Consider the following 288358-nt stretch of genomic DNA (forward strand, 5'->3'; position numbering starts at 1 on the left):
CCATTCTTTCTGTTCTCTAGATCCTTTCCAGCTTATTAATGTTGTAAAACTTTGGGAATGTCCATATTCTAGGGCATAGTATAGCAGGATTGTCATCTCCTTATTGCTGGAACAGGTAGGGCAACATCAAATTAGGTTTTTTGGCTATTGCCATGACTCAGTCTACTAACTCTCTTAGGTCTTCTTCAGATAAATTGAGATCTGTCTATACTTTCTCTATATTGTTTGATGAAATTGATTTTTCAAGTGCAAGATTTTACATTTTTTTGCTGCTGAATTTTATTTTCAAGTTCCATTCTCTAGTTTATCAAAAGCTTTCAGTCATCCAGTGTGTTGATCAGCACTCTCAGCTTAATGTATTCTTCAAATTGATAAACATGCCATTTCCACCTTAATCCAAGTCATCAATAAAAATGTTAAATGGCCCAGATCCATTACTGCAATACTTTACTAGAGATCTTCTGTCATGTTGACAGTGATCCATTATCAGCCACTTTGAAATCTAAACAATTGTGTTATTGTTTAGTCACATCTCCCCATATTCTCCATGAGAAGAATATGAGATACTTAATCAAACACTCTGGTGAAATCTAGGCAGACTAGACCCACAACATTAACCTCTTCTGCTGTATAATAATATTGTCAAAAGGAAATTCATGGATTTTGTCTGACTTGTTCATGATGAAACTATACTAGCTTTTGGTAACTATTACTTCCCTTTCTAGATGTATTCCTAATATATCTTGAAATAATAATAGCTAGTGTTTATATAGTACTTTAAAGTTTGAAACTAAGGCAGACAGAAACTAAGTGACTTGGTCAGGATCCCAGAGCTAGTAAGTATCTGAGGCTGAATTTGAACCAAGTCTTCCTGACTCAGGTCTAATGCTTTGTGCACTGGGCATCACCTTTATAGATGCCATTAAGGTGAGATATTTGCCTGAAATAACAGATCTTTAGAGCCAAAAAAATGATGGACCAACTCTTGTGACTTGCTTTTTCCAAACTGAGATAGATGACTGAGAATCTTATGCAAATCTGAACTCTTACTGGCTTAGATAAGTTTATTTTGATATTGCCTTTCCCCAAAAAACTTAAATAATTTTATTATTGATCTTTGCCTATTTTCCTTTTGATTTGGAGCATGCGATTGAAAAGAAGAGATGCTAGCACCTTCCATCTTGTTACGTTGAACAAGGGCTGAATTTGGAGTGAGAAGGGACCTGTGTTCAAGTCCTAGTTTATTCATGGATAATTTTTGTGACATTCAACCAGTTTCCTTTTTGATGTTCAGTAAGAAAGATGATGGTTTCAAAGATATAAAGAAATTGAGTCTATTTTAGATGAAAAAAAAATAATCTTCCCCCCTTTTGTAGCTATAAATCTCCAAAGACTTTTCTAAAAGATTACTAGATTGAACAGAAAATGAACTCTATTTTCTCCATTTTCCTTTGTAATTATTGGTTCTCTATTCCTAATCGTATGCCTTATGCGGCAACTTTTTTATCACTTCACATCTACAGTATTAGCAGTAAATGTCAGGCAGATGATGACTGTACAGTTTTCTCATGTGATGAGAAAGAAAATAGATCTTATTCCTGTCAGACTTAAAAAAGGATTTCTTGTCATTCTGCTTTGGGTGTGGTGATCTATTAAGATGATTAACATTTCACTGAGAAAAAGGGAAAGGGAGAAGTGCAAATTATCTGTCATTAAAGTGGCCAGAAGAGCTTTTACAGTGGAGGAGAAGAAGGGGAGGAGAGAGTAAGTGAGTGAAACTTACTCTCATCAGAATTGGCTCAGTTAGGAAATAACATACATCCTCAGTAGGAGTATAGAAATCGTTTTTACCCTGAAGGAAAATAGGAGAGGAATAGACTATGGCAAGGGGGGGTGTGATAAAAGAGAGGGCATACGGGGTGGGGTGGGGTGGGAATGGTCAATAGCAAAATACTTTTGAAGAGGGACAGAGTGAAAAGAGAGAAGGAATAAATGGGGGGAAATGCAATTAGCAATCGTAATTGTAAAAAAAACTTCGAAGAGAGTTTCTCTGATGAGACCTTATTTCTCCAACATAAAGGGAACTGAGTCAAATTTATAAAAAAAAACACACAAGCCCCAATTTATCAAAATGATCAAAACATGTGATTTGCCCAAAGGGCTATAAATTCATGCATATCCTTTGGCCTAAAAACACTACTATTAGTCATGAATACCAAAAGAGATTGGGGAAAAAACCAAAAGAAGATTCAGAAAAAAAAGGAAAATGACCTATATGTACAAAAAATATTCACAGTAACTCTCTTCTCAGAGGAAAAAAAAAGGAAATTGAGGGGATGCCTGTCAATTGGGGATTGGCTCAATAAACTGTGGTATGTGTTTATGATGGAATATTATCATTTTCTGGGAAATAATGACCAGAAAAAAACCCATAATCAACCTGGAAAATCCTCCATTAACTCAAGCAGAGTGAAATGTACTGTACACAAAGTAATATTGTTCTGGGATGACCAGCTTTACATGACTTTGCTATTCTCAGAAGTACAATCATCCATGATTACTCTGAAGGACTTTATGAGGAAAAATCCTATCCATACCCCGAGAAGGAACTGGTTGTGTCTGATATAAAATGAAGCATTCTATTTTCCCCTCTCTGTCTCTCTCTTTTTAACTTAATTTTTCATTACTTTTCTTTTTTTCTTTTGATTTTTTTATTATAGCTTTTTATTGACAGAATGTACGTATGGGTAATTTTTCAACATTGTCCCTTGCAATCAATTCTGTTCCAACTTTTACCTTCCCTCCATCCCCTCTCCTAGATGGCAGGCAGTCTTATACATGTTAAACATGTTAAAGGATGCAATATAGATGCAATATATGTGTGTAGATCCATACAGTTCTCTTGTTGCACAAGAATAATTGGATTCAGGAGGTAAAAATAACCTGGGGGAAAAAACCAAAAATGCAAGTAGTCCACATTCATTGCCCAGTGTTCCTTCTCTGGGTGTAGTTGATTCTGTCCATCTTTGCTCAATTGGAACTGAATTGGATCTTCTCTTTGTTGAAGATATCCACTTCCATCAGAATATATCCTCATTCACTATTGTTGAAGTGTACAATGATCTCCTGGTTCTGCTCATTTCACTCAGCATCAGTTCATGTAAGTCTCTCCAGGCCTTTCTGAAATCATCCACTTCATCATTTCTTACAGAACAATTCCATAACATTCATGTATCACAATTTACCCAACCATTCTCCAATTGATGGGCATCCATTCAATTTCCAGTTTCTGGCTGCCACTACATTTTGGCACATATGGATTCCTTTCCCTTCTTTAATATCTCTTTGGGATATAAGCCCAGTTAACTTAATTTTTCTTGAAGATTTTATTTTCATTAAGGTGGGAGATCTATGTTTTCTTTCATAAGTTGACTTTTATGAAAATGTTTTGCCTGACTTCACATGTGGTTTCTTAATTGTGGGTGGGGATAAGGGCAAGAATCTAGAACTCAAAAACCTTAAAAACAAATGTAAATTTGTTTTGCATATAATGGGGGGAAATATTAAATAAATTAAATTAAAATTTAAAAGATGGTTAAAAGAGAAATCTCTTTGGGAAGATTTATTTTTTAAGCCAATAAATTTTTTTGAACTAATTTTCAGTTTGAAAATAAAAAATGGAGCTTATTTAATACCCTTGCTAATAAAAAGAAGTAATAGTTAAGCAAAACAAAGTCACATGAATAATATGGGCAGTATGCTACAATGGGAAGAAGGTTGCATTTATAATTGAAAGAATTGGGTTCAAATCCTCAATCTGTCATTTGCCACTTTACTCGGCCTCAATTTCCTCATCTCTGAAATGAAAGGGTTGAACTCTGATGTCTGTCTTAGAAATAGGATCAATGATTTAGATCTAACAGAAAATGCCTCATTTTGTTATAGCCCCAAATCACTTCTTCACTGAGAAGATGGAAACATTTTCTCTTTAGTCTTGGGGCAATCCTGGTCCTAGACTGCATGAATTTGAATTTTTGTGGCTTTTAATTGTGCTCCTTTATATTTCTGTGGTCATTATGTATATTATATTGGTCTTGCTTGGCTTTGCTCCTAATCAGCTCATACAAGGCTTCCCATATTTCATTGAATTCCTTACAATATAATAATATTCCATTATATTCAAATACACTTTGTTCAGCTGTTCCTAGAGACGGAAATGGCAAACCACTCCAGTATCTCTGCCAAGAAAACCCCAAAATGGGGTCATGAAGAGTGGAACATAACTGAAATGACTTAAGTCTTATTATAGAAATCTTTACCTGCCAGGCTGAGGAGTTTGTATTTTCTCCTGGAGGCAATTGAAGCTATTTTTAAATTTTTTTGGGGGAGGGGAGTTTAATAGCAAGGTGACACAGGGAGCTCTGAGTTTTAGAAATGGGGCATTCAATGTGTTATTTTTTTCAAGTCACAGAGTCCTGTTTATGTTTTGTGTTTATGGGAACTTTCTCATCTATCATTGATCTAATAAAATTATTCTTGGTCTTATACTCTAAGGAAGTCACAGAACGGAAACAGAATTTGAACTCTGAGGAGGTAAAAGGTCACACACATTAGGCACTTTTTTTAAAAGTATAGTTACATGGTTGACTCTGCCATCCTCCCACTGATCCATTTTGACTCTTCTCTCTTACTCGCTTCTCTTCCCCAATATCCAGCCAATTCTACTTTAGTATCTCTCTTTTTTTTTTAAAATAATAGCTTTTTAATTTTCAAAATATAAGCAAAGATAGTTTTCTTTTTTAATTAAAACCTTTTATTTTCAAAATATATACATGGATATTTTTCGACATTCATCCCTATAAAACCCTAAGTTCTAATTTTTTTCCCCTCCTTTCCCTCCACCCTCCCCTAGTCCGCAAGTGATCCAATATATGTTAAACATGTACAATTCCTCTATACATATTTCCACAAATATGCTGCACAAGAAAAATCATATCAAAAGAGAAAAAATGAGAAAGAAAACAAAATGCAAGTAAACAACAACAAAAAGAGTGAAAATACTATGTTGTGATCCACACTCAGTTTCCATCGTCCTCTCTCTGTGTGCATATGGCTTTCTTCATCACAAGACCATTAGAATTGGTCTGAATCATCTCATTGTTGAAGATGATTTCATCAGTTCCATCAGAATTGATCATCACATAAATCTTGTTGCTATATGTAATGATCTCCTGGTTCTGCTCATTTTACTCAGCATCAGTTCATGTAAGTCTCTCCAGGCCTTTCTGAAATCATTCTGCTGATCATTTCTTATAGAAAAATAATATTATATAACATTTATATACCATAATTTATTCTCCAATTGATGGGCATTCACTCAGTTTCCAGTTTCTCCTTCCCTTCCCTCTCTCCCTCCCCTGGACAACAAGTAATCCAATATATGTTAAACATGTGCAGTTTTTCTAAATATATTTCCACATTTATTATTCTGGATGCAGATGGCTCTCTTCATCATTAGTGTATCGGAATTGAGCTGAGTCACCTCATTGTTGAAGAGAGCCAAGTCCATCAGAATTGATCATTGTATAATCTTCTTGTTGCCCTGTACCATGATCTTTTGGTTCTATTCACTTCATTCAGCATCGGTTCATGTAAGTCTCTCCAGGCCTTTCTGAAATCATCCTGCTGATCGTTTCTTATAGAACAATAATACCACCTTAGTATCTCAATTTCATCCTTCGCTCCTTATTCACAGTCCACCTCCCTGGTCCATAGCCTCATCACTTTTTGCTTAGAGAATTGATATAGCCTCCTAACTGATCCTGCCTCCTGGCATCTTTCCATCTTCCACAGAGTTGCAACATTGACAGTTCTAAAACTCAGAGCCTTGCTGCTCAAAACCCTCCACTCAAAATAGCTTCAATTACCCATTGTTTCCAGGAGAAACAGGCATTTAAAGACTTCTATAACAAGAGTCCGTGATTCCATTTTGGGGTTTTCTTGGTATAGATATTGGAGTGATTTGCCATTTTATTTACAGCTTGTTTTATAGATAAGGAAATTGACTTAAACAGGGTTAAATGACTTGTCCAGGGTCACACAACTAGTAAATCTATGGCAGGATTTGAACTCATGAACATGAATCTTTCTGATTCCAAGCCCAGTGTTCACCACTTTGTAACCCTAATGAGACTACCATTTACCTTTCCAGTCTTATTTCATTTTACTGTCTTTCACAAATTCTTTCTTCCATTCGAATTGACCTATTGCCAATTCTTCACGCACAGTATTCCACTTCCTGCCTTCATGCTTTGTCCCGATAGTATGTGGAATGTACTCTTCCCCTTTCAAAATGCCTTAATGCAAAACACAGCTCAGATGCCATTTCCTATATGAGATCTGATTTTTTTCCCCCATCATTAATCATCTCTCTCCTAAATTCTAATCTAGCCCCACCAATTTGGACATTTCAGACTGCTATCCTGCAGGAACCTCTGATTCAGTTTGCACAAAGCAGAGCTCAGTTTCTTTCTTCTGCAAATCCTCCCCTCCTCTGAACTTTCCTATTATAGTCCCAGTTAATCATCAGCCTTCTAGCAACCTGGATCTGCTACCATGGTGAGATCTTTGACCCTTTATTCTTCCTCATTCCACATGTTGAATTCATGACCACATCTTGCAATTTCTTTTTCCACAGTATCTCTTCAGTGTGTCCTCCTCTTTCCAGTGACACAGCTGTCATTCTAGTTTAGGTCTTTATCACCTCTTGCCTGGTCTGTTGTGGAGTTCTCCTAATTGATCTCAACCTGTCCCTACTCCCTACAATCCATCCTTCACACAACTGCCAAAGTGAGCTTCCTGAAATGCAACTTTTACCACCTTAATTCCCTACAAGCAATTCTAAGTAAGCTCCCTGCTGAGTGAAAGAATGAAAAAAATGTATTACTATTACCATCAGTAGCACCATTAGCTAATAAGTGCATTAGTTGGGATACAAATGCAAGAAAAAGACATCCTCAAGGGGATTATATTCTATTAGGGAAACACAGAACAAATTTGAGAGTAGTGACCAGGAAGGAATGTTTTGGAGAGCAAAGTAGAAAGAAATGGTTGTTGGAGTTATAGGGCAAATGACTTTTCCAAGAATGGTAGTGTTGATTTGATTATTGATTTAGAGCTAAGAGCTTGGAACAGAATGGGGTATGAGTCTGGATTGGAGGTAGAGGCTGGATTTCTCTCACACGGTAAGGGAGATACTCAGAAAATATGGAAAACCCAAAATGGGGCAAAACCAAGTGACTACTCGCGACTGTCTAGAGTCACCATGGTGGGAACCCAGAGGCTCTTTTAGATTAAAATATCAACTTCTCTGAAAAATGAAGCTCTTCACAACCTGACTCATTCCTCCCTAACCTTTCTTTTTATACTTTATTTCCCTTCATTGCCCCTTGTGTTTCAGACACACTGGCCTATTCAATATCTGTACCTACAATACTTTATCACCCATCTCTGTGCCTTTTTATTGATTGTTCCTACAATTGCTCAAGAAACCGGGACCAGGTCTCTTAGCTTTGATACTGGATCCCAATACAGAGGGAGACCAATTTTGCATCAAAAACAATTCATCAAATAAGATCATTTAATTATTTTATTTTGTTTACATTAATGAGAAATATTTCTTCTATTTCTTTAAAAAAATTTTTTATTAAAGCTTTTTATTTTCAAAACATTCATGGATAATTCTTCAACATTAACCCTTGCAAAACCTTGTGTTCCAAAATTTCCCCTCCTTTCTCAATCCCCTCCCCTAGATATCAAGTAGTCCAATATATGTTAAACATGGTAGAAATGCATGTTAAGTCCAATATATACATACATATTTATACAACTATCTTGCTGCACAAGAAAAACCAAATCAAACTGGAAAAAATGAGAGAGAATAAAATGCAAGCAAACAACAAAAAAGTGAAAAATATTATGTTGTGATCCACACTCAATTCTCAGAGTCCTCTCTCTGAGTGTAGATGTCTCTGTTCATCACAAGATCATTGGAACTAAATAAGACCAATTAATTAAAAGAAAACAAGTAATAGGCAAAATTAGGAAATCCAATTTCTAATTGGAGGAAAAATTGAGAGAGGAAAAGTGAACAGGTGCAATTCATTGAGATCAGAAAAAGTTTTCCTATTCCCCCAAGTGTCTGTAAACAAAGGAACATAGAAGCAATAATTGATCAGTGCTAGTTTTCAAATAAGACATATGGATTGCTTGAGACAAATTATGAGAACTTGCATTTGGATTTGATGGGGTTTCTGGTCAGCATCACCTGGGTCTTTAGTTAAGGGTCTCTAAAGAGCAGATAAAGGTGGTCCAGATTCTCAGCCAAGTTTAAATAACAGCATAAAGTTTTTCACAAGTCCCACAATTGAATAGAGTTTTCTCACAAGATAGGAATTGAACCACATCAGTAATTAAAGAGAAAGGGAACTGAACTAGCTCCAAAATTGATTCAAAAGATGGAGTCAGTGTGGTTCACCCAATTTTCCTTATTACCTGCTGTTTGAATTCCATCAACAGTGAGCACTTAACAAATGCTTGTTTTTGATTGATTTGGTACATACTTGTAGACTATAAGCTCCTTGAGGGCAGGACTTCTTGTTTTTTGCCTAAGACCAGGACTTGCATATTGTAGATGCTTAGGCATTTGTTGAATCTAATAGTTTTCTATTCAGCACTGCCACTTTCAAGGTGACAAGTTTTTTTTTTTTTTAAAACACATTCTAGTTTTTCCAGTTTTCATTTCTTCTCTCACTTTCAAGGTTTCATATTTTGTGCTTAATCTGGATTTGATTATGTTGCTTTGGTTTCTGGACTCCTATAAAACTTGATGAGTAGTTGGAATTTGAGACTAGCTATAAGATGTTAGCCATGAAAATTTTAACTCTAGTTGGGACTTACATAATGTGATGAGCAATCTAAAATTTTCAGATGAGTAATTCTAAGGCCAACGCAAAAATATAACCAGTGTGAAGTGAGAATAAGAATTTGTTTTTTTTCTTTTTATGTATAGACAGAAAAAAATGGATATTCCCTTTTAAAGATATTTGTGTTTTTGTTTGAAATTTTTAGTATAATCCCACTTCAATTAATACAGTCATAGAACACCTATATATCTCTGTTGAATTGGTGAAAAGTGAAGTAGAAGCCAATTAATCCTTAATGAATTTGAAAGAATTGTAAGGGTTTGGGTCTTTAGATGAAAGCAGATGATTCTTGTAAGGAAATCTCTTCTGATCGGGAAAGAATCAGATATTCCACTGGGTCTATCTGTAACACCACAAGCCATTCCACCATTTTGGATGACAAAGTATATGGGTGGAAAGTAGTAAAGGTGGTGCTTGAACTTTAGGGTTCTGTTCCAGTTGTCCCTTTCCTTAGAGATAAGTAGGAAGGGACCAAGAATCGATTAAGTCCTGTATGTGCTAGACATAGTATTTTACAAATTAGTTCATTTAATCTTTATAACACCTGTGGAAGATGCTATTATGATGCCTGTTTTACAGATGAGAAAACTAAGACAGATAGTAGTTAATTGACATGTCCAGGGTAATGCAGCCATGAGTATCTAAGACTAGATTTGAACTCGGGTCTTTCAACTTTTGGCCCAATTTTCCATCTTCTGTGCCACTTAGGGAGATAGGGAAACCTGATCATAAATTAAGTAATTTTTATTAGAATAAGACTGGCCTCTAGGAGGATACCATATGTAGTTTTAGGCAGCATTTCTCAAAAGAAGCTTTAATTTTGATTTTTTTCTCAGAAAGGGACTTAACACCCTAAAAGAGTCCTATAAGGACAAGTGGGGTTGGGAAGCGTAGTGAAGTTAGGGGAGATACCATGTGACATCTAGGAGGAGAGGTAAGGAGAAAGACATCATGGGGCAGAGTTCCATGATGGACTGACCCAAAGTAAGATAGCAGCCATGGTATGGCTCAGAGGGAAAATTATAGAGAAATTTATTTATAGGAAAAATTTAACCTTAGCATTTTGGTTTTAGCGGCATTTCTCAAAAGAAGCTATCATTTTGATTTTTTCTCTTGTGTGAAAGCCAATTTTGAGGGGTAGCTCCTTACAATATAGGCAACTCTTTTAAAATCTAGTTATATATATATATATATATATATATATATATATATATATATATATATAAAGTTCCTATCTAGGGAGACAGCTTGAAGCAAGGCAAAAATTAGTGGAATTTCTGACAGGACATGGCAAGATGAGACTGATCGAGACCTCTAGGGTGGTTCTCAGGAGTTTGACACAACTTGGATTTCACACTGGACAACCTCCCCAAAAGATGGGACTGTGTGGCTAAACTGATCTCTATCAGTGCCTTTTCCCCTCTTGCTTAGGAGTCAATTCTTTAGTTTCTCTTGGTCCAAAATACGATTCAGGACCTCACCAGAAGCATTTATAAAAGTACTTACTGTGTTCCATGCACTCTGCTAAATGCTTTTTATAAATATTATTGCATTTCATCCTACAACGGCTCTGGGAGATAGATGTTATTATCTCCATTTTATAGCTGAGTGAGTATAAGGAGAAAAAGAGGGGTATAAGTCTAGAGTCGGGAAAGACCTCCATGATCATCTAGTTCAGCCTCTCTCATTTTATAGATGAAGAAACTGAAGTCCCCAGAGAAGTGAAGTGCATGAGGTCACATAGGTAGCTGATATAAAAGGTAACATTAGAACCTGGGTCTTCTAAATGTGACTCCTACTTGGTAATTGCTTGTTCAGTTGTTTTCCAGTCATATCTGACTCTGTGATTCATTTGGGATTTTCTTGGCAAAGATACTGGAGAGGTTTGCAATTTCCTTCTCCAGCTCATTTTCTAGATGGGGAAATTGAGAAAAACAGTTGAGTGACTAGCCCAGCTGCTAAGTATTCTGACTCCCAGTTCAATGTTCTTCCCATACTAGTTGTATGACTTTGGATAAAGCCACTTGATCTCTCCATTTCCTCACTTATAGAATTGGGCAGAACAATAATACCTGGAATACCACCCATCTAGGATTGTTGTGGGGGTCAAATGGTGTGATCTGCATACATTTTGTAAACTTGCATATCTTCTGAGATCAGTAGGATTTTTTTTTAAACTTATGGTTCAGTCCTGCTAAAGGGGATTTTTTTGTGTGGAAGACACAGATTAATTCAGTTTTCTATTGGGGAGTTAAAATGTTTGACTGAATGGACCCTTAGAAAAACAGCATTTTTTTTCGTTTTTGTTTTTGCTAAAAAAATGAGTTTTGTTTTGTTTTGTTTGCTTTTTTGCTCAAAAATGAATCCTCTAAAGTTCAAGAAGATGGTAGCTGAGGAGCTTTTAATGAAGTTATATGTCCAAAGCTGAGTGGTGCAAAGCCTCCCTTGGCACAGTACTGGATGGGTTACCCCAATCATGAAGCTTGTAATTATTAGCAGGAAGAATGTTAAGTGGAGTCAGCTGCATTCGCCGACACTGGCACCAGAAAGATCATCCCGATATTGCTTAAGGGAGCTGGCACATGCCCAGAACTGGTTGCTAAATGGTAAGTCACTCAGGTGGGCTTTCTCCAAGGAAGTTTGGATTTCTGATGGGGATTCAGGCCGGGGTGGATGCTACACTGTACCTAACAGACAGTAGGTATTTAGTAAGAGCTTGTTGAGTTGAATTGATATACTGGGAGTCAGAAGACCAGAATACTTAGTAGCTGGGCTAGTCACTCAACAGTTTTATCTCAGCTAGGTGACACTGCAGAGGTTAGAGCACAAGGTTTGGAATCAAGGAGACTCATCTTCCTGAGTTCAAATCTGGCCTCAGATATTTACTAGCCATGGGCAAGTCGCTTAACCTTGTCTCAGTTTTCTCATCTGTAAAATGAATTGGAGAAGGAAATGGCCATCTACTCTGGGATCTTTGTCAAGAAAATCCCAAATGGGGTCATGAAGAGTTAGACATGTCTGACAAATGACTGAACAACATACTCATGTGTGTTTTGTAGTAATTTAAAATATTCATTCATTCATTTATTTTTGATTTATATTTATTATATATATTTATAATTTATATTTTAAAATAGAATATGTTTCTATTTTAAAATTAAATTAAATTTAAAATATTTGTATATATAAAATTTATTTATATTTAAAATACAATAAAATATTTAATAAAAATAAAAAAAGTTAAAAAAAATGAGAGACATGGGATCACAGATTAGAAGAAGTCATCTAGTCCAATCATATTATAGAGAGGTCTAGTGGGGAAGGGATTTGCCCAAAGTCTTATAAGTGGTAAGTAGCAGAGACTGGATTTGAACTCGGGTTCTTCCCTATGACAAGATTAGTCCTTCAGATAATGTTCCTTTTTTTTTTTTAACCACATTGCCACTTAACTGCTTAATTTATGAACCTCAAAATAAAATGAGAGAATTAAAAATGAATAAATAAAGCATTTATTAAGCTTAAATACCAAGTCCTTTATTCAGTGAATACAAAATGGAAGGCCAGTCCTTCCCTCTAGGAGCTTACATTCTAATAGGGGAGAAATATGGGAAATGGTGGCCAGGAAGGGATATTTTAACTTAGAAGTTATGGGGCTAGCCAGTGGAATCCTTGGGAAGGAGAGTGACTTGCCTTTAAAGGAATTAATAAAAACTGAATCAATTTATTTGTATAGCTTATTAGATTCACAAAACAGTGTTGTCTAATATATTAAAAAATGGCAGAGGCTTTTCCTCTCTTGCCCCAAGTTCTCAGTCATTTAATAAGTAATTTTAAAAATTTTTCTTTTTTTCTTTTTTTTTGTTCTCCTGTCCATTCTTCCATCACCTTTAGTGTTTTAAAAGTACCATGTCTTTGAGAGGGGAAAACTTAAAAGGAGAATATTTCCATTGAAAAGAAAGGAAAACCTAAAGAAATGAGAAAGTCAAAATAAAAAAAAATCTACTTATTAAGGGATTAGGTTTTTGTTTGTTGAAAAATTGAGAATGGACTTTAAGACTTAAAAAATTCTGTGTGTTTTCACAAGGGAGATAGCATGGCTTAATGGATAGATAGAGAGTTAGTGTGAGTGTCAGGAAACAAGCATTTATTTAGCACTTACTATGTGCTATACATTGTGCTAGTTAGATTTTTTTTTTGGGGGGGGGAGGAACAAAAAAGAAATAGTCCACAAAGAGAGGGGGGAGGGAGAGGAGGAAAAGAACCGGGAGGAGGGGTGGAGGGAGGAAGGGGAAGAGTGAGGGGTTGAAGACTGAATTTCTGAAAGTTTCAAAATTTAATGAAATAACTAGATTAGTAGTTTAAGACTCTAACTGTTGAGCCTAAGAGTAACATTCCCATGCCAATTGACTAGAATATATTGTAATTTTTATAAGATAGATACAAATATTTCCTGTGGTTTTTTTCAAACAAAATTTCATTCATTTGCATTTGTCTGTGTTGTGCAACATCTTAATCTCATCTGAGAGTCCTTGACTCTATATGTTACTAAGTTATCATGACTTAACATTGCAAATGTGTCCCTGTCTTGTTTTCCCTTTGGATTATGGGAACATTCTATTCTTTTTTGTTTGTTTGTAACTTTATGGTAAGCTTTTTGGTTGAATAGAATTGCTAAGAATCATCTTAGAGGTCTTGTGGAAAAATAAGAATTCCCTTACAAAGTAGGATTCTTGATTTATAAAGGAAAATTAAACTTCCAAATAATTATTTCCATATAATTACTTATATGAATCATATGTATATAAATGAATATATATTTCTAACATCTGTTTTCTGAATACCATGCAGAGTAATTTAGTTTACTTGCTTAAACAGGTGTGTGTGTGTGTGTGTGTGTGTGTGCACGTGCACGTTTGTTTTTAGAAATTTTATTCAATCAATCTCATACACTTGAAACAGACTTCATCCTTCTATATAGATATGTCATATTCTTTTGGTTAGAATGTAAATTTCTTCAGGAAAAGATTCCTTTTGCTTTTGTCTTTGTATGGCAGAAGCAAGAATTTATGGCAGCATCCAGTTGCCTGTTCCACATGGAATGGAAGTTGCATGTAGGGCAGTAGTGGGATTTAAAATTTGAGGATAGCTCATGATCAGAAGGCTTTGGTAGCTCTGATTTGAGCTCAAGCTCAAATGCTTGAGATGGTACCAAAGGATGTAAAGTTGAGCATCATTTCTGAAACTTGGTACCCATGTTGATCATTTTGCTTCATCCTTTAATGCCTCAGTTTCCTCATCTGTAACAATGGCAGGGTTTAACTAGATAATTCAGTTTTCAAAAGAGCTTTTGTTGTTATGGTTTGTTCTTTGTTCTTGAAGAGGACTATGACATCATGGAGGGGATGCTATGACATGCAACTGAATTGGATTGAAGTGAGGGAGGGGTGTGCAAGGTCAACCTTCTCAATTTCTCCTCCAGAGCCATCGGAGTCCAGTGACCACATATATACCAGGATGACTGGTGATAGCCCTGCTTTAGAAAGAGCAGTGTTAACTTGAAGAGGATTCTGAGGAAGGCGACCTTTTAAGATGATGAATGGTCTGGGAGAGCTGTCTTATGAAGCTTGATTGAGGAACCAGAGATGTTAAACCTGAAAAGAGCTGGGGAGGGGCAGAGAGTGCAGGACATGATAGCTTTGTTTTTGAAGGACTTCAGGTGAGAACAGACAAGGTGTGTCCATTGGCTAGGGCAGAACTGAGAGCAATCCCTATAAATTGCCAAGAAGCTAATATAGACTTCCTAGCAACTGGAGCAACATGTCCATATGGCATGCATTTGTCATGGGAAATGATGGCTTTCTTCTCAGTGGAAATCTTGAAGTAGAATCCAGATGATCACTTATTGGGTATTCAGTTTAGTTCATTAAATATTTTAAAGTACCTACTATGTACCAAGCACTGTACTAAATCCTAAGGATACAAATAAGAAAAAGAAACAGTCCCTGCCCTCTAGAAGGTTATAGTCCAATGGGGAAATTTAACACAAAGGGAAAGTCAAAGGGGCGAGGCAGCACCAGAGAATATCTGGTTGTGGACTTAAAACCAATTTGGATTTTAATCCCTCTCTTCCTCTTCTCTCCAGCATCCTCGCCTCTGTCATAGTCATCCCCTCAGCAAGATGCCTTCCCAAAAAGGAGCTGACAGAATTAAACCACATCTGATTATTGAAAGATTTGGGACCTCATTGAAAATATTCATTATTAGATAACCAAATGCTGGGAAATCTATATTATTCAATGTCCTAAAAGAGCCAGGCAGCCGCAATTAGTCCCATTTGGTACTGATTGAACCTAATGAGATTTGAGTACCAGTACCAAATAGATCTTTTTTTTTTTTTTGTGCCTATAGCATAAATCTCCAAGCAAAAATAAAATTTGTATGTGGTTGAGTTGCTGGCCTTGTGAAAGGAGCTCAGGCTGGAAGGGAGCTGCAAAATGCCTTTTTGTTTCATAAGCACCTGTGATGGAATCTTTCATCTAATGTGATCATTTGAAGATGATGACATTGCTTACATCAAAGGAAATGTAGATTGTGTTTGAGACATAGAAATAATCCATGGAGAGCTTTGATTCAAAGATGAGGAAATGATTATGACCATCGTAAACAAACTAGAAAAGGTGGATATGAGAGGAAACATGAAATTAAAACCTGAATATGATATAATGTGTAAAATAAAAACTTGGGTTATATTTGTTTCTCAGAAAGGCACTCTATCTCCTTTTAATTTATTATGGGATTTTATTAATTGCAAAATAAAGTTGTCTTAGAAGGTAGTGAGTGAGTTCTTTGTCACTGGAAGTTTTAGAGCAAAAGTTAGAGAAAATGCCCCTTTTTTGGTGGCCTTTGTAGAAAAAATTCCTGAGTAGAGAAAGATAACTCTAAGATTCCATGACTTGTATGCAACAGAGAAAATGATTGATGTGATTAATATGCCAGCACTAGAGTATGTTCACATGTGAAAACTTAAACAGAATGAAAAATGTTTAAATTAAAGTCAACCCAGTTTTGAACCATTCTTTTTTTTTTTTAACATTTCCATAAAAGTTATGTTGTGAAAGAAAACATAAATCTCCAACTCCAACCAAAAAAAACTCAAGAAAAATATTGTGTGTGTGTGTGTGTGTGTGTGTGTGTGTGTGAGAGAGAGAGAGAGAGAGAGAGAGATTGATTCAATTTTTCAGACACAATCAGTTCTTTCTCTAGATTTGGATAGGATTTTTTGTCATAAGTCCTTCAGAATAGTTGTGGATCATTGTACTGCTGAGAATAGCAAGATCATTTATAGCTGGTCATTTGGGTTATATTCAAACAGAAACCTGTAGGTTTCTATCATGATTGGAATGACAGAGACATTGAAGTGTTAAATAAACACTTGTTTTTGACTTCAAAGCCAATGATCTACTCAGTTAACCTTTCAGAAAAAGGACTTTGTTAGGAAAAAAAAAGCAAATGGTTGATAAAAATTAGTGGGTGGAGAAATGTGATAGAGATATTAACTTCTTTAAGTTTAATAACCTGAACAACCTAAGAAGAAATGAATTTTAAATATTACTCATTTCTCAGAAATAAATAGTATTATTTTAATGAGGCATAGATTTTTATTTTGGTGAAAATTGAAAAATGAAGTCACAAATTTAGGGAAAGAAATTTTCTCCAAATGAAATCACTCTTATTTGTTTAAAAATAAAATATTGTACTTTCAATGAACAAGTTCACTACATGTGAATAGCTTTGCTTTTCAAATGATTAAGACCCTTTTCCAAATCATAGCAGCTTTTCAGGAGCCATATTATTGTCATGATACTTCATTAATTTGCATCATGTATACCAATCTTGACACATTTGACAATGAGGATAATGTGGCTTCCTTGCTTTTGAATCTACAGATAATACATGTTTTACAGCACTCCAGATGGCTATACTCAAAACATTTGAAAACATCTTCCTCCCAAACCTCCCCCAACTCAAACTAAATAGAGCAGCTGATCATAAAGGGAGTTCCCTGAAGATTGTGAGACATATAGGAAGAGACACAGGGAGACATTTGGTGCACATCCCTTCATAGCTCCAATCAGAAGGTAGAGGCCAAGAGTGAGTTGAGGTGGTGTTGAGTATGGAAACCTGGGGCAATCAGAATGGTGGTGAAATTTCAGGAAATCAGCTTATTCTGGGGTGGGAGGGGAGATGTATTATTTGTGGAGTGAAATCAAAGCAGACCTGCTGATGGAAAATGGTATAAGAGGATTCTTTTATGTATGGGTGATATAGTAGATCAGGGAATCTGATTTACTAGGAATCAGAACCTGGGAACAAGGGTCCCTGGGGGGCTGTGAATTTGGATGGGAAAAATTGCATCCTTGTTTCAATAGGCTTTTCCTTATTTTTTAAAATATATTTTATTTTAGGCATTTAAAAACATAATTCTGAAAAGGGGTCCATGGGCTTTGGGAGGTTGCCAAAGACATCCAGAATACAAGAGGATAGGAATCCCTGTATTAAATGGTTTTTGAGATCTCTTCCAACTCTGAATTTTTGTGAATTCATGACCTATTGTGGTGTGTGGCCTTTACTTCTGTAGGTCGTGAGAAGCTGTGAAATGTGTTTGAGTAGAACAGGGAGTTGACTTATATGTATAGACAGACATACGTGCATATGTATGCGTATTTATATATATACAAATATTATTTATCTATCTATCAAGCTCATATTACTTTCGTTGGTCACGCCTCCCTTTTGTGCATATTTTATCTAAGTTTCCAACCCCTATGCTGAGTTTGTAGACAGTCTAATCTATACTGTGTAAATCTCTCTGACATTCTTAAAGTGCTGTGTATCCAATATTCTCTCACTAAAGCTCTGGGGATTTTCTTTCACACTTGACATACTCTTGGAAATAAATCTATGAATTTTAATGTGGCTGCTTCCTCAGGATCTCAGCTCTGAGTACACTCCGAGTTCAGCCTCCAGAGCTTTTCTTAATAATCTTTCTAACTCAGCACCCCATTTCCCATAAGCCACTGAGCAAAATCAAATTTGACTTATGTTTCTCTAAAGGACCTGCTCCTCTGGAGGCATTAAGGCTAACCAAGCATTAAACAACCATAAAAGGTAGCAGAAATAACCTCCTTTTGCCGAGCTCTTCTTTCTCATGATCAGCAATGCTCCAGGCAAACTTAGTGTAGTACATCGCTCAATTGGCCTTGAGAAGCTTGATTGTAGTTAACTTCTCACTGGTACCTTCCTCTAGGGTCTGCACATCTCCCCCCTTGATGTTGCTACTGCTATGATACTCACTGGTTGTGCAGATTTTCTTGGTCTGCTGAACTCACAGCTTTCAGCTCAACTCTCCATCTGGATTTTCCATCTAGTGTGGTAGGATTATTTTTACCAGGTGGACTCTGTGTTCCCCACAGCTGTCCTCCAGCTCAGTCACTTCCTAGGACCAGATCCATCACGTTCCTCATGGCTGAGATTCTCTCCAAAGCTCTGTTGCCGTTTCTGTGCATGTGATTCAGATATTTCTCTTCTTCCACGTGGGCCAAGAGAGAGACCTCTTCAGTGAGTCTTTGAGTCCCTTTGGAGTTGCCATTTACATCAGTACCTGGCTCTATCTCCATCACTTATTGGAGCGATAACCCAATCCTTTGGGATCCTGATGCTGAGAACTTTGGGAAAATAATGATTATTTAATATATATATGTATTTTTTAGAATTTATTGAACACTTTAAACTTTGCAAAGCATTGTGTGTATGTCATCTTCACAACAACTTTGTACACTAGGTGCTATTATTATTTAATTTTGCAGATGAAGAAACTGAGGCTGAGAGAAGCTAAATCAAATGTCCAGAGTCCTAGAGCCAGTGTCTGAGGCAGAATTTGAGCTTGAAGTCTTCCTGATTCCAAATCCTATCCTTTATTCCCTACACCACAAAAGTTCTCAAACTGGGGTCCATAAACCACCATAAGTTTGTGGGTAGATTTCAGAAGATCCGTGAACTTTAATGGGAGGAAAACAGTCTTATTTTCCATTAATCTTTATTTTCCTTTGCAATCCTGTGTTTGATTATGTGGGTTTATTTTATGCTCTGTAACTTTGCTAAAGCAATTAATTGTTTCAAGTAGGTTTTTGGATCAAGTAGATTTTCTAGGATTCTCTAAGTATATCATTATATCATCTGCAAAGAATGATAATTTTACTGCCTCATTGCCTATTCTAATTACTTTTTAATTTCTTTTTCTTTTCTTTTTGATAAAGACAATATTTCTAGTACAATACTGAATTATAATGGTGATAATGGGCACCCTTGTTTCATCCCTGATCTTATTGGAATGATGTATATTTGTATATGTTTGATTGTAAAGACAGCTATGTGGCATAGTAAGCAGAGTGCCAGGCTCCGGAGGTCTCACCTTCCTGAGTTCAAATCCAGCCTCAGACACTTACTCGCCATGTGATCCTGGGCAAATCTCTTCATGCTGGTTGCCTCAGTTTCCTTATCTGTAGAATGAGCTGGAGAAGGAAATGGCAAACTACTTCAGCATCTCTCCCAAGAAAACCCCAAATGGGGTCATGAAGAGTCAAACACAGCTGAAATCTAATAATAAACAGCAAAACTTGTGTATTTAAAAAGAAGCTTTTTTGAAACTGCCAAAGGGATCCATGATACAAAAAGAGTAAAAAGACTTGCTATAGTGTCAGTTGTTGAAGTATTGTACTCCCAGCCTATCTGATAAGAGTAAACAGGTGCAGAGATCTCACAGGGGCCATGTTTGAATTAGGTTGTAGGCAAAGCTCCAATCAACAGGGTAAAATGAGCTGGGCTGCGTTTTTAATCTAATTGTTGATTTTGGCTCTTATCTTCTGTTATGAATAGGGGATCAGCTTTCTACATTAGTTCTTCTCATTCTTGTTCTTCCTGAATGGGGGGAGTAGGTAGAAAGCTGTCAATAATTAGTCCAGGCTCATTTGGCCTCAGACAGCCCCAGGTACCTTCTGAGCTCTAAAAGAGAGGAAATACTTTTCCTTGTGGGTTTTAAAGTTTTTTTTAAAATTAGGTTTCTTTTATACCTTCTAAAAGTGGAAGGCTGGGTTTTATAGAGTGATTTGGACTATTTTTTAGAGACCATAGATCACTGAATCATAAACTCCTTGAGGTTAGAGGCCATTTTACTTGTATTTTTGCATCCCTTGTACCTGGCACATAGTAAGTGCTTAATAAATGTTTGTTGATTAATTAGAAGTTGCCCAGGCCCTTGTCTAATACAACTTTTCTGTGTCATTAAGGAAGTTGACCATAATTTCAGAGGATAGAGTAAGGCTGAGGACTTTGTGCAAATCTACCTCACTTAAATCCAATTCATGCTAAGGTCAAAATGTCATCTTCCAGATGTCTTTGGGTCCCTTCAAAAAAGAACTAAAAAACAAAGAATGAGGAGGACGAGGGAGAGGAGAAGAACAACAAGGACATAAAAATACGATCGCCACCACCACTGCCACCACTTCAGTTTCCTGAGGCAGAAATGATTTATTTTCTCTGTCTCTCAAACACACTTAAAAATGTGAATTCTGAATACTTCCAGCAGTAGGGACATCACTACTTGATGAGAAACTTGATCCCCAGAACTATAGTTCTAAGTCCAGAAGCTCTTTCTTTCACCTGAAATATGCCTGGAAGTGGTAGCCAGCGTAGAATTAGCCTAATGCTTCTCTCTTGTGACAGATCTTCCAATATTTCGAAGCCACAAACATATCATTTCTTGATTGGCGGGTATCTCTAGGTGTTGTTCCTTCATGTCCAACTCTTTGTGATCTTGTGGACCCAATCCTGCCTTTGGAGTTTTCTTGGCAAAGATATTAGAGGGGCTTGCCATTCCTTCTCTAATGGATTAAGGTAAAAAAGGGTCTTACAACTAGTAAGTGTTTGAAGCTGAATTTGAAATCAGGTTGTTCTTGGTTACTTTTTTGTATGATTTGGTTCTTGGAGGAATCTTACAGATAATTCAGTCTAATTTTGAGGAAACTGAGATTTGGGTTAAAATTATGTAGCTAATTGTGATTGGGTTAAGATTTGAACCCAATTCCGATAAAGGTCTCCTTTCTAAGACATATAGAGAGTTGACTGAAATTTATAAGAATTCAAGCCATTCTGCAGTTGATAAATGGTCAAAGAATATGAACAATTTTCAGATGAAGAAATTGAAGCCATTTCTAGTCAAATGAAAAGGTGCTCTAAATCATTATTGATCAGAGAAATGTGAATTAAGACAACTCTGAGGTACCACTACAGACCTATCAGATTGGCTAAGATGATAGGAAAAGATAATAACGAATGTTGGAGGGGATGTGGGAAAACTGGGACACTGATACCTTGTTGGTGGAATTGTGAACTGCTCCAACCATTCTGGAGAGCAATATGGAGCTATGCCCAAGGGGCTATCAAACTGTTCCTACTGTATCACTTGATTACATTGCTAGAGAGTTCTCCTTAGACTAACCCTGAATTTGACCCTCTGCAACTTCTATACATTGCTCCCCCCTGTGTGATGTTGGGCAAGAAACATCTTCCCAGACTTCAGTTTCCTTGTTTCCATAATAAAGCTGGCTTTTCTGACCTCTTCCAGCTCTGGATCTCTCCCCCTGTATTGAATTGTTAAGTGTGAGAGATTAGTTGGGATTAATATAATGATAGCTTAAATTTTAAGATTTTCAAAGTTTTAAGAAAAAAGATTTTCAAAGCTCTTTACATCTGTTAGCTCATTATATGAAAATCCTGAAAAAACTGGAGAGTGTATCTGAGTGTCTAGTGTCTATAGTACTCATTGGGAATCACTGAAGATGTTCTTGAGTTAGCTACATAGTGCAGTGGATAGAGCACCAGCTCTGGAGTCAAGAAGACCTGAGTTCAAATCTAGCCTCTGATATTGAACTTTCTAGCTGGGCAAGTCACTTAACCCTAATTGCTTCCCCTCCAAGAAAAAAGTTAAGTCACTTACCAAGATGACATAAGTAATCAATAGCATTGTAAATGCTAAGCATTTGAACCCAGAGCTTCTAATTCTAATCTTGTACTTTTGGGTCAGCTATAGCACTGAATGTTAGGTTAAGAATTTTGTAATTTATTCCGGGAGTAATAGGGATCCAGGGGAGCTTTTTGAGCTGGGGATGGATGTGGTTTGATTTGATTTGAGGACTGATATGAATCAGTTATTCATACTTAAGGCAAAGCAGGATTCCTAGAAATGAATGGGTTGCAATTAAGATAAATAATGTTTATGCTGTTAAGGAGCAGTGAGCAGAATCATTTGTGAAGATTCTAAATGTATAAGGAAAAGGATCCTAGTCAGAAAGCCTTGGGGTGCATTTGAAAAACTTTCCCTATTGTTTGCTGGCATTTATGTTTTCCTTATCAGTTTTTTTCTATCTAGATCCGATTTTTCTTGTGCAGCGAGATAATTGTATAATTATGTATACATATATTGTATTTAACATATTTAACATGTATGGGACTACCTGCCATCTAAGGGAGGGGAAAGGAGGGGAAAAGTTGGAACAGAAAGTCTTGCAAGGGTCAAGGTTGAAAAATCACCCATGCATATGTTTTTTTTTTTAAAATATTTTTTATTATAGCTTTTTATTTACAAGTTATATGCATGGGTAATTTTACAGCATTGACAATTGCCAAACCTTTTGTTCCACTTTTTCCCCTCCTTCCCCCCATTCCTTCCTCCCCATGGCAGGTTGACCAATACATGTTAAATATGTTAAAGTATAAATTAAATACAATATAAGTATACATGTCTTAACAGTTATTTTGCTGTACAGAAAGAATCAGACTTTGAAATAGTGTACAATTAGCCTGTGAAGGAAATCAAAAACATGCATATGTTTTATAAATAAAAAGCTAAAGAAAAACTTCCCCTAAGTACAAAACTGTTCATCTTGTGTCTCAAACAAGAGAAAACAGAAACCTTATTATATGATTCATTTTTTGCCCATTTCTTTATTGGGAAATCCCAACTGCTCTTCAGGACTCATAACTTCTAAGATTTTCCTTTTCTGTTATTTTTTAGACCTGGTCCCTTCAATTATGAGCAACTTGTTGAATCCAGATGCAATTTTCTCCAACAATGAAATGAGCCTGTCAGACATTGAAATCTATGGCTTCGATTATGACTATACCCTCGTCTTTTATTCTAAGCACCTCCACACCCTCATCTTCAATGCTGCTCGAGACCTCCTCATCAATGAACATCGGGTAAGCTGGGCCTACAAATTGCAGCTTTCCTTTCCCTCCCTCCCCCTCTTTTTCCTTTCTTCTCTCCCCCTCTTTTTCCTTTCTTCCCTCCCCCTCTTTTTCCTTTCTTCTCCCCCTCTTTTTCCTTTCCTCCCTCCCCCTCTTTTTCCTTTCTTTCCTCCCCCTCTTTTTCCTTTCCTCCCTCCCTCTCTTTTTCCTTTCCTCCCTCCCCCTCTTTTTCCTTTCCTCCCTCCCCTTTTTTTCCTCCCTCCCTCTCTTTTTCCTTTCCTCCCTCCTCCTCTTTTTCCTTTCCTCCCTCCCCCTCTTTTTCCTTTCCTCCCTCCCCCTCTTTTTCCTTTCTTCCTTCCCCTCTTTTCCTTTCTTCCCTCCCTTCTTTTCCTTTCCCTCCCTCCCCCTCTTTTTCCTTTCCTCCCTCCCCCTCTTTTTCCTTTCTTCCCTCCCCCTCTTTTTCCTTTCTTCCCTCCCCCTCTTTTTCCTTTCCTCCCTCCCCCTCTTTTTCCTTTCCTCCCTCCCCCTCTTTTTCCTTTCCTCCCTCCCTCTCTTTTTCCTTTCCTCCCTTCTTTTCTTTTCCCATCCCTCCCTCCTTCCCTCCCTCTCTTTCCTCATCCTCCCTCCCCTGCCTTTCAGAAATCAGTTTTCAGTTGAAATAGGCTTTACCTAAGTCTCTCCGGCTATGCCTGGAAGCTACTTTTTTTTTTCCCAATTCAGAAAGCATTTATTAAACATCTTTTATGTGTCAGGTCCAGTGTCTGAGGACTTGTAATACCAAAAAAAAAATCTTCCCTCAGGGGATACAACTTGTATACACATAAGCAAATAAAGCATAAATTCAAAATATATAGTGGATACTTGGAGTTAAGAAGACTTGTTTAATTCTCACCTCTCTCACACACACATATACTCATATATATATATGTATAACATATACATATTATTTTTATTTTTTATTCTGAATTTAAACACACACAAATGAGCACCTCTCTATATACAGCAGAACACAAGAGAATTGTTCATGAAATTACAAAACTCCATTTTGTACTATTGTACAATATAAGTAGCCATGATGCTGGTAGCTGAGTTCAAGGTGACTTAAGTTGTCATGATGTTGGTGATTTGACTTATAGGTAGCTTAATTCATGGAAGTTTAATTTGCCATGTTATTGGTGACTAGAGTTCTAGGTAGCCAAGTTCAAAGCGACTTAAATTGCCATGTTATTGGTGACTAGAGTTCTGGGTAGTTGAGTTCAAAGTGATTTAGTTTGCCATGTTATTAGTGACTAGAGTTCTAGGTACTGGAGTCCAAAGTGACTTAATTTGTCATGTTATTGGTGACTTGAATTAGACGTAGCTGATTTCATTAGCGGAGGAGTGTCCACTGTGGTATCTGATGCAGCTGCCAAGCTTTGTGGTCTGTGCCATTTTTGGCATATCAATGAGTGCCTTTGATGGTGAAGATGAGGCAATACTCTGCTTGGCTCAGTTATCTTGACGCTGAATTTCCCTGTTTCCTTGTATAAAATATTTCACTTGTTTTTTGTGAGAACAATGACTATCTTTATACTAGGAGAAAGACACTTACTCTTCCTTCTTTTGTAGCAGGTCAATACACATTTCCTTGGTTTTCTAATGCATGTACTGACTTAATAGAAAGAAGGTTGGATTAATAATCAGGTTCTGATTCTAATTGTCCCATTAGCTTATGGGCTAGGATTCAAGGACGTGAATTCAAATCTGGAGTTTTATATCATCGTGTGTAACTTTAGGCATGTCACTTAAATCTGCTGGACCTTAGTTTCCTCATCTGTAAAATGAGAGGCCTCAGAGCTACTTCTTGTAGCTCTAGACCAATGAACCAATGAAATCCATAGGTGAATTGCTCAACTGCTTTGAGGCAGTTTCCTTATTTGTAAAATGAGGACAATACTTAGCCTAAAATATATATAGGAAACCCCATATTCCAAGATAGGGTAGCACTCTTAGACTCCCTGCTTGAAGGCTGGCTTTTTACCTACCAAACCATAGTTTGGAACTTGACAAATGCTTGTTAATGAATTGATAGATGTAGAACTCGGGAGCCTTCTGATCCAATCAACCATTTTATAAACAAGGAAATTGAGGCAGTTTTGTGAGCTAAAAAAATTGATGGGAATACTTATATTGCTGATTATAGATTTAGAGCTGGTGAGGACTTCAGAGACCCCTCATTTTATACAGGTCTAGAGGGGATTTGCCAAAATCCATAATGTACCTTGTATCATTTTATTTGAATGGAACAGCCTCACTTTCTTTCTAAATAAATTCCAGTAGCATTGGTTACAATGAAATTGAGAGTCGACTCTCCTCTTGCATGGCTGAGGGTACTTTTTGGCTTGGTAAGGCAGATATGGTGATCTCTTCTTGAATTTTGCATCTTTAATAATGATACACCAGTCCCTTGCTATCAAGAAGCAATGTACTGACTTGGGATTCAAAGGATCTGGATTCAGACCCTCCCTTTGACATTACTACCTTGGACTGGATGGCCTTTGACAACTCTACAACTCTTCAAGCTTGAGATCTGGGATTCTGTCCTGTCATTTTGTCTCAGTTTCTTCTATACAGTGAAGGATTTCGACCACATGGCCTTTGAGGATCCTTGTAGCTTGAAATCTAGCTTTGTACTTAAATAAAGTGTTTTTGCAACTTATACAAAGTTAAAATTCATAACAATAATTTACATAGTACTTTGCACTTTGTAATAATACATAAAGTGCTTTGCAAACTCTAAAATTTAAAAGATTTATAATAGATATATAAAATGCATTGCACTTTATAATAATAATATATAAAGTACTTTGCAAACCTTAAAATTTATAATATGTAAAGTGCTTAAGATTTATAAGATTTATAATAATGACATAAAGTCCTTTGTAAACCTTAAAATTTTGAAGATTTATGATATAAATGTTTATTGTTATAATAGTTATATTCCAATCATCATCATTATTATAGCCAAGGGATTTGTATTTTGCCATCCCTAGAGTATCTTAGGACACTTCTGACAACTGAGATCGGTTTGGACTTGGGGCTCAGCTATAAGGTTAATAGCTAAATATACAACTGTTGATGTCCTGGCAGAGAGGAAACCTGATGCTGGCTTCCTCCAGCCTCCATAAATAGGTGTGGGACCCGTAGCTTCCTGGAGCTTTGGGTGCTGATTGCTGTCACCAGTCTCATGGGGGCAGGGCTAGTGTACCCATCCTGTGGTTCAGATTTTAATAGAGGCTATTTCTGCACCAGAAACTATATTGGCCTTTAATTTAGCCTTAAGGCATCTGTGCAAATTGGAGCAGATTCAGTGTTTGACAAGGAAACTGAACAGCTTAAAAGAAAAATAAAACTATTTTGGGGGCTAATAAGACACAGATTTCTGGGTTGATTGTGAGCTGCAAAATGGGAGGGGGTGTATGGCCTTGATGATCATAGGTAATTAGAAGCCATAGAGTCCAGTTTTCTGTTTTTAGAGAGGGCAGAGGGGGGCAGGGAGGAGGGATACTGAGGCTCACCAAGGTTAAATGTCTCTCCTAGTGTCACAAGGTAGAATTATAGTATCCTAGGACCATAGGTGGCAAGCTGGAAAGGGTTTTAGAAAAGATCATCTGGCTTGAACCTCTTCATTTCTCACGTTAGAAAACTGAGAAGAATGTGATATAAGACCTTACATTCAGTTAGAAAAGGCCATTGAGCAGTCTCCTCACTTTTCAGAGCATCTCAGAAAGAGGTCAAAGGGTAGATGGAGATCTGGAAGGTACCTCAGAGGCCATCTAGTTCAACACTCATTCTAACAAATGGAGAAACTGAGGCACTAGGAGATTAAGTTCACACAGACATCACCAGAGTCAGATTTGGACTCCTGTTTCAAAGTGGACTGAAGGCTGAATCTGCAGTCAGGAAGATCTGAGTTCAAATTCAGCCACAGATGCTTAGTAAAAAGCTACTAAGCATCTGTCACCCTCAGCAAATCAGATTAGCCTCTCTGCCTCTGTTCCCTCACTTGTAAAATGGGGATGATAATAGTTTCTGCCTATTGGGAAGATCAAGAGATAATATTTTTAAAGGGCTTTGCAAATCTTAAAGCATCATGTAAAAGTTGCAACAATCTCAAACTTTAACCTTACATCAAACCTCACACAGTAAATGCTAATTACTATTAATGTCTATGAAATCTGAAGATTTTTTTCCTGCCCTTTTTAATTAGTGAACTCATCCCCATTGAAATTACTTCCTGTTTGTTTTGAATTTCTTTTGTGTTTATTTATCTTGCCAGATGCTATAAACTGCTTGAACAAGAATGACTGAATTTTTAATTGTATATCTCTAGTACCTGGGACAGTTCCTGGCACAGTTCCTGGCACATAATGCTCACTGAATTGATTGTAGAGGTGAAAAGGACCTCGGAGGTCACCAGCCTAACTGAGGTTGATAGACCTTAAGATATAAGGAACCTTAAAGGTTCTTTCATCCAAAGGATTCATTTCATAGTCGGGAGGAGGGTGGGGAAAATGATCCACAAGATTAAGTTCCATGCCCAATGTCATCCTATTAGTAAGTGGAAGAGCCTGAATATCAGGTGCTCAGACTTTCAATCTAATCAGTAGTATTGGTGCTAGAGCAACTGCAACCAGCTTGGGAGAGCCAATTGTTAAATTTTCAACGTAAACATTATCATCTCAGAAGTTGGAAAATGCCACAAATCAGAATTTGATTTATTGCTAGTCTCCATTTGGAGAAAATATTAATAATTCAGGTTAAACTTAGAGTATGTTGAGTGGACATTTTCCCTCCTGAATAGCCAGTGTTTAAAGCCAGTCTTTTCCCCCTTCTTTCTTAGTATCCTGCAGAGATAAGGAATTACGAATATGACCCAAATTTTGCCATTCGTGGTCTTCATTATGATGTGCATCGGGTAAGTTTATTCTCCCCCCTTCTTTATAATTGGACGCTGTACATGACTCAATATCTGCCCTGCAAATGGGGCAATTTAATTCTTTGTTACTCAGTAAAAGTGATCTTCAATGATTTTCTGTTAGTGTTTTGGGGTAATTAGTATGAATTATCCAAAATGACTTTGGAGAGGATTTCTTTCAAAGAAGCCACGTGAAAAGAAGAAAGAAATGGATTAATTTGGAGTAGAGATTTATTCACAGCATCAATCTTCAGTCTTTTGAGTGGGACTCAGTTACTTATTAATAGACAAAAATGTCTGGAACCTGCCAAGCTTTGAATGTTGGTTTCTACTGCAGCATTTGATGTTTGCTTTGTGTGTGTGTCTTTATATACACACACATATATACATATATATATATATATATACATACATACACACACACGCTTATGAACATGCAGTGGAAGGCCAATGTCATATTCTTTTCTCTCATGGAGAATTTATGGAAACCTATGGACAAAAGTCACCCAGGATGAAGAGTAGATATGGAGAGATTGAGATAATATTACTGGAAGAGGCTGCTGGAAGAGAGATTTGGAGCTATAAAGGACCTTCTAAATTCTCTAGTCCAAGCCCGAGAAGCCCAGAGAGGGAGATAATTTGCTTCAGTCACCCAGAATCACAGATTTAGAACTGAAGGGGATGTTAGAGATCCTTTGGTACAGAGTTCTTAATCTGCCTGCTTATGATAGATCTTAAGATGATCCATGGATAGATTTGGGGGGGATGTTGGTGAAATTGGATATAAAAAAGTTATATCTTGGTTTATAGTAACTTAATTGAAACTGAGTATTTCTTTCAATTATGAATTAAAAAAAAAGAAAACATGATTATGAGAAGGGGCTTTTTTGTAGCCTTCACCAGATTTCCATATTTGCAGATAAAGGCCCTGAGGCTCAGAGAAACAGAATGACTTCTGTGAGATTACAGAAGGATAATCACAGAGGGAGAGCTTGAGAGAGCCTTGAGAACATTTTACAAATGGAGAAACTGAGGCATTCATAGTTTTTTTTTTTAATGAGCACAATTTTATTTGATCTTCATGGCAGCACCATACTGATAGTATTAGATGAATTCTCATTCCTGGGCTCAGAAATGTTAAATGGCTTGTTCAGGTTTACAAAACTGATTAGAAGTATAGAAGGGCCAGAGGATCTAAGATCATGACCTGGAACTAGAAGGGACCAACCCCATCATTTTAAAGATGGGAAAACTGAGGCACAGAACAGGCTCCTAGGATTATATCTAGATGTAGATCTGGAAAGGCCCTTAAAGCCCTGTTTCCTCCCATTCACAAATGAGGAAAATGGAGATCCAGATGAGGGAAAAGTATCTTTAATGGTAAAAATCAATATGCATATCTTATCAGAAGCTTACTAGCTTCTTGCTAGCTGTGTGACCCTAGGCAAGTCACTTAAGTTTGCCTCAGCTGAAAATTGAGGATAATAATAGCACATACTTCCTATGCTTATTGTGAGGGTCAAATGAAATAAACAGTGCCTGGCACATAGTAGGTACTATATAAATGTTGATTTCCACCCTCCCATCAGATGCAGATAGTTTAGTTCTTTACTTGAGAAAGATAATGATTATGTATTAGTAATGATACCCAATTACTTGTCCATCCAAGACAAATGCAATTTTTTTCCAGTAAACTTGGACATAATTCTGAATTATCTTTGTTTTACTTTTAGTTTATGGAATAAAACAAGTATTTCTATAATTTAATAAAAAAGATGATTGGACAAGAAACTGCAAATCCCTTATGTACAAGTTGCTAATGCCTTTTAAATATATAATAAAGTTACCATATAAATTATGTCTGTTTTTAAAGGCCATATTGATGAAGATTGATGCTTTTCATTATATCCAGCTGGGAACTGTGTACAGGTAAGATGAAATGTACATTCATCTCTAATGTGTGTCATGGACTTTCTTCCAAAGCAGTTGTTCCCATAAAGGCCTCTATGAGTATTGCTCCAGACCAATGTCCTTGTTGCGTAGTATTTCTGTTTGGCTAGCTCTGGGAGCCTGGATTTCATCACTATGGATACACCAATGGTGTTGACTTTTTGTCTCGTCCCATCGCACTTTCTTGCCTCTGGAAGAGAGAGTAAGGCTTATGATTCTGTGTAACTCTACCTCATTTTGATTGATTCACGTGTATATCAGGATATTACTCTAGTGATATCATTGGACCCCTCTGAAAATGAAGGATGAAAAACAACAATCCCCTTCACAGATGCTGGTTGCCATCCCTCTACAGCTTGGTATAGAATCCTTAGGAGTAGCTGAGGCTGAATGATCCATCATCCCTCTCTGGTTCTCCAGGTGAGGAGGATCACTGTACCTTTCTTAGCCTTCCAGTTGGATGGTCTGGCTTTGTATTCTAGTGTGGGAAGAGGAGCTGTCCCAGGTCCTGCCCTGCTTGTGCAACTTGGGAGAGCATGGCCTTAATGGTACCACAGAAAGAGAGCAGGCTGGTAAGGACCTTGGAGGCCATCCAGTACAGCCCCATTCATGTTACAAATAAGGAAACTGAGGTCCACTGAGGGGAAGTGTCTGGCCTGAACTCATACCTCAGTATGAGCAATACTCTGCTCTGAATACCGGCTCTTGATCTGTTCATATTTCTCCGAGGTCTCTGAATCTCTCCCTTTCCTTTCCCCTCCCACCTTCTTTTGGGGGCCTGTGATCTCACTGATGTAGGGAACTCTCAGGAAGGAAATTTCCTGTCCTAATACCTTGGTACCTGCTCTGCAACTTCATTCTGGAGAGCAGTGAAAAGTTAACTAACTTATTGTGGGATACACAGTTGTTATATATTATAGGAAGGATTTCCATCCGGGTCCTTCTGACTCCCAGCTAGCTCCCTAGATACCACATCAAGCTGTCATTATAAAAATCACATTTTTAAAAGATATAAAGCCTCAGTCTCCTTGAATAAACAAGTAGCAAGTGGTGCCTTCTCTTCTTATTACAGATGGGGAAATTGAGGGACTGACATTAAATCATTTCATGTTACTTGGTGATGGGTCTGGGGATGGAAATCCTTTCTTGTATAGCCATGTGGGTGATCCAAGAGGCACTTAGGGTTCTCTTCTGATTTGTTAGAAATCTTTAACCATGCTCTCACTGAACTGTGTCCCCTTTTACTTCCAGAGGGCTCACTGTCGTCCCAGATGAGGAAGTCATTGAGATGTACGAAGGCTCCCATGTCCCCCTGGAACAAATGAGTGACTTCTATGGGAAGGTAATTTGGAATAAAGATTGACTTTTTTCTGTCTTAGAAACACTTTCTGGCAAACATCAGTAATGGAATGTCACTTCTGCCTTTGGAGAATCAACCAGGAGAAATAGTGTCACCCTGTTTACCTCAGTTTCCTCTTCTGTAAAATGAACTAGAAAAGGAAATGGCAAATCCCTTCAGTGTTTCTGCCAAGAAAACTCCAATTAGGGTCACAGGCAGGCAAGACTGAAGTGAACGAATAGCAAATAACAGATGAGTTAATATATTCATTAGCTATAGAGCAGAAGAAGTCATCAGATGTCACTTTGGGGACTTGGGAAGCCAATAAAATAAAAAAAAAACTTTAAGACCCTCCTTGCTCTAAACTTCCTTGTTTTAGGATTACCTAAAGGTTTACCTGAGGTTGCACATATAGAATCATAAAGATGTAAAGGACCTTGGACATTATCTAGTTCAGTGGTGTCAAACAAATAGAAACGGAAATCGGGATCCCTGTGGACCACATATTGACTTAATAAGAGATCCAAATTCATTTTATCTGTGTTTTATTTCATTTTTAACTATTTTGTTAAATATTTCTAAGGTACATCTTAATCTGGTAAATAGAAAACAGAGATCATGATCTCTATGGGCTATATATTGATTTAAAAGAACACAAATTAACATGTTTTATTATATTTTTTATTATTTTAAAAAATATTTTGAGGTATACCTCAAAAAAAATCTGGTTTGGGCTACACTTAAAGTATAGTAGGCCTTGTATGAGACATTTTTAGTTGAATATCTTTATTTTTTTCTGAAATAATATTTGTAAAGCACTTAACCCAGTGCCTGGTACATAATGGTAGGTGCTGTATAAATGCTCATCTTTCCCCATCCCCTATTTTGCAGATGAGGAAAATGTGACCCTGAGAGAATGAGACATATTTGACATCAGACGGGTGATAAATAATAGAAGCAAGAGGCAGAAAACAGAGATTAAGTGACTTGTTGTGTATTTGTGTAGTTGCATAGTATACAACTTGGCAAGTTATACAGATGGGAGGTGGAAGAGCCAGAGACTTTGACTTTGAATCCAGCCTACCTTCCATTTTGTTGGGCTGTATCTCTCTGCTCTTATAAAGCTTCCGTTTCTTCTTTTCCCACAGAGCTCCCATGGAAACACGATGAAGCAGTTCATGGACATCTTTTCCTTACCAGAGATGACCCTCCTCTCTTGCGTCAATGAGTATTTTCTGAAGAACAACCTTGATTATGAGCCTGTGCATCTGTACAAGGATGTCAAGGTTGTGCCTGAAGCTGAAATGGGGGAATGGGAGCTGGGGGTGGTGGTGGAGAAGAGGCTGGAGAAGAGAATTAGTGCTTTGGCTCAGCTTGGCTAGGGAAATGGAAGCTTTTAACTAATGTTATGGCTTTGGATTTTAAAACATGTTCTTGGAAAATTTGGATTTCTTTCATTTGTTTGAGAATCTTGAGCTTTTTAAGAGATTCCCCTTACATCAGAAAAATTATTTTCTTGGTTCTCTACCAGCTCATATAAATCTCAAGTTTTGTCAAATTATTTTCATTGTTTCTTAATGATCTTCATATAGTATTCATATCTTAAATTCAGTTCTCACAGTTCAGCCCTTTTCTTGAGCTCTGCTCATAATTTGATACCAGGAGGATGGCCAACATATGGCTCTAGCTGTTGGGCCAAATTTGTTGAGTGTGTCTTTCTGGTAGTGATGGGATGAGAATGTATCACTGAGAGGAGGGAGAGAAACAAAGAAGATGAGCTTGGTATAGGGCAAAGAGTCAGAGGACATGTTCTGTCCTGCTATTTTCTTCCTTTATGACCTTGGGCAAGTCACTTAAACTCAATGAGACTCAATTTTTCTCATCTATAAAGTGAAAAGATTAGACTAATAATAACTATAATATTATATTATAATATATACTAAGTAGAGTTCCCTTCTACCTCTGGGTTGATGATTCTATGAACTGGATTCAAATTCTGGATCTTCTGTGTACTGCTAGTTTTGGCAAGTTATAAGCCTCAGTTTCCCCTTCTGTAAAAAGAACAAATTGGACTTGATGGCCTTTAAGCCCGGAGCTAGAAGGGTCCATGTCTCAAATGCGATCCTGTGATGTCTCGAATTGATTGTTTTTTTTCCCTCTCTGGTAACCAGGAAGCTGGTCTGGCTGCTGTCCAGCACTGGGAGGGCTCATGGGAGGAGATCAATCAATTGCAAATCTTCCCCCTAAGTTGCCATGTGGAGCATTGCTTTGAAACTGATGTACATCAAAGTAGAAGCTTTTTCTCCCCCTCTAGGAGGAGGTATTTAAGGAAAGGAACAAAGCTGAGAATGAAACTAGTATTTAGGCGCTGCCAAAATTATAGATGAGACAATAATTACTTTAGGGGCTGTTGAATTGGATTGTGATTCAAGCCTGTGTGTCTCAAAAGTATTCAATGATCTTTTTTTTCTGATTAAAAGTGTATTGATCTTTTGCCAGGATTCAATCAGAGACGTCCACATCAAAGGGATTATGTACAGAGCAATTGAAGCAGATATTGGTGAGTCAACTAGACTAGTATTTATTAAGTTCCTGCCGTGTGCCAGGCAGTGAAGGCTGGGAATGCAGAGAAAGGACCAAAAAAAGCCCCCTCCCCCCAGAAAAACCCAAACCCACCCTAGCAGTTCAAAATTTCACATTCTCTGTGAAAATGCCTTATTTTTTCTTTGCCCTGCATCTGTGGGTGGAGATGTGTCTTGTCAGGTTATCTGCTTGGGGAAAGCCCTGAGTTTGGAATCGTGGGACCTCAGTTTGAATTTTGGCTCTACCCCTTATTACTTGAGTGATACTGGGCACCTTGCTTCCCTTTTTTGAGCCTCAGGTTCTCCCTCTGTAAAGTTGGGGGGTTGGACTAGATGGTCTCCAGGATCTCTTGGGGGTCTAGAGCTTTGGACTTAAGATTCTGGATTTGGCGAGTGCCATGAGGACATGTTCATGGACACAGAACAGAGCCAGTTGGCTTATCTCATCTTCCCACCCATATCCCAGAGAGGGAGGGCACATCACTGTAATAGCAGCTGCTATTTTGTCAGCTGAGTCTGATGCAATGGGTGCCCTTGACTAGCACTGGGGAGATGATGTCATTTCCACTTTTTCCAAGGTGGGTACCATGTTTCCCCTCCCCCAATGAGCCTTGTCTTTTCTAGGCTAATCTCCTTGTAATTACAATTTGTGTGAGCACCGTGGCAGAGGTAATCTTACTGGCTTTGGAACCAGGGAGCCTTGAATACAAATTTTCCTTCTTGACGTGCCCTGGCTGTGTGATCCTGGACAAGGCCCCTAACTTTTCAGTGCTCTGGACAGCTCTATGAGTATCTAAGAAACAGAGAAAGTCCCAACCTGTTGGTAGAGAGAGTTTCATCACCTACAAGTTTTCTATAGCAATGATCTCAGCTCCAGATCCTATCCCCATCATACTTAATTCCCTCATTTGTTCTATAGTCATTCCATGTTTGTCCACCCAGCTAGATGAAATGTCTTATACTTTTTGTGTGAGCTCCTTTTCCTTTCCCCTTCCTGCAATATTTTGACCTGTGCTAGGGACTTAAACATATTAAAAAACATTCTTGTTAAAATTACTAGTAGATATTCAGGAAGTTCCTTTTGAGTTATAGGTCATAGATTTAGTATAAGAAGAGAGCTTAAAGACCAATCAATCAATAAGTATTTTTGAGCACCTATAATGTACTATCCCTTGGAGGTTCAAGGAAAGGCAAAAATAGGCTTTACCTGCAAGAAGTTCAGATTCTTACAAGGGAGACAGCCTGTGAATAGCTTTGTACAAAGAAGAAATATATAGGATAGAAAGGAGGCATTTGATCCCTTTGGAAAAAGGAATTCTGATTCTGGTGAAAATTCATCCATCAAAATGTTTTTGCTCATCTTTGCCTGACGGAATCAAGCTTATGAGAGAGTTTATACTGGATCAAAGTATAGCTTGTTTTATGAAGATGAGACTTTGAGAATTTTAGGTATATAAGAAGGAGCTTAATGATAAATCTACTACTTGTGTGACTCTGGGCAAGGGGATTGAGGAAGGATTCTTACAGAAAGTGAGATTTTAACTGAGACCTAAAGGAAGCTGGAAGGAAGCACAAAGAAGGGGAAAACTCCAGGCGTGGGGGCCAGCTGGTGAAAATGCTCAGTTGAGTAATGGAGCACCATGTTTTAGGAACAGCCAAGGGTTCAGTGTCACCAGAAAATAGTAATCTTGTGGGGGGAAGAGAGCACAGAAAGGTAAGAGGGGACCAGCTTGTAAAGGACTTTAAAAGCCAGATGGAAGGTTTTATGTTTGATCCTGGAGGCGATAGGAGGCCAGTGGTGTTCAGTGGTGTGAGATCTGCGTGTGTGTGTGTGTGTGTGTGTGTATGGTGAGTGAAAGAACCTGGAGTGAGCAGAGATTGAGGCAGAGAGACCAAGCAGAAAGTAATTTCCAGATGGTGGCAGGATTAGTGTTAGGGTGCAGTCTATTCATTTTCTAGATGAGTTTAGAGGTCACAAGATTAAATGTTTCACCTAGGGTCCTATAATTAATAAGTATCTGAGGTAGGATTTCAATCCCAAGTTTTTTTTTTATTTTTCAAATCTAATACTCTTATCCATCATTCCATGCTGGTGAATTTAACATCTCTGAACTTTTTCTTTCTTTTTTTATCTGTTTGTCTCTCCCTCCTCTCCCCTCTCTGTCTCTCTGTTTGTCTCTCTGTCTCTCTGTGTCTCTGTGTGTCTCTCTCTGTCTGTCTCTGTCTCTCGTTCTGTCTGTCTGTCTCTCTCTCAGAGAAGTATATCTGCTATGCTGAGCAAACCCGTGCAGTGCTGGCCAAGTTGGCGAATCATGGCAAGAAGATGTTCCTTATCACCAACAGCCCCAGCAGCTTCGTGTAAGTCGGCTGTTCGGTGGCAGAGTCCAGTTTGTTCCAAAACTTGAAAATGATCCACCAGAATGCCCTTAACATCGCACTAATGTGACTTTGAATGCTCTAGGGACAAAGGGATGCGCTACATCGTTGGGAAGGACTGGCGGGATCTCTTTGACGTGGTCATCGTTCAGGCTGAGAAGCCCAACTTCTTCAACGACCGGCGGAGGTAAGAATTTCTTTTCTCAAGAGATGGATTTTGCTCATTTACTGCTAGGTGAGGGCTACTCTGGGGGATGTCTTTTGGTGAAATTGACTGATGAAATCACAAGCATCCTATCTTATAAATGTATTTTTTAATTCTTTTGGAAAAGGAATTCTGAGATTGGTGGAAACTCATCCATCAAAATGTTTTTGAGCTTCTCTTTGTCTGGCAGAGTCAGGCTTCTAAGAAAATTGCATAGAGGAGATCAAATCTAGCTTGTTTTGTGAAGAGGAGACATATAGAATCTTAGGAGTATAAGAATCATCTTAATGACAAATCTACTAGCTGTGTGGCTCTGGGCAAGTCCCTTAGCCCTGTTTGCCTCATGAATTGGAGAAGGAAATGGCAAATCACTCTGGTATCTTTGCTGAGAAAATCCCAAATGGCTATGACTGAAATCTCTCAGCAACTAGACAATGTCTAGTCCAATTTCCCATCCATTGTGGGAATCCATATATACAACAGAGTCTCTTTAAATGCTTCCAGTGACAGGGAGCTTAGTCCTGACATTATTTTGACTACCTGTTCCCTCTTCTCTCCTCCACCCCACCCCCCGTTCTTCCCTCTACCCCTGTTCTCTCCCCCTTTCCCCCGTTCTCCCCCCCCATTCTTCCCCCCTGTTCACCCCCCATTTCCCTCACTATTCTTTCCCCCTTCTCTCCCCCCCTTCCCCTATTCTCCCCCCTACTTCCCTGTAGTTTTTATACACTGGTGTTCTCTAGCCAACCTTTCTGAGCCTCAGGCAATGGTTTGCAGGCTTATCTAATATGCTGGAGGTTGTTCTCTTTAATGGCTGATTGGCCATTAAGATCCCCGAAAGGAGTCTCCCCTGATGAAATCACTCATCCTTGACAGATTATTATGGCATGGCCTCCCAGGTATTATAGTCCTCTTGGAGAATGAAGGACAAACAATGACAATGGAATGACATTACATTTTCTTAGTTCTGACCTTGAAACCCATCTTTGCTCTTCCTCATGGTGAACCTTTATAAACCTGAGAGTATCTGTGATGGCTTCTTTCTGCTCCTTGGTCTTAATTCTTCTGACTGTTTCTCACATGGCATCCTCTTAAGCTTTTCCATCATCCTGCTTATTCTCTTTTGTGTACAGACCCTATTTTGTGAATGCTCTATAGATTTGGAGAGTTTATACCCTGGTACTCTGACTATGAATGGTGGCTATGAACGATGGCAGATAGAGCTCCAGATTTGAAGATGGAAGCCCTGGGTTCTGATCTCAGCTTGGACACTTACAGCCATGTAACCGTGGTCAAGCTCTGATTTTTTAAAAAATCATTATATGGATAAAATATCCATATCCAATAAACATGTAGTACACAATAATAAATAGAGAGTTGTATGATCATGGACAAGCTAATAAACTTCTCTGATTTCCCATCCGTATAATGAGTATGTCATGAGTTACTTCTGAGTGGAAGCTAGACAATTGCTTTGGGATTGGGTAGACCTGTGTTCAAATTCTGTTCCTGATACCTACTGGCTGAGCCTGCACAAGACACTAGGCAACTCTAAGACTTATGAACTTCAGAGAAGGTGCCATCTTGCATTGAAAGAGGGAATTTCCATCGCTGGGAGTTTCTTAAACTTTTGCAGGGTTAGAATCTCTGAAGTTTAAAGGAGTATAATAGAAATGCAAGCATGGTACTTTTAGGATAGGGATAGATAGGGATTGTATCTGTGATTTCATTCATCTAGGAAACTCCCAGATGAGGACATTCCTTTTACTGATGCAGTTTGGCACTTTCTACTTGGAGTCTTAGAGAGTTGTCCAGAATACTCAGAGGTTAAATGACTTGCTCAAGGTCACAAAATCTGAATGTATCAGAAGCAGATCTTGAATTCAGGTTTTCCTGGCTCCAAGGCCTGCTTTCTCTTCCTTACACCAGGTGCCTCTCCCAGAGTTCTTTTTGCTACTAATCAAGAAGACCTTGGGGCTATTATCTCTCTTGTTCCGGACATTATGTTTTATAAATGCTGCCTGTGTTTGCAAGTTCTTTTTTAGCTGACATCACGTTGGGGGCTTGTGTAAAATTGACAGTCATTTAAAATTTTTGGTTTAGTTTCTTTATGTGAACTGTTGTTTAATTTCCCTTCACATATGCTCCTGTGGCTTATTTTTAAAAAGTGCTTTCTTGAAAAGGAAAAGTGTTTTTGAAATTCAAAACAGAGGTTTTATTTTTCTCATATTTCATCATCCTGCTTTCAGCCCATCCTTCCAGACTCTTGAAATATTTTTGAATCCTGATTCATTAAGCATGTGAGCTCTGTCCCCTTCAGCTTTGTCCTCTGCACAGATGAGGAACATGTCTTCAAGGCCCTCATCTAAATTGTTGAGAAATACATTGACTTGTACTGAGCCATCAGTGCAAAACTGGCAAAGAGTGTTCTGCTTTTGTCTGGGTTTCCTAAACACATAGTAGGTGGTTAATAAATTCATATTAGAATGCAGGGATAATTTTTTCTTTTTCTCTCTAGTGGCTAGCCCAGAGCTTGGCACGTGTTATTGTTCAGTCATGTCTGACTCTTTCTAACTTCGTGGACTATGATGTTCGTGGAGATTTCTTGGCAAAGATACTGAAAGGGTTTGCCATTTTCTTCTCCAGCTCATTTTATAGAAGAGGAAACTGAGGTAAACAGGATTAAATGACTTAAGGGTCATACAACTGTGTTAAATGTCTGGATTTAAAAGTCAGATTTGAACTCGGGTCTTCCTGATTCCAAACATAACACTCTATCTACTGACCTATGAAATTGTCTCCTATGGTATACAGTAAGTGCTTAATGAATGCTTGTTGGAATGTAAACTTCTTGAAGGCAAGATCTCTTTTGCCTTTGCTGTATATTTTCAGTGGCCAGCACAGTATTTAGCGCATAGTAGGTGCTTAATAAATGCTTGTTAGAATGTAGGTTCTTTGAGGGCAAGAACTCTCTTCCTTTTGCTATATATATCTCCAGAGACTAGTATAGTGCTTGGCACATAGTAAGTGCTTAATAAATGCTTATTGGAATATAAGCTTCTTGGAGACAAGAACTCTTGTTTTTGCTATGTATCTCCATGGCTAGCATTACTTGGTGCATAGTAGGTACTTAATAAATGCTTGTTAGAAAGTAAGCTTCTTGAGGGCAAAGACTGTCTTGTTTTTGTCTTTGTATTTTCAGTGGTTAGCATTTGGTACAGAAAAAAGGCTCTTAATAAATAATTGTTTATTGATTGTTGAGAGATTTTTTTCCCCCCAAGCCAACATTGACTCACTGATAAATTCTTCAGCCATTTAGGAATCTAATGCTGTCTATTGTCAGCCCACATTTGTCCTTGAGCATGTCAGGGAGATTTTGTTAAACGTTGGGTGAAAATCTCTACCCTATAGAATGAAGGTCTGAACTGTTTTGTTTTTGCTTTAGTGTGCCCCAATGCTGAGCAGCACAGTGTCTGGCATTCAGTAGGTACTTAAGAAATGTATTGATTTTTTTTTTTCTTTCTAGTCCATTTAAGCTGTGGTAACTCCATAAAACAGGGAATGTGGTTTAGTGTAGCATAGTTTGTTCTAACTGAATCCCTGCTGGCTTGTGGTAGCATCTCTTCTCTTAAAGTTCTCAAAACATAGGTTCAGTAATCTCTTCTAGCATTTTTCTGAGTATAAAACTTTTGTGGTTTTCAGAATTTACATCCTTCTTTCCCCTCTTCCCAGATTTCTTTTATTCATTCTCACATCACCATTCTCAGATTACAGTCCATCTAGCAGCTCCACTGGGGACCTAATTGGAACTGTGGAATTGGGCAAATAGCAAACTCTCTCCCTCCCTCTTTCCTTTCCTTCTTCCCTTCCTTCCTCTCTCCCTTCTTCTCTTCACATTGTGGAATTCTGGTTTTTTAATCTACTCTGCTATTTGCTTCCGTTTTATGGGAGAGTTCATCCCATTTACATTCACAGTTATGATCACCAATTCTTTATTTCCCTCCATCCTATTTTCTCTCCTGTATATACTTTTATTCTCTTTCCACCTTCCTTAGTAGTGTTTATTTTTGCCCCCTTCCCCCCATCTCTTAGTAGCACCATTTTTTGCCCACCCTACCCACTACATTATCTCCTGTCACCCCTCTCTCTTCCCCAAGTAGTGGTTTTTCAACCCATCCCACCCACTACCTTGTCTTTTATCATCCCTTCTCCCTTCTCTTATCTTTTCCTCTAGTGTTTCTGCCCCTCCTTCTATCTTTCCCCTCCCTTTTCTTTCCTCTTTCTCCTCCTACTTCTTTATATGATTAGATAAATGTCTATACTCAGATGAATAATTAAGTTATCAGAACTTTGGTTTCGTGTGGTTTTCAAGGGAAACTGGGAAAGCTCCAACAGCTTGCTGGCTTTACCCCCCCATCTTGACTCCATCCCAGAAGTCAGTAAGTGATTAATAAATGCTTGCTGAGTAACTGTTGAACCTGGGAAGTATGTGGATGGCAGAGCCTTCTCTGGCCTTCTATCTATGATGTTCTTCTCTTTGTGACTCTGCAGTGGGGCCAGGGGAAGAGACTGGCATTTCTGGGAGCCCTGCTTTGTTTTCTGTGTGGCAAAGAAAAGCCTTCCAGCCACCAGGCTATTAACCTTCTAATTATTTTTGGTGTGAATCTTAAGGACACTGTGTTTGTCTTCAAGAAAGACAAACAAAGGCGTTTCCACCCTCAGGGGCAGCTTTTTCTACTTGGTTGGTCATGAGTGATTCCTTCCTCCTTCATTTTCAGATTATGGAGGATAGTTCTGGGGCTAGTTCATGGAGATTTTAAATATTTTAAATACTAAGCACCATAATGTGTAGAGCATTAGACTCTGAGTCAGGAAAGCTTCATCTTTCTGAGTTCAAATCTGGCCTCAGACGCTTAATAACTTTGTGAACCTGGGAAAGCACTTATCCCTGTTTGCCTTAGGACTTGGTGGTCAAGTCCCTTCCAGCTCTAACCTTATCTTTTAATATTTTTTTAAACTTCTACCAGAACTCAGGAATGGTATAATATAAGGAGAGATGGCTGGCATGTTATAGGGAAAAGAATGTTGGGCTTGGAAATCAGAAGATCTTGAGTTCAAATCCTGCCCTAGACTTATTAGCTGTATGATCCTGGACAAGTCATTTAACCACATGAGACTGTTTCCTTAGTAAAAAATAATCGGGGAGATAATAGCAACTACCTTCCAGGATTGTTTTGAGATTCAAATGATATAACTTTTGTAAAGTGCTTTTAAAACCTGAAAATTCTATGAACCCTGCGAATTACTGTAAAATAACATTAAGAATAATAAAGCAAAACCCTGTACTAACATGTGATGATCCTTTTCTCATTAGACCATTCCGGAAGGTGACCGAGAGGGGTGTACTTCTTTGGGATAAAATCCATAAGCTGGAAAAAGGCCAGATTTACAAACAGGTATTATATAGGGTTAAGTTCCATTAAAAAAAAATAAACTGAACCTTTGTTTTCATTAGTATGGGGCACTCCCAGTACAGAATGGAATCTTGCAGGTGGACATGTAGTCTTCAAGGGCATTAAGGGACATGCTCAGGATCCCCCAACCTATTTATGTTAGAGGCTGGGATTTGAACAAGGGCTTCCTGATGATTTTCTGTCCACTTTCCCACACTGCCCCCTTCCTTCCTTTGTGAGTCAGAAAAGCAATCTTGGGGCAGTTCAGAGTTTAATCAATGTGTTTTATTAAGAGTTAATAGTGTTCATTTAGGGGTCATGGGACCCTTGGCTCTGTCAGTGACTGGCCGAATCATTCCTTCCTAGAGTCTATTTCCTCATCTGTAAAACAAGAGGACTGGACAAGATGACCTCTATTGTGCCTTTCAGTTCTGCATATATGACCTTATAATCCTGCTTCTGTTTCCTGAGCAAGTCGCCTTAGAATCCTGGATCTCAGTTTCCTCATCTGTAAAAATGAGGGAGTTGAACTAGATCCAGCTGAGGTCTCTTCACTTTAGAGCTGTGAGCTTAAGACCCTACTTTATCATACTAATTAGAAGAAAAATAAAATTTGAATTGTTGAATTCTGGCTTAAAATTTCACACTTAAATATATATTACTTCCATAGTAAGTAAGATTTAAGATGCCCTTGATAAATTTAAATATCCTTTTCAAAATAACTTTCTCATATAGTGTATCATTCAGCAAGTATCAACTGAATGGTTTCTAGCAGATTGCTTCTATTCCCTTCCTGATAAAGAGGGCATGTGTGGGCCTGGGATGCCCAGTTTTAGTATTATGTAATCAGGCTGGACACTAATAGTAAAATGAGACATGTAGGACTTTTTTGGATTTCTTAACTTTTTTTTGATTGGGTCTATAGTTTGATTTTGTTATTGTAGGGAACTCCAGGGCTAGCACTCTCTTCATTGACGCAGATCTCACCTGCTCTGCAATTTAGTCTGTTTTTTTTTCTTTATTAACGCTTTTTATTTTTCAAAACATATGCATGAATAATTCTTCAGCATTAACCCTTTCAGCACCTTGTGTTCCAGTTTTCCTTCCCTTTTCCCTATCCCCTCCCCCAGATAGCAAATAATCCAATATATGTTAAATCCAACCTATTGGATTCAAGAGGAAAAAAAGGAGAAAGAAATAAAGAAAGAGAAAGAGGGGGAAAAAGGAGAAAGAAAATAAAATACAAGCAAACAACAACAAAAGAGTGAAAATGCTATGTTGTGATCCATACTCAGTTCCCACAGTCCTCTCTCTGGCTCTTTTCATCCCAAGGTCATTGGAATTGGCTTGAATCATCTCATTGTGCAACTTAGTCTTAAAGAAGTAATTCCCTGGGGTACCCACAGGCCAAGTGACAGGACCCAGGGTCCCATTGTCAGAATATGTCAGAGGCAGGACTTGAATCCAGGGCTCTCTGAAGGCCTGGCTAGCCCATTGTCTACCCTGCTGCACAGTTCATTTCTATTGCTTTGTAAAGCTGCATGTAAATGTATCTATGGCCACATGCAATAACATTTGTATTTTCTCTCTTACAGGGTAATTTATATGAATTTTTGAAACTTACAGGATGGAGGGGGTCCAAAGTGTTGTATTTTGGAGATCATATTTACAGTGATCTGGCTGTAAGTAAGCTTCTTTCCTCCTGGTCTTGTGTATTTTTAGTTATGGAAAAGTGAATTAACATATAACAGTTGTCTCTTTTGGTGTTAATAGAATAATAGGGACCTTTGCTACTGGTTAAATAATTTTTCTTTTCAAATGTTGTCCAGTCAATTAGTTGGTCAACAAGCTAAGAACACTGGGGATACAAAGTCAAATTTGTAAGCATTAATTATTTATTAATTAAGTGTGTGTTGCTGGGTGGCAGAGCACTGAGACTGGAATCAGGAGACTGAGTTCAAATTTAGCCTCAGATACTAACCAGCTCATGTAACCATGATTGCCTCAGTTTCCTCCCCTGTAAAATGAGCTGGAGAAGAAAATGGCAAATCACTCCAGTATCTTTGCCATGAAAACTCCAAATGGGCCACAAAGAGTTGGATGTGATTGAACAATAGTATTGCCAGCCAGTGTGCTTAGGGAAAGGGATACTAAGTCAAAGCAACAAACATTTATTAGTGTCTGCTGGGAGCTGGCCCTATGCTAAGCACTGAAGATGAAAAAAAGGCAAAAATAGTCCCTGCCCTCATGGAACTTCTTTCTGAGGGAGCAATAACACATACATAAAGAAATATATACAGGATTCATGCAGAGTAGATGGAAGATAACCTTAGCAGGGGAGGCCCTAGAATCACAGTTCCCTATTTTTATGGACTTGGCCCTTAGATTTGTCTTGGATGGGACAGAGATTTCTTGGATGCTATGTGTTCTTCTGCAGATGCAGATCCCCCTTCCCAAACCCCAATCTCTGCTCAGTGCCTTTCTATCATGAGATTTTAATCTCTGATTTTCCATAAGGAGTCCTTACAAGGAGACCTTGGAGGCCATTGAATCTATCCCTGGTCCCAGTTTGCAGATGAAGAAACTGAGGCACCAGTTGCCCATAGTCTGTGGTGGGATTAGAAGCAGGTGTTGTCAGTAGCTGGTCAGTCTTTATCAGTGCTTTTGCTGTGGATGGATGGTGATGCTTAATGCTGATAGACCGTGTGCACTGGCCATCTGCTGTCCCAGCCTTCTGCCTCCTCTGATCCTGCTGTAATGGCTCATTCAATGTATCCGGCCCAAGCCATCATCAGGGACAAGCTGCAGCGGTGATGCCCACTGGGTCCTTTTGACATAAGAACACACATTTCCTTCTCCTTGTCTCATGGAACTTTCCTACAGTGCAACCTTGGGGGGGGGGGGGATCTGGGCAGCTGTAGCAGCTGCTGTGATTCCCAGGCCAAAACTTGCATGAGGGAGAACTGGTTAAAGCCCAGGGTTGTCGTGTTATCAATGAAATGTGATTCATTCATCCAGCTTGGTTAATAACTAACCGTGGCAATTAAGAAACCATCGAGCAAACACCGATCGGGGCTGAAAGAGGTAATGGAGCTTAAGACTCATGTTGGTTCTTGGCAGGATTTGACCCTGAAACATGGCTGGCGGACGGGGGCCATTATTCCCGAGCTGAGATCAGAGATCAAGATCATGAACACGGAGCAGTACATTCAGACTATGACCTGGCTGCAGACCCTGACTGGATTACTGGAACAGATGCAGGTTTGTGTGATTTCTTTCCCTCCCTTTCTCTCTCTCTCTCTCTCTCTCTCTCTCTCTCTCTCTCTCTCTCTCTCTCTCTCTCTCTCTCTCTCTCTCTCTCTCTCTCTCTCTCTCTCTCTCTCCTTCCTCTTCTTTCTCCTTTCTTCTACCTTTCCTTCTCCTTCCTCTTCCCCTCCCTTTTCCTCTTGTCCCTCTCCTCCTCTCTTCCCCTTTCCTTCCTTCTGTCCCCTTCTGTCTTTCCCTCTTCTTCCTTTCCCTTTCCTCTCTTCACCTCCTTCTTTCTTCTCTTTTCTCTCTCTCCTTTCTCTTCCTCCTCTCTGTGTCTTTCTCTCCTGTCTCTCTCTCTCTCTCTCTGCGCCTTTCTCTCCCTTCCCCCTTTCTTCTCTTTTCTCTTCCTTAAATCTGGAGGATTACGTCAGCTCAAGTCATTTCAGGTATTTACTGTTTAAGGTTAGGCTACGCCAGGCTTAGATCATTTTCTGGGCCTCCCGATAAATCACCGAGGATGTGGAGTTGTTTTTTTCCCTTGCTAAGACCTTCTCCAGCTCCATGAAAGGGCCTCTGAAAACCTGTTTTAGCTCCATCAGAAAGTCTCTTTGCTGTGGCTGACTGGCTATTGTGTTTTCTTATTTTAGAAAATGACGTAGCTGAGACTTGAGGGTCTCTTGGGGCCCTTCAAGCTCTAACAGTCTGTGCTTCAGCTTCAGGCTTCTGGGTGGTGGCCAGCAGGGAGATCACCTGCCTCTTGGAGGTGATGTCAACAATTGAATTTTCTGTGTCTTCCAAAGTGCCATCTCCTCTGTAAAGTCTTCCCTGATTTCTCTCTGGGAAAAAAAACAAAACAAAAACAAAACAAAAACAACAACAACAACAAAAACGCTGTCACTGGAATAAACTTTTCATTAGCTTTTTATTTTATTTTTACTTTTAAATTGCTTAATGTTACCTTGAAAATTTATCCTTTAGTTTATAAGCATTTCTTAAGTAATTCAAGGCCCTGGGGATATTGTCAAAAATGAAATGGCCTCTGCTGTAAAGGGGCTTTTATTCTAGTGGAGGAGCCACAAACACTTAGCTACACAGCAGATTTATTTGGCGTGCTGGGGTGGCGACTGTACCCATGATGGCATTGCCATAGAGACTCCTGGGTGAGAAAGATTCCCCTGCCAGTGCAGGTGGCCACTTTTCTGCAGTTTCTAGTCACTTGCCACGCTAACCAAATAAATAAATTGAAAAAAAGGGGGGTGGGCTAAGTTTACTTTCATCTAAAAATATATAATAAAAGAAATTAGCACTTATGTAGTATTTATAAAGTCCAGTCCTGTACATACATGAGCAGCCTTGTGAACAAGGTATTCAGGGTGATTATTCTCCGGAGCCATTTAACTGATGGAGCTGAGACTCACTTTGGTTAAGGGACTTATTCAAGCTGGAGAACCTCAAAGACAAGATTGAGACTAATTACGTGCCATCTAACACAGCTTTTTGTTTTATTCTGCCCATAGAGTGAACTTCTTGTAAATCCTAGGGAAGAGTGTGAGTTTCATTGATGTGCTTTCTTCCCCACTGTAGATCTGCAATGAGAGGAAGCTGACTTAATGGACTGAGTTGGCCGGGCCTTAAGTCCCACTTCTGACACATACTGACAGTGGGATTTTGGGCAGGTCCCGTGACCACTCAGTTCCCCCAAGTCACCTTCTAGGACCATAGTTGCAGGAACAGTTGCAGATTTGCATTGATAAGAGGGAGTTTGGGGACTCCTTATAACAATGAATTCAGAGGTCTGTACTTTTTCCTCAAAAATAGAAAAGCATATTTTAAAAATGCTATTTTTCATCCCATTGCTCTAATTTCCCAGCCATCAGTTGGCTGTATTATTCTTTTATCTCTAAGTAAAAATCCACCTCCTCTCGGCCTAAATGAGAACATGAGTTCTAGTTATACCTCTGACACATACTAGGCTGAGTGTCCAGTCTACTTTAGTTCAACCCTTTGAGACTAACAGATGTAGAGCACATGATGATTGGAGAGAACTTCCTCACAGACAGTTCCTTTTGCCAATGAAAGCTCTGGACTAGCTCAAAAAAAAATTCTTCACAGTTTGATAGAATCAAATCTAGCCCATGTAGTAAGTGAGAGAATAAACAGGTGAATGTGTGTATGTGTGAGAGACACACACACACACACACACAGACAGACAGACAGAAAGAGAAAGAGAGAGAGAACGAGAACTTGCATGTGCTCATGGATATGCATTAGTCTGTGAACATTCCAGATATCCCTCTCTCTTTGTAGAAAAGCAGACCTTTTGAGAACGTGGCTTCTCTAGGGAGCTAGGTGACATAATGCTGTATCTCAGAATCAGTCATTCTTGAGTTGGAATCTTGCAAAAGGAAATAGGTTTTTTTTTGTTTTAAAGCAACACAATGAGGCTGTGGATATAAAATAATGTAATTTCCTTGTGTGTTTCATAAGGTGGTTCTGGAAGAGGAATTTCAGCTTTTTTGCACTAGTCTTTGAAGACCAGCTTAGTTTTAGTTGTTCACTGAATGACTGAACTCCTCTAAATATTCAGACCCCAATATAAAGTAATGAAATTGATATATATATATATATATATATATATGTATGGAGAGAGAGAGAGAGAGGAGGATTTATAACATTTATTAAGTATCTAGTATATATTAAAGTGAAAAATAAAGAGAATCTGGCTTTTAGAAGCTTACATTCTGTTGGAGGAATAACTCGGGCATAGACAAGTAAATATAGTTTATATGTACAAGCAATTTCTGGTGTGAGGAGAGTGAGAAGGAGAGTGTGTGTATGGGGTGGCAGGTGGGGAATCTGATATTCAGGGATAAGTAAAGGCCTAATTTGGGAGATGCTGTTGAGCATCTTTGGTCTTGAACTGATGATGATCAGGAATGGGATGGATGACCTTGGTTAATAAAGTAGGTGACTTCTAGCTGGTGTTCCAGAGAAGGCTATTCAGCTTTTCGGTATTTGACTTAGATTTCTAAAATGATGTATTGCCTCCTCCTACCCACTACCCAAAAAAGAGAGAGGGAGTGGTGAGTCCCTTGCAATTCTGAATTCTAAGATTTTGTGACCTGGATGAGAAAGGAGGAATTCCCACAAATTTGGAAATGATGTTCTAAAACAATGGCAAAGATTCATTTAGAAATGGGGGCCACTGATTTATAGAACAAGGATCCTCTGGGCTGCCTATTGACTTAGTTTTAAAATGTAATATCTATATTTTATTTTGAATACATTATAAATATAAATATTTTACATTCATAATTATTATCATTTAGTAATGAGTGATTATTTAGTAATTATAAATGTCTCAATTATATTTTTTTTCCTGAGACAATTGGGGTTAAGTGACTTGCCCAGGGTCACGCAGCTAGGAAGTGTTAAGTGTCTGAGGAAAGATTTGAACTCAGGTCCTCCTAACTTCAGAGCTCTATCCACTGCACCATTTAGCTGCCCCCTCAATTACATTTTAATCTGATTTGGGTCCCCCTCAAGAGTGCTGGTGGGCCTAGTATTTGATCCCCCTTGCTATTGAGAGATTCACCTTCTATGGCCCTGGGAGAGAATGAAAGTGGGCTGGTGGGACCCCCTTGACTGGCTTTAAATCTTCCCATGAAAATGGAAAGCTAAGCCATTTGTTGTAAATGTGGCTGGAATGGAAGAGAAGAAATGGGCAATTGTTGTGGAAAATGACATAGGAAGTTGACAGTGTTGAAACACTATGAACTATAATTCCTTAAAAGACACATGGGACTGCTGATTTAAGCTGGAGGGCAACATCTTAAACTCACCTAATCTTATCTCTCATTTTATATAGGAGGAGCACAGGGGGCTCAACACTTTGCCTGGGGCTATAGTAACAGAGCAATCATATAAGCTCTTGGTTTCCCAGGCAACCCTAAGATAGAAGCTTCAGAGAATGATTTGCGATATCAGAGAGAATTTCCTTAACCAGGAATTTCTTATATAGATCAAATCACTAATCTAGACGTCATCCCTGTACTTCATCTGCTATCCTTAGCTTGTCCCTATTCCTTTTTCTTGGTTTCATTGGTGGGGGCCTTTCTGCCAATGCTATTCAGATTGTTTTTTATTCATTTTATCATGGCTCTATCACTTGTAGCCAAAATAAAATGCAGCACTCGGTGGCCACCCTTCTGGTGAAGAAATTCTGCATCCTTAGCCAGGCTGGTCTTTAAATGATCACAGTTCATTACTTGTGATGTAAATGTTCCATCTTGGGGGACTAAAGGTCCAGCCCTTGTGTTTTAGAGAACCTAGGGCTGCTTCCATGCCATCATAAGGTATCCCTAAAGGACCCCTGTGGAAGAAGTGGGAGTCATAAGAATATAATGATGAATAGGAAAGAAAGCACCCTAACAGCCACATTCTTGTTCCTTAGATTCACAGAGATGACACATCACAGATGATTTTGCAAGAGTGGAAAAAGGAAAGAAAGGAGATGAGGTAAGGTTTGGACCTTGTAATTGTTTAAATGTAGCCTCTCTCTCTCCAAAACTCCCCATCCCCTCCTTCCACTTGTCTTTTCCCCTAATCTGAAGAATCCTCATTCTTACCTGAAGAGGGCAATTGTAACTAGAGATGAAAAAAAAGTTTTATTCATTTTTCAAAAATTGATTTTCCAATTTCAATTAAATTTTTTTCATCACTGCCACTTTTCCAGGACTTCATTCCAACTCTCAAAGCTCCCTCCCTTATAACAAAGAAATTTAATAAGACTATGCATTGGACAAGTCTGCAGTGTATACCTCATTTCACACCTGTAATCCACCACCTTTCTGATGAAAACAAGTCATGCTTCATTTTTGGAGCCTTTCTGTATTCTGCAGTCTTTCAATATTTCTTTCTTTTAAGTTTTTTGTGATATTGTGTAATTTATTTTGATTATTTCATTCTTTACCAGTTCATGAAAGTTTTGGAAGATTTCTGGGGAATTTTTTATATTCATTAATTCTTATGATGCAATCATGTTCCATCACATTTGTTGACTATAGTTCGTCCAGCTGTTCCTCAGTCAGTGGTTCCCACTTTGTTTGGGAGATGGTAAAGCCAGTAGGGCTTGTGAAGGCCAGTAAATTATAAACTTTCCTGTGGATCAGATGTTTGTAGGAATCTAATTGGTTTCTCTAAGACTCCAAACTGTATAAGAGATGCTAACCTACATTGGTAAAGGGAATTTGCTCATCTGGGAGTTTCTGATGCCAGTGAGATCACAAATCCAATTCCAGTCCCCATCCCCTAATTTTTCAGTATGATATCATGTGGGGTAGTGGTTAGTGACCCAAATTCAAAACTAGGAATATCTGGATTCAGTTGTTACCTTCTCTTACTACTAGATGACCTTGGGCAATCCATGTAATGTTGAAGTTTAACCCTTCTTAGGAAAAGAAATTGAATAAGTCATAGATGAGTTCTCTAAGAAAGGAAAAAGCCCCCAGGACCAGATGGATTTACAAGTGAATTCTGCTAAATATTTAAAGAATAATTAATTCCAATACTACATAAAGTGTTTTTAAAAAATTAACCTTAATGTGCTCTAGGCAACTTTCTAAGACTACAAGTAGTAGAGAAGATTCCCCCTTTGCAATGGGAGGGGTTAGCTCCTCTGGGAGAGCCCTGTATCAGAGCTTAAACTTTTTCCACTCCTGACCTCTTTTTGTCCAAGAAATTTTTGTGACTTCAGGTATAGAGGTGTATAAAATAAGTATATAAATCAAACATTTACTGATAATAAATCATAAAGAAATTTATTTTAAAACACTTTTTTGGTATACATAAAACTTAACATCTGTTAAAATGAAAGCAAGTTTGCATACTGATGAGACAGATGTGCTTGTTTATTTTTACATAAAGAATTAAATTTTGGTGGATTATTCAATACTATAGGATGTTTCAGAAACCTTTTACTGTTGCCAAATTTTTCATGATCCCCTCCCATTCAGTTAATTGACCCCCATAGTATAAGAAGCTTTGCCCTACATTGCTGAAATAATAATTCTAGAGCCTCTTTCCCCTAGTTGGTTTCAATGGAAAATAGAAGAATATAATGGTTAGGTTGCTTGGGTTTCTTGTGGTTTCTCTACATGTGCATTTGGGAGACTTGAAGCACTATAGACAAGCTTCACATTTCTGTGTAGCCTCTTTGTCCTTCCTGTCATACCTTTGTAAGTTATGATCAGTAAGGGGCTTTGACCTTTGGGAGAGCCCTTTCCTGTTGTGGATCTAACCAGCTTGGACAGGAATCTGGGGGGAGGAGGAGAAGGTGTCAAGAAGCCAATCTAGCAGGACTTCAGACTCAGGAAGACCTGGGCACCTCTTATTTATGGTGCTTATGAGTCCTCAAAGGAGCTTTTTGTGGAAAGAGTCCCAGGCAAGAAGGCTGGGACGAAGGGTTTTATGGCTAGCTCTTCAAGGAACCTACTCTATATTCTTAGGTAAATCCCTTAGTTTCTTTGGGCTCTCAGTTTATTCATCTGTAAAAGGGGATCATTGGACTATCCAATCAAAAAAGTTCCTTGCTACTCTCAAAATCTAATTAAGATGCTTTCCTTTAAATGGTTTTGAATTTCATACCGTTTGCCCCTCTCAAATGATGTAAATTAATATTGTGTGGGAAAATCCATTTCTAAGGAAAAGGGCATCGAAGTGAAGTACTTTCTGCTGGGTCTTGACAGGTATTTTTTGTTTTTATTCTATTTTTTCAATTAACAAACATCATTTTATCTCCCTCAACCTCCCCCCCCCATTTAAAAAAGAAAACAACAAAAAACCCCTTGTAATAAATACACATCTTTAAACAAAACAAATCCTTTGCATTGCCCATATCCAGATGTGTATGTCTCATTCTTCCTCTTGTGTTTATCCTCTCTCTACCAGGAGGTGGACAGCATTGGTCCTATGGAATCCTGGTTGCTTATATCCTGAATCAAATTCTTAAGTCTTTTGAAGTTGTTTCTCTTGACAGTGTTGTTGATATTGTTTTTTATTGGTTCTGCTCACATTGTTCTGTATCCGTTTATATAAGTCTTCCCAGGTTTCTTTTAAACTACCTCTTTGGTCATTTCTGAGAAAAGAATACCACTTCATTTTATTCATGTACCATACTTTGTTTAGGCATTCTCAGGTCTGATGAGTATTTCCCTATTTCCTATTTATTTGTCACTACAAGAGTAATTGTTATAAATAATTTCTTACATATGACTCTTTTTTATTTATTTGTCACTACAAAAGGAGTTGTTATAAATAATTTCTTACATATGAGTCTTTCATTTATCTGTCAGTACAAAAGGAATTGTTATAAATAATTTCTTACATTATGAGTCCTTTTCATTTACTTGTCACTATAAAAGGAATTGCTATAAATAATTTCTTAACATATGTCTTTTTTATTAATTTCTAAACTCCATGGAATATAATAAAAATAATGGTTACAACAATAGCAATAATAATGATAATAGTTAGCACTTGTATGGAACTTTCAGACTTTCATTTACCTTCATTAACTCATAGGCTTAGTGATGTCAATTCTGAGTCAAAGGGCATGTTTTTAAATTGCTTTCCAGAATGGCTGGACTGATGACTCCGCTGATAATGATAATGCACCAGTATCTTGCCAAATGCATAGATGTTGGGCTTGGTGCTGGGAAGACTCATTTTCCCCGAGTTCAAATCTGGCTTCACACATTTACCAATTGTGTGACCCTGGGCAAGTCATTTAATTCTGATTGCCTCAGTTTTCTCATCTGTAAAGTGATCTGGTGCTCTATCTACTGTGGGGCAGACCTTAGCTGCCCCAAAGATAAGAGATTGATAGGAATTACTTTTGAGAAATTATTGGGTGAGAGGATTTCTTTGTGAAAAATTAATGTTCAGTTATGAATTTATTCTTTTAAAACATGTCTGAATAAAAAATTTATCTAATTTTGTGATAGTTTCATTTTAAAAATATTTTCTTTTTTTGGTCATGGCAGCCTGGTTTTAACATTCTGCTTTCTCTCACTTTCTTTACTTTTACAGAGAAATGACCAAAAATTTCTTCAACTCCCAGTTTGGAAGCCTATTTCGCACAGACCAGAATCCCACATACTTCCTGAGGCGCTTGTCTCGATTTGCTGATATCTACATGGCGTCTCTGAGCTGCCTCCTGAGTTATGATCTCAGTCACACATTCTATCCTAGGAGGACTCCCTTGCAGCATGAACTTCCAGCCTGGTCTGAGAGACCTCCATCGGGCAACTTCAGGATCCCCTTTATACAGGGGGTGGCCCAGGCCAAGTAACCAAATAAACCACTCAAAGTGGGCAGACATGGAGGCATTAATACCAATGAGAGTATAAACTTTGCTTTTTAAGCAAGTATGAATATTGTATTTTGCTATTTATATAATTTTGTCTGGTAAATAAAATACCTTGTTTTGATAGAATTGGAATTCAGAATTAACTGGTCTTAACCCTCTTCTGAGCTGTATCCTCCTATTAATGATAATGGGAATTATGAACACCCAGAGGAGGGAAAAGTTTCTGTTGGCTGAAAGATGAGCTTCATATTGAAAGTCTATTCAGCCTTTAAGTTTACAAAGGCCTTGGAGCTTAATTTTTCTGGGATAGATAAGGCCCTTTTTGTACTAGTTTTAGAGTGCTGTACTTGGTCGTGTTTTGATAGTACTAAAGCAACTGTGTTTCTTGATCATTCATTCAACAGCTCCCTACTGATTTAAGATGTGCAAGGAGGTAACATATTATTGTAGAAAGATCAAAGACATGTTTGGATTCCACTTCTGGACTTATTAGCTGTGTGACCTGGGTAAATCAGTTGAGCACTCTGAGCCTCAGTTTTCTTATCTGTAAAATGGGGATAATAAATCCTTATAGTAAAAGAGGGGATGGGAGATTGAGTAAAGAGCTGACCTCAGGGTCAGGGTCTGAGTTCAAGAACCATCTCTGACACATACTGGTTTTATGATTCTAGGTAAACTAGTTAATTGTCCATAAACAACCTCTTAGATTATATTATAAATAGCAGAGAAGGCACCAAGTTATATTAATAATGGGAGTTTGCTAAACCAGTGAAATCACAAGGCCCTTTCTGAATCCTTATAGTTCCTACCTACTAGAACTGTTGTAGGACTCATATAGTGTCCCCAAAGTCCTTAAGAGCTTAAAACCATGCTAAGACTTTTAAGACACCCCATCCTACATAAAGTACTTTACAAACTTTAATATAAACCATGTGAATGCCAGCTGTAGTTATAATTGTATTTATAATTTAACCAAATTCCATGCTCATACTGGAGCGCCAGGTTAAAAGCTTAAGGCTTTGATTTTGAAATTAATTTGAGTACTTCTCATCCAATGTGGACACTCCCTGCATCCTGGGAATTCCTAACACTTCACAAAGTGAAGTCCTTTTCCTGCTGAGGCAGAAGGACAGAGAAGGTGGCTAACTTTCTCACCCTCCCTCATCCTTATTCTGCCACTTCCTTACCAGGGGTAGACCAAGAGGATGATGGAGTGATGAGAGTCTACACCTGTTGAATCCAATTATCTCTCTCCCCATAAAAAAGCAGATGCTTTTCTCCAACAAAAGCAGAGAGAGAATTAACTTGGACAAACAAGAATCCCAGGCTGCCAAGGAGAATTTGGGGCTGGAGGTGGGTTGTGATTCCCATATAAGAAAGGTAAAATAAGAGAGCAGGAGTGTGAGACTATCAGGACACAGCTTAAAACAATCAGCAGGAATTGTCCAACAACTATTAAAACTATGAAACATCAGTGTTGTGTGGTTCACCACTGAGGGTGGGATGAAAGCACAGGTAGAATCTTTTTGCAATAAATTTAGGTGATTCTCTCTGCTTCCCTTGGTTTTGTTGTAATACATCTTATTAAAATAAGTGCATGGTTAATAAACCTAATGTTAGTCCCCAAGACTGGGACATAATAGAATTAACATTATGGGACAGACTAGGGAGAAAGAAGCAGATATTGATCCCTCATCATCTCATACTCTTCCTTTGGGGTCTATTTGTGTATTTCCTTAGTGAGTGATTTGAGAGTTTAGTTGGCTCCTGTTTTGGTGGATGAGGGGTTCAGGGTTAGGGTATGGAATTCAGGGGTTCTGAACTTTCTTATGCCATGGATTCTGATGAAACCTCTCGAGCACTTCTCAGATAATATTTTAAAATGTACGAAATAAAATGAAGAAGACTATAAAAGTAATTATATTGGCATATAATTATTAACATTAAAAAAGTCCATCCCAGTTTAAGAATCTCTAGTTTTAGAATTTCCTCTTGACTAGGGATTATTTGATAATTTTGTATCTCTCTCTAGCACCTAAAGCTGCCTGGCACAGAACAGGTGCTTAATAAAGATTTAGTGATTGATTGGGTAAAAGAAATTTAAAAAGCTGAACTCCCTTTCAGTAGCTCAGTTCCATTCTCCCTGCCTGCAATGTAAATGGTATAAAGCCAGGCTCTTTCTCCAAAAGAATGATGGACACATGGGCAAAGATCATAGTGTTATTGCTGTGTAGTATTATAGATAAGTGGATTTGGCGTTCAGAAGATTTGTGTTCAAGCCCTTCCTCAGACATTATGACTCTGAACAAATAACTTAACCTCTGTCTCAGTTTCCTTTATAAAATGGGCATGATAATGGCACTTAATCATTTCGCAGGATTGTTGTGAGGAAAAATGAAATAATATATGTAGAGTGCTTTGTAGATTTTGAAGGAACATATAAAAGTTATCACGATTATTTTTGTTATTATTCTTGCAACAAATTCTTTATAACATGGTTTCACAAATGTGCATGAGATTGCTGAAAATTTGTCCAGTGCTGGACTCTGAAAGGGACACTTCACAGATCACAGACTTAGAATGTCTTCTTAGCAAATAGGTAAATGGCAACCACTTCAGAACCAAAACAATTAAATAGACAAACATTTCTTAAGCACTTCCTGTTCTCAGGGGATATTTCACTTAAGTCTAGGTGATGGGAATGTTCTTCTAAATGCTGTTTCCTTGGAGACACAGTCTAAATTATCTTGTGGGAGGATGGAGAGTGGTTTGGAAGAAGGAAATGGGATTGGCCAGAGAGACGAGTGGGGGTGGGGGTGGAGAGAGATCTCTTCTAAGTAAGAAAAGGTAGTTTTTCTTCCCTTCTTTTTAGAATAGCTTATTTCCATGAGTTGTCTTGTATTTATTTCCAAGATGATATCCTTAGCTAGAGGTATGCTGATAAATATTTAACAACCAACTCTCCAGGAAAAAGAAAATGGATGCATGACACAATTTAAAGTTTAATTAGCATTATTAACATCATCTCCATTTCCTCCAAGTCTAGATAATCAATAATAAATCCAGTCCCTGATTTGTAGCCATTGCTGATTTCTGAGGTGTTATAGGTGACACTGAAAATTTAAGCATCAGGTTAAAGGTAGTGTGAAACAGCTGCAGTGCATTTTTGAAAAGCAGATTGGTTCAGTGGAATGGGTGCTGTATTCCGACCGAGGCTATGGCTTCAAATCCCTCTGATGTCATTTAGTACTTAATGTTATTTTGGACTAGTCCCTTACCTTTTCTGGTTGGTCTTTTTTTTCCTCATGTGAAAAATGAGGGATTGGACTAGTTGATGTTTCTATTCCTTTTCAGTTCTAGGTCTGGGATCCTATGATTTGATGTCATTAATGGGTCACAGAAAACCTAGGAGGCTTCATAGTGCAATCAGAAGAATGCTGATTAGAACAAGAGGACTTGAGTTCAGTTCCTCCCTGTGTGACTTTGGGGTAGTCACCTAACCTGGTGAGGTCTGTTTCTATATCTAAAAAATGAAGAAATGGATCTAGGTTGTTTGATCTCTGTGAACTTCTGGTTGTTTGCCTTTGTCTTCCCAGTGCTTAATATAGTGATTGGCACATAGTAGGTGCTTAATAAATGTCCTTTGATTGACTGATTGATCTCAAAACTTAGTACTCAAACTTAGTACAACCAAGACCCACTAGCCCAGTGCACATGGTCTTTCCCTAAATGTCATACACATTGTTCTCCTTATCTAAGGTGTTGAGATTTGTAAGCTTATGGATGTCTTCTCTCTCTCCTGGAAGTCACACTTGGCCCTGCCATTACTGAGATCCTAAGTGGGATTTTTGACCACCGAAATGTGGATTTTGTTCTTTGTTCTCTGGCCTGCTCAGAGCTAGGGTGATGTATTTGAAAATTGTGCCCTACCCCACGAATCGCTGTCCACCTGAGATTTTGAGACCTTCTCTTCTTACATATGTGGCTGAAGCATCACAGAGAGCAGGATTTTCTAGTGTTAAATTAATCATGTGACTCTGGACTTGGAAGCAGAAGGACTTGGGATTATTCCCGTGTGTTGTGTGACCCTTGACAAATCACATAAACTCTTCATTCCTCAGTTTTCTGATGTCCAGGATGAAGGGTTGGGTTGATGGTCTGTGAGATTTCTGGGCAATTAGGTGACTCCATAGCATATAAAGGAGGCTTTAGAGTCAGAAAGACTCATCTTCCTGAATTCAAATCTAGCCTCAAATACTTCTAGTTGTGTGATCCTGGGCAAGCCATTTACCCCAATTGCCTCGAAGGAACACACACACGCACACACACACACACACACACACACACACACACGTGTCCCTGGCTGGCCTTCCAGGTCCCTGCCAAAATCATGTTCTAAGTCCCCAGTCTAGTATGTTGAGAAAGTTATTTTGGAATATTGAAAACAACTATATATCCTAAATTAACAACTGTAACAGCAGGAGAGGAGTGATTTTAAAATGGTTTGCTTAGTTAATGAATCCCTGGTATTTAATCTTGAATTCTTTCTTGTTGCATGAAGGGAAATTCACAATCAAAATATTGTCCATATAAGCCCCCAAAAGTTTAGCCTTTAAAGGTAAGATGGAAAATGTATCTATTTTTTAAAAACTGCTTTTATACAAGAAACCAGATTTTAAACAAAATATACCTACTGTCCCTCTTTGCGGAGGTGGGTGTGTGGGAGTGTGGAATAGTGCACATATTGTCAACTTATGATTGAGAGATTGGTTCATTTTGCTGAGCTGATTTTTTTCCTTCTTTTCTAATTTCTCTTATGAAGGATGGTACAGTGGGAAGGATTATTAGGAGAAAGAGAGAATTAGAAATATGGGTAATGTAAAAACAAAAAAAAAATTCCTAAAAACAAGTTGATAGAAATGATGATGGCATGTAATTTGTAGATTTGAACTCCTGCTTTCCTGCTTTCTTTTGTCCTTTGGGGAGGTTGTTTTGTCTTGAAGTGCTAGGTCACAACCTGGGAAGAATCCGGGGCTGGGAGGCAGGGACTAGGCGGCTAGGTCTTTCTTGGCTGATTATTAGCCAGGCCCTCAATTTCCTTACCCTTGAAACACATGGAAATCATTCTTGTGCCTCCCTTGTGAGGAAGAGAATCTGGGGAGAAGATATGGCCAGGTTTTATCTGCTGTAATTTACTAAAGTTTATTATTGATGTCAATCAGTGATATGTAACCTATTTCAGGATATGCGATGTTATTTCTTCTGGCACATTTCTGCCTGTGTTGTTCGCTGAAAAAAGTGCAATTTTTTCCCTAGTATTTCTTCAGTAGCAACAACTGTGTCCCATTGCTGTTTATAACTAACTTAGCTTTGGATGGGTTGAATGGCCTTAACATGGAAAACACTTCCCTCCCTCCATCCCACTATCTCCCAAGACCCTAAGAAATTAGATCATGAGAATAGCCCCTAAATCACAACAGTTCGTGTCCCCTAACCAGGAGCTGAATTTGGGGGTGCTTTCTTCCATACTTAGGAATAGGATGAGTACCTTCATGCTAGAAGAAGTTCCAAATGTGGCCATGGGTGATAAGGATCCTGTTATTGGTTGACTTCTTACTAGAGAAAGGAAGCATGTCCATTATACAAGCTGTCACCCACACTTAGTGTTATCCTATCTTCCCTGATGTATTTTCTGTAGCAGTAGGTCCTGGTTGGTGCAATGTGGATGTCACTAGCATGTGAAAATCAAAGTTAAGTTCTGAAAAGGTTCCCTTGGAACAATGGCCCAAGCTATGAATTTTTGCCCGTGCGGCAACAGGAAGTCCATATCACAAACATCTTGAAGTTAGGATCCTAATTTGAGGGGTATGGGGGATTCAGAGCTTTGGGGACATTAGGGTGATTGAGAGAACCTATTTTTAGTGCTAATGTAGTGCTAGGTTTTTATTACTTCTACAGTGTTGAAAGAATGCAAGAGCTCTGGTTGCCCATTCTGATTGGAATTATTTATTATCGATTATTGTATATTGAGTATATGGGAGTTATTCTGGTTGGAGTTATTTATTATCAGGTGGCAAAAGCTTGACAAACGAAGCCTAATAAATCGATTGTAAATCTATTTCTTGGATCTAGAAAACAGAATGATGTTCTGCAAGTGACTGTCCTGGGGATTGGGTTGGGAAGTATTTATAATTTCTCCTTGATAGATGATAGATTTCATGTTTCTAGAACACAATGTAATATTTTGTACACTTGCACTGTATTCACTGACTGGTTAGTTTTCTAGTTCACTTCTGTATATCACTGAAAACTCAACATTGGACCTGGAAAGTTGATTCTAATTTTCAGTTAAATGATAAGATTGGTCAATGTGATACCAGATACAATACGAAATTAGGTCAATGTAAATTTATTGAGTGTTGGTTTAAGAAAAAAATGATTTGTGTGCTATGTAATAAATGAACTTCCTGCAGAATAAAAGCTTGGGTGATATTATTCAGTCCATTGACGTTCACTCTTGTCTTCTCTTGGGCTTACGGAAAGAAGTCAACTGTGTGAGTGCAGGAACAGGCTCTGTGTTTGGAGTCTGAAGACTTGGGTTAAAAGATGGGGACTTACAGGGGACTATAAGAATGTAGGCATTGGACTAGAGAGATGGTTCTGTGTAATGGATTAGTAAGTAAAACATTGGATTTTGATGAGAAAGATCTGGATTTGAATTCCACTTTGGACACAACAAGACACCTTCCTCTTCAGATTCCCTATATCACCCAAATGACTGTTGGGTTATAGAATCCCATAGATGGAAGGGTCCTCAGAAGCCACAAAGGTCTGCCTGCTCTCTCTAGCTAGCAGTCCCCAGTTATGCTTCACATCCCACCCTAGCCTCTACCATCTGCTCAGCCCCAGTGCACCATTCCCTACCTACCCCCCTTTTCTTTCTAGCCTGGAAACCATAATTACACCGATATTGCATTGTTGCTGCTAATTAGTCCTGCTTGCTTTTCCTACCACTTCCAGATGTCTCCTGTCCCAGCTAAATCACCCTGGAGAATCTGATCCTTGTAGATTTGGGATACCTGCCCTGGGCCCCTGCTGCCCTGATTGGTTGATGACTCCTGTGGGCCTGTGTCACTGCCAGCCCAACTCAGGTGTCATGTTATCCTCAGCCATCTTTGGGCCAACTGCCTTAGCTGATGGGTGTGTTTCCTGCCTTTTTGAAGGATAATCTGGTTACAACAAAACCTCATGGCTAATGGGAAGGGTGCTTAACTGCACTCCCTTATGGCTCTGTTCCCTTTTCTGAAACTTTGAAATCAGAATTCCTTTTCTTGGCCACTATTCTCAGTATGTCTTGTTTCCCCTTATTTGAATGCCCAGTCCTTTGAAAGCAACATCTTACTTTGTTTTTGTATGTTTATCCCCAGTGCTTAGAATATTAAAAAGTTTTTCATTCTTTCATTCTGTTGTCTCTGTCTTTCTCTCTCTGTCTTTCTCTCTTTCTCCCTTCCCCCTCCCTTCCTTCCCTCCTTTCCTGTCTCTCTTCCTTTCTGTCTCTCTGTCTTGTCTCTCTCTCTTTCTCCCTTCCCCCTCCCTTCTTTCCCTCCTTTCCTGTCTCTCTTCCTTTCTGTCTCTCTCTCTTTTCCTCTTTCTCTTTCCCATTCCTCTCTCCCTTCTTCCTTCCCTTCCTTCCTGCCTTCCTCCCTTTCTCTCACTCTCCCTCCTCTCTTTTTTCCTTTCTTTTGTGAGCAATCAGGATTATGAATTGCCTCCCCCTTTCTCTGTTCCCCTCTCCTTCCTTCCCTCCCCCTCTCTCTCCTTCCCTCTCTATCCCTCTGGGGTTAAGTGACTTGCCCAGGGTCACACAGCTAGGATATGTTAAGTGTCTGAGGCCAGACCTGAACTCAGGTCCTCCTGACTTCAGGGCTGATGCTGTATCCACTGCACCACCAGCTGCCCTTATCCTTATCCTTTTGATTCCTAAATGTTTTGTTCCATGGTTTCCTAATCCTGGGCACTTTCCAGCTTGTCAATGGCTTTCTTAAAGTGGAGTACTCAGAACTTTGGATGGCCTTCCAAAATATGGATCTATTTCAAGTGACTTTTGAAGAGCCAGTCAACAAACAGCAGTTAGTTCTAGGATTTGGTGTTGGAACAAATTTTCACATGCAAAAAAGAGGAAACTGGAGAAACTATGTAAGAAAAAAAGATCTGAAAATGAAGATCATCACAAGGTTAAAAATGTGTCTCTGCGTCAAAGTAATAGATGCTGGTTCTGGGTGCTATGGATACCAGAGAAACATCGGCATGGAAGGTAAGTCCAGCTGTTTTCCTTCTTCCACTATTCCTCACCTTACACAAATGATACCCCAGTGGAAGTTTATGGTGTTTTTGTTGGGTGATAAGATAGCAGAGGGAGGGAAAAACATACATTTGGTTTGGACCTCCTGACAAATTCTTATACCAAAAAGTCTTATGAATGTGAACTCTCTTCTATGACAAAGGTTGATCATGGAATGAGGGCTGTCTTGAAAGTTTTCCTCTGCACGCTTAAGGAAGGGTTTTCAAAACAAACTAATACAGTGGCAGAAATAAGGGGAAAATTTTAAGCTCATTCAGAGGATGGACTGATTTTAAGAAGTGTTACAAATGATTTCTTTTTATGGAGGATTCATTAAAACAGATTGAGCTAGAAAATCCTACAAAGACTGGTAGGGGAAAGGACTAGTTTTGGTAAAGACTTGAAAAGAGTAAAACTAATTTTTCTTTATAGTATAAGGCAAATCTTCTTAAACTGAAGGTCTCAACCCCATATGAAGTCAGGTAATTGAATGTGCAGATTGCAAAATTATGATTTATTATCAGTAAATATTTGAATTGTGTACTTATTAGTAAAAAATCTATTTTGTGTATCTGTTTTATATACCTATATTAATATTAAGGAGGAACTTCCTGGAGGAAAAGAAATCACAAGTGAAAAAAATTTAAAATGTCCTGGTTCTCCTCTTACTCACATGTTAATTAAATATTTAATTATTGAAATAGATGGGTAAAGAATATATCCAAGAATAAATGATAAAAATCAACTTGTGGATGGTCTTTCAGATAAAAAAAATTGAGGGGAGACAGACTGTCCTGAGCACCAAATACAGACCTGTGTTTCAAGCAGTCAAAAAAAAATCTATTAAACGCCTACTATGTGACAGGCACTGTACTAAGGGCTTCAGATAAATAAGTGTCCTGAGAAGTCCTGTGTGAAGTTAAAGCAATGATCAAGGTAAGTGTGGCCACAGGGCATTGTGGTCCATTAGCTAATCTGCATGTGACTTTTTAGAGTTTTAATTTTCAAAATTATAAATCAAATAACTGGAGACTGTGGGAAGATGACTTAAAGATTGTTGGAGTCACATACTGCTAGAAAGGTGGATTTCTTGTGTTTTACCTAAAATAAAGATAAGTCATTGATCACTAATAGGTTGTGAGTTGGGATGATGGAAGGGAAAAGGAATTCAGAGATAAATAGAAATAACAGGAGAATAAATTGAGCACAGTAGGAGTTATAAGAACTGAGAGCTTCCCATTGAGAGAGTTGATCTATCAGCTAATTTGCAGGGAACTTGTTGATTCAAAGAGAGACACTTTCTGATGAATGATAGAGCATCTGCACTGGCCCTTGGTTAAAAGATAGCTGGATTCCATTTTTTGGTGAAGGGCTAAGTGTTTTCTAGTTCATTTACAATGTGAGAGAGGGAAAAACTCATAGAGATTACCTGTTATCTTCTGATACCTTTTTTTTTGTTTGTTTGTTTTGAAAGGGAGAGAAAGAAAGATAAAAATCTTTCTTTTAAGAAGCTGTGATTTGCTTTGAGAAGAGGCTTGAACTGATTGGACGAAGTAGAATCACCTCCTATCTGCACATCTGGCAGTTTTTCAGCTTAAGGGAATTGTTTGTCACTGAAATAGTGTAACATTTTTTTTCCTAGTGCCCTGTTAAAGATGACTGTGTGCAGTAAGAACCTGACACTTTTTAACTTGAGAACATGAGACCATCTAGCAAAGAGTCAGTTTTGTGTGGTGTAGATTGTTCCTGAGGGAGACCAAGGACATCGAGATCTGTAGTCCAGAGCTGTGAATTAGCCTTAGCTATATGAGTTTCCACACTCACATACTTCCTGCTAGGTTTTTTATAAATGTGATCTCTCCTGTCTTCCCCACAGACAAGTGTGACTCAGGTTTAGGGATGGGCTGCTGGGATAATTTCTGCTTTTGCCTTCTATTGAGTATTATTATTATTTCTGAGTAGTGTTTCTATGTTCTACTTGATGCTGTCATGGTGACTGATTTCCTGTAAGTGGGAAGCATACCAGTGCTCAAGAGCTACAGTGGTGAGTCGTAGGAGTTAACGTGCCCACACCAGAGTAACCCTCCGAACTCTGAGAGATTGAATTGTAGCCATGTGGCGTACCAAGTTGGCATTGTGAGTTCAGGTTGATCTGTCATCCTAGAGAGGAATCCATCCTACTCCTAGGTTCTAATAATGAAAATCAACATTGTGCAGTCAGTAGGAATCAGGCATTGTGGTCAGCAAAATCTGGGGCCAAGTCCCATTTCTGACCTATTCTGGCCTATGTGATCCTGGGTAACAATCAGCGTTTTAGTTCCCCAGGTTGCTCCCTTAATGCTCAGAATTGCAGAGAGGTACCAGCTTGCTTTGGTAGAGAGCATCCCCTCATCAGGGAGATTATAGGTTTGTTCCAATATAATTAAAATGTGTATTAGAAACATTATACATGCTGGCTCAATCTGAAATAAGGATGCTTTGTTTGATTCCGACTTTTAATTAAGGGACAGGTTTTTTATTTCCTTGTCAAGGTCACTCACTGAAGTTTTTCAGCCAAACAGATAATGCGTAAGGAGCAGAAAGCCCTTTTTTTTTTCTGTTTGCATTTCATTCAAAAACATTTATTAAGTGCATACTATGTGCAAATTTTTTTTAAAAAAATTACAATTCCTGCCCTCAAGGAGCTTCCATTCTAGTTGGAGCAAGGAGAGAAGAAATACTGCATGTATGCGGATAAATATAAAAAAGAGCAAGGAGTGAATGAGAGATCCAGACAGAATGGTCTAGGAAAACTTGAAGGGGGAGGGCAATGTAGAGAGGCTTGAGCTCATCCTTGGAGGAAGACCTGAATTCAAATATAGCCTCAGACACTCACTAGCTGTGTGACTTTGGGTAAGCCACTTAACCTCTGTCTGACTCAGTTTCCTCATTTGTAAAATGAGGATGATAATAGCACCTAACTCCCAGGGTCATTTTGAGGACAAAAATGGGGATAACTGTATGAAGGTCTCTGGAAACCTTAAAGAGCTATATTAATGTTCGCTCTTATCATTCCAGGCAATGTTGAATTCCGGGAAATGGTTTGTCTTCCATTGGGCTGAAATGGAGCACAGAAGGAAACGCCCATTTCTCTACCTTCTTCCCCCCTCCCAATAAAAGTAAAAAAGCCCCAGAACAAAAGTAATGAGGTATGACATTGGAGTGACTTCTACTTCATCATTCCTGAAACTTGGCTGGCCCTAAGGATTCACAGTTCCCATCAACTGGTTGAGGGCTGCTCTGTAAGCTCCCAAAGTGGGGACTTCACAAGTGGCTCCCATGGCTCCAGGTCATCTTAAAGGTCTTGGGTACCACTAGTCACAAGCTGCTGTTCGTCAGATTCCTGTAAGAGAGATTTATTACTGAATAAATCAGCCCACCAGGCTTTCATTTCCCTTCGATGACAACCTCTCCTCCTCCTCCCTTCTTTTGCCAGCTATAATTCTAAGATGGAAACATCCTCCTCCCCCACATAGGAATATGTTTGTTCACATTTGACTGTAATTTATGAAAAGTGTATCTTGGGCTGAGAATCCATTACCAGTCCCAGGGGGGATGAGCTGAAATGCCACATTACACAAGGTAAGAGATGACACGGGTACAAAGCTGCAGTCAACAAAGCTTATATTCCAGTCATAATGGATTTCTTTTATCCCACCCCCTAACTTTTATTGTCTAAAAAAGATTAGCAAGCTCTCTCCTGCCGTCATGCGATTTGGAAGCCATTTTTAAGAGCAGGAATTGTAATTCTCTGAAGATGATTAGACACACTTTGCAGGATGGGGGGGGGGGCGGCAGATTTGTATCTTAAGGTAAACCGAAGCAGATAATTGGTACAAGGAGTAAGAGTGTTGGATTTGGAGTCAGACCCGAGTTAGAATCCCTGCCTTATATACTCACAAGTTGTATAATTCTGGGGAAGTCACATCCCTTTTTCCTCATCTGTGAAATGGGTACAATTGATAACAACCTCATGGGGTAGTGGTAAAGATCAAATATTAGACTGCTCTATACATTAGCTATTATTTTTGCAGGGAATTGGGGTTAAGTGATTTGTTCAGGGTCATCCAGCTAATGAAGTGTCTGAGACTGAATTTGAACTCCTAATTTAAGGGCCAGTGCTCTATCCATTGTACCATCTAGCTGCTCCAGCTATTAAAATTAGCAAAGGCTTTTAAAGATAAATCAGTTTCTTAGAGAGGCAGGTAGAAGGGATGTTAGGAAACCTGGTTTCATGTTTTTATTCTGCCATTAATTAGCTGGTGATCTCAAGCCCAGTGATTTTACCCTTGTAGGCATTATTTTCCTAATTTGTAAAATGAATGGGTTAGAAAAGATGAGGCCCAAAGTTCACAATCTATATTCCTATATTCTAAGAGGGCCTTTCCAGCTGTAACACTGTCTGTTCTCCAGTCCCTCCTGCTTCTAACGTTCTCTCATAAAGTGGGTCCCGCCCTGATTAGGGATTCTAGGATCAATACTATCAGGTCCTCACTAGCTTGAATATCCTAAGACCTCTCCCAGCTCTGATGTTCAGCATTTCATTGTTCTATCTTCATCTCTCAGGTCTTTTTTCTACTTTTTTTTTCACAGCAGGAAATATTACAAGTAACTTAATAGGAAAAAGTCCCTTTGGACATGTGGGGTTCAGATTTATTTAATATCTTTGAAATGGAGCTCATATGTTCTAAGGTACCATGCGTTCCATTTTGGGTTTGGGCCTTTAGAAGCAGCGAGTGAGCGTCATCTCTGTAGGAGATCTGCTTCTTGGCTCTGGCTCTTTTTTAATAACTGTGAAATTTCATCACCTGAGGTGCATCTGGAAACTTTTAAATATCTCCATTTTGGGACCATTTCTCTATTTGTAAATGGCTTTCTGCGAATCCCTGGTGCCTTCTGACTTAGCTCTGTGCCAGCACAAAAGGTGACAAGAAATGCATCTCTTTGGTCTTTTTTAATTTCAAGGGAGCATAGTTTCCTATAACCCATATTTGAGGAAACCCAGGCAGGAACTAGCTGTGTGATTTGGGTAAATCACTTCACCCTGATTGCCTCAGTTTCCTCATTTGTAAAATGAACTGGAGAAGGAAATGGCGAACCACTCCAGTATCTCTGCTAAGAAAATCCCAAATGGAGTCACAGAATCATACACAAATGAAAAGACCGAACAATAATAAAGGATGAGCTGGATTTAGATCACATTTGGAGATTTTTCCAGATTATAGGACATCATGAAAATTTGCTCTTTTAGGATCAACTCCCAAGTGAATTCACATGGCCCATAATGTAAAATCTGATTATCTTCAAGGGCTCCTTTCTCTTTGGGCCCCTAGTCGGTAGCTCTCCTTTCATTTAAAAAAAAAAAAGATTTATGAGTGCTATTTTTATAACACTGTATCTATCCAATGGACTTCTCCAAACCTCCACAGAATGCTTTCTTGTAATAACCAGGTTATTAAGTTACAGATAAATTACTAAGTCTCCATGAAGTAGTCACGGGAAACATGCTAGCTTATTGGCCATGACTTTCAGTGGGAGCCTTATTCTGCCTTTCTGGGCTGCCGTCTCTCTCACAGAAGGCCGTGGTAACCTTCATTGTCAGCCCTCTGAAATTACAACTGGATCAGTGTTTTGAAGTCTTTTTTCCGCCCCTTATTGCTTTTAATCCTTTGTAATCTGACTTCCAGTTTCAGCACTCTGTAATTACCAGTAATTTAACTGCTAAATCTGATGACCTTTTTCCTGTCACTATCTTCCTGGATCCCTCTGGGGCATTTGTTCCTTCACTTGCCACCTACCTGCTCTGCTTCCTTTCTTTCTCTGCAGTGGCGGTTACCTGACTTGCCCGGAGTCAAGAGTCTGAAGTCACATTTGAACTCAGGTGGTCCTGATTTCACGCCCAACACTCTATCCATTTATCCACCCAGCTCTGAAACTATAAACTTAAGATATTTCTAATTCTCAGGTGCTCAAAGATGCTAATTCTATTATATAGGATAATTTCAACCATCGATTTTTATTTTTCTGAGGCAACTGGGGTTATAAGTGACTTGCCCAGGGTCACCCAAATAGGAAGTATCTAAGACCATCTTTGAACTCAGGTCCTCCTGACTTCAGGGCTCTATCCACTACATCAACTCGTTGTCCCTCAACCCTCAATATCTAAGTAATTGATGTGAAGCAGAAGCATAGAATACTAGTTAGAATTTTGGTCGCATTTTCTCCATTGCCTCATTTGATTTCCTCAATGAAAGTTAGAGCTAGAAAGAACCAGAGATTTTCCAAACGGGTCACAAGGTTTTGTTTTTCTTTCTCAATATGGTATGAGAGAAAATACAAGCCTGGTAACTGAAAAACAATTTGAAATCAAAGAAAGTATGTTGGATCTAGAGCCTGATGTTGTAGTTTTAGTCTCTCATTATGTGACTGTAGGCAGTTTCACTTAAATAAGCCTCAGTTTTCTTGTCTGTAAAATGACTAGTAGGTTTAACTAGAATATCATAAAAATATGAAAATATGAAGGTATATAAGGAGCTTTGTATTGAGAAAGGCCTAGGTTTCAAATCTTGCTTCTGACCCCATACTCTCTGGCTAAGCTTGGGTACGTTATTTCAGCTGGCAGGGATCTGGGTCACTCTCTAAGTGGCAGATCAGGTGCCTTTGGCAGAGGAGATTCCCTGGTCTGGGAGCTCTCTATTTTAACGACCCCCCTCCCCATTTTCCTCTAACTCCGGCACAAAACAGAGTCCTCAAGGTCACACAGCAACATGAGAGATGGCCCATGCCCTCTTATCTGGCAGCCAGCTCAGTCACGCAGTTCCTGAGTCACAGCATCTTGTCACTCTTTCCCATTACCCCTGGCAGGCTGAATGCTTTGCTGACCTAATGAGAGACCATGTGTGAGGTTGTTGTTGGAGAGCTCTAATTGCTGCCCCAGGCAAGGGGGGGGAATGAGCAGTCTCCTGTGAAATGCTTAGCTTTCAGATTCCACCAAAGGCTATTGGGTAGCTTGGCTCGTGCCAGGTACCCCGGAAAGTGCCAACTCACCGAAAAAGGGTCATAGTCGGGTTCTGGAGGCTGCGTGGTTGTGCTCTCGTACATGGGGTTGGAAATATTCGAGGATGGCTGTTTGCCAAGGGCTGTGACATCTATATCCTCTTCTGGCTGCAGGGAACACACATGAGTGCACACGGTTAAGGCCAGGATCATTAGGGAGGCGGGGATTGGGATCTTTGTGCATTGGGATCATCACCAAAGCAGGCCAATTGGGTGCCCCTTCTGCCACCTCCCTTTCCCTGATCCCTAATTAAAGTGAAGAACAAAAGGAGAGATGAAAGGGTCAGTAACTGCCCAAGTGGTGAGCTTTTTAATATGCAGATTTTCTCATTTCTGGATGCTAATGGATTTACTGGTGCTTTGAAGCTTTAGGAACCAGGACCTCAAAGGCAGACTGAATAGAGTAGAAACTACTAATTTTTCTTATCCCTGAATACTGAGATGAAATGGTATCTTCATCCAGTTTATTCAAAGTACTCTCACATCAACTGTTTGTCCCTGGGTGATCCTGAAATCAGTATAAGATGGGGAGATAAGGACCTGGAATCACTGCCACCAGAGGAGGAACAGGTTGGATGGTGCTTCCTGTGGTATAAGTTTTGGCCACCCTCTAAAGTTCCAGGCCCTGAGGCAAAGCTCTGGTTACACTGGCCTTGTTTCAGTCCTGGGAAAAGCTTAAGAAAAAAGGGAGTTAATAGTTAGGCCTGATTCCATTTGCTGTCACCAGTCTGGATTTTTAAAAGTTTGGTTGTGAGGAAAATGGTTGGTAGAAATGAGCTCAGTGGATTCAGATTTGGTTACTGTGAAAATTGTGGGAATACCATGGAAACCAATTTTCTTTTCTTTCCTTCTTTCTTGCTTTTCCTTCCTTTCTTGACAATTGGGTTTAAGTGACTTTCCAGGATCACAAGCTAGGAAGTGTTAAGTGTCTGAGGTCAGATTTGAGTCCCTTCTGACTTCAGGCTAGTGCTCTATCCACAGAAACCAATTTCTTTTCCATTCACTGCAAAGTTTGTAGAAACCACAGCAGGATCTCTGAACTTCCAACTCTTGGCATAAACCTAATGGGGGAAATGGTTGTGTCCTGGAGGGGAAGGAGATGGTGAGATAGAAAGCTACCTAGTGGTGGGCAGTAGGGTATTAGGACCAGCTATAGCAGGGCCCCAGAAAACAGGTCATCTCCATGACTCAGGTGATCCCACAGCCTCCATAACAGCTTCCATATCATGTAGCTGGAGTTCATTTCAATTCAATGTCTCTACTATTGTTCTTTTGATTATACTCTATTATCACCTGAACTAACACACAATTGCATATGAAACCTTTGAGGTAATTATCATGGTTGGTCAATCAACAAACAGTTAAATATTGGTCCCTTGCCAGTTTGTTCAACAAAGAAAAAATAGGGGGATGCTGACCTGGTTGCCTTATCAAGGCCTTCTGTCCACAGTGAGTTACTCACCGAATCAGGCCCCCAATTTGGCCACTGACTTTTAGACGTTAGGTAATTTTTGAAGTTTTTGTTTTTAAAACAAGGGCACTGACCCTTGCAAAAACCTTGTGTTCCAATTCCCCCCCCTTTCCCAACTCCCTCCCTTCGACAGCATATAATCTAATATGTGTTAAACGTGGTAAAAATATATGTAAATCCCAATATAAGCATATTCATTTATACTATTATCTTGCACAAAAAAAAATCAGATCAAAAGAAAAACATGAGAAAGAAAATAAAATTCAAGCAAGCAACTACAAAAGAAGTGAGAATGCTATGTTGTGATCCTCACTCAGTTTCCACAGTCCTCTCTCTGGGTGTAGATGGTTCTCTTCATCATAAGATCATTGGAATTGGCCTGAATCCAGACACTATATCTTGAAAGCTGAATGACAACTGCTGGTGACTCTACTGCTATTAACCCCTGTTGGGGAGGCCCTCAGGAGATAAAAGAATCTTGACACATCAACACTGATGAATCAGGGGGAGATACAGCAGAAGGACATTATTTTAGGGACCACTTTCCTTGGAGATGACTGGTAAGGGTTGGAGCCAGGTAAGCTCTCCAGAATAAGAACTGTTGGGAAGCTGAATTTGAGGTAAATATTCAACTATTTATTTTATTTACAAAGAGACCATCGTCTGGGGACTGTTCCTTCTCTGACTCTGGAGTGATTTAACCAGACCCGTGCTAACTGACTAAGTTGTGTTGGGGTATAGCTGGTAGGTGTCCAATTCTCAGGTCATTGAGATCAAGTTCAGATATTATTGTCTTTTTTAAAAATAAAATGGAAACTTCATTATGGAGCTAAAATGACTTGTTTAGAATAGACAATTGTTCTGTGAATATATTCAACGCCTTCCCTGGCTGCTGAAAGGAACTCTTATTAAAGTGATGCTTCCCAATTTGGAAACTAAATAAGGTATTTTTAGAATTCAGATAATGGGCAAGTGTGTGTGTATCTGTAATATAGGATGGGAACAACTGAGAAAATATGTGGCCAGGGATTTCATTAGACCCTAGGGAACAAAAGAGACTCTACATCTGGCCCCAGCCTTCATAACAGAGGTACAGAGAAGTTAATTAGCTTGCCCAGAGTAGTGTGGATTTTAACTCCCTAGAATGTCTCTAATTAGTGCAGCAACCACCTCTCTTTGATTGATTGAATTCTACTCTGTTCCACTCTTGAGAATTCATTTGAGTAGAAGGAGGCAGCCTTCGATGGCAACTTTGTCAACCTCTTCCAAAGGGTTAACCTTGACTGTGGACTATCCGAAGGGGACTTGGGCACTAGACAATATTGGCGCTTCCATTAGATCAATGTTTCATCTCGGTGAAATCATAGGTTCTGATGCCAGTGTTTTAACAGCAAGGACATGACCGAGGGTAAGCGCTAAATGCTTTCATTGTGCTCACAGTGTCAATATTGTTCAGGGACCAATGGCCTCATTTTACAGGTGTGGACAATGAAGCACATGAAATCTTGTCTCCACTGGGGATATGGTTTATGAGTATCACTGTGTACTTATCAGGCGCCAAAGGACCATAAGTAAGAGACAACAAACCTTCCACATTCCCCCTACTCTTGGCCTTTACACCGAGCAAACTTGGTCTCCATCACTATACCCAAGGGAATGGCAACAGTTAATAGAGACACAAGCCAATCTTGGTCTTAGGGTGGCCACAGTGAGCTTCCCCAGACCATTTTATACTTTCTTACCTCAAAATGCTGGAAGCCAATTGTTCTCCGACTGATCCTGAAGTAAGAATATCCAGCTAACGTAATGGCCCCAATGATCAATATGATGGCAAAGAATACACCTGCTCCCAAACCGGCATGAGCAGAAACCTGAGCATAAAAGGAGTGTCTAATGACTGATGTGAAGTAAAATGAGCAGAACCAGAAGGGCACTGTATATAATAACAGCTAACGATCAACTGTGAATGACTTTAGCTACTCTCAGCAATACAGTGATCCAAGACAATTGTGAAGGGCATGATGAAAAATACTGTCCATTTTACAATCTCAGGGAGGGGAGAGAATTTGGAACTCAAAAAAATGTTAAAAGTTATTTTTACATGCAATTAGGAGAAAATCAAATGTTATTTTTTTTAAAGGGCTGTATGAATTGGGGGCAGTCATCCCCCATTCTAGAATTTTATGGCCTATGGAATCTTGGTGATATGGGGCCAGTTTCAATTGTGGTTTTCAATTTTTTTCTCCATTTGTGGAGAGGCTATCTCATCTTAGTGGCACAGTGGCTAGAGCACACAGTTAATAAGTGTCTCTTGTCAAAGGCAGGATTTGAATTCCGTTTTCCCAATTCCAGGCCCAGAATTCTATCCATGATAGTATGCTGCCTCCAGGAAAATGCAATACTAGATCCCGGGAATGAGATTCATACCATCCCTCTACAGCATGTTATTGTTCATGTCTGACTCTTTGTGATCCCATTTGGCGTTCTCTTGGCTAAGATATTGGAGTAGTTTGCCATTTCCTTCTCCAACTTATTTTACAGATGAAGAAATTGAGGCGGAGTGGAAGTGACTTGTCTAAGGTCACACACTAGGAAGTGTCTGAGGTCAGGAAGACCTGATTCCAGGGTCAATGCTTTATCCATTATAACACTTAGCTGCCCTTCAAACCTAGTTCTTTTCAAAGATGGTCCTTTCTGAGCAGAAGAATAGGGTGGAAATGACTTTAGAAGAACAGTAGGTTTACAGAGAATTGATCTCATAGCAAGGGAAAAAACAATACTTACAACTGGTGCAGGAGGTGCTTTCAAAGGCCCTGAAATTATGTGGATTATTCCATTGGAAGCAAAAATATCCCATTGGAGGATGGCTTGTCCATCAACAAATCTGGTTTCATTCTAAGAAAAGGGGAAGACAAATATCTATTGGCCTTAAATTTTTCTTCTCAAATGAGTTCGTTATAAATATCACTATTTGGGGCAAGGTAGATTGTAAACTTCTTGAGGGCAGGACTTCCCCTTTTCTATTTGTATTTCCAATTCCTAGAATGGTACCAAGAACATCAAAAGTATTTAATACATGCACGTGGATTGACTTAAGTCATTTAGCCTGAGTCTCAGTTTGTTCCTCCACGAAATGGGAAGGATGATACTTGGATGATCTTCCTTAGACGGTATCTATAAAAAGGACATTATGAACCATAAAACGTATAAACTCATTTTTTTCTTACTGTGTGAAGTGGGTCTTGCCCATATGTAATCAGCAGCTGGCCTCCTAGCCGAGTCCATAGGGTGGTGCCGTTGGTGAGATCTTCATAAAATAAAGTACTAGCATTGGAGAGATGGTGCTCGATGTCTCTTCCAGAAAGTGTCTAAAAAACAAGTTGGGACACAAGAATGGCATCAATAACAGGCATATGTTTCTCTTTTTAAAGGGAGGCTGATAAAGCCATAATAAAGTGCCCTACTCTTGACTAATGGGCCAGCTGCTGTTTTGAACTCAGATCTTTGTGATTTTGTTAAGGAAGAAATATCTCCTCTGAGTTCATGTAGCAAATAACTGATATAAAATTTATATACATATATAAAACACGTACTTATGTATAATTTGTATATAACATACATGTGTATAGTAAATATATTTATGACATATAAAGGTACATGTGTTTATATGTACAAACATATGTTATATATACACATGCCTCATAATGCAGGACATTGTAAAGGTAAAACCTAGGTTTTATTATTATACTCAAATATAGTTCTAGGCCCCAGAATACCTGAACTGTTTCTAATAGAGCAAAATTATGTCAGAGTTACAGAGAAATAATTATTTTACATATTGCCATCTTGTAAAAGTTAGAGGGTATAGACCCATAATCCTATATATTCCCTAAAGAAATGAACTAAATCTAACAAATTCTGTAGGTAAACCAAATTCTAGGAACTCACCTTGTTTTCCCAGAGTCCATCATTATTTGGCACAAAGAGAGTAGCATGAGTTGATAGATCAGTCAGCTGCTTCAGGAATGCTTTGCCTTTGGACGAGCTTTTGGAATATATCAGAACTTCCTGGGAAAGAGATGGAAAAATTGGGATTAGCCAAAATGCCTCTGGACCAAGGAAGCTTGGGACATGTAGAAGACCAAGAATATTCACCTGGCACTCATTGCGATCAGCCATCCTACCTTGGGTGGAAAGCAGTGTGATATGGTGGACTTCAGATCTGACAGCAGATCTGGGCTTTAGACCCAGTGATTTTCCCTTTAAGGGAAGGACTTTTAAAGTCTTAGAGTATTGCTAAGGACTCAGAGAGATTAAGGTATTTGTTCTTTGTCACACAGCTAATGAGTGCAGGTGGTGGGATTGAGAGACCATCTTTCTTTCTCTTTTTCAGTCTGCATCAGATCATATAAATCTTTACGTGCTTCTCTGCACTCATCACATTAGCCCTTTCTTACAGCAAAGCAACATCCTCTTTATTAATGTACTACAATGTTCAGCTATTTCCTTACTGATAGGCACCTACTTTGTTTCTAGTTCTTTTTTACTACAAAAAAAAATGCTGCTATAAATATTTTGGTGGGTATAAGGACTTTATTTTTCTCAGTGACTTCTAGGAAATATATGCCTGATAGTAGAATCTCTGGGGAACCCAGAATTCTATCAACCTTGCCATCTATGCAAGGCAGCATAATAAGTTACAGGGAGGAGATCTAAGTTCAAATCCTGCTTTTGACATTTACTTCCTTTGTAATCTTGAGCAAATTAAGCTACCTTTGGGCCAGTTTTCTCATCTATCAAATGGGAAAGAGAATTGGATTAGATGATCCTTTCCAGCTTCTAAATTTATGATCTTAAAATCCTCAGAAAATCATATAAGCTCTTTTAAGTCTTAGTTTTCTCATCTTTAAAATGGGAATAAGGACCACTTACCTCACCGGGTTGTAAGGAAAGTACTAGAAAGAAAGGGGGACTACATTTCTGAGATCACAGATTTCTTGAAGTACAAAATTAATAATAATAATTATGATGATAGCTAACATTTCTAAAGTGCTTACTATGTACCAGGCAGTGCATTAAGTGCTTGCAATAATTTCATTTGATCCTGCCTAATAACCCTGGGTGCAGTTATCCCCACTCTAAAGATGAGGAAACTGAGGTAAATCAAGTACTTGCCCAGTCACACAGCTACTACATGTTTGAGGACAGAGTTTAATTTAATTTTTACTTTGGGCTTGGTGCTCTATTCAAGGAATCATTTAGCTGCCTCTAATAATAATGATGATGATAACTGGCATTTATGTAGCGATTTAAATTGTGCAAAGCAGGTAGAAGGCCCCTATCAGTCTCTGGACAATCTCCTGATTCCATCCTTTTTGGTTTAACTCTTAGCTTGTTCCTGGATCTCTGCCTATTTCCTCTGGCCTGGGACTCCTCCTGTCTCAACACTGCTATGATGTCCCCTGCCCTAGGTCACTCATATCCCCCACCCCCAATTTCTCCCTGAAATAGAAGTTGGGGGTGCTCAGAAGCCCACACTTCAGTCAACAATAAGCCATCATTTATTAAGCATTTATCCTGTTAGAGGCAATGGGCAGATACTATACAAGACCGAATCCGATCTTGTGGAATTTCAATATAATTTGCACCTTAGGAACCCAAGGAACCCAAATAGAGTGAACAAAATAGTGAATAGAGTTCAAATTCTGCTTCAGACATTTACTGGCTGTGTGACCCTAGGCAAGTCACTTAACCCTAATTGCTTTCCCCCCCAAAACCCTCAAACAAATAAAAAAAATCCAAATAAGGATACATGTCGATAGATATACCCAGTATCAGTGATCAGGCCATATCTCTACCAAGGGATCATAGTATAATCAGCCGGCAAACATCTATTAAGCACCTACTCTATGCCAAGCACTGTGATTAGGCCAAAAACACATCTCTGACCTTAAGGGAGCTCTAACAGGAAATCAATATGCAAACAACTACCAACAAGATATACTTAGAATAAATTGGAGGTGATCAATAGAAGTAGGGACAAAGATAAAGGAGAACATCTTTCGGAAGATGGGTTTGTAAAAGAAGGAGGAGGAAGAGAAGAAGGAAGAGGAAAAATCATACTGAATAAAGAAGGAGAGAAAGCATACTTTCAGAATAATTCCCCAGTCCACAAAATGGATGGATTGAGAAAGCAATATTAAAATTTAAGGAGAGAAAACTAGACGGACCAGGACAGTATATTTTGATGGATTAGGTCACAGGGGTCCTCAAACTTTTAAAATAGGGGGCCAGTTCACTGTCCCTCAGACTGTTGGAGGGCCGGACTATAGTAAAAACAAAAACTTTGTTTTGTGGGTCTTTAAATAAAGAAACTTCATAACCCTGGGTGAGGGGGAATAATCGTCCTCAGCTGCCGCATCTGGCCCAGGGGCCATAGTTTGAGGACCCCTGGACTAGGACGTAGAAATTGCAGGAGATAAAATATTGGACCTCCAAATAAAAAAGAAGATCCGTTTTTAGCTGAGACTTAAAGGAAGCCAGAGGCACTAGTAGGTGAGGATGAGGAAGGAAGGAGTTCCAGGCATTGGGGAATAGTCTAAGGGAATACTTAAAAGTAGCCAGAGTTCTTTCTACTGTATCATAATGTGCTCTGGGCAAGGTGTCCCACTTATGAAGTGATCAAGCCTGGCCATAGAACTCTGGGCTTTCTATTTCCAAGTCTAGTCTTCTTTCCGTTATACCCAAGTTGCCATCAAACAATCCCCACCGTGGCACCAAGGAAAGGAGCCAACGATTGCCACTGCTCATACTTACGGATAGGAAGTTCGCCAGCGAGGGGAAGGACATCAGAACCTGCAGGAGGTTGCCACTACAAGCGAAGCCGTCTCCTACATAGCCCACCTTGCACGTACAGTTCACATCTGGAGGTCACAAGTACAAAGTTCCCAATGAGTAGCTAGGAAACTGAGGTAGCCCTTTCCCAGGGTAAAACTGTGCCGCTGCCAGCCCGTCCTCAGGTCAGGATGGCGGAGGCGTCCTTGAGCTTTCTGGGAGAACGGCTTGGGAATGGCTCAGCGATGTTTGGGTCCCACCCCCGAGGACTGGGCTGGACTCTTACCCTTCACTCGGTAGCAGAAGACATCCCACTTTTCGCTCTTGTTGGGCCTCTGCCCGTAGTCCACGATGCCGACGAAACCCGAGCCACAGTTCTGAGAGGAGTAAGCGGTCGGATAGGCCACCCTCCCATCACTGAGCCAACCAGCCGAACAGAGATGATACTTGGCCTACAAAAAGTGGAGACAGCCGTGGTCAGAGGTGGAGGTGAAATGAAGTTACTTGCTTTCCCTCCTATAATCTCCCAATCAAATTAGCAGATTAACAAGCATTGATTAAATGCCTACTGTATACCAAGCTTTAAGCTAGGGGCTGGGGATACCTATATGAAGAATCAAACTTCTGGTTCTCAAGGAACTTAAAGGTGATTGAATTCCATTTTTGGCTGCCAGATGGTGGTGCCTTTGAGGACAGCCAGAGTTATTTGCAGTCCACATTGTCCAAATTAGAACAGTTAGGGAGCAAAGCTCTCTTGTGCAGAGCGCGGTTTGCTCATTGACTCAATCCTCTGGCATCTTCCCACCAGGGCACAAGCAACTCAACTGTGTTTACCAAGGGCGCAGCCATGGTCATGCCTCTTGGAGCTTTTGGACAACAGCTGACATGGTGAGAACGGGTCCTAAGCATGGACTTTGGGATGCCCGACTTGGCTTGGCAGCTCCCTGCTCCTGGGAGGGAGGCCGACAGAACACCGGAGCACAGAGCTCGGAGCTGCAGCAGGCTTGGCCGAGGAGGTGTCTGCAAAGATACGTGTGCCCCCCAAGAGTGGGGGGCCGCTAGAGGAGGGGGAGAGTGGCTGAGGTGTCTGTGCTGATCTCCACCCAGACTGATGCCCTTCTAGCCAGGGCAAGGGAGAGACATACAAAAGATAAGAACAAAGAAAATGTAAAGGAAGGAAAAGTAGGAAGGAAGGAAAAGAAAAGAAATAAAGAGGAAAATCTCTCAATTTGTCTTTAAAGTAGAACTTCACTCTGGGCACACAAGTTCTGCTGCTTGCTATATAGTATTAGTGCTTATATTATATAGCATATATTATATATCTCATATAATATATATTCATATATATTAGTGCTGTATACCCAACTAATACTATAATTGGGTGTGCTTATGTCTCTTAAGTGGTTCAATAGAATGGCTTTGGAGTCGGAAGACCTAGATGAGAATTCTGCTTTTGTGATGATCAGCTGTGAAAGACTTAGCTATTCTGCTCAACCTGATGATCCAAGATAATCACAAAGGACACAAGATGAAAAATGGAGGGAGACAGAGCGAGCCACAGAGAACATGTGGACTGAAGCATCTTTTTAAAAAATTATTATTTTATTATTATAATATATATTATACATAAATATATATATTATATTTTTATTATTAGCAGCATGAATACTATGGAGATATATTTTGCATGACTTGACATATATTATTACTATCACATGACTTGTCTTCTCAGTGGCTGAGGGACAAGAGGAGAGAATTTTTTTTCTTTTGTTTAACATTCATTTTTTAAAAACTAAAATTAAAAACAAATCTTAGCTCTGCTCTTCTTCCTTGCTCATAGGACTTTGGGGCCAGAATGAGAAGAGTGGGCTTGGAGAGTCTTAGCTTCAAGCCGCGTTTGATGCATACGGCCTGTGTGATCCTGACAGGTCATTCAATCTCCTCAGCACTTGCTGAGAAGGTGCTGGCTAGTCTGGGTAGAGGAAGCACCTCCCTGAGAGCTCCCCATCCCTGTCTCCTTCACTTGGGACAAGTCACTTCTTCTTTCACATCTGCACAATGAGGTGTGTGTGGGGAATATCCACAGACCTTCCGAGCTCTAAACCCATGATCCTATGGGGTTTCATGCTAGGGAAATATTTTCTGGTAAAGAGGAAATCTGGAGTGGATTATGTCACACACGATTAGTGAGGAAACAGAAGGGAGTTTTGTCCGAGGTTATTGGCTGGCTCATCAAGCCATGCTGTCTCCGTGCCCTAGCGTTTCCAATGCCCTAATGTAAGCCTGGCACCCCTCTGCCCTCAAAGCTAATTTTTGCTGGAGCACATGAGGCCGAATGGAAAATCATATGCTTCCCAGCAGGTAGAAAGCCATTAACTGCATTTCTAGAAAATGTCTTTTAGAGCTTTAAAAACAGCAGGCACGAAACTGTCTTGTGGGTGCCAAGGATAAGCTAAGATGGAAAGAGGCTGGCTGGTATGAATTTCACAGTTTTTTTTAATGTTCAAAAGTGTCCTGCCAATTTCTGTGCTGAGACAGCACTTTTTTTTTTGTTCCATAGCCTGCAGTGGAAGGAGGGAGGGAAAGGAGACAGAGATTGAGAAGAAGGAAGGAGGGGGGGGGGAAAGGAGAGAGAAAGATGAAAAGAGAGAGAAGAGGAGATAATAGAGAGGAAGCAGGGGGGGGGAGAAAGGAAAGGAGGAAGAATGGATGAATGTGTGTGTGTTGAGAGAGGAGGCAGAAATGAGCAGGAACTGAGTATAGCCAGTCTACTCCTTTCTTCTCTACCTCAGGGTATAGGCCACATTCTACTCTGGCACTATTTAGCTCATGCTATTAGCTACTACTCTAATTGCTTTCTCCTTCTTTTTTAAAAAAATCAATTTTGCTGTTTTCTATTGTTTTTTCCATCACTTTCATTGCTTACCATCCCCTTATCCTCTTCCAAAGAGCCATTCTTTATGGTAAAGAACAAAAAAGTTCTGCAAAACTGAAAACAAACCGTACAATTCTGACTTTATATCCAGACCCCCAATCCTCATTATCAGGAAAGAACCGGTACTGGAGAGAAGTACTTCTATTATTTGTTTTCAAGAAGAGTTGCGATTTGGTGGGACATCACAGAGGGCCATCGCTTTCTTGACAACAATGTAATAAATTATCCCTGACTGATTTTCCCTCCTAACTGCTACCTCTCAGAAACTTTTTTTTTCTTCCAAAACTCAGCCTGAGCACAGACTATTCCATGAAGGATCCTCCCTTTCTACTGAATTAAAAATACTCCTTCTCTTTTCAAGTTTCTCTGTATTATGGACATTTCTGTACATGATCAATTTTCTCTAGTAAAATGTAAGCTGCTTGAGGACCAGGACTATCTTGTTTCAATCTTTGTATGCCCCTTATATATGTATGTCCCTGGTCATGGTGGTGTTCATGTTGAGATGGATAAATGAGGTTCAAAGGTTAAATTGGATTCCAGCTCATGGAAGGTTTGAATAGTCTACCTGTAAGTACAGGTGAGCACTAATGATGATATTTTCTTCCTCTTTTAGAATGGCCATAAGTCAATTAATAAAACTACTTAAGCATCTACTGTATGCTGTAAGTTGTGCTAGGGTCTAAGGACATAAGAACAAAAATTAAATAGTCCCTCCCCACAGATAGATTATATTTTGTCAGGAAAGAGAGAAAAAGAGAGGAGGGGAGTGAGAAAAGGGGGGAGAAAAAGGAGAGAGAGACAGAGAGAAGAAAGGGAGGTGAGAGGGAGAGCTAGAGGAGGAGAGAGGGATATTAAGGATTCTTAAGCTGGGGCTTGTGAAGTTTTACAAAAATATTTAGATAACTATTTCAACAAAATTAGTTTTCTTTATAATCCTGTATTTTTAAGCCTTTATATATTATTCTGAGAAGAGGGTCCATAGACATTCTGAGACTATCAAGGAATACATCACTTTTTTATGACATAGATCTCCTTTAAGTAGAAGATGAATTTCACCAAGGTCATGCTTCCTAGGCTGTATACCAAGGAGCCACCCAGCAAGATCTATGGCCAAAGACAAGATCAAAAGAACTAACGACATCCAGAAATAGAGAATGAGAAGTCACAGCTCATCTCCCTAGCAGGTTCTTCCATTGAAGGTTAGCTGATGGAAGTAAGAGTGATTATTTTTGTTCCATTATGACAAGTTGAAATAAAATGAAAGGTGAGGGCTAGCAGAGCTTCCAAAAGTTTTTAAGCCTATGACATTTTCTTGTTTATTCTTCCTTCTATAACTCATTGGTAGTAAGATAAACAAACCATAGGGATTTTGTCCCCAATAGCATCCTCTCCTTGGTGCTGTTGACTCTTATTCATTGGACCAGGAACTGGGAGGTACTTTAGAATCCATCTCATCCAGTTCCCTCAGTTTAAAGAGGGAGACCAAATGACTTGGTGACTTCCCTGAAGTGACCTGCTCAAGGTTATTCAAGGAGTAAATTATAAAACTGAGACTAGAAAACCTGGCAGCTTTTTCCGCTGCCCTGTGACCCTGGGTAAAGTTTATACCTTGGCCAATTCATGTTTACTTAAAGTGCCCTGGTTATGAATGGCGATGTCACTGACATCTGTTTATCTCTCTAGGATGATTAGTTAATGGTCCTTGGCAAATGATGTGTTTTTTTCCCTCTCCTGATATTACCCAGAAAGATCAGATAAAGGCCTAATTTTAGCAACTGAACTAAATTTTAAGTGCGAATTTGAGACTTGTGTCCAAGGCACCTTGGGCAAGGAGGAATGTAATTTAAATCAACCATAAAACAATGAAATGTCAAGCACCAAGTGCTTTCTGGGAGATAGAAAGAGCAAGGACCATTTTGGGGGATGAGAGTGGGGCTTTGTGTCTCCAGACCCTAGTAATGTGCCCAGCATGTATTTTGTTTTATTTTTTTTTTGTATGTGTTAAGACCAGACTTGTGCTCTCATTGGTACAGAGAGCTTCTAATGAAGAAGTCCCATCCACCAAGCGTATCACTTTCCTGAAACTAATAGTCCCTAGGAGTTGTTCAGTCATTCGCCTAGGGTCATAAAATTGTATAAGTTAAAGGGAAATTTGAATCCAATTCTTTCTATCTCTGAGATGGCCTCCACAATGTCACAGCTTCCTCCTCCAGTGTAAGTATTAACTATCCAGTGAATAAACTTGTTATACAGCCTGTATTTTATAAGAAGAGTATAGTGGTACAGATAATAGCAAATTGCAGAGATTCAAAATAAAAGAAGTATTTGCTTTTGGATGGCATCCTGGTAAACATTGAATTTAGGGGTTAATCACACTTTTTGTTGTTGTTGAAAGGGATTTGTGGACCAAAAATGCCTTCTGGAATATTTAAATTCCCCTTCCTTTTATAGCTTGCTTTTTAGAAAAGCGTCTCCTAGAAGTTCTTTTCACATTAGTGTGAATTGCTCCATTTTTTGTCACCTTTAGACTTGAAATATCAGTTACAATCTACTTTTAAAAACTTGTTAATGTGGCTAAAGTTATGAAGAAAGGAATCCTACTTCTTTTTTGACTGGGTACAGTCCTATGATAGCTGGGTTACCCAGTGGATAGAGTCAGGAAGCCCTGAGTTCAAATCCGGCCTTAGACCCTGGACAAGTCACTTAAATCTGTTTGCCTCAGTTTCCTCATCTGTAAAATGAGCTAAAGAAGGAAATGGCAAACCTTCCAGTATCTTTGCCATTTTCCAAATGGGGTCTTGAAGAGTTGGACGTGACTGAAAAATGACTGAATAACACTGTACTGAGAAAGCTTAAGAGGGAGTAAATTTGTTAAGTTATATGAATTTTCAATCTTTATTGTGCCTTGTGTCCTTCCTTATGACACTGTGGACTTTCCTAGCTACAGTTTCCCTCATCTTCTATTTTGGTCCCTCATACCAGATCTAACATGAACGAGCCGCATTTCCAGGCCATGAACTCACCTTCTGGGCGTAGGAGAGCTCAATGTAGGTGGCGATGGTTGCTTCTTCCTTAGCGCACATTTCTCTGGCTTCATCAAAGGTCAACTTGTACTGGCCTTGGGGAGAACGTAGGTGAAAGACGCCGATAGTTGCATCTGAAGGAGAAAAAATAAAACATATGTACTGAGAGATAAATTAACCAAATGGGAAGTCCCCCTCCCATCTCACTCATGCTGGTTGCTTGTAATCTCTTCCTGTCCTGATTCCATGTGCTCCCCCTCTCAGTATCCCAAAATCTCTGTTTCCTTCTAATGGAGCAGTATCTTAAGGTCATTACCCTCTCCCCCACACCATAACAATTAAATTTGTTGATTTGCTGTTCTGCTTGGATACCAGACTCTGGTGACATCTTTCTGGATCCTTCATCTAAGAGTTTTGTGTCCCTAGTTGCTTATCTCCTGCCCTACAGGCCCCTAGGACACTGACCCTGGAAGTGGAGGTCGGCACAGTTGGCATCTGCATGGCACTGCCCATTGTCTTGTAAGCATCGGTCGATGGGGAGCTGTTCCACCACGCAGTCCAATCCATCACCCACGTAGTGGCTTTTGCATTCGCATCTGTGCTTGCCCTGTTGGGGAAGAAAAAAAGCATAACCGTGAAAAGAGCACTTGTTTTCCCCCTACGCCTTTCCCCTGCACTCCCAGGACAGAATGTATATTCAAAAAGTCTGAAGGGGAATCTTTTATATTCTTTTACAAATTATTTATTTAATATTTTCCCCAGTACATTCAAAACAACTTTTCTTTTATATTTGTTTTTTAAAATTTAGAGTTCTGGGTTCTCTCCCTTATCCCCACCCATGATTCAGAAATCGCTTGTGAAGTTATACAAAACATTCCCATAAAAGTCAAGTTGTGAAAAAAAAACATAGCTCTCCCACCCTAATGAAAATGAAAACCCTCAAGAAAAATTAAATTAAAAAAAAAGGAGAGAGAGAGCTAGAGAGAAAAAGAGAATGCTTCAATCTATACTCAGATATAACCAGTTCCTTCTCTGGGCATGGATGGGAGTTTTCATTACAAATCCTTCAGAGTAGTCGTGGATTATTGTACTACTGAGAATAGCAAAGTCATTTGCAGCTGGTTATTCCAGAACATCATTATTACTTTGTATATGGTACATTTCACTTTGCTTGAGTTCATGGAAGACCTGAACTTTTATATTCTTATCCCAAACCAAGTCTCCAGGCCACTTTCTGGCCACCAGAACTCCATCTTAATTCCCTTCCTAACTTCTTCTCATGAAGACCTTGTATTTTGGCCCTGGAACATATTAGGCTCTGATTGCCCTTGCTCTTCCCTTCATCTTGTTGGAACTTCTGGCTGCCATTTCTAAACCATGTGATTTCATGCCTGCTTTTCCCTTCAGTCTCCTTTTATGGGTTATCTTCCCCATTAGAAGGCAAGGACTGTCCTGGCTTTTGTATCCCCAGTGCTTAGCAGAGTGCCAAGCAGATAGTAGGTGATTTCTCTATCTACCTATCCATCCATCCACCTCTCCATCCATCCACTTATCAACCCATCCATCCATCTCTCCACCCACATATCTATAATCATAGGATGTGAGAGAGTTGGGAAGAGTCCTTGGAATCATAAAAGCCAAATCCATCTTTTATCAAATGAGGAAACTGAGGTCAGAAGAGAATAAAAGTCTTGCTTGATTAATGGATTGGTATGTAGGGATCAAAACGGTTTCAGAGATAAATTCACACATTGGAAAGGCTGCCAAGATTAGTAGATCACAGATTTGGAGATGAAAAGTATATAAGAAATTGTGTAATACAATCCTCTCATTTTGAAAGAAAACTAATGTGCACAATTCTTTGAATATAGGTGAGAGAGAGGGAGAAGGAGAGAGTTCAGAGCAAAAGGATCTAGTAAAATCCAAGTTCAAATCCTCCCTCTGACCCCTTCTGTGATAGTAGGCAAGTACATCTTCTCAGTTATAAATTGTAGAGGAGTTTTCATCTGCTTTGAGGGGAGGAACTAGGAGTTCCTTCCATTGATTAAATCACAATTTGGGATCTGCCTTCTCCCCTCTGCCCTCCACCCCAATAAAACGAGAAGATTCTTTTGACAGTATCTATTCTAAGTATAAAACAACCTAGAATGAATAGGGCAGGAAACTCACCGGACCCGTCATGGTACAAATTGCATGCTCGTGACACCCTCCATTCAGCCCATCCGCACAGGGGTCCACAGCTGTACAGATGTGCCCGTCCCCCTGGTAGCCTTTTTGGCAGCTGCAGGACACTGCCGTGTTCATCTGCGAACACTTGGCAACCTTTGAGCAGCCGCCATTGTTCTGCTTGCAATAATCCACAACTGTAAGATCAAGGACCCAATTAGGTAAGCTGGACTTTGTGCCAGGAGAACAGAAGAGAGGAGAGGGATGATCCAGTCTAGTCCCAATAGTGGACAGTCCCCAGAATTTATCCTTGAATTATTTCTTTTGATGGTTCCATTTTCATTGGGAATTCTACTTTGGGGAAGAAATTCCTAGTATTTCAGAGCTGGCCATGAAAATGCAATTGTGAAATTCTTAGAGAAAACCATCAGCTATTCCTCATTCTTGCTAACCCCATTTATACAATTTTATCCAACGAAGATGGATCCCATTGTTAGTATGTGTGAATCAGTGGGCTGAGTGCCACAGCTGATGAGAGAGTCTCAGAGGAGATAATAAGGCTCATGTCTTGACGTGTGCACAAGCTGGATATGCAAAGACATCACCTTAGTGAGGTCATTGGATCTCTTTGAGAACAAAGGATGAACAGTCAATAACAGCAACAAGTTCTTGGTGAGCCTCCTAGGATATCTCAACTGTCTCAGATGGATATCAAGAACAAGCTGGAAAAGTTTTCCCCTTCCTCAAACTTTCTTTGGGAAAGGGATAAGGCAAGTAAGGCTATCTATGTGAGCTTGGACACATCACTCCGGGGCTGCTATATCTTCCTCCTTCTAGTTTTAAAGCACATGATCTTGAACAAATCATGGCTTCCATGTACCTTGGTTTTCTCATTTGTTAAGTCAAAAAGTTGGACCAATTAACTTTTGAGGTCCTTTTCGGCTTTAAATCTATAATATAATTTTGAAGTAAATTTTGTTTCCTATTCTTGATTTTAGAAGGAGGCAAATGTCTAGGAATAGGACATATAACCCCACTGACTCATAGTTTTCCTCAGGCCTCAAGGAAAGGCAGTTGTTGGCCACATTATTCCATCTTATATCAAGCTACAGATATTAAACAGAAGCACTAGAGAAACTTACCTGTACATGTTATCCCGTCCCCTTCATAATGCAGGTTACACTCACACGAGTTATTCTCTTTACAGGTAGCGTACTTGGAACATGGAGGTGTGCACACGGGAGCCAAAACTGTGAATAAAGTTGATCTATTTATTATCATTAATATATTATTATTTATCATTAAACAAATCACTGTTGATTGTGAGAAATTTGACATGCATTGGACATTCATTGGACATTGGACAAGGATATTTTCTTGTTTTTTAAACCTCTATATGGCATTTTAATGTTTACAAAGCACTTCTACATTTTTTTGGTTATACATATATATTCATTTTTTATATATTTCTCTGAGTCATGTTGGGAGAAAAAAATCAGAACAAAAGGGAAAAACCACAAGAAAAAAACAGAAGAAATGAAAAAAATGAAAATAGTATGTGTTGATCCATAGTCAACTCCATAGTTCTCTCTTTGGATGTGGATGGCATTTTCCATCCAAAATTTATTGGAATTGCCTTGGATCGCTGAATTGCTGAGAGGAACCAAGTCTATCAGAGTCGATCATCACACAATCTTGTTGCTGTGTACAATGTTTTCCTGGTTCTGCTTGCTTCCTTTAGCATCAGTTCATGTAAATCTTTCCAGGCTTTTCTAAAATCAGCTTGTTCATAATTTTTAAAGAACAATAATATTCCATTACTTTCATATGCCATAACTTATTCAGCCATTCCCCAAATGATGGACATCTACTCATTTTTTAATTCTTTGCCCCCCACAAAAGAACTCCTGAATATATTTTCAATGCCAATGCTATATCTGGGGCAGGTAGGTGGTTAAGTGGAGAGAATGTTGGGTCTGGAGTCTGGAAAATCAGGATTCAGATATAGCCTCAGACACTGTGTGACAAAGTTATTTCACTTCTATTGCCTCAGTTTCCTCATCTGTAAAATGTAAAAATATTATAGCACTTTCCTCCTAGTTCTAAAAATCAAATAAGATACTTGTAAAATGCTTAGCACAGTATCTGGAACATAGTAAGAACTACATTATCTAGGCAGGTGCAGGATTGTGATCTGAGGAACATGAAAGTGTTTTATTTCTGGAATCTCTTTCTTTATGCTTCTTTCTATCTCTTATCTAATACCAGATGGTTTTGGATGAAAGTTGACTTTATGATGATCTAAAGCTGGGAGGGGCCAGGAAGATTCCTTATCACCAGCACATCTCTTTCCTCCTCTACAAAGAAAGTCCTTGATATTCTTGCCCACTTCTTTTTTTTTTGTTTGTTTGTTTTCCCCCCACCATATTTTATTATTTTTGTTTTGATTTTTTCAGTTGATTAGGAAATGGATAGATATTTTGATTGGCTTAATATTAAATCTGTAGTATAGAAAGAAATTGGCTCTGGAGTCAGAGGATCTGGATTCCAATTCTACCTCTGATGATTATAACCTGTATATCTTGGATAAGTCACTTAACTCCATTTGCCTTAATTTTCTCATCTTTAAAATAAGGGGGTTTGGGTTAGTCAGAGGCTCTTAACTCGAGATTATGAACTTTAAAAAAATTAAAAAAAACAAAAAGTAACTGTCTTCATATAATTAATTTCTTTTATAATTCTGTGCATATTGTCATATGCATTTAAAAATAAGATTCTGAGAAGTTCTCTGCTATCACAAAAAGAGGCAAACCTCCTTTAGGTCCAAATGCCATTTTTCATATTTTCATGTACAGGAAAGTTTCCAACACCTTCCTCTTCCTCTGTGAGTCTCCCTCGGTAACTGAGCCATAGTAAAGTAGCTTCTCGCACTCTGCATTAGATTGCATTATTTAGGGACTGACCTAGCTGAGTGTCACAGAATCGACCGGTCCAGCCTGTTTCACAGAAGCAATTTCCAGAGCCGGTGATGCCCTCATCACACGTCCCATGTTCTGAGCATTCACAGGCTGCAAAATGAACAAATAAACATACGAATAAATGAATAAGAATCAACAACAAATGTATTTAGTACCTTCTTACATGCTGGGGTACAAAGAAAAGCAAATAAACCAGTTCTGTCCACAAGAAGCCCACAGTCTAATGGGAAAGACAACATATAAATAACAGTATATAAACAAAATGCAGACAAGATAAAATGAAGATCATCTCAGAGAGGAATCCTGAAAATTGTGAACTGGGAAAGTCTCTTGCAGAAGGTGGGACTTGTTTCTTTTTTTTGGGGGGTGGTCAGGCAATTGTAGTTAATGACTTGTCCAAGGTCACACAACTGGTAAATGTTAAGTCTCTGAGACCAGATTTGACTCTAAGGCTGGTAGTCTATCCATTATGCCCCCATTGCTATGGCATTTCAGGGTTTACATAGCAATTTCTTCTTGACTCCATGGTATTGTATCACAAAGTTTTTGTTATTGCTTCTGATGGAGGGAAGGATGCCAAATTTAGTCAAAGAGTCTAAGTTCAAATTCTGTTTCTTGCCACTGGGTAAATCACATCACCTCCTCGTGCCTCAGTTTCCCTACCTGTAAAATGAGGGAGTCAGACTAGAGGTTCTCTCTAAAGTTTCTGGCTCCAAATTCTGGAATCTCTTTCCTTTATTCTAAGTCTTCCAGAATAATTTGATGGAGCCCCTGCTTTGACTGAAGATTCAGTCACTTGGAATGTTGGGAGTGATTTTAGTGAATAGGCAAAAGGGAAAAGACTAAGTTCCCTCTAGAGGAGCAAAACAAAGATTCCACAGGATGAGAAATGGCATTGGGGGGGTGGGAAGGGCTCTGGTCTGCATCATGGGAAAAATACCTAAGAGTTAATGAAGGAACCAAAGTCCCCCCAGAGGCCACCTGTCTAACTCCTCAGTATAGTATCATCAATACATGCTTCTAGGCTTGTTTTATGGTTGTGGAAACTGAGTTTCAGGGAGAAGTGACATAGAATCAGAGATCCAGAACTTAATAGGGGTCCATAAAGGCCATCTGAGATCTAGAAGGTGAAATATTTCTCTAAGGACATGGTGTAGGCATTAGGTTGAAAGAGAACTTAGTGCTCATAGAGTCATGAATCCAGAGCTAGACCTTGGAGAGCCATCTTGTCAGTCAACCTACTCATTTTACAGATGGAGAAACTGAGATCTAGGAGGACTTGACTTACCCAGGCTTATATTGATGAATGACTGAGCTGAAATTTACATTTCACTTCTCTGACCCTAAGTTCAGCATTCTTCCCTTTATTTCACATTTTCTTTTCTCTAGTTCAGTGCCCAACATTTTACATATGAGTAAACTGAGGCTCACTTTTTTGATCACCCCAGAACATTAACTTACAATGCTCTTTAGATAGGAGTCCATTGTGTGAATGACTTTACATACCACCACAGCTTCAGAGGAATTTCAAGCATTCATTAATCACTTAATACATTAGAGGAACACTGAGCCAATAAGCATTTATTAATCACCTACTACTTTAGAGGAACATCAAACCAATAAGCATTTATTAATCACCTGTTACTTTAGAAAAAGAACAAGCATTTATTGATCATCTGCTGCTTTAAAGGAACATTGAGCCAATAAGCATTCATTAATTACTTGCTACTTTAGAGGAACATCAAACCAATAAGCATTTATTAATTATCTGTACTTAGAGGAATGTCAAGCCAATAAGCATTTATTAATCACCTACTAGATGTTGGGCACTGTGCTAAGTTCTGGGGAAATGACCTAAGATAATAACAGATAAAAATCCTCTCATCTTGTAGAACAGACCCAGGGGAGTGTTTGGCCCAGGACACTGGAGCATCATGACTCTGGGGAAGGGATAAAGAGGAACAGACGGCTCACCACTTACATTTACAGTCTGGTCCATATCTTCCAGGCCAACACAGTTCACATGCCGTTCCATTGAACCCAGTATTGCATTTGCACTCTCCATCCCCAAAATATTCGTCGATGCAGACACCCCGGTTATTACATGGGGTCGTGGATCCTCCAGGACAAGCTGAAAGAGATTGAACACAGGTGAATCATCTGGAACATTTCATGGTTGTGAAGTGGGCAGCTAAAAATCTCTCCGGCAATGGAATTAGATAGATGTTAGCTAGAAAGGGCAGTGGACCCAATAGGGAGGTCAGAGGTCCCACAATCTGCCTAGCTTAGGGCTTTTTAACCTTGTGGATCATGAACTCCTTTGGAACTCCAGTGAAGCTTATAAAAACATAGGAGGAATTTTAATGATACAGTAGTTAACGGCATTGGGCATGGAGTCACGAAGGCCTCATTTATTAGGTGTGTGATTCTGGGCAGGTCACTTTACTTCTCTCTGCCTCAGTTTCTTCAACAGTAAAATGCGGATAATAACAGTACCTATCTTACAAGAATATGGTGAGGATCAAAATGAGATATTTGTCAAGGGCTTCATACAGTGCTTGGTATGTAGTAGGTGCTTAATAAATGCTCATTTCCTTCTTTTTCAAAATAATGCTTTTAAGTACATAAAATGAAATATATAAAATTGGGAAGAAAATCAATTATATTGAAATACAGTTTTCAAAATATTTTAAAAGTTTCAAGTTGCAGATCCTAGGCTAAGAATCCCTGCTTAGGTCTTGGTTGGTTCGGTGTGTGAACTTCTAGCAAGGGTCCCTGGTGACTCAGTTTCCTTAATGATCACACAGCAATGGTTACATTTACCATCTTTTTACTTTGCCATTGGTAATAACGATTGAATGATAACCCTCTTGGGCAACAGGAATTGGCAATGCTTTAGGCTCTATTCTAGCTTTTCAGCAGTTCAATTCAGTTCAAATATTCACTAAGTTTCCATTACTTGAGAGTTGTGTTAAATGCTTTTTTTTTTTATTTAATAGCCTTTTATTTACAGGATATATACACGGGTAACTTTACAGCATTAACAATTGCCAAACCTCTTGTTCCAATTGTGTTAAATGCTTGAAGAGATAAAGGGAGACCAAGTCTTTGCTTTCCAAAAATCTTGCAAACTAGCAGGAGAAACACACACACACACACACACACACACACACACACACACACACACACAGCAGGGTCTCACCTTGACAATCTCTCCCAAAGTAGCCCTTACAGCACTTAGGCAGCCTCATAACCATCGTGCACTTCTGCTGGCAGCCTTCCAGGTTCCTCCTGAATGGCAGGTGGTAAAAACACTTCTGCTTCACTCCCTGAAGAGTTTCCGAGCCCCCACGGAAGGCAGAAGACAAGGAAGAAAACCAGATAAGACATTTATCAGTAAAGTGAATGGCACAACACATAGCTGGGGTTCCTCAATTTCTATCTCTGTTACAACTGTCTGGTCAGCAATGATCTCTAGGTGCTATGTGACCATGTACTAGCTCCCTCTCACCTTGCCCCAGGTGAGGATTGCTTCCCTCCCTTTGGAAACCTGAGTTTTGGTATGTTTGGCTGTCATACTAACTCCCTTGTCTGGGAATTTAAGAGAGGGGTGGGTGGGTTGGCAGGTTGGTGGCATTATTATTTTTTTCTCTCTCTATTCCCACGCATTCATTTGCCTGAACACTGATCTAAATATTAATTATTCCACATGAGACCAAGTGTGCATTCACTCAAAATTTTAATTTGGCAGGTGATGTGCCACGGTCAAAGTGTTTCAGATAGCCGAGTCTGAAATGTTATTTTTTTTTTCATACAGTCAGGAAGATCTGAGTTCAAATATGAATTTTTTGTTGCCCTGGACTTAATGCGTGGCTCAGTTTCCTCATCTATCCAATAAAGATAAAAATAGCATCTATGTTATAGAGTTGTTGTGAGGAGTGAGAAAATATTTGAAAAGCACATAGTTCTATACCTGACACATAAATAAATACTTGTTTCATTCCCTCCCCTTCTATCTGATGCTAATTGATTAATTCTCCATCCCAGATGAATATGATTAGCAGAATTTCCTGGGTGACAGTTTCCCAAGATGAATGCAGACATAAAAGTCTCCTTCTTCCAATGTCCAATGAAGCATGATGAGACTCCCTACCTCCCTACAATATAATTAAAAAGGAACAAAGAATATTCATACAAGGATGGGAAACCCAGATTTCCCATAACATCATAGATATGCCATTGGTTTTGGAGCCTGAGGTTCCAGGTTCAAATCTTGCCTCTGCCACTACCAGTGTAACCATGGGCAAGACACTTCAACTATCTGTTTCTGTTTCCTTAAGTGGTTTGAAGCTGATGAGCTAAGTGGTTTAGCATTATATTTATGATCTTGTTTATGCTCAACATTTCCTTGTGTCTGTCTGAATGTCTCTCTCTCCATCCCTCTTTTCCTTTCTCTGTCACTTCCTCTCTCATATGCACATTATGAGACGGTGACAGGTCAGCTTCAAAATCACTAACAGCCTCCCTTCTGCTAGTTTCCTCATTAGAAACCCTGCAAGCAGCGCTTGTCCTGGCTGGTGAGATGGAATTGCCTGTCATTGTATCTGTTGCCTGTAAAGAGCCATCTTCTCTGCTATGCTGATTGGCTCCCTGACATCCCCACCTGCTGGGTTGCTATCTCTCTCTGTCTCTTTCCTCCTTTCTTCCCTCCCTTCCTCCATCTCTCTTCCTTCTTTCTTTCCCTCCCCTTATCCCCTTCTCTCTGTTTCATTCTATCCATCTCTCTGTCTCTGTCTGTCTGTCTCTCCCCTTCTATCTCATAGGAATATATTTAAAAACATTGTATATGTATAATCTGTATCACATGGCTTGCTGTCTTGGGGAGGGGGGGAGAACATGAAGTCTTCCAAAAATGTTGAAATTTATTCTTTACTTGTATTTGGAAAAATAAAATACTATAGGGAAAAAAAGATTCAACTGTAGCATTTTGACAGTTACCTTTGGCTTACTCCATGTTGGGCAGCGAGGAATGTTGTAGCAGCTCCCACACTCTCCCTGACAGACAAAAAGACATTTATTTTTAAAGGTCATATTAGAAAATATGGGACATTTCTATGGCTAATACTTTGTTGATCTGATCAAGAACCTCTATTATGTGGTAGTTTAGAGAAGGAATTAAAAAACACAAGAAATTTGCCATTTTCATGGAGAAAATGGTATAAGGTACTTTTGCCTGGTTACTGAGAGACCAAAATGCCTTTTTATAAAAAGATGATCTCACATATTTACTGTTCCCCGGCCACAAGCCAGAGAGAACTAATACAGTGAGATTTTACACTCTCTAATTGCTCCTTCCTTTCACTTTTTGTCGCTTTAATTTTCACTCTTATGGATGTGGCCTCAGTTCACCTACTTGCTATATTTCAATACCTCCTCTTGTTCATGTCTCTCCCATTAGAAAGGAAATTCCTTGAGGGTCTGGGCTATTTCCTTGTTTTGTTCCTTTTGCTCTGTTTCTCCCTTTCTCTGTCTCCCTGTGCCTGTCTCTCTCCCATTCTGTATCTCTCTGTCTCTGTCTCTCTCTTTGTCTGTTTCTCTCTGTTTCTCTATCTCTCTCCCCCTTCTGTATCCCTGTCTCTGTGTCTCTGTTTTTCTCTCTCTCTCCCTCTCTCTGTCTCTCTCTCTCTCTCCTTCTCTCTCCCTTTTTCTCCCCATCTTCCCCAGCACTTAGCAAAGTGTCTGGCACATAGTTAGGACTTAAAAGTTTGTTGATTGATTGTCCTTTTCAGCTTTCTAGTTCTGTTTTCTAGTTCTAGTTTTTCACATGTAGCGATGATTGCTAAGCTAAAGTTCTTCTCCTCCTCCTGTCTCCTCTCAGATCACTAGGCTATGGTCCTGAGGGTCTATATGTGTGATCTTTAATCCTGGGATCTAGATGAGTGACACACACTATCAGTGTGCACCAGAAGCAGTCTTCTATATTCGTCCCCTCCATCCACTCTAATATTCAGTCACACTGGCCCGCTTTCTATTCCTTGAACATGACATACTACCACATACTTTTGCACTGACCATTCCCCGTGACTGAAATGCCATCCCTCCTTACTACTCCTTCCTAGAATCCCTAGTTTTATGTTTCAGCTCAAATGTCACTTTCTACAGGAGACTTTTCCCAGTCATCCCACTTGCAACAATCTTTCCCTTTTGGGCATAATGAGGACATTTTCCCTAAAAAACATCTTGTATATCTATTTTCCATTAGGATGGAAGCTCCTTGAGGATTAAGAATTTGTTTTTGCTTTTCCTTTGTATCCCAAGTAAAAACCAGATAAATTCTTGTTAATTGGTTGAGGTACATTTTGGCTCTTCCATAAGAACATGAGCTCCACGAGGGCAAGAACTTTTAAAACAAAATCCCTAGGGCTTAGTCCAGTATTTGGCTATACATAGTAAGTGCTCAAAAAACTCCTTGTTGATTGAATGACATCACCATTAAATCACTACCTACTCCCAGACCCATGTCTGAATAGATTGACTGCAAAACCAACCCAAAGACCAACCCAAAAGGCTTTTACATTAGCCACATTGCAGATCATAGGCCATAGACCACAGTCATTGTCTAGAAGCCAGCCTAGCATCAAAACAACAGGGGATGGGGCAGGACAATTTTAGGACTGACCGAGACATTGAAGGTAACGAAACTGTCACAGCGGCCCCCGAAGCTGGGGTTAATCAGCATGCAGTCAATCCCATACGCAATGCCGCTATCAAACTCGAGCTGCCGCTGGACAATCCGGCACTTCTGATCATTCAGAAAGAGGTCACCCTAAGAGAGAGAGAGAAAGGGGAGAATGCCAGTGAGTCAATCCACAAGCCCTCCCAAGACTTTATCTCCATCCCAGGCTGTGACAACTAGTGGAGCAACTCAACCAGCTTCCACTAACGTCCTTCTTGATGCTTTATTGTGAAGGAGGTGACCTTGGATGTTTAAAAGCTATGGCAGCAGAGCCCATGATCTGACAGGTCCCATCAAGATAAAGAAGATCTGAGTACAGGTTTGGACCACATGGCTTTTGATCTAGAGTTAAAAGGGTCATCAGATTCTGCTTTGTTATTTAATGCATCAGGAAACTGAAATTCTGAGTGATTTGCTCAAGCTTTTACAGCTTGGTAGTATCTCAGGTGATATTTGAACACGGATCTTCTTGACTGGACTCTTAATTCTAGGGTTCATTTCAGTGAACACTCATTCCACCTCTTCAGGACCAGAAGGCTGATCGTGAAGTGATGACATTCTGGGCCAATGGACACTGTTAATAAAGTATGATTAAGTTGTGATATTAGGAAGATTTGAGTTCAAATCCTGTCTCAGACACTCAATAGCTATATGACCTGGAACAAATCCCAAAAACTAATTGTAAAATGGGGATAATTATAGCACCTATTTCTCAGGATGTGAGACTCAAATGGGATAATATTGGAAAAATCTTAGTGCTATAGAAATGCTGGCTATATTATTCTTATTGATAATAAATTATAATGGACAATATTGTCAAGTGACAATAACAGAATAATAGTAGTATGGACATAGTAGCCATAGTGACACAATCTTTTATTTTGTGAATTTGAAGAAGTTCAGTGAAAAGAAGGCTCGATTTGAAATCACAAGATCCCTATACTACCAACGTGACATCTAGGGCAGCTAGATCGCTGGGCCTGGAGTCAGGAAGACTCATTTTTCTGAGTTCAAATGTGGCTTCAGACACTTACTAGCTGTGTGACTGCTGAGCAAGCCACTTAACCCTGTTTGCCTTAGTTTCCTCACTTGTAAAATGAGCTGGAGCAGGAAATGGTCAACTACTCCAGTATCTCTGCCGAGAAAACTTTACATGGGTCAGGAAGAGTTAGATATGACTGAAATGACCGAACAGCAACAATAAACTATGTAACTTTAGGCAAACTAATTTATCTTTTTGGCTCTTACTTAAATTAATTATAAAACGATGGGGTTGTTGTTGATGACATTTGAGGTTCCTTGCAGCTTGAAATCCATGTTCCTATGACCCCATAGACCTGTTTCCATCATCCCAGCCCTTCTGGAGAATACTTACAATGTTGTTCTCATCACCACATCTCACATTGAGTTCAGAACCTTGTAATGTCTTCCGGGATGCAACACTGGGCAAATCCACTGCCAAGATCTGGGAGAGAGAAATAATTTATATCAATTAGTTAATATAAATTAATTTATTAATTACCATTAATATAGCATTATTAATTAATATAGCATTAATTAACACCTAGTGTCCTGAAGAATTCTAGGATACTTGGAAAACATACCATGTTCTTGGGTTCCCTTTCCCAAAAATTTCCCCAAAATTAACACTTTCAGTTAGATGCTGGATGTTAAAAGGAAGTATAATTTGAAAACTAGGACAGTGAAAAAAGACTCTCTGGATAGATTTGACTTTCAGGATGGGTTTAGAACAAAACCATGGGAAAATAAGGTGGTCAAGGTAATGGCTCATCTAGCCATGTGGTTCTACCAACAGGATGTTTTCTTTTTATCTTTGAGCTTCCAGCAAACATTAAGCACTTAATTAATGCTTGTTGATTGACTGATTGATAATATGGATGAAATTGTCAGTAGAATCACAGTAATTTTGATCATTTCCTCTTCCTGTGAGAATACCTTTCCCACATCTCTGCTTTGGGGAAATTCTAGGGCTTCTTCAAGAATCAGTTCAGAACTGCTCCTCCAACTTTCTGCTGGAAGTGACTTTTCTCATCTTGGAACTCCCCAAGTACTATTTATATTTTTTTGAGGTGACTGTGTAGCACAGTAGATAGAATTTGGAGTCAGGAAAACCTGAGTTCAAATCTTGCCTCCTATAGTTACTAGCCTTGTGATCTTGGGCAACTATGGTGCACCACAATGCACAGGGCACCAGAACTGGAGTCAGGATGACCCAAATTCAGTTCAAATCCAGCTTCAGACATTCACTAGCTATGTGACTCTGGCTACTTAACTTCTGTTTGCCTCAGTTTCCTCATCTGTAGAATGGGAATGATAATAATACCTCTCTCCCATGATTGATTAAATAAGGTAATAATTCTAAAGTGCTTAGCACAATGTCTGGCACACTGGAAGCGCTATATAAAATTGCTACACAACACAGTTCCACACACATACACATATGTAACATATAGCCATACTATCAAAGTGCTATTATTATTTGAAATAATATCAGATAAAGTACTTTGTAAATGTTAAAGTGCTAGACAAATATTAACTAGTATTGTTCTCTGCAATTGATCATATTTTTACATTCTACTTTGAATATGCAAAAAAAAAATGAAACTTTGGGACAGCTAAATGGTACAATGGATAGATCACCGACTCTGGAGTCAGGAAGACCTGAATTCAAATTCATTAATACTTATTAGTTGCATGACTCTGGGCAAGTCATTTAACCCTAACTCCCTCACCAAAAAAAGATTAAAAAAATGAGACTTCACTTGACTTCAATACATCAATAAGCATTTCTTCAAACTTCATATACCAGATCCTGTGCTAAGTGTTGGGATTACAAAGAAGGGAAAAAAATCAGTCTATACCCTCATTTCTTTTTCTTTTTTTTTCTTTTTTTCTTTTAATAGCTTTTTATTTACAAGTTATATGCATGGGTATTGACAGCATTGACAATTGTCAAACCTTTTGTTCCAATTTTTCCCCTCCTTCCCCCCACCCCCTCCCCTAGATGGCAGGATGACTGATACATGTTAAATATATTAGAGGATAAATTTAATACAAAATAAGTGTACATGTCCAAACCATTATTTTGCTGTACAAAAAGAATCGGACTCTGAAATATTGTACAGTTAGTCTGTGAAGGAAATTAAAAATGCAGTCTGCCCTCATTTCTAATGGGGAATACAACATGCAATCTAAGACATATATAGGCTAACGTGGAGGGAATCTCAGAGGAGGATCTTCTTTGCCCACCAGGATCTGATATTCTACAGAAGTAGGATTGGGATAGAGTTGGTACACAGATAAGCAGATACAAAGGAAGTCAAAGATGGAGAGGATGCTAAGAAATGACCGGGCTATATCCCAGAAAACACCAACTTTGTTTACAAATATGGATGGTTTTACTTCAGGCCCAGAAAAGTATTGGTCCTTGGAAATACTCCTGAGTATTTCCAACAGTGGGGCCCTTCCTTGGAGATTTTACCTTGGAATCTCTGATGATATGGAACTTGAGGTATTGCTTTAGTTTATCCTTGTCTTTGCCAAACAGGAAATCTTGTTGTTCCTGGGGAAGATCTTTCAGAGCTTTGTCCGTGGGCCAGAACAGGGTTACGGGTTTGTGGACGGGGTCATTGATAAAACTTAGCAAACCAGTGTCCTGAAACACACAGTAAATCAGCTTTAGAAATCCAGCCACAAAGCAAAGTGAGGAAGGAAGAAACAGTTCAGAGCCTGAGTGAAAATCTCAGCACCCTCTTTCTTCACAACTTTTAGAGGTTTGCTTGGAACCCTATAGGCCAATTTGTGATGTTGCTCAGATTGTGTCCTCCCCAATCTACACTGTCTTAGAACTCTGAGGGCATGAACCACAAAGGAAATCAAGACAGAAGGAAAGCTCGCCCCAACATGCAAAACTATCGGTAGCAGCAAGTCTTATGGTATCAAACAAAGGAGATTCCCACCGTTGTTTGTCAACAGGAGTGCATGAAGCATTTAAATGGGAAGTGATCATTAATGGGAAGCATTCAGGAAGCCTTGAATGACCTGCTGCAGAGTGAGAAAGATGATTCACATAATGACCATAATAAGGTTAAGGAAAATGTCAGCAAAGTACTTTGATTAGTGCAGTGAAAACTTTACTTTGATGAATTGTTGGGGAAGCACATCTCCCTCCTGTTAGCAGAGAAGTAGTAGATTATAGGTGCTGAATGAGACATGCTTTATAAGAGATGGCCAATGTATTCATTTGTTTTATTTAACCACTTTGAAGGAAGATTTTGGTGGTTGTGCTCCGAATGGTGTGTATCAATACAAAGTGAAAAGTGTTGTTGAAAAAAAAATCAATACAATATTTAAGAATTCTTTTTAAAAAGAGGACATAATAAAATACTTGGGAGTCTATCTGCCAAAACAAACTGAAGAACTATATAAACACAACTGTAAAATATTTCTCACACAAAATCAGATCTAAACAATTGGAAAAAATATAAATTGTTCATGGGTAGGCTGAACCAATATGATAAAAATGACAATTCTACCTAAATCAATCTATTTATTCAGTTTCATACTAATTAAACTATCAAAAATTATAGAACTAGAAAAAATAGTAACAAAATTCAGTTGAAAGAACAAAAGTTCAAGGCTATCAAGAGAATCAATGAAAACAAAATCACAAAAGGTGGTTGTCTAGTCATACTGGATCTCAGAGTGTACCAGAAAGCTATAATTATCAAAACAACCTGAAACTAGCTAAGAAACAGAGTGGTGAATCAGTGGAATAGATGAGGTACAGCATGTATTGTAGCAAACGACCATAGTAATCTAGTATATGGTAAATTCAAAGTTCTAAGCTTCTGGAAAAAAAACACCTCATTATTTCATAAAAACTGCTGGAAAAATTGGGAACTAGTATGGCAGAAACCAGGTATAGACCAACATCTCACACATATACCATGATGAAGTCAAATTAAGAAAGCATGGAATAGTTAATTTGTCAGATTTATGGATAAAGGAAGAATTCAGGATCAAAGAAAATATAGAAAATATAACAAAATGTAAATAATTTTGATTATATAAAATTAAAAAGTTTTGTACAAACAAAATTATAAGGAGAGCAGAAAACTGGGGGAAAGACCTCATTTCTCAAATATAGAGAGAACTAAATCCCCTTTGTAACAATAAAAGCCATTTCCCAATTGATTTGAACAAGCAGTTTTCAAAGAAACAAAGTTATCTATCATCATGTGAAAAAATGCTTTAAATTACTATTGATTAAAGAAATGCAAATTAAAACAATTCTGAGATATTGTCTCACACTTATCATTGAGTAATATGACAAAAAAGGAAAATGTTGGATGTTGGAGGGATTGTGGGAAAACTGGGACCCTAATGCATTCTGGAAAGCAATTTGGAACTATGTCCAAAGGGCTATAAAACCACAATATTCTTTGATCCAACAATAACACAACTAGTTCTATATCCCAAAGACATTCCCCCACAAGGGAAAAGGACCTATTTGTACAAAAGTGTTTCTTAAAACTCTTTTTTCGCAGTGGCTAAGAATTGGAAATTGAAGGGATGCCTATCAATTTGACAGTGGTTAAACATGCCATGAGCTTGTGATTGTAAATGGAATATTATCTCATTTTAAGAAATGACAAGCAGCATGATTTCAGAAAAACCTGGAAAGACTTACATTAATTGATATATAGTGAAGAGAACAGAATCAGGAAAATGTTGTATATAGTCATAGCAATATTGTTTAATGAAGACCTGTAAATGACTTAACTATTCTCAACAATACAATGATTGAAGGCAACTCCAAAGGACCAATGATTAAGTACATTATCCACTTTCAAAGGAAGAACAGATATTGTTTCAATACAGACTGATGCATGCTATTTTTCTTTTTCTTTTCATTCTTTTTTATTTGAGTCTTCTTGTACAAAATCACTAATATAGAAAAGTTTTAAATAATTGCACATTTATAGACTATATCTTATTGCTTACCATCTCGGGAAGGAGGGAAAAAATGTGGATTTAAAACTTTAAATAAAACTTTTAAAAATTAAAAAAAGAGCACATCAAGTAGCAGAGTACAATGGAAGGAGAACTGATTTCAGAATCAGAAGCCCTGGGTTCAATTTTCACCTTTAATACTTGCTCCCTGTGTTCCTTTAGACAAGTCACTACCCAAGCCTCAGTTTCTGCCACCATAGAATAAGGAGGTTGGACAAGATGAACTCTCAAGTCCAGTCTAAATCTGTGACCCTGTGATCACTTTCCCACCCTGGGACCATCTGTTGGACAAAGGAGTTGAACTAGATGATCTCTAGATATAGGATTCCGAATAAGCTAGATTATCGCTCACAAGATGCCAGCCAGAATGGTTGGTAGCAGAATGGTACCATTCCATACAAGAATCAGAGAAAGGGAATAGAATCTTCAGCCTCAAGAAGAAGGGTAAAAGGATTTGATGAATTTCTTCAACTCTTTAAAGACTGCCATGAAGAAAAGGAATGAGAGTTCTGACCATGAGAAAAGAGAACTAGCATGATAGTAGTAAGTTACAGGGAGGTAGATTTCCTGTCAATATGAGGAAGCAATTTCCCCCAAATTAAAGCTATCTAGAATAAAATGATCTACCTCATGTGGTAGTAAGCTCCCTATCACTGGAATCTTTAACTAGAAGCTAGATGATTAGAAGTGTTATAGGTAAGTAAAGGATTCATGTTTCAGATAATAATGGAGGTCCCTTCCTACCCTCATCCCTTCACTATACATAGAACCCCAAGAGACTATAGAGTTTTGCTGAATTTAGGATGAATTTTATGAATTCAGAGTTGGATGAAGACTCAGGGATCATTTAGCCCAAATTCTTTCATTTGAGAGATGAGAGAAATCGAAGAACCAGCAGGTTTAAATACTTGTCAGGGATCTCACGAGCAGTAAGCAACGGAGACAATATGAGCTTGTCTTCCAGAATGTCTGCCTTTCTCGACACAGGCCTGGAAAAATAGAGCAATCCTGGAAAAAAAAACACCTCTAAGCATTTAGGTCTCCTTTTCTGTCCTCAGTTCTTACCTGGAGCATGCTGGCGAACTTCAGGTACCCCTGTTGAACTGCCACTGAGATGATATCCTACAAAGAAACAAATATTTTATGTTTTCTCTCATTTGTCCAAGAATTAAATTATTTGATGGTTATTTGAGGTTCTAAAACTCAATTTGGCAGTCAACAAATACTTATTAAACACCTAATGGGTGACTTATGGTGTGCTCTGAGGATATAAATAAAAAGTATAATATATGCTTAACATATAATAATAATATGCTTAATTAAGAGTAGATGTTTAATAAATGCTTGTTGAATAAATGAAGAAATCTGCATAAAAGTCATCCCTCCCCTTCTTAGTGGAAAGTAAGCTCCTTGAGAGAGCAAATTGTTTTTCATCTTCTTATTGTATTCCAAGTGTCTAGCACAGTTATTGGCATTTAGTGGCTGATTAATAAATGTTTATTGAGCTGAATTTAATACTAAAATACTTCCCTCTTTGGATTAGAAACATTCTTAACTGAATTTAATCGGATCTCTAGGTTTCAGGCTGCTGTTGTTCAGATGTTTCTGAATCCTTATGATCCCATTTGGGGTTTTCTTAGCAAAGATACTGCCCTGGATTGCCATTTCCTTCTCCAACTCATTTCACAGATGAGGAAACTGAGGCAAACAAGATTAAATGATTTGTCTAATGTCACATAGCCAGTAAGTGTCCGAGGTCAGATTTGAACTGAGGAAGATGAGTTTTCCTGACTCTAAGTCTGGCACTCTATCCAAATTGCCACCTTAGTCCACATTTCAAATTTTTACTCACTGCATTATTCCCAGAGGCATCTTTGCGTATTTCTTGCAATTTTTTTGGCACCAGTATTTGGTCTATGATGTGGATCACTCCGTTGCTACAGATGATATCGCTGGACACTATCTTAGCATTGCCATTTACATAAACCATATCCTGAAATAAATAAAAAAACAAATTTAACAACCAAATCCAAATCAACAACTGGGTATATTGAACCAACTCATGAGCCACAACAAATACTACCACTACTAGTAAGGATGATAAGAGTAGTAGTGGGACTTTAAGATTGGAATAGTAACTTATATTTGAGTTTCTACCAAAAAATCCATAAGACAGTTAGTTTACAATAGGCATTACCACTCCCATTTTATAGATAAGTAAACTGAAGCTGAGAGTTTAAATGACTTGTCCGTTGTTACAAAATTAGTAAATACTAGAAGAATTCAAAGTCATCTGATTTCCAGCCAAGTTTTGATTTAATAATAACAACGATAGGTATTATTATAGCAAACAATTACATAATATTTTAAACTCGGCATTGTTTATATGTATATTATCTCATTTGAACTCTATAATATGTCTGTGAAATGCTATTGTCAGCTCCAGTTTACAAATATAAAAATTTTTTGAGCCGAGAGAGTTTAAATGAGAGGCAATGGGTTGTACTGCTAATGAGTGTCTAAGGAAGGATTTGAATTCAGGTTTTCTTGACTCTTCATTCAAACTCTATCCACTAAAGCATCAGGCAACTGTTCTTCATACACTTATGGGCAAAACAGAGACAAAACTACAGTTAGTGTGACCAAGACTCTGAAATTGAGAGTGCTTCTGTAGCACAGAAACATTGAACCTAACACCTAGAAATCCAGAATTATTCATGGAAATAGGAAACTCTTGGTAGTTCTTTGATTCTAGGTGAGTGCCTCTCTGGCCCAACTCTGTCCCACTGAGCTCCTTCAGTGCAGTTTGCCTGGAGCAGTTATAGCTGATATAGTAACTAATTATAGCTCTGGGACAAAATCAAGAGATCAGTGAGTGATCATATACTAGAAGGAAACTTGGGGACCATCGAGTCCAACTGTACATTTTTGTAGATGAAGAAACTGAAACACAGGGTCAAAAACCTAGTAGCTATCGGAGGCAGGGCTCAAACCTAAGGCTTCTTGATTTCAGATCTATAGATTATATGCTGTTGCCTTCCTTTTTAGTCATTCAAAGTCTTGTTAGCTATTGTTTTAAGTATTTATTATTAAATAATTACTTATTGTTTTAATAAGAAAATGAACTAAACAAGGCAATTTTCATTTGCAGAAAAGCAAAACTATAGTATAATTTAAAAAAATCAATAGTAATAATTGTTTATTAATGATCAGCTCTCTAAGATATTATTCTCTACGGCCATACATGAATCCAGTCTCAGTTGGGCATGGTGTTGAGTTCCATAGGGGACCTGAAGCTCCATCCCATCCATAAGCCAGTGAAACAAGGGGATAAGAGAGTTTGAAAGGAGTAAGACCCTCCCAGGGGGCTGTAGGAGGCTGCTTCTCTTACCTGGGACACATTGATATGGATGGTTTCCCCTTGGAGTGAAGTCATACTTGGAATCAGTTTTAGGTTTTCCAAGAGCAATTTTTGGCAGGCGACTACATGGTATCGAAGGACCTGCGGCATGACGCCCTGGGTGATCCACTCTTTAACCTGTGTCTGAGAATGATGATAACAATAGCAGCCCCGATGATGGTTAGCTTTTACTTCTGTCTTTAAGGTTTGGGAAGTGCTTTACATCTGAAATCACATTTGATCCTTACAACAACCTTAGGAGGCTCTGTTATTGGCTATTATCTCCGTTTTACAGATGAAGAAAAATGGCAGCAGTGAAGTGACTTGCTTAGGACTACAAGCAAATAAGTACCTAAGGTAGAGTTTGCCCTCAGATCTTCCCCACTTCAAATCCAGTACTCCATTCATGGTGTCACCTAGCAGCCAATGTTATTTTTCCTTCATTTTTGAAGGGGACCAGTGACATCATAGGGGTGATATCTTGTTTTATGTGTGAATTGTTCTTAAAGCAAAATTGTACAAAGTCATCAGCTTCCCCCTCTCTTTGTAAGTTATTGAAGTCCAATGGCAAGACAAAAGTCAAGATGACTGATGCTTGGGGTAGACATCCCTCTGACTCACTTTGGGTTTGAGACCCATTAATAACTCTCAACCTGTTTAGCTCACTTGCCAAAATGGTTGTTACTGGGTTGTGAATATGCTGCATGCTATGTTCCTTGGAGCCACAGGTGACAGGTGGGTGAAAGATGAACATTAAAGGTAGACGAGTAACCCTGAAAAGGGCTGGGTAAGCTCTCAGACCAGAGGGGCTAGTACTCCTTGAACCTACCTTGCCAAGCTGCCAATATTGAATCTATCACACACTCACTTATTCTCCTCTACTTTCTTGTATTCTTCCCTTTTTCTCCTTAGTACCCCCCTCAACAAAAGCAAAATGGGCTAGAATAGGGAGCAAGGATCTAATACTATTTTTAACACAAAATATAATAATAATTATTATTATCTAACCTTTGAAAGATGAAAAAAAGATAATAATAAATATAATTCAATGTATCTATTACTTGGCAAGGCATAACTTAGGATCCTGGGATCGCAGATCTTCAGTATCCTATCTACTAAACAATACTAGTTCCTATGTTCCTATCTCTCTAGGTAACATTTATTTCACTCGTAAAGTGAGGGGATTAGACCAGAAGATCTCTGAGGTAGGTCCCTTCCAGCTCTACATTTGTGATTGAAGGTTCATAAAGCCCTTTCCCTCATAGCAAACTGGTGAGGTTGATGGGGAAGTATTATCATCCCCTTTTTATAAGTCAGCAAACTGAGGCTGATGGAGGGGAAGTGATCTGTTCTTGTCTGCCAGCCAGTAATAGTCACTGCTGGATTCAAACCCAAGGACCCTTGACTGCCAAATAAACTACATTGCCTCTTCATCTTAGAATTGTAAGGGATTTTGGCAGTCAAATATTTCATTTTGTTTCACTTTTCAAAATGTCAGCCAGTCCCTGCTTGCACACTTCAAGTGATGGTAAGTTCATTATTTCCCAACACAACTGACTTTGCTGTTGGACAGTCCTAAGTTCCTCCTTCCAAATGTACTTCCTTGTGGCTTTTCAGGCCCTACCTCATTTGTGAGATCAAAGAATTTGAACTATTCCACATTTTAAGCTGCCCCCAGTGTGATTTTCTTACTTGGGATGCATTCTCTAAAGCTTCCTTCCAAGGCACAAAGACAGTAAAGGGACCTGGGCCCATCAGGTCTCGAATGGCATTTTCCTGGCAAAATGAAGAAGAAAATCATCACCATCACCACCACCATCACCACCACCATCCATCACCATCCACCACCATCCATCACCATCCATCACCATCACCATGATTATCATCTAGATAGCTTTTGAGGTCTTTTCTGATCTAGAGAAGCAAGAGATTCATGACAGCCTGGATGGCTCTAGCCTGTGGTCAGATGGCCACATACACACTGAGATTTCCTTACCTGAAGATGAAAGAAGTAGGGGATGGTATCAGTATTTTTGGGAAGTTCCTGTAATCACAAAATGCAATAATGTAATGTGTCTATTGTCTTTGGTATGGACACAAGAATAGCATATTATTGGAGGAAGGGACCAAGCAAACCCTGTTACCCACAATTCACAACATCTTAGCACTCCCTGGAGTCTAGTTAATCTGATCCATGTCTGATCAAGAAACTCCTTATTCAAATCCCAAATCCTTTGATTGGAATATATCTAGTGCTCCAAGTATGGATAGGGTTGAGACTGGAAGGAGCGACTTCATATAGGAAGCTGTCAAACATACCTCTTTAATTTTGTCTTTTTATATAACTTTCATTTTATTTTACCATTTTGGATTAAGAAGCATTAATTTTTCTACCCTCCTCCACATTTCTACCCATCACCCCAATTTAAAAAAGGAGGTTATTTACCTCCTTTTAAGAAATATACATAATTCTGGGGCAGCTAGGTGCTACAGTGGATTGAGCACCAGCCCCGAAGTCAGGAGGACCCGAGTTCAAATCTGACCCCAGACACTTAATACTTCCTAGCTGTGTGACCCTGGGTATGTAAGTCACTTAACCCTTATTACTTCAGCAATTTAAAAAAAAGAAAAAGATATACATAATTCTGACAAACATCTCATTTCTCAAACTATCAAATTTATAAGACTATAAGTCATTTCCAATTTAATAAATAAAGGATATGAACTATCAATTTTCAGATAAAGAAATCAAAGCTATCTACAATCATATGAAAAATGCTCAATCACTGCTGATTAGAGAAGTACAAATTAAAACAACTCACATCTCTCAGATTGGCTAATATGACAGAAAAGGAAAATGAATAATATTGGAGAAGAGGAGGGAAAACTGGAATACTAATGCATCATTGGTAGAATTGTGAACTGATCTAACCATTCTGGAAAGCAATTTGGAACTATGCCCAAAGGTAAATCAAACTGTGCATACCCATTGATCCGGCAATATTACTATTAGATCTGTATCCCAAAGAAATCATAAAAAATGGAAAAGGACCCACATGTACAACAATTTTTATAGCAGCCCTCTTTTTAGTGGCAAAAATTGGAAATGGCAGGGATGCCCAGCAATTGGAGAATGACTGAACGAGTTGTGGTATATGAATATAATGAATACTATTGTGTTATAGGAAATGATGAGCAGGCAGATTTCAGAAAATCCTTGAAAGACTTCAGTGAACTGATACTGGGTAAAGTGAGCAGAACCAAAAAAAAAATTACACATAGTAACAGAAACATTGTGTGATATCAGGATGTTAGACTTAGCTCTTCTCAATGATACGATGATCCAAGAAAATTGCAAGGGGCTCGTGATGGAAAATGCTATCCATCTCTAGAGAAAGAATTATGGAGTCTGATCTCATACTGAAACATACTATTTTCAGTGTGTGTGTGTGTGGTGTGTAATTGTTGTTTCACAACATGTCTAATGTGGTATGTTTAACATGATTGTATGTGTATATTCTATATCAGATTGTTTGCTATCTTGAGGAGGGAGAAAAATTTGGAATTTAAAATCAGAGAAAAGTGAATGTTGAAAACTATTTTTATGTGTAATTAGAAAAATAAAATTATTGAATGGAAAGAGAAATATACACAGTCAAACGAAACAAATTCCCACATTGGCCATGCTCTGAAATAAGTGTTTCATTCTGTGTCTTGATTCCATCCCTCTTTGTCAGGGGGGTGAGTAGCATACTTCATCATCAGTCCTTTGGAATCATGGTTTGTTATATAATAATGTCTTTTTTTTTTTGGCAAGGCAAACAGAATTAAGTGACTTGCCTAGTGATTACCGTCAGATATTTGAGGCTGGATTTGAACTTAGGTCTTCCTAACCCCAGGACTGGTGCTCTAATCCACGGCCACCTAGCTACCCCCTACACATTATCTTGATGGGTTCCATTTACATGACATTACTATATAGCTTTTCTGCATCCTAATATTTTGAGTCTTGCTATAATCTCTTTAGACCAGTTAGTTTCTTCCTCTTTGCTAAGTTTCTGTCCAGGCTTGGTTGTTTAAATGTTACCTTGTCTTAGCTACCTCTCACTTGACTCTGTTCCTGAGGACTTAACTACCCTTTTTCTTATTTCAACTACAGATGGTCTTTTCATGGCACCAATTATCAGGGACATGTTATTATTATGCACGATAATATTAAGTAGGGTTGGGTGGGATATAAATTATATTTAATAAACAATGCTCTAATCAGCTTGTCTATCTCTTTAGCTATTCATTCATTTGTTTATTTGTAAAGACCTAGGAAAAAACTTGGTAAGACTTGCCTTTCCTAACTGCCTTTTTCCTAAGAAATGGGCAATGACTTACTTACCAGATAGATGGGTCCCCGGCAGGTGAATCCATCCCCTTCGTAACCTGGTTTGCAGGTACAAGTCCTTTCGTCTACGCCAGTTTGATTACAGATAGCCAATTCATTGCAGCCACCATTTCTCTAGTGAGATTGCCAATGGAAGAGTAATTCAGTTAGTTTGCTTGATTCAGATATACTTGCAATACAAGCCAGATAATCACTTAATTTTAAATTCATTTGAAAAACCTGAAAAGATGGGGCTCTGGTCTTGCTCATGTTGTGATTTTTCTTTAGAATATAAGCTTTTTCTAAGCAGGGATTTTTTCATTCTTTGTGCTCATATTCCCTGAGCAAAACACCATGCTTAGAACATAGCAAAAACTTTCAAATGCTTATTGATGGACTGATGGATGGATTGCAATAGATTTGGGCTGGTAGGCAGCATTCATCCTGCTTGATTTACAAGTTGGCAGGCTTACCATGACACATCTCTAGCCCCACATGGGCATGTCAAGGGCTGCTGAATTGATGAGCATATTAACTGTTATCATTATAGCTCATAATATATATTTATATTATATCCCATAAAGAGTATAAAGTATGAATACATTATGGTAACATAACATTATAATTATTATTATTTTATACCATCACCTTGCTCTTAACACAAATAGCATTGCATAGTAGAAATAACACAGGTTTTGAAGATAAAGGCCTTTTATTCTTTTTTTTTTTTTTAGATATATTATATATAGGTGCAACTAGGTGGTGCAGTAGATAGAGTACTAGCCTTGAAGTCAGGAGGACCTGAGTTCAAATGTGATCTCAGACACTTAACACTTTCTAGCTGTGTAACCCTGGGCAAGTCACTTAACCCTAATTGCTTCAGCCAATATATAAAACAAATATTTATTTATTTATATCTTTTTTCCTTGTGTGACTTTGGGCAAGTCACTTTATGTGTCTTAGTTTCTTCATCTGGGGAAATGAAGGGGGGCTTGAGTAGATGTCCCCTGGACCCCTTTCTATTCAAAATTGACAATTTCATGAGCAGGATAATTTCTAGTTCATTTCCATTCCCCATCCTGATTCTGAACCACCTCTGGACAAGGGCACCAGAGTCAATGGAGCAGCAGCTTTAGAGGAAGTTAGCATCATGATCAGAAGTCTGTGGGATTTATTGGGTACCCATTGTATGGGACTAAGTGAGTGGGGATGCTGATGACACTAACAAAACCCCAGGTCTGGAGGAAAATAGTATAAATTTCTCAAGTTTACAAAATGTTTTTTTATCAAAACAATTTTTTTTTCAATTGAGTCTCATATCAGAATTGGGAGGTAGGTCCTATTAATAGCAATATGCCCATTTTATAAATGAGAAAACTGAGACTTAGAAATGCTGTTTTCCCCAGTGTTGTAAAATGGAATTTGAATTGAGGCTCTTTATGATTCTATGTCCATGTGTTTTTCTCAGCACTGGATGCCTTGCATCATTGATTACTATCACGAATAAAGTATATAAGGATAAGAGAGTATGGAGTATAGCACAATAAGTAGGGTTAGTCAGAGAAGGAAGAGGTAAGGTAGTTATGAAGACCTACACTAAATCATTCATTTATTCTGAAATATTCTGACTCTAGAGTCATTGTTTTCTCTAGGACTATGGGGAACAAAGTCCTTCATTCATTCATTTGCTTGTTCATTCACTCATTTGTTTGTTCATTTACAGATGTATATGATATATAGATAGATATTATATAGAGATATATGATCATAGGATTATGGATTAGTCCTATATCTATCTATGTATTTGTATATGATATATATGTATATAATATATGTGATATTTATATATATAACAAAATTATGGATTTATGGATTTAGAATTATGGATTTAGACTTGGGCGAGATCTTAGATGTTACCTAGTCCAACCTTCTCATTTTACAGAAGAGGAAACTGAGGTGGAGAGATTTGCCTTTGGATTTCTTCCTTCATCTGAGCTCATCACACTTTGCGCCTCTCTTACGCCCTTTTCATTTTAAAAATTCACCTTCTAGTTCCCCATATACATGTCCTATCACCCCAGTTAAATGGTAAGTACTTTGAGAGAAGAGACCAATTCGTATTTATCTTTGTAACTTAATATATGCATGTTAAAGGGAAGAATGAGATCTGAATTCTGATTCTGGAAGGGACCTCAGAGGGCACCTATTCCAAATCCTTCATTATACAGATGAGGAAACTGAGGCTTGTGAAGTGACTGATCCAAAGTCATAAGTAATAAGTGTCAGGAGAAGGATTCAAAAGATTCAAAGCCAGCTCCTCTGACTGCAGAGTCACTGTGTTTACCAGGACCATTAGAAAGAAAGTATTTTGTACACCCTGAGATGTTTTTTAAATGTGAGTCGTGATTGCTAAGAAAGGTTACTTATTACAAGAGGCAAGAAGACAATCTGCTCCCGAAAACCAGCATGATGAGTGCTGAAATGAGCCAAGAACTGTTAGGATAAACCCGTGGGCCTAGTGCCAGGATCTCTGGCCCTCTCTCATTGCTTTGCTTTGTTCCTGCAGAATGACAACGTGCCCGAGATCATTCTGAGAAGAGGAAGTTGCCAGGTCAAGAGAGGAGAACAATGTAATTCCTCTCCCCAAGAAAGGGCTCCAGTGATAGGAATTCTGGGCTAAATGATTTCCAAAGGCCCTGAGGATTTCAGGTGTTCAGGACTATAAATAAAAAGGATGGGAAGTATTTATAGAACCATTTGGGAGAGATGTTTGCTCCTTGTGCACAGCTTTGTGAATGACTCAGGGGAACTCTGGGGACTGTCCCAGAAAAATAATGGCCTCGACTTTGTCTTTTTGAATAAGAGGCAGTTGGGGGTACACAATTATTTGTCTATAAGCATGTATAATGTGCAATTCCAGACAATTTTCCATGTTAAGAAAATTTTGGTGGTCAGCAGAAAATTTACGACATCAGTGTGGAAGCATATCTGGAGTGCCCAAATAAGGCAGCAGCAGTAGCAGCTTCAGCAACTTCAGGGGCTTTTAGTTCAGAGATAATAAGGGGGTCAGACAACGAATCAGAAAGATTTTATAGGGGACCCTTTGTTGGCACTGGGTACAGTTGAAACTGATTGGCAACTCTATTGCCTATACACATATGGGTCACAGCTGCAGGGCAGAGAGGACTGTTGGAGATAAGTCACAAGAGGCAGGGTCTTTGTCATAGTTCCAGGGCCAAAACAAATGCTTATACTTGGAGCTTCAGGAGACCAGGAGACCTTCTTGAATAAAGACCAGAGCACTGAACAGGAGAGCAGTGACCATGCCTCTTCCAGGATTATACCACCTTGGAAATACCAAAAGCCTGAAGACCCCCAGACTAGTATTGAAAACAACAGCATGAAAAAGCATGAAGCTTGGGAAACCCCAGGTGAACAAAACCCAATTTTACCATACAGTTCAAAGTCAAAAAATAGGCTGGAAAAATGAGTTGCAGCAACAACAAAAAAAAAATCGATTATTTAAAAACTACTATGGTGACAGAAAAGACCAAGGAAAGACCAAGACACAAACTCAGAAGAAGCCATTAATGTGAAAACAACTACCAACATCAAAGAAGAAAAATGATAATTGAACCCAAGCCCAACAAGGATTCCTAGAAGAGTTAAAGAAAAAGATAAGAGTAATAGAGGTAAAATGGAAAAGAAAATGAGAATATTGCAAGAAAATTATGACAAGAGAGTTAAAAGCTTGGTAAAAGAGGTCAAAAGAATACTGAGGAAAATAACATTTTAAAAAATAAAATGGATGCAATAGAAAAATAAGTATGAAAATTCACAGAAGAAAAGAATTCCTTATAAAGCAGAACTTTCCAAATGGAAGAAGAGATACAAAATCTCACAAAAAAATTTCTTAAAAATTAGAGATGGGCAAATGGGAGCCAATTATTCCATGGCATGTCAAAAAACCTCACAACAAAATAACTAACAACTCATCATTAAAACAAAGTCAAAAGAATGAAATGAAAAAAAAAAGAAAACTGAAATGTCTCATTGGAGAAGCAAATGATCTGGAAAATAGATCAAGGGAGGATAATTTTAAAAAATTGGGCTACCTGGAAGCCATGATCAAAGGAGGAGATATATTTCAAGAAATCACCAAGGAAAATTGCCCCAACATCTTAGATACTGAGGGCAAAATAGAAATTGAAACTATCCACTGATCACCTTGGAGAAGAGATTCCTAATGAAAACTCCCAAGTATATTGTAGCCAAATTCCAGAGCTCCTAAGTCAAAGAGAAAATACTTCAAGCAGCCAGAAAGAAGCAATGTAAATATTTGGAGCTATAGTCAGTATCATACAAGATTTAGCAGCTTTCACATTAAAGGAGCAGGGAGCTTGGAATATGATATTACAGAAGGCAAAAGAGCTAGGATTATTACCAAGAATAATTTACCCAGGGAAACGGAGCATGATTATTCAGGGAGAAAAATGGAACAGAAGGTTTTCAAACATTCCTGATGAAAAGATCATAGCTGAATAGAGAATCTGACATTCAAATAAAAGAGAAGAAAAAAGTAAACACAGAAAAGTAATCATAAAGATCTCAATAGTTAAACTTTACATTTCTGTATACAAAGATGATAGCTATCATATTGTTTGCCTTCTCAGTGGGTACAAAAGATGTGGAAAGGAGAAAGAGAATTTGGATTTAAATTTAAATTAAAAAAATAAATAAAATTGATAATTAAATTAAATCAATACATTTAATTTAAAAAGAAATAAATGCTATAAATAATGAAATGAAAAACTTAATTTAAAAATTTGTCAAAAAACCATACTCACTGTTAAGCAGATATTGATGAGTGTACATGTTTTACCATCTCCTGTATAGCCTTGTAAACAGTTACAGGCAGCCTACCAGGGAGAAAAAGGCACATGGCATCTTTAATCAGATCTCAGGTAATTTTTAAAATTAAATTAAATTAAATTTTTTAAAAATACAATAAACAACTTCCCTATCATTAGCCTTGACCTTAATCAAGGTTATAATAAACTCATTTACATTAGGTACATATGACTGACACTCTGTAATAGAATTCCCTCTCAAGAGAATTTGCAATTTAAATCTCAAGGAAAATAATGAATCTCTAATGGTGAAATTTCAGACATCATCAAGCTGGATGTGGGACAAAAGGACCTTCGCTGCATCTTTGAAGTTATATCAAGTAGCCATGATAGGGTAGTAGAGCATTGGAAATGAAACAATAATAACAACTAGCATTTACATAATACTTAATGCTTTGCAAAGCACTTTAAAAATATTTTCTCATTTGATTCTCACATCCTTCCTAGAAAGTAGTAGCTATTATTATGAGGAAACTGAGGCAGGAGAGGTTAAGTGAGGTGTCTACTAGTAAGTGTCTGAATCTGGATTTAAGCTTAGGTCTTCCTAATTCTGAATCTACTGTGTCACCTAGGTATAGAATATTTGAGTCCAGGTCTCATTTTAAAAAGGAAACTAATGATCATATTATTTCTGTTTTTGACAGTGGATTGGATGGATATTGTAGATATAGTTTAAGTAGATTTTAACAAGGCATCTAGATGACAAAACCTCATTTGTGAAAAATGGAAAGGTGGGATCTAGATGTCAGTATAAGTAGTTGGACTCTGAACCGGTTAAACAATCAGAACCAGTAAGTCACCAAGTCATCAATATGGTCTGGAAGGAGGTTTGTAATGTAGCAATTTAGGGATTTATCCCTTTACCTATAGTGCTCATCATCCTTATTATTCACTTGAGTGAAGACATAGATGGGACATATTAGCTAACGTGATTGATAACAGAGGATCCAAAATGATTTCAATAGGTTAGAATTACAAAAAAAAAAATCTAAGGACCTGAAATTCAATATAAATAAATGTAAAAAAAGCATCTCATACTGGATAGAATGTTGGACTTGAATAGGAAAGGAGTCCTTCTGAGTAGTAGTGGCTATATGATTCTCAACAAATCTATCTTTTCAATGCCCCAGAAAACTCTGAATATCATTTGAAGAGCAGGTACCAATCTGCATTGGGAGAGACATTTTTCTCTTTGGGAGTGTGTTATGCTAATGAAATTCCTGATCCAGTCATTTCTAAGAAATATAAAGAGACAAACTTAGTTTTTTTTTTTTTAACTGCACAAAGATTGGATGGGCATGATTAAGCCAAAGTTTATTGGAGGAGATCTGGGGACTTAAATGGTTTCCAAGATCAGTATAAGTAAATATGATGTGATGTGGTATCTTAAAAAAAGCAAATTCAAGCTACATAAAGAGGTACCAGATCTAGGGTTAGATTACCATTCTGCTATAGTCAGACCGTGCACTAGAGTATTATGTTCTAGACTTCACATTTTAAGGATACTAACAGGTTGGAGAGTGTTCAGAGGAGGGTATCAGAATAGTGGAAGAACTATGAACCCAAGAGTAGAGTAGTTCTAGCAGACTAGAAATAACAAGTATCATTTTTATAGAGATAGGTCTGGGCTTTACATAAGAAAATAAACTTCTTAACAATTCATGTAATTTAAAAGTGGAATGGGTTTCCTCCCAGTCCTGGAGGGAAGTCTTTAAATAGAGATCAGCTAGCCATCTTCCAATGAAGTTCTAGATGGGACTCCTGTTTTGGAATAGGTTGGATTGTGATTCCTTCCAGCTCTGATATTCTGGTTTAGACTGATAGCTCCATAGACGAGTTGTATATCCATGACCAAACCACTTTCTAAACCTTAGTTCCCTTCACTGAAAAATGCGGATAATAATAGCTGTACTCCCTCCTCCACAGGAGAAAATAGGTCTTTGAGAAGACTCATTCAGTTTTGTCTTTGTATCTCCTTAATGTACCACAGCACATTGCCTTGTATGTGCCTTTTTTTTTTCACTAGTCTGTAATTCAGACTTCTCCATCATGTCTCCATGGATAATCTCCTTTACTTTTCAGCATTTTTTTCTGGATTGTCTTCACCCTCCTTCCTCTCCCCCCTCTGACTGCAGAGTTGGTGTCATGGGATCATTGCCTGATACTGAAGTGCGTGCGAGTCATGGTTCATAGTTTGAAAGAATTCAAAGAGATTATCTTAAGGTCAGAAAAGATTTATTTATCACAGCAGATGAACGAAACTCTGAAAGAGTCTGGCAACTAGAAATAGCTTGGGGAGAGTTTTTATGTTGAAAATTTGGGGTTAGCTATCAGGCTAACAACCTACAAAGTTGTAAATTGTAAAAGAGATAAGGAAGAAGACAGGATATCTGTTCATCCAGGAGACAAGATGTCTTTTAGCAAGATATCGTCATTCAGACAAGTTGGATTTTTTGCAGAGGACACATAAGGAGCACCAGATGAGGTTTTATTGCTCCACCTTCCTTAGCTAGGCATGCAGTTTTGAATAGACCCTCAGCTCTGACCCCTCAATTCCAATAGTACATTCTGTGATACTATACTGTCTCTTCCTACTTTCAAAGAAGCTAATATTGAATCTGCCAGTAGAAGTCTAGAACAATGAGGAGGGTAGGGAATAGAAACACAACTTACCTGGTTGGGTCCAATCTGGGTACATTCCGCATTTCGGTCACAGCCACCATTGTTTTCCAAACAGGGATTGATTTCTTTGAAACATAAAACCCATAATCAGTCAGATAAACTCCCTTTCCAGAGGAGGGGTTCTAGGAGAACTGGGTTTGCCAAGACCGTGACAAAGATTGAAAATGTGATGGGTTTAACTTCCTTTGTCAAAGAACAGTTAGGAAAGGGAAATTCAGTGATTACTTGTTAGTGCCCTAAAGTCTGGAGGACCTGAGATAAAATAGGACTTCATATACTTACTTAGCTGTGTGATTCTGGGTAAGTCATTTAACTCCTATTGTCCCAAAAAGAGAGATTTCTGTGTATGTTTCAGTTTCTATGCTTTAAATCAGGCTGGAATAAATTGTGTGTGGCGGGGTGGAAACCACACTGGCTATTACCTTTAGAAGCAACTTTGGCATTTAAAGCTCTTAACAGTGTCTTTCCTTCCTGCTTTTCTGTAGTCTTATCAATTATTCCCTCCTATGTGCTTCTTAATCCAACCATTCCTTATATCTATCTCCTTTATCTTTCTCTTCTGTCTTTTTCTGTCTCCTGTCTCCTCTATCAATCATCTCTTATATACTCCTCTATTATCTATTCTATTTCCTCTATCATCTCCTCTATCATCTCTTCTATCTATCATTTCCTCTATCATCTCTTCTATTTATCATTTCCTCTTTCATCTCTTCTATCTATCATTTCCTCTATCATCTCTTCTATCTCCTCTATCATCTATTCTATTTTTTATTTTCTCTATCATTTCTTCTATCTCTTCTATCATCTCCTCTATCTAGACAAAAAAAAACCCTCCCATGGTTATTTTGGTCATATCCAGTGACAAAATGCCCAAGAAATTTAAAGCAAATATTATTTAAAGTTGTCCTTTTTACTATGTACCTCTGCCCAGACCCCCTCCCCCCATGTCTCCTCTATCATCTCCTCTATCATCTCTTCTATCTCTCATCTCCTCTATTTCCTCTATCATCTCCTCTATCTCCTCTATCATCTCCTCTATCATCTCCTCTATCTCTCCCTTCTATTTATCTCCTCCATCTCTCCCTTCTATTTTCTATTTATCTCTTCCATCTCTTCTATTTCCTTTTTTCTATTAAACTTCTTATTTTTTTTAAAACAGCTCCTTCCAAACTAATTTTTGCTATCACACCTACAACTGCCTGCCTGTAAACTCATATACATTGTTGTTACTTAGCCCTTGAACTCCTTTGTCATACTTGGGTTGATGTCATTTGCCATTATCTGCGCTATTTTGGTCTTTAGCAACGAAATAAATCCTGGGATAGGGGAGAAGAGTTCACCTTCTGAGAGTTTCTAGCCAGAGTTATTCCAAGGAAATTTAACACCTGGAGCAATGAGCATAACAAAGAAAGCCCTTGGAAATCAACTTTTAAAAAATCAAAAATGCGGTGAGACTCCAAAACCCTCATTTCCCACCTCCCCAACAAACAAACAAAAAACAACCTATTGGAAGAAGGAATAAGAGACATTGAATACTTACTCTTATGAGTGGGTACCATGGAAAACCATGAGAATGACATTGGGGAAGTAATTCATTGGGAATTAGGAAGGGAAAGAGGTAGAATTGAGAGAAATTTCCTTGGGGCATTAAGGATAAGGGAGGAAAGCCATCATCTGACTGCTTCCTATTTTAACTAATCATCCTTATTGATTAGTTTCTAAGCTCTACTGCTTTTATGCTGCTAAAAGAGTACTCATGCTGCCCCTTAAATTTAGACGCCCAGGGACAAAGCTCCAGCTTCTTCACCCTAGTTATAGCTTTGTACATACCTAGGCATACGATGCCATCTCCAGTGTATCCTGCTTTGCAAACACACACTCGATTTCCTGGTGTGGTCCTCCTGCAGTCGGCTTTGGTGGAGCAACCCCCATTGCTGGTTTCACAAGCATCAATTGCTACAGAAAGAAATAGATTATAGCTTGAGAGCTGGAAGTCACTTTGGAGATAGTTTAGTCCAACCCTCTCACTTTATAGAGGGGGAAACTGAGCCTAGAAGTGGTGTCTTGTCCAATGTCCCAGAGATAGAATGTAGTTGTGGTGAAGATTTGAAACCATATCTTTTGACTTCCCACCTGATGGTAAAAGGGGAACAAGAAGAGTTATCTTATTGTGCTTATTTCCATTTAAAGTTTATTCTTTATAATTTTTTAGCATTCAGTTCGGATTATTTGGGAGCTTACTGTTCTTTCCATTTACACTGTGATAGTCATTGGATATACTACTTTCCTTTATTTTTAATCTGACCTGAACAAACACTGAAAATAAATAAGCATTTTCCTACTATTTCAGGTACTAGGTGAAACTGTGAATCTCTATTATGTAGATCTTGCTTTTCTATTTAAGTTTATAATTTCCTTCTTTCCTTCCTCCTTCCCTCCCCTTCCTCCTTCTCTCCCTCTTTTCCTCTTTCCTTCCTTGCAAGGCAATGAGATTAAGTGAGTTGTCTAGGGCTATAAAGCTAGTAAGTTTCAAGGTGTCTGAGGCTAGATTTGAACTCGCATCCTCCTGACTCTAAGATCTGTGCTCTATCTATTTTGCCACTTAGCTGTCCCTAAGTTTATAATTTGAACAGAGAATTTATATTCCACTGGAAAAAAATTACTCACACAGAGCAAATTAAAACATAAAGTAATTAATATAGTAATTAAATTATTATTAGTGATACTAATATATGAAGTAAATAAGTATAAAGTTGTTAATATATTAATTATATTATCATTAATATATGGGGTAAATAGTTAAATATAGAGTAGTTAATATATCACTTATGTTGTTATTGATATGCAGTAATATTACTAAATAGGCAGTAAATAATTAGATGTAAGGTAATTTCCAGGGACTAAGCATGAAGGAAAGATGATTGGAATAGTTTCTTTTCCCCTCTAAGACAAAACTCGGGTATCTCCTCTTTCTTGGGATTTTTCTGACACTTTTCTCTTCCTCCTTCTCCCTTATTAATTGAACAATGACTCCTATCCCTTGGACTTCTCCCTGTATTGCATTCCTCTCTCTGTGTCATACTTATTTATGTGTGTGTCCTATTTTCTTCCTTGGTAGTCCTTGAAAACATGGGTTATGTCATCTAGATCTTTGTAGCCTTGGTACATAGCCCAGTGGTCTGCATGCAGCAAGTGCTTAATAAATACTTGTTGACTTGAAGAAAAGATTCTGACTAAAGGAAGAGTCTGATTAATGGAATTTGATCCCATATAGGTCACTAGTTTGTTAACCTCTCAGCCAATCCAGCAGAAAATGAAAATAGACACGGTCTCGGCCTTCAAATTCCAGCTCCATAGTGGAACAAAATATTTCCTGCTTGCGGATACATCTTTGAGGGTTTCTCTGCCCCTAGTGTTAAGTATTATCTGTCATGTGGAAAAGGAAATGGATTTATTTTCTGTTGCTTCAGAGAACTGAATAAAGTGGGTTTTAATGACCTACAAGGGCAATAGAGTCAACAATGTCATAGGACCATTCCTAAAATGTGCTTTACAAATAATAACTAACATTTATATAGTACCTACTATGTGCCAGGCACTGTGCTAATACTTTACAAATAATAATATCTGACAAAATAATAACGACTAATATTATGTAGTTACTTATGTGACAGGCACTGTGCTAATACAAATTACAAATAATAACTAACATTTATATAGTACCTACTATATACTAGGTACTATGTGAAGTGCTTTATAAGTAATAATATCTGACAATATAATAATAATAACAATTAATATTTATGTAGCACTTACTATGTGCCAGACCCTGTGTTCAATATTTTACAAATAATGATAGCTAATAAAAATAACTAACATTTATATAGTATCTACCATGTGCCAGGCACTGTGCTAAGTGTTTTACAAATAATAACGGCTAATAAAAATAACTTCTAATATTTATATAACATCCATTATGTACCAGGCACTATGCTAAGTGCTTTACAAGTAATAATAGCTGATAAAATAATAATAATAACAGCTAACATTTATATAGCACCTACTATGTACTAAGCACTGTGTTGTATTTTACAAGTAATAATAGCTAATAAAATAATGATAACTAACATGTATATAATACATATGCAGGCACGTATATATGTATACTTTATATGTATTTTTGCAGGCACTGTGCAGAGTGCTTTATAAATAATAACAGATGGTTAAAAAATATGGCACCTACTATATGCTACTATAGACATTATGCTTAGTACTTTACAAATATTATGTCATTTGATTCTCACAACCCTAGGAGGGGTATGCTACTATTATTCTCATTTAACAGATGAAGAAACTGAGATAAGTAAAGGCTAAGTGACTTGTCCAATATCACACAACTAGTAAGTATCTGAAGCTGGGCTCAGATCTTCCTGACTTTGGGTTCAGTGCACTACCCACTGTGCCGTCTTGCTGCCTCTAGAAAGCCTGGGTTCAAATCTCATTTCAGACACTTGTTAGCTGTGTGACTTGCTTAGCATTTCTGAGGCTCAGTTTCTCATCTATCTCAAATAAGAGGGCTGAAGGAGATTATTTTTAAGGTCTTTTTTTTTTAAGCTCTAAGTGTCTGATCTTGTGAATTCATGGTCCTCAATCATTGAAGTCCCCAGAAATCCCCATTAGTCATTTGTACCAAAGAGGAAGACTCAAGGCTTCATAATCAGGCCACTTTGAAAAGGCCGGAAATAAAATCCACTTGCCTGTGCAGACTGTCCCGTTCCCTTGAAAGCCAGCAGCACATTTGCAGTAAGCTGTACCACTGGAATTGAGGAGGCAGCTAAGAAACAAAGGAGAGAAAAGTTTCATGATCAGAAAAACCACAATGAGCTTTTGTTAAGCCAGGTGTTGTGTTGAGTCCTGGGCAAAGAAAGACAAAAAACCAAAATAAAACCTTACAATAGTCATGGCATTAGTAACTCATACACGAGTGGAGGGCTACTGGCCATATTCTCTATGCTTAACACAGGGGAGATGTCTCAACAGTGGGTGGCCATTACACTAGTTAAGACAATGTTATTTAGCCCCTGGTCAGGTGGATTGTGAGTCAGAGTTGGAAGGGACCTTTTGAGTGTAATCCCCATATTTTATAGATGAGGATGTGGAGACACAGACAGAGTTCATTAGATTATAGATTTAAGGGTAAAAGGGAACTTAAAGGAGAAAGGGATGGGTGGGGAGAGAGAGAGACAGACCGACAGAAACAGACAGAGACAGACTGACACATCTACATCCTGAGAGAGACAAAAAGACAGAGAGAGAGAGAGGGAAGGGAAAAGGAGAGGAAGAAGAAGGAGAAGGAGAGGGAAAGGAAAAGGAATTGAAGGAAAAGGAGGAAGAAGGGAAGAGAGGGGAAGAAAAGGTAAGGAGCTAGAGTGAGAGGGAGAAGGAAAGAGAACCCCAGAAATACTTCTATTCTATACCCTGAATTTTGGAAGGTTCATTCTCAGTTCTCTTGAACTCACAGGATTATAGCCTTAGAGTCACACCTTCATTTTATAGAAAAGAAAACCGATGCATAGAGTGGGTAAGTGACTTACCCACAGTGACAAAAGTGAGACTTGAAGCTAACTCTTCAGATTTTAAATTCAATACTCTTCCACCCCTGCCCCATGCCATCTCATACGGCCATGCCCAGGAAAAAAATTCCATGAAAACCTGCCAGAGTCAATGATTCCACTTCTTACGTCCTGTTTAACTTTGGGCAAGTCACATAATCTTTTTTTCTAAGTTTCAGTTTCCTGCTCTTTAAAATGAAGAATTTGGACTAGATGTAGTCCCTGAAGTCTCTTCTAGCTCTAACTCTATGATCCAATGATTTCAAGAAAATGCAAAATGAACCTTCCATAATTCAGGACATAGAAGTCTTTCTTCCTTCTCTTTGTCCTTTCTCTTCGTCCTCTCTTCTCCTCCTCTTTCTCTTCCTCTTTCCCCTCTCTCTGCCTCACTCCACTTCTTGCTTTCACAGAATTGGTACAAAATAAGCTCATTAGGAGGGTGTGCTGGGGTACTTTCTATTTTGGTAAGTTTTCTGGGTCATTTGGATTTAACTAGGACAATATTTCATATTGCCCGTAAATGCCCCAAATAGAGGTACCATTGGAGTAGAGGCAGAAAACCTGGGTCTGAACCCCAAACCAGTTTCTTTTTAGCTGTGAAAACCTGGGCAAGTATTTCTTGCTCTGAATCTCTGACTACTCATCTTAATGATGATGGGGTTAGACTAGAGGGATTCTGGGGTCCCATCCAGTGCTTGATCTAGGATCCTATTTCCTGCCTGAATGACTCTGGGAATCAGTTTCCTCATCTATAAAATGATGGATTTGGACAAGTGGATTTCTCTGGTTCCTTCCAAGCTCTGAAGCCCATAATCCAGATAGCAGCTTCCTGAAGGGAATAGGAGGAGGTATTTGTGGCCTAATTCTAGACTGTCCTAATTTTAGCATCACAACAAATTTTAGGAGCACACCCTGGGCCAGGCTAGTGTTCAGTAACTGTAATGCAGTTAGGATTATGGCACTGGGGGGAAAGGGTCTCATCCTGTCTACAAGCAAGCATTAAATCCAGTCCAATCACATTTATGTCTCCAGCCCCATGTAAAGTCCTTAGAATAATAGAGGAGCTAGAGACTCCTTGAAAGAGATAATTTCCCCACTCAGAGAGAGACACTCAGAAAGAAATCAGAGTAGAGACTTACTTTGCACTGGTATGGCAAGTGTTATTACAGTCATCTTTCTTGATCTCTGAAAAAAAAAAAAAGGAATAAATTAATTCCCCCACTGGGGCCTCTGGGAAGACTGGAAACTATTGAAAACTATAGTCCCTTTCATGTTCAGTAAAATTTAATTGATTATTATATAACTCAGGACTGGGTCTTCCCAAGTCAATAGAACGCATAGACAACTTTGCTTCTATGGCCCTCAGTTTCCTCATCTATAAAATGAAAAATTTAGACTTTATGGCCTTTTGGGTCCCTTCTAACTTACTATCTATAATCTTGTGACTGATCCAACATCACTTAACTTTCCTGAGCATTGGTTTCCTCTTCTGTAAGATGAGAGGACTGGGTTAGTTGGCTTCTGAGGTTCTGTCTCACCCTATGATCTGGGTTTCTCTTGAATATTGAGATGGTTCATCAATGCATGTCTATGTGAATGACATAGATCTTTCTGGGGCTCAGTCAAAATTCTCTTTGAGCTCCCTGGATTTTCTTCTCTCATCTTTGGAAGATTCTCTTGCCTCTAGATTCTAGTAGTCTACAACTGACTTCCCTGGTCCATTTCAGGCTTTAACTTCAGGTCCTCACAAGACTTTCTTAATGATTTAGTGTCTGAAGAGACTTTGGAGATAACTAGTCTGATCTTTTCAGTTTCTAGGGAAGGAAACCAGCTCTTCAAAAATCCTATCCCTTCTTTCAACTTCATAGAATCTCAGCTGATAGGGATCTCAGGAGCCATTTAGTATATCTCCTAAAGGTAAGGAAATTGAGAGATCTAGAAAAGCTAAATGATATCTATTAAGTAGGAAATGGGATTTGAAATCAGGTTGATACCAAACTCAGTGCTTCTTCTACTCTCTACACTGTCTCATACTGAATGGACAACTCAACAAAATCCAGAATATCATGATCTTCAGTCTCCTCCTTTTCTTGACTCGTGACACTTTTTTTGGAACTAAATGTCATGTTGTAAGAGAGAAGATGACTAAGTGGATGAGTCACCCAACTTGGAGTGAGGAAGATACAAGTTCTAATCATGGCTCTGAAATTTATTATATGTGGCTATGAGTAAATCACTTCATTTGAGTCTCAATTTCTTCATCCTTAAAATGGAGGTGATAGAATCTGTAGTGCTTATCCCATCAGGTTGGAGCATTAAATGAAATAATGTAAGTTTTAAATAAATGTTATATTTTAATATATTCTATATAAACATAAAATATAAATATTAATTATCATTTTTGCTGCTTCTAGGTTCCTTATTTGCAAATAGAAGTTGTGCTCCTCGTATTCAAGAGAACTTATTTTGTGGTAAAAAGAACACAGGGATAAGAAATCTCTCTTTGATTGGCTGTGTGATCTTTGGAAAACCACTGGTTTGCTCTATGGCTCCCTTTCTTTATTTATCAAATGGGATTTATCCACCCCAAGTGTTGTACTCATCTCACAGGGTAAGGCCCAAAAGAGATAATGTGGCAGCTCATGGTCTTAATCCACTCTTGTAGGATAGACAGTTAGCTCTTAATTGTTCATGGTGCCATGACCACCAATCCACTCCAAACAACAGAATTCAAATGAGAATTAGATATTCATTTCTTTAGGAGGTTTTTGTTGTTTTTATTAGTGTCTTGATTCTTCATCTCATCCTTAATAAGTGAAGGATACACCTGGAAATAAACTATCCATTGCTCAGTAGGAACTTTGGTAAAAACAAAGGCATGAACCAATTCTTTAGTATTATGTATAACCTATATAAGATTGCTTGCAATCTTAGGGAGATGGGAGAAAAACTTTGGAATTCAAAATCTTGTGAAAATGAATGTTGAAAACTATCTTTACAAGTAATTCAAAAAAATAAAATACTATGAAATGAGGGGAAAAGAAAAAAAACTTTAACACTAAATGTTTCTAGACATTGTTTTTGATGTAAACAAAAAATTAAAAATTGGGAGAAAAAGGGGAACCTAGAAGAAATTCAGAAAAAAAAACAACTAGGAGAGTCTGTCCTAGGGTCTATTTCTAAGTCCACGATTATTTTGTCTGATATTGGGCAAGTCATTGAATATTTCTGAGCTTCCTTTTCTTTATCTGTGAGATATTTTTCAGAAGCTGTTGTTCAAGTACTTTTCAGTTGTGTCCAACTCCTCATGACTCCATTTGGAGTTTTCTTTGCAAAGATGCCAGAGTGGTTTGCCATTTCCTTCTCCACTCCTTTTCATTTTACATATGAGGAAACTGAGGCAAACAAGGTTAAGTGACTTGCTAGGAAATATCTGAGGCTGGATTTGAACTCAGAGAGATGAGTATTCCTGACTCCAGACCCAGCACTCTATGCCACCTAGCTGCCAGTTATTAGACTAAATTATTTAAAAACTGTTTTAAAAGCATATGAGTGCTACTTGATTCATTCAAGGATTTCCTCAATGTGGGCAGACTCTTTGCCAAAGTGGATTGCAATTCTATTTCACAAGTTGTAACGACTGAAAAAGACTCATCACCTGATGATCAGTTTTCCATTCATGAGTCTTTATGAGCAAACTTAGTAGGACTCTGCTCCAATTTTTTTTTTAGGATCAAGGGATTGGCCAAAGCGTGTATTTCGCTGGTTTGGTCTTCAAGGACCTAGGGTCATCTCGGCTCCATAATGAAACATTGAAAGACTACTGGAGTGGAAGATAGAACTTTTCTTTCTAAGCATCAAGTTTTCAGAGCAAATATAGTACCCAAGAATATAGGATCTTTACTAGCCAGAAAAGATAGGAATCAGCTGGGACTGAAATAGTGAGGATCCAGTAAGATGAGCATGAGGTGGTTAGGGTACTGGGTCTGAAATCAGGAAGATGATTTCAAATCCTACCTCAGATACTATGTAATCCTGGATAAGATACTTAATATCTCTGAATTCCCTTTTGTGTAAAATGGGGATAAGAATGCCTCTAATATTCCCCGTAGAGATTGTAAAATAGGTTATTATCATCATAGGAAGCCTGGTATAGTAGACAGAGAACTGGATCAAGGAGACATGGTGGCTTAACCTTATCTTGAGCTCCTATTGCCTTCCCCAGGCAAATCAATTTATTCTTCAAGACCCTAAGTTAAAGAGAAGCTGCAAATATCCCCTAGCAGGAGTTTCCTTTATACTGAATTCTTTATATTAATGAGATCACATATCCATTGTTATTATTAGTAATAATGAGCCATTATATTATTATTATATTTTATATTTATAATGATCATTATATTATTATACATGAGGATAACAACTATGTCCTATATAATTTAAGTATAATTACATAACGTATTATAATATTCATTATATAGAATCATCAATACTGTTGTTCTATATGCTAACAATCATATTATATATAATTATTATAATAGCTCTTATATTATATAATTTAAATGATGATTACATTAACCATTATATAGTTATATATATATATATATATACACACAATGTTTACAATATATACATATTGTATACAATATATATATATACTATATATATACAATATATACAATATCAATACAAGTTATATATATATATACAATGATTATAATAATCATTGTATTATATATTTATAGTAATCATTGTTATATATCATTTTTATAACTATTATGTCATAAAATTTTAATGAGAATTATATTAATCATTACATAGAATTATGATAACCATTGTATCATATAGTTCTGTCAGTCATTTTGTTACACATAATTTTTATAACTGTTGTGTTATATAATTTTAATGAAAATTATATAATTATTTAACCATAACATGGAATTATTATAATTATTGTGTTAGATAATTTAATGAGAATTATATAATTATAATACCCACTATGTGATATATACTTTTATGATAACCATTGTGTTATATAATAATAATGATTCTATTATATTCATTATATGATAAAATTACTACATGTGTTAAATTATATAATTTGCATATTTTAAATAACCCTTGATGATAATGATTGTTATTGTTTTTGTTCAAAGACTTAAAATTGACTTACCAGTGTCACATTTCACGCCCCTCCAGCCAACTTCACATTCACAGGACCCATCGCCATTGGGCCCCTGACTGCATCGTCCATGGACACAACTGCATACTAAATGAAAAAAGGAAAAAAGTAAGTGAAATGCCATCCTCTGAGTTCTGGCCAGCCATATGTGCATTGTACATTATTGTCAGTTATAGCCATACCCTTGATGTGATTTTCCTGAATTATTTGACCATGTAAGAGAATCACAGGTAATAAGAGAACATCAAGCCTGCAGCTAATATTTAGATCCAGAGAGAAAATATAGACTCTGAAAACATGGCAGAATCAACTCCAATGGAACAATCTACAAAGTCCTGAGTTCAAATCTAGCAATATTTACTAGCTTTGTGATTTGGGTAAATCACTTAATTTAGTTTCCCCATCTGTAAAATGAACTGGACAAGGAAATGGCGAATCACTCCAATATCTTTGCCAAGAAAACTCCAGATGACTTCAGAAGAGGGACACAATGGAAAAGACTGAACAATTGGCAATATATACATAAAAAGATTTGCAAACTTTAAAGGATGATGGAAATATCACTTATCATATAAACAGGGATGTGGATTTGATCCATGATTTAATTACTATAGGCAACTTCCAGATGAGGAAATTCTTTCCACCAATGTAGGTAAGCACATTCTCTCCATTTAACAGAATTTGGAGGTCTCAGAAGTTAAATGATTTGGTTGTACAGGCAGGTGCATGGATAGGAACTATACACACCTTTGGTTTTCTGGCCATTCCTTTATCAATTATGGCACACTGTCTTTTGTTATAAAAAGGTGAGTGATTCTTAGGGAATATGGTCTGGGTGAGAATTAGTTTTAACAGCAAGTTGGTATGTATATGAAGGTGCCTGGCAAGTTTACTGGCATTTAATTTAAGGAAGAAGCCTGCAAGAACATGGGCCATACACAAAAGAACCCGTGATGTGGATTTTTATTGTCATCTGGATGAAAATTACGACAGCCCAAGAATACTTTGTCTCCCTGTTGTTTTGAGATAGAGACATTCAGGGAGAAGACGCTGACTTAATCTTGACTGATGGCTTGTCAGGCAATCGAAGGTAATTCAAGGGCAGATCATTTTTGAGGTTACCTAATACTTTGTGGAAGGGAGAGAAAGTCCCCATGCCCTCCTTACCTTGGTCACAGTTGGAACCATATATGCCCTCCATACAAGTCTCGCAGGCCGTTCCACTGAATCTTCCCTCACATTCACACACGCCAGTGCCGTTCACTCCATCTAGGCAGATGCCATTCCCAAAGCAGGCATTCCCAACTTTGCCAGGACAGAGCTGGCACTGAGGCCCAAAGAAGCCTGCACAACATTCTCTGGTCTGAAATGAAGAAGATTGGGATGAGTCTCATACTGGGCTCCTTTTTCTTAGTCTAAAATTAGGATTTTGTGGTGATGGGGACTTTCCTTTCTTAAAGTCTATTATAATTCTGTTCTTTGTCTCAGAGTTTGGGTGAGGGGTGTATGTGTGATTCTATGGTACTCATGTGACATCGAATAAGTTACTAAGTTCCCTAGACTTCAGTTTCTTAACTTCAAGGTGAGGGGAGTTGGACTAAGTGACCTCTAAGTCAGCTCGAAATCTAAGAACCTGATTGATATGGTGGCTTGGACCTGGAATTCCTGCTGCTGGGGAAGCTAAGGCTGGTGGAACACCTGAACTCTTCAGATTTAGAAAGGCTAAAGCCAATATGGAGTCCAAACTAAATCTAGAATGAATATGGGAAACTGCCAAGAGTGGGGGGCTATCCAAAAGTATAAGGAGAAAATTGGTCCAAATCAGAAAAGTGAAGGAAGTCAAAGCTTCTGTGCCCATTAGTTTCGGGATTGGTCCTGTGAGTGGCTGGTGTACTTTCAGTCTGAGCCAGACAGATTAAAAAAAAAAGTCTATGCTTCTCAAAAAAGAAAAAAAGAAAATGTAAAAAAAAAGGGAGAGTCAGGAAGACAGAAGAAGGAAAGGAAACAATGGGGAAAAAAAGAAAGAATAAAAAATAGAATTAAAAAAGAAAGAGGTTCAGAAGAGGAGAAAAAGTAAAAGTTTTTAATATCAATCCCACAGGCCACAAATTGCCCAGTTTAAGGTGGAGAGTGGAGAAATAGGAATAGGATATATTTACCTTGTGAAGGAGGTAGACTGTGAGTTTTTGGGGAAATATATTTCTCTCTCTCTCTCTCTCTCTCTCTCTCTATATATATATATATATATATATGAGTGAATGCATGTGTGTGTGTATATGTATGTGTGTGTGTGTGTTTATTTAAAACAGGATGAGACCTGGGCTTGCTGACTTTATTTTGAAGGAGGCTTCCACTTTATAGTAGATTTTCAGCCATCAGGATATTCTGATAAGATCAACCTCGGAGAAATTCATTATCTATTCAACAAATCTGATCTTTGGCAATTCCTAAGACTCCAAGGTTTACACACTCTCCCTCAAATCACCTGATAATCTGTTTCTATAACTCAACATCTAAAGAAAAGTAGTTTTATCTGATGGACTCCTTTTGCCTCAGGGAATATCACTCTGAGGCTGTGTAAACTTTACATATGAGTATATCTCCATTTGTTCCTTGGCATTTCTATCTATCTGACAATTGTCCATTACCTGGTGCTAAATAATCTTTTTAGTTTCTAGCTTTGCTTCCTGATTAGTTGACTTTCAGTCAAATAGACCAAAGTGATAGGATCTTGGGAAATTCTGGTTTGAGACATTTCTCCACAGATCCTATGGCCAAGAAATAATGACTTGAATTTTGAAAAAAAATAGACAAGGCAATGTGGCTCAATGGCATAAATGTCATATTTGGATTAAGAAATACTGGATTCAAATCCTGGCCCTGAAACACCATCTGTTTGGGAAAAACTGACCCATTGGAAGCCTCAGTTTTCCTAATCTGTAAAACAATAGGGTTGGATTGGATTGACTCTAAGGTCCCTTTGTACTCTAAACCTATGAACTTTTTCTTGTCTCAGCTAGTCATGTGTTTGAGTCAATCGGTCTCTGAGTTCATCCTGTCTGTGCTTGACTTTCTACTTCTGTCAAGTGAAGATAATAATCCCTTATTTCTTCAAGGGATCAACTTGAAAAGTAAAATGTCCCATGTACATGTTGTATTTTCCTATTAGAATAAAAGTTCTTTGAGGACAAAGACCTTTTTCTTTTGGTCTTTGTAACATCAAAGGAAGACACAATGGCAAGTAGGTACATAGAATGTAATGAATTGATGAAAACTATTATGGGGGAGAGGTGATACTCACAATCACTGTTTTGACACATTTTGTCTGGCATCCTATATGCATAGATCTCTTTCCCATGAAGAAAGTCACATAGATACATTTCTTTGCCTCTCCTTCCTGTGAAATAGGGACATTTACATTCTTCTTTAGCTGGATTCATAAATATTACTGCTTAGTGCTAGTGACAAATATGTATTGGGGCACAGTCTCGTCCTCATGTTCAAAGCCAGCTATACAGTCAGAATTATTGCTGTTGCTAGAATTGGAAGAGTTCATCCTCCCAGTTTTGAAACTCAGCCCTGGAGCTGAGATAGGCAGCAAATGAGAGCAAACTCAGGTAACCCATTATCTAATTTAGCAGACCCTGGAATGGACATATACATCCCTTCCAGCCATTCCCCTTATTCTCTTGCATCTTACAATCTGCCACCACAATCTTAACCCACTTCATTTAGCTTCAACTTATTAAATAACCCCATTTTAGAAAAAAGAAATCAAACAAGTCATCAAGAGGTATCCTAAGGAAAAAAATCCCAGGACCAGATAGATTTACGAGTAAACTCAAGCAAACATCTTAGGAACAATTATTTGAATAAAAGAGGTAGAGTCCTACAAAATTCCTTTTATGAAACACATATTGTGCTGATATATAACCCAGGGAGAACCTAAACAGAGCAAGAAAAGTATACAAAAATTTCCTTAATGAAGATCAATGCAAAAATCTTAAACACTAGTAAGGAGATTCTAGCAATATGTCACAAAGATTATATGCCATGACCAGTAAATTAAAGGAATATATAATATTTTACCTGTCAGAACTATACATAAAGGAAGAGTTTATGACCAAACAAGAGATAGAGAGATCATAAAGCGAATAATACATGAAATAAAGACTTTTTTTGCACAACTAAACTAATGCAACCAACATTAGAAGGAAAACAGGAAACTGGGAAGGCCTGAGAAAGGCCTTATTTCTCAAATATGTAAACAAATGAGCCAAATTCATAAAAATATAAATCCTTCCCCATTTGATAAATGGTCAAAGGATATGAACAGGCAATTTGCAGAAGAAAAAATTAAAACTATCAATAACCACATGAAAAAATGCACTAATTCTTGATTCATTAGAGAAATGAAAATGAAAACAACTGAGATGCCATCTTATATCTATCAGACTGGCTAATATATCAGAAAAAGAAAATTATAAAGTTGGAGGGATTATGGAAAAAATAATGCAGTGTTGGTGAAGTAGTGAACTAGTTCAACTATTCTGGAGAACAATTTAGAACTATGTCCCAAGGGATATAAAACTGCATACCCTTTAACTTAGCAATACCACTGCTAAGTCTGTATTCCAAAAATACTTTTTTTAAAAAAGGAAAAAGACTTATTGGCATAAAACATTTATAGCAGCTCTTTATGTGGTGGCAATGACCTGGAAATTAGGGAGATGCTCATAAATTGTGGAGTGGTTGAACAAGTCTATGGTATGGATTGTGATTGTGAAGGAATACTGTTGTGCTATATCAGAACCTGGGAAAAATTTGAGAAGACTTATATGAAGTGATGCAAAGGGAAATAAGTAGAGCCAAGAGAACATTGTATGCAGTAACAGCAATATTTTAAGGATACTCAACTGTTAAAGACTTACTACTCTGATCAAGACAATAATCCAAGACAATTCCAAAGGACCAATAATGAAGAATGCTATCTACTTTCAGAGAGAGAACAGATGAACTCTGAAATCAGTTGAAGCATGCTTTTTGGAGAAACTTTATTTTTTTGTTTTTTTGTATTTCCTTTTGAAATATGGTTAATATGGAAATACTTTTTGCATGAATTCATATTTATAATTGAAATCACTTTGCTTGCCTTCTGAAGTGATAGCAGTGTGATGGTAGAGAGCGAAAGGATTTGGAACTCAAAATTAAAAAAAAATGAAATGTTAACAGAATTTCCTTATGTAATTGGGAAATATTTAATGAAATAAATAAAATATATTAAAAAAAGGACACATCATCAGTTTGGGAAGGCAGGTTTTAGAAGAAGCATGTAAATCCAGGTATTGAATAAAGGTGAATGATTTCAGTGTTTCTAGAGAATTGTTATATTGTTTCTAGCTATATTCCTGAGAGGTAGCAGGCGAAAATTCCCTCATTGCTAGTTTGTGCCTTGTTCTCCCGTTCTACTCTCCTGACCTGGTTCTTCCTTGTGTTTGAACACATCATTATCAGTCCCACACAAAACAACTCCATCAGTCTAGAAAATACTTACCATAGGTTTAGTTCCAGGAGGGCAGGTCTTTAGAGAACAGTATTCACACTTTCCCTTTGTAAGAAACAGAAAGCAAAAGGAACATTTCAGAATTATTGCTTCTTGTGAAAAATGAGGACATTGAACTAGAGAGAGAGCTTCTGAGGACCCCTTTATCTATGACTTTCTCGGATCTTATCATCCTATAACTTATAACCCTGTAGAAAGTGTCTTAGTTCATAGACAAGCTCAAACTGACTCAAAGGGACTCCAAGCTGTCATCTTGTCCAGTGGTCTTCAAAATGAAGAACAGTTTAGGAAGATGTCACTAGAGAGTTATAAAATAACCCAAAAGGATATTATAATTAACCCATCAGAGTGGGAAGATGGGTTACATTTTACCTTCCCAGTGGGTATTTTTCCATCACTAAACCACCACTTCACCTAATTTTGATTAACCCTTCCTCATTCAACTCCTTCTCCCCAGTGGATTCTAGCCTCAGACATTAGCTGTGTGATCTTGGGCAACTCTTAACCTTATTTGCCTCAGTTTTCTCATCTGTAAAGTGAACTGGAGAAGGAAATGGCAAACTTCTATGGTATCTTTGCCAGAAAAATCCTCAAATGAGGTTATGAAAAGTCAAACATGACTGAAAGTGCCGATTCCATGTCAAATTCTTTATTCATGGTAGCACCAACTGCTTGCGAAAGATAAATAGCAATGTTTTCCCTTGTACCCCACATCCTTATTCCTAACCCTTTATTTTTCATTTTTTGGGGGGCTAACAGCATCATCTGTAAATTGAGGACCACTTACTCGTAAAATGGTAGTGTAGTTGCTATCACATCTGTTCTTCTGGATTTCTAGGACTTTCCCCAAACCATGGATTACACCTTTGTCAGTGGCTACATTGGTGTAGTTGACTGGGGCCTCATTTACATAGAGCTGTGAGAAAGAAGATCAAATGGATATTTTGTTATTTGCCTGGAGGTTGATATCTGGATCATTCTAAACCAGGGATCTCCAAAATGAAGGTTGGAATGGCTGCCAGTAGACTGTGGGGACTTCAAATTTGTGACCAACCAATTGGGGAATGGGAAGATGGCTGCACCTTTCTCTCATTGCAATAACTAACTGTGGGACTTATTTCCATCATAATCATGCCTACCCTGTCTCTTAAGACTTCCTTATTTTGTCTTCTGTCTTTAGTCTATAAGTTCCCATCCTTCCCTCTTGGTAGGTAATTATAAATAATCCCCACCTTGGTACCAAGAGCAGCTGCTCAGAGCAATTCTACCCACCCCAGTTCCCAAGATAATTTCTTTGCTGATACCAGTGACTGTTGGAAGATGGATTTTTGTTCCAAGGTAATTGACAGCTTAGTAGGAGCCAATCTCTTTTCATTTTGAGTGGCCCGGAGGGAGTTACACAGACTGAGCAAATATAAATAAATTATGATTTGTCTGCTAAGTCTTGTTACATTATCCTTTCTCATAAGCCCACTGTTGTTTTGAACTTTTCTCTTATTGTCAAAGACATCACCATCTTTCTAGTCTCTAAGGTTAATGACCTGAGTGTCAGCCTTGATTCATTGTACATATCTAACCACTTGCCAAATCTTGTTACTGCTATCCCCATTATACTTCTCATATCTGGTCAACTGTACTTCCTCACATAGACATTTTACTTTGGGATAGTTCTAATTATTAAGAATTTTTATCTTACCAAACCTCCATCTTCATATCTGTAACTTCTACCCATTTGTACTACCTAGTTTCAAGCAAAAGGACTTGATGACTTTATCTAATGAGTTCTATCGATCCTTGAAGATTGCTATCATATCCTAAGTCTTCTTTTTAAACAAACATTCTTAGTTACTTTACATGGTCACTGAATACTCTTGTTCCCAGATCCTTCACTCTAGTCATCCTCCTTTGGACATGTTCTTACTTTTTGATATTCTTCCCATAATGTGATACTTTGGCCTGGAAATATGGGCATTGCCTATAGGATCTATAAGTCAGTAAGTTAGATTAATGATTGATAACGGAAGCCTTGAGATAAAAGGATGCTACCCACCTGACCATTTTGGAGGAAGAATCCAATGAGGTATGAAAATCCCAGCATGGTCTCCCGATGCATGCCATTGTGTAGATCATTTTTCAGGAGTTTCTCTTCTAGAATAACATGATACCGAAGTATGTTCTCTTCCTGACAATATACAATTTTGATTCATCAGCCCCTCAGCAGGTACGGCCCACTTTGTGCTTAAAAGCATTGCATTATTTGCTCTATGCTGCATATATTTTTACACTTTATTGTTCCTCTTATTACAATGAAGTTTCCTGCTAAATAAGGATTATTTCATTTCTTTGTACTCATATAACCAATTGTGAATGATTTATAAATGCATATTAATTGATGGTTAAGTGTCAGGCTTTCTTCTAGATAGGCTTTCTTGGTGGACCCAAAGACATAGGAAACTCTGGCTTTTACCCTCTAAAAATGTCCAATCTTATGAGTTAAATCTGAATTGAAATAATGGACCGATCAGAGTACAGATTGGCTTGTTTTTGGAGATCTGACTAATATCGTCTAGCACAAAGAGATGGAGAAAGAAAAAATTGTATCCTAATAATATGGCAAAACTGAAGGGCTAAATTATAAGTGAATGGTTTTGAGATGATTGCATAGCAACAGCACAAAGATGCTAGGTAGCATAGAGGAGGCATATAAACACAACAAAATGAAGCTCATAATAGATAGATGAATAGAACTGATGTAGATAATAATCCCCCAAAATTTCAGAGGGAGAGAGATCCTTATGGGCCAGATTTATTGGGGAGACGTCTAAAGTGGGAATTGGGGTGAGCCTTGAAGAATGGGCAGAATTCAGACAGGTAGAAAAGATGGAAGGCATGGAAGACAAGACAATTAGAGCTAGTAATAGACTCATTGGTGAGAAACTGAGAGGGACTTCAGAGACTTTCCTCTTTTCATTTTACAAATGAGAAAACTGAGACCCAGCAAAGTTAGGTTACTTGCCTAAAGTCACATGGCTAGCGTCAGAGGTGGGATTTGAACGCAGATCTTCTTGACTCAAAATGTAGTGCCCAATGCCCTACTACATGATACAGAGGCAGGCATATACAAAGCATGTGAGCTTTGAGCAAAAGGAAAAGGTCATTTATACCTAGACACAAAAATTAGCTCACAGGGACAGTGGAGAAAGAGCCAGATTTGAAGTTAGAGGTCCTAGTTTGGTTACTTAGGACTTGTGTAAATTCAGGCCAGTAGCTTAACCTTTTTGAGTCCTCAGTTTCCTCATTTTAAAATGATGGGGTTGGACTAGATAGAGTAGCAAGGGAAGGTCACTCGATTCCTGGACACAAGTAAACATTCTAAGTGATAGAATTCACAGCCATGGAGCATGTTTCTAATACATACTAGCGTTGTAATCCTTTTTTCTCTGATGTAATTTTCAATGGCTTCATTATTTGGGGCAAATACTGTGTAGGTATCGGCAGCTTCAATTGCGGCGGCTAAATTATATTGCTAGGATGAGGGAAGAAAAAAAAAAGAACATAAGTGATTTTATTTCCCCTAGAAATAAAATAATTCAGTCCCCAAGACAACATGAATACTTGCAATGATGTAGCCCCGGAAGATGGAATAGTCAGGCATCTGATCCAGTCGGTTGAGAAGGTTGGGTAATGAAGCACTCATACTTCTTTGGGGTAACAGGACCTAGAAGGAGGATCCCCAAAATGTTTTTAATCTGAATAATATGCAACTTAGGCTGTTGATAGGGCATACCAATTTCAATACCATTTCAATAGCAAGAGTAGTAGTAGTGAGTTGGATTCCATTAGCTCTCCAAATTGTTAAACAATTGGGGAACTGAGAATGTTTGTAAGACTACTCTTAGTCACATGATCTGGACCATATCACTCATGCTGTTAAAGTTGTAAGCCTAGAACACACCTTGGGATATAATTTAGTGCAACCTTCTGCCTCAGTCAAAAAGCATCCTAACCTAGAGGAAATTACACAATTTCTTCACAAAACACATTCCAATGTTGATCAATCTACAGTCTTGGAAAGTAGAGCATTGAATTGACATTTTATTACTGTCGTCCGAGATCCTTTTATTCTATGCAAACAAAAACCAATCCACTATGGACTTTGTTATTAAATGGCCCCTTATTCTTCTAGTCCAATGGTTGTATCCTTCTGGAAGTCTGGTGAAGCTCATAGACTCCTCAGCATCGTGCTTTTAAACAATGGAAGGAAAAGCTAAATTTCTTTTTGAGCTAAATTTCATTAGCATGAAGTTCCATTTATCCAGAGGTTGTTACAGATATGGAAAGTGAAGCTTGAGTTTGAAAACAAAGATGTAATTTTCTTTTTTTCCCATCCAAGTTCAGAGATGCCCCCAAATATCTACCAAGACTAAGAGGCTCTGCTCTAAATGAAACCTTTTTGGATTATCTTGACTATTCATAACTCACTCTCAACCTATATGGAATGGCTTGTTATTTATTTGTATTTGTTTTCTTTATATTAATTTTGCTTAGAGGAGTACTTATTGTAAGCTCCTTGTGAGTAGATTGATTAATTTACTGTTTTGTACCATTAGGAGCCAGTATGATGTGTGGTATGTAGTTGGTGCTTAATAAATACTTGTGGATTTATTGATCTCTTCTTCAAGAGAAACATGTCTTTAGAAGTGGAAGGGACCACAAAGGTATTCTAGTTCTATCCCCCTTCCTTTTACAGAAGAGGAAATTGAGGCCCAGGGAAATGAAATTACTTATATAAGTTCATAGAAATACTGGAGGCCTCTGAGGTTCCTTTCAACTTTGAGATTTTGTGATTATGGGATAAAAAAGATGATAATATGGAAGCTGTGAAAATCAGTGGTTATAGAATCAGAGGAGTCCCTTTTTGTAGCATCTGTTCTTTTTTAAAGACTGAATCATAAAGGGAGAATTCTAATATAAGTAATATGGTTTTGCAATATATTCAGGCCTAGACTCAGCATGGATTCTGGCAACGATGAGTCACCTGCTTAAAAATGTTAGGAAGCTCAGTGGCAGTCTGTTACAATGGCTCACGATCTCATCTGTGCAATAAATAGAATGCCTCAAGAATTCTGAATAATAGTTTCTATTTCTTAAGTTGACAATAGATGACTTTTTCTGTAATCTCAAGATAAAAGAGATCAGCGAGCACCGTATCAGGTGTCTAATTATAGTTAATATGAAGACAGCTAATTAGGTTTCTCCCCAATGTCTTCCCCCCTCCCTACATTCTATTTCCCAGCCATAATGTCCTGTAGATCCTCCTTTCAGTTTAAATCAGACTCAAATACTGAGGCTGTTACTTACTCTCTGTATGACCTTGCCTAAATGGCTGTGTAAGTCAGTTGCCTCTCAGTCTTTCTAAAATGAGGGGGGTTGGATTAGATAGTTTCAAAGCTCTAGACTTCTAAGGATTCATGACTCCCCTGGGAGATTCTGCTCAGGAGCAACGTGAGGAAGAGATAAAGGAACAAATCTGTCTTCATTAAAGAGTTGCAACTCAATACCTTGTCGATGACATGGATGATGCCATTTGTGGCTGCCTTGTCGCTGTCCACAATGTTAGCTCCTTCGATGGTGATATTCTGTAAAAAATAAGACCAGTACAGAGAGCTAGGGGGGACAAATTCTTTGAGTTTGCAGTGATATGGCTGCTGCTGGGGAAGGGGGGGATTATAGCCAATAGAAGGGTTCCCAGGTTTAGCATGAAGTTCCATTTATCCCACCCTGCCCATGTCTTTCTGAAAGAGAGGCAGAGAGTGATGGAAGCATCATAGGATTCCAGAATTAGGATTGTCCAGGAACTCGGAAATCATCAAGTCTCCCCCCCCCAACTTGCCCCAGCCATTTAACAGAAATAGGAAACTCAAGCCAAGAGAGATAGAATTATTGGTCCAAAGGCATACAGAATACAGCATCTATGCCAGATTAAAAAAATGGTCTTGTCCATCTATTTTCATTGGTAAAATTTTAATTGTCATTTGTTTTACTATGCCATTTAGTTAAGAAATATCATTAAAGTATCATCCTATGGTTTTGCACAGATACTAAATTAAAAAAAAAAAAGATCTTGTCAGCAATAGAACATTTTCTTTAACTGTGACTTCTCTCTTTTGCTGTTCAGTTATCATCACCTTGTCCCAGAAGTTTTCTTTTTCTTTCTTTCTTTTTTTTTGCTGAGATAATTGGAGTTAAGTGATTTGCCCAGGGTCACACACTAGGAAGTGTTAAGTGTCTGAGGGTGGATTCAAAGTCAGGTCCTCCTGACTTCAGAGCTGGTGCTCTAACCATTGCTCCACTTAGCTGCTCCCTCCAAGAAGTTTTCAATGAGAATAATAGAAGTTTGAATGTGGAATCCCAGCTGTCACTTAATACATGTGTGACCTTAATCACTTAATCTCTCAGGCCCTCAGTTTCCTCATCTGTAAAATGATATATTGGACTCTATGATCTTCATTTAAGTCCATTTAGGTTTCATCTATGGACCTATGACCTAAAGCATTTTTTATTTTTCCAATGTGGAAACTCCCTGTAAAAATATGTTACCCATAACAGAGTGCACACTTGACCTTCAGACTTGAGGTCCAGAAAATGTCAAGGTCAAATCCTGCTTCTGATACATAATAATTAAGTGACTTTGGATAAGTCACTTTATTTCTTGACCACTTTAGGCAACTGTCTAAGACTTCAGATCCAGAGGAGTGTTCCACTTGACTGGTAAAAGAAGTTTTCTGATAAGGGAATTCCCTATCTCATGACACAAACACAAAAAACATTAATGGGAGAAAGTAAAAAACTTCATTCTGTAGATGTCGTTTGCTGAGGATAGCAGAGTCATCTAATTCTCCAGGCCTCAGTTTCCTTATCTGTAAGATAAGAGACTAGACGTCTCTAAAAGTCTACCTTCAGTTCAGATCTATGATCCTATTATTTGTAATAGGCAATTGATCAAAAAACATTTATTAAGCAATTTGTGCCAGACACGTGTTTGTGGCTGCCTTGTCGCTGTCCACGGTGTTAGCTCCTGCTAAGCTCTGGGAATACAAAGAAAAAGTGGATACAATTCCTCCCCTGAAAAGAGTCAAATTTTAATGGAGGAGACAATAGGCGCATACATAATACATGCAGGGAGATATAGGGAAATGAAAGCTATTTTTGAAACATTCTTACCCCATTCATTTTAGCCAAATGAAGAAAATTTCCTTGCAAAGATGTTGCAAGCATGTCTGAAGAAGACAGGACCTGGAGGTCTGAGGTTCTGTAGGTGCCCACCAGGGAATGATACCTAAAACCAAAGGTCACAAGGGTGAGGTCTAAAGACAACATTAGCATTTTTAAAAATCAATACTTTGTGCAGGAAAAAGGGTACAATGGATGCTCTTGAGAGATGTGGGTTCCAAAAGACATGTTGGAAAATGCCATCCATATCAAGAGAAAAAACTATGGAGTCTGAATGAAGAGCAAGGCAGACTATTTTTGTTTTTTTTTAAATATGTTTTTTCTTTCTTATGATTTTTCCCCTTTTATTCTGATTCTTGTTTCACAACAAGACTAATATGAAAATATGCTTAACATATTTGTACATGTATAGCCTATATTAAATCGCTTGGTGTCTTGGGGATGGGGGAGAGAGAAAAAATTTGGAACTATAAATCTTACTAAAATGAATATTCAAAACTATCTTTACAATGTAATTGGAAAAAATGTTAAAAGGGATATGAGACCAGAAGAGAATATGGGCTGGTCATGAGGTGAGAACTGATGGATATCCCTTGTGTTCCATTAGTATATCATGGTATATTATGTCAAACAGAAGGGAGATATGCTAGAGGAAGGTCCATCTACCCATTGAATGGGTCTTCTGGAGAGGATGTTTAGGAGGACATGGACACAGGCCATGGGATTATGGATCTAAAGATAGAAGGAGTATCAGAATCTAATCATAGATTTAAAGATGGAAAAGATCTTTGAGGTCATCTAGTTCAGTACTCATATTTCATAGGTGAATAAACTGAGGCTCTGAGGAAGTTATAAGATCATAGATTTAGAGCTAGAAGAGAATTCAAAGACCCCTTCCATTTTAAGATAAGAAAAATGAGGAGATTAAGTGACTTGTCCAAAGTTATATAAGGAGTAAAGACTTATCTGAGGAGAGATTTAACTGATGTGCTCTGACTCCGGATTGTAGAGGATGAGAAAAGGCTATGATCTATTACAGTTGTAAGACCATAGATTTAAACTTGATAAGGACCTTAAAGGCCATCTAGAATTCATCTTACAGATAAGGAAACTGAGGCCATGACATTAAATGACTCCCCCAAAGTCACACTAGCTTCAAAGTAGCAATTTAAATCTAGACCTGCCTGATCCAAGAACAGTGCTTCCAATTATTGCCTTCAATAATTATTGGAAGACCTGTCCAAATTAATGAGGCCTCAGGTTCAAAGAATGTCTTGTAGAAGCCCTTCAGAAAAATGCCATGGAGCTTTAATGTATTCAGCCTTCAAGATCTGTTCATAGCCAACAATCGATGGATAACTTTTAGTCTGGAACTAAACATGAGCTGTACTTACTTGATTAGGGTTGGAATGTTGCTTTTTGACAACCAAAAGGTCTTCTCATCCTGGTCCATATTTTTGATGGCTTGTTGGGAAGGCACCAGGACTGTAAGGTTGGAGGCACTTGCGAGCATCGCTTGTGAAGAGGCCTCCTAAATCACAGTCAGAGCAAGAGGGGAAGGGTTCCACATCATGAAATGGAGGCTGCTAGCAGTGCTAAACAATGTGGTTTGGGACCTGGGAGGGATTATAAATCTTGAATCCTGAAGGTTCTATTCCCTGGGGAATCTTGGGGTTGGGTGGTCCATTGGGTTGTGGTTGGCAAAGAAATAAGGATCATTCAGAGTAGTTAATGAGCCCCAAATTTTATTTTTCTGAGAAGGGCTCTAAAATATAACTCAGGAATCTTATATAAGAATGTTACAAGGATTTTGTTTGTTTTGTGCCCCTAGCACCTAGGAGAGTTCCTGGCACATTTTGTTTGGCTGGATGGGTTGGGATGAAGCACTATTATGATTTTATTGGTGTAGCGTGTCTATGTGAAAACATTTCTTCCCCATCTCTTCCTCTTAGAACCTTCTAGGATTAACTCAAGTGCTGCCCCTTGCAAGAAACCTTTTCTTATCTCTCCAGATTTTCCTTTTGCTTCCCAGTCTCCCTTTTTAGAACATAAATTCCTTGAGGGTGAGGAATATTTTTATTCCTTTTTTTTGTATCCTTAGTGTTTCAATCACAGTGTCTGGTATATAATAGGTGCTTAAAGATGCTTGAATAATTGAATTTAAATCTGAGAGTTATAGACTTGAGTCTTGAAGGCCAAAGGCAGAGTCTTTACTTCCTATTAGTTGGGCACCCTTCTCCCTAGGCCTTCACCACAGGGAGGAAAGGGACATAGACACTGAAACATAGTTTACCTTCCAGGGCTCAATCATAAAATCCCCATCCATTTTCACTAAAGTCATTTAATTTCCTCAAGCCTGTATGTGTGATTAAATTACTCTAACATTCTAATAAACATACTTACATTTACCCATTGGTTAAATATGGAGGCTTCTGACAGAAGGGACAGTTCCTTATTCATGTGAATATGAACAAGAGTGGGAGAGAATGAGAAAGAGGGAGAGGGAAAGAGGGAGGGAGAAGGAGGAAAGAAAGGGAGGCAAAAAAAGTGGGGGAAAGGAGAGGGGAAGAAAAAGAAAGAGGAAGAGAGAGAGAACAAATAAAAGAAAGACCAATTAGAAGCATCATCACAGTATATTTATAGTTTAGCACATTTTCAACTTTCTAGCCTCTGAGCTCATGCCTGCCAGTCTCTCTGATGGAGACATTAATGAGTTCATTAGCTATTAGACAATTTGCACATTGCCAGATTTGCTCATTATCTTAACTCTTGGCAGGCTTTATTATTCCAAAGACTGGTGAAAAAATAATCCCATGAGCAAAATCACTGAAACAGCTCCAACACGCAACTCAGGCGCTACTTCCTTTTCTGAGTCAACTGCCTCCTACTATTCTCTCTTCTCATTCACCCCATCTTACTCCTCCCAGTGACAAGTAAGATCTCCCTTTCTCCTTGAATTCTGATAGCATTTTCTTTGATCTTTGTTTTTATATTAATCATGTTTTGATGTGCATTAAAGTTATTTATGCATTGCTTTGTCAAAATTTTCCCTTAGAGCATAAATCTTTAAGAGTAAAAAATAATAATAAATAAAAGATTATTATAAATACAAGTAATAAAATATAGCAAATATAAACTTACCTAAATTAATAAAATAAAACTTGATAAATATATTACATTGCATTATCAATTAGCTAAAAATGTAATTTATTCTGTATTTAATATGAAATGATATTAATTGATGCTGATTTGTATTGACAGAGAAAGTTCTTCACCAAGAACTCCCTTTGCTGATGAAAACACAGGTACAAAAAATTATTAATAAAGAACATTATTTAAAAAATTCTAGCTCTCTTTTAATTTCATACCCTACGCAAAATGTTGCATGCTTCAAGTGGAAATATCTATTTCTGTCCCTACATCTCAGTTCTTGTTGTTGTTCAGTTGTTTCAGTCATGTTCAACTCCTTGTGCCCCCATTTAGGGTTTTCTTGTCGAGATACTGAAGTAGTTTCCCATTTTCTTGTTCAGTTCATTTTGCAGATGAGTAAACTGAGGCAAACAGAGTTAAATTACTTGCCCAGGGCACCACAGATAGTGTCTGAGGCAGGTTTTGAATTTGGAGTCTTCCTGACTCCAGTCCCAAGCTCTTTCTAGTGCATCACCCACCTGCCCTAAGGATTCAGTTACAGGACTCTTTCCAAAAGGAAGGAAATCATGAACAGAAAAGTCACATCAAAAAAAGGAATCAGTTGCAAAGGAAGATAATTAATGTGTTTCACTTTTGATTTGTTGAGTTGAAGATGAAAGATTGCTCCACTCATGACTTATAAAGATAAGAAATATCCTCCACTTAAGCATATCAACAACCATTTTGCACCTTAGATAGTTAGAGAGTTTTCTGAATCACTTAGGGAAATGACTTGCAAAGTCCCTCAACCAGTATGTCTCAAAAGCAGTATTTGCAACAAGCTGAGACCATCTCTTATTCAACGTAGCCATCTATTTCCCAATTAAATGAGATAATATTTCTAAGTTGCTAGGACAATGCTCAGAACCTAGTAGTCATTATATAAATGCATATTCTCTTCCTTTCTTCCCTTTGAAATAGTCTTTTATTTACACACAAGGCGTTTCCCTTAGAGAATATAAATAAGCAACTTGAGGGTTGAAATTATCTCATTCTTTCTCTTATACTCAGTGTCTAAATGTACTTGACATGAAGTATCCATTTAATAAATATTTGTTCACTGATTGAAATTTGGGAAGTTAAGGCTGATTATACTCATAGTTGGGATTCATTTGGGATTCATAAGGGGGATAATTAAACCATTGAAAAAGATGAGCTCTTCAAAGGAATATATAGTGGGAGAAAACAGAAAACTGAGGATTTCCTTTGGAGAATACCCACATCCACATAAGGTGAGTGAATGGAATCAGGAAAAGCAGAAGAGGAGGAGTCAGTGAGGTAGGTAAAGAATTGGGATAGCAGCATATCCGATGAGTTGAGAGAGAATTTTGTGTCGATCAGAACTATCCAATGTCAAAAAGACCTCAAGAAAAAATGAAGATGGAAGTTGAGTCTGGGATTCTCTGGGTCACTGGTCACATTTGTGGATGTTGTGAATATAATAGAAATGGAGGAAGTAAGACCAAAATGGACTTGATGCATGGTAGGAAATGAAGATTTCCATCAATTTAGGCAGGAAACAAGAACTAGGCTGCAGGCATGAGTGAGGACTTTTTTTTTTTAAAGTATAGAGAAGGTTTGACCTCTCTGCAGTATGGGAGAACACCGACTTTCTTCTTAAAATTCTACTGGGATTCTCGTTCTTTTTGTTGCTTTTAATTTGCATTTCATTTTCTTATTAATTTTCTTTCCTTTTTGATCTGATTTTTCTTGTGCAGCAAGATAATTGTATAAATATGTTTACATATATTGGATTTAACATATATTTTAACATGTGTAACATATATTGGTTTGCTTACCATCTAGGGGAGGGTGTGGGGAAAAAGAGGGAAAAATTTGGAACACAAGGCTATGCAAGGATCTGTGTTAAAAATTATCCATCTATATGTTTTAAAAACAAAAAGTTTTAATTAAAATTAATTTAATTATTAATTTAATTAAAATTTTAAAAAAATTAATTAAAAAATTCTATTGGGGCAGATTTCTCTATAGCATGAGTAATTTCCCAATTATTCCAAGGACTGGCTCTTAAGCATCTCTGATATTCTCTGATTCCTTGCCTAGGTAGCTAACGGCCCAGTTGATTCTTCTGATGGCTTGTTCCAAATTGGAGGGCATTCTTTTGAGGAATATGACATGAATGTAGAGGTCACATGTGATAAACCTGACTTGTTTGTATTCTGCAGTGAGGCGCTATTATAGGATTTGGTAAAGCTGAATTGATTCTGCATTGAATCACCCTAAAGCCAGCTCATCTAGAAAAGTAGTCCCATTATGATAATAGGCTGGGGATAATGCAGAGAAAGAATGTTGTCAAGGGGATGTGAAAGGAGAGAGAGACTTTAGAGGCTGGTATCTATGGTAGCCCCAGAGGAGTCCTTTGAAATGCATGAATATTCATCTGAATCCACCATGGGAAACTCACAGTTTGATGCATTTGAAAAGATAAGAATAATAAAATTTTCCATCCTTCATAACCCTTAGAGGTCATCTATTCTAACCTTTGCTCTTAGAAGCCTGGGCTCCCTTCAAGACTCAGTTCAAATGTCATCTTCTGCAAAAGATGTTTTCTGCTTCTTTTGCCTGCTGTTGTCTTTCTCCCTGATGCTATCTTCCAAGTGTTTTGCATGTATTTTGTATGTGCTGATTTACATACATGTCTCTTATTTGAACATAAAACCCTCAAAGAACTGGAAACAAAGTATATAGATGGCCATCGTTGGGGGATTGGCTAAACAAAATATGGTTATGTGAATATAACAGAGTCTTGTTGTGTTGTAAGAAATGATCGATATGATGGTTACAGAAAAGTAGGAGAAAACTTATATGAACTGATGCAGAGTGGAGGAATTAAAGCGAGGAAAACCACAGATACAATGACAGTAATATAAATGGGAAAAGACTATCACCACAAAATAATAAAAAATGAATGTTGCAACATCAGAAAGAATAAATAAGCCCCAAAGAAGAGACAGGAGAAAACACTTCTCTCCCTAAACATTAGTGAATGTGGGGAATCCATTGCCTAAAAATACTATTTTTAATACATCGCTTGATTTTGTTGAATTTTTTCTTTTTCTTTAAAAATAAATCCTTCATTATCAGATATGAATCTTTAGGAAAGCACAGAGAAGAGATAGAGGGGGGAACCTAGGTAGATAGAGCACCAGTTCTGACGTGAAAGAGAGAGGAAGGGAGGAGGGGGGAAAGGGAGAGGAAGGGGAGAAGAAGGGGAGAAGAAGGGGAAAAGAGGGAGGGAGAAAAAGAGGGGGAGGGGAGGGAGAGGGAGAGAAAAAAAATAGTCTAAGTCAAAGGTCCTTCAGTGCTGAAAGAAAACACTAAGATCCAGAGACAATAAAGAAGAATCAGCTATAGGATTTAAATAGTTAATATGGTATATTAGCCAAATATGGATATCAGATTATTGCCATATTTGGAAGGGAAGAGTTGAGTGCTTTGGAGCATAATTCAATTTTAGAATCACAGATTCGTGTTTCTAGAAGTGGGTAAGATCTCAGAAATCCATTTCTCTCAAATACAGGAGAGCTCTTGTAATCCTAGCGCCAACCTGCATATTTATAGATCAATTGGCAAACATTCATTAAAGTTTTTGTCACGTATCAGGAGTTGTATTAATCACCGAGTATTGTGCTCGATATCAAATAAAGAAAATTATGTCCACCAAGAGAAAATGGCTTCTGGGATTATTGACACCCAGGTCAGGGGACTTCCTCTCCTCCTCCTGAAAGAATCCCCCCTCCCTCCCCTCCCCCCCCATTCTGGTGTGCTAAGGACTTAACACTAGAGTCTTTAGCCCTCAGCCTAGGGAAGGACTTGCCACAATTATAATGCAAATGGTTTTTACCTCTCCAACAAACAGATGGCTCTTAGATCTCATCTATTTCAGAACCTTTTCCAGAAATGTAAATCACAACCCAGCTGTGCCTCCCATCCTATGTTTACTCTTGTCCATGCTTTCCCATACGTTCTTCTCAGAGAATTCACCCAAAGTGAGGGAAGACTTCCCAGATTACTTCTGACCTCAAGAAGGCCTCAACAACATGCTTGGGTTGTCCATTTGTCATTCCACTTGACCAGCCCATCTTCTCCTATCATGCAATTCGTGGATGACATCCTCCTGTTCTTGACTCCAGAATTTATTTTTGTTAATTGTTTTTTCTTGCATGCTGGAACTCCCCATTTGCCAGCCCATTTTAAATAAGATAGCTTTTATATATATATTTTTTTATATAAAGGGAAGAGTTTGGACCAAAATAGAACATCTTCACCTTTGTTCATGGCAGACTCTGTTGGCTTCCTTACTGTCAAATTGAAAGTCTCGATGTCATTCATGCAATAGGACGAAGCACTATTGTCTTGGGTTCATGACTCCTTGGAAAGTTTATGATGAAAAGATCTCATGATTTCTGGTGAAATTTCTTTACAAGATTTGATCTTATTTCTGTCCCTCTCTCTCTTTTAATAACAGGGTTCATTTGAATTACTTACCATAGCTACATTTCCATAACATATCAGGCCATCTCCTTCATAACCGTCCTGGCAAACACAGCTCCAGAGGCCAGAGGAAGTGGGCTGGCAGCTCGCCTGAGAAAAGAAAGGTGAGGGGACATGATTTTCCTTCCTTAGCTGAATCTAGTATCAGATCCATCTGGTCATCTCTAAACAATGAACAAGCATTGACAAAGTACTTACGATGTGCCCAATACTATTCAATATAAAGGAAAAGCAAAAACAATGTTTTCCCTCAAAGAACTTGCATTCTTCTTTTTTATTATAGCTTTTTATTTAAAAGATATACGTACGGGTAATTTTTCAGCATTGACAATTGCCAAACCTTTTGTTCCATTTTTTCCATTCCTTCCCCCCACTCTCTCCCCCCAATGGCAGGTTGACCAATGCATGTTAAATATGTTAAAGTATAAGTTAAATACACTATATGTATACATATCCATACAGTTATTTTGCTGTACAAAAAGAGTTGGACTTTGAAATAGCGTATAATTAACCTGTGAAGGAAATCAAAAATGCAGGTGGACAAAAATAGAGGGATTGGGAATTCTATGTAGTAAAGGAACTTATATTCTAATGGAGACAAAGAGATATACACAAGATATACGCAGTGGATGATAAATGTTGCATAAAGAAAGAGCTGAAGAATCTATGACTCTGTTAATTTGGGTAACTCTTACTACGGCCACTGTCTCCACCAATGTAGCTTGAAGTCAGTCAATATTTGAATATATAATATATATGTAATTATATAATGTATAATTATATATGTAATATATAATTATTTTTTATTGCTGTTTAGTCATTTTCAGTTATGCTTGACTCCTTGTGACCCTATTTGGGGTTTTCTTGGCAAAGCTAGTGCAATGGTTTGCCATTTCTTTTGTCAGCTCATTATACAGATGAGGAAACTGAGGCAAATGGATGACTTGCTCAGGATCATACAAGTAATAAGTGTCTGTAGTCACACAACTACTAAGTGTCTGTGGCCAGATTTGAACTGAGGTAGATGAGTTTCTTAACTCAAGACCTAGGACTCTATTTACTGCAAAACCACCTACCTGCAGATAAGTCTGAGGGAATTGCATAGGGCACCACATTCCCACACAGATATTAAGACCCAGGAGGAAGGATCTGATCATAGAATTTCAAGTTGGAAGGCATGTAAAAGGTCATTATTCACCCTTACTCCCTTTTTCACAAAAATCTCTAGTCATTCATTCCCTCTGAGATCAAACACAATCCTCGTATTTGGATTTTATTTTATTTTATTTTTATTATTATTTGCTGAGGCAATTGGGGTTAAGTAGCTTGTTCAGGGTCACAAGCTAGGAAGTATTAAGTGTCTGAGGTCAGTTTTGAACTTCAGGGCTGATGCTCTATCCATTTGCCACCTAGCTGCCCCTGGTATTTGGATTTTAAAGCTCTTGCAATTTTGTACCAACCTATCTCTGTTTTTTTTTAGCCATAAATTCAGGGGTTGGATCCTTCTACCTCCAAATTTGTGATCCTACCTTTCCAAACTTTGGCAAATTGGCCTTCTGTTTCTCACACATAAGGGTCATTTCTAACCTCCAGGGTTTTCCTGACATGCTACATGCCTAGAATATGGGCCCCATCTCAGAAAATCCCTTTCATTCTTTCACAATTCAGTTCAATTAACTCTTTTATATGAAATATTTCCTGATTTCCCATCAAACTGCTAGTTTACTCCCTCTCTCCCCAATGCCAGGGACTTTTACTTAATTATTTTGTATTTCATATGTAAATCATTTAGTTGTGTCTGACTCTTTCGGGTTTTCTGGACGAAGATACTAGAATAGTTTGCCATTTCCTTCTCCAGCTCACTTGACAGATTAGGAAACTGAGGCAAAATTTGGTATATTTCTATATCTGTATTTTTATTCCTCAAAGAACCTTAAAAGGAGGGGCTATTTTATTTTTGGTATTTATGCCATCAAAACCCAACAAATATTGGGCATTTAATAAATGCTTGCTCCAGTAGAATGTAGTCAGAAATTGCTATCATTATTTATCTTTGTATTCCCAGAATCTCATCCATAAGGGCTTAATAATTATTTGTTGAATCACTGAAAGCATTTCTATTAACTCATTTGATCCTCATAGCAACCTTGTGAGTTAGGTATTATAGATATTATTAGCCTTATTTATCATCATGAGGAAACTGAGACACAAATGACTATGGCTCAAAAACTCAGACCCAGAACAGAAAAAGGACTTGCTGGGGTCACACATCTGGTAAATGGCAGAAAAAAAGATTATATTCCAAGCCTTGCATTTTCCACTTGCTAACTTACTGCTCCTCCCCAATAAAAGTTACTCACCAGGGGATGACATTTCCTTGTTTGTTCCAAGCATGACATTACTGGTTCACAGTCAATCCCATTACCTCGGAATCCTTTTTTACACTCACAGTTGTGCTGCAGTTCCAGAATAGGGCACAAGAATAGTTATTTAAACAATTAGTTTCTTCAGACTTCTAAAAAGGCACATAAGAAGTTCACAATCTCATCCTCACTATTACATGTGGTATCATCAATGGTGTCACCTTTGTCAATACATAGAATAATACTACCTGACAATCACACAGTGCTTGTGGCTTTTCAAAGTCCCTTACCTGCCTTGCCTCATTTAAACCTTAAAACAAACTAGAGGAACGGAGACTGAAGATTTTATTATGCCCATTTTATAGATGGTAAATCTGAGGCTCAGAAAAGTTCAATGACTTTTCCAGGGTCATACAGAAAACAAGTGTCAGAATTAGGATTCTATTACAGGTCTTCCCTCCTCCCTTTCAGTATTCTTAACAATCAGTCAAGAAGAGTCTATCAAATGGTTATTTACATGCCAGGCTAAAATCTGGGAATACAAATAGAGGTAAAAACAAAACAAAATATGGTTATGTTTCTCGTGGAGCTCACATTCTGTGCAAATTGCTATGTATGTAACACGTGCAATGCTATATATCAAATCTAAGATACTTGTTCTATACAGTGTAAATGGAAGGAAACCTCAGAGGGGAGGTGTGTTGGGAAAAGGGTTCCTGCAGAAGGTAGGATCTTGGCTGAATCTTGAAGGAAGCCAGGGAGACTAAAAGGAGGCGATGAAGAAGGTGAATATTCTGTAACTGGAGTCCTTAGGGCTCATCTATTTGGGTCCCCATGGTTTAAAATGGAAAAAAAAAATGAGTTTCGGAGTAATGAAATGACCTTCTCATTCTTGCGTAAGCAGCACTTAGGACTTGAATTCCCATCTTTTGAAACTCATTCTAAATGGTATTCTACTCAAAGCCATCACTAGGAATTTTTCTGTACATGGGGAAGGGGGTCAGCATTGTGCTCACAACTGGAGGGAGAGGGGATGTCCCCCACTATGGGGAATTGTCATTCCCAGGATCCCTGCATAAGCTTGTGGGAGTAGGGAAGCTCACTTCTGCCCACCATCTGTAGCTTCCTATTTTAATTAATTATTCATGCTAAATAGATGTTAAATTATGTTGTTTGTGTCCAGCAGAAGGATTTCTGTCAGTGCCCTGGGGCATAGTTCCTATTACCCTGCCTTGTTGATAATAATAGCAACTAGTACCTATGTAGTGCTTAAAGATTTACAAAGCATTTTACATATTAACTCAGATCCTCTAAACTAGACTGCAAGGGAGATGTTATCATTATTCCCGTTTTACAGATAAGGAAATTGAAATTAAGAGGGGTTTCTATGACTTGTCAGGGTCACATAGCTAATATTTGATCATTAACAACTCTGTGGGAGAGGTACTTTCATTATTCCCATTTTACAGTTAAGAAAATAAAGTTAAGGGAAAATTAAGGCACTAAGCCTTAGGGTCATACAGTTACTAGGGTCTGAACTATTGTTGAGCCATTTCATTAATGTCCTACTTTTGATGAATTCACTTTGTAGTTTCCTTTTCCAGTTTATTTTACCGATGAGGAATTGAAGCAAACAGGGTTAAGTGACTTGCCTAGAGTCGCAGATGTAGTAAGTGTGTGAGCTAGGATTTGAATTTAGGAAGATGAATCTTCCTGATTTCAAGCCCAGTGCTCTATCCACTCCATCACCTAGCTGAGGCAGGATTTGAATTCACATTCTCTGAATTCTAGTAGTCTATTGAATATATTATCTAACTGCCACCATCCTGCTCTAATTGTTCTACATTCTGACTAAAGTCAAGGGCAAAATAAAAGCTCTAAGAACCAAAATTAAGTAGGTCTAGGAAAAGAAAGGCAATTTTTCAGTATCTCCAAGTACACAGAAATTTAAGAGAACTCTGTGTCTGAAAGACTAGGAAATATTGTTAAAATTATTTTGATTCTGGGAAAAAACTCTAGAAACAATAAATAAGACATTACAAAAATAGACATGCGACTTCATTCCATGATCTCTATTAGGTGCCATCGATCAGTTTTCTAGACAGGCTCAGAAATGAGATGCCATGGATGAATCTCATTGGAATGAGTAAAGAAATAGAGGTGAAGAGCAGAAAGAAAAATGAAGAAGCAAGTAAGTTCTCTGGGAACAGGGGCTTTTATTTTTTTGTTTTTGTATGTCTAGTGCCAGGCATATAGTAGGTACTTAATAATTGCTTATTGATCAACTGATGTATTTACTTTATAAATGGGGTACCCCTCTATGTATATAGGTGTGTATGTATGTATGTATGTAAGGCACATAAAGGAGAAATGACTTGCCTAATGTAAGAATATTATATTTGAAATGGAAAGAGTTTGGAGGTCAGATTGTCCAACCTGTTCATTTTACAGGTGAGGAAACTGAGACTTTGAGTAATAAAGTGACTGTTTGAGGATTACACAGCTAGTAAGTGTCTGAAGTGGGATTTGAAACCAAATTTCCTGACGCCAAATCTAGCACCGTAACCATTATGCCATATGTGTTCTGCTAGCTGCTGCTATTGCATCTCCCCAAGCTCTATGCTAAAGCACATTTGTTGTTGCATTCTTTCAGTCATGCTAAAGTTTTCATGACCCTTTTTGGGGTTTTCCACTGGAGTGGTTTGCCATTTCCTTCTCCAGTTCACTTTACAGAGGAGGAAATTGAGGCAAGTAGGCTTATGCCCAGGATCACACAATTAGGAAGTATCTGAGGCTGGATTTAAACTCAGAAAGATGATTCTTTCTAACTCCAGGACCGTCGTTCTATCTGCTGCACTACCTAGTGATCCATACCTAAAACTTATTCAATCCTATTTTGGAAAATGGTACCATCTCTAAGTCTGCTTCTTGTCTGACACCTGACCCATCGCTTACCTGGCCAGGACCTACATACAAGCAGGTTGCATTATCATGGCAACCTCCAAAGTTGGGTAGCAAGCAGTTATTAATTGCGGTGCAATCTCTTCCATCTCCGGTCCATCCAGGTTGGCAGACACACATGTGAGTTCCTGCACCGGTTTTAACACATTCTGCCTATGGAATAGAACAAGACAAAACAAAATGCATTAGAAGCTTTGGCGTGGTCTTAGAAATAGGTACAGGACCCACGATTTCACTGATAGAAGGAAATTCTAGGTAAGGAAATATAGGTTGGGAGCTTAGAGCCAGACGTTTCCTAGGGAGTTATTAAGTGACTCCCCCAGGGTCATTCAGACAATAAATGTCATGGGAAGGACTTTCTTTAAAGTCTTCCTGGTTCTAAGGCTAGGCTATATCCACTATGCAATATTTCCCCTTTATCATCATATTTATATGGTTCAAAACATACACATAAAAAACAAACTGAAGAATGGGAGATCCAATATTGCTTCTTCTCTTTTCTACCCCCTACAACTTCTAACCCATATGTGAGATAAAGCCAAATTCTCACATTGCTGCTGCAGCCTCCTGGGATGTTTCCTGCACATGGGTCTACTTCTGTACAAATGGTCCCATCACCCTGGTATCCTTGTTTGCAGACACAGCTGAAAAACAAGATTGTGCTCAGTAATGGAGTTAGAAAAGAGTCTTTGGCAATCACATGATCCAACCTCCCACCCAGCCTAGGAGATCCCCACCCCCCTCACAATATGGGCTATCCATCTCCAACGATGAGAAATACCTTCTTTGGAAGTATTTTGTTGCATTTTGGGATATTTCTATGAATGTTTTTACTCATAATGAGTTAAACTTGCTCCTCTCTCCTCCTACAAGTGATCAAGATCTGCTTTCATTCTAATATATTAACTCTTGAAATATACAAATGACCAATTATCATATTTTCCTGTCATCTCTTTAAAAAACTCAAACACTCTTATTTCTAATTTTCACATGACATAGTTCCTAGACCTTTTGTCATTCTCCTAATCTGCTTTTGTACATAATTTAATTTGTAAGTATTCTTCTTAAAATGCAATAGTCAGAATGGCTCCTGGGATAGTTTGACTGAAGCAGGGTTTAATGGGACTATTACCTTCCTTGAACTGGACACTTGTAAGAGGAATTCTCTCAAGGAAGCATATTTAATAAATTTCATACTAAAAAGGAAGGTGATGGTAACCCATTCAACCAAGTTCCAGTTTGCTCAATAAGCCTTTTTTTCCCCTCAGATTTTATTTATTATTTTAAAATAACTTTTTATTTTTATTTTTGAAATACATGTAAAGATACTTTCCAACATTCACCCCAGTGAAACCTTCTGTTCTGAATTTTTCTCCCTCCCTTTCTCCTACTCCCTTCCCCTAGACAACAAGTAATCCAATATAGGTTAAACATGTACAATTCTTCTAAATTATTTCCACATTTATCATGCTGCACAAGAAAAATCAGATCAAAGGGGAAAAAAAAGATAAAGAAAAAAAGCAAGCAAACAACAACAAAAAAGGTGAAAATACTATGTTGAGATCCATATTCAGTGCCCAGAGACCTCTCTCTGGATACAGATGGCTCTCTCTATCCCAAGTCTATTGGAATTGGCCTGAATCACCTTGTTGAAAAGAGACAAGTTCATCACACTTGATCATCACATAAGCTTATTTTGTGAACAATGTTTCACTAAGCTTTTAATGATTGCTAACTAACAAGTTTCTGAAGAAGTTAGAAAGTTGGAGAGGCAGCTGAAGAACCTTCATTTTTTTGTTCTTTAAAAGATGGTATTGATGGCAATGCAAGTTAAGAATATTCTCATTTGTAAAATCTCACAGGCAAAGATAGTGGGAAATTATGAGCCACAAAAATTAGTGAGAAAAAAACAAATTTAAAAATATTTGGTCAAAGATCCAACCATCCAAAATCATGCTGAGGAGATTTAATGAATATTAAATTAAAATTTAATTATAATTATATAATTATAAAAATAAAAATACAAAATTAAAAAAATGAAAATGAAAACATAAAGAGAATAACAAACATAAAAAATGGAAAAGATGTGTAAAAAAAAAAGAAACAATCATCCAGAATCATTCTGAGGATATTTAATGATGAAAACATAAAGAAGATAACAAAAAATGAAAAAGATTTGTTAAAAAAAAAAGATAGAAAGAAAGAAAGAAGAAAAAGCAACATGCTCTTTTCACTATCACGGAGAACAAATCCTTTCCATTTGGACTGTTATATCATAGGCTGAAAAGTGCTACATGAGAATTGAATATGAAAGAAAGGAGAAGGATGGGAAGATCAAATGGATTGGCCAAGTAACGAGAACCTATTGGTATTAGTGCTGGAGGTGATGCAATTCTGAGGATACTGAGGATACTTAATATATCTGAGGGAAAGGAGGATGCCAAAGACTTGAAATGAGTCTAAGTCATTATCACCTCCCTTCACATCCTTAGCAAAAAAGGATGATCAAGAAAATATAAATAACTACCAACCCACATACCTATTTTCTTGTCTCTGTAAAATCTTTATGAGAATCATATATACATATACACTGAAGACATTCTTGATGAAGGGAGGTTTTAAGGTAGAGAAAAGACAGATTGGAAAGTAAAGTTTTATAATCAATCATCTAATTAAAAAGTAGAAATTAAATCTAAATTATAAATGAAATAAATTTAAAAGGCATTAATTAATTAAAATATAAAAAATTCAGAACCCCATCACATTTGTGTTGTTGGTGATTTAAAAAAAATTGTTTTGTTAGAGTAAAACATCCCCTTAAAGGTTTTCCTCTTGTTGGAAATCTCCTGGGTATGTGTCAGAATCGTGCAAGACTCATTGTGAGTTTAACAACTGAGATGGTTTTAGGTAATAATGATTGAGGCACAAAATGAGAAAATACATTTCTTCAGGACTTGTTAACAGTAACGCGCTGTCAAATGTTTAACAACCAACTTTCTAAAAAAAGAAAAAGATAGGCAGGAAACACTTTTAAGTTTAATCCACATTATTAACATTTTATCCATCACTTTCTTAAGTTTAGATAACTAACAAAACAATGATTCAAAATCTGACTTGTAGCATTTGTTGATTACTAAGGTGTAAATTTAACAACTGGCTCTCTAGCAAGTTTAAATTGGCTATTGTAGTTCCTGTTGTGGAAATTATTTAGCACAAGAGTCCAAGTGAAGGAGAGATTTGTTATAGGAGAAGGTGCCCCTAACACTCCTATTTGCAGATGATATTATATTGGGTACATCATGCCTGACTCAGGGCCACACACCTAGGAACTATCTAAGGCAGGATTTGAACTCAATTTGTCCAGAATTCTATTTACCTAGCTATCTCAATTATTAAAAACTTTGTGATGATGGAAAATAAATCACCTTTTATTTGTGGTGCTTGTTTAATTTATTTTTTAAGGGCAAATCATCTTTCTTCAGTGGGTCTCAGGTTACTCAGATGACTTCTAAGAGCTCTTCCAGTTTTGAACCCTATAAGAAGTTCCTTAGGAGATGGGTCCATACCTGATTGTTAAAAGATAGATATCTTACCTGGCAAATCTGTTGCTGTATTCACAATTTGCATGGATATGGCAGAATTGGACATAAGGGCCACATGCTGTGGTCTGCTTATCACAGAACTTTCCAGCTGATCCATCCTTACAGGTTCCAGGAAGGCAGGCCCCATCACTGTCTATTTGATTATCACATTTCCCATGAACACACAAACATTCTATAAGACAAAAAATTGGGGGCTCAATTTTGGGGTTACATTCTAAACTCTGAGTCCAGTGTCTTAGAAGACAGTTACTCCATTTTTTGGCACAACCTACCCACTGGACTGAATGAGCCATGAAGATAGCCTAGGATGATTTCCCCCCCCCCCCCTTTTGTTAATTGGTATTATACAGGTTTATTCAAAAGTAGGTAAAGATCACAGAAGAGATTGGTATCCTACTCTGGTTAGGTAGCAAATACTTATATTCTACCTTCCTTTTTCTCCCTTCTTCCTCTCATAAAATCAGTTATAGTTGCTATTAAAAAAACCCAAAAAACTTACAATATCAATAGGTTAAGTTTCATCAACAGAATTGAAGACCTTATTTTGCAGCCATTCCAGCATCTCTCTCAAAAGAAAGTTTTTTTTTCTGTTTTAAAACATTGTTGATTTCCTATGACACTTCTTTCCCCCCTTTCTAACCTATTACATATGCCTAATTGTGCTTTTCCTAGAAACAATAATTTCATTAAGATTACAGATTACTTAACCTGTCCACAGTCCAAGCAAAACAAATCTATATATTGGCCATGTCTGAAAACATACACCTACTTTTTAAAAAGCATATATTGTTCACCCTCACACTGTTTGCCTTTCAGTCAAAAGGAAGAGGCATGTGTTACCAGAAATTCCCAGCACAGTTTTCCATATTTTATTCACTATTTAGTACATGGCATAATTTCCTGTCACACATGGGGAAAAGTTGGATGTACAACTAATTTTTTGGGGGGTAGGAGTAGAGTGGGTGGTAGACATCTGATCCTCTGAAAGATTCCCAGAAGGATAAGAAGCACTTTGGTATATATAAAATGGAAAAGGTTTTGATCTAGAAATCAGAGGACAGGAGAGGATTTTGAATATCAGCTCTGATCCTATCTGGGTAACTTTGGTCATATATCTCTGCCTCAGTTTCCTCAACTATAAGATGAGATAGTTAGACTAGATATCCCAGAAGTTTCAGAGTTTAAGGGACCTCAGTGATCACTTAGTCTATCATGAATCTGAAAAAGAATCTACTACAGACTCAATGAATGGTCATCCAACTTTCAGATGACCTCAGGTAAAAAGGAACCTCCCTTTCTCCCTAGCAGCAATCCACTTTGAGCCAACTCTCATTGTTTTAGGAACTTTTTTCCTAACAAGAAGCTTAAATGTATCTATTTACAACTTTCACTTAAAAAAATTTCTTTTGCCCTGTAGGGACAAGTTGAACAAATCCAATCTCTTTTTACTGGGGTTAGGTGATGTGAATACAAAGACTGGGGGAAAAAAATAAACCAATTCTTACCCTTGACAAGCTAAGAGAAAACTACATATAAATATAAGTGGACAGAAATAGAAACAAAATAAATTTTGGGTGGGAGGACACTAGTGACTGGAGAAATCGGGGAAGTCTTCTTATAGGAGGTGGAACTTAAGGTAACTCTTGAAGGGGGCAGGGTACTGACTGGTGGAGATGAAGAGGGACTGTATTCCAGGTCTTGAGACTATTGTAAGGGGAAAAAGAAGGTATCATCCAGTGGGAGGAGCCGAATCCCAAGTTTGAATTTTTAAAGAAGAGTTTACAAATCTTTGAAAAAGTAAAAGCTTTTTGAAAAGGATTTAGATTCAAAGTGTCTGAGCTCAGGTTTTTCTCACTCCAAGCCCACCACTCTATCCCTTCTGGTGCCCCCTAATTGCTCTTTCATTTTACAGAATTTTACATTTACATTTTACAGAAAAGATCACAGAGAGCTACAGAAAGGCCAAGTGACTTTCCTAAAATTATCCAAGAGAGAATTAGCCTACAACATTTGTTAAAAAAAAAGTTTACTTTGTGCCAGTTATGGTATTTAGTGCTAAATATGCAAAGAAAGGCAAAAATCATGACTCCTGCCCTCAGGAAACTTACATTCTTATGGAGGAGACAAGAGGCAAACAACTATGTATCTACAAATATTCCAAATGAGAGCTGATATTTATAAAGGCTTTAAGGTTTCTGAAACTCTGTATACCCATAATCTTTTTTAAGCCTTCTAGCAACTATGTGAAGTAAATGTCCTTATTTGATAACTTATAAAATAAGCTGATGATGAGAATGATATTTGCATATCTTGGCTTGCAAAACACAACAACCCTGGGAGGAAGATGCTATTATTTTACAGATACAAATGTAGATAAATTTTACAGATGGGGAAACTGAGGCAGAAAGCAGTTAAGTGACTTGCTTAGGGTCACACAGCTAGTAGGGAAAAAGAAACTGGAATTGAAGCTAGAAGATTTAGGTTTTAATCCTGACTGTATTTAAATGATTTTCCTAAGATTAATTAACTAGTAATTATTTGAGGTAAGACTCAGAACTTAAGTCCACTCAACACTTCAAGCCTCCTACTTAAGGGTACATTAATAAAGATTTTTGGACAATGGTGATGCTCCACCCAAATATCATGTCTTTATTGAGGCCATAAATAGCATTGCATCAATCAAGTCTTGTTAGGTAAGAAAGTGGTCCCTGAGGTTAAGGATGACTTACTTTTTTCACACCGGGGTCCGTATTTTCCAGCATCAGAACAGAACTGACAGCGAGAACCTTGGAATCCCTCATCACAAATGCAAGTCCCGTTGCCACTGAACCCATCAACACACTACAACAAGAACAGGCTTTTTGAGTGAGTCTACGTGACCTGGGGAAATAGTCACTTAGAAAGCTTGACTTCTTGCCTTAGCTTTGTCTATCTCTCTGTGTCACCTGGTTAGACCATGGGGTGCCATTTCTACACTGTGATATGATACTGGATCTTAAGAGGGAGGAAGTCATTCCTTGTTGAGTATTTCTCAAATTGGGATTTAGGATTCTACCAGGTCATGGGGGAAATATTCAGGGTTGCATAAGGAGAACCTAGAAGTTATAAATTGCTTTGGGTCATAAGAAGCCTAGGCAGGTCATGGGGTGAGGGGGTCCTTCCATTTAGAGTTGGAAGAGAACTTAAAATCCACTGGCTTTGACTCTCTAATTTTACAAATGGGAAAATGAGGCTCACAGACATTAAGTGATTTTTCCCTCCAAGGCTACACAGGCTAAGTGTCAGAAGCTGGATTTGAATTCAGATCTTGTCTTCCATTCTTGCATTCTATCCAAAATTTACCTTTTGACTTGCATTTCTTTCCCCTTTTTTCTTTTAACACTTAAAATTTATTTGGATAGCAAGAAAAAAAACTCTCTCCTTGGTGGAAGAGTTATGTTGGTTGTTGTCCTTAGTTCTTGAAGAGGACCAAAATGATGTCACTATGTTGGAGTTGAAGTACAGTGTGTCCAACTGTGGCCGATCAGACCAATATGAACTTGGAAGGCTCTACCACAAGTTGGATACAAATAGTCCATATAATGGTTTGGAGTGGAGATTCTCTAACATAAAAGAAGTATACAGCTACAAAAAACCACAGAGCTGTTTCCTTTTCCCGTTGCCTCCCTCTATCCCCGCTTCTTCCCCTTCCTTCCCTTCCCTCCCCTCCAATGTCTTTCCACCTCTCGTCACCTGTCCATTTCCAGAGCACGGATTGGAAAAACCTCCTGGACACTGGTTACAGTCTGGGCCGTAGAAGCCTTTGCAGCACTTGGGTATCTGAGAAACATAATTGTGCTTTCATTTTTCAGTCTAGAATGAAAAACTCAATTCTTTATTTTCTTGTTCAAAGATGAGATGAGCCAATTATAAATGAGAAGATGCCCTCATGATCCACCTTCTTTCTTTCACAAGATAATTTTCTCAAGGCTCAGTAATGTCATTATCCTTTGGCAAGTAAGGAGGTGGAAATGAGAGCAAAGTGAGATTTAGAGGAAAGAAACCTCAGGGCTGGCCAGGCTGCTGGAACAAACCCACCAACCCCATGCCTTACCTTTACAGTAGAGTTACAGTATCTGGCACAACCCTTGGTAGGAAATTTCTCGCCCCCTACCCTGCGACCATAGACACAGTTGGATGTAAAAAGGCTCTAGAAAAAGAACAAAGAGAGAAAGCATGTCTACATTAAAATATGGAGGTAAAGCAAAGAAAATCTGCTGACATTATCTGGGTTATGAGGTAATAAGCAAATCAACAAGCTTTTGTTTTGTTTTGATTTTTCTTTTTCTTTTTCACATGGAAGGGGATAAGTGGGAGGGAGGGGAAATAAATACATATTAATTGAAAAAAATTGACTGAACTTCACCCCCCCCCAAAAAAACCCCCTGAATTTATTTATGATATTATTTCTGAAAAGGTTAGAAGGCCATTCCTTGCTTTACAAAAGGATTTCATTAAGAATGCAATGTTTCAAATCTGGCCTGTGTGACTCTGGGCAAGTCACTTAACCTCAATTTCCTTAGCCAAAAAAACAAAAACAAAAAAAAAATGCAATCTTTTTTTTTTTTTGTATTGAGCAACTCTCTCCCTTTCTTCTCTCTTTCCTCTCTCTTTTTCTCTTTTCCTTCTTTCTCCTTCTCTCTCTCTTTCCCTCTCTCTCTCCCTCTCTTTCTTCCGTCCTTCCTCATTCTCTCCTGTTAGTATCTAACCTTGTGTAGGAATCATTGGATAGAGAACTAGCCCTAAGGTTAGGCACATATAGGTTCAAATCCTAACTTTGACACGAGGAACTGTGTGACATTAGAAAAGTTATTTAAACTGTCAGTGCCTCAGAACAGGGGCTGATCTGCCATTGACCCAACACCATGAAATCCCTTTTCTTATCTCCCATGAAAGGAGATGAAAACTTGGCTCCCTGGCCCCAATCTTTTTCCTACGTGAGAAGGTTCTTATGTATGTCGTTCTCTCTGTAGCAAATTTCACCTTTTCTTCTCTGGCCAGAAAACTAAATAGGTCACAGTGAGTTCCACATCTAAAGTTTGGGGCAGAGGGGAAGCACCCAGTCAGATAACTTGGGTTCACACACTGACCATATGACTTACTATAACTGATGTGATCTGGGGATGGCTGTTTAACTACCTCCTCAGTTTCTTCATCTGCAAAATCAGGTTAATAAAAGTATCTATATTCCAAGATTGTTGCCAAGATTAAATGAATTAATTTTTGGAAAACAGTTTGCAAAGCTTAAAGTGTTATAGAAATGCTATTTTTATTATTATTTACTGATCAGTCCACACTTTGTAATTTACAGACTTACAAGGCCATTGTCTGAGGTGCTAGGAGATTAAATGATTTATCCAATGTCATCCAGCCAGAGCGGATCAGGTGTAAAATTTGAACTCAGGTTTTCCTCATTCTAAGACCTACCCCTATCTCCTACCCCATGCTAATTGCCCTTTTTCAAATGAGCAAATTTTAAAATAAGGGAAAAATAGGGTAAGAGTTATTCTTACAGAATTCCAGGTGGAACAGGTACTTATTTTAAGTGAGAAAACAAGTAAACAAAAAATAAAGGCAGCAGAGAAAGGTGTGAAAACCCATCTATGTTTCCAGACTTTATATGTAATTTCATGAAACATTCCCACTCACCAATGGCTCTGAGTTGGCAGGACAGACACTCCAATATACCAGGGAGCAGCTCACACATGTGCCCTGAAATGAGAACAAGGACAATTCGAATTGAGACCTTTGTGGAAGGTGTCGGATGAGAATTACTGGCTGACACGAACCAAAAAAAAGGTCAACTACAGCCGGGGAAGGAGGGATCTAATGGGAAAGTGAGCCTTTAGCTCATTCATTTCTACTCTCTCCAGCAGAATCTTCGAGGTAGGAGCGATCTTATTAGCCTCCAAACAAGAAATATGACACATCAAACCCAATCCATGTGTCATCCAGCTTCTACTGAAAGACTTCTAAAGATAGGGAACTCACCACATCTCAAGACAACCTACTTCCCTTTGGGACAGCTCTGATTGCAGAATTTTCCCCTGTTTGTCTCCCTACAATTTCCTGTCACTGCTCTGAGCTCTAGCTTTTGGGTGATAAACAGAAGAAGACTAATCCCTTTTCCATTTCAAATACTCAAAGACTCAAATGTCCCCCAAGTCTTCTCTTCTCCAGTATTAATAAACATCTTCAATTTATAGTATCCAACATTTAACAGGGATATTAGAGGTCATCTAACCCAATCATGCATTTTACAGATGAGAAAACTAAGGCTCAGGGACTGACAAGTGAATTTCAAAGTCATAGGTAGTAAGTGACCCTTTAAGGATTTAACTTAAGTTCTCTGGCCCTCTTCTTCCTTCTGTATCCTCTTCCTCCAGTAGATTCTTCTCCATCGATCATTATATACTTCAACAACAATACTAGATGATGACCAGTTCTGATGGACCAGGCCACCCTCAGCAACGAGATCAACCAAATCATTTCTAATGGAGCAGTAATGAACTGAACTAGCTATGCTATATTTATGCACACCTGCATTTTTGATTTCCTTCATAAGCTAATTGTACAATATTTCAGAGTCTGATTCTTTTTGTACAGCAAAATAACGTTTTGGTCATGTATACTTATTGTGTATCTAATTTATATTTTAATATATTTAACATCTACTGGTCATCCTGCCATCTAGGGGAGGGGGTGGGGGGGGGTAAGAGGTGAAAAATTGGAACAAGAGGTTTGGCAATTGTTAATGCTGTAAAGTTACCCATGTATATATCCTGTAAATAAAAGGCTATTAAATAAAAAAAAAAAAGAGAAAAAAAAAAGATTCTTCTCCATCATGATTTCAAACTCTCTTCACCACCTTGGTTGCCTTCATCTGGACACCATTCAGCTTATTAATATCTTTCCAAAATTATAGTTTTTAGAATGTAACACAATAATCAGATGTTAAAAAAACCCACAACAAATTGTTCCCAGTCTTCCGCCAGTTCTGGGCATATTTCCCAGGCCCTTCTCTCTGTACCTTTTCCAGAAAATATTTAAGCTTTTAAAAGACTCATTAACATCTTCCTAAATCATCCAACAACAAATGACAAGGATTCTTAGTAGATGAGGAGATTCATAAGCTCATAGCTCCTTTAAAGAAAATAAACTTCTGCTGGAAGGAAACTTAGGGTTTCAGTAGCCTTATTTTATAGTGAAAAATCCCAGTCCAGAGAGGTAAATAATTGGTCCAAGGTCACAGAGATGGTGTCAGAGTCTGTTTGACCTTAAATCTTTGTTGCAGAATCCAGTCATGTTTCCACTGTACCACATCAACAACTCCCAGATTATTCCTCTCTTCTTGGATTTCCAGTCCTGTTGATGGTGAATTGTTAGCAGTGTTAGGACAGAAGGCAAGTGTTCTGCCCGTGGTCACCCAGACAGTTAGCATCAGAGTCAGAATCTGAACTCATTGGAATTGTGATCTAAAAAGGGAGTCGAAGGCTCATGAAAGGTAAAATGGCTTGTTAACATCATATGAGTATGAAGTAGAAGAAAGAATGAGCATTTGAACTCAGATCATCTGATGCTAGATCCAGGATCCTTCCCAAAAGACCCAAAGATTTCAGCTTTAGTTCTCAATTTTCTGGGGCTCCCGACTTTCTTTGTATATAATATTTTATATCTATAAGCTATATCCATAACTCAGAGCCCTCCTATCTTTTTAGCTTTCTTATACCCTATTCCCTTATACACAATTTTTGATCCAAGGATCCAAGCCCTCCTGGCTGTTCTACAAAAAAGACACTCCATCTCTCAGGTTTGAGTATTTTCTCTGTCTCCTATGCCTAGAATGCACTCTTTCCTGCTCAGCTTCTGTCCTTCCTGGGTACCTTTAAGTGCCAACTAAAATCCCACCTATTACAAGAAGCCCTCCCCAATGCTGCTTCCTTCCAGTGCCTTCCCTCTTTTAATTATTTCTTCTTTATCCCGTATAACTGGCTGTGTGTGTGTGTGTGTGTGTGTGTGTGTGTGTGTGTGTGTTGTCTCCTCATTAGATTATAAATTTCTTGAGGACAGATGTTGCCTTTTGCCTCTTTTCACATTCCCAGAGCTTAGCACAGTGCCCGGCACATAGTAGGCAATGTTTTTTGATTGATATAGGTCCTGAGATATTTTCTAGCTCTGTAAACCTGGGCAAATCACTTAATCTCTGTCTGCTTTAGTTTCCTTATTGGTGAAATGAAGATAATAATAGCACATATCCCAGGGTTCAAAAACAAACATGAAATGAGCATAAAATGCAATTATATATATATATATATATATATATATATATTAAACATAAAATGAGATTATATATATATATATATATATATATATATATATATATACACACACACACACACACACATACCCTTTGTGGATAGAATGCTATCCATCCACCTGCAGCCAATGACTACCTCCATCTATCCTTCTTCCCAATCCCCATGTGATTTGCTTAATACATCTTTTTCTGTTTTTGGAGCGTTATTTTTCTTTAATTAATTAATATCCATTTCCCAACTTCTCCATCCTTTTAGGAAGTTTTTCTCTAACCCCATAATAGTCCAGTCCTCGGTATAAGGCCCGTTAAGATCATGGGTCTATTCTTACTTAGGTGAGCCAGACCAATTGCTCCTCCCTATGTTTTAATGAAGTAGGGGAAGTAATTTGGAAAGGTAAGAGAGGCAGGTATTGGGCTGGGGAATTGTCTTTGCATCCTCCCCGTGGTTCCAGGTTAGCTGAGTTTCCTCCCATGACCTTCTTCTTGGTAAGATGCCCAGGGCGTATTTACACATTTGGGCCATAACTTATGACCATTCTAGGGAGGAATGTGGCTCTGGGCAGGGGTGTTCTTTCTCTGAGAAGCGTGCTGAATGCCAGCGGGGTGAGAATTATATCTGGTGTCAGGGAAGATTTTTTTAAATAGAGGAGATGTTTTGCTTTGCTTGAATGAACAGGTTAGGAGACCTTGTCTATCTCTGTGAATTTTCTCCAAATTCATAGTTTTTCTATGGGTATCTCTCAGCTGATTCTCTCATTGCATCAGAAAGTAAGCATTTAATGACGATGGATGTTCAGTCATTTGGAAGATGGATTTCTTCTGCTTGGTCCTAGAGGCCATAACAAATAGAAATGGATAGAGGATGGACAGAGGTGGATTCTGCCTTCATTTGAGGGAAACAACAACGAGAACTATTTCAAAGTAGAAAAGACAACCTCTGAGAGTAATAAGTTGCCATTCAGGGTTCAAATTTCACTTATGACACTCTCTGTGTGACCTTGGGCATGTCACATATCTACCCTTCCTGGGCCTCAGTTTTCTTATCAGCAAAATGAAAGGGTTGGACTAGATGACCCTAAGGTCCCTTCCAACTTTAAATCTTTGATTCTAGGGGTACTATTTCAAAGAATCATAGATTCTTAATATTGGAAAGAGAATCAAAGGTCATCTAGGTTACATTCATATGCAATTCAGGAATTCTTTCTAGAGCATCCCTAATTGATGACATTTGGATACTTCCACTAAGAGGGAGCTCACAACTTCAGGAAGCAAGTCATTCTTTCAATGGGTGATCGTTAGTGTTATAAAGTTCTTGGTAATTACACAATTTATCTTCCCATTGGTTCTATCCAATAGAACAATATGGAATAAACCTATTTCTTTTTCCCTCTAGACTTCAAAGGAGCCCAGATACAATCTATACCAGCTCCTTTTATTTTTTATAGATAAGGAAACTGAGGCTGAGAGGGCCTGTGGGTTAACTCTGAGGATCATAGATTTAGAGTTACCTTAGAAATTATCTAATTTTAATTCCCCCGCCCTCTTTTTAACAGATGAAGATACATATGAACAGATGACGTTTCCATAGAGGGAAATGACCTTTTCCAAGGCTGTTGTGTCAGAAGACTTGGGGCATCTCTATGCATTTGTAAACCCAGTTTTTTTTTTATAGATATCACCAAGCTGACTCTCCCAATAGCATTGCCAACATATAGGGTAATAAGCAGTCAGGGACAATTCCATCTGTAAAAAGAGGGGGGGTGGATTAGAAACAAAATGGGGGTTGGATTCGCTGAACTTCATGGGAGCTATTATGAGACCAGAAGAAACTATTCCAATTTTGTTGTGAGAATCCATGAGGTACCAGCTGGAGAGCACTTAAGAGAAGGCACGGCACTGATGTAAAATATTATGACTTCAATACATTTGGACTTGTGGTATCCATGGGAACCTGAAAAATATCCATATGGCAGTGTGGGACTTTAAAACATTCTGATTTCAACAGGATGCGTCTAAAGGTTACCATGGAAACCAGAGTGGACCCCACGGGGGTTCATAAGCTCAGAGAAAAGCAGTATTTGGCATTTCAAAAATACTGAAAATTTTTTCTGTGAGACATCAGTTTTTATCCCCATTTTTCAGAGGACAAAATGGAGGGATACTAAGACTATAAATTACAGAAGAGGGAGTTTCTTCAGTGGGAATTTCTAATATCAATAAAAATCAAAAGACTGTGGAGAATATTTTTATATCTGTACATGTCATCTCATAAAAATTTAAGCTCTTCGGGATCAAGGACTGCTCTATTCTTTGTATTTTTTATCCCTACCACTTAGTATAGTGCCTAGCACTTCATAGGTGCTTCAAAATACTTGTTAATTGATTTTCTTCCTCTGATCTAGTATTTTTCAATTTCCCTTATCTCCTGAGTAGCATTGGTTGATCTCTGATATGTCGTGAATAAGAGGTTCTTGTTTAATATGTCTGGGAGACAGACTTTCTGGAAGATCTGGGGTTGGATGCCCCCCTTCAATTACTGGTTCTTTTGTCCTAGAAAGTCACTTGAATTCTCTGAGACTCAGTTTCCTTACCTATAAAACAAAAGAGTGGGACACAATGACCTATAGCCTCTTCTGACTCTAAATCTATGCTATTATGAGCTTATAGAGGTGTTTGTATCCTGTTGTGTCTCTGAAGCTGAATTTACCTTAGGTACTTCTTAGTTACGCAACCCTGGGCAAGCCAATCTGAGAGCTTATGAACCTTACCAGCTTCATGTCCCTCTGAGTCTCATCACACCGATGGGGAAGAATGGGAACGATGGAGGGGGGAATGAGAACTCCAGTGAGGGTATAAATTCGGCCATTTTTGGCAGCCACTTCCACTTCTTCTATTGCCACCTCATTGGCCAGGATTTGTCCCTGCAAAAGAAAAAAAAAACAGAGCACATCAGTTTTTCTTAGGATCATAAGGTCTACTTGAGTTATTTTGTATCATGGACCTACAATTCTTGGTATTGTTCCTGTGAAAAACAGTCTCCCAATGCAAGGTCTATCCTAATTAGGAAGCATATAATAATAATACATTTTAAAGGACTTTTTAATGGAATTTCAGTCATGTAGACATCCCCTAGTAAGAAAAATAATGCTTGGAATAATTTCTCTTTCTCCTGTATTTCCCTTTTCTTTCTCCCTTTCCCTCTTGTACCCATACATTTACCAATTCATCTTCCCATTCATTAGTCTGTTCATCCAACCACCCATCCATCTAATCTATACCTACCAATATAGATCCCACCTCTGCTCTGTAATTTACAGTCTTAGAGAATTGTCTACAACAGTGAGGTCACATTCAAATCCAAATGGGAGCCATTAAATCATATGCAAACATCTCTGCTAGTGATTTATTGGCTCACAGAATCTCACACTAACATCATCTATGTTTTATTATATTTTATTTATTTTGTTAAATGTCTCCCAATGGACACATCTGGCCCAGAGCCCTGGCAAACTGACTTGCCAGGGTCACACAGTCAGTCTACATCTTAACATGTGGCATTTCCTTTCCCCTCTGATTATCCTAGATTAAAATAGACAGAATTTTGGAATGGGAGATAAATGAGAGACAGGGAAAATCTTCCTGTAGAAAGTAGCATTTGAGTTGAACTTTGAAGGAGCCCAGGTAAGCTAAGAGATGAAGGTGAGGAAGGAGAACAACCTAAACAAGGGGGACAGAACGACAATAATGCAAGGGCTCAAAAACAAGAGAGGGAACATTATATGCAAATAACAACATATGTAAGTGGAAAAAAGACTGGAAAGATCATGGAAACATGGATTTCGAACTGGGAGGGGCCTTTGAAGCCACAGAGTCCAATCCCATTTATTTTATAGATCAGAAAAGTGAGGCTCAAAGAATTGAAGGGACCTATTCAGGGTCATGTATATAGGAAGCATCTTTGGCAAGATTTGATCTTATGCCTTCCTTATTATAAGTCCTGCACAGTACTTCTCTCTGTCGTGTAGCTCCCTGATAGGAAAAACCTGGTTATAAAGAGCTTTAAACCCCAAGTAAGAGAGGCACAGTGTTGTGTGGGGTAGTGTTGGATTTAGAATCCAAAGGCATGGGCTCCAATACTAGATCTGGCGTTCCATGATTTTGCCTCCATACATTTTCTTGATAAAATGATGGCATTGGGTTATATACTCTCTTCCATCTTCAAGTCTATGATACAGTGATTTTAGCAGTCATAAGGAGACTCTGGAGTTTATAGAGTAGAGAGAGTGTCATGGTTAGATCTGTACTTTAGGAAAACCAATTGGACAGCTGTATAGAGAATGAGTTGTTTGGAGGATAGAATCATGTGGGTGGTGAGAGCCAGATCTAAGACATTCATGGAATAACTCGGTTAACTGATGCCTGATGGAACAGTCAAGGGGACTGGTCCCAGTGGAAAAAAATTTGCACTTACATTGCTGGTTGTATTAAACTGGATGATCTGGTTGGCCATGCTCCTGATGTGGGGTTTGGAGATGATGTTGGCAACTTCCAGCTGAAATGAATCAAGCATGATAAACACATAAATGAGAACTAGTCATTTTATCCAAGGTGCTATTCCAAGGAAAGAAGGGGACTTGAAAATTTTCCTTTTTAAAAATGGATCCTGGGCTTTGGTGGGATGAGGATGTGTTGTCTTGAAGATTCTATTGATCAAGCCTTCATATCTCCCATGAGGGCCGATGGGAAAGTTTCAGGAAGTGTTGTTATTCAGGTATAGTTTGGCTTAGATGGCTTCTAAGATTCCTTCCAATTCCGAGATTGTAGTTTCCCAGCAATCCAGATCCTCGGAGTTGCAAGGGATGTCAGAGGTCACCCAATTCAACTGATATTAGCACAAAGAAAAACCTTTGAAACTCAACCCCCAAATTTTCTTGCCTGGGCTGGAGACTCTCCAGTGAAGAAGGACAAACCCAGCTTCTCTAGCGCTAGCCCATTCTATTTTTGGATAGCTCCAATACTTATAAAGATTTTGCTTTCCTAAAGCCTAAATTTTTCTCTTTCAGAATTTTTCTCTGCTTAATTCCCATTCCATGTGACAATTCTTCAAATACTTGAATACATTTATCATGTTCCTGATCAGTCTATTCTTCTTCCCTAAGTTAAATATTCCCAAATCCTCAATTTGACATATTGCTATAGCATGAATTTAAGGTCTTTCACCATCCTATCTGCGCCTCCTCAAACAGAAGAAGTTAGGATTTCTGGCTTTTTTAAAAAAATACTCTTTTCTAAGGCTTAAAGAAAATTTTTCAGTATTTTAGCAGGATTAGAGATTTCTTGCCCCTACCTTCCTCCTGCCCCCAAGCATGAAGATGGAACCCACCTGAGTAAATGGGACAATATGATATCGCACAAGTTCCAGAAGTTTTCTAGAGCCCTGTATGGGAGAAATAGAATGCTTATTTAAACAAGAGAGAATGAAAAGCATGGAGATCTTTCAGGAGCCTCAACCCAGGGAAAAAAGAAGTATCTTCTTCACAGAATCACAAGCTAGACCTGGAAAGGATCTCAGAAAACCTTTAGCTCAACTCCCTCATTTTATGGATAAGAAAACCAGAGATAAAATGATTTTGTTATTTGGTCATGTTGGACTCTTTGTGGCCCCCATTTTGGATTCTTGACAAAAATGCTGGAATGGTTTGCCATTTTCTTCTCCAGCTCATTTTACAAATGAGGAAACTGAGACAAAGAGGCTTAAGTGACTTGTCCAGGGTCACACAACTAGTAAGTATTTGAGGCTGTATTTGAACTTAGGAAGAAAAGTCTTCCTGACTTCAAACCTGGCACTCAACCCACTGTATCACCTACTTAACCCAAATACAGTGATAGTATAATATAATCATAGATCTGGGAGGATCCCAGAGGTCATTCTGCCAAACACTTTTACTTGCTTAAGGTTATACAAATGGCAAAGACCATTGAGTCCAGGTCCTTAATTCTAAATGCATTGTGCTTGAATGATTCTGGTGGTAAATTCCCACATTATCTATGGCATTCTTCTTTGAAAAGGCAGATCTATTTGGAATGGACCCATTGGTTATTACAAGGTATGCTTGCAACTGAGAATATTTGCTCCATACAAAGAAGTTCTGTGACGATAAATTACTGAAAAGGATCAGTAGACAGAAGTGTCACTAGGAAGAATAGAGAAAAGTTCCCTCTCAACTTTCTCTCCCCCCCCCCCCCATTTAGTCTTGGAAATGAGAAGCAGAAGTTGGATAGGAAGTACAGGGCTCCTGGGCACCCATCCTCTTCTGGACAGCATTGAATGAATGAATGTTGTCGAGGAAAGAAACCTGGTTTGAATCCCTCTTCAACTTAATTTTAGTATTCGTTTCTCTGGGTGTCAGTTTCCTTCTTTATCAAGTGAGGAGATTGGAGAAGATGACTTGCAAAGTCCCTTCTGATTCTATAGCTACGAACCTATGACATTCCCTAGTCAGTGAAAAAACACAAACCTTACCAATCCTCAATTCATTCTTGGGAAGTTTGCTGAGTATGAATATAGTTCTCTAATCCTCTTTGGCCTGAGGCTGCCCTGCATCTCACTGCCCATTATTACCAAAGTGACATCCAACTAGAAAAATAGAGGTAGAATTTCCTCTGAGGTCCACCATGATGGCATCCAAAGCCAAGCTGAGAGAAAGCTCTATAGGATAGAAAAAGGATACAGTCTTTTCTCTGACAGCTGTATTTGATGAAATTTTCAAGACATTTCAGGCTTAAGAAACAACATTTCTCAAGATATGATCCTCTAAAAACCTTTTCAGAGGTCAAAACTATTTTCAAGATAATATTCAGCAAATATATTTCATATAAACAAAGTTCGTTGGTGGGGAGTACCCTCAATCATTTTTGAGAGTGTAACTGTTTCCTAAGACCAAAATGCTAGAGACTTGCCAGTATAATGGAAAGAGCTTCGGGGACATTTGTTCAGATTTTGCCTTTGCTCTTTGTTAGTTGTGTGACCTTGATCAAATCACTAAACTCCTCTAGATCTCGGTTTCCTCATCTGTAAAACAGGGGAAGTTAAACTCCATGACTTTTGAGGTTCCTTCTATATTGAAATCTCGGATCTTCTAAATCAGTCAGGCTCTGCCTCTAATTCCTAATGGGACCCTGGCTCTGTTTCTTTATCTGTAAAATAAAAGTCTATATCAGGACTTTTAAGTTGGGGTCCATGAATTTGTTTTTAAAACATAGTCTAATTACTGGTTTCAACATAAATGGTTTCTTTTATATCCTTATTTATTTAGAAACATGATTTTGAGAAGGGTTTCATAGACTTCACCAGACTGATATTCAAAGAAGTTCAGCACACCAGAAAAATGAAAAAATGCTAGTCTAAATGATCGTTGAGGCCTCTTGTTCCATCACCTCTCTACTTGTACATTTCTTCAGATAGAGATTAAAAAGATAAGAGCTGCAGTTATTTTAGAAAGATATGGAAAGACTTGAACAAATTAAGGAAGAACAAAATGAGCAGAACCAAGAGAACATTGTATATAGAAACAGCAATATTGTTTTAAGAACAACTTTTAGTGAATAAGTTACTTTGTCTATTATAAAGGCCCAAATCCACTGTTAAGGACCTGAAGAAAGATGCTCTCTGCATCCAGAGGAAGAACTGATAAATAGAAATATGTACAGAGTAATTTTACACATATATGTATATGTATGTGTGTATGTATGTATATGTGTGTGTCTCTAATGGTAGTCATCTGTAGGGTTGGGAGAAGGGAGGTAACTGAGAGAGTGATGATAGATGCTGTTTCTGTGACTTCACTGGTTTATAAAAATCTCAGAGAGGAAACTCCTTCCACCAGTAGAAAGCGGTACCTTCTTGTAATTGGTCATCTTAGAGAATTGTTCTTTTAAAGGTGGAGGAACTTGCTTAGAGTCCCATAGCTAAGTAGGAATAGAATCTCGATCTTCTGACTACAAGAGAGCTACAAGGCTACTCTATATCTTATAGATTGGAGAATTTCCTGGGACACAGAAAGTGTAAGTGACCAGCTAAGAGAACCATAACCAGCATGTAACAGAGAGATGTTAGTTGTGTGTTAAAGGGTTAACTTGAACCCAGCTCTTCCTAAGTGGAAGATCAGCTCTATCTACTATATCAAAATAACAAACATAATGAGTAATAACAATATTACTTACTCCATTTTACAGATAAAGAAACTGAGACCCAGAGCTGGAGAGCCTCGTCCGTGGCAACAAGGGAAGTTTCAATCACAGAACTCAGTTCTTTTGACTTCTACGTTCAGCATTCTATCCACCAAGCCACAGAGTCTCTAGCATTAGACGCCCATTAACAGGACTGAATTCAACCCTGTATTAAACTCCACTTGAGCTTATCCAGTTCATGGAGACAAACAGGATACGTTTCCAGGTATTGTTATTATCCAAGGGTCTTTTGGTGCTACTTCCCTGACAGGTACATTCTCTCTGAAGTGATGACAATGGCTTCCTCAATGGTGGTCCAGGGACATAAGGAAGGGCAGGCAGACGGGGCATTTCTATCAAAGCCTTTTATATAAATCAACCAGTTCTCATGGTATATGGAAGGTATTTGTGGATTAAGGAGAACATTGTTCTCATACTCTATTATTTCTGTCTGCAAAGTTCAAGGCTTAACCCTCTAGTCAGTGATCCCGTACACGGGGTCCCCCAAATCCTGGTATTATCTTCCTATACACTAAAACTTTTGGGGTACTTTGTATATTACCCTGATGATGATGGAATCAGGGCCATATTAGATATGATTACCAGTATGTAATCAATCCTTGTGTGCTTAAGAGAAAGCTAAAATCTCTGACTGGAAGCATTGTGTGAAAATTTTAAGTGGATATCTTTGGGCCTAGGGAAGATCAAGGAAGGAATCCTTTCCCTTGTGTCCTAGAAAACACATCCAGAGAATTAAGAGTTAGGATAATGTTTCCACCAAGGCAGTGGTTATTCCTCTTTAATAGGGTGACAATCCTTTCCTAAGTTAGCCAGGTTGGTCCTCAGATGACAGATAGGTAATCCATCAACAAAGGAAAGCTTTTTCAGCTTGTTGGAGCTTGTATTCTCTTATCCAAGCCTTCATGAATCTAAAAAATCCAAGTAACAATATACTTCTTTCTCTTTGAGGGGTGATGGAGGAAAGAGGTTTTATAATTTCAAGCATAAAGAAGATGGGGGTCTTCTTTTGGGGAGCAGAAGGGTACAGTGGAGATAGCTGGGGATTTGGATTTAAAGGGCTTTGTTTCAAATGTTATTGCTGCTAACTGTGTGGTCTCAAACAAGTCACTTTCCTCCAGGATTTAGTTTCCTCATATATAAAATGGGATTAGGAGGTAGGATAAATTAAAGTCCTCATTGTTGCCTATAAACAGTGATCCTGGAGCAGCTAGATAGTATAGTGGACAGAGTATTATAGAGTATTATTCCTGGAGTTAGGAGGTTCTGAGTTTAAATTTGGCCTATGCTACCTGTGTGATCCTGGACACATCACTTAACCCCAATTGTCTTACCAAAAAACCAAAACAAAACCCCACAAAGAAACCAAAACCAAACCCAAAACCAACTCCCCCAAAATACCGCACCATCACAATGATCCTAAAATCTTTAACAATCAAAGAGGGAGACCAGTGAGAGCAGATCTTATCAAAAGGCAGAATTGTAAAGACAAGTGGGAAGATTTTTCTCCCTTCTTGGTAGCTTCCCAAGATTTGCTAGTATCTTGTCCTTTCTCTACCCCATGGCCTGGAAAAACCTTTGATGTGCATTTAAATATTTATAGATAAGTTTTGTAAACTCACTGGGGATAGAGCTTTATTGGCTTAGTGTTTGTATCCTCCGCTTTGGATGTGTATAATAAGTGCTCAATACATGTTTATTGATTAAAGATAGGCACATAGACTTTCATGTAGCATATACATGTGCGCTCTTCAGTCTCAAAAATGTCTTAGTGTTTTTTCTTTCTTTATGAATTTTGAAGTAAAGTTTAGTTTAAAAAATTAAGTTTGAAAATGTTTTGCACTAAAAAAAACTCAAACCCAAATGTTAAAAATTGTTTTTACATGCAATCGGAAAAAATACTTAAATTAAAAAAAATGCGTTTAGTAGATTTAGTTTCTTACTTGGACTTGACACAGAAAATACCTTGCTTCTTATTTTTTCTTTTTTCTCTTGCTGAGACAGTTGGGATTAAGTGACTTGCCCAGGGTCACACAGTCAGGACATATTAAGTAGCTGAGATCAGATTTGAACTCAGGTCCTCCTGACTTCAGGACTGGTGCTCTATCCACTGCGCCACCTATACATTGCTTCTTATGATGGAATATTCAATAAATGTTTGCTTTAAACAAAAATTCCTTGAGTTCACACTTTATAGAAATGTAACAGCCATGTTTATAGTTAGATGGGAGGGTAAGTGTTGATGAGTGACCTGAAAGGTGACAATACAAAGGACAAACCTACAAGAGAAGCTTGAGCACCAAAAATAAGTTGGGAAGCTAAGGCTTTAAAAGGGAATTTAGGAAGAAAAGATTAGGAAAAGTCTGAATGATCCTCCCAAATGGACTATTTTCTATTCAACTTATTTCCTAGGAATTTATTTTTTTAACGACTTTGCTCTAAAGCACTATCTGTAGAGTTAGTATTTGCTTAAGTTTTGCTTAAATTGATCTTTTAACAAGGATTATTTTTACATATGAAATATAGAAAAATTATGTTTTTTTTTTTTTAAATAGTTGCTCCAACACAGCGCCATCTTCTGTTATTTCAGAAAAAGCACATATTTGGAAGGTTAACCAAGAACTTGGAAGTGCGTTCCTGCCCCTTGGTGGTAGTGTCCTGAAATGCAGGGAAGTAAATATCCAAAATCTTTTCCCTTTCAGGTCTGAAACTATAGAAAATAAGGGCCAGAATCATAGATCATAGATAAAGAGCTAAAGGGACTTCAGGAGCCATTTAGACCAATCCACTCATTTTTACACATAAGGAAACAGAGGCATAGAGAAATGAAGTGACTTATGAAACTAGTTAAATATCAGAAGTAGGATCAATTGGCTTCAGAGTTGATGTTCTTATTTTAATAAAATTACCCAAGTTAAATACTAAATTTTTTTTTGCCTAGAAAAACTAATATCAATACATGTTTGACTATGGATTTGAGAAATTTTTTCTGGTTTTTTAAAAGTATGTATCAAAAAAAAATAACCATGTTTGTTAAATAAAATCATAACAGTTGAAGATTAGGGGTTTAGTATGGGAAGCGATCTCAAAATCCATCTAGTGCAACCCTTTCCTTTTTACAGAGGAAGAAACTGATATCTAGAGAAATGAAGTGATTAAACAAAGGTAATATATTAATATATATAATAATTATTATATATAATTATAATTATAATAAATCTATTATAAAAATTATAATAAATATAATATATAATAAACAAAGGTAATATAAACAAAGGCTGGATTTGAACCCATCTTCTGATTCTGAATCTCTTGTTCTTTGTCTTGAACACTGCTATTACTAGTTATATCGTATCATATAATGACATGACCAGGATCACACAAGTAAGTAAGTGTTTGAAGTTGGATTTAAAGTCAGGTCTTCTTGATTCCAAATCTTGTATTCTATTCTTTCTACCACTTTGCTATCTGTATTAGTTAGGCTGTATGTTTTTATGATTGTACCCCAATACCTCTGTAGAGAGGAGATAGTCCAGAACGCCATCTTTCATGCTGTTTAAGGCTTCATCAGTTGGAACAAAGACGGTATATGGTCCCCCAACACCATCTTCATCTAAGGCTTGGCCCACATTTGTTACCTGAGTTTGGAAAAGGGAGACTTATAGACAGTCAAGCCTGAACAAGCATTTGAAAACATTCCCCAAGACTTCATGGGAAATATATAGAAACCTACCTCCAACAAGGATCTGAATCTGCTGTATCTTGGCTGTAGCATTGCCATTATGGTTTGCTTAGGGAAAAACAGACAAATGGAATTATTTTACCAAAAAAAAAAATCAGTGAGGGGAAGGTACTGTGCATTAAAGTACTAGACCTCTAAAACATCTGATTTGAGAAATATTTCAATATTGCCGAGATAGCTTCCAGGTCATTCTATACATGGAGTTAACTGAGTCGATGTTGACCAGCTACGGCCCTCCTGTGTAAGACATATTGGATAAATTCTTAACTTTTAGGCTAATGGAACAGATTACTCCAAATACCATAGCTGATTGGCAAGTTCTCTCCATCATAGAAAAGTACAAAAAAAAATCAACTTTGTTGGATATTATTATTTGTTACCTCACTATTTATCCTACTATCACAAATGATAGGCCACAGATTTTATCTTTGAGTATTACTACGATAGGTACTTAAACATATTTGTTGAATGAATGCATGGATAAATCCAATACTGCATGAAGTAAAAATGGGCAAGACAGTGCTAATAATGGAAAGTCAGAGGATTTGGGTTCAGGTCCTACCTCTGACACAGATGGGCAGTGTGACTTTTGTAAGTCACTTAACTCTCCTAGTCAATTTTTTGAGATTATAACATTGAGGAACAGTTGGCAATTTGCTTTGGTAGAAGGAGTTACTTCATTAGGAATTTACTACCCCAATGAAATTATACTTCCAGCCAATAAGAAATAATTATAAAATAACCCCTTTCCCTCTCTCTATGCCTTTCTATTTAGATGTTGCTCTTCAGTGCAATAAAAAAGGATCATGGGATCAGAGACAGAGCTGAAAGAGATCTTAAAGATCAGCAAGTCCATCTTTCTTATTTTAAAAAGGAGGGAGCTGAGGCAGAGGTTAAGTGACTTATACAATATTATATACTAAGTGTCAAGACAAGATTTGAACACAGGGTTCTTGACTTTAACCCCTGTATCTTCTTTTCACTGTACCACCAAAATGTCTAGGTTAACTTTTTATCTCAGATTTCTCACCTCTGAGCTGCTCTCAAACACAGGTGCCATCTTGTCCATGGCCTTATCAATGATGTGCAATAGTCCATTGGATGCAATTATGTTCCCTTGTACAATCTTCCCTTTCTTTTTTCCTCCACTGAGTTTAAGCTTAATTTGACTGTCCTAAAAAAAGGAATGACTGTTAAAAAGTGTCATATGATAGAAAAAACATTAAACCAGAAGTCAGAGGACCTGTGTTCTGGACTCAACTTCACTCTTTATTAACTCTCTGTCTTGGGTGGCTGGGCATTTGACCAATAAATGGAGCCTCTTTTCTTCCACAGAGGAAGAAAATTGCATAGGGTTGGGTCACATTTCAGAAAACATCTGAATCCTAAATCACTCCCTAGTGGAAAAGAAAATCCATCTTTTATTGTCAATATTGTCTCTGTGGTGTTATATGGTTGAGAATCGTGGGATCTCTATGACTCTACAATAACACTAGTGATGATCTATATGCAGAATGTTCTGTAAAAATATATTTGCAAGAAAATGAATGATCTGGAAAGGAGATGGGCTAGTTATACGTTGGTTGGTTGTTGTTCTTTGTTCTTGAAAGGGAACAAAATGACACCACTATTTTGGGGTCAAGTGTGTCTGACTGAGACTGAGGAAAAGTGACAACACTTGGGCATCCCAGCTATAATATTAGTATTCATGGAATGTATGGAAGATATGAAGGCAGACTTCAAATATATTGGATCCTTTGCTAGGGAGAAGTCATGGGATGGCATCGATAAAAATAGGATAAGAATAAGAAGGCTGTAGATGCATCATAGGATTGAGAGCTGGAAGAGATATTGGAGACATCTACTCTTCACCTCTACACTGAATTTAATGATGAATAACAGAAAGCAAGAGAGGTTAAATGATTGCCCAAGATCACAAGATGGTAAGTGACAGTGTGATCATATAGACACCATAAGGAGGGTCTATATTGATGATATCACAGATCCTCAACGTGCCCAAGTATAAAAGTCACATAACCTACCTAAATCTCACTTTCTTTATCTAGAAATGGAAATAATTTTTTCCTTACAAAGTCTTACTCTTAGTGACTTTCATAAGTCACTCATAGTGACTTTCATCAAAGTCATACTCTTAGTGCTTTGAATATTATAGAAATATAAGATATGAATATTATATTTATCTAAATATTTGGGAGAAATGTCCCATTTTAGAAGTGATGGGGAAAATGAATCTTCATGGGAATAATGACAGCTGAAAAATCTCCAGTGAATTTCCTTCAGATATTACTAGCTAGAAGAAGTGGGGCTGACAATGGCCTTTCATGAAGGAGGGAGTCTTAGTTTGCTTTTTTTTTTAAAGCATTAGGAAAAATGGAAGGTTAAGTAAGAGGGGATAGATAAACTCCAGCAATCTAAAATAAACACAGTCTATTTCCTTTTCCTTAAAAGGAATGCTGATCTTGCTTTGTACCCATCCTACCAGGAAACAGGTTTCATGCTTAAATTTTTCTTTCCTGTTCTCAGTTGAATGATTGCTGTCTTTGGCAAAACACACACACACACACACACACACACTCAAATACCCCCATGTAACAATTCAGACTCTCCCTCATGGTGGATGGTCTTCCTGAATTGTTGCAGCCCAAATATTCATGCCCCTGTAGCCCAACTAGATTCTAGATATGGCTAAACTTAGCTGGGCTAGACCTTAAGGAAGAGGTAAGAAGGCTATCCCAGGGCTCATGTCTATTTCAACTGAGAAAACTAATAATAATAATAATAATGTATATTTATGAAGTACTTTAAGGCTAATTTAAGAATTTCTATGCATTCTATTATTTCATCCTCACAACAATCCCATGAAATAGGTACCATTATTATCTATTCTTTATACATAAGAAAACTGGGGCTGATAGAGTTTGTCACTTGCCCAGAGTCACATATTCTGTGTGCCAGAATTAAGGAAAGAATGTTCTTCGTAACATTATTGCTTTTTAAAAAAATGATAAAGTAGGGCTAGTAATCATTGATTTTACACAAAATCAAACTAAAAAAATAAAGTGAGAGAGAAATCTGTTATATGTTAGTTACATTAATATTGTTTTAGATGTATATCTACATATGTGTAAACGTGCATGTGTATATATGAAAATATATGTATATATAGACATATGCACTATATACAAACACGCATACATGTACATTATATATATTTATATACATATATGTGTGTATGTGTATATATAAATATAGGTATATGTATTATGTCCCTACTTAATTGTAACCTGCTTAGGAGAGGTGAGGGGGGGAATGAAGGGGAAAAAAGAATAAAGTAAAAAGTGCACAAATAAAGTAAAAAGTGAGAACAAAAGAATAACTTACAAGGAAGCAAAGCAAAGATGGATAGTCGTGAATATAATCTCTTTTATCTTGAAATAGAAATTTATTGTTACATATTTTGACTCCTCCCAATTGTTCTGCTGGGCACATGACAATGTTTTGTTTTATTTTTAAAATTTTTCTTTTCTGTTTTTCTTTTTCTATTTTTTTCTTATTTTGAATCATTTTAAATAAATATTTTTTAAAATACAAAACAAATTATAAAGTGAAATGGTAGATTGAGAGAAAGCTACTTGAGAATTATTCTCTTTATCCTTTTCCCAGGCTTCTATCTGATTTAGGGTTAGAAAGTCCTTTTTTACTCTGCCAGTTCTTGATTGTCAACCATTATCTATAATTACTTGTATAATTACAACCATTAACTATCATTACTTAAAGAATTTCTGTTGAAAAAAGCATAAGGCTGTGTGGATCACATGCATTATGCTTTCCCTCAGCCCCACAAAGATCCTCTGCGTCTCCCATGCAAGTATTTAAAAAAAAAACCAACATTCTGGGACTTCACTGGGAAGTTAGGATCTTGCATCTCCATTCCTTTTCTTTTCACCACAGAAATGGCTGCCAAAAAACCCTTTCAGGCCTTAAATACTTAAGTATTTTGTCCTATGAAAAAAATAAAGGACTTTAAATCTGAGTTATAAGGTGATACTTAAAACGATCCAGAACAAAGCTAAGATCTCTTACCTTGTCTCCATTGATTATTTCCCCTGACTTCCCAGTCAAGGTGTAAAAGGTGTCTGTGCTGTTCAACCCTTCCATGTCTACCTGGCCAGCGATGATGTGGAGTTTCACAAAGTATTGAACCTTCTCTTTATCCATCAAAAGCTCCTTGACCTAAGAAAAGTAAAGAGCTGTTTCCCATTTTTTTGATCGCCAAACAAACCCTTCACGTTGCACATGGGCAGAGAGAGCCAGGGAGTACCAATGGATATCTGTATTTGTACAATTCATTCAGCCAACAATCATTTATTAAATACTATGTACATGTTAGGCACTTCACTGGGAGCAGGGAAGATATGGTGAAAGAGAGAAAGATGAATATAAAATGAGGGGTTTTGTTTTTAAGATGTGTAATTCTGTGGAGGAAGAAATGGCTCTGGCTTCATAAACCACTTTGCACAGTGTTTGACACTTAGCAGGTGTTTGTTTTCCTCCTTTCCTCTCTCCCCCAACCAGTGGGAATACTTAGTCATTTTGTTTTATGAGTTCACATCCCAGATCTCACAATTTACAATATCACTTCACTTCCTGGTGGCCATTGTCTCACCAATTGCCTCACCACTTGAACAGAGATAGTTCCCTGGAATTTTCATCTCTGAAGCATCTATTCTAGGACCCTGCTATCTTGATTGGTGAATGTCTTAGCCCACTTTACCAGGCATTTACAATGGCCTTATTTCCCATCCCCTCTCCTTTTCTTCCCTGATCTGTAATTAAACCAACAGTGCCATTTTTCCCCCTAAAAGATATGCCATTCTGGCTTCCTTCATTGTACCTGTAAACTCCCAAACTTCAATGTCCTTAGTCACCATTCTCTATATTCATTATCTCTTCCATCGGTAAGCTTCTTCAAGATAAGAACAGCCCATAATTTTATATTGGTATTTCCAACTGCTTATTACACTGTGCTTGGCAAGCAGGGATGCTTAATGAATGTTTTCTTTTTCATTCCTCCCTGTTCAACCCAAGTCTATATCACTGAGCTTAATTCTCTCATCACTGTAATGAAAGAGTTGGATTAGGTAAGCCCTTAGCTCCTTTTCAGCTTGACCTCTGTAATTCTATGATTTTATATAATTTATCATTTATGATTTACATAAATCACATAAGTGTCTGTAGGACTTCAATTGAGGTCTCACCAATCATCACACAAATCCCTCTGGCCAAAATGAATGTCAGAATGAGATATGGCCCATGGGCCTTGAATAGGAATGGTTTTGCCATCACCAAAACCAGCTTCAGTCTCACCACGGCCATTATCACTACTATCACCCAGCATTGCCCCATCACCACTACCATGATGATGTTTGCTGCTGAGCACTTTGGGAGATAACTATAGTATTCTTTGGTTAACCAGACTTTCTCTCTCCCCTCCCATGTATATTTACACCCACAGCTACTTACATTTGTTCCTTTTAACCCCTTGTTTGTTGGAACTAGCACAGTGAAGGGTCCCAGGTTGCTGAGAGGCCAAGCATAGGCTTTATCTTGGGAGAGAAAAATGGGATAAGACAAAACACATTATGTAAAAATGATGGTGGCTCTCAATGAATCACTTTTTCCTTGAGGATAGATGGTTTCAGCATTTGGAATAATGGGTCTCAGTATTTTCTGGGCACCTTGGCTGGAGTGCCAAGTAAGAAAAACCAGTGTAGAGGGACAGGTAATCATTTTTGAGCTCCAGGAGAAGCTTAAAAGGTATCCTTAACTCCAGCAATGTGCCAAAGGCATGATGGAACTTGTGGATATTCTCTCATCCTGGTATACCAAGCTAACTCATGAGAGGAGTTAATGTAGTTCCTGCTGCCTGGCACATAGTAGATGCTTAACAAATGTTTGTGACTGATTGGCACAATAGAAAGGGAAAAGAATTTGGATCTAGATGGGTTGGATTTGAATCTTGGTTGTCATTTGCTCTCTATACCATCTTGGCTGAGTAATTTACCTCATGTGAGTCTCAGTTTTCCATTTTTGCATTTGTAGTCAATTCAGTCAACAATCACTTATTAAATACTATGTATGTGTTAGAAGGCATGAGGAAAGAGAGATGACGATAAAAACAAGAGTTTCTGTCTTTAAGGAGAGCAGTTTTGTGGAAGACTAATGCCTTAGTTGGCACCTAAATAAGTACTTGTACAACTGACCATGAAGTTTCTTCCTGTTCTATACTTCTATGCTCTATATGTGGAACATACACATATATATGTATACACACACACTATATGTGGAAAGATATCCCTATTATTATCATTGATTTTTTTAAAGCTGGAAGCCTTATTGGAGGTCATAGGATAAGAGAGTTGGAGCTAGAGGAATTTTGGAGGTCATCAAATCCATCCCCTTTCATTTTACAGCTGAAGAAATTGAGGCAGACAAAGGTTACACAACTAGTAAATAACTGTGACTGGATTTGAACTGAGGTCTTCCTGACAAATTGAGGGCTCAGTTTCTCATCTGTCAAATAAAGGCATTGAACTTGGGATCCTTTAAAGCATTAAAGGGATCCTTTAAGCCCTAAATCTCTGATGCTATGATACATGATCCTCATCAGGGGAATTTTGTGGAGTTCGGGATAGCAAAGGTCTTGAAAGTGTCCTTGACTATCTCTAGGGAGACACTCAATGCATCCATGAATAAGTAGAGTCTGATACATTCTTATGTTTATAGCCTTAGAGACAACTAGTATATATCAATGAACCAAGGAGGAGTGAGTCCACTAAATAGCTGATTTCACTGGCTTCTTGACCTGCTTTATTCCCAGGAAAACATTTTGGGGAGTTTGTGGATTTGAGGTATGGCTGTATTTAAAGTTGGCATTTACACAAGATTCAAAAGTTTGTAAAGAGCTTGACAAAGAACATACCTAATCCTCCCAAAAACCTTTTGAGGTAGACATTATAGACAATATTATCCTTGCTTTAGAGATGGGGAAACTGAGGACCAGAGGGTATAAGGGATTTGCCCAAGGTCACACAGTATCAGAAAGAGCATTTGAACCAAGTTTTCCTGAATCTAATTCTAGTACTCATTATGCCATGCCATGGTGCCCGTAATACCCAGTAGTAGGATCATATATTTAGGAAGGTTTCATATAAACCTTGTTGTACTCAGACTCCAGGGGACTCACCTGTTCATCCTCATCTGCCCACATACAAGCAGATATGTCAGACTGCATGTAACTTCTTTCCTTCATTGAAGATGGATGGTCCAAACCTGCTCATTTATGCCAAGCCTAGTATACTTTATAGATTTACTCACTAATATGTCTTCATTGTCTCTTCCTTCTCAGGTGGCCTGATCCCTTCCTTTAGATTCTCATCAAAACCACCTTGCTTAGAACCTGTTCTTTCTTCATTCCCCCAAAGGTACAGAACTTACAACCTTATTATAGAATAAGTCATTCTCTAGCCATGATTCTACTTCTACCATGTTTTTCTTCCTCCTGGCTCAACCTGGCTTGGATTCAGGCTATAGTTTGACCTTGTGGCTCCCCAGGGTCCCTCTGTGGAGGAATATGCATACTTAACTGCATACCCAGGAGTGAAATGAAGAAGGTAAGTTTTCCTTGCCACTGTCCTCTGGGTTCCGTGTTGAGGTTTTGCAACTGTTCCATAATGTTTCCGTAGCACATGGATCCATCTCCCACATAGCCTTTCTGGCAAGTACACCTGTGCAGAAAGGGAAGATGGGAGAGAATGACAGAATCTCAGAGGCAGAAGGAGACAGACATCATCTGGTCCAACCCACAACTGACCAGGCATCTCCTCTGTGACTTTTCTGACAATCCTTATCCACTTACTTTTCCCTGAAGGTTTATAGTGAAAGGAAACCTGCTACGTAGTTCCAGACAGCCCATTCCACTTTTGGACATCTCTGATTTTTTTTTTTTTTGATGTTCAATCTAAATCTGTCTCTGGATCTCATACTCAGGGTACTGCCCTCTGAGGACAAGTACAACAAGCTTAATCTCTTGGCCATTTGATGTCATTAAAATGCCTAAAAGTACCTACCATGCTCTGGAGTTTTCTCTTCTCTAAACCAAAGCTTCTTAAACTGTGAGTTCAAACCCCGTATGGGGTCACCCAATAATGTGGGGGTTGAAAAAAATTTGGCAACAAAAAAGGGTTCTGAATGCTCTACATAAATTTTGCCAAGATTTAATTCTTTATGTAAAATAAACAAGCACAGCCATCTCATTAGTATGCAAATTTGCTTTTATCTTTAATAAATGGTAAAATTATATATATATATATATATATATATATATACCAAAGAATTCTTTTAACATAAATTTCTTTATGACAATATCAGTAAATGTTTAATTTATATAGCTATTTTATACACCTATCTGTAGAGTCACATAAAAATTTCTTTGGAGAAAAGGGGTCACAAGAAGAAAAAGACAAAGCTTTCTCAATTCCTTTAATTAATCTTTATATGGCATATTTCCAAGGACCATGAAAAGGCAATGTGGAGTAATCATAAGGGTGGTGAACTTGGAGGAATGAAGATCTGAGTTCCAATCCCATCTTGGTTATTTCTTATCTCTGGGACCTTGGCAAATCATCTCCCCTTCTCTGGAGCCCAGTTTCCTCTTCTGTTAAATGAAGGGTTTGAACTATATGCCTCTGAGCTTGGAGTCTATGATTCTATGCTCTTTTTGGGGCCACTAGGTGGTGCCATAGTGGATAGAGCTCCAGGTCTGAAATCAGGAAAAATCCAATTTCAGACACTTATTAGCTGCATGACCCTGGGCAAGTCACTTAACCCTGTTTGCTTCAGTTTCCTCCTATGGAAAATAAGCCTGAAAAGGAAATAGCAAACCACACCCAATATCTTTGCCAAGAAAATGCCAAGTGGGTTCATGATGAGAGTGAAATGACTAAACAGTAGCAGCAATCTTTCTGGGCTTTAGTTTCCTTCTCTATAAAATGAGGGGGTTGGATTAGATGTCTCTAAAGTCCTTTCCAGTTCTAAATCTATGATCATACATCATCAACCACAATGCATGGAATATAGTAGGCACTTAATAAATGCTTACTGGTCAACCAGAAGTAAAAACAACCATTTGTTTCATCAATTCTTAGTAAAAAATGGTGAAAATTCAGCCTACAGGAAGGAAAGGGGGAAAGACCAGGATGAAACAAACTAAGTGCTTAACCTCAAAGACAGCTGCACTCATCCATATATATTTTCTCCTTGTATTAGAATATAAGCTCCCTGAGGGTAGGGACTGTCTTGCGTTTAGGAACTATTTATTTCTGCTTGTATTTACATTCTTACTTCTTAGTACCTAGTCTGAAATACAGTAAGCACTTAATAAATGCTTTTGACTTCAGAAGGAAGCAGAGAAAGGGGAAGGGCTTGGTGAGAGGGAAAGCAGGTACTATAGCAATGGATTCTTGAGCTGGGCAAACACATTGGAGCTCATGACCCTTGACACAGGCTGGTGGAGGATCATGAAGCAAAGGGAAAGTGAGCCAGAGAAAACAACTTCCTTTTCACCCTGTGTGAGAGTCCTGGGAAAAAGCTGATTGCTCAAACTTTGTGACAGTTTGGTTTTCTAGGGCAAAGGATAAAAAGGGCCTTTGTTTCAAGAGTTTTCTCTTCCTTTTGCTATCTAATAATGGCAAACAATTTAGGAAAAGTGTTTTCATTTCTAAACTGAGTGGATGGGCCTAGAAAATCTATATGGCTACTTCTAGCTCTAACATTCTTGTGTTCTCTGACTCAAAGAGGAACCAAGAAACTGAATGATGTTCTATGGGATTTTTTTTTCATTTTATGGGAAGTAGATCATAGTATTAAGCAATTTCTGACTGATATGATTTTAAATGTTTTATTTAGAAACTTTTTTTTAGTGTCCTCACTGGGTCAGGATCATGAGATAATTAGAGAATTATCTCTGATATCAGAAGACCTAGATTCAAATGCCATACTCCAACTTACCACCTGTGTGAATTTGAATAAACCTCAGTTTCCCCAAAGTAAAATGAGGGGGTGGTGGGCTATAGGGATTCAGAGATACTATCATCACTACAATGACTATCCTATAATACCCATGTTATGCTCCTTTTTGAGTGGTCTTTTTTATACGTCCCCAAAGAATGATTATCCTGTATACTTCTACACTTCTCTACAATTTAGTTTTTGGCAAAGAGTATATGGCCTCTGAAATCCATTCCAGCTCCTTGCCCCTAATGATTTTTCTAGGCCTCAGTTTCCCAATCTGTAAGTAAGGGCCCTCTGAGTTCTTTCAGCTCTAATATGCTATAATTCCTTGATTTCCTCTAGTCATTTAGAAATATACCTGGACAATACAAAAAGTATATTCCTGGAGCATAAATTAATAGGCTTAGAATCAGAAAGGGTGTTTTTAGAAAAGAACATCAATAGCAATTTGAACAATATGAAGAAGAAAACAAAGGAGTTCCTTAGAAAAGCACATCAATAGCATAGTAAACAGTATATAGAAGAAAAAAGCAATTCAGATGGCGTCAGAAACACTGGTGTTATAGTCAGAAATGTCACATTCAAGGCCTACCATTGGCACTTACTACTTGTGCGATTTGACTAAATCACTTGGTCTCAATTCTCTCATCTATAAGTGAATGTCTTAAATGAGATGATCCAGGAAGGCCATTGTGCCGGTATCTTTATGATCTCATGACTATGACATATGAAGGTTGGCTAAAAAATGAGAGAAGGTTTAGAGACATGTCATGAGGCTGAGAGTAAATTTATTTAAGAGGCTGCCACGAGGCTGAGAGTAAACCTATTTCACTTGCCTTAAGACAGAAATAGGAATAGAGATGGAGATGGGAAGTAGAAAGACATTGACTTTATGAAAAGAATAACTTACTATCAACTGGAACAGTCTATGAATGAAACGGGCCATTCTGAGAGCTCAAGTTGTTTCCCCATTGTTCAAAGAGAGGTCAGATGACCTCTTGGTCAAGGTGAGACTTGTTCAAGTACAGACTTGCCCTAGATGATCTCTGTCCAACTATGACAATCTGTGAAAAGACCTTTTGTAATGATTGATTGTAACTACTGTGCTACTCAATGTGATGATGGCAGTAATGTGAAACCTGAGAAGCATAGGACTCTCAAATTCTTAGAGGTCACTCACTGCCTGGTCCTTAAAGGCACTAGAGAAGCACTGGATTTGGAATCAGGAAGACTTAAATCAATCAAAAGCACATATACAGTGACTGCTATATGCTAGGTACTGTGGATACAAGTTATTATGGTTGTTCAATCATTTTTACTTATGACCCCATTTGGGGTTTTCTTGGCAAAAATACTAGAGTGGTTTGCTATGTCCTTCTCCAGCTCAATTTACAGCTGAAGAAACTAAGGCAAAAAGAATTAATTGAACAAGTAAGTGCCTAAGGCCAGAGTTGACCTGAGGAAGATGAGTCTTCCTGATTCCTGGCCTGGTGGTCTAGCTGCCCTGGGAATACAAATAGAAAAAATAAAACAATTTCTATTTGCAAAGGACTTTTTAAATCATTGTACCAACACTTAATAGCTATGTGGCTATGGGCAAAGAAGGCCTCAGTAAATCTCAATTTCATCATCTATAAAATGGGAATGATAATACCATCTAAGTTTATTATGAAGGTCATCATTTCCATTTGAGAGGTTAATAAAAAAAATGACTATCTAGACTTTAAATCTCTCTCCTATCTGTTTTGCCTTTAGCAAAACTATAAAGAAGGTGATGTTAATCTTTGGAGTCCCTACTTTCTTTAATCTGGGCTTTTTATTTTTCCCAGTGGCTTTTATTCTTATCCTCTCATCCTTACTAAAAATCTGTTGTCTGGAGAGGATTTCAAGATTATTAACACTAAGGACTTATTGACAGCCTCTTATAATTGTTTATATTTAAACAAATATCAAAGCTTTAATTAAAGGACTGAAGCTCTAATGATGAAATCTTGGACACCATGCAGTGACTTGGGGAGGCATTGTGAAAGCAGGCCTTTTTTTGGATGTATTGGAATTATGTACCATATAAGTGACCCGTTACCTCATTTTTTCTTAAAAAAAATCATTAAAAGATTATCATCATTTTTATTGCATTGGTATAATCTAATCAGTAGCAATCATTATTTCACCAATTATTTAGATCTGATCTTTTTTTTTTTTTTATGAAGCATTACTATCTAATTGTAAAACAGTTTTAGTTATCCCAGCTTACCATGGTGCTGCCCATTTCCCTTTGAATCTTGCCTTCATTCCCCTATTAAAATTTTGCCTCTGATTTAAACAGTATTTCCAGAAAGCTTCTGTTAAAATACAAAATGTTACCTGGCAGGGGAAATATTTTAATGCACTATCATCAATGATCATATTAGCATATATGATTTGAACAGATTAGTTGGCAGTACATTGTGATGATACAGGATGGGGAAAAGCAAACTCTTGAGGGCTGTCCAAGGAAAGCAACTGCAGTGGGGGATTCTGAAAACCTGCAGAAATCATGGGATTGCTGGATGCAATCCAAGTAGTGGATACCAAGCAAGGACAGAGAGGAGTATGGCAAGGAACCACTGAAGACAATGGAAGACTAACTCTGAATTCTTCATTCTCCCTAGTTGTTCTGATCACCAGGCCATCACATAAAGCTTTCCCTTTCAATATTCATGCATCCATCCATCTTTCATCTATGCATGTACCTATGTATCCATTATGTATCAATTTACCAATGTATCCATCATGTAGCCATCTATGTATCCATCACCTATCCATGTATCTATCACCTATCCATGATGTATCCATGTATCCTCCATCTATCCATACATCCATCATCTATCCATGTATCCATCATCTATCCATGTATCCATCATCTATCCATGTATCCATCATCTATCCATGTATCCATCATCTATCCATGTATCCATCATCTATCCATCAATTATCTATCCATCTATTTATCTTCTATCTGTGTGTTTCTCTGAGTGTCTCTGTGTGTATCTCTCTCTCTCTGTGTCTCTCTGTATCTTTGTGTGTGTGTACTTCTGTGTGTGCATGTGTGCCTCTGTGTGTCTTTCTGTCTATCTTTCTTTTTCTTTTTGCACGCAGTAAGCATTTACATTCATGCTTTATTTCCAGGAAGTCCAACTGATGTTTATACGCTCTCCCTGGTCTTGTTTTGTACTGCAGACATCTAATATTTCACTAATAAGGAAACAACTATATACATTGCAGAGTTCAGGTCTGTAATCTTCCCTTACACATGTTTCCTCAGTGGCAGCTGCTTCCTCCTCCTGTCATTCCATTGAACCCACGTGGGCAGGATGAGCCAATAGCCCAGGGTGCCCTAGTACTCAGGGTAAACGGTTCTACTGTTGATCGGCTAGCTGGTAAATTTACTTAATCTGCAGATTTACTAGGTAAAAAGGCATTGGGGGTAGGGGGCAGTAGCTATGACTAGAAAGGTGAGGAGCTGAAATTATGATACAAGGGAATCTAATGAAAGAAGCATTGATCAAAGAATTAGAATTGTAAAAAATCTCAGTAGCAATAGCCTTTTTTTTTAACAAATAAAGAAACTGAGGCTGCGGCAAGTGAAATGGCTTACTTGGTCATTGGTTTATAGATTTAAAAGGACAATCCATCTTGATTTTACAGATGAGGAAAATGAGGGTCCCAAAGTGATTTGGCCATAACTGCACAGCAGGTATTACAGGAGATAGTTAGGTCTGGAGACAGGAAGTTCAAATACAGACTCAGATATTAACTAGCTCTGAGACACTGGGTAAATAATGTAATATTTGTCTGCCTCAATTTTCCCATCTGTAAAATGAGGGGAATAATAGTACCCACCTCCCTGGGTTGTTGTAAAAATCAAATTAGGTAATTATAAAGTACTGAATGTAGTGCTTGACATATAATAAGGAATATGTCAATATTAGTTATTGTTATCATAAGATTTATAGATTTAAACTTGGAGATTGTAGAGGCTGGGAAAATCTGAGGCGCAAGGACATTTTGTTAACTTTTCCAGTCACATAGGTGCTTATATAGCCACCAGGTGGCACAATAGGGCAGCTAGGTGACTCACAGGATAGAGCACCAGCCCTAGAGAGTGAGAGGGACCTGCGTTCAAATCCAGCCCAAGACACTTAAACATTTCCTAGCTGGGTGACTGTGGGCAAGTCACTTAAAATCAACAAATCAAAATTAAAAAAAAAAATTGGTGCTATGTGGCAAAACCAAGATTTTAGCTAAGGTTCCCTGATTCTAGAGCTAGCAGAACAGCAATACCAATTAATCAACAAGCATTTATTAAACACCTACTATGAGCTAAATACTGGGGACACACGTATAAACATACAGTAGAGCATTAGATTTGGAAGTCAGATTCCACCCCTCATTCTTACTAGCTGTGTGACCTAGGACAAATCAGTTTATCTCTCTGAACTTCAGGATACTTTCTTTTTTAGATGTCAAATGGACATATAATACTTGGATTATCTGAAGTTTGTTATGAAGCTCAGGGGAGATCTTAGAAACTTTTAAAACACTATAGAAATGCCTGGAAAGGAGAGAAGGCTGGGATGGGGGGGGGGGGGAGAGCAAGAGTAGAATGGAGGAATTTTCCTAAAGTGTTGGAGGAATTTTCATGAACAGAAGGACTAGACTTGCTTTCCTTGGTTGCAGGGAGATAAAAGCTCGAGTTTTTAAAATTATAACACATATATTTATGTGTTAACATGTTGACTTCCTCCCTTGCTCATTAGAATATAGGCTCTTTGAAGGAATTTTTTTTAGCATCCTCAATGTCTAGACATAGTGCTCTGAAATGGGACATAAATATAACAAATGTTTAATGAATATTTGTTGGATTAAACTGAATTCAACTTGATAGGGAGCAGAGAAGCCCAGCGGATGGAGGCACTTTTGGGTTGGGCTTGATTCAATAAGAAACTTCCTGCCTATGATTGCTCTCCCAAAAGTGGGGGGGGACTCCTGTAGTGGGAGGCTTCTTAACTGGGAGTCTGCCAGCTGTGACAGAAAAGCCACTTTTGCATTGTATAGCAAAAGGGATGCTGGGTCAGGGAGAGGCTATGTGGTGTGGACTCTGAGGGTCTTTTAAATGAATCACAGACACAGACCAAGAGAAATGGAAAGAGACAGACACAGACTAAGAAACATATATATCGAGAGACAGATACACACAGAGAAATACATACACACATGCATGAGACACACGCAGAGACCAAGAGTGACATAGATACATACATGCACATACAAACAGACTGACACAAAGACCAAAATAGATGCACAGCCTAAGGTACATACACAGACCCCAAGAGAGACAGACACACACACACACACAGAGATAGACACAAGAAGACCAAAATAGACACAGACTAAGATACACACACAAGAGAGACACATGTACACAGAGATACACACACACATACACAGAAACAGACTGACACAGAGACCAAAATAGATACACAGCTTGAGATACACATGCACACATACACACACACACAGACAGACACACACACCTAGAAAGATAGACACAAAAAATCAAAATAGACAAAGATACACACACACAGACCAAGGGATTCAGAAACACATAGAGACAGACATACAAAAATCAAAATAGGACACACAGACTGAATACACACACACACACACAAGAGAGATAGACACACAAAGACCAAGATACACACACAGAGACACACATACACACACATGTAATACTCCAAGAGGAATAGTCAGACAGCCATACCACAAAGACACACAGATAGACCAAGAGACACATATGCAAAGAAACAGAGACATATATAAGCAAAGAGAGATAGGGACTGAGAGACACTCCATGATATAATTGATGTGGGGCTACACCTGACCTCAGAAAGATCTGGGTTCAAATCCTGATTCAGATCTTGGATGAGCCACTCTGGCCTGTACATCTATGCTCTCATTTTAAGCTGATGAGATAGAATTTCTGATTTCAAGGAATTTCTGTTCCATGATCAATTTTGCCCAGCACTGATGACTTTTCTTCTTTGCCTATGGGAGGCAGAGCTGTGGCCTGGACAGAGAGGGAGTGCTGAGGTCAGGGGGCCTGAGAGAAGTTTAATGAATCTCTGAGTGACACTGACAGTCTCCGAGGCTGTTGCAGAAAAAGTGCTGACTTTTTGTTTAGTGGAGGGGAAGTTCCTTACCTGGGAGTTACTTATACCCCTGTAATCGCAGGTTCTGTGTGTGTGTGTGTCCCAGAATTACCATGATCTGGTAGGAAGCTGGGGGCTTTAGGGAGACTTACTCTGTCTGGCCAGGTGCCTTCATGGTGCAGTTGGCATTTTTGTGACATGGATTGCTGGATTCACAGAGGTCCGTCATGCTGCAGCCCAGGCCAGGGGCAAAATTCTGGTAGTGCTCCTTACATTCACAATGGGACTGGAATGGAAAATCGTGGGAGAGAAAAAAAAGAATCCAGTGAAATATTTGAAACTGAGGGATGTCTCTCTTTCACAAAGAATTTCTTAGGTTTATCTAGTTCTTCTTAGCTACCTCCGAGTCTCCATCTATCTCCAAAGCTCAGTATAAAATCTCCTTAGTGTGTAATGAAGCTTTCTTGATCTTACAAAAATATTGGCATTTGTATAGCACCTACTATGTGCCAGGCTTCGTGCTAAATGCCTTATAAATATTATCTCAAGTACTGGTATCCTTCTCACAAAATTATTTATTTTGTGCATATGTATTATTTCTCCCTATGAATGTAAGCTTCCTGAGAGCAAAAAGTGGTTCCTTCCTTCTTTCCTCTCTTTCTTTCTTTCCTCCTTCCCTTCCTTTCTTCTTTTCTTCCTTCATTCCTTCCTCTCCTTTTTCTTCCTTCCTTCCTCTCCTTTTTCTTCCTTCCTTCCTCTCCTTTTTCTTCCTTCCTTCCTCTCCTTTTTCTTCCTTCCTTCCTCTCCTTTTTCTTCCTTCCTTCCTCTTCCTTTTCTTCCTTCCTTCCTCTCCTTTTTCTTTCTTCCTTCCTCTTCCTTTTCTTCCTTCCTTCCTTTTCTTTTTCTTTCTATTCCCTTCCTCCTTTTTTCCCTGCCCTCTCTTCCTCCCTCCCTCTCTCTCTCTCTGTCCCTGCCTGTCCCTGCCTCTGCCTCTGTGTGCATCTCTCTTCCTCCCTCCCTCTCTCTCTGTCCCTGCCTGTCCCTGCCTCTGCCTCTGCGTGCATCTCTGCATATGTCTGTCTGTCTGTCTCCCTTTTAAATCCCTAGCACAGTGCCTTGCATGTTATAGAAATGTAACGAACACTTTAAAATTACTCTATCACCATGAAAGAAACTAAGGCATCACAAAATTACCTAATTTCAGGCTTGGAAGATAAATAGCATGGAATAATATATGGTAGGCTGGTCTTGAATGTAAGAATTGGTTCAAGTCCCAGATCTGACAAAAATTTGCTGTGTGACCTTGGGCAAGTCACTTGACCTCAGTGTTCTATTCAACTCTCCAATACTCTAAATTGAAGAGATGGAAATGACTTGTATTGATAAAGAAATTTCCTCACCTAGGAGTTCTCTATACCAGTGAAATGTCAGGTTCAGTACCTATCCCAATTACAGGGTTCAGAGGGACCTCAGTAGCTATCTAGATTAACCTGTACTAGAAAAGAAAGCTTCAGTCCAAAATAAAATCCCCTTTATGAATGATCCTATAAACCCTTGTTGGAAGACAAAGAGGAAGAACTCTCTCCTTCCTAAGGCAGCCAGTACTACCTTGAGCAGCTATTATTATTTGTTTTTCTTAAATTTGGCTCTTTGAAACTGCCACTAATTGTGACTTGTTCCACATTTTGGGGTTGAGCTGAACATAGCTAATCCTTCTTCCATAAGATGATCTCTCAAAACTATCTTTGCATGTATTTGAGGGGGGAAAGCTATTAAGAAAAAAATATTGTTTAAAGAACAACTTTGAGCAAATTATTTTTTCTATTATAAATACCCAAATTAAAACTATAAAGGACATAGGAAGAAAGATGCTATCTGCATCCAAAGAAAGAACAGATAAATAAAAATATGTATAGAATAATTTGTGTATATATGTATATACATATTTGTGTCTAATGGAAAACTAAAGGTAGTCTAGGGAATGAGGGTAGGAAGGAAAAAAAGACATTTGCATGATAGCTTTATTATAAATTTAAAAAGAATAGTAACTTGTGCATAGTATATTTGCACTTTCATGTACCATCTTTTTTTATTATACTGTGTTATGGAAATGCTTGTTATAGTCCATAAATTAAAAAGAAATTTTTAAAAAGACAAAAAAAGATGATTCTCCAAATACTCAAAAACACTTCTCCCATGGAGAGTTATGGAAAACTTTTGGGAACTTTATGGGGAAGTAGGCTTCTCCTCCATCAGAATTGAAATCCATTGGCTTTTTGGCTTCTGTTTTTAAAAACTCCTGTTGTTTTAGTGCTTAGTGTTATAGTTTTTTGGCTTGGCTCATCCCGGTCTTTGCTTTTGAGATGACAAGTGAAAGAACAAAGGCTCACAACTCAGAGAACCCGAGTTCAAAATTCATCTCTGATGCTAACTGCCTTTGTCATCTTGGACAACTTCTTGAACTTCCCTAGATCTCGGTTACCTCGTTCATAAAAGTAGGCTAGAGGTCCCTTCTGGCTTCTTTCTCTGACCATGAAACATCTCAGACATCATACCACTTGCTTGCAAACTTTTGAGTCCAACAAGCTAAGCAGAGAGTGAGATTGAGGAAAAGAAAAAATCTGCGAGGCTGAGGTAGAAAGTGTTTTCTTTCCTCAGCAATCAAGTGATTGTTCGCTTCTGTATAAAAATGAGTTTTGTGGCAAGGATGAATTTGATTTTAGAAGTTTTCTCCTCCTTGGGATTTCTCCCTAAGTTCTCTTCCTCATCTGTATGTGTGTGTGTATATATATATATATATATATATATATATATATATATATATATATGTATGTATATGTATATATATATATATACATGTATATATATATATATGTATGTATATGTATATATAATTATATAATTATGTCTTCTAGTATTAGCAAGGGAGCTTGGTACAATGGAATGAGTGAGGGATTTGGAAACTGGGTTCCAAATCCATCTCTGAGATTCACTGAAGAAATTCTCCTCCTCCCTAAATACACAGAAGGGAACAGAAGGAAAATGAAAGGAATTTCTGTGGGAAATGGCTGAACAAGTTGTGGTATATGAATAATGGAATATTATTGTTTTATAAGAAATGATGAGCAGGCTAATTTCCGAAAAGCCTAGGAAACTTTACATGAATTGATGCTAAGGGAAGTGAGCAGAATCAAATAAACATTATTAATAGCAACAACAAGATTATTCAATGACCAACTCTGATGGACTTGGCTTTTTTCAACAATGAGGTGATTCAGGCCAATTCTAATAGACTTGGAATGGAAATAACCATCTACATCTAGAGAGAGAACCATGGAGACAATGTGTGGATCAAAGTATAGCATTTTCACATTTTTTAATCGTTGTTTGTTTGCTTGTTTTTTTTTTTTCCTTTTTTTCTCATTTTTCCCTCTTTTGATATGATTTTTCTTGCTCAGCATGACAAATATGGAAACATGTTTAGAATTGTACATGTTTAACTTATGTCAGGTTGCTTGCCGTCTTGGGGATGGGGGTGAATAGGAGAAAAGGAGAAAAATTTGGAAGACAAAGTTATGCAAAGGTGAATGTTGAAAACTATCTTTGCATGTATTTGGGAAAATAAAATATTATTAAAAATAAATTTTTAAAAAAGTGATTAATATGATTTTGTGGTCCCATGATTTTAGGAGGGCTTCTGTTAAGGCAGTAATCCTAAATCTTCTGGCTTTTGAGTCTGCCTCAGGAAATTCCCACATCTAATCTGTCTGATTCTGAACAGACCACTCCTTGGATAGCTTCTGGCCTCAGGACAGTCCCACAGAGCAAACTCCTGAGACAATAGTGAAGAGACAGGTCCTCAGTTCAACGCTGACTGTCAGATAGATAATGTATTGGTCAGTGATAATCTGGTCAGTGATAACCAAGTTCTGGAGACCATTCCTCTGGGCTACATCAATGATAGAAAGCTAGATCAAGGAGTCTTCTCTTTCATAGGACTCAGTTAATTTCTTTTGGAACTTAGCCCACTTTTAATGGCGTTGCAATTACAATAAACTTTGTCCCTTGACAAGGAAATGTGCTCAAGCCTACAAATTCTTTTGAGACACCTTATGACACTGGTCTGTGACTCCAAACTTTGGGGTCCCCTTCCCAACCTCAACAAAAGGAATTTCTGGCAAGCAGGAAAGTTTTGGAAGTTACATAGTGAATCTATTATAAACTTAAGAAAAACATCAGGTTCTACAAAATAGAGATCTGTAATCTCTTGTACATTCTTCTTTTGCTCTTCTGCTTTGGGTATGAAAATGTTCATTTTACTTAATGTTTAGTTTTAGAATAAAAAAAGTTTAGAATAAAGTTTAGTTTTAAGTTTAAAATAAAAAAAATTAAAGATGCATTCTTGTCTGATTTTCCACCCTGAAGTGAAATCTACCTCTGACATTTATTGTCTTATTTCTGGATCTGTGTCGTCATGTATAAAATTAGCTCTAAATCTATGATCCTATAAATAGCTAAAATGAGGCAACTGGCATTTTGGTATCCAAGATCCTTTCCAGCTTTGACATTCTATGATTCTATAAATAGACATTTTCCTCATTCCCAGAATTTTGCCATGTGGGGCCAGCCCCATCCAAAGAATCATTCCTTCCATGTATCATCCGCTCACCTGCCCGGGGCCATCATACTGGCATACTGTGGACTGAGTTGGACAGCCTCCAAAGTCTTCTTGGCAAGGGTCAACAGGTACACACACTCGGCCATCCCCTGTGTAACCTTCTCGGCAGGTGCATTGATGCCGATTTGGTCCCAGATAAGTGCAATGAGCTTTCTCGTCACAGACCTTTTGCTCACATGGGTTGATAGCTTGAAAGGAAAGAACAAAACAAATGACAGATTGGTGAGGTCTGGATATGAGCCAAGGAATATGAATTATGAGGAATGGTGGATGAACATCGGTAGATTGATTCATAAGCCACATTTCTTGGTAAATAGCTTTTCCAGGAAAGCTGAAAATACATTTCTGTCCTCTTGTTATGTGTCCATCAACTCAACAGGATCTCTTAGCATCACTTACGCTCACAATGCCGGCCATCTCCTTTGTAATTGGGGACGCATTTGCATTCCAATATGGACTCATCTATGCTGGAAGTAGAACATCTGGAGTTTTCTGGGCATAACAAAGCTTCACATTCAGGGATTGCTAAGATAAATGAATAATAAAGAGATTGGTCAAAGGTCTAAGGATGAGGGATTCAGAACTAGAAAGCAACCTCAGATCTCCCCTAGCATGACCCATACCTGAAGAATTTCCTCCAGAATGTACATAAAGAGATGGATATGGCTATTTCTAGCCTCTCTCTGAAACTTATGAGGGGATATAATAGAAATGTTTGGGGATCAACAGTCTGAGAAATTGGATTCAAATCCTAACAACGATTATGGGATTTTAGGTAAGTCATTTAACCTCAGGTTTTTCATCTATAAAATGAAAAAGTTGGATGAGATAGCTTCTAAAGTCCCCTCCACCTCTTCATCTATGATGCTACTTAATTATGTCTCTGGATAAGACTTTTATTCCTTTTTTTAAAATAAAGCTTTTTATTTTCAAAACATATGCATGGATAATTTTTCACCATTGACCCTTGCATATCCTTGTGTTTCAGATTTTTCTCCTCTTTCCCCTCACCTCTTCTCCTAGATGGCAAGCAATCCAGTATATGTTAACATGGTAAAATATATGTTAAATTCAATATGCATAAACATATTTATACAATACTCTTGCTGCCCAAGAGAAATCAGATCAAAAAAAGAAAGTAAATGAGTAAGAAAACAAAATGCAAGAGAACAACTAAGACCTTATTTCTCAGGTGACTCCTTAGGACTAAAGAGGTAGAGCTGCAAGGGACTTCAGAGATCATTGATCAAACTCATCATTTTCCAATTGAAGAAATGGAGGCCCAGAGAGGTCAAGGGGCATCCACTGAATTTGATGGTCAGAAGATCAGAATTTTGAACCTATCTCTATCACCTAGTATGTGGTCATGGACAAATCATTTCCTTGATTGCCTCTTCTGTTAAATGGGAATAATACTACTACTACTGTATCTAGCCACAGAATTGTTGCAAGGAAACTTGTTTATAAATTATATAACCCTATCAAAATGTGAGTTGTTACTATAGGAAAATTAAAATCTATATAAATAAAATGATTTCTACAAAGTCACTCATCTAATGACACATGTAGGATGAATCACTTTGCTTTTAATAATAATAACATTTACATAGCTCTTACTAGGTGCCAGGGAGTGTGCAAATCATTTTACCAATAATATCTCATTTGATCTTCCTAATCATCTTGTAAGGTAGGGCATTTTTATTATCCCATTTTACAGATGAGGCAAACAGAGGTTAATACTTGCCCCAGGTCACACAACTAGTAAGTGTCTGAGGCTGGATTTGAACTCAGGTCTTCATGACCCAGGGCTTTATTCATTGCCCTCTTCCCCTCCCTATTGCTTCTAGGCTACATAGCCTTGAAGGTTCTTTTCGGTTCCAGATCCTATAACCTATGATCCTTTTCTTGCTCAGCTGCCCTACAAAGGGGAGACCTAGGGAAGGAACTCTTACATCCCAATAATAAGCTCCCTTCCCAAGATTCCAAATCTCTCCTAAGGTTCCTAACAGCTTATAGCTCCTTTAGAGCAGGGATCATGATTAATTCTTGGAAGCAGCCCCCATTATTCCCAGCTCCTGGCTGCACTGGATACCCTGGTGGATTTGAGCTGGCAGAAGCATGAAGGAGGCTACATCTATACTTACGCTCATCACAGTTGGGGCCTGAATAGGCAGAGTAGCACAAGCACGCTCCATCCCCGTCCATTCCATTGTTGCACATGCCATGGACACAACTGCAAACTGAAGAGAGAAGCAAACGTCACATATCTATGGCCCTTCTCAACAAGTGTCTTTCCTCCCAGTCTTGTGAAGCAAGTAGAGAATCTGTTCTTATCATAGGACCTCTGTAGGGCACATGAGTTGGTGCTAAAAGAGGCCTCAGAGGCCATCTGGTGCAACCCCTTTTACAAATGAGGAAACTGAGGCACAAAGAGCATCATTGACTTGTCCAAAGTGACACAGGTAATAAGTGTCACCGTAGAGATCATAAGGATCAAGGGCTACAGCCAAAAGAAAAGTCTTCATTCAGAAGGTCGTCTTCTATTCCAGCTTCCTCCATCCTTACCTAATGTCACACAATCATTGTTAGAATTTGAACCCAGGTTCTCTAACTCTTGACCCCAAAACTTTTCTACTGTATTCCCTAATAAGCTGAGGCTCAAGTAGCTTGTGAGCTGCCCAAGGTCACACCAAATATCATTAATCGAGAGGTATAAGGGGGCATCTACTCTAATCCCTTAAGAGATAAAGAAAGGAGTATATAGAAGTCAAGTGATTTGTACAATATAGCACAACAAGAATAATGTTCTGGGGCTGTTCTTTCCTGTTTATTAGCAAATTAGACTGTGATTTTTGGAAACAGACACACATTGCTCACAAAAGTTCTCATTTTAGTCTTTTTTTTGGGGGGGGGGTAAAGAAAACATTGTAGTTGTTATTGCTCAATTATTTCAGTTATGTCTGACTCTGTGATCTCATTTTTTGGGCAAAGATACTAGAGCGGTTTGTCATTTCTTTCTCCAACCATTTTGTAGATGAGGAAACTGAGGCACACAAGATTAAATGGCTTGCCCAGGGTCACACAGCTGGCAAGTGTCTGAGGTGGCAGTTATCATTCCAGAGTTGATACTCTATCCACTGTACCACTTAACTGCTCAAATATTATAGGGACTGCTCCCTCTTGGGGTAGAGAAGTAATCAGGTTATAGCGTATATTCAATAGAGAGCTAGACTTTGGGTCAGGAACTGCCGAGTTTGAATATTGCCTCATATCTTTTTGCTAAAACTTGGTGTGGCTTGTTTCTTGACTCATCCTTTTAAAAGATGTTCCTTATGAAATAAATCCCTTCAATAGCTAATATTTATGTAATGCCTTAAAATTGGCAAAGTTCTTTGCAGACATTATTTTGTTTGATTGGGCAAACCTGAAGTACAGTTAGGTCCAAACAAGTTTTCCTCGGCGCAGGTTTCACAAGCTGTTCCACCATATCCTTCCTGTACACAGAACCAAACAATATGTCATTAGACTAAAGAGTACCCATAATGCACTCTGAATACGCTCTTCCTATACCCTGTGTCTTCTCCTGATTAGACAGAATAAAGGTATGAGAATCCGTGATCTTTGACCTCTGTACATTTGCACACCTTGACTCCAGGATCTTGCACTAACTCCATCACCATCTTGGTGTGTTGATATCTTTTTCTTTCTTCAAGTCCTATTCAGTCATCCCCTCCACCATGAAGCCTTTTCTAATATCTTCCATCCCAGTGGAAAGTTTCACTCTCCTACCTCAAATTTTCTTTTGTCTGGATTACTCCTTTGCCTCATGATATTCTATAATATATTGTATGCATTCATAGAGCCAACATGGTGGAATGGGTAGAAGATTGAACTGGAATCAGAGCAAGTCCTGGGTTCAAGTCCCATCTGTGATGAACATGGGCTGTCTAATGTTGCCTATTCCTTAAAAGCAAATCACTCTGGCTCTGAATGGCCAAGAAAAGGTCCTATGCCAAACTGAATTGGTTTTTGTTTTGGTTCCAGTTGGCTCAGAGTAAACAGAAATAGCATTTGTTATTTTGACAGGAAACCACGAGGATCTTCTCCTCCCAGATTGATTTCTTTTGATTTGTGTATTGACAAGATTAAAAAAGCTATTCTTTGCCTCATTTCTTTCTTTTCTAGCCTTAATCACAGAATGAGGGGCTACCTCTGAGTCATCCTGATTTGTTTCTTGCCATTGGACCCAGATGGTTCCAGGGGAGAAACTGAGGCTATTGACCTTGCACAACCCTCACTCACTCAATTCACTTGTCTGATGTCATGGTTCTCTTTAGGAATGAAGGACAACAACCACCAATGTCTCCGTGTCTAGAGCACGGCCAAGTCTTGGCCAAGAATCTAAGAACTGGTGGAGGGAATTTCTCACTAGGAAGTTTTCTCTACCAAGGAAATCACAGATCTAGTTCCCATCCCCTACGTGCTATCTAGGACCATAGCTTTAGAGCTGGAAGGGACCTCAGAAGCTATATGGCCTAAACGCCTTGCTTTACTGATGAGGAAACAAACCGAGAATGCTAAATTGTCTTGTGCAAGATTGCACAGATAGTGTCAGTGGAGGATTAAAACCCAAATCCATGCATTCTAAAACCAACTCTTCCTATTAAACAACACTACAGCTCTGACATCATTTTTCTGTTCTGTGTGGATCTGGTTTATGTGATCAGAATAAAGTAGATTTAAACATGGGAAGGACTTCAGAGGCCATGGAGTCCAACATTCTCATTTTGAGGATGGGGCCTTGGCGGTCTATAGAGATCAGGTAACTTTCCCAAGGTCATACAACTATTAAGAGTCTGAGATTGCATTCACAGGATCCAGATTTAAAACCAGAAAGATCATTGAGTCCTCATCTTACTCTGAGAATTAGGACCTACAGAAATAAAGTGATTTACCTAGGATCACATAGCTTGTAAGCAGCTGAGTGGGATTTGAATCCAGGTCTTCCTGACTCCTAGTCTGCTGTTCTATCCAATACTGTACTGCCTTGTAAATAAATTAGATGGAGAACAGGGCACCGTTGTATATTGCTGCTTCCTAGTGCCTAGCACATTAGTAGGTATTTAATACATCTATGTATTAATAATGTATTATTAATACATTTATTAATTAAGAATTATTATTACTATGTGCCAGGTACTATGATGTGCTGGGAATAGGATGAAAGGGGAAAGGTAATCCTTGTTCTCAAGGAGTTCACATCAACCTTCCAAGCTTGTTATGAAGCTTAAATAAGAAGTCATGAAATTTAGAATCCATCTGTCTACTTCCATCTATCTGTCCTGTCTATCTATCCATCTTGTGTCTGTTTGTCCACCTGTCTATCTATTTATTCTATCTACTTATCTATTTATCTATCCATCAATTTAGGTATTCTGTCTGTCTGTCTATCCATCCATTCATCTATCCTCTATCTATCCATCCATCTATCCTGTATGTCTATCTAATCATCTAATTGTTTATCTATCCATCTAATTATCTATTTATCCATCCATGTATCCATCCACTCATCTACTCAACTATCTGTCTATTGGAGCTCATCTTATAGGATAGGAAACTGAGGCCCAGAGAGGAGAGGTGATTTTATAGGTCATAGAATTATAAGATAAAAGACCTAGAGCTATAAGGGATCTCAGAACCCATCTAACTTTCTCATGAGTGACTTGTGCAAGATCAGCGAGGTAGTTAATGGCCTAGCCAGGATTTGAGTCCACTTCTTCCAAAACTCTCAAATAGCACTATAATATCATAATTATTATATAATGTATATCATATATACCATTTATTATATATAACATAATATATAATAATTATTATAACATGATTATTATATTATAACTAGGATGATAAGGGGATGGATAGACTGTGACTGCACTGAATTGAAGAGCTATTCATGATGATGGAGTTAAAAAGCCATTGAAATATTAAGAAATGGGACATTTCTAGTGGCTAAGGTTTAGAGTGTGAAATTTGGAGAATTCATCCTTGAACTTACCAAACAAATGCAACTTCCGTTTCCTTCAATGCCATCGGAACAACGCCCCCTGCCACTGCAAGGGGATTTCTCTCCTCCAGGACATTCTGAAGGAAACAATGAAAAAGTCAAGGCTGAAAATACCACCAAATAAACAACTATAATTAAGGGCATGTTTATAGAAACCATAGATGGATGTCTGGATGAAGGGAACGTCTAGACCTGTCCCCAACCACAGAAGCACAATGAGCAAATGTCATCATTCTTCATTTGTGTAAGATAAAGCATTGTCATCTCTGGAATGGAGGCAAAGGAGGAAGAAATGTACTCCCATGGAATGGACTTCTGACTATGGTCTCTAGGATTCAAATCCCACCTTTCAAATTCACAATGTCATTGGGGAAATCATTGTAACCCTCAGAGCCTCAGTTTCTTAATTTGTAGAATGATGATATAGTTGCAGGGGATGACCTCCTGCGGTCCTTTCCAGTTTTAGCTCTATCATTGGCCAGCTGAGCTTCTGGAGAGCAGGATCTATCTTTTACTTTCCTTTATACTTAGCACACTGCCTGTCACATAGCTTTTGTTCTTGTATTGTTTCAGTTGTGCCCAACTCTACATGACCCCATTTGGGGTTTTCTTGGCAAAGATACTGGAGTAGTTTGTCATTTCCTTCTCCAACTCATTTTTCAGATGAGGAAACTGAGTCAAACAAGGTCAAATGACTTTCCCAGGGTCATGTAACTAGGAAGTATCTGAAGCTGGATTTCAACTCATGAAGATGAGTCTTCTTGGTTCCAAGCCCAGTGCACCTACCCATCAGGGTTGTTATGAGAATAAGATGAAGACACATATAAAACATTTTGTAATTCTTAAAGTGCTCTATAAATGCTTAAAAGAAAATTTAATGGGATTTATGCCCAGTAATAATATATAGATAACAGAACTTATTCGGCAGAACTGCTGTGAAGATCAAATGAGATTTAAGTAGAGTACTTTATAACCTTAAAGTGCCGTGTAAGTGCTAGTGAATAATTGTAATTTACTCAAGAGAGCATATTATGGGAGAGAAGATAGACTCAAAGAGTGACAGAGCTGAAACTAATATTAGAGTTCCTCCATCTAATTCTACCCTCTCACCCCTATCTCATGTACAAATCCCCTCCAACATTTTTCACAGGTATTAGTTAAAACCATAGAGATCACCTTTCATTTTCACAGTTAAAGAAATGGAAGTTTAGAGAAGTTAAGGGATTTGCTCACGGTCATGTAGGCAGTCAGAGCTTGAGGTGGGATCTGAATCTAGCACCTCCCGGCTCCAAGTTTGGTGTCCCCATTCATTTATCCATACACATTGAATTTCCATTGGCATTTCATATTTGTGTGGTAAATAAGGTCTAATGATCTTTGTAAATTCATTTCCACACTGCTTCAAGTTACTTCCTCCCCCTCCAAAGCTGGAAAAAAAGTCAAAGGCATATCTATCATGCTAACCAACCAAAGCAATTTCCTCCGTTCTTTTCCTCATGCCCTCATTTAACAAAATATTTAGAACTGCAATTTTCAGAATTCTCATTTGCCATCGCTATCATTGGACATAGCCTTCCCCTATTCCCAAGACAAATTTCTGGGGGCATTGTGTACTAAAAATAGCTGATAAAGCTATTTTGAGTCACAGTGGTTCCATTTGCCCCGAGTTATCACCAGGACCCCACATGGCCTCCTGTTTGGCTATTTTTCTCAATGAAGAGGTCAAGCCATTATCAGCTGGTCAGCAAAGAATTATATTGTTCTGGAGCTTTAGGGAGGAAGATAATGAGTTTCCTTTTGGCATGAGAGTAGGACCCTCCTAGGAATTCTAGATTAAAAAAATAAGAATACCAATTAATTGTCAGCAGCTGGGTGTGAAACCGCGCTGGTTGGATTTTGAGATAACAGGAATGTTTCCTGGGTTTTCCCATTTACATCCCAGGTTAGAATCGTGTATCCTGATGGGAAATAAGCAAGTGTAGTGACCTTGGCAATGTCAAGGACACTAAGTCAAGGGCTCTCCAATAGACATCTTATCAATCCTCCCACTTGTATTACTGAGATGGGAGCTGGGAGTTCTGGAAGAGACTTCAGGGGCCATCCCTAACTCCCACATTTTATAGACAAGGAAACTGAGGCCTACAGAATGATTTGCCTGAGCTCTCACATAAATAGTGTCAGAGCATGCCTGGGGGGAAAATATTCATTTACAATATATGTGACAAATTGCTATTTACTTATTGCTCAAAGAACTTGGATAAAAGGTAGACAATTACTTATAGTTTTAGATACAGAGGACCTATATTCAAATTCTTCTTTTGCCACTTAATTGCTTGTGTGTAAACCTGAGCAAGTTATTTAATCTCTCTTGACTTTTTTATGTGATGGCACCCTTTGGCAGTGTGGTAAAACCAAAGATCCTTTTTCAGAAAGTTTTTAAATGCAAAAGAAAAAAAAAGAATTTGATAGAATTTTACAGGAAATATATTGAACTAATTATCAATATATATTTTGCTGAGGCAATTGGGGTTAAGTGACTTGCCCAGGATCACATAGCTAAAAAGTGTTAAGTATCTGAGATCACATTTGAATTCGGGTCCTTCTGACTTCAGGGCTGGTGCTCTATCCACTGTGCCACCTAGCTGGCCCATTATCAAAATATTTTTTAAAATCCACCTTAGGTTAATAACTTTTACTCCGTGCCTCAGTTTCTTAGTTTGTGAAATAAAGGATTAGATAACCTTTGAAGTTCCTTTCAGTTCTAGAATTATGATCCTATGAAGTGATGATCTAGAAAGTCAACACTTTTCTTTGGATCCCAATTTCTCCCTTTGAAGAATGAAGGGTTACATTAAAGTTCCTTCCTAGTCTTAGAATGCAATTCTCTCCTTAACTGCCAACCAGGGCCAAAAAAACCAAAGAACAAATGGACTTGTCCTGGAGAGCCAGAGTGAGGATGAACACTAGCAGAACCAAGAAGAATCAGGCACTCTTGCCATAACAGTTTGAATAAGGGCAAAAATCATTAGAACCCTTGTGGCTGAATGGCTGAATTTTGTGTCTAGTGTCTTAAAGGGGTTTGGGGTGAAGATGTGATTGATTTACTGAGAAGAAAGAAAAATCTTTTCTGAGTGGTTTATGGTTGCAGAGCCTAGGAATGTGCTTCCTCCCAATGCAAGCTCAAGGATGACTTTCCCCTTCCCTTCCTCCCCACTCCCAGAACCCTTATCTCTTCAGGAAATGTAAAATGATAGCCAGAATCTCACTTTGTCATCACCATGCAATTCAAGGACAGACACTTTTTCCTGCACACGTCACAGGAAGGAAGCTTTGCCAGCAAATGCAGTGTGTTCTCTAACAGCAGATAAAGGGTGTTCTCTTTAGCTCTTCCCTCCCCCCCCCCCCCAATTAAGTGAGGGGAAGAGTCAAAAACACTCATACATTGTTTGGTCTTCTGATCTTCAGATTTATTAGAATATTGCAACAATATTTGAATTGGCTGCTTACTTTGTATCTATTTTGTATACATTGAAATGTGTACCTGTTATTATGACCCCAAAGAATATAAGCTCACCAAGAGCAGCGACTACTTCTTTTTTGTTATTGCTCCAGAGTCCAGCACAGAGTTTGGCACACGGCAGACACGTAATACATGCTTTCTCACTTGCAAATTGCTTCTCTAATTCAGAGGCTCTTAAATATGTTTTTCTTTCTTTCTGTCCTAGATCCTTTCAAAAACCTGGTTAAAACTTATGGATCCCTCAGAGTCATGTTTTTAAATGCATAAAATAAAATATATAAAATTATATTGAAACAGTTTGTAGACGATAAGACTGCAGTGATGTAGGATACAGAAACAAGTCTAATAATAGTATGATATTTTGAAATTTTGTAGTAATTATATATATATATATAATATATATATAAAATTGTAGTAATTTTGAAATAGTTTCCCATGGGTGTTTGAAGGGTCTATAAGGTCAGAAACAGAATTAGAATTAGGTGTTTGATGGCTCAGGACAGGGGGTATATCTGGACACACCTTTAAGTTTAATTTGTATCATTAATTTTTTTTTTCTATCACTTCCTTAAGTCTGGATAATAAAAAACATCAAATCAAGTTTTAATTTATAGCATTTATTGATTTCCAAGGGGAAATGCTAACACTGAAAAGCTAACGATGAACTGGCTCCAGCACATTCTTGACTTTGGTTATTAAGTACTTGATGATGATTAGATGTAAAGATAGGGTTGATGATCATAAACTATGTTTTGAGCTAACTTTAACAAGTATAATGTGAGGGGCAGCTAGGTGGTGCAGTGGGTAGAGCAACAGCCCTGAAATCAGGAGGACTTGAGTTCAATTCTGGTCTCAGACACTTAACACTTCCTAGCTGTGTGACCCTGGGCAAGTCACTTAATCCCAATTGCCTCAGCAAAAACAAACCAAAAAAACAAAACAAAACAAAAAACCCCTCCCAAAACAAGTATAACACGATAGGAAAATATCTGTCATTTCTACAGTGACAAAGTCACAGTTACTGCTAATTATGTTGTGGTTTCTTGCCTCCGTTTATGTCAGAAAGAAATGGTAAGTTTTTGTTAGAAGTAAGTGAAAATAAAAATGTCATTTCTTTCTATACCAAATTTACAGACATCCTGAAATACAGACAAAATCATGTTTCAATTTACTATCTATAGATGACAAAATGATATTCCTAAAATGTAGCTTTGGCTAAGTAATTATCCTGTGCAAATATCTTTGGTGTCCACTGCTTCTAGCTAAAAGTACAAGCCTGCCTTTAAAGCCTTTGACAATCTGGTTCCCACATTTGTTTTATTTTATTAATATTATCATTATATTTCTATTACAACACATAATATAATTTATTTATTTACATTTATATCATTATCATATTATTCCCTTTCACACACTCCCCATTACAGGTAGCTAGCCTAAAGCCAGCTCTTTGTACAGAGGACTCTATCTCTTGCTTCCAGAACATTGTATGGGTGGAATTGGAATCCATATGTGGAATCCTCCCCTTTCTCATCTATGCCTTTGGAAATGACTTTGTATGTACTTAGAGCTGCTGATCTGGGCACATGTTGTATTATTCTTGGAGAATTAGTGCCTGAAGTCAGGGACTATTTTATTGGAGTCAGCTAAGTGGTGCAGTGGATAGAGAATGGGACCTGGAATCAGGAAGCACTAGATTCAAATCTGCCTCAGACTATTTTACTAACTGTGTGACCCTGGATGAGTTACCTAACTTACCTCAATTTCCTCAGCTATAAAATGAAGGTAATAACAGCACATATCCCTCAAGATTGTTGGAGGGAGTATTACATAATATTTAAAAATTTTACTACTACTACTACTACTACTACTACTACTACTACTATTACTACTACTACTATTACTACTACTACTATTACTACTACTACTATTACTACTACTACTACTACTTTATATATCCAGTAGCAGCACAGTCTAGTGCTCAAAACATGCTTGTTGAATTGAATAATTAGAAGGAATTAAGAGAGTTTTCAAAGAACTTTTTCACTTTTGTTACTATTTTGCTCTCATATGGGGTATCTTTTTATGCTTGGCAGGAGACATAGAATAACACAAGACAGAATACACTTAAGCTTCTGATTTCAGGTCATCTTATTTTTATGATGTCTATTTTCTTGATCATGCTAGAAGAACAGATCAATCAGGGCAATTCCAATAGACTTGTGATGAAAAGAACTACCTACACATCCAGAGAGAGAACTATGGAGACTGACTGTGTATTAAAGTGTAGTATTTTCACTTTTTTGCTGCTGTTGTTTGTTCGCTTTTTTTCTTTCCTGTGTTTTTTTCCCCTTTTGATCTGATTTTTTCTTGCCTAGCATGACAAATATGGAAATATATTTAGAAGAATTGTTTAGCCTATATTGAGTTGCTTGCTGTCTTGGGAAGAAAACATTTGGAATGCAAGGTTGTGCAAAGCTGAATATTGAAAACTATTTTTTGCATGTATTTGAAAAAATAAAATACTATTAAAAAAGAGAAAAAAATCAGATAAGGGGGGAAGCTACATGTTCATAGGATTATAGATCCAGAGCTAAAAGGTACCTCTTTTCATGTTTGTGGAAGCAGAAACTCAAAAGCATTAAGTTACTTGTCCCAGATAATATAGGAAGTAAAGGTCAGAGGCAGGATTCGAATTCAGATATCTGGACTCCATAGCCAACATGCTTGCTTTTCTTTCTTTCTCTTTCTTTCTCTCTCTCTCTCTCTCTCTCTTTCTTTTTTTTTAAATCTCATGTTGCATCAGATCCATTTGGAAAGACACTTTACAAACATTACCTTATTTGAATTTCACAGTGCTGACATGATGAAGACCATTTTACAGGTGAGGAAATAGGCTCAGAAAGGTCAGGGGTCAGAGGGAATGAGTGCCAGGTAGGAGATTTGGATATAGATCTGCCCTTATTAGGCCATGTAAAAAAACAAATTCTTCCTGTAAATTTAAATGTGCCTCAAGAGTTTGCTCTGCATGCTGATCAACTGAATAGAAGAAGCTTAAAATGTCTTCTCAGTTTTCTGGTTGCAAAGCTTATCTGTCTATAAAACCGAAGAAAGGTTAGGAAGATATTTTTCTATGTCCATAAATCTGAGGTAAAGGAAGGACTACTTACCCATGCAGTCTGGACCCCAGAATCCTGGACAGCATTGTGGCTGTAGATATTCCTTCCTGCATATATGTCGGCATCCAGGAAGAGACAAGGCATAATCCCTGACCTGGAAGGAGTATCTTGGAGACAGGGAAAAAAGTTAGGGGAGAGTTAGCCACATCTTAGAAAACTTTAAGAAGCTTTCTAGAAAGACATATAGAGAAAATCCTTTATAAACAAAGTTTGATAAAGGAAAACAGCTCATTAAACCAGTTGGGCTGTTTATGGAATTAATAAATCAAGCATTTCTTAAGTACCTCCTATGTATCGGGGATTGTGCTAGCTTCTAGCAATAAAAGGACAAACAAAAAATCTTTATTTTCAAGTTTGTATTCTATTTTCATTATTTAACTATTAGAGATGAAACAAACCAAAAACTTCTCAAGGAGAAATGAAGAAGTGATAGATATTAAGGGCAACGGGATTAAATTTTTTTAAAGATTCAACTCTTTTTTTTTTTTTTTTGACCTGTGTGGTTATTGATATAGGAAACTCCCAGTTAAAAAAAATTTCATCTACCAAAACAAGTTCACACCTTCTCTGCAATTCAGTGTCTCAGAGAAATGATTAAACCCGTGCAGGTTAATTGGCTTGTCCAGGGTCACAATCTAGTTTGTGTAATAAGTGAGACTTGAATCCTTCAAGTTGCGCCTTCAAAGACATCTTGGTATGCAGCTCTTATTATTGAAATTTGAATGAAAAGCACCAAAGGGTTTAAAAGATTCATACAAACAGGTTTACAAGACATAGACCTCCTGATATAGCATTGGAAGAATGAGGGAAAATTTCAGGATGCTACCTTGTGGCAGGTCAATTTCAGTTTAAAGAAATTCTCCAGATTGTAGACAATTTCTGCACTAAGACTTGTCCGTGGTACTTACCTGCAGTCTCTTACTCCAGAGGAACCATTGGTCACTTTGGTGTAGCCTTCTGGACAATTGATGTGAAGGTTGAGACTACAAGACCGGCACTCAGTCCTGGTGGTGATCAGAATCTTCTTGTCACATCTATTTGCCTGGGGAAAGTTATAAAATAATCTCAATTTATATTCTGGCAATCTTTTATGAATATGTGACTAATAATCATGTTCATCGAAGCAAACATTTTTCTGGGGACTTTTTTGGGTTATTGAAACAGAACTCACTTGCAAGACAGTTACTTAAAATGGAAGCAATGTTTCAGCTCGATTTGTTGCAGTTAGATTTAGTTCAATTCAACACCAAAGGAATTTTAAAAGTACTTATGTGCAAGGCATTAAGCTAGGTGCGAGTTATTTTTATTGTTCAGATATATACTTTCATTGACATATGAGATAGCATTGCATATCATTTTGAGGGTGCAGAGAGGAAAAGGGCCTTATGACACAACCACTATATGCTAGAAGCAAAATTTGAACCAAGATCTTGATTGAAGCTGAGTCAAGTTTTCTATTCTCTATGTCATGATACAATGTGTGTATAAACATAGCCAAAATTTTTAAAAAGTCAAAATCCCCTTCTTTCCTCTCAGGGAGCTTAAATTTCATCTGGGGATACAAGGTAGGATCCTAAATGCATAGTTTTAGAGTCAGAAGGGACTTTTTTGTTTATTTGTTTATTTTTAACACACATTGCTTTATGAATCATCTTGGGAGAGGAAAATCAAGCAAAAGGGAAAAACCATTGGAGAGATTAAAAAAAAGCAGAAAAAAGAAGTGAACATAGCATGTATTGATTTACATTCAGTCTCCTTAGTTCTTTTTCTGGATACAGATGCCATTTTCCGTCTAAAGTCTACTGGGATTGCCATGCATCACTGAACCACTGAGAAGAACCAAGTCATCTATAGTTGATCATCACATATTCTTGCTGTTATTGTGTACAATGTATTCCAGGTTCTGCTTATTTCGCTCAGCATCAGTTCATATAAATCTTTCTAGGCTCTTCTAAAATCAGCTTGTTCGTCATTTTTATAGAACAATAATATCCATTACCTTCATATACCACAATTTATTCAGCCATTCCCAAATTGATGGGCACTTACTCATTTGTAGGTCTATGCTGAGTTTCTGACACATTATTTTCCATTTCCCCCCCAAATTTTTGTCAAATACTGAGTTCTCATTTCAGAAGCTGGACTTTGGGGATTTATCAAATATTAGATTGCTATAGGCTTTAATTATTGTTTTGTTATGTATCTAATCTATTATACTAATCGGCCATTAGAAGGGACCTTTGAAATGATTAAGTTAAAACCTTTAAAACTTTTTTACTTATTTAATATTTTTCTTCCTAGTTAGAAGCAAAACAATTTTTACAAGTGTTTTTTTAAAACTTCGAGTTCCAGGTTCTTTTCCTTCCTTCTTACCCCCACCTTCATTGAGAAGATACATAATGAAGTTATGTAAAGCATTTCCATATAAATCACTTTGTGAAAGAAGACAGATTTCCCTCTCTCCTCCTCAAAAAAAAAAAAAAAAAAACCCTCAAGAAAAATAAAGTAAAAGAAAAAGTCATCCAAAGGTTTGCCCAATGTTTGTTCCATATGTATTTACTATCATTTACTGTGTGTCCAGCAGTGTGGGCAGAGACTATAATAATCAGAGAATAGAATTGTTACTGCCCCAAAAAAGTTTGTAATCTCATTGGAGAAACAAGGGAGATACAGACAAAATTATTGAATAGTAACATCATATAATAAAGTATACTACACAGAAGTTCAGATCATTTCTCTATGTCCCAGCTCCTTACTCTTTGACTGTAATTCAGTACCACTCCCTGTCCTGACACATTTAACATTCATTTTTTAATTTTTCAATGAACATTTATTTTCTCTCTCACTCCCACAATTCTTCTCCAAATGAGAAAAAACAAATCCTTATAATAAATATAGATAAACAAACCAAATTCCTGTCCTGACCATAGCAAAAACTGTCTTATTCTGAATATGACTCCCATCATCTCTTTGTCGGGAGGTGGATAACATGTTTCATCAAGAGTTCTTTGAACTCTTGATTCATCAGAATTCATCAGAATTTTAAAGTCTTTAATAAATTGTTGTTCCTGTATAAATTGCTTTCCTGGTTTCCCATTTTACTCTACATTAGTTCTGACAAATTTCCAAGTTTTTCTAAAATCATCTCTTTTCTCAGCATCATCCCCAGCACCAATTTGTAAAGTGCCTACGTGTGCTAGGCTCTATGGCTACAAAGTCAAAAGTGAAGTAATCTTTATCTTCAATGAGTTTTTTTCTAATGGAGGTACTATATATCTAGATGTTTATATCTATATATACATTATATATAGATGTATATATAAGTAGATATGGAAAATATGCAAACTGAATACAAGGGTAGTTTGGGGAGCGAGAACACTCATAGGTGGGGAAGCAGGTAAAGCTTAAGAAGGCCTAAGAAATGGGTTTTCTCTTTGTTCTCTCCTTTCACAATCCTTCCTCCCTCAGTGCTTACTTATGTTCTTTTTTTTCCTTTGCTAGATATCCAAATTATATTTATCTTTCAAGAACCAGCTCAAGTGACTCTTTCTTTAGAAGTTCTCTGCTGCCCCATAAGTCCCTAAGATCCCATAGTTCTCTCTCTTCAAGTGCCACCTGCTCTGAATCAGTACAGCTCAGTTTAAAGATTCACCAGGATTTTGAGATAGAAAGGGCTTTTAATAAATCAAGTCTTTGAAGGTAGGTACTATTTTATTTTTGTCAGTAATTGGAAGAGTTCCAGCAATAGTCACAATAATCCTGACTCTTACTCTTTCCCCAATGTCACCTGGCTGCCTCTTGAGATTTCATATCTCTTAATCAAACTCTTGTATTTACTTTTTTTTTCTATTTTTCTATTATTTGTATTTTCCCTTTTTGCCTTTTTTCCCCCAATTTAGCATCTTCCATCTCTGAAATTTTGGACAGGCTGTCCCTTCAGACCTAAAATGCCACCCTCTTCACCTCTGCTTCTAAGAGTGGTTTCCTTATTGTTAGTGCTTCCTACCTCTTCAATTTGTTCTTAGATTTTCTCATGCTTGGTATAGTGGGGAAATAGTGAGCTACAACAGATAGGATGTTAGACTTGGAGTAAGGAAGATCTGTGTTGGAATCATTCCAGATGCTTACTAGGTATGGGATTCTGAGCAAGTTATTTCACTTCTTTTGATTTTCTCATTTATTAAATGGGAATCTATGATCCTGTGTGATTTTGGACACATTACTTGCTCTCTCTGACCCTCAGTTACCCATCTATAAAACCAAGGGATAGAAGCTGCTAGATGGTTCAGGGTATAGAGCACTGACTGAATTCAGGAGAACCCGAGTTCAAATTCAGTCTCATAATACTTACAACTTATTGGCTGCATGCTCTGGACAAGTCATTTAACCTCAATTACCTCACAGACACAAAAATAAATTCAGGATATCAGCTCAAAGACGTCTACAGTCCCTTCAAGCCCTGACTCCATGATCATATGAATTATTGAATCAGCTTGCTTAGCTCTTCCATTTTGCATGTCTCTTTCTAATCTCCTCCATCTACAATGAATTATTTCTTTTCTTGTTGTTGTTTTCTCCCAATGGTATCTAGCAAGTTCTGGGCCTATAATAGATGGTCAATAATGTTTTATTCATAATTATCAGAAATATGGAGCTAGAAGGAATTAGATCATATTTTTTAAATCTGGAGGGTATCTCGGATATCTGGAAGATATCTCATTGAATCTAAATCCTTCATTTGAGAGATGAAGAAACTGATTTGTCCAGCATCACACACTTAATATGTGTCTGAGATAATGTTTGAACTATTCCCAAGGCCAGGCTTCATCTACTATTCCATTATCCCTCAATTCAAGTCAATGAGCACTTCTTAGGTGCCCAATATGTGCTTGGCACTCTACTAAGTTCTGGGGATATGGTGACAAAGATGAAGCAATCTAGGGTACCCACAGGCCATCTGGTCCACCCCTCTCATTGTATAACTCCAGAGAGATTAAATAACTTGTCTAACATTGAACAGGGGTGGGATTTAAACCCAGATCTTCCACACATTTCACTTTATCATATCGTTTGAAGGTCCTTTCTATTATTTTTGCTTTTTTTTTTGTAAGGCAATTAGGGTTAAGTGATTTGCCCAGGATTACACAGCTATGAAGTGTTAAATGTCAGAGGCTGCATTTAAACTCAGGACCTCTTGACTAAGACCAGTGCTCTATCCACTGCACCATCTAGCTGCCCAAAGGTCCTTTCTAGTTCTACCATACATGAAGTTTTCTAAATGAATGGTATAAGTCATAATAATAAAAGTAGTTACCTTCAGAATAATTTGAATGAACATTCTGTGGAACTTCTGGGATCTTGAAGTAATTCTATTTTTTCTAAACAAGCTTTCCCATCATTTTGTCTTTAGATTATTATATCAAATTATAATACAATTTATTCTTCCCTTTCTCTCCCATACTTATTAGGCAATTTCTAATGTTCAATTCTGATAGTTTCACTGACTTTCAAATGTTCCCTGCCAAGTTATCATTCATAGATTCCTAAATTCTTAGGCTTGAAAGGGAAGCATAAACATGAATTCTTTCCACACACATGGCCCTCATCCTAGTTCAGACCCTTTTTAGTTTTTGCTTGGGCACCTGCCACAGTTTCCTAATTGATCTCCTTATTTCTCATCTCTCCTCTTCTCCAAGATTTTCTCCACAAAGCTGCCAAAGTGATATTTCTAAAGCACAAGCCTATTCAATAAACTCCAATGGCTCATCCTTTATTACACATTACTCTCTTTTTCACACTCTACATTCCAGCCACAACAGCCTACTTGTTATTTCTCAAGCAAAATATTCCATGTTCCATGTGCTTTTGCACAAGCTCATTCTTGGAATTCATTCTTGGAATCAGCACTCTCTCTCTAACTTTATTTATTCCAGTTTCTCACTTCAAAGCTCAGGCAGGTGTTACACTATATGAAGCCTTTTCTCATCTACCCAGCTATTAGTGGTCTCTCCTCAATTATAGAGTACCTATTTGAATATATTGTATTTAGAGCATTTTATATGACTATAAATGGCTTTAATTTCTTCATCTAAAATTATCTGTTTTTATCCTTTGACTTTATCAATTAGGGAATGATAAATTTGATTCAGTTCTCTTTATATTCTAGAGATGAGGCCTTTATCAGACACATTGCCCATAAAAATTGTTTCCCAGTTTTCTTGTTCTCTTCTAATCTTGACTGCTTTGATTTTGTTTGTGCAAAACCTTTTAAATTTAATGTAATCTAAATTATTCATCTTGAATTTCATAATTCTCTAGTTGTTCTTTGGCCATAAATTCTTTCCTTCTCCACAATTGGAATATATTTTGTATTTATCTTTGTGCATTATTTTCTCTAGTTTCCTTGAGGGCAGAGAGCTTTGTGGAGAAAATCTTGGAGAAGAGGAGAGATGAGAAATAAGGAGATCAATTAGAAAACTGTGGCAGGTGCCCAAGCAAAAACTAAAAAGGGTCTGAACTAGGATGAGGGCCATGTGTGTGGAAAGAATTAATGTTTATGCTTCCCTTTCAAGCCTAAGAATTTAGGATTCCTAGATTTTTTTTAATTGTATTTCCAATGCCTGATAGGTAACCTAATAGGAATCTATTAGATCTTTTAAAATTGGTCGACATACATTATTTCCAAATTTGGATATTTCTATATAATTGAATAGTAAACTGAGCTTTGAATATTAAACTAAGCCCTCAAACTTTATAATAACAATAATGACAACAAAGATGATGATAATGGTGGTGGTGTTAATGATAATGATAATTCCCCCTCTGCACGTTTAGACTTCAAAATTTCCTTGAGATTTCAATAAACTATACTAGGCCAGGAGAATTATCTGAAATGGTACTATTTCTGACAATTACCTGGATGTGAAATTGATTTATAAGTATTTAAGAGAAATATTTTTAATAGATATAAGCATGCTGAGAATTTATAATCTCCAAACCACATGGAATAGAAAAACTTTTGAGATTTAGAGAACTGGCCAACAAGATAAAATTATGAGGGAACAAAATGAGGTATATATTATTCTTATTATCCACTCTGCCACTAGTGTGATCCCAAGGATACTTTTGGTGAGCCTGCAGAAGATGAGCTTCAATTATAAGGGGAAAAAAAGAGAAAAGAAAAAAGGAGTTTTGTTTGTTTTTACTTGCTGGGATTCCACAGAACATTGCATATAAAAGATCAATAGCAGCATAAAATTTTTAGAGTCCTTTCTTCTACATGAACATCATTTAAAAAGATGAGAAGAAAGTGATAAATTAAAATGATGATGATGATAACCTAATTTATAGAAGGATTATCCTTTAGAAGACAAAATTTTTTTTTGAGTAAAACAGATTATGATAGAAACCATACAACATATCACTTTAGGCTGTAAAAACTCAGCACCACACTATGTCATCTGTATTATAAAAATGAATAGTTTTAAAGAACTTAATTCTGATTAATGCAATGATAAATCATACTTCTAGAGGATCAATGATGAAGAATAATATCCACTTTTTGATAAAGAAATCACAGACTAGTAAGTACAGTGAGACACACATTTCTAGTCATGACTGATATGGGACTTTGTTTTGCTTGGTTTTACTTATTTGTTAGAAGAGCTTTCTCTTTTCCCACCAGTGAAGTGATAAAAAAAAATCATTTGATCATTAAAATAAAATTAATTTAAAGAGGTTAAGACCTCCCAAATATTAAGAAGATGGTACTGGATAGTTACATATTACTTAATTACATATCAGATTCTTGAAATCTTTTGTAAATGAGTAGAAGACTCATCTTTTGATAGAGAGGTGATAGGCTTTCAAAGTACAAAATGAGACATACATAAAGTTTGGACATGACAGATATAGGAATTTATTTTATTTATTATACATGCCTGTTTTTCTTTTTTTTCTTCCAGTGGGTGTGTAGGAGATGGTGAGGAGAGATGGAAAGGAGAGAAAGTGAATTTTTGTTTATTTAAAATTTTATTAAAATTAGAATAATTTAAAATTTAACTTTAAAAAAGTTAATTAAAATATTTTAAAAGCTAAAAGTAAGTTAAAATAAAAAATCTAATATAAACTGCAACAAATTCGAATGAATGACAAATCCTTGTACTACAAATACAGATCTCAAAAATATCCTTGAGAACATAAATAACTATCCTGGAAATGGACCATTAATGCATCCTGAACAGTCACTCATAATCAGATGTTACATTGAGTCATAAATATGTCAGACCAATGTTTTAATGGACTTTGGCATACAAAATGTTTATAATTTCCAAGTTACAAGAAGTAAAAAGTTTTGAAGACAGAGATTCCCAGTCTGAGTATAAATTTCTTTCATCAGACCTAACTTTTAGCATATATTTAAGAGCCTCCTAGAAAGCAAAAGCCTTAAATAAATGACAAAAAACGTGTCCCAGTGTATGAGGTTCTTAACTTAAGAGTGTGTGTGAAGATATCAAAAAATATTTTGATAACTGAACTTTATCATAATTGGTTTTCATTATAATTCTATGTATTTTATACATTTCTAAATATTATTTTGAAAACTGCTCTATAAGCTTCATCAAGTGGGTTCATTAGGAAAAAAGGTTAAGACCTCCTGGTTTAAAGTTTTGGAAAGCACTTTACAGATGTTATATCAGTTGATTCTCACAACTGGGTAAAGTGATTGCTTCTATAATCTCCATTTTACAAATCAGGAAATCAGAGAGTGTAAGTGACTTATCCAATGTGATAGACTATGCAACAGAAGCTGGGTGTGAAGCCCAGTTCCCTCACTTCTTTTTATTATACTATGTCCTGTATATAAGCAAATTACTTAACCTCTTAATGCTTCAATTATTGCAATACTTGTAATACACAAAAATGAAGGGATTTTCCTGTATGTGAATTCCCCATACTGATAAACAACAAACCTGGGCAAGAGGGGTGCGAAGGTGGAGGGAGGAGAATTATCCCCCAAAGACAGAAAGTTTGTCTTACCTGCTCTAGCGGTTCAGTCAGTGAATACAGAATATGTATGATGAAACCAAGAAGGAAGGAAGACTTGAGGCTTTTTCTCATGATGAGGATATATTTGCTCCTTCCAGCCTCTCACCAGGATTCTTTAATTTTGTTAATGACCAAATGGGGGAAGGCAGAGATCAGTTGCACTTCATTGACTTTCCCTTAGCCGATGCAGCTCTTTCTCTGTTCAGGACTTGCTTTTAAGTCCCTTTAAGTCAGTTGCCTTCTCTTCCTGTGGAGAACTTCAGGACTGAAAAAACAGACATGGGAAACCTAGACAGGAAAAAAGCCAAAATACGGGATTTTAGGGAAAACGACCATTCCAGTGGTGGATCCACACTACCCCTGCTGAATGACAGGATTTCCTGAGAGGCAGGGCCACGACAAGGCATGTCTGTGCCCTCCACCACTTTTAAGAATTGTCCCCAACCTTTTGGGCCCCTGCCTGACCTGCTCCATGGTCCCTTGCCCTGGCACGATTCACAGAGCCAACCACATAACTCATTACCCCCCTCTCAGGCCTGGGCCACATGCCAGTTCATACAAATGGAATAAAATTGGCCAGACTTTGTGATTGTCAGTATTTATGTGAGTACCCAAAAGGGAGGCCCTGTCCTAGGCAATATATGGGAAATCAAGCACTATCAAAGTCTCTGAATTTTGTTGAGAGGTGAGAATGGCCAATTGATTATAGGGTCTTGAATTGGAAAGGAAATTGGAGGTTATGTTATTATTATGTCATGGACTCAGAGCTAGAAAGGATCTTGGAGATCATTTAGTCCAATCCCTTCATTTCATAGATAGGGGAACTGAGGCTCAAAGAAGGTGACTTGGTAATAATCACAAGGTATTAAGAGGCAAATGTATAGTTTAAATCATGTTCTCTGATTCTAGATCCAGCTTTCTCTTTTTTTAAAACCATACACAAACTGATGCTCTAAATTCTTATGTACCTCTAAATCCATTTATTATCTATATGGATGGTATGGAAGCAAATAATCTATAAATGTTTTCCTTTATCTTCTCCTCTCAAATGATCAGCAATGCAAACAGATATATTCCTGGAATGCTTGAGCCATAAATTAATGGAAGAATGAGTGAAGAAAAAATAATTTATTAAATGTGTACTAAGTGACCTTAGGAGACCTTGGTACAAATCCTGGTTCTATTGGTTGTCGCTTTTGTGTCCTTGGCTTTCTTCTCCTTTGTAGATCTTATTAAAATTACACTAGTTGATGCAACCTCCTTTCATTTTCGACCCCTTACAGATATAAATCCATGACCTTTAAAGTTCTTTGTGGTTCGAGATCTTATGGGTTTTAGGGAATATAAGCAATAGCACACCTTGTGGAACCTCAAAGATAGAGAGAGGAATTGAATTTTCCAAGGTCACTTAGGTAGTAGGATCATGGAATCTCAGAGATCTTCTGGTCTAATTACTTCATTTTACAAATGAGGAAGTTGAGGCACAGTGCTCATAGTCAATGAAATGTGAGCATGATGTGCTCATGGTCAAAGAGACAGGACTTGAACCCAGTTTCTCTGTCTCCATAGCCGACATTACCTCCCACCCCTACTGAACCACCATTTTACAGAAGAGGAAACCAACTAGTGACGTGCCCAAGTTCAGAGAGTTCAGAAAAGTCAGTTTGGAATAGATGGTGAAGAGTTTTTTTTTTTGAGGAGATGGGTCTTAAATTGAAACCATAGTCTTTGCTAATGAATGAAAATTGGAGATGGCCACGTAAATGACTTCAATTTAAAATCCAGCTTTGATGTTTCCTAGATACCAGAATCAGAACTAGGAGTTTTGTGTTCAGGCTTCATGAAACTCACCTTCAAATCAGCATTTTAAAGACTAACTTGTTTGCACCAGAGTGGGGAGAGTCTGGGACATTCGACTCCACAGGAGGAGAAACTACTGTCACCTGGTTTCCTATATTACCTAATGTTTTTGGATGGCTTGGCGCTCAACTCATTTGTTTGTCTGCTGCCAAATTGTGCTGTCAAATCCTCATCTGCATGGTGGCAACATTTGCTTTATCTAACTCAAAAGATGCTGTGGCTGAAACATTTTATGAACCTTAATGTGCCAGCTAATTCAATTCAACTCAAGCCAACTCAATTCAATTAGATTCAACAATCACTGGTTACTTAATGCTCTTGGGACTGGGGAATATAAAAATAAAAAAGTAAAACAGATCTGGTGCTCAGGGAGTTTTCATTGTTTTTTTTTTTTTTTTTTACTTCTCCCCCTACCCTCATGCACATAAGCAAATACAAACTCTATGTAAAGTCTATTTGAATTAATTTTAAGAGGAACTGAATTCTAATAACTAGGATAAAAATGGCTTTATGTAGTAAACCAGCCCCTGAGCTGTGCTTTGAAGTAAGCTCAGGATTCTATAGTAGCAAACATGAGCAGGGAGTGCCTTTCAGATGGGAAAGGGAGACACTTGCTTCCAGTTACCATCTTGGGAGATGGAACGTTGAATACAGGAAATAGTCAACAGCCCATTTTGATTGTAATGCAGCATCCATGAAGGGAAGTAACAGGAAATAAGGATGAAGAGGTAGGTAGGGTCCAGTGTGTAAAAATCTTTAAGTACTGAGGTGAAAAGTTTGAATATTATCCTATGGTTGAAATGAACCCGTTAAAGAATTTTGAGGGGGGGGAGTGACTTGGTTAGATTTGTGGGTCAATATTGTTCTGCTGTATTTCTGCCCTCACAGCTACTTTGCAGATAACTCATCCAAGAGAATAAAGAGTAAATTGCATTATAACTTCAGGATAAATATTTAGTTTGATTAAATTCAATGTTAGTTTAATAGATATCTACTAATTCTGAAGCTAGGTAGTGCAGTGGATAGGTCCTGATGTCAGAAAGATCAATCATCCTGAATGCAAATCTGGTCTCAGATACTAGCTGGGTGACCGTGAGCAAGCCACGTAACCCTGTTTGTCTCAGTTTTCTTATTTGTAAAATGAGCTGGAGAAGGACATGACAAACAAATCCAGTTAAAAAAAACCAAATGGGGTTATAATGAGTCAAACATAATTGAAAAAATAACTGAATATAGCACAATCCTGAGGCACAATGGTATTGTGTTTTGAATTCAGGTCTTGGAATCAGGAAAATCTAGGTTCAAATTCTCTCTGATGTAATTCTGGGAAGCTCATTTTATTTCTTGTGGTCTCAAGTTCCTTGATTGTAATATGAAGGTTTTGGATTCTTTGACACTTGAAGAACCTTCCATCTCCAAATCTGTGATTCTAAATTCTTTTTGAATGAATGAATGGTTATTAAACCCTGAAGAATAATCTACTCATATGCTGAGATACAGTCCACAAGTTCCTCACAAAAGTTTTGCTGTCTAATTCCCTCAAGAATGGGTAAGATTATTTCAATAGACCTCAGAGGATGATGATAGGGAAAGCTTACTGTAGACTTGAGAGAATTTTAGAAACGTGACCTTCTGTTATCATTCTTGATATTATTTCTGGAGTTGGGCCCAGAGCTTTGCTGTGATATATGTCCTTTGGCAAAAGACTGTCAAGGGTGCTGTCAGAGCAGCCCAAGACCCATTTCCTGTAATGATTTCACAACAGCTCTCAGGCCTCCAAGGAACAGGGTTTAGTGGCTGTCTTTAATTAATGACCTAGCTTAGTTTTATTTATTTCATTTTAAAATGCTGAGAGGCAGTGTGAGCTAATGGACGATAAGCTAACTTCAAAATGAGCTGGACTTGGGTTCAAGTATGGTTTGATTCATCTTGATTGTGCTGCTTTGGTCAAGTTGCTTACCCAAGCTTCTCTCAAAGACAAAGTTAAAGACAAGTTGGAGTTCATCTGCATATTATCTCACTGGATTTCTTAAGCCAATAAAATCACAGATTTGAATTAAATGTAATTACTCACAGGGAAACTGAGTCCCAAAGAGGTGTCCTCTCCTGTTTCCCCTGCAACTCAGGGCTTTGAGGTTTTTGGGAAGTAACAGTTAAGGAGCAGATCGGTAGACAGATATCAGGGATGAAAAATAGTTGTAATAATTTCAGAGTATGAAAAAAAGGAGAGAGAGAGAGAAACATGGATACAAATGATTTAGATGAATCAAGTGTGTCTTTATACACTTTGACCTGAGTACATGGCAGGATGGTTTCTCTCTCTCTCTTTCTTTCTTTCTTTCTTTCTTTCTTTCTTTCTTTCTTTCTTTCTTTCTTTCTTTCTTCCTTCCTTCCTTCCTTCCTTCCTTCCTTCCTTCCTTCCTTCCTTCCTTTCTTTCTTTCTTTCTTTCTTTCTTTCTTTCTTTCTTTCTTTCTTTCTTCCTTCCTTCCTTCCTTCCTTCCTTCCTTCCTTTCTTTCTTTCTTTCTTTCTTTCTTTCTTTCTTGACAATTGGGGTTAAGTGACTTGCCTAGGGTCACACAGCCAGGAAAGTGTTCGGTGTCTAAGACCATATTTGAACTCAGGTCCTCCTGACTTGAGGGCTGGTTCTCTATCCACTGTACCACCTAGCTGCACCACAGGTTGGTTTCTAAAACATTATTTTAGGGAAAACAGCAAGGAATGAGATCATGGGAAAATCAGATGTTATTTTTCTCCATAATTCTGCAGGGGTGTTGAGAACGAGGGTCAAAGAAGAGAAGTTATATAAACTCCATTTGTTGTTGTTCAGTCATGTCTAATTCTTTGTGACCCCATGGACCCTGGCACATCATGTTCTTCTAGCCTCCACTATATCCCAAAGCCTGTCCATGCTCATATTGTTTCCATGACACAATTTATCCATCTCATCCTCTGACACTCCTCTTTTTCGTTTGCCTTCGATCTTTCCCAAGATCAGGATCTTTTCCAATGAATTCTGTCTTCTCATTAAGTTGCAAAGTATTTAAGCTCCAGTTTCAGCCTTTGACCTGCCAATGAATAGTCTAAATTAATTCTTTAAGTACTGACTGATCTGATCTTCTTGATTTCCAAGGGATTGTCAAGTCTTCTCCAGCACCACAGTTCAAAAGTGTCCAGCTGTCACACTCATACATTGCTACTGTAAAAAACAGCTTTGACCATAAAGACCTTTGTCAACAAGATGATATCTCTGCTTTATTTAAGTTGTAATGACTCTCCTGTAGAATGTTAGCTTTTTGCAGGCAGGCAGCCTCTGCTCTTTTTGAATTTGTATCTTCCAGTGCTTTCCATAGTGCCTGGCACATAACATTGATAAATGTTAGTTGATGGATGGATTGATTAATACATATATGTCATCTCCTGTGATAGAATGTAAACAACTTGAGAACAAGATCTCTTCCTTTTTTCTTTCTTTCTTTCTTTTTTTTTTTTTTTTTTTTTTGTATTTGCATTCTCAATTCCTGGAACATTAATATGTGATTGTTGAATGAATGAATATTGCTCAAAAGAATCCATCGCATATTTAGAAGTAGATTGATTCACTTAAGAACAATAGTGAATAATTCTTTAAAATTCTGAGGAGTTTCTTACTAGAGAAGGGAATAATTCTAATGGAAAAAAAAAACTTCTTTGCAGTGGGAAAATCTAAGTACTTGTCAAGCTGGAGGCACTAGTTATCCAGTGCTGATAGAATAAGTTTTTCTTGTGGGGCTGGAGCTCTCTCCTTTAGCTTTTTGGTCTTGTGCAGAGAAAGTGTTTTAAAATAAATCAACATTTCCGATTTAAATAGTTTGGAATTAAAGTCAACAAGACATCCATTTTGTTTACTCATTTCACCAAATTCCTGGAACCCAGGATAGCTTAGTGAGAATACAAAATACTTTTCTTCTTCCTTTTCCTTCTAATTGTAATATTAGAATAATCTGCTAGCTATTTCTATTAAGACTATAGAAATTATCAAGGGCAGCACCCAGTATCTTAGCTTATCTCTTTCACATACTGACCTCTTGAACAAAACTAGCCTGGAGTCTTTCCCCCCCCCACCCAAGAAGTAGCTTTAAATCCTGACTCAGCTACTGGTTAGCTATGGGAACATAGGCAAGTCATGGAGGATCACATGATCATAGATACTGAGCTACAAAAGACTTCTAGACATCATGTAGTTCAACCTTCTCTTTTTACAGTTTTTATATAATTTTACAGGAAATGTATTTACAAATTTTTATATATTTAATTTTTTAAGGTTATATAAATACATTTTTTTTTTTTACATACTTCCAAATATATCAGATTGGGAGAGGAAAATCGACAAAAGGGAAAAACTACAAGAAAGAAAAAACTGAAAAAAAGTAAAAATACAAGGCTTCAATCTATATTCAGTCTCCACAGTTCTTTCTCTGGATGTGGATCACATTTTCCACCCAAAGTATATTGAAATTACCTTGGATCATTGAATTTCAGAGAAGAGCCAAGTCTATCATAGTTGATCATCCTCCAATCTTGCTGTCAAAATTTTGTCATGTTTTCCTGGTTCTGATCCCTTCACTGAATATCAGTTCATATAAGTCTTTCCAGACTTCTGAAATCAGCCTGTTCATCATTTCTTATAGAAAAATATACCTTATATATGTATGTATACATGTATACACTATATGTAGTATACTATATATACTATATATGTGCTATATATATAACATGGTATTTTTTATAGAAAATATACTATATATAGTATAGTATATATACTATATGTAGTATATATATATATATATAGTATATAGTATGTGATACATACACATGTATGTATCAATCACATACTATAATTTTCTCAGCTATTCTCCAGTTGGTGGGCATCCACTCATTTTCCAATTTTTTGCTCCCACAGAAAAGCTGCTACAAATATTTTTCCCACAGCTGGGTCTTGGAAATACATTTAAAATGATTGTACATGTTTAACCTATATCAGATTGCTTGTTGTCATGGAGAAGGGAGAGTTAAGGGAGAGAGAAAAAATTGGAATTCAACATCTTACAAAAATGAATGTCGAAAATTATCTTTTTATGAATTGGAAAAATAGAATACTATTGAAATTTTTTACAATTTTATTAGGGAAAAATACATTAGGATTACAAAGGAAAGCAATTAGATCAAAATATAGACATCAGTCATGACAAACTCTCTGCATGACTTCTTAGGATTATTTTTTAAGTAAATACAATTAAATAAAATACATGATATTACAAAGGAAACCAACTAGATTGAAATTCAGTTGTCAAAATATATATTTAAAAGTTCATGGATCTCAAATTAAGAAGCCTTTGTTAAAGGGATTAAGCAATTACTTTCCCATGTTTGTCCCATCTAGGTACCCCTTCATTGTTTCTCTAGCACATTGAGATTCAGCAGGGGGAAAATGCAGTGAAAGTTTGCTGGGAACTGATAGGGCTAAGGGGCTTCCTGGTCACAGGTCAGATCCTGTTGCTTTCTGTTTTTCATTGAGGAAGACTGACCATTTATTATTTGTGGAGACAGGGAAGCAGCCAGTGTTCCAAATCTGAGGATGTTTGCAGGCACTGGGAGCCATCCCTTCTCTAGAGTGGTTTTCCTTTTTCCTTTCCCTCTGCCATTTCTTTTTAGTTCAGATCTTTCCATGGTGCTTCCTTTTTTCCCCCTCTTCTTTTTTTCCACTTCTCACAGCAGTGAGTCAGTAGGGATGCTGGACATCAGGCAGGGTGAGGCAGGGAGGAGGAACCCTGATTTTGCAACCAGAGAACAGGTTATGAGAGTGAGCTCCATCTACTACCTGTTTTAGGGGAAAGAGTACTGAGTGTGAAAACAGATGACCTGGATTCAGATCCTACTTCTGCTACTACCTGTTCGAAATTGGGCAAATCACTTCACTTACTGGACCTTCCTCATCTTTTAATGGAGTCTACCTGGCATCTGAAGTCCCTCATTATACTGTGTTTCAGTTTCTTCAGTTCAAAAATGAAAGGATCAGCCTATATTAATATCTTTGGTTTTCTATATCACTGATACTTCTTAATATATTCCTTCCGAGAATAATCATTTAAAATGCCTTTTTTGGTCTTTTTCCATGATCTTAAATTAATTTTATAATTGTATTTCAATATATATGATTTCTTTTGTAATCCTATTGTATTCTATTTTGTATATTTAAAGATATTATTCTGTAAAGCGTCCAGAAACTTCACTAGAATGACTGACAACAGGCTCCAATCACAGAAGAAAGATTAAGATACCCTTGTGTTATAACACACACACATTAAAAAAAAGAGAAGAAAAGCAGTTCAGTAAAATTAAGCAATTGATAGTGATAACACTAGCTAGCATTTATGTAATGCTTTAAAATTTGTGACTCTTTTTTACTAATATTTCATTTTATCTTCACAACAACCCCCCAAACTAAGTGCTATTATTACCCTCATTTTATAGGTGAGGAAACTGAAGAAAATAGAGATTTTCTTTTGTATTTTTTTAGTAACACGTTCATGGTTTCACAGATAGTAAGTGTCTGAGTTTGGATTTGAATTTAGGTCTTCTGAATCCATTGTTATAAGTATGGTTCATAGTCTGCCTCCCAAATTCATAGTTTCCCACCTCTGCAAAGAAAGGAGGGATTTCACTTCCCATCTTCCCAATTTTTCAGTCAGCCCCAGAGCTATCTATAGTTTTCACTATTCTGGGCTGTATTATCTTTATCTTAATGAAATGTAACTGTCCTACAACCTAATTCCTTGGGTTTATGTTTCCTATTGATGGTAATTAGCTAAGGTGATAAAGGCACTCACTATAATAACTATAGTGGGCTGTCAAAGTTTTAACCTGTTGCTGTTTCCTTTGCTTCTTTTTATTGTCTCAACATCATTTTAATAGCTTGGATTGATATGGCTTCCCCATGTATAAGGCAAGGAGTAGGGTGAAGTCTTTGATTTCTAAGGTTCCTCCCAGCTCTAAATCTATGATCCAGTAAAAATGAAAGTGGTTTGTCCTTAGACTGAAAGTCTATGACTAGTACTGTAGTGAAAGAATACTCACAATAATACCAAAAAATGAGAAACAGACTGGTGTAGCAGCTAGAGACTTGACCGTAGAGTCGGCTTCTTAGAGTCATCTCTGACACACAATGACTACCTGACTCAGTAAGTTTTTTTCCTTCTCAAGATCCCAGGAACCTCTTTAAAATTAGAAATTGCATAGATTGAGTGGGTTCTTATTAGTAAAAGAAGTTTCTCTATTGGGGTTCCGTATACTAATGAAATTACAAGTTCTAATTATAATTATTATAATATCAATGGCCCAAATTTCTATAGGACTTGAAGAGCTGCAAAGTAATTTATTGACAGTAAAATGGCTGCTTGATGAGACTACAAATAGCTGAGAAAGAAGGAAAAGGAAATTGAAAGGAAAAAGCGAAAGATATACTTAACTGAATGCAGAATTCTAGAGAATAACAAAGAGAAAATGTTTTCTTAAATGACTAGTGCAAAGAAGTAGAAGAAAATGCCAGAATGGGGAAACAAGAGATTTCTTCAAGAAAATTAGAGATAACTGGGAAACATTTCATGCAAAAATGGGCGTGATAAAAGACAAAAATGGTAAGAACTTAACTGAATATTCTTAATTCAATGCCTTTAAAGATATTATTTTTTAATAAGATGGCAAAAAGAGATGGAAAGAATATCCAGAAATCTTAATATCACCAAAAAGCACAGTGGTGTGATTGCTGATCTAGAGCCAGACATCCTGGACAATGAAGTTAAGCCTTAATAATAAAGTTAATGGAAGTGACAGAATTCCAGCCAAGCCATTTAAAAGCCTAAAAGGTGATGCTGTTAAAGTGCTGCACTCAGTACGCCAGCAAATTTGAAAAATTTAACAGTATCCACTGAATTGGAAAAGATCAGTTTACAGCCCAGTTCCTAAAGAAGAGTAATGGCAGGGAATGACCAAATTATCAAATGCAACTGGGCTTACTTCACAAGCAGCAAGGTTAGGCTTAAGATTGTACAATCTAGGCAATATGTAAATGGAGCAGTACCAGAAGAGCAGGATGGTTTTCTAAGAGGCAGAGGATCTTGAGACCAAATTGCCAACATTCACTGGATTATGGAGGAAGCAAGGGAGTTCTATAAAAACTTCTGCTTTATTGACAATACTGAAGCCTTTGATTGTATGGATCACAACAAGAAAATGTGACAAGTCCTCAAAGAGAAGGAAGTACCAGATCATCTTGCTTGTCTTCTAAGGAAACTTAAGGAGTAATATTTAGAATTAAACATAGATCAACTGATTGGTTTTAGATTGGAAAAGGAGTGATGACAAGGCTACATTTGTCATCTCGTTTATTTAACTTATATGCAGAATACATTATGCAAAATGTCAGGCTGTATGAATCAAAAGGTAGAAGCAAGGTTACCAGAAGTAATATGAACAATCTCAAATATGTAGATACCACTTTGATGGCAGAAAGTGATGGCAGAAAGAAGCTGCTTGATGAATGAGTAAAAAGAGGAGAGAATAAAAGCTGATTTGATCATCAAAAAAATCCTGAGATCCTGGCAAATGGTCCCAATTACTTCTTGGCAAATAGAGGGATAAGAAATGGAACCAATGTCAGATTTTATATGCTCAAATTTAGATTATATTATTATATTATTGTGCTCAAAGATCACTATAGATGTCAACCATAGCTATGAAATTAAGACATTTGTTCCTTGGAAGAAAAGCTTTGGCAAATCCGGACAGCAGACTAAAAAGCAGAGACATCACCTTACTAACAAATGTCTGTATAGTTGAAGCTATGGTTTTTCCAATAGCAACACATGGCTGAGCTGGCTAGACCCTTGGACATCAAGAATATCAACTCAGTCACTAGTTAAAGGAATTAATTCAGGTTATTCACTGGAAGGTTAAATACTGAAACTGAAGCTTATTAACTTTGGCCACATAATGAGAAGTTGAGACTCGTTGGATATTGGGAAAGATCAAAGGCAAATGGTGAAGAGAAATGACAGAAAACAAAATAAATACATAGTATCATGAAAACAATGAATATGATCTAGACAGACTTTGAGAGACAGTGCAGGGTAGAAGGACCTGGTGTGCCATGGGCTACAGGGTGCCAAAGAATTGTATACTATTGAACAATAACAGTGACCCTTATTTATGTACATTGTCTTCTTTGACCTTCCTAATAGACCTGACAGGGAAGTATGACTTGTATCATGCTAATTTTGCAGAGGAGAAACTGAGATCCAAGCTCCTGAATAATTTACACATTATGTAAATTAGAATATGCAAATGTATAATTACCATTCCAGATAATATAAAATTTAAACAAGGACCTTCTGGAGAAAGTATAAATCTCTTAGAACTCCTCTGGTAACATTTATGTCTATGGAAACAGGAGAGCATCATCTGAGAGTGACCCACTTTTTCCTCCTTCAGGATTTGCTGCTATGATAGCCACTTATATTTTCTTTCATTCTTTATAATATCATCATCATATTAATAATAACTCACTTAATTACGGTATTCATTAAGCACATTAAAGTTTTCAAAGCACTTCATATAGATAACCTCATTTGATCCTCATAACCATTCTGAGATGATTCTATTATTGGTTCTGGGTGAGTTCTTTATTATCCCCATTTTGCAGCTGAGAAAACAGAGTCTCAGAGCAGTTAAGTAATTTACCTTGGGCCACAAAGCTGGTAAATATCTGAAGCAAATAACCTTCCTTACTTCACATCCATTGCTCTAACCACTACTCCAATTTGCCTCGAGAATAAATCTTTCAGAAGTTGACCTTTATAACATATCATCTCCCATAAAAATATAACTTTCCTCGTCCTGTAAGGACAGTGTTTTGTGGAAAATTTGACTCTTAAATAACAATAAATTAGTATTTAAATAGCAGAGACACAATTGGGTATAGTGTATAGAGAGATCTTCTTGAAGCCAGAAGACCTGAGATCAAGTCCCGTTGACGTCACAGACTGGTTACATGACTCTGGCCAAGCTACTTAACCTTTTACTAATATTTTAGAGCCATATATTGGTGAGTTGATGCTAAACTGGATTAGTAGAGGGAGTTTGCTCATCTGATGTTTCTATATACTAATGAAATTATATATCTTGTCCATATTTTAATCCCTCTTTCATCTGTATCTTCTCACTGGACCCCAGTGGTTCTGGAGGGGAAAGTGAGGCTGGTGACCTTGTACAGCCAGTCCTCCCTCACTCAAATCCCATTCAGTTGCATGTCATAGCTCCACCTCTCATATCATGATGCTCTTCGAGGATGAGACAAACAATAGCAAATAATCCTGCGACGTTGATATTGCAAATGTCATTAACCACAAGGAGAAAACTGGATTAAACAAACTCATCCAGAAAGCTGAGCCCACAATCACAATCGAATGAGAATTACCCCTGAGATGAGGACCTTTAGTGATAGAGTTTTGCTATCTTGCAGGGTACTTGATGTCACATTTGGAGAGCCTTATTTAGCAGGAACTTTTTCTTTTTAAATAATAATAGCTTTTAATTTTTCAAAATACATGCAAAGATAGTTTTCAGCATTCACCTCTGCAGAATCTGTGCTACACATTTTTCTCCTCTCTCCATCCCCCCCTCCCCAGGCAGCAAGTAATTCAATCTAAGTTAAACATGTGCAATTCTTCTAAACATGTTTCCACATTTATCATGCTGCACAAGAAAAATCAAGTCAAAAAGGGAAAAAATGAAAGAAAAAAGTAAGAAAACAATAATAACAGAAAAAAAGGTGAAAATACTATGTTGTGATCCACACAGTCCCGACAATTCTTTCTCTGAATGCAGATGGCTCTTTTCATCACAAGATCATTGGAACTGGCCTGAATCACTTCCTTGTTGAAAAGAGCCACATCCATTACAATTGATCATCGCATAATCTTGTTGTCATGTACAATATTCTTTTGGTTCTACTCATTTCACTCAGCATCAGTCCATGTAAGTCTCCCCAGGCCTCTCTGAAATCATTCTGCTTATAGAACAATAATATTCCATGACATTCATGTACCATAACTTATTCAGCCATTCTCCCACTGATGGGCAGCCACTCAGATGAATTTTTTTCTTGACATCAATACCAATTTAGCCACTCCAACTTTGCTCTACCAAAGTGTTCATTTAAATGAACAAATTGGATGAAATCATCCCTAAGGTCCCTTCAAGCTTTAAATGTTGATTATCCTTCTTGAATATCTAAAGCAAGGCAAACAAGCTAGCACACATAAAAGAAAATTGTAGTTTCATGCATGATCCTCATTTTTTGTTCTACTGTGTATACTGAAATGTCCATTTTATTTGATGTTTGGTAAATTCAAAAGTAAAAGAAATTTTAAAAATTAACATAGGATAAGAGACTTTAAAAAATTAGGAGGATTTTTTGGGGGGGAAACAAAAAATACCCAATAAAAGCAATAATACACTCTTCTATAATAACTAACTTAAACATTGTCAGAATTTGTTAGAAAGACATTTCCATTTTTTCTTAAAATATGTAAACTTGAGAGTTTTTTAAATCTTGGAAAGAAATCTAGAGTCAGAAACTCAGTCAAATTCCAGCTCAGCACTGCCCAACCTTGTGATCTTCGGTCAGTCACTTTTCCAAAATAGTCTCCATTTCCTCACCTGTAAATTGAGGATATTGGACTTGATTGTTTCTGAGGTCCCTTCCAACAACCTGGCTATGAACCCATAGACCTGCCTTCTCTTCCTTATTTGCATTCTTTCACCATTTAATTTTCTAGAGAAAAAGCACCTGCTTTTCTAGAGTAATATCTCCCTCTTGTGGCTTAAGGTATCACTCCTAAGACTTCCAGAGTTTTTATAGTAGTACCTGGTGGGCAGCAGCAACAACAGCAGCAACAGCAGTGGCATTGGCTTATTGATTTAAATGTAGAGGTTTGCTATTTCCCTGTTCAAGGGTTTATGCTGCCAGATGAGATTATTATTTGGGTGATAAAACACTAAAATATCTAAGGGCATCTTTCAAAATCTATCACTGAGGCAGCTACGTAGCAATAGTGGACAGAGCACCAGCCCTAAAGTCAGGAGAATCTGAGTTCAAATCTGGTCTCAGACACTTGAACACTTCCTAGCTGTGTGACTCTGGGCAAGTCACTTAACCCCAATTGCCTCAGGAAAAAAAATCTTTATCACAACCAGCATTTATCAGAAATACTGTGATCCAGGATAATTTTAATCCACTTGTGATGAAAATTCTATCCACATCCACAGAACAATGGAGTCTGAATGCAGATTGAAGTAGACTATTTTCACTTTTTTTCTTTCTCATGGTTTTTCTCTTTTGTTCTGATCCTTCTTTCATAACATGACTAATATGGGGATATGTTTAACATGAAGTACATATATAGTCTATGTCAGATTACTTGCTGGCTTTAGAAGAGGGGAGGGAAGGAAGAGAAGGAGAAAATTTTAGAAATCAAAATTTTACAAAAATGAATGTTGAAAACTGTTTTTTACAATTGGAAAATAAAATACTATTAAATGAAAAAAATAACCAACATTTTAAATTAAAGCTTTTTATTTTCAAAACATACATATTTTCAAGACATTCAAAACATCAAAGCATGATTTTTAACGTTCACCCTTGTAAAACCTTGTGTTCTGAGGATTTCTTTCCCTCCCTAGATAACAAATAATCTGATATACATTAAACATGTGCAATTCTTCTATACATAAAATAACCAGCATTTTATATCACTTTAAGTTTTGCTGAGCATTTTTCATCCATTGCAATAGTTCACATTTCAACAGGCTCTGAGATTTCTGGGACATTCTATCCATGACACTCCTGGAAAATTGGGAATGATAAAGACTAATATTTATGTTGACTTTTCAGTACATAGAGTGCCTTATGTTCAAAATTATAAAGCTCAGGGTCTATTTTGATGTTATAAATGAGGAAACTGAGGCACAAAAATGTTAAGTGACAGGTTCAAATGTTGCTGTTTTTGGTTGTTTCAGTCGTGCCTGATTCATCATTTGGAGTTTTCTTGGCAAAGATACGGGAGTGGTTTGCCATTTCCTTCTTCAACTCATTTACAGATGAGAAAACTGAGGCAAACAGAGGCAAGTGACTACCCAGCCTCACAGAGCTAGGAAGTGTCTGAGACGATTTGAACACACTCTTCTTGACTCCAGAGGCAGCCACACAGCTGCTGTGATTGCTCAAGGTTACATAAGTGAATATTAGGGTATGCATGTGGTGCCATCAGTGAATTTTGGTGCAGATAGATGACACCATAGTGCCTCAAGTACTAGACCTGGGATCAGGAAGACCCATCTTCCTGAGTTCAAATCTGGCTTCAGATACTCACTCATTGTGTGACCTTGGGTAAGTCACTTCACCTTGTTTGCCTCAGTTTCCTCAATCTTAAAAAAATTTGGAGGAAGAAATAGCAAACCATTGCAGAATATTTGCTAAGAAAACCCCAAATGGGATCGTGAAAAGTCAGACACAACTGAAAACATGAACAACAAAACATTGTTAGTTGGGGGGGGGGGATATGTGTATTTGGGACATCACAAAATTTAGAAGTGCAAAGGACCTTGATAACTGTCTATTTTTGACACATTTTTGTGACTGTAATTTATTTATTTTTATTAAACTTTTTTATTTTCAAAACATATACATGGATAATTTTCAATATTCACCCTTACAAAATCTTGTATTTTAAATTTCTCTGCCACTCCCTTCCCTAGATGGCTAGTAATCTAGTATATGTTCAACATGCGCAATTCTTCTATGCATAGTTCTATAATTATTGTGCTGCACAAGAAAAATCAGATCAAAAAAGGAAAAAAATTAGAAAGAAAATAAAATGCAAGCAAACAACAATAAAAAGTGCAAATACTATGTTGTGATCCACACTCAGTCCCTACAGTTCTCTCTCCGGATGCAGATCCTTTTTATCACAAGACCATTGGAACTGGCCTGAACCATCTCATTGCTGAAGAGAGCCACGTCCAGCAGAACTGATCATTTTGACTCATTTTAAAGAGGAGTCAACTATAGCTCATACAAATTAAGGGACTTGTTCTCAGTATCATAGGTAGGAAGAAACACAGTTGTATTTGAACTCAGATCCCCCCACTCCAAAGCTAATACTATTTCCAGGGCACTATGCTATGATTTTTCCATGATGGGGCTAAAAACCAAATGATGACTTGAGAGATCAAAGTGTGTTTCCGAGGGGAAACAGACCCCATTTGGGTCTCTGAATTCATCCCCTAATTACCCAGCTTTGACCAAGTGTGGCTGCCTCGTGGCCCTCTGGGAATGCTGCATTTTGAAGTCAGCTCTTTTCTTTCCTGTTTCCTATTTCCCTCCATCTTCAATCTATGCATTTGCTGTGTTGAAAAGTCAGGAGGCATGGCATCCGTTTCCTTTGCGTAGCCAGAGACAAATACACCATTTCTGATTCATGGGCTGTCAGCTGCCCCTTCTCTGTTCTCCAGATCCACTTTATCTTCAGGGGGGAAATACAATTGACTTCACACAAGAGCCGAGGGGGCCTCTTCCCTCTTGTTTTTGCTTTGTACGATGTCTGCTTTATCAGATTGGTGGAAACCCACCACTGGGCAGTGAAAGTATCTAAGCATCAAGAAGAGGTGGAAGACCAGCCATGTGTCAGAAAACCAGGGCGTTGAGCCCAGATTTATTGCTCCACTGTGTAGCCTTGAATATATAACTTTAGTTTCAGTTTCTTCATCTCTCCAATGAATGCAATAATCAAGAAATATCAAAATACATAAAAGCCCCAGGGGATGAGAAAGGCAATGAATAAACATGCTCATAAATGTTGATAGTTATTACATTTATTAAAAAAAACCTTAGAAATAAAATAAGTACAATATTTGCCTTGTTTCCTATAAAGTTATTTATAAGATCAGTTGATCAATAAGCATTTATTAAGTACCTACTGCAGAAGAACCCAGACAAAAAAATGCTATAATTCTTGCTTTCCAGGTGCTTACATTTGAATAAAGGAGAGCTAAGGGTTCTAGAGTGAATACTGCAAGGGAACTTATAGCTCGAACCCAGACCCCTGAATTTGACAGGTGAAGATATTGAGATGCACAAAGGTTATATGATTCTGAGGAGGCAGAGGGTTAGAGAGAGATGTGATGTGCTCTTGCTTTTCTACCAGTCCATCTCCCTTTCTGATCATTTTGGATCTGGGAGATGAATGATAAAACTGGAATGAGATGCTCAGTTTTGTCTCCAAACCACTGTTGTTTCTATGACTGGGGTGAAAATTGAATAAGATCATGTATAAATGAATATACTCTGAAGCCACTAACAACTTTAAATCATTATTTTGGATATTCAAGGGATATTTGTTGAATCAATAAATGATGGTAGGAAACACACAAGACAAGTTGGAATCTGGAGGCCTGGATTTGATGTCCAGATCTGACATTTGTTAGCTGTGTGACCACAGACAAGGCAGATGGATGAATTGCTCTATGGGGTCCATTTTCTGTAGGTAACTTGAGGAAGCTTGATGGCACAATGGTTAGAGCATCAGGCCTGGAGTCAAGAAAACCTGAGATCAAATCTGGCCTGAGATTTTATTAGCTATATTTTACCCTAGGCAAGTCCCTTCACCCTGTTTGCCTCATTTTCCACATCTATAAAATGGGGATAATAATGGCACCCACCATTTGTTGTGAGGATCAAAGAAGACGCTTTTTAGAAAGTGCCATATATCTGCTTAGTGCTACTATTCTAACTCTATATCAATGATCCTAAAATCCTCTGACCTTAAACAAATTTTCTTTTAAGTTTCAGTCTCCTAGTTTTTAAAATGGAGAGATGATGAAACTTTCCTATCTTGTAGGATCATGGATCTTGAGCTGAAAGAGTTCTCAAAGTTCATCTAGTCAGATCCTTCCTTCCAACCATTTTACAGATACTGAGGCTCCAGGAGGCGAAGTGACTTGGGATCATAAGATCATGGATCTAGAGCTAAAGTGATCTCAGGAGCCATCTGGCCCAATTTTTTCACTTTATACTCTCTCTCTCTCTCTCTCTCTCTCTCTCTCTCTCTCTCTCTCTCTCTCTCTCTCTATATATATATATATATATATATATATATATATATATATAAAATCTGAATTCTAGGGAAGTGAAGTCACTTCTTTATGGTCATACCAACAATAAGCATCAGAAGCCAGATTTGAACATGGTTCTTCTAACCTCTGACCCCATGCTCTATCCACCGTGTCACACAGATTCCCTCCTTGTAAACCTGAGACTCTGCCTATGACTAGCTAAATGGCAGTCATTATTATCATTGTCACTAAGAGAGTTGATGATGTGGGGATTTTGGTTTTTATAGAGATGACTTTCTCCAAGAGGGAAGAGTTCACCATAATGGGGTGTTATGGCTGCCATTTTAAAATTTGGAGACGTGTAGAACTAATTAGCCCCATAGGGTAATAGGAAGGGTTATGATATAGCTGCAGCTGCTCTCCAAAGGAATGGCTCCAGTTTGAGGGAGGCACACCTTTCATCCAGGCTGGTTGAGGGCAGAGATAGTTGAGCCCCCTGGGTAAAATGCATCCCTACTGCATCCCACTGATGGTCATGCAGACTGGAAAGGGATGGTCTCCCCCATACATTAGGAGACTGAAAGTCACCTCTCTGGTTTCGTTTCTTTTTTCTTGTTCTTGTTCTTAAGAGAGTAAGTATCTCAGGGGATGAAATTATCTACAAAGGGTTCCATTTGAACGAAAGATGGGCAGCATTTTCTTGAAGGGTGCGTCAAGATAAATGGGTGAGCGCTGCAGGCTCTAAGAGATATAAATGTGTGTTTTGACTGGAGTCTGACACTCAGATGTTGCTGCTTTTTTTTATTTGCAAATCTCAGAGTCTGCAATGAATTTCAGTCATTTCCAAGGAAATCTATGTATGGTTTAGCCACTATTTTGTAAGGGTGCAGTGCATCTTATGGGAGATCAGTCAGCTTAATGTTATAATAATAATAATATTATTATAATTATTAATAATATTATTATGTGATTATATAATTATATATTATATTTATAATTGTTAATAATATTATTATAATTATTATACTATCACTAGGCCAGCTTAATGTCCCTTTTAGCGAATTCATCCATCCATTCATTTAACATGCAACAATCATGTACAAAGCAGCAAGGTAATTGTTTTTGGAACTTTTGTGAAGGAGATACTTGAAGGCACAAAGCATTTGTGACTTAGTGAGGGTGAGGAGCTCCTGGTGTGGGAATTCTCTCCACCAGTGTGCTGGATAGAACATTGGATTAGTAGTCAAAAAGATTTGGATTCAAATCCCATTTTTGATACTACCCCTGTGGCACTACTGGCAAATCATTTTAATTTCTCTGTCGGGCAACTCCTTCAGATTTATTCAAGTCAACTGTTTGGCATAGGGATGTGGGTAGTTGACCAGCCTGGAAGTCAGGGAAAACTGGGTTCAGGTCCTAAAGGATCTGGATTCAAATTCTGCCTCTGATATTTCCTACCCATATGAGTCTGGGCAAGTTTTCCTGGACTTTCACTTCATCTTCCTGGACCTCAGTTTCCTCATCTGTAAAAAGAGAGAAATTAGACTAGATGACCTCTGGTCACCTCAAGACTTATGATTCTGTGGAATTGATTAAGACTCAGAAACATTAAGTGTCTTTCCCACATAGCTTATGTGAAAGGCAGAATTTGAATTCAGGTTTCCCCGACTCCATTCATTATACATTATACCAAAGCTTCTTAAACTGTATATCACAGTCTCATATGGGGTTATGTAGCTGAATGTGAAATACCTCCTACAATTCCATACTGTTTAGAGAGGTCATAAACACAGGTGCTGAAAGAGGCAGTGTGGTATAGTGGAGAGTACCCTAGCTCAAAAGGCAGATACCTTGGGTTCAAATCTTCCCTTTGATACTTACCTAGAGGATCTGAATTTCTCTGGGCCTCAGTTCCTTCATCTATATAATTAATGAGGTTGGAGTAGATGATCCCTGCAGTTGCTTCCAGTTCTAAATACAATTTTCCAATTCTCTGAGTCAGCAGTGCCATTGTCATCATTTTGTAGATGCTCAACCTAAAGCTCAAAAGTTAAGTGAATTATCCAAGGTCACACAGATAGCAAATGTTTCCCATATATCTTTGTATTCTCAGTAGCTAAGGGAATGGTTGAAATAGAGTGGCACTTAATCACTTACTTGATGGATTAAATCAGGATTTATATTTGCATCTGAATACCTAGTCTAGTTTTCTTTATGAAATGCCAAATACACATATACGCACATTCTGTCTCCCTGTGTCTCTGTCTCTCTCTCTGTGTATCTGTCTGTATCTCTGTGTTTCTCTCTGTGTGTCTGTGTCATTCTCTCTCTCTCTCTCTCTCTCTCTCTCTCTCTCTCTTTCTCTTGGTTTTGTCTCTTTCTATATAAGTAAATGTAATATATATGTGTATGTATAAATTATATATCTATTTTGCATTGTTCTAATAAAATGAAGAAACCTGGGAATGCATATGATATGAAATCAAACAATCATAGATTTAGAGCTGAAAGAGGATAGAGGATTTGAATTAATGTCAGGAAGATCTGAGTATTTAATCCTTTCTCAATCAGTAGCTATATGCGACTCCAGAGAAATCACTTAACTCTTCTGGCCATAAACTTCTTTGTAAAATGAATGAGTTGAACTTACTGATTTCTTAAATCTAAGAAGGGAGAGAAAGAAGTAGAGAGAGAAAGGGAGAAAGATAGAGGAAGAGAGAGAGAGGGAGAAGGAGAGGGAGAGAGACAGAGACAGAGAGAGAGAGAGAGAAAGAGAGAGAAAGAGAGAGAGAGAGAGAAAGAGAGAAGGAGAAGGAAGGAAGAGAGAGAGAGAGAGAGAGAGAGAGAGAGAGAGAGAGAGAGAGAGAGAGAGAGAGAAAACGGAAGGAGAAGGAGAGAGAGAGAGAAGGGGAAGAGAAGGAGAGAAAAGGAGAAAGATAGAAGAAGACAGAGAGAGGGAGAAGGAGAGGGAGAGAGAGAGAGGCAGAAAGACAGATACAGAGAGAGACAGAGAGAGAGAGAAGGGGAGGAGAAGGAGAGAGACAGAGAGAGAGAAAAGGGGAGGAGGAGAGAGAGAGAGAGAGAGAAGGGAAAGGAAGGAAAGAGAGAGAGAGAAGGGAAAGGAAGGAGAGAGAGAGAGAAGAGAGAGAGAAAGAGAGAGAGAGAAGAGAGAGAGAGAGAGAGAGAGAGAGAGAGAGAGAGAGAGAGAGAGAGAGAGGAAGGGAGGGAGGGAAGGAGAGAGGGAGAGACAGAGACAGAGACACAGAGAAACAGTGAGAGAGACAAAGAGACAGAGACAGACAGAGACAGAGACATAGACAGAGACAGAGGAACAGAGGTATCCAGGGTTGTTGTTGCTGTTGTTTTCTTGCTCTTTCTCCTTCTTCTCTTTCTCCTCTTCTTCCTCCTTCTTCTCTTCCTCCTCCTCCTTTTCCTCTTTCTTCTTCACCATCATCAACATTCTTATTATTATTGACTCAATAGGTGGGGTAATGAAAAGGACAAATCATTTAAAAAAAGAAAGATAAATATAAAACATCTGTAATTAGAGAGAAAAGTTTTTGAGTGGGCTTTAAAATTTAAAAATACAGTTAATTAAGAAACAGTGTTACATGTTTAACATATATTGGATCACTTGCCAACTTGGGGAGGGGGTGGGAGGAAGGGAAAGAAAAAATTAGAACAAAGGATTTTGTAGAGGTGAATGTCGAAAATTATCCATGTATATATTTTGAAAATAAAAAGCTATAATAAAAAGAAACAGTGTTATATATAAATTATTTTTTGTATTCTACTTTGCATATGGAAATGTTGCCTTTTTTGGTGCTGGTTACAATGGAATAATAAAATAAAATGTGAAAAATAAATTGGACTAATTGGTCTCTGAGGTCCTTTTCATCTATGGGTCTATGATCTTTTGTCCCTGTTATTAATAGACAGTTTCTTTCTGATTCTGTTCTCCTGGTTTATTGGGACCCACTTTTTTGAGACCCATTGTGGCCAGAGACAAGTAGAGAAAGAGTCAGGAATTATGGTATTCAATTCCTTTCTAAACAGAAGGTAATAAGATGTCTTCTAAATAGTTAGAAGGTAATAAGATAATTGCTAATAGTTAAGCTGTCATTTTATTAACAATCCAGACAAACTACAGAAGTCTCAAATCCTCTCCTGTGAGATAGAACTTGTGATAGACTTTTCCTGGGATTGGGGAGGGAGTGTTGAAGTAGACCTGTGTTTAGGGGAAACAACGTGATAAAATGGAAAAAGCATGAAATTTAAAATTCCAGAATTTAAGTCCTCCTAAATGTTCTAAATCCTGGTTCTGTACTTTGTTATCTAAGTGATCTTTTAAATCATTTAATTTTTCCTCGTATATAAAACAAGGTGGTTGGATTAGATGTCCTTTCCAGTCCTTTCCAGTTAAGACCTAGTATCTTAAAACATAGTAGATATTAAAAGTGAGTTAACCCATTTAGGTCTGTTTTCTAATTGGCTGAGTGATGGACTTAGATTCAATATTTCGAAGGTCCAGTTCTTCCGTAAGTTTTGGATTTCATGATCCATAGTCTTGTCATTTGGGAATACATATTTGGATTGAACTATTAGATTTGAAGTGTGGTTGTCAGAATTTTTTTTTTACTTCTCTGTATCTCAATTATCACCTCTGTAATATGAGATGATATGATATTCAAAGCCTATTTCAGATTAAAATTCATGATCCTAATTTTATGAAACATTTGAGCTAGAATAGATCTTAGAAATAATCTTGATAGAGGAGAAAGCTGTTATTTAGAGAGGCAAAGAGACTTGATATATCAGCAAATTTAGTTTGATTGGCAAAACTGGGGTATAGTGGAAAGAAACTCTGACTTGAGAGACAGGATTTGGGTTCATCTTTTGTCATTGTGTTACTTTAAACTAGTAACTTTACCTTTCTAACCCTCAGTTTCCTCATTTGTAAAATGAGGGGATTGAATGAAATACATGATTTTTAAATGTTCCAAAGTCTGTGATCCTATGTAAACTGGAGCAGATTAAACCATTACACATGACATCTCTTCTTCGGGAAGCATCAATTTCTATATCCAGAGACTGATGTGAGTGAACTAGTTGACCTCTGAGGTCCCTTCCTTCTAATATCCTTGAGATTGTGAACATTCCTATGTGTTCTCATCTCATCTGCTAATAAACTGAACTCCCAAAGCCAAGATTCTCCATCTACTGCTTGGACTACTTCCTTAATTACTGATACAAAGAATTCTTCATCACTTCAACCATTTTTGCCACTAGATGGAAGCAAAACACAAGCTATTCTCTTGGTTTCAGGCTGGACTCTCAAAGGCCAAAGAGATTTTTGGGACTCATTTTGTCTCATTTAAAAAATTTTTTTTTTATTTTGCTACCAACTTCCCAACTGCTGATAGACTAGGGAAAGAAAGTGTTGCTCAAAATTCCTCACATAAATAGAAATTTTATGGCAGCTGGTGCATGGATCAGTCAAACAATATCAATCTGACTGTGATGAATCAGAGGATTGCCAGGCAATGTGAAGGAAACCCCCTCCCCCCCCAAACCAAACCACCAAAAATCAAACCATTTTGATGTATTTACTGAGAAGGAAACTGAGTCTCACAGAAGTTAAAGTGCCTTGTCCAGAGTCACACATGTAGGAAATAGATTAAAACCCTAATCTTTTGATTATGAAGCAGAAAGTATATTGGGATTTATAGGATTATAGATGAGTCTTGAAAGTCATTTGACTCAATTCTACTTTCCTATTTCACAAGAAGGAAAATGAGATTGAGTAAGAGAATGAGGGGATCACTTCTCAACTCAGCTTCTTACTATCTGTGGGTATTTGAGTAAGTTACAGAATCTCTTGGGCTTCCTTTCCCAATTAAAAATAAGGGGATTATTTTAACTAATTTCTAAAGTCCCTTGATTCTTAAATACTCAAATCCAAGGCTTTTTGCCACATCCTATTGCTTCCTGTCTCCCTTTACAAACTCAATGAAGGGAAATAAAATAATTCAGGTTAAAAAAAAATCCCCATCATTTTCATGGTTTTGCAAAGAAAATACTTATAAAAGCTAGTGAGAAATAGTCCTTTGGGGTGGATGCTTTAGCAATAGTAGCTTTTATGGAGCACTCTAAGATTTTTAAAGCACTTTATATATGTGATCTCATTTGATGTAAATGCTATTGTTATTCCCATTTTAGGAATGAGGAAATGGAGGTTTAGCAAGATTAAGTGATCTGTCCAGAGTTAAATAGGTAGTGTGAGGTGGTATTTGAAAGCAAGTCTTCCTTAAATGAATTAATGCTAAGTGAAGTGAGTAGAACCAAGGAAACTTTGTACAAGGCAACAACAAGATGATATAATGATCATTTCTGATGGCCGTGGCTCTTTTCAACAGCAAGATGATTCAGGCCAGTTCCAATGGACTTGTGCCCAGAGAAAGGATTGAGTATGGATCACAACATAATATTTTCACTTTTTTTCTTGTTTGCTTGTGATTTCTTTTTCTTCTCATTTTTTTTCCTTTTTGATGTGATTTTTCTTGGGCAGCACAATAATTATAAAAATATGTATAGAAGAATTGGACATGTTTTAACATAAATTATCTATCTAGGAGAGGGGGTGGGAGCAAAGAAGGGGAAATTTGGAACACAGAATTTTGCAAGGGTGAATGTTGAGAACTAGCTATGCATATATATTGAAAATAAAAAGCTTTAAAAGAAAAAAAAAGAAATATTAGTCACTCAAAAAACCAAAAACAAAATAAAAAAGAAAGCAAGTCTTCTATTTATTATACCATGATGTCACTGCCTGTAAATATTAATGTGTCTTTCCATACAAATGCTAGCAAGCTTCCATAAATCATCAGAATGAATTAACTGAAGGCTGATGCTTTTTTATCGTAGCTTTTTAAAAAGTGATATGGATTTTTAAAATAAGTTTTAACTATTATATTTTTAATCCTTTTACTATACATTTAATGGAAAAGATTCTTAGAAGCTTATTTTAACATTGATAACTTTGGCTGTTGCTGGGGAAAAACTCTAAAATTTTCAAATCTACGCAGTAAGATCTTAAATGGGGACTGATCTCTCAAGCTCAGAGCACTGACAGAAGTTAATTTACACATATTGGCAAGACTATAAATATATGTGGTCTTCAAATCTCCATTGTGATCTTTTCTCCTTTCCTATTTTTGCTCCAAACCATGATCCTAGTTATAATCAGAGACCTGGTAAGAACTGAAAATATCATTAGTGAAATAACAAGGAAGGCATCATTGTGTCAGTATTTAAGGAAAAATTTCAAGTTCAAGATGGAAAAGGTTGGTTTTTGAAGAAGTATATATAAGATATTTATGTGAACATTTAAAGAAGGTCCATAGACTCATAGATTTGAAGGAAGGGACCTCAGATCACCTTAGTCCAACTTTCATTTTGCCGGGGGGGAAACTGAGGCTCAAGGAGGTTAAATGGGTTATCAGAACCATTTGATTAAGTAGAGCAAGAATGGGCCTTAGAGATCACTGGACCTAATCCCACTGTTGATGAAAATGGAAGCATTAACCTGCTGTTTCTGACCTTTCTGGATTCTCCCTTCCTCAGACAGCCTTGTTCACTTCCCCTGTCCTGAAGCCTCCCAACATACTGCCAGAAGCTGACCTCCATATTGGTGCTAGAGTTAGTATGGTCACCCAGTTGGCTACACTACAGCTCAGAACTCTTGAGTTCAGCTGATCCATCTGTTTCAGCCTTTCCCAGAGGCAGGAGCAACAGACAGGTGTCAATATGCTTGGCCACATAGGCCTAGACTGATCAGTCCTAGACCCTAGCTCATGACTTTGCTTGATGAGTAGGAAGCAGGGCTTAAAGACAAAGGTACGCTGAGGTCACTTCCTTTTTTCTCTCTTCCAATCTGTCTTTGTCTCTCACTCTTTCTAGTGAATAATGAAGTCAGTGCCTTGACACTCTTACGAAGCATTCATGACACATATATTTGAGGGTCCTTGATCATCTACAAGCTTCTTGATAATTTTGTTTTTCAAATCTGAGCCTCATTCCCAACATAATTCGTCTATTCTCCATGATGCCCCCATTTATATTAAATATTCTGAATATGGAAAGTTATGTTGACCTGATCTATTTCCCTCTTTGTCCTTGGCAACAGTTGTTCCCTCATAAACCGCGGTTACCTTCAAGGTGATCTTTCACTCAGGATGATGTAATATGGAGTGGATGCTCCAAAGAATGATGTTTCTCCTTGCTTTTGGGTGCCAGATGAAAGCCAACTTCATCAACTCCTTTGCTTGCCTCCCTAAGGAGACCCTATAGAGCCATACTTAAATGTAGTTTGATTTTCCTTTTGTTTAGATTGTGACCTCCTTGAGGGCATTTTAAAATTATTTTTCTTTTTTCTTTTCTTTCTTTTTTTTTCCTGAGGCAATTGGGGTTAAGTGACTTGCCCAGAGTCACACAGTTAGGATGTGTTAAGTGTCTGAAGACAGATTTGAACTCAGGTCCTCCTGATTTCAGGGCTGGTACTCTATCCACTGTGCCACCTAGGTGCCCCAGCAGGGACTATTTCTAAAAATTTCTTTTACTATTTTTTATCTATTTTATTTCCAGCACTTAGCACATTGCTCTGCAAATTTGTTGTTCAGTCATTCCGTTGGATTCCTTGTGACCCATATGGGGTTTTCTTGGCAAAGATACTAGAGAGATTTGCCATTTTTTTTCTTTAACTCATTTTATAGATGAGGAAACTGAGTTAAACAGTTAAGTGACTTGCTCAGGGTCTCACAATTAGTAAATATCTGAGTCAGATTTGAACTTGGGAAGGTAAGTCTTCTTGATTCCAGAACTGGCACTCCATCTACTGCACCACCTAGCTGGGAAATAATTAACAAAATAAATAAAAAATGATTGTTTTAAAAAGCACTACTGCTGGAGATACATAGAAAAGCTCAAGACAGGCCTTGCCTTCAAGTAATTTACAATTTAATGGGGGGTGGGAAGGGGGAGACAGCATATAAAAGAGAGCTGAAAAGTGAGGGAGAGGTTACCCAGCTTGGGACATGATGGAATCCTGCTGCCAGGGTGACAAATGACCCACACTTGATGAGAGCTTCTCAGTTGATTTCACCTTGTAAAATGAATTTCTGGAGATCTTGAAGCCCAGGGAGCAGCCAGATGGGAAACAATGAGTAGAATGAATTCTCCGGGCATCTCTTTAAATGATGGAAAGTCAGAGAGACCCCTTTCTCCAGCCAGAGGGAAGGAGATACTCCATGGATTGAGAGTACTGAGGATGTGTGAGTTGCTGAGTTGATTTCACACTGCAGAATGCTGAGTTTCTGGAGATGATCAAGTCTTGGGGAGCAGCCAGGTGCAAAATGAAGTCAGATGTGATGATGTTTCAGGTAATGAGGCTTAGGATCCTGAAATTAAATGTTTAGAGTTGGAAATTACCTTAGCAATTGTCTACTACAGCCCTCTAATTTTATAGATGAAGAAACAAAAGAACACTGAAATTCAGTCACTAACACTGAATAAATCAGAGACATCTAGCTGGGAGGGACCCTCAAAGTCACCATTCTCCTCATTTTACAGATGTGAAAACTAGGTCTCGGAGAAGTCAAGTGACTTGCCTAAAACAATAATAATAATAAAACAGAAGTACTATTTAAAACCATTTCCTCCAATTCCAAATCAAGTACTTACCAGTACACTGTACCCAACTCTCAAGGTAGCCTACAAAATATCATTTTTTTTGGAGGCTACATTTACATCTGTGTAGCACGTTGTTTTTATTTAGATGCAGGATAGAAAAAGAGAAATATTCATTGTGGTTCCTTCTGATTAAAGGTGCCCATTATTTGAACAGAGTAAAAAAGTTCTTTATGGACTTGGCTAATTGTTTTGTGTATTTATATATGTTCATTTTATTATTTATTTTTATGTTCTTTTTGTTCTCAATAGTATTTTATTTTTCCTAATAGATTTAAAGATAGTTTTTGACATTTATTGTTTTTAATATTTTATGTTCTAAATTTTTTCTCCCTTCCTCATTTATCTCCCCCCTCCCAGGCTTGGTTAATTGTTGTTACGGAAAATCCCTAATACATTATTTCGAAACAAGCCTAATCAGCTTCTTCCCAATCATGTAAATACTTTGTGATTTTTCTTCTGAGAAAATAATTCCTTTTGTAGCAATTAAAGATAGGCATTAATTGACCAAGAAAGATAGAAAATGGACTGAAACTACACAGGATATGCTTTATATCAAGGCTTCTTAAGCTTTTTCCACTTATGACCCCTTTTTGCCCAAGCAATTTTTACATGACTCTGCGAATATAGGTATATAAAATAGGTATACAAATCAAACATTTACTGATAATAAGTCATATTTTGGCAACTTCCCCACATTTAGTTACAAGACCCAATAAGGGTACAAACCACAGTTTACGAAGTTTTGCTTTATATCATCCTTTCTTCACATTCTCATTTCTCATCTAGATGCCAATGTTCCATGTTTCTTTTCATCTTTGGCATGAAGCAAATGACATTCATGGTTCTGTTATCTCACTTTATAATCAGTATAATTGTTTAGTCTCTGTTTATCCATTCATATCTCTGCATAACCCTTTTTCAACTATTGATAGGCAGGTGAAAAGAAAGCCTCTCTCCTCCCTCCTCCCCCCGAAAAAAACAACATAATAATAGAATTCAAATAAACAAAGCCCAAAGTTCTAAGAATCTTTATTTAACCTGAAGATTTTCTTCACCCTCCCATCAGAAGAGGGTAAAGAAGATGAAATTTTCCCCCTTACTTTTCCTCTCTCTTCAACTACTGGTTTCTGGAGCTTCTGTATGCTTAAGACCTCAGACAAATAGATTTTTGTTTGCTGGTGAGCAGACAATATCTTTTATCTTCTCAGCTTCCTGATGAACCAAAGGGTCAGCTTCCAAAATACAAGACTTTATGAACCAAATGAGGTGATTTGAACCAAATAAGGTACTTCTCCAGTGCAAATTTCAGCTATTGTTAATGTTATCGCTTTCATAATCATTTCTTATTATCACAGAATGTCAAAATTGGAAGACAGATAGATACTTCAGTGGGTCTCTTCTCGAACTCCTCTGGGGCCAAGAATCCTCTCAACATGAGATTTTTGGAGAAATATTTAGTTACTTGTATAAATGGATACAGAGGAAAGTGAGAAGATATACAAATATTCTCATATGGTTCATAAATTCTTGTACTATAGAAGCTGACCCTTTGGTTTCTCAGGAAGTTAAGATGATAGGGGATACTGTCTACTCACCAGGATAGCAAAAAAAGAAAATCCTATGTGTCTGAGATCTTAAGCATGTAGAAGCTCTACAAGCCAGAAAGACAAGGTAAAAAGTTCCAGGTATAGTTAATGCAATAATACTGTCCATCAGATGAATTTCTTTACTAACTTGCCCTAGTAAATAATAACTAACATTTATAATGTACTTTAAGGTTTGTGTAATAATTTATATACCTCATTGAATTTGATTCTCACACCAACTCTGTGAGAATTCTAAAGTCATTTTGTTTGTTTTATAGCTTCCCATTTTAAAATTTTATTTTAATTTTTTTCTATAATAGCTTTTTTATTTTCAAAACACATGCAAAAACAGTTTTCAACATTAATCCTTGCAAAACCTAGTGCCCCAATTTTTTTCTCTTTCATCTCTATCTCCTTCCCCTAGAGAGCAAGCAATCCAATATAGGTTAAACATGTGCAATTCTTCTAAACATATTTCCATGCTATATGACAAAAATCAGATCAAAAAGAAAAAAAAATGAGAAAGAAAAAGCAAGCAAACAAAACCAAAAAGGTGAAAATACTATGTTATGATCCACATTCAGTACCCATGGTCCTCTTTCTGGGTACAGATGGCTCTGTCCATCAAGTCTATTGGAATTGGCCTGAATTGTCTGAATTGTCTGAATTGTTGGAAAGCCAAGTCCACCAGAGTTGATCCTCTTCTAGTCTTGTTACCACATACAATGGTATGGTTCTACACATTTTACTTAGCATCAGCTCATGCAACTCTCACCAGGCTTTTCTGAAATCAGCCTGCTCATTGTTTCTTATTGAAAAAAAAAGTTCTATTACATTCACATATTATAACTCGTTCTAGCTTTCCATTTTAAAGATGAGGAATCTAAGACTGAGAGATTAAGTGATCTTCCTGATTTCATATAGCTAGTAATGAATGAATTAAAAAATTAAGTACTTACTATATGCCAGGCACTGTGCTGGGAGATGGGAATAAAAACACAAAAAATGAGAAAATCCCTTCTTGTCCTAAGAAAGACTAGAAAGAAAGTGATAGCCAGGCATGGGCACTTTGATCAAAAAAAAATCATAGGCATGGAGTGGAACCACAGGCAATTAATGGACACATTCTTTACAAAAATGGTAGTATTTATTTGATTATTTGCTTTTTTTTTTTCTAGAACTAGATGTGAAGATGGGGTCAGGGAGAAGAGATGTATGTGTACATCCTCATGGCATGAAGGTGGTGAGGGAGCAATAGTATGGTGAGTTTAAGTGGGTTAAAAATTATAACTGTCACTAACCACCAAGCAGAAGTCCAGGACCTCAAGGCAGGAACCTTTTTGTCTGTCTTTCTATCTATCTGTCTGTCTCTCCTTCTCTCTCTGTCTCTCTGTCTCTGTCTCTGTTTCTGTCTGTCTGTCTATCTCTCTCTCTCTCACACACACACATAATTTTTTCAGGCAGGAATTTCCTTTTTCTAGAATTCAAGTCCGGTGCTTTGTCTGCTATACCTCAATAGGAAGGAGGAGCAAAAGATTTGCTGGTATCCAGAGAACTGGGAGAATAGGAAAGGCCTTGGTGGAGAATGAAGTCAGCAATCTGGACAGTCATCCACCTCTGCCTATGGACTTCCCTGACTTCCTTTAAGTCCCAACTTAAATTCTATCTTTTAAAGGAAGCCTTCCCTAACTCCTCTTAATTCTAGGACCTTCCCCCTGTTAATTATTTTCTATTTATCCTCTTATCTATAGCTTGTTTGTAGACATTTGTTTGCATGTTATCTCTCTTATGAGATTGTAAGTTCTTTGAAGGCAGGGATTATTTTTTTGCCTCTTTTTGAATCCCCAGCCATTAGCATAGTGCTAGGCACATATTAGGTACTCAATAAATGTTTATTGATTGAAAAGAGAAGTCTACTCAAAGGGATCAAGAAAAGTACGTTATCCTTATTTTTTCTTGAAAATATATAACAAGAAAAATGTACCATTTTTCATATTTGGTAAGATGACAAAGCAGGAAGACATCCTCTGCCGGTGTATATGATAGGAAAGAATTACAATCTTACATGGTTTGTATTTGAATAACTGGCCCATCCATTTTTTTCACAAGGGAATATTATAATAATTGCCGTGGAAAGCATTTAAGCGCCAATGAAAATTCAGATATTGTACAAAGGTTGATCAGATAAATACCAGGGGCATTACTAAGTCATGTGGATGTGGCAATCAAAAGAAAAACACCATGGAGATAAATTACAAGGGCAAATCCAGGGTTTTCCCTTAGGGTATCCTATTATTGATACCACATGTGTCTCATTCTATAAGTTAATAGCCTAATGAGTCCCTCCCTTGGTGACAACATACCTTAGTTACAAGTATAGCATATCATGGATATATATATATATATATATATATATATATATATATATATATATATATATATATATTATTTACAAGTGACAGTTTATTTTTTGGCAGTCCATTGGCTTGTATCATAAATGCTAAGATTGTTCTCCTCCTTAATGCATTTTTAATCTTCAAAATGCCTTTTTTTGTTATTATTTGGTCATTTCAATCATGTTTGACTCTTTATGACCCCATTTGGGGTTTTCTTGGCAAAGATACTGGAGTGGTTTGCCATTTCCTTCTCCAGATTATTATAAAAATGAACAAATAGGTAACGGAGTTAAGTGACTTGCCTAGGGTCACATAGTGAGTGAGTGTCTGTGGCTGGATTTAAACTTATGAAAATAAGTATATCTGATGAAAAGCCCAGCATTCTATCCACTGTACCACCTAGCCATCCCTTTGAATTAAGTTTTTGCCCTTCCACCAAGGCATATCTTCCATGGGCCCTAAACAAACTTATTTCCATCTGTTTTAAAATGTACATTAGTTTTTGTCCCACTGCCTATTAAAATAGATAATGCTCATTTCTGCTTAGGTAGGCCATACTTTGGAGACAGGATCCTCCCTAAATTTGAGGTGTGCTGCATTTTATTTTTTTAATTTTTTTCATAGTGATTTATTTAGTAACTTTAAACTTAAAATATAGCTTTAAATAAAATTTGCATTTGTATAAAAAAGGCAAAAAACAAAAAAAGATGAATGCAAAAAAATGCAAAACAACATCAGTAAGTGGTTTTCAATCATAATATTCTCTATGGTTTTTCTGGCCTCCTCATACTCTGACTCAATAGCCATGTGTAGTAATTTGCCAATTTTACCATCATTAGCTGAAAAGCAACATTGAGGCCATGTTTGGTCAAAAGGAACATTGACCAGTCGTGTAGCAAGAGAGAAGTATAAGATTGTTGGACACATTAGTATCAGTGAAATATTAAAAATCCATCCAACATGGCAGTTAGGCCTTCTGTGGAGAACTTATTGCAATATATAAAAAATATTCCAGAAACTTCAATGATCCTCCATTTACCTCAAGATCAAAGGCAAATATCTTATTCATCTATTATAGCTCTCTGGGTCCTATTTCCAATCTACCATTCTCATCTTATTTCCCATGAGTCTCCCTTTTGCATAATGTGTTCCTACCAAAATGGACTAGTTACCAAGTCCTTTTGTTTTTTTCATCACAAGTATTTGTCAAGCAATGATAGATTAATAAAAGAAAAACTGTTCTATATCTTTTGTCTGTGTGCACTCATATAACTTTCCTCTTTCCCATGACTGGGGTATTCTAACCCTTTTCATCTCCTCCCTGACTCTCAGAATTTTTTATCTTTTCAAAGCTCACTTTATAACTCAGCTCCTCACAGAGAGACCAGTAATTTCCCTTTCCTAATGATCTTTTATTTATTTATATGCTTAATCAATAGCCATCAAGTTGTTCCAGTAGACCGTGACTTTCCCCCAAATATTAGGGATTGTTTAATTTTTAATTTTACATTTTCAGGGGGGTACTTAGCACTGTGCTAGGCTCAGAGTAGGTACTTAATAAATGTTTATGGATTGTTATATGTGACCATGTTGTTTTTAAGAGAATGTAAACTCTCTGAGGTCAGAGATTGGTTCATTTTTAACTTTGTATCCTCATCACTTAGCATAGAGCCAGATTAGTAAATATATAATAAATGTGAATACATTGTAAGTACTTTATAAATCCTTGTTGAATTTTCATGGATTGTTATTGTATACTTAACATTTCCATCAGAATGTAAACTTCCTGAGGTCAGACTGATTAATATGTAACTTGTATCCTCATCACCTAGCATAATGAGCAGCTCACAGTGAACACAATAAATGCTTATTGATTTATCAATGAATTTCTATGTTACAAGTTTTTTTTCTTTCTAATAGAATGTAAGGGGCTCATTACCTAGCTCACTGCTAAGCTCATAATTAATTCTTAATAAGTTCTTATTGATTTCTTAATGGATCGTTATGTGTGTGTATGTTGTTTCCAATATCCCCCAAAAGAGCAAAAGTAATTTTAGTTTTTGTAAACCCAGAGTTAATTGTAATGGCTGCCTAATAGTTAATAAACAAAAGCTTGCTGAACTCCACTGTATTGAATTGTACCCAAGAATCTCAGAGACAGGAGGGATCTCAGAGGTACCTTGCTTGCTATATCCTGGACAAGTGGTCAACCCACTTGTCCCTGAAGAGTTCCAGTGAGGGGAAACTGCTGACTTCTAAGGCTATCATCATGGCTTCCAGTCCCTCTGCACCTCCCCTCTGTACTTTCTGAGGCTATCATGTCTACTCTGACTTCACTTTCCTTCCTTCCAAGTTAACTATTGTTAACTAATTGAATTCCATAATTATTCCACAATGCCCTTTTGAACCACCCCACTCCCTCCTCTGTCCCATCACTGTTCATGCCTTGCCAAACCCTAGGCACAGATTATTTCCATCACCTGTCCCTTCAAATCTTACTCACCTGGAACTGCTAAAGGAAGTCACAACATCATGCTAACTGTGTCCACTGGAAATTGATGTTATCCATTTTCAACTGGGCTCTCCTACTGTTCTAGAATATATTCTCTATTCAACTTGCCACAAGGAGAGATGTTTGAAGTCTTCTCTTTTCTATTCAAGCCTTTCACACCCAACATTTCCCATAAACTGAGAATCTTACCATTAATGTTACTGAAAAAAATTACAGCCATCCACCAGGAAATTTTTCTCCCATTCTCTTCATCTCAAAACGTTTTGAAGTCATCCTCCACTCTTTGTTCCTTTTCTCTAGTCTGTGAAAATAAAATATCTTTTAAATGGTCAAATGATATGACAGATGATTTCAGATAATGAAATTAAAACCACCTATAGTTGTATGAAAAAATGCTCTAGATTATTATTAATTAAAGAAATGCAAATTAAAACAATTCTGAGGTATCACCTCATATCTCTCAGATTGGCTAAGATGACAGGAAAAGATAATGATAGCTATTGCAGGGGATGTGGGGAAAATGGGACACTAATGCATTGTTGGTGGAGTTGTGAACTGATCCAATCATTCTGGAGAGCAATTTGGAACTATGCCCAAAAGACTGGCAAACTGTGCATTCCCTTTGATCCATCAGGATCCCAAGGAATATATCCCAAGGAAATTTTAAAGGGGGGGGGAAGGACCCACATGTGCAAACATGTTTGTAACTTCTTTCTGTGGTGGCAAAGAATTAGAAAATGAGTAGAAAATGCCCATCAATTGAGGAATGGAAGAATAAGTTATGGTATATGAAAATAATGGAATATTATTGTTCTATTAAAATGATGAACAAGTTGATTTTAGAAAGACTTGAACAGATTTACATGAGATAATGCTGAGTAAAAAAAGCAGAACCAGGAATACATTGTACACAATAGCAGCAAGACTGTGTGATGATCAGCTATATGACTTGCTTCTTCTCAGCCAGACATTCATCCAAGGCAATCCCAATAAACTTTGGATAGAAAACACCATCTCCATCCAGAGAGAGAATTATGGAGACTTATTGTAAATCAACACATGCTATATTCACTTAAATTTTTTTTTTGTTTTTTTTTCTCTTGTGGTTTTCTCTTTTGTTCTGATTTTTCTCTCCCAAATGATTCATAAATATATATATATATATATATATATATATATATGTATATATACATATATATATATACACACATTTAAAATGAATGTACATGTATAACCAGAAAAATAAAACTATATATAAAAATAAAGTATCTTTTTTCCCCTTACCAATGTCAGTCCCCTTTTATATGCCTTAGATCCCATCCTCTTCTATCTTTTCTATCAGATTGCCTTATCAAATCATCCCCCTCTTTCCATCTCTAGTCTTCAATATCTCACTAATTCCTTTCCCATTGCCTTTAAAGATTTCCAAATCTCCTCCATCCTAGAAAAAAAAATGTATTAGATCCTGTGGATAGAATGCTTGATTTAGGATCAAGAAGACCTGAATTCAAATTCAGCCTTAGATATATCCTACTTATGTGGACTGGGATAAGTCATTCAACCTGAAAATGGATCCATTGGAGAAGGAAATGCAAAATGTTCCAATATCTTTGCCAACAAAAACCCAAATGGGGTCACAAAGGGTTGATCACTATTAAACAATAACAAGAGTATATGTAAGAGAGTTTCGTGTAATAGACCACCAAGGTAGATTGGAATCAGAATCTGATAGGTTGTAAAGGCCAAGATAAAGAGCTTGCATTTTATCCTGGGGACAATAGGGAGCCAGTGAAGATTTTTGATTATGGGAATGATGTAGAGAGATCCATGTTTTAGTAATAGCAGTTTGACATCTTCAAGGAAACTGTTTCCCAGGGTTGAGAAATCCATATGCTATTCTCAGATACCATTCTTGTAGCCAGCTGTTTATTTCATGAATATGCTTTCTGAAATTCTAATCTTAAAAAAATCCTATTTTTATTAAACTCTTTTGTGTTTACATAATCTTGATTTCCAAATATATCCCCCTTTCTCTACCCCAGTGAATCATTTTAGTCAGTGGAATGACATGGTCAGATTTTCCTGTTGATAATTATTTTGGCAGTTGGGTGGAGGACAGATTAGAGAGGGCAAAGATTGGGGATCATAGATCTAAAGTTAGAAGGGACTTCAGGATCAATCCAATAGATAAGGAAACTGATGATAAGACATTTGCAGGGATTCATCCAAGGTCATCTAGCTAGTAAGTAACCAAGGAAGCTGGGAATCTGGTTAAAGGCTTTTACAGTTATTTAGATAAGAGGTAATCAAGGAAATAAAACAAGAACTTCAAATCATAGAAATACTAAACTTATTGATGTTGCTTTCCAGCCTGTGTTAAAGAATAAATGAACTTAATGCTAAATTAAAGTTATTTTGAGACAGGTAGTTGGTGCACTGGGTAGCTGCTGAACCTAGAATCAGAAAGACTCATCTTCCTGAATTTAAACCCAGCCAGAGACACTACCTGAACAAATCACCTAACTCTGCCTCAATTTCCTCACCTATAAAATGGGCTCCACGAAAACCCCAAATGGGATCACAAAGAGTTGGACACAACTAAAAAATTATTAAACAATTATAAAGCTATTCTGCCCAAGTATCTCTGTGTATTAACACACATGTAAAACATGTTTTTGCATTTGAAGGTGTGGCCATGTGTTGGGGTTTCAAAGACAAAAATCAAACAATGAGAAATTTAGACTCTAAGGGGAGGTTACAAAATGTCCATATAAAAGGAAAAATACACAATATAGACACAGTTATACAAAATAATGTCAAGATGCTGATAACACTAATGATTCTAAGTCACCAAAACCTTCTACACCTTAATTTTTGCATTTATAAAATGAGAATGTTGGAATAGAGATCATTCTAGCTCTGTGAAGATCTGTAAAATGAGGAAAGTTTCATGAGATAGCCTCTGAGGCCCTTTCCATGTCTAAATTTATGAAATGAAGTTACTTCCTCTATCTAAATTTGTGAACTTAAGTTATTTCCTCTGTGTAAATCTGTAAATTTATTTCCTAAATCTGTGAACTTATTTCCTCTGTCTAAATCTATAAACTTAAGTTATTTCTTTGATGTAAATCTGTGAACTTAAATCACTTCCTCTGTCTAAATCTGTAAGCTTAAGTTATTTCTTTGGTCTAAATCTATGAATTTAAGTTATTTCCTCTGTCTAAATCTGTGGATTTAAATTATTTCCTCTAAGTGTGTGAACTTGATGTTTCCTCTGTTTAAATCTGTAAACTTATTTCATTGGTCTAAATCTGTGAACTTATTTCCTCTGTCTAAATCTGTAAACTTAAGTTATTTCTTTGGTGTAAATCTGGACTTAAGTTACTTCCTCTGTCTAAATCTGTAAACTTAAGTTATTTCCTTGGTCTAAATCTGTGAAGTTACTTCCTCTATCTGGGTCTCAGTTTTCTCATCTTAAAACAGTGGTATTGGGATAGATGGACTTTGCCTGTGGTCCTTCCCAGCTTTATTATCTCTGATACTTTTGTGGCTTCAAGCAAGTCAGTTCCCATCTCTGATCCTCAGTTTCTTCACGTGTAAAATGAGAGGATTCAACTACATGATTTCTGAGGTCCCTTCCAAGTCTAAAATTATGATCTTGCCAGTTCTCAGGGACTCAGTTTTCTCATCTGTAAACTGAGTGAGTTAGACTATATAGTCTTCAAGATCCCTTTTAGCTCCAAATCTACAATTCATTTTTTTTCCCACGATCTAATTCAGAACCTTCCACCATGAATGGGACACACTTAGTGGACTCTATCTTCTTACGGGAAGGTACTTGACAATGTTGTGTCTCACCCCCTCCTGAAACAGTTCCCTTTGACTCGTTGGGAGATGTGGGAAAATGTTGTGACAAATGTATCTGCTTATGATGGTAGGGATAGGATGCCTGCTTTGTCTGTAGCCTGGGGTGCTCCTGTTCCCCCCTCTCTTTCCAGGCTAGCATTTTCTTGACAGTTCAGATTTTTCCATTGAGGTACTTCATAATGAGAGTGATGGGAAAACATTGGCAAGATGATGGGCTCACAATGGCCATGGGGCTGCTCCTCAAACATCCCTTCATTCCAAGACCTTCCCCACCCCCAAAGGATCATCTGATACCCTGAGATCCAGGGGAAGGCATTTGGATAAAGGCGCTATTTTCTAACCATCATCCACAGGTTTATGAGCAGAATTGTTTTAGAAAATACCTGGTTTTAATGTCTTGGGTCTTATTTCCTGTAACTGCCTGGAAACAGATCCTTGGATTCTGAAAGCAGAAACACATTGAGTTCTTGCCCCGTGCCAATGTGAAGGCAGCAGAGAGGAGCTGCCCCTGCCCCTGCTCTCGCCCCCGCTCCCTAGGCCTCCAAAAGGAGAGCTGGGGCTCAGCACATGGGCTTTCCCACTCAGCACAAATGCTGGCTGCTGAGCGAGTTAACCTCTGCAAAGGCTCGGTCAGCTCCTGCTGGGAGGCAGTGGCAGGCCAGGGAAAGTGAAAGGATGGCAGACCTGCCCCCCGACATTGGCTGCCTGCCCACCCTCTGCCTCCTTCATACAATACCACATGCTCTCCCATCAAACTCTTCATAAGTCAACTGGGTTCCATGTGCTGCTGACAGGTTGGATTCCAACGACATGCCTCGGGGAAAACTCCCCGAACATCTTCTGTCAAGTTCCTTCTTAGCATTCTCTTTTCTTTGTTTTCTTTTCCTCTTCCGTTGCTTTTATCTCCTGCTTATTCTTCCTCTACCCTCCTTGTCTTCTTTTCTTCCTCTGTGGAGGCAGCAGAGGGCACAGGCATAGGTGGAAACTCTGAAGTCAGAGACCTGGGTCAAAGAGACCCAGAGACTCTGGGTCAAAGGCCACTTATTACCTGTGTGTCCTTAGACAGGTGACTCAACTTCATTGAACCTCATTTTTCAGAACTGTAAACTATGGGAATAAGATTAGATGGCCTCTGAAGCTCTTTACTTATGACCTTATCATTTCCCCCTTTCTCCTCCTCCTCTTCCTTCCTTCCTTCCTCCCTCCCTCCCTTGCTTCCTTCCTTCCTCTTTTTTCTTTCTTTCTTTATATTTTTTCATTCACTCTTTACTTTTTCTTCTTTCCTTCCTTCATTCCCTTTCTTTCTTTGTTTCTTCCTTCCTTCTTTCCTTCTGTCCATCACTCTGTCCTTCCTTCCTCCCTCCCTTCCTCCCTCTTTCCCTTCTTTCTTTTCTTCCTCCTGCTCCTCCTTTTCCTTCTCCTCCTTCTTCTTTTCCTCCACTTCATCCTCCTTTCCTCCTCCTCCTCCTCTTCTTCCTTCTCCTCCTCTTCTTCTTTCGCCTTTTTTTCTTCTCTTCTTTTTCTTTCTCTTTTTCTTCCCCTTCTTTAGAAATACAGAATAGTTTCTACCCTCAAGAAACAGAATTTAAGAATGGGACCTCAGTAGTTAACTAGCCTAACTCATATACAAAGAGGATTCCTATCATGATATATCCCTGACAAGTAATCATTCAGCCTTTACTTGAAGCTCTCCAAGGACAAAGCAGCCATCATCTCTTCAGGCAGTCTATTCTACTTTAGAGAACCTCCAATTGTCATCATTTTTTTTTCCTGACACCCAGCCTATACTGGCTTCTTTACCACCTCCACCCATACCCTGGTTCTGTTTTCTAGGGCTGAGTAGAAAAAAATTTCACTTTTCTACAGGATGGAAGTTTCATGCTGAAGAGTAGTCTGTCCCATTCCATTAAAAGCATAGCTAAACATCCTAAAAAGATACCAAATGCCTTGAAATTTCATGTTGTAATAATGAATGTCAATGTAGTGGTTTGGGCTGCTATAACTTTTCTGAGCATATTTATATAATACATCTATAAATATTTAATATATAAAATGTGTAATATATTATAAACTATTAAGTATATATAAATATAATATTTAAGATGGCATTGAATTTTATGAATATCCTCCTCCATCCTCCATGTCTATGTCTGTTTTCTGTTGCCAGAAGTTAATCTGTAGACTGTTTTATTAGTTCAGCCTGATTCGTACAGTAAGTGGCATTGTATGTCATGGAGCCTGTCCAAGCCAGTGGATATCTTCAGGGCTGATTAAGGACTGGAGTACAGCTGGGTTGTTTTCATTAGCAAAAAAGCAGTTAGTCTTGGTCTACCTGCCATCTGGGGGAGGGAGTGGGGGGAAGGAGGGGGAAAATTGGAACAAAAGGTTTTGCAATTGTCAATGCTGTAAAATTACCCATGCATATATCTTGTAAAAAAAAACTATAATAAAAAATAAATCCCTAAAAAAAACGAAAAGAAAGGGCCCACCTTTTAATACCAAAAAAAGCAGTTAGCAACAAGTCCTTAAACATCCATGACTATTATAAGGACTAGGTAAAGTGAAGTGCTTACATTTCAAATATTTCATTTGGAGCACTTTCAGTTGTATGGACTCATATTCTTAGGAATATTCTGAGCCAGAGCCAAAGTAAGTAAACGAACACACAAACAAATTCCATACTCATATTTTATTGAATATTTGGAGAGGAAGAGGAAAATATATATTTTCATGAGTTTTGAATATTGGTTGATTTTTCTTACTTGAGAGAGGTTGAGATGACTAATAGTCTAACCTTTTGGAAAACAGGTTTTTTTTTTTTTTGGAGTTTTGGAGTTTTCTTGGCAGAGATACTAGAGTGGTTTGCCATTTCCTTCTCCAACCCATTTTACAGATGAGGAAACTGAGGCAGAGTGAAGTGATTTGCCCAGGGTCTCACAGCAAGTAAATGTCTGAAGTCAGATTTGAATTCATGAAGATGAGTCATCCTAACTACAAGCTTGGTGCTCTAACCACAGTGCAACTTAGTTGAGCAACTTGTTAATACTCACATAGATCCAATTATGGGATCTTTTTGGCCTCTTTCAGCTTTTATACATTTTGATGCTGATTAACACTTTTATTTCTTATTTGGTTTTTCAGTCTTGTCCAACTCTCCATGACCCCATTTGCGGTTTTCTTGCCAGAAAGACTGAAGTGGTTTATTATCTCCTTCTTCAGCCTATTTTTATAGATGAAGAAACTAAGGCAAACAGAGTGAAGTGACTTTCCAATGATCCCATATAGTAAGTATCTGAGGCTAGATTTGAACTGAGGAAGATTAAGTCTTCCAGAATCCATGGCCAGTGTTCTATCCATTGCACCACCTAGTGCCTCTTTTATATTCGGCTGCTTATTTTTAAAACCATAAATGCCTTTTGCTTTTACTTAATAGTCAGTCCCTGATATGCTTTCTACTCTTGGAACAGAGAGAATAGTCAAGTAAAACCTAGTGAGAAAAAGACTGAAAAGACTGGGTTTGGTAGCATATACTTCATCCAGCTCTGATAATCCCCAACCACTCTTCCAAAAAAAGGAAGGTATATTTCATCACCTGTTCTACAAGAATGAGATTAGTTATTAGAACTAATCAGAGCTTGGCTGTCAGTTTTCATTCTTTTCATTTAACATATTATATTCATTGTATATTGTGGTGATATGAAATTCAAATAGAAATGGGGACCATTAAACCATGCATAAGGAAGCCTGTGGATAATATTGATTTAGTTTTAAAATGCAATAATATTTATGTTTCAGTGTATTTTTATTTTAGTATTTTATTATTTTATATATGTAAATATTCCACTAAATTTTGTATTTTTATTTTATAAATATTATATTAAATGATACATTTAAGTTTATTAAATATTTTATTATCATAAGGAAAGTTTCATTAACTTATTTTGTTTTATTAAATATTTTATTATTATTCAGAAATATTTTCATTATTTTATTTTATTAACTGTTGTATTAAATGTTATATTTTATTAACTATTTTATTATTGTATAGAAATAGTTTATTAAATGTATTTTCACTTTATTATTATACAGAAATGGCTTTATTATTTATTTTATCAAATATTGTATTAAATGTTATATTTTATTAAATATTTTATTCTTGTATAGAAATATTTTATTAAATATATTTTACTGTATTATTATACAGAAATAGTTTTATTATTTTATTTTATTAAATATATTTTATTCAATATTTTATTATTGTATAGAAATGTATTTTCACTTTATTATTATACAGAAATGGCTTTATTATTTATTTTATCAAATATTGTATTAAATGTTGTATTTTATTAAATATTTTATTCTTATATAGAAATATTTTATTAAATATATTTTTACTGTATTATTATACAGAAATAGTTTTATTATTTTATTTTATTAAATATATTTTATTCAATATTTTATTATTGTATAGAAATGTATTTTCACTTTATTATTATACAGAAATGGCTTTATTATTTATTTTATCAAATATTGTATTAAATGTTATATTTTATTAAATATTTTATTCTTGTATAGAAATATTTTATTAAATATATTTTTACTGTATTATTATACAGAAATAGTTTTATTATTTTATTTTATTAAATATATTTTATTCAATATTTTATTATTGTATAGAAATGTATTTTCACTTTATTATTATACAGAAATAGTTTTATTATTTTATTTTATCAAAAAATGTATTAAATGTTTGTTTTAGTAAACATTTTATTATTGTATAGGAATGTTTTATTAAGTGTATTTTTACTTTATTATTATACAGAAATAGTTTTATTGAACATTGCCTTTTTATTTTATTAAATATTTCCTAATTACATATTATTCTGATTTGGGGCACACTTGAGCATATTATAACTAGCATGCAACCTCCAGGTTACGGGTTTGACACATCTGGTGTATAGTAACCTGGTGCTTCCTGTAGTACACTCTGTAATAGTTCATACAAATCTCTCAAAGCTTCTCTGAATTCTTCATATTCATCCACTTTAATTTTTAGATCCTCACTTATTGTCCAGTATGTCTGTTATTCATCCTAGAGTTACATCATCTGTCACAGGTCTAGTCTTTTCTAAAAATAAAGTCCTATCAGACCAAAATCTGCACTTTCCCCATATTCTCCTGATTCTGTTCAGCAGGATCCAGCAGAATAAAGCCAGGCTTTCTTTTACTTGACTGTCCTTCAAATATTTGAAGAGGCATAATGGTGAATTATGTTGAAAATAAGAAAAGTTGAGTTCAAGTCTTTCCACTAACATATAATGACTGTGTAACTCTGGGTAAGTCTTAATTTAACAGTGTTCCAGAAAGCTTTCTGAGAGTAAAATTTGTGGAGAAGTGCCAGATTGCATTGGCAGAAGCTATTTCCTCATTTGGGGATTACTTCTGCCAATTTAATCATATTTCTGCTCCCTATTCCTATTATTTCTCCTATCTTCTTTTCTCCAGGCAACTAATTCCTGCATTCATTAACAGATTCTTATTTGAGAATTTCCATTCTGGATCTGCTCTAATTTGTTGATGTCTTCATGAGAAGATGGTACCCAAAGCTTCACATGATACTTCTGATGTACTCTGAAAAAAGACAGAGTACAATGCTATCTTCCTAAGGATCCCTAACTGGTTTGGCCACCATAGCAAGCTATAGATTTCTGTTGAGCTCACCATTCATTACAACACAGCCACTTATTCACTTCAGAGAAATAGGGTGATTTAGGAGAATGCTAGCTGTCCTTGGGGAGTTTTAAGTTACTTAGGATGAATACCATCTAGAGCCCAGCTTCTTAAACTATGATTTGGGACCCCATATAAGATCTTGTAATTGAATGTGAGTTCTGTGAAATTATAATATAATGTCAGTAGATGTTTGATTTGTATACTTATTTCATATACCTTTCTACCCAGGATCAGGTAAAAATTTATTGAGCAAAAAAGAGTCATGGGTGGAAGAAGTTTAAGAAGTTCTGGACCTCCAGTTTCCTTTACAGCTCTGTGAATTTGGATCAATCACTCTGCTTTTTTAAAAAAAGCCACATTTGGTACAATCCTGACTTCTCAGCTATTGTCTATTTTCTATTTAACTTCCTTTTTTCTTATTGCTCCCTACCCCACTATGTCTTTTTTCTTCTTTCTGTCAATAGTTTTTTCTTCTTTTTATGGTATTCAACTCAATTGTAAATAACAGGGAAAGGAGAATAGTTTGTTTTTCTATTCTTTTCACTCTTATAATCTTGGCTTCTTACATGTCAGAGAGACCTGTAAGCTTTTGTGTGTGGGGGAGGCAGCAGGGATATAACCCCTTTCTTTTCAAAGGAATATTTCCTCAAAGGTACCATGATGATAGGGATCAGGAAAAATATGGGCCTGCTTTCATTCAGTCCCCCAGTCCCAAATTCTAGTTGGTGAAGACAGCTAATCACAGGCAAAGTCTCCCTTTAAAATACCATTGGTGATTGATAATTTAAACCCAGGCAACAGACCCAGTCTGTCGCTGTTAATTGTCAAAATGAATGTCAGCTGAGTGGCAGGAACAGTGATGGCCCCCAAAGAACTTTCCTGTATTTGAAACATGTAATTCGCTAAGTACATTGCGCTTTCTTTCCTCCCCGTTATCTGTCACAATGCCCCTGGTCACTTCCTGTCAGGGTGCCTCATGATGAATGACTGCTAACAAGCAGAACTAACAGAAGTAATGTTCCCAGATCCATCAAGCGATAGGACTGTTTGTAAACACAGAGTTCAAAGACAGTTACACACTGTAGAATTCACTAAAAGGCCAAGAAATGTTAGGTAAATATTGAGAGGGACTCAGAGAGAGATGAGCTGAGGAGCTGCAAATGATGCTACTAGAGATCAGGACTCCACGAGTTTTGCAAACTTAAATGTTTGACTGAAGGCTGGTTGAACCTCTTACATATGATGTTTCACTGACATAGGAAGGTCATGGAATGCCATTTGGACTCACGGAACTGCAGCATTGGAGGCAATCTCAGAAGCCTTGCACTTCAAATTCTGTTATCAAATGCATAAAGCCCATCTATAATATCCTTCTATTTGAACACTTCCAGTCAGTCAATCAATGTGTTTAAATTAATTAACAAAAACGAGAGACAAAAATGAAATAGTCCCAGTCCTTAAGGGACAATATGATAAGATAAGTCATACATTTATAGGTCTGTACAAAATAGAAAGTGATTTTTTGGTAATTGTAGGGGAAAAGATATTAGGAAGGAGGCATCTTGAATGTCACTTGTAGAATATGGAATTTGAATTCAACTTTGAAATAAAACCAAATATTCTAAACAGGTTGAAGGGAGAAGGGACGATATTCTAGGATTGGGGAGAATCAGTGCTGAAACATGGAGAGTAATAAGGAAGAAATATCCTGGGGAAATGTTCGAAGGCCATTTTGGTGGCCGAAGGAAGAATAAGGTGTAATAGATAAGGTATTTAGTGAGTAGATGTTTGAAATCAAAGTCAGAAAGACCTGAGTTTTAATCCTACCATTGACACATACTGCCTGTGTGACTTTGGGCAAGGCAGACGACTCCCCAAGAAAAGAAACTTCAGATGTACTGTCCATCTCCAGCAATGTTGGGAAGTTCCACACCAGCATTTCTTTCCACCAATGAAATCATAGATCTAAATCTCAAAAGACCAAAAAAAAATCAGTTACTATTTCCTCTCCAATTGTTAGGAAGTTTGGTTTTTTTTTGGTTAACCTGAGCCAAAATCTATCTCTGTAACTAAATCTTACAAGGAACTATAATCTAAGACAAGTATTAGAAGTATGCTTTTAAGTTATAATTATATAACAAGTATTCACAGAATTATATTATCTTTGTACTTTGGGACAATTACAAAAATTACCTATGTTATTTCCAAGGTTCCCATTAGCTTTTAGATTCTATGACTCTTTGAACTGTGCCAGAGAAACTTCCTTCCCCCAACCCCCAGCTTCACCCTCTCCTCATGAAGCATAAAAATAATGATGAGTTTTCTGGTTCAAAAGCTGTACTCTGCATTGGGAAAGATCACCCAAATTAAGAATTTTTATTTTCTTAAGAATTAAATATACTGGGAAATGACAAAAAGATTGTTTTTTTTTACAGTAATATAAAGGAAAACAACATTGGAAAAACCTGGAAACTGATTAATTGAATGATCAATCATGACTTCAGAAAAGTGATTATAAAAGCATACCTCTTGCCTTTCATCAGAGAGGTGGTGGACTAGAGGTACAGAATGAGACACACATAAGCAGTCACAACAAGTATGCTTATTTATTTTGCTTAAATGTATAAATGCATATATATAACAATTAAATAACAAATATATATATTAAATATATGTGTGTATTACGAGATGATTCTATTGGATGCAATATAGATTTGGGGGCATGAATGGGAAAGTAGAGTGGAAAGCGACATTGACATTAAAGAAGAAAAGAACATTAATAAAAATGAAAGAATAGTCTTTATTTTGAGATATTATATAGCAAAATACAGTTATGTGATTCCAAGTTTCTTACGTTCATCTCTTGGATTTCTCACTACACTTTAGCTCAGGTACCTTTCCTTTCTTTTACTGGTCCCTCCATTTGTTGGTACTTTCCCCTGCTCAAAAATGACTGCGTTTGTTATATGTATGAATATATATATATGTATATATACAATGTATATATATGTATATATACTTACTGGTGAACATGTTATTTTCTTCTAGTAGAATGGAAAGTCCAGCACCTACCAAGAATGAATGGATTAATTAATGAATGAAAGTTTACTAATTGAATTGAATTCACCAAAATCACATCATATTAATTGGAAGTTTTTTCTTCCTAAGAGAATTCTGGGAGATTACTTCTCCATTGGGTTGTTGCTGTCATCTTCTGATTCTCCACAAGAAGTGTTTAATGCTCTTTTGTGAATATGATTCACACTTATACCTAGTCAGCAGAACAAAAAATCCTTCATTTAATCTGCATTTTTCATTATTTAATTTCCATTTTGATCAAAATTCTCCCAAATCTACTTGCTCCTTCCATTGTGGTGATTAAGTAGCTTTCAGCTTCAATTATGTCCCTGACTGTTAAGTATTAGGATTTCACAAATGATTCTGAAACTTCACTGAGTAATGCTAGAGAGGCAAAGTTAAACAGTCAAACTTTTTCTTTCATTCCCCTCACTCTTCCCAAATCACCACTTTCCCTAACAATTATACCACATTCAAGTTAACTTCCCCAATCTTAGTCATTCTGAGACATATAAGGAACTTCAATAAATCTTAGTAAGAAAATTAGATTTTAATATTTATAGATTACTCCCTTACTGATAAAATATTTTACAAAGGTAAAAACCAGAATACAGAAAAGTCAACTGACCTGTCCAATGTCACCATGTATTGATGGAACTGAGATTTGAATCCAAGACTTCTGATATGAGATGCCATTCTTTTTACCCTCCTTCATGATGACTTAATTACCTTCAAACAAATTGCAATTGGAATCTAGATTTAGAGCTGGAACCTCAGAGGCCATCCCTTTTCTTTTACAGAAGAGGAAATAGAAGTTCAAGGAGTTTGATTGATTTCCTCAAAGTCACATAGGGAGTAAGCATCAGAGACATAATTTGAACTCAAGTTCCCTGAATCCTGTCAGTATTTCTGTTGGCTAAGAGCACCCAACATTGTCAGAATATATGTATAGAGGAATATCTTGGAGCAATTTTCTCAGTAGCAATGAACCTTACATATCCACTCACTACCCACTCAACACACACACACACACACACACACACACACACACACCACCAATCTTTTAAGGAAAATTGAATCATAGATTTTCTGAATGTGCCAAAATCATGTTCAGATAGAACATCAGAGAACAGAAGCCAAGTCATCCACGTGTCTATTGCTTCATTAGTTTGCCCTCTGGTTCTTAATGAACCACATTCCCTCTTTCATCAAGGGCAAGTATCTCTGTACTGCACTGTGATGTTCAAATGAAGAAATTTGGAAATAGCAGGTTTTGGAGCATCATCTAAATTTTTACCATCTATTCCCTTGCAGCTGTGTTTATCCAAAGGCCAAACTCTGAGTTTCACCCATGCTGGGCAGGAGCAGTGGAAGGCTCTGGCTGTGGGAGCTAAGATACAACTCCAATGTGTTGTAGTAGAATATCAAGTGAGACCCTGAATTCATTATCACTTAATTATACTGCAAGATAGCTTTTCAAAAACATTTTCTTCCCTGAAGCTAGATTTGTGCCAAAGACTTTTTATTTACCTGAAACGACATGTTCTTAGTTAAAGAAATCAAGTCCTTTGCTTATTGCAAATTAGGAAACATTCACATGTCACTTTCCACTAATAATCTCGTGCCTTGATTTGAGAGAACAAGATGGCCTTGAACTTTTTTTTAAAACAATAATGCATATGTTTTAGGCAGTTGCTTTTTTCTTTGTGTCTCTTCCCAAAGTGGGGAGAAAAATCAAATGTAGTATATTATCCCTGTCCACTCTACTTCCCTGTCCCAGGTACTTGTCATTTGGATAGTGGAAACCCTGAAGATGAGAAATAAGGAATAGATCGTTAGGCTAAACAATCAAGTTAATGGGTTGATAGAGTTATTCCATAGTGATAATAGCTAATATTTACATAGTACTTTATGGCTTGTGAAACTCTGAAGAGCTTCATATAGTATAACATATAATATATACATATTATATATTTATATCTATAAACGTATAAAATCTCTTTATAACCTGTGTGAGATATCTACTCTGTGGTGGATATTTCTGGGTTAGGTCCATTGGGAAAAGTCTATGATTCACGTATAATTTTCTCTTGCCACTTTAGAATTCCCAACATCAAGAAAAGGATCTTTAGGGGAAAAGTCCTGATTTAATTCAAGCCAACGAGCAATTATTACATGCTACTATGTTCCAGGGACAGGGCTAGATTGAAATATAGAAACAAAAATAAAACCTTGCTGCCCTCAAGGAGTTTACATTCTTTTGGGAAAATGCCTCATGGAAATAAATAGGTAAATTCAAATATTCAGTAATTCAGGGAGGGTAGATAGAATTGTTGGGAGTGGGTAGCAGGGGAGATTTCATCTGAGTTGAATGTAGCTCAGTTGAACTAAATCTTAAATGTAGAGGTAAGAATGGAAGGTATTTTAAGGATAGAAGATAGCCTGTTATAAAGGCACTGAGTTGGGAGAATGAATATCATGGCCCAGGAGATTTATGTTGACCAATTTGACTAGAATATGGAATTCATGAAGGGTAATAGTGTGCAAGAAGTCTGGAAACATAAATGAGAACAATCCTGTGAAAAGCTTTAAACCTCATCAGAGTATTTGCATTTTATTTTAGAGGTCAAAGGAAGTTACAGAAGAAGTTTCTTGAGGAGATGAGTAATGTGTTCAGATATCTACTTTAGGCAGATTAATTTGGCATTTGGGTGTAGGATAGACTAGAGAAAGGAGAAACTTAAGGCAAAGAGACCAATTATGAGAGCATTCAGTAGTCCAGGCAAGACATATTAATGATTTAAATTAAAATAGATTCTATATGATTAGAGAGAGGGCGATAGATAGGAGAGATGCTGTGGATTGGATGCAGTGAGGGGGTGATGAGAAGGAAGAGGCAAGTTTGACTTGGGTTGTGAAGGTTGGTGACTGGGAGAATGGTGATGGGGATAGGGATGTTAGGTTGGGGGGGCATATTCCTATTGTAAAACAAACTCCTCTGATCATCATTTTATAAAAACAAAAGACCCCTCTTGGGGAGAGTTTTGGACTATGGTATCATTTTAGATACTTTCCTCTCTTTGGTGAATATTGGCTTCTTTTGTGACAAATCTGTGTAGCTGTTCATTCCATGCAGCTTCCATGAGACTACTAGGTAAGATAGCTGACAAAATGGGGAGTGAAGACAGGAAGATGTGAGCTCAAATACTTCCTCTTGTAGCTGTATGACTTATCTTCTCCCAGCCTCAGTTTCTCCATCTGTAAAATACTGATAATAAAAGAACTGACCTCACAGAGTTGTTGAGAGGATCATATGCAACGACATATGTAAAGTATTCTCAAAAAATATTAGTTATTATTATTGTTGTTATTGTCATTCCATGCAAACATTAGCTATCATAGGGGATTGTAACTAGATCTATTATTTCCCTGATGAAGAAATTTCCTTTATTAATGAAGGTCTGCATCTGCTTTACAACTTTAATTTTAGGGAATTGAATAGACCACCAAGAGATTGTGTTTGCCTAAGGATCCAAAGAGTGAGGATGTTGGACCAAGGTTCTTTTGGTTTTGAGACCAGCTCTCTAACTCTTATGCTGTGCTACTTCTCAAATGTTCTTGTATTATTCTAGGTCAGAAGATCTCACTTTGAAGTCACCACTTTAATGAAGCTGGCCCAAAATATCATAGGGTTACAAACCCAGAGATGGAAGGAAAGTTAGAGGTCATTGAATCTAAGCCTATAATTGCCCGGAACTTGAAAGGTTGAGATGGTTGAGGCTTGAGGCTGAGGAACTTTTATACTGTTGATAATCTCACTGGCCCATCAGTCTAGACTAGTTGTGATGCTAAAATATTAGCTATAAAGAGAAATTTAGGAGAAGAAACTCAGAAATCCATTCCTATGGTTGGGTTACAAGAAAGGAAAAAAAAGAGGTGTATGTATATGTGTATGTACCTATGTGTACATTTGTGTGTGTATTAGTGAAAATCAGTGAAGAATAAACTTTGACTCTTGGAGCATGGACTGAAATATGAGCATTGGTTTGGCACTAAAATGGGCTCTTCTTTAGTTTTATGCACTTGCTTCTCTCGATCCTAAAGAACAAAGCAAAGAAGCTCAGGATAGGGGCATATGGTTCTGTAATTTTATCCCTGTGTCCAAATGAAATGGCAGCTTTGAGAGGATTTGGGAGAAAAACAATTCCACCTGGAATCTCTGCTCATCGAACTCCAGGGGTTTAGAAAGATTAAAAGTCAAGATTAAATTGGGAGATGGAAAGTCTTCTTGTGTGTATGTGGGAGGGAACAGAGTCAGAAAGCTCTGCTCAAGTTTATTGTGTCCCGTACAAAGGGCTGAAGCGCACATGGCATCTTGATGGCACTGAGCAGAAGGGCTTTTGTGGTTCAATCCAAACTGGAATGAATCTAGGACAGCGGCATCTGCCATCACCTGTGCTGCCTAGTGGGTTGCTTGCTGTTCCTTCATTATCCACCTGGCCCTGGCCCTGCTTTCCTTCCTTTTCAACACCTTTCCCCCTCTGCTCATGGGCCTGGGACTTCCCTCAGTGCCTGAGGCCTCTTGCCCTGAAACAGCTTGCCTTCCACAGGGCAGCACGTACCATGGAATATTCCTCTGCATAGGGAGCTCTTTTCCCACTGAACAAGGCGATTCCTCCTGGAGCCTACATTTTGTGGACATGAAGAAACTGACTTCTAATTGTATTTTTGACTTCTTTAGGACTTCAAAACTATGTCTTCATGCTTAGGTATATCTATCCTTTTTCTCCCCAAAACTTCCGGACTCCTTTTGATATGTTGTTTTCCCCTATTAGAATATAAACTTCTTGAGGACAGGGGTTGGTTTTCTTTTTGTATCTGTATCTTCAGGGTTTAGTACAATAAGCACATAAAAAGTACTGGATAAGTTAGTTCTTCACCCTTCCTCTCTTTCCTTTCTCCCTCTCTTTCACTCCCTCCTTTCCTTCCTTCCTTCCTTCCTTCCTTCCTTCCTTCCTTCCTTCCTTCCTTCCTCCCTCCTTTCCTCCCTTGCTCCCTTCCTTTCATCTATCATCTATTTTCCTTCCTTCCTTCCTTCCTTTTTGCCTTCCTTCCTTCCTTTTTGCCTTCCTTCCTTCCTTTCTTCCTTCCTTCCTTTTTGCCTTCCTTCCTTCCTTCCTTCCTTCCTTCCTTCCTTCCTTCCTTCCTTCCTTCCTTTTTGCCTGCCTTCCTTCCTTCCTTCCTCCCTCCCTCCCTCCTTTCCTCCCTTGCTCCCTTCCTTTCATCTATTATCTATTTTCCTTCCCCCCTCCCTCCCTCTCTTCCTTCCTTCCTTCCTTCTTACCTTCCTTCCTTCCTTCCTTCCTTCCTTCCTTCCTTCCTTCCTTCCTTCCTTCCTCCTTTCCTTCTTTTCTTTTGTCCTTCCTTCCCTTCTTCCTCCCTTCCTCCATCCCTCCCTCCTTTCCTTTCTTCCTGATTATCCCTTATGCTTGAAAATACACTCTCTCTTCACTTCTTCCTCTTAGAAACTCAGTTTCTTTCAAAGCTCACTTAAAGATATATTATATAAGATGACTTTGCATATTTTTCTAGTTAGTGCATAATTGAATAAATTTACCTATATTTTACATCTATTTCATATTTACTTATCCCCAAATAGAAAGTAAATTACTTAAGGGCAGGGAAATTTCATTTTCCCCCTGCTATGAAAGATGGCACAACAGAGTGAATATAGATTTAGATTTACAATCACAAAAATTAATCGATCGATCAATTATCAGTTATTAAGTACCTACTATATGCTAGGCATTGGAGATACAGGAATAACAGTTCTCATTCTCAAGGAGCTTATATTCTAATAGGTAAGAAAACAAGTCCTATATAAGTATATATCACATAAATACAAAGAGAATAAATCCAAGTTAGTTTAATACTACTGGGGCAGCTAGGTGGTGCAGTGGCGAGAGCACTGGACTTGGATTCAATGAGTCCTGAGTTCAAATCCAGTCTTAGCCATTTCCTAGCTATGTAACTCAAGGCAAACCACTTAATCTCTGTTTGCCTCAATTTTCTCACCTGTAAGATGTGGATGATAATAGTATCTACTTCCCAAGGTTGTTGTGAATATTATTAAATGAGATATTGTAAAAAAAGTGGTTAGCATAGTGTCTGGCATATAATAATGACATCAATAATAATACATTAATATTAGAGGAGGGGAAAACATTAGGTATATCAGAAAAAGTTTCAGATGGAAGATGGTCCTGGGGAAAGAGAGATTCTATCTGACAGAGAGGAAGAGGAAGTGCATCACAGGTATGGAGGGTAACTGATGCAAAGGCTTAGAGATGGAAAATTGATTATAGCATCTAAACAACAAGAAAAAAACAAATTTAGTTTGGTTGCAGAATGCAGAAAGGGAGGTAATGGATAATGAGGGTGAATGTGAAGGGATTGAAAAGTGAAGATTTCGATACAAGTCTTATTTATGAGATACATTGCCTCAGTGACTGTGGGCAATCATCCTCTTAAATGTCCCCAAGCAACTCTCCAGGACTGCACACTGCAGAGCAGTTGGAAATCTGCCTTAGTAGAGTGAATTTCTATTCTGTAAGTATCCTATGTCAGTGAAATCATATGTCTGGTCCCTCTTCCCCATGCTTTCCCCCCAAAATCAAAAGAATCAGCCCCTACCACAGTGCTTAGCATTTGCTTAGTAAAGGCTTCTGGATTTGAATTGCTCAGAAATGAGGATAAATGATCAATATTTGTGAAATCAAATTAATCTGCTTGTCTTGATTTCTCTTTTAACAAATCAATCAATAAAGATAAATTAAGTACCCACTATATCTTAAGCTTTTATTCTTGTTGTTCAGTCATTTTTCAGTTATGTCTGATTTTTCAAGAGCTCATCTGGGATTTTCTTGATAGAGATAATAGAGTAGTTTGACATTTCCTTCTCCAGTTTATTTTCCAGATGAGGAAACCAAGACAAACACAGTAAAGTGACTTATCTAGGATGACACATCTAGTAAAGGTTTGAAGTTAGATTAGAATTCAGGAAGATGATCAGGCCTGATATTTGATTCTGAACTGGGCAAATTTATTCAAGTCTTTTGGCCTATATCATTGAAAACCAACAAGAAACATTTTTCCTATTAAGCAGATATACATGTTACTTCTGTTTTGGGACCTGAGCCTTTTCTTCAAATTTTACGGTATACAATGATTAGATAATTGGAAAGAATCATACATATAGAATTAACTGGCAGTATAGAGTTCCTTGACTCTTTTATTTAAAATAAAAGAACCCCAAAACTTAAAAAGCTCACTAAACTTGTTTATTTGTTGTTTAAACAAGTTTAAGGTCATAGTTCTATGAGCAAGGATATACAGATGGAGAACTGGAAGGAATGTCAGAGGTCAATCCTCTCATTTCATAAATAAGGGCACTAAGGAGCAGGCAGATGAAGTGACTTGCCCAAGGTCAGATAGGCAGAAGCAACGATGGAGTGCTCATGGGGAGCACGGAGACCATCTAGTCCAACCTGCCTCATTTTGAAGATGAAGAAACTGAGAGAAGCAAAAGGATTGAAACCTGAGCCCACTGACTGCAAGTGTTGCATTCTTTGCCCTTCATCATGCTTTTACTTCCTTCCTAGCCCACGGAGTTTGCAATCTCATAGGATATATAAAGGCACTATATAAAATAGTGTCTTTGCCATATTATTACAGACTCTAATCAGAACATTAGGCAGCTAGGTGGCGCCATGGTGGATAGAGTGCCAGGCTAGGAATTGGGAAGACTCATCTTCCCGAATTCAAATTTGGTCTCAGACACTTATTAACCATGTGATCCTGGGTAAGTCACTTCAACCAGTCTGGCTCAGTTTCCTCATCTGGCAAATGAATCAGAGAAGGAAATGGCAAATCCCTCCACTGTCTTTGCCACAGAAATCCCAAATAGGGTCACAAAGATTCAGGTATAACTGAAATAACTAAAGAACAATCAGGACATTTACATTTTTCTTGAAACTTGACTCCTTCATGTTACTTTCAAAACATCTACAAAAATTTAGCGGTTTTGATTTTCCTTAGTTCTTCTACATAAAGGCGTCATTTGAACCGGTTTCAAATGCGTGACATTTTTGTGTTGTGAACTCTCCAACAACAACCATTGTGACAGTCTGTATCTATGCCCACTGTCTCTCCTTGGCACCCAGGGGATTGCTGGCATGCTTGCATTATTGGTGGGAGTGGTGTTAACACACTCCATGCAATACCCAGCCTTTTAATTGCTAAGGCTTTTTGAAATAAAGTGACACTGATTCTCGTCTGATTAATATTTATAGTTTTCACTTTGGGCTTTATGCCAGATATCCTCATGATGTGAGTTGTTTTTCCTTCCCTTCTCTGCTCTGCTTCCTCAGTTCTAGGAGTTATTTTCATAGATGTGTCTTTCTCTCCATCCCTCATCCCCCTGCCTCACTGGCCCCAAACCTAGCACTGATAGAGATTGCTTTAAATCACCCTAGTCCCATTGATGGTGATTTTTAAAAATTAATAGCTTAAGTAAGAAACTAAATCATTTTTAAAAGACTTCATGTCAGGGCAAACTTCCTAATTATAAAAGAGATACAAAAGTATAATGGGTCATCTCAAAAGCTGTGATTTCCCTTTGCTAGAAGACTTCAAACAGAGGCTAGTTGGCCACTTGTTCAGTATTTATAGGGAGGATTCTTTTGGGGAGTATTCATTATGGGAGATGGTTCCTGTAGTCCATTGTCTTTCTGTGATTCTGTGATGTTATGTGGATATTTACTTTGGATCAAAAGTGGAGGAGATCTTGGAGGTCATCTATTCTACCCCCCTCATTTTCACTAGTGAGAAAACTGAGATCTAGAGAGGTCAAGTGTTGCCAGTTGCCCGAGGTCCCAAATATGTCCTTAGAGGTTCTGTAGTCAACTTCTCTTCCCATGCCCCATGAAAGCAAAAGTAAATGTTTTACAGTCGGATATCAACACCCAATTCTTACAGGTTTACCTAGACTTCTGGCAATGATTTTGGTACAACGATGAATGAAAAAGCAAATTTCTTCGAGTTCCCCTGAAGCTCTATGCTTGTTTTCTGAGAATTAATTGGGCTTTTTCCACAATAGTGAAACTCAGGCTTGTAGAAATTAAAAGACTTGTCCAAGATCACACAGGTGCTAAACAGTTCCTCCAGGATTCAAAGCTGACTCCTATAATTGCCAGTTCAGTACTCTTTCTGCTACATCATGAGTCCTTAGTTAGATAAACATACTACAAAGTGGAATGTGTTGCAATAGTTTGTCAATCACTGCCACTCCTTTCTATTTTTCACTATTATGTTCTGCTGTTTGATATAGTTGATCTTTGCAGGCTTGATCTACAAAATGTTTGACTTCCCCACACCAATAGTCATTGCAATCTCTCTAACAGTCCCTGAAGAATACTCTTTAAAACCTTCAACTTTTGCACAGTTATGACTTTCGCATGCTTCCTTGGAATAATATTCATTCACAAAAATCACAGAATTAAAAACACAAAAAAGGAAAAGAGCAATAAAACACTTGTATACATCTTGAAATTTATCATTCAACTGGCAGGGGGGAGACCAGTTTAATCGGCTTTCAACTGATCACAATCAGATGTTCAGAAGCATCCTTATGATAGTTGAAACACATTCACTTGACAATTGCTTTCACAGAATGAAATCATGTCAACATCAATGCTTGTTCCGGTTAATAGAACTGTGACTTTTCCAAGCTCACAAAGATAGTGCTCTGAATCAAAGTCCTCTGAATATAGCACCAATACTCCATGCAACATGGAAGATACTTCATTCATCAGATAATCTGACTCATATCTGAACATGACAATGTAGCTGACAAATGGTCCTCCAGTACTTTGTCAAGACTCAGTTTGAGATGGATACCATTGTACTTACTGCATGAGTGATATCAGAAGTACCATTTTTGAATAAAAATTAGGAAGAATTTTTATTAATTTTTTAAAATAAAGAATTACACAGAGATATCTTGAGAAACAAATAGAGTTACTGGTGAAAGTTGCATCATAAAACATGAGTTTTCCTTTGATGACTTAGATTAATTTTAATATATTTCAATGCATGTCAAGATGGAAAGAACACTGAGGCTCAATTCATTTATCTATAGAATGTAAGATTTGTACTCAATGTATCATTAACTTTTTGTTTCATTCCTATTTAAATCTATAATAATAGTCAACATTTATGTAAGTGCTTTAAGGTTTCTAAAAAAATTCTTCATATACACTCTCTCATTTAGCTATCACAATAATCTTTCAAGGTTGGTGAAATTAATACCACTTCCCTTTTATCAATGTAGAAACTGAGGCACAAAGGAGTTAAGTGGTTACTCCAAGATCCCTAGTTATTGTGTGTCAGAGACAAGATTTGAACTCAGACCTTCCTAATTACAGTCTAATTATCTGTCTCAATAGACTAAATGGTAGAATCAGTTTAAATGGGTTTGACATACTACTTACCAACTTGATATCTTTAGGCAAGGTTTCAGGTTTTTTTTTTTAATTATAGAAAGTGAGAAAGTTAGACTAGATGGCCTTGGGGGTCCCTTATCATTATTCCAAGTAGATTCTGCTGTCTGTACCTCAATTTTCTCATCTTTAAATGAGGAAATTAGACTAGATGGTGTCTGAGATCCTTTCCAATTCTAAATCCAAGATCCTAGAATAGATGCTTCTTGAAAGCAGAAGCTGTTTTTGTCCCTGGCACTTGGGATAGCACCTGACACATAGCAGACACTCATAAATACATATTGAATTAATTTAATTTTGAATGTTATTTTTTCTTTATTCTTTTTTCCTTTAGGAACCAACTTACAAGTCAGTAGGAATCATTATTCATTGTCAAGTGATTCCATCATTTTTAGTTGCCTTCAAGTCAGAAAATGTAACTGTTTCATCATTTCCATTTCTCTGAATTAGAGGAGCTGTGCACACAAGAAATTTATCATAAATGTGATGGAACATTAAATGATGATGTTTAAAGTGTTGTGGAGTGGTGATGATTACCCCCATGATCATAATTTCTCCTTGTTTTTGTTTTTTTTTTTGAGGGTGGGTCTCCTTTATCTCCCTTGGCTCCAAACACTCAAGAGCCCAACCCTATTGCTGGTCATCACAAGAGAGCTTTGATCTATTCTGTTTCTGACACTTAACCCTCCATTTATGCAGCCTGCTGGGCTTCTGCTGCTGGTTGCTCACCAAATTGATGTTGACAGCTGATTGACACCAGCCTGTTGCAGCTTGAAACTGCCAAACTAAGTGACACAGTGGATTGTGCTGGACCTTAAATTAGGAAGACCTGAGTTCAATTTTTTCCTTAATCACTTAATAGCTATGTGACCCTGGACAAGACACTGAACCTCTTGCTGCCTCAGTTTCTTGTCTGCAAAATGGGGATGATAATAGCCCCTTTCTTCCAAAGTGGTTGTGAATATAAAATGAAGTAATATTTGTAAAGAGCTTTACAGATCTTAAAGCACTATATAAATGCTAATGAGAATTCGCTAATAACAATATTATTATTTGCTCATTATGATTAGCATTTATCATCATATGATTATCATAATCATCTTCATTCATCATCATATTTACAAATGAATAATTTGCCGGCCTCAGCATCCCTGTAGCAGAACTGTATCCTAATCCCATATGTTAAACATATTCCTAATCCCAGCATGATCATAAATTCAGAGTTGTAAGAGTCATTTAGTCCCTCATTTATAAAGGAGAAAACTGTTAGCTGAATAAGAGGGGCAGCTTGCCCTAAATCACATAAGTTCTAAATAGTAGGATGACAAGTTAGACCCAGATTTTCTTAAACTCAAGATTCAGTATTTTTCCCATTCTAACAATTGTGGGAAAGTTCTTATACTCCTCCTCTACAGAATGAGAGAATTTTATTTGAAGTCACTGAGGTCTCTTCTAGCTCTAAATCCTTGGTTCTACAAAAGTGTGACATCCTAGGAAGATATTATACAGAGAAGAAAAAGCCAAGTTCAATTTGTAGAAAGAAAGGCTATGTTGCAGAGCACTATGACTTTCTCCACTTCTCTGCTCTTTCCATTATGTTTTCCTTTTCTGTTGGGGGAAGAATACAAGAAACAGGTTTAAGCTGCCAAGAGTTAAAGGGAAAGACAATTTGAGAGTTATTGGGCATCAGATAATAAGAAGAGCTCTCATTTAATATAAAACAATTCTGTGAAGTAGGTGCTATTACTATTCCCATTTTACAGATAAAGAAACTGAGGTTGAGAGATTAAGTGACTTGATCAGGGCCAAAGACAGCTAATTAAGGGTTCAAAGAAGGATTTTATACTCATTGGGCTTAGACTATGTAGTTCAGATGAAGACTTCCAACTTTCTTATGATGGAGCTCTTTAAAAGAAGCTTGATTCTCATCTGCCTAGGAACAGTTTCATTGTGGGCCAGCTTCATAGTGTGATGAGCCTAGGGCCCTAGATACACTCTTAAGGGACTTTCTCATTGAGTGATTCCTCACAGGAATTCCCATCCATCTACACTGAAAGTTTGTTTTGATCTAAGGAGAGATTGTTCCCATTTTCCTCATCACTGGTGCTGCCTACATAGGAGTCATGGATGTAAATCTCATGGTGGGCAGAGTCATATAGAAGACTATTGCCCTCTTTGTCTAAATCTACAAAGAACTATTGGTACATTATTATTATTTTTATTTAATAGCCTTTTATTTACAGGTTATATGTATGGGTAACTTTACAGCATTAACAATTGCCAAACCTCTTGTTCCAATTTTTCACCTCTTACCCCCCACCCCCTCCCCCAGATGGCAGAACGACCAGTAGATCTTAAATACATTAAAATATAAATTAGATACACAATAAGTATACATGACCAAACCGTTATTTTGCTGTACAAAAAGAATCAGACTCTGAAATATTGTACAATTAGCTTGTGAAGGAAATCAAAAATGCAGGTGGGCATAAATATAGGGATTGGGAATTCAATGTAATGGTTCTTAGTCATCTCCCAGAGTTCTTTCACTGGGCGTAGCTGGTTCAGTTCATTACTGTTCCATTGGAAATGATTTGGTTGATCTCGTTGCTGAGGATGGCCAGGTCCATCAGAACTGGTCATCATATAATATTGTTGTTGAAGTATATTATGATCTCCTGGTCCTGCTCATTTCACTCAGCATCAGTTCGTGTAAATCTCTCCAGGCCTTTCTGAAATCATCCTGTTGGTCATTTCTTACAGAACAGTAATATTCCATAATTTTCATATACCACAATTTATTCAGCCATTCTCCAACTGATGGACATCCATTCAGTTTCCAGTTTCTAGCCACTACAAAAAGGGCTGCCACAAACATTCGTGCACATACAGGTCCCTTTCCCTTCTTTATAATCTCTTTGGGATATAATCCCAGTAGTAACACTGTTGGATCAAAGGGTATGCACAGTTTGATAACTTTTTGAGCATAGTTCCAAACTACTCTCCAAAATGGTTGGATTCGTTCACAACTCCACCAACAACGCATCAATGTCCCAGTTTTCCCACATCCCCTCCAACAATCATCATTATTTTTTCCTGTCATCTTAGCCAATCTGACAGGTATGTAGTGGTATCTTAGAGTGGTACATTATTTGTTGCTGATGCTAATGAAAGATTCAGATCAAGAGAGTGTGCTTTTCCCCTCTTCCTGAAGTTTTCACCCAGAAAATCAGTTTTTATTACATTCTTTTCTGGCCCAAAAGAGTGTTCTTAAGTCCGTTGAGGGTTGATATCATTTTCCAATGCAAAACTCTCCCTCTCTTTGCCTCCCACCTCTAGCTCTCTCATTGTGTAAGAACTTGGGTAGGTGGCAGGAATCTGAGTCTTTAAAATGTCCCTGGAACTTTGGACATTGAATACTGTGACATATTTAACATGTATAGGACTGGGGGGGGGGGAGGAAGGGAGGAGAAAAATCGGAACAGAAGTGAGCGCAAGGGATAATGTTGTAAAAAAATTACCCTGACATGGGTTCTGTCAATAAAAATTATAATTATTAAAAAAAAACATTGGACATAGAAAAATATCAAGATCTCAAGAGGGTCCCAAAAATTTACAGTAAGGATCTTCGGGAAGCACTCAGTCTGGGTTTTGAGACAATTTAATATTTAATATGATTAGAAGACTTGCACATGATTAATCTATATTGGACTGCTTGCTGTTTGGGGGAGAGGGGAGGGGGAGGGAGAGAAAAAAAGTTTGGAACACAAGGCTTTGCAAAAGCGAGTGTTGAAAACTATCTTTGCATATATTTGGAAAAATAAAATACTATTTAGAAAACCCTAATTCGTTTATCCTTTTGAAAGCATAAGTGCTTTCCAGGCAACTCTTTGGAGTTGCACAGAGAGGGCTAACGTGCAGTGACTGAGGGAGTTTCTTAAACAACTGTTTCCTTTACTATCACGAACCTAGTCTCATCTGTAGCCCATATCTACTGCCTAGAAAGGCAGTGTGAGGTGGTGGAAAGAAAGGGATCTGGGTTTGAATCTTGTCCCTTCTCTTTGTCATTTAGTTTTCCTAGGTCTCCCTTTTCCTGTATGTAAAATATAAATATAACACATATATTATAAAGAAAATGTAAAGTGCAAAAAAAGAAAAAACTGGGCTAAATAAATAGCATCTAAAGTTCTTTCCAGATCTAAATCTGTGCTCAGATGGTGCAAAGCAAATTCTTTGGTAATGAAGATAAAAAGGCCAAAAAGAATGGAAAGGAAAGCGGTGATTCTTGTTAGCTTTTAAATGATTTGTTACTTTTTGAGTGGAGGGCACAGATTAGGAACATTTTAAATTCGACTTTAAGGTCATTTGATTCACCTTGCGACCCCAAGATTTGCCTAGAATGAGTTTGGCTGCAGTTCAGTGGCCCTAAGGAGAGGTTGGATTAAGGCACGAGGGAGCTGTCCACTTCGTGGTACTAGAGTTCCCCCTCATCCAACTGTCCCCAGTTCTTTCTGTGCTTCTTCTCCAGTCCGACTGACGCTCCACTTCTGCTGGCTTGAGTCAGTCCCTTTCCACCCCTCGAGGTCTTGCACCTTAAGTTCGAATAAATTGGCTGTGGAGGAGAGATGCTTGAAAGTCACTGAAAAACTTGAGGCTACTGCAGGAGGGGGTACGTCCACCCTAACTTCACACCCCACTCCTAGCTGGCCTACCACCTCCTCCAGGGTCTCTCCCCTTCTGGCTCCATGCCCTAGCTCCTTCTAGGACCACTGGAAGGAGGACTGCCTGCTCGGGAAGCCCCCTGCCCTTCCGTCCATCTCCTTCCCACTGAGACACACGCTCCTTAATCCCTCCCCCTCCAATCCCCCCGCCCCCCCGGTTGCCGGGGCAACGGGCCAGACGAGCAGGTGATGCATTGACAGGGAGCAGATGGTCCCCCGCGGAGGCGAGCGCGGCTGCGACAATGAGACCCCCAGATCGATCTCAGAGCGGTCCTCCCCCCCGAGCCGGCACCTCGGCCTTCCCCTCTTGCAGCCAGAGACAATTTGGGGGGCCAGAAGACGTCCATGTTGGGGGCGACTGACAAATTTCTTCTGGAATTTTGGCGGCCTCATCTACTTTTCTTGACTCCGATAACGCTTATCTTGGTGTTAATAAACCGCCCCCTCCCCAGATAGGGGGGAAGGGAGGCCCCCTTTTCAAGCTTCGACCCTATTCCAGCCAAATGATTTATTTCTACTGGGAAAGCTGGGATAAATGTCCAACTAGGCCTAGCCTCCCCTTCCCCCCCCACCCCACTCTGTTCCCTGCTGGCAATAAGTATTCAATCACTCCCAGGCCAGAGAAATAGATTCACTTCCCCCCTCCCCCCTTGCCACCCCTCTATCCTCCCCCAGCCTTTCCACTCTTCTCTTCTGGAGCTCGCATTGACGCAGGATAAATGTATTCAGACATATTATTTATCTTGTGGCCCCTTTGCTTTAGCATCTTTTAGGGGGCTTCTCTCAGTCTTTCTCTCCTGGAATTTCAAAAATAAATCACTCTTCCCTGTTGCCTACCCTGCCCCCCTCCCATTCACACACACACTCCTCTCATTCATCTCCTCCTCCCTTTCCCCTTTCTCTCCCCAGCGGCCTCCCCCTTTCCCCACCCAGCCTAAGCCCTTCTTTACCCTATTCACGGTTGTGTGGCAAATGGGGAGGGGGGTGGGATGCTTCTCGGGAGGGCACAAAAAAAACTGTTAGCCACTATTCACGATTTTAATACTAACTTCATAGCTGTCACATAAATTCATGGGCCTCCTTGCCGTATTATGGCAAGAGAGCTCTTTAAAATGGAAAAGGAGGGGAGAAAAAAGATCTCCAAGACCCCCATTTGGCTATGGTAACTGCATTTGATTTTGCAGGTGGTTTGGGAAGTCCATGCTACAGTAACTGCATATACTGATAGCTGCCCCATAGTGCTTTAAAAAAAAAAAGCTTCTCCTTCTCTCTTCTCCCCCCCCCCCAACCTTTTTATTTTACAGTAGATAAAAATGCCTTCTTTTAAGGGAAAGAGAGAGAAGTGGGGGTGGGGGGGTGAGAGGAGGACTTGTGAATGCAGCCCAGACAATACAGGGTCACAGAGCTGTCGAAACTGATGTCATAGTGTAGCTGCAGGGCCAAGCTTACAGAAGGCTGCTTGTTCCTTGCTTCTTAGAGAGCTGGGTCTAACGCATGTAGCACTTTCCGAACAGGTTTAGGACAAGTGGCTAAGAAAGAACTCTTCACAATAAACTCTTCCCCGGTAGGCTTTCGGCCGCAAACACCTGTGAGTCACAAAAGGGGAGCTTGGAGGGACAAAGAAAGGCGAGGGGGCCGAGCCATTGTGTAGAAGTTACGCCGCATGTACCCGGCTGCTTATAATAGTGGGCCGTTGTATTTTTAAAACTTGTTTCAGGTCCTCGCTGTGCAAACTTACAATGAGAAAAGAAGCATTAGCCTCGTCTAGTGTCTAATAATGAGTTTCTCAAAGGGCCCTAACCCATTTGGAGTATTCATTTAGATCGGCTCCTTAAATGAGATAGTGCTGGCTGGGCCCTGCTTGGTCCTCAAGGAAAAGAGGGGAGGAAAAAAACCACTAAGTGTGGAGAGAAGACAAGTTAGAAACACACACATACACAGACACATATACACAGACTCAAGGTTTGGGGTGAAGTTAGAATTTTAGCTTATTCATCCATAAAACTGGAAAGTCTCGAATTAATTTTTAAAAATGGTGGTTGGTCTTTTAAAAACGTGATTACTTTACTCTGGTTTCTTCTTTTCTATTGCTCATCCTCCTGTTTTCCACTTTCCCAGCAAATTTCACTTCTTTCCACTTTGGTTTCACAGGTAGCTTACTATCTATATTCCCTTATTCCCCTTTGCCAGATTTGCTTCTTTTCCTAATCTTTCCTCTTTTCCCACTAATTTTTTTTTGCCTTTTCCATTGATTTTGACCTTTGTTCTTGCCCTTCTAGTCTAGTTTTTGTTTTCTTGACTATCCCAAAAAATTTACTTCATTATTCCCTGTAAAGAGCTTTCAGGGAATGGTGTTAAGTGATTTTAAAAATAACATCATGAAGTCAGAGAATTAGAGCTGTGAGAGAATTTCAAAATATGCTGATCTAATCAGTGTATTAGAAGGAACCCTGTTTTGTACTTAAGAGTTCAAATGCTGTTTATAGTACCTACTACTTGAGTCCTGTTGCTAAGTCACTTTACTCCTGTGATCTTCAATTTCCTTCTAGCTCTTGAGCTATAATCCTGTGACCCTTCTCCCTCTCTTTCTCCCTCTCCTTTTTCTGCTCTCTCTCTCTCTCTCTCTCTCTCTCTCTCTCTCTCTCTCTCTCTCTCTCCCTCCCTCTTGGTCTCTCTCTCTCTGTCTCTCTCTCTCTCTCTCTCTCTCTCTCTCTTCCTCCCTCCCTTTTCCTCTTCCTCTCCCTTTCCCTTTCCCTCTCTGGATTAATGACTTGCCCAAGGTCACACAGCTAGTAAGAGTGAGGAAAATTTTGAACTAAAAGACAGCAATTGATTTGCTATGATCTCTGGATAATCTCACACTATTTCTTTTTGTGTACCATGTGCTATAACTAAATAGGAGCCTTGAGCATGTGGCTTGTTAGCTCCATGTTTTTTCTCAGGTGATACCAACTCTCCCTCTCCCTCTCCCCTTCCCTCCCCTCCTCCTCTTCTTCCTCCCCCTCCTCTTCTTCCCCCTCCCCCTCCTTTCAGGAACTATGATGGACACTGGTCTGGCTCTGCCCCAATCCCTTCCTCATATTTTAGGGAGAAAATCATGGAAATGGAACTGCCAATGAAAAACTCCAAATTGGAAGCAGAGATCATTTTTTTAGACAATCTGTTGGGGAGGAAGAATGGCATGGAGGAAAGAACACTGTATTAGGACCTGAGTTCAAATCTAATTCTTTCATGTGATCTTGGGCAAGTTATTTGACTTGTCTGGCCCTCAGTTTCTTCATCTGTAAAATGAGAGAGATGGACTTGATGACCTTCAATATCCTTTCCTGTTCTAAACCTATGATACTGGCTATGTATCCTTAACCGAGTTAAATCCCCTATATAGGTCTCAGTTTTCTGAATTGTAAAATGAGAAATGTGGAGTAGGTTACAGCCAAAGTCTATGATATGTAAGGGTTACAAGAGGAATAAATTGGAACTTGGGAAAGGTCATCTCATTTTTCTGGCTTGAACTTAGGCCCCAAGTTCTTGGGTTATAAAATGAACAGAGTGGATTCCATGATATCCAAGGTTCTTTCCAATTCTAAACCAATAGACCAATAAACAATCATTAATTAAATATGTGCTAGGTTCTGTTCTTGGTTCTGGCAATTCAAAGACACAATTGAAATTGTCCCTATTTTAAGGAGCTTATATTCTTTTTTTTTTTTCAGGGAATAAAAAAGGGATATTTACTTTCTTTTTTTTTTTTAATTTTAATTTTTTATTTATTTATTTTATTTACAGGATATATGCATGGGTAACTTTACAGCATTAACAAATGCCAAACCTCTTGTTCCAATTTTTTACCTCTTACCCCCCCCCCTCCCCCAGATGACAGGATGACCAGTAGATGTTAAATACATTAAAATATAAATTAGATACATAATAAGTATACATGACCAAAACGTTATTTTGCTGTACAAAAAGAATCAGACTCTGAAATATTGTACAATTAGCTTGTGAAGGAAATCAAAAATGCAGGTGTGCATAAATATAGGGATTGGGAATTCAATGTAATGGTTTTTAGTCATCTCCCAGAGTTCTTTTTCTGGGTATAGCTGGTTCAGTTCATTACTGTTCCATTGGAAATGATTTGGTTGATCTCGTTGCTGAGGATGGCCTGGTCCATCAGAACTGGTCATCATATAGTATTGTTGTTGAAGTCATTATTAATCAGAGAAATGCAAATTAAGACAACTCTAAGATACCACTACACACCTGTCGGATTGGCTAAGATGACAGGAAAAAATAATGATGATTGTTGGAGGGGATGCGGGAAAACTGGGACATTGATGCATTGTTGGTGGAGTTGTGAACGAATCCAACCATTTTGGAGAGTAGTTTGGAACTATGCTCAAAAAGTTATCAAACTGTGCATACCCTTTGATCCAGCAGTGTTACTACTGGGATTATATCCCAAAGAGATTATAAAGAAGGGAAAGGGACCTGTAGGAGCTTATATTCTTAAAGGGCATGGGACAAGTGGCAATATGTACCTAGAAAAGTAAATACAAAATATAGTCAGCATAGATATAAGAAGTAACCTGCTATGTAGTGGATAGAGTTGGATTTAGTGGAAGGAAGACCTAGATTCAAATTCCACTTCTGACAAATAGCACAAGATAAAAGAAGTTCCAACATCCAAGACAACAACAGCAACATTAACCATGATGACAGCTAACATTTATACAGTGAGAATCATAGCAAGTAGCCCTTTAAAGTTTGCAAAGCCTTTTACACATATTATCACAATTGATTCTAACATTTTGAGATAGATATGATTATGATCTCAATTATATAGATGGGGAAATTGAGGGACAGAGAAGATGGGCATGCGCCAGGCACTATATTAAACACTTTACAATTATCTCATTTAATTCTCACAACAATTCAGGAAAGGTAGGTGTTATTATTATTGTCCTCCCTTTACAAATGAAGAAACTGAGGCAAACTGAGGTAAAGTGACTTGCTCAGGGTCACACAGTTATTAAGAGTCTGAGGCAGAATTTGAACGACAAGTCCAGTGATTGATTTGCTTTGTTCTCTGGATGATCTCACACTTTTTCTTTTTGTGTATCATGTGCTATATATAAATAGGAACCTTGAACATATGACTTGTTTTCTTCATGTTTTTCCTTAGGTATTATTACCAACTTCATGAACTACCTGTTCTTCCCTCCTCAGTTGTATTTTTCTCCCTCAAAATATTATCTAATATGTTTATCATATTTTAGCTTTTCTGCCTTCTACTTAGAGTTTTTCATAATTTAGCTCCAATAATTCTTACAGATCGATTTCATAGAACTTCTTCTCATACTCTCATACCATATCTCCTCCAACAAATTGCCCCTTCGGTTATTTCCATTTCATCATTTATCATCAATCTTTCCTTTTCTTGTGGCTGCTTCCCTACTGTCTTCAAACATAACTATGCTCCCCTACTTTTCTTCTCTATTTTTCCTTTCCCAGTAACTACTCTCTTGTGTTTCTTCTGTCCTTTATGGCTAAATTCCTTGAGAAGGCTATCTACAATGGATGTTTCCATTTTCTCTCTTCTTATTCTCTCCTTAACCTCCCAAATAGACTCTAATATTCTTGAGGTCAGGGGATATTTTCATTTCTGTTTTTATAATTCTAGCACCTAGCACACAGTTGCTGTTTGTTTTGCCCTTCATTTTCAAAGAAGACCAAAGAGTGATGTCTTAACTTGCACATAAATTGGATTTAAATGAACAGACAGTAGGCACATAAGAAATGCTTGCTGAATTAATTTGGATTTTAAGCTCTTTCAATCTTAACCTCTATATACATCAGTTTTTAATCTTCAGTACTATGATCAATGAGTCAACACCGGACAGGGCAGCCAAATAAAAATCTAATTTGATCTTAAGCTGGTTTGAGAGATCTAGTGTTTAGAATAATTCATTGACTGTAGCTGTATTCTTCTGGGCTAGATACTGCTC

The 288358-nt window shown here is 37.7% G+C and overlaps 2 protein-coding genes and 1 pseudogene across 2 annotated transcripts; 2 read left to right on the plus strand and 1 right to left on the minus strand.

Moving 5' to 3' along the window:
• Window positions 1–13270: 13270 nt before the first annotated feature.
• LOC116419343 lies at window positions 13271–16049 on the plus strand (annotated as a pseudogene).
• Window positions 16050–23095: 7046 nt separating this feature from the next.
• Window positions 23096–56757, plus strand: NT5DC3 (5'-nucleotidase domain containing 3). The gene is made up of 13 exons (XM_031940844.1): window positions 23096–23300; window positions 28171–28245; window positions 30119–30174; window positions 31447–31537; window positions 32683–32820; window positions 34034–34094; window positions 36372–36474; window positions 36578–36679; window positions 42069–42150; window positions 43743–43829; window positions 45268–45408; window positions 49850–49914; window positions 53485–56757. The coding sequence occupies exons 1-13, from the start codon at window positions 23133–23135 to the stop codon at window positions 53744–53746; spliced, it is 1431 nt and encodes a 476-aa protein (XP_031796704.1). The 5' UTR covers window positions 23096–23132; the 3' UTR covers window positions 53747–56757.
• Window positions 56758–63717: 6960 nt separating this feature from the next.
• STAB2 (stabilin 2) lies at window positions 63718–220455 on the minus strand. Its single transcript, XM_031937828.1, has 69 exons — window positions 220078–220455; window positions 211947–212080; window positions 211030–211145; window positions 204331–204416; window positions 201700–201769; window positions 200420–200515; window positions 198675–198800; window positions 198267–198463; window positions 193750–193883; window positions 184989–185122; window positions 182859–182941; window positions 181419–181568; window positions 178345–178488; window positions 177306–177362; window positions 177085–177210; window positions 170709–170762; window positions 169797–169877; window positions 168094–168246; window positions 162658–162720; window positions 161063–161158; window positions 160702–160788; window positions 159699–159810; window positions 156961–157141; window positions 153918–154011; window positions 153362–153520; window positions 150404–150499; window positions 148038–148133; window positions 142743–142790; window positions 141734–141870; window positions 140331–140445; window positions 138668–138745; window positions 136726–136824; window positions 136525–136632; window positions 135157–135288; window positions 133894–134022; window positions 133098–133151; window positions 130845–130940; window positions 128711–128906; window positions 127535–127630; window positions 123501–123546; window positions 121507–121583; window positions 118580–118705; window positions 116741–116814; window positions 114005–114076; window positions 109173–109292; window positions 106779–106826; window positions 106475–106558; window positions 104774–104926; window positions 103235–103375; window positions 102448–102504; window positions 98849–99022; window positions 96722–96811; window positions 95290–95436; window positions 93609–93665; window positions 91813–91939; window positions 90592–90741; window positions 88596–88700; window positions 86775–86882; window positions 85636–85829; window positions 83932–84073; window positions 83467–83600; window positions 77792–77957; window positions 77488–77594; window positions 74620–74739; window positions 73899–74039; window positions 73456–73566; window positions 72414–72542; window positions 69192–69308; window positions 63718–65487 (listed from the first exon to the last, which is right to left on the minus strand). The coding sequence occupies exons 1-69, from the start codon at window positions 220156–220158 to the stop codon at window positions 65440–65442; spliced, it is 7659 nt and encodes a 2552-aa protein (XP_031793688.1). The 5' UTR covers window positions 220159–220455; the 3' UTR covers window positions 63718–65439.
• Between the last annotated feature and the right edge of the window lie 67903 nt (window positions 220456–288358).

The sequence above is a fragment of the Sarcophilus harrisii genome, chromosome 5, assembly GCF_902635505.1.
Source record: "Sarcophilus harrisii chromosome 5, mSarHar1.11, whole genome shotgun sequence".
Taxonomy (NCBI): Eukaryota; Metazoa; Chordata; class Mammalia; order Dasyuromorphia; family Dasyuridae; genus Sarcophilus; species Sarcophilus harrisii.

Excerpts from the sequence above, each read along its gene's own strand:
- NT5DC3 (XM_031940844.1), top strand. The coding sequence starts at position 23,133 with ATGAGCAACTTGTTGAATCCAGATGCAATTTTCTCCAACAATGAAATG. Across the intron at positions 28,246-30,118 it reads TTCATTATGATGTGCATCGG|GCCATATTGATGAAGATTGA; the intron begins GTAAGTTTATTC and ends CTGTTTTTAAAG. Across the intron at positions 43,830-45,267 it reads ATATTTACAGTGATCTGGCT|GATTTGACCCTGAAACATGG; the intron begins GTAAGTAAGCTT and ends GGTTCTTGGCAG.
- STAB2 (XM_031937828.1), bottom strand. The coding sequence starts at position 220,158 with ATGAGAAAAAGCCTCAAGTCTTCCTTCCTTCTTGGTTTCATCATACAT. Across the intron at positions 109,293-114,004 it reads TCATCAATATCTGCTTAACA|AGAAATGGTGGCTGCAATGA; the intron begins GTGAGTATGGTT and ends CAATCTCACTAG. Across the intron at positions 69,309-72,413 it reads TTGGCTTCCAGCATTTTGAG|CCAGAAGAGGATATAGATGT; the intron begins GTAAGAAAGTAT and ends TGTTCCCTGCAG.